The sequence below is a fragment of the Colletotrichum orchidophilum genome (assembly GCF_001831195.1).
Source record: "Colletotrichum orchidophilum strain IMI 309357 chromosome Unknown Scaffold_5.1, whole genome shotgun sequence".
NCBI classification, from domain to species: Eukaryota; Fungi; Ascomycota; class Sordariomycetes; order Glomerellales; family Glomerellaceae; genus Colletotrichum; species Colletotrichum orchidophilum.
The window spans coordinates 234-268177 of NW_019172961.1; the positions used below are offsets into that span (position 1 = coordinate 234).

Sequence of the window (267944 nt, forward strand, 5' to 3'; positions counted from 1 at the left end):
AAGTCTTGCTCAGTGTTGGCTCTGTGCCTACGGACCCGGAGAAACCCGGCATATGCTCGGCTCAGTCAGCCGCTTGATCCAAGCTTTCCGGGCTGGCAGACGGAGGAACCGGGTGGGAGAACGGCCGGCGCAAGGGTTCCCTGACAACGACTTTGAAGTCACACTTTGGCCCACTTCAGCAATATCTTGGATTCAAGAGAGCTGGAGCACGTCGATGTAGACTTTGTTGCTATTTTCGATTCGATGTCACCTTTGGATCTCGAGTACATTGGGGTATTCACTCGGCCGACTGACCGGCCAGACAAACCACTTCAGCCAGCAACTAGGCCTTAGGCCGCGACATGACGATGCTGGCGCCCCGAAAATCACACATGAACCATGTCCCTTGGGTCGCGCTCAAGGAGATCGAGGAATCGAGGCCAGCATCCCCCGGCTTAGTATACCGGGCATCCTCACTGTCTAGCCCGTTTTGACATGCGATGGCCCACTATCAATCGCAGATCAGGAGTTTCACCTGGGACGTCTCATACACTGAGCTTGTCAACTTTTTCAGCATGAAGTTCGCGAACCCATTGACATTCGTCCGAAGAAACAGTGAGCTGCTGACGGGGCATAGGACGGGGCAGGGTTGTGGGAAAAAAACAAAAAAAGGTTTCGGCTTTTTTGTCAGAAGAGCGGGTAATGTTTTCTCCCTGTTTTCCTCTCTCTTTCTTTCAAACGTCACCTGCATGACCACATGGCAATTTTCCGTGGGTAACTCGAGCCGCGACATCGTGGCGCCTGGTGTTTTGGCTTGCTTGATCTGCGCCATGCGATACGGTACTTGTTCCTTTTTGATTACAATCGTCACAGTTGGTAAAAGCTTAGCCGTCTTTGCAGAAAAAACTTTGGCACACCGCACCCGTCGCGGACGGCTTCTGAGCTTCGCGACTACCTACTTCTCTGCGCGAAGTGCGAGAGGGTGTCCGACTTGCCGCCCCCCCGCAATCAGAAAGTGGTCTCGGGAGTCACGAAATCTTTGAGCTTAAATGTGTTCAAAGAAAAATGTCTTGATGATACAGCGGCGGACACCATATTGGAAAGGAGGGGGGGGGGGGGCCGATAGTGGCTCGGTCTGGTGGTAAACCTCCCATCCACAAAGCAGCAGCCGAGAGCCGACGTCTGGACCCAGGGCCTGGCTTTTTTGCTCCCACCATGACCCGCGTAGACTGTTGGAAAAAAGCCGCGTAGGTCTTCGTACCCGATGCGGTGATGCAGGTAATCACTCTGCATAGGGGGTGACATGCAGGAACCTCCTCGACCAAGGCGTACCCGTCACGTCACTTGTCACCGCGCGACTCACGTCCACTCATTCGCTCCTCGCGTGCATGCACTGCGTTTCTGCCCGCGGAGAAAGAGGAGGTCCGGGCATGACAACATGTGGGAACCGCACCGCGCGTGCCACGTCCCGGGGCGATTGACCGCTTCTTTCTTCCCTGGATTTGCCTTCTGGCGGGTGGCTGGGGACTGGGAGATGACTAGGTAGGGGGGGGATATATCAGAATCCCCGGGTCTTATAACCAACGCAAGCCTGGGGCCGAGTGTTTCAACGAGCAGAAGCCGCTGCCAAACCAGCCTCTCTGGGTGGATGCAGAACCAAACGAAAGTCTGCACACTCACAGTAATCAATGGATTCGACGACTGGAGGCTGGAAGCCAGCGGGAGATCCAGATCATAGGATGCTCATTGTAAGGAATGGAGGGGAGGGGGGCGGGGAGGACAACAAGTCGTTGAGGCTACAATCTTGCTCGACCCAAATCGGCACATGCGGAGCCAGATGCCAACCATTAACAGGGCAGCTTTCTTTCCTTTCCCCCCTCTGCTCAATAGCCGGTCCTGGTTGACTCAACAGACATCAGGCTCTGCGTTACGGTCCCCATCAGTCCCCATCTGGGTATGTGGTGAACCCTGTGCCGGGACGAGAGAGAAAGAAAGAGAGAGAGAGAGGGAGAGTCTCACTGCAGGTAGGTAAGCAAGCAGGGCCTGTTGTCAACCCCTGCCGTCGTCTCTGAGCTCTTCGTACCGTTGGATCTCGCCTACCCTCACAGGCTCGCTCCCCTCTCCCCCCTCTCCTGCCCGCCGCTTCCCTCCCATCTCCCCACCCGCTCCTGTTCCCGCCAATACTCGCCAAGCCGATATGGACCCAAAACCAAAGCGAACGCGCCAGCCCAGCCCAACATAAGGTAGGGAAACATTGAATAACAGCAGAAAGCCTGACGTTAATGAACCAGCAAAAAAAAAAAAAAAAATAGTGAGAGAGAAACGGGACGTGAAACGAAGCAAGAGCCAACTTGTCAACGTCGCTTGAAAAGAAACCACAAACAGCCTTCACCTCTCCGACTTTTGGCAACCACGCTGTCCGCCCGTCCGCCCGCCCACGATTCCTTTTCCAACCCACCCCTCCTCCTCCTCCTCCCCTGGCCTGGTTCCCCAGACTTTTACTCAACTCGGTCGAGGGCGCGGGCGGCAGGCAATAAACGGCTGCCAAAAACGGGTTTATTATTAATCTAGATGCTACCACACGCCAACTGCATGCCAAATCGCCCCCCCAAAAAAGAAAAAAACCTCCGGCCGTTTCCAGGCCACACAAAACAGGGCCGCGCTAATGTGGGAAAGACCAGAGACAGGCCGGGGGGACGGGGGGCCTTGGAAGGCCTTGTTTGGGCCTCTCTCGAAAAGGGCCTCTTTACCCAAGTCGAGCGCACGCGGTGCCGCAACGGTAGGGCATATAATGCGCCGCGCATGTAACTGACCAGATGGGGACGGATGATAGGGGGGCAGGGGGGTGGCCATGTTGCTTTTTGTGCCCACGTCTTGCTTCTTTCCATCTCCCCCGACTCCCCGAAGCGGTCGGCGCATGGTTTCCTTGCAGTGTGTGATATCAAATGTGATCACATACTGTAGCTGTCCCGAGATCCACTTTGGGATACTTGATGGAAATCTCGAATAGACACGCCCAGACCGATTTGGTTACAATCCCACTACATCCTACCAAGAAGAAAAAGAAAAAAATAAAGGTTGATCTTGCCGTCTTTCGGCACGTTCATGTTCACATAATCGTTACGGAAACTCAGATATAACTCCCAACTTGTACCTCTTCTTGACCATTTCACTCATCACGGTGCAGACTGCGAGGATTTTTCAAAAGTGCTCAAAGCTCGAAGCAAAAAAAGGGGGGTTGAGAGAGCTATAAAAACTATAAAGTACATTTGCGTAATGTGAAAAGAAAAATAGAACAAAAACATACATGGGCTTATAATGAGTGGTTAGGAGAAAAAAAAAACAAAAAAAACAAAGGCCAAAAAGGGTACAAAACAAAACAGATATCGTCATGAATGCGAAAACCGCGCGCCTATCATCCGCCTTGTATGCAAAATGCGTCTCTCCAAGTGCGTTCTTTCCCCCCTTTTGTGTTTTCTCTTTCTATCCGCAAGACGCCCAGGCATGGGTGAACCTAACCAACCACCAAACACTTTCACCCATTGGATTCAATACGAGTGCGTCGTCGAGAATCGATGCTTGAATCGTGCCTCTCGGTATAATAACCCCAAAAATGCCGCAGGGAAACCGCCGAGTACACAATATTTCGAGGGGATTAGGATTGGTGACTAATGATGCTTGCAAAAGAAAAAGTCGATACAATCGTCGAAAGAAGAACAAAACCAAAGTCGTCCTAAGGAGCGGCGAGAAAGATAAAAAAAAAAAGCTGAGAGGCCGTATATTGCGTGGTTCGCTGTGTTGCCCCCCAAAATCTATAATTTGTGCGTTGTGTCATGAGTCGAGATAAAGAAGTAGGTCGAGAAAAGGATGAAGTAAAATAAGGTGACCTGTAGTATTCGGGGGTATCTCTAGAATTAGGCGGATGGGGAAATCCAGCAAAACAAAAGGACTATGCCGCTCGAGAGTCGCAGGTATGAGATAGAAGCTGAAGTGAACAAGGAGAAGAAGTGTGTGGCCTCAATGGTTCCAGTGAGAGCTGGCACAAATCTTTGGCCTTGCGTTCCTTCTACTTTTTGACCCAGGTTGTTACATGAATCGACATTGAGCAAATCATTGCAGTTCTTCCTCCCCTACCAGCTCGCTGAGTCGAAGTGGGAGGATGGCGTTCGTGGAGGTCGATCTGGATGCTCTGGATGGGTCGTGTCGTTCCAAGTCGCATGATGGAGATCATCGCTAAAGGCAAGCTCCTCTTCATCACTGAAGCTGCTGCGTGTAGATGGTGTCGCCAGCCGGGGGCTCAGAAGTTCCCGGTGGAGACATTGAATGCTATAAGGGAGCACCCGTTAACTCCTGCGCGCGTTCTCGGCAGGCAACGGGGGTGAATCCCGTTCCGACCTTGTTAGCCACGATGCGCCATTTCTCGTTCTCGTAGTCTTGGAGAGCAGTTCGAAGCTTTTGGTCCTGGAGGAGAAATCAAGTCAGAAAGCTGCGCGCCGTCTTGCCATGTTATTCCGGCTGGATGGACTGCTTGGCATTGGAGTCAGGGGACGGAAGAGCACATACCGTTTCGTCGGTCCATTGGGTGGTCTTAGCTTTGAGCTTCGTACAATAGCGCACTTGCAGTGTTCCTGACGATCTCCCAGGGAAGAAATCCGCGATTTGCTTCCATGTCAGGGATTTATTCTCTTTCAAATCAATCAGGAGCTGGTCGTCTTCGGGTGTGAACTTTAGCTTCGGCCCCCTTGGCCTCGGTGCCGGAGTCGGCATGCCTGCTTGTCCCACAACGCTCGGAGCACCGCCTCTGTCTCCGCCGTCACCATCACGCCGCATCATCTTAGAAGGGGGTCCTGTATCGGGTAGACGGTGATGATGGTGCGTGGGTGCCTGCACTTGCTGGGCCGCCTGCGCATAGGCGGTACCCAAAGGTGTTTGCTGCATGGTCTCGAGATCAGTCTGTTCTAGGTCGATTCCGGGAACGGACAGGTCAAGCTCGTCCGGTCTCGGTCTTTTCGGTGCTCCATGCGGCGTATGAGATTGTGTAGGCGTAGTCATGGAAGGGTACAAAGGAGCGACAACCGGACCCGGAGCGCCGTAGTGAGGCGGGCCCAAGTGCCGGGCGTGGCCCATATGGTGCCCCGGGTCCATTAAGACCTGATGGGAGTGGTGAGAGTGGTGAGGATGTTGCTGATGCTGCTGCTGCATGGCTGGGTGATGGGAGTGGTGACTTGATGGCGGCTCATGGAGAGTGGGCGTGTGGGCGGCGCCATGATGGAGCGAGCTCCGGTGATGATGGGAGGGCGTCGTGTCATAACCATGCTGCTGGTGGCCCTGGTCGCTCGGATGCGACGCCTGTGCAGAATAATCGACATTGTAGTCCCCTACTCGGTAGTTGCCCGCCAGCGTGCCTCCGACACATGGGTCCCGCCAGAGCGAACCGCTCTGGACGGTCGCCGGGCTCTGAAGTGAAAGAATTGGTTGAGCGAAGGCCCTCTCAGGCGGTGTCGGGAGAGGGGAGGGCTGCTGGTGCGACGTTGCGGGGTCGCGATGGTGGTGGTAGTAGTCTCTCGAACTTCGATCCTGTAACAGCGCTATGGTGTCGCCGTGATGAGACCCCGCGTCCAGACTCAGCGAACATTCGTGCCCGGGAGGTGTGGAGAGAATTTTCGCGGTATTGCCGGTGGCGGATGAGGAGGAGAATGGCGTCTTGTGACAATGGCCGAGCCCTTGCCACAGTCTGTGGTCGTGTTGATCAGGTTGCTTACAGCGGCAGTGCTGTTGAGGAGAAAGGAGGCGGAGGAGGAAGTTGAGGAGTAGGAGGATAATGATGATAATGATGGACGAGAAATAAGTCCAGAGTTGGTGTTGCGGTTTCGTAAAACTGGTCTGCCGGTGGTGGAGAGCTATCTGTCTGTCTGTCTGCACGGCCGGACGGATAGTTCTCTTTGACTGGCGTAAGGTGGGAAAAAAATTATTTAGACGAAATAAAAGTCGAGGTAACCATGCTACCCTTTTTCAACTGGTTGTTGTCACGCGCCGTTTAAGCTCACGGGATCTTCCCTTGACTTATTATAAATCCCGTTTGACCCTGGACAAGTAATATTGTAGTGAAGGGGTCAAAAGACAGGAAGCGCGGACGTGGGCAAGGGCTGCATTATATCGTCCGATGTGTCTTATCGAAAAGAGGACTAGAGGGCCGTGTGTGGACTCTTGCTCTGGGGGTAGAGGGAAGGGGACGAAGGAGAAAGGGAAAGTATGCATGGGAGGGGTGAGGCGAGAGAAAGAGGGTACATCGACTACCGCCGCTTTTATCACCGACTTGAAGCACATACGCGATCCGCCATGTGCGAGACGTATTCTGTTCCCAAGTAGGTTGCGGAGACTCAAGTTAACCTTGCCCAGTGACGACGGTAGCATAATTTGGGGATCTTATGCCATGGGTTTCGCTGCCGGATATAGAAGTAGAAGTCCCCCCGGCCGGCGGTGATGATGCAACGGGCGATGGGTGGGCGTGATAGTGGCCAGCCCAGAATGATGGGCAGACAGGGCCGCTGGGGGACAAGCAATGACCAGCTTTACAAATCTAAGAAACCCCCGGATGGATTCGATACCACCCTGGAAAGGGAGGCCAGGTAACCCAGAGAGAGGAAAAGAGAGAGAGGTCTGGAAAACGCATGGAAGGAATCCAAACACGTTCAGCCGAATGAGGGATACAAGCTGAAACGAGCCCTACCATGCGCTCGCTGGTTGGGAAGGGCATGACAACTGAACAACGATTCAGAAGAAGGTCGCCCATATTGCTCGGCCCCCTGCTTCACCGGGGATAGTGAAAGGGACCAGGGTGGCAGCTCTTGGCCCAAGGCAGTTGACTCTCGAGTGCGGATGTGTGTGTGTGTGTGTGTGTGTGCGTGCGTGGGCTCGAAAGCTCAGAGTCCCTGGGTCACCCTTCCCCTGGCCGCCGTCCTTGACGGGGGGCTTGCTTTGGGTGGAAAAACACCAGCGAACAGCGTAACTTGGACAGCTCTGCCCATTCTGGCCATTCTGGAGAATACAGTGGAGTCTGTTGGGGGGCAAACAGCAGGTTTTGGGAGAGAAAATGGCTGGATGAGCACCGGGAAGTCATGCCTTGGCCCTGATGGGGGTATATCTGATATAGGGAGGGTATACCAGAACCATGAAGAGAAATCGCCGCTCCGGTACGCGATAGGGCCAGAGAGGCGGTAAGGTTGCAACAGCCACTCGGCCTAGTGGGCAGATTGCCGAGGGGTGAGAACAAGGGACTACCGGGTGAGAAAGACGGAGGGCACCAGCTCAAGCCGCTCGTCGCTACGTCAGTAAGAGAAAAAAAAAACCCTTTTCTTTTTTAGCCCTGATCCTTTTGCAGTCACCAGTGGCAGTGAGAGCCTGCACCTACGCCCGAAGCCCCGGTCAAAAGCTTCGGAATCGATTCGGAAGAGAAATGCAGTGGTCCCAGGAGGCAAACAACCCTGGCTGATCCAATGTGAAGACGTCCGCAGCAGGGGGATTTGCGTCCCAAACGCCGGAGAAGGCTTGTCAGTCGGCCATCGCCTCGATGTCGATACGCTCAAATCTGGCAGGTCCCACAGGCAAATGCCAATGCCAGACGCAGAGACAGAAGTAACACGACTGTGAATGGACATGGCCGAGATGAGGATGACGGCGGTGCCATGGTTGAGGTTCAGGTTCGGCAATGCGGCGGCTGTTGGACCAGGCGGGCGGCGCGCGCGTCGACTAGATGGGATGGCCGAAGGGTTGACTTCCACCGGGCCAGACAAGACTGGTTAGCCTGTGGGGTAACAACTTTTTTTTTAATGAGGATATTCTTTTTTGGGGACTTGGGACGTGTGCGACTCAACGACCAGGTCGCACGATGGTGCCGTCGTCGAAACCATGGGATGATAGCAGTTCGCTAGAAGTGATAATTCGTCTGTTTGTATGGGCGGGCGGGCGCAAACGTGCACAGAGTCGCCAGGAGTTCGAGCTCCTCTAGTTTTCTCACGAACTTGAAGGCATCCCCAGATTACCAGACTGTGTGCGCGTCTTCAGCGCACACAGTCTCCCGCAGCCTCCCACACGACCGTACAATCCGCCTCTCAACCAACCGCGAGCCGGGAATGTGGTGGGTGTAAACAGGAGGACGGTACATAGCAAAAGAACCCCGGCTTTCGGCAATGAGGAGATTGTGCGACTCAATGCACATCCCAGGCCCTTGGTGCTCGATGGTAGGTCGGTCAAAAAAAGGACTTGAGGACTGGCTCGACAGGCTCGCTCTTCCCGCCGCTGGGCGAAGGCGAGGGTTGCAAGTGCCTTGGCTCGTCAGGGAGAGTAGGGCCGAACCAGTAGGAAGGGCGCTTGGACGAAGGAACCTGGGACGAAGACGTGGAGGGAGGGTGACGAAGGAGGGCACTCGGACGGCAAGGAGACGGATGGCTGAGTCGAAGTTTGGCGGTACGTTGGAGAATTGGCTCGAGTGGGCGAGATGCGGCTGGCGCTGGCGGCCAAGTTTACCTCGTCGAGACATGACGGATCATGGAAGGGGGGGGGATTTGAAGCTGGAGCAGGGGTCAGACGGGTATCGCATGAAGGAAACGCGTTTCACGCCTACCTGGCAATTAAAAGATCAATTATGCGATCCAGGGATCCCGGGCAGTCTTTCTAGAAGGAGTGGGACTCTTTTCTAGCGTGTGCTCACCTTATTCCTTCGTCTCCAGTTGGGGTCCATTTTGGAATTTGAAATCGACGACTAGGGGGGGATCTTTTGGGGCGGTTCCTGAAGAGGAGGGCAAGGGCCGCGAATCAGATGGCTGGGCTGTGGGTAGGTCAGTCGACTCTGTGGGTACGGGGATGTCGATCACACGCAAAAGGAGGGCTTGGGAGGTGACGGAGTCGGCGATGATGTGTGGTGATAAGGTGGAGATTGGAGAAAATGCAGGGTCTCTAGATGCGCAGTAACGGAGCGGATGACAGATGGGCAGATGAGACGAGGAGGAGGAGGAGGAGGAGGAGGAGGCAGGCCGCAGAGGAGGCAGCGACGGAGACGGAGACGGAGACAACCTAAGAAAGAGACAGGGTCAGGATTAACAAATGAGGTACGTAATTCCGACCTCAGAGAATGGGAGGCAGGCGGCGAGGAATTGCGTCCAAGATGATTGAAGGAGGAAGAGATTGCGAATCTTGGAAGCACCATGACGGAAAATGCGATAAATGCAGGTCCAAATTGAAGCTGCCGGCACGCCGCAGTCTTGATGTTTATTTTTTTTTTTTTTTACGAGAAAAGTGTGGTTGCGTTAGGTTGGTTGGGTCTCAGATTTGGGTCAAGTTCATGTCACTTCCAAGTCACTTTGCTGGGAAATCAGGTGGAAAGGTACATGGGTTACCGATATTCACTTTTCCCCAGGTGTGCCATCCTGATGCCGAGACTTTTGTCTCGGCTCTTTGTCTCTCCCAGGAAAGTGGAAGATGCGATCTAGATACCGGTCCCTTAGTCTCATGGTCATCTCCATCACCTCATGTCAGTCGATGTGAGACATTACAGTCGGCCCAAACTGTCCAAATGACGGGCTGGAACAGACACAGTCCGCATTGAGGACGAAGACTCGAGGTTCGACGTGTGTCGGCGAGGCAAGGCACACTGAGGTACGAATTACAAGGCCAGGCAAGGTACCTTGTCTGGTACTTCGCAGGCTGCCTGGTTAAGGTAGCCGCGATGGTTTGACAGATGGGGCCGGCGGGTGCGCGTCAATGAGGTGTCAGGTCGTTGTGAAAGATCGGAAGCAGCAACCCTCGGTTTGTGGCCCACTCTTTTTCTCCACTCCCGAACTGGGTTAAGGTACTGCAGTGTTCCGCTCTTGCCTCCACTTGTCATGGTTCTCATTCTGCCCAGGTATCCGTAGGTATCGACCTGTTCCTGCCCAGCCGCCTCGGGTAAGCAAGTTGGGAAGGTTCGACGACGGCTTCTTCAGCCCTCGTCGCTGATCCTCAGCCCGGCCCCTTCTCCCCCCCCGGTCTTGATGTAGAACGGGAGGAGGCACCTTAGGTAAGGTAAGGGGCGCCCTGACACCGGGTTCCTCACAAATTCCGACGTCCGGGACTGTAAGTGATGGCAGGAACGGCAAGGTAGCGCGGGATGCTCGCCCCTAACTTGCCGTACCCTGCCTGCCCTACGTGTGTGCATCGCATCTGGATTGGGATGAGATGGGCACAAGAGACGGAAGGAATGAACGAGCAGTTGGAAAAGAAAATTTATGGTAAAGGTGTAAGAACGAAATAGAACTGCCATGTTTGGTAGTTCCTTCCCGTTCAACACTGCCTTAGGCCAAGAATGGGTACGGATAGTTGGCCAAGAAAGCCAAGGCAACTTAATTTGAGGTCGGCTGCCTTAGGTTACTCTCATCTTATGTCGGACACGCAAAGATGGGATGGGATGGCATTCCCTATTTTCCATCGTCAATGCCCGCCATCGCCAAAGCACATGCAACAACCAACAATCCGAAGCCCAGATGAGCACCGTAATCTTCGTCATCGTTCTTGTCCCGCATCGAAATAGATTGCTATTGCCAATAGTCAACACCCTCCCCGAAGCCTGAGGAGTGACCCCCGGAACGTCCAAGCACGTCAACACTTACCTTACCCGGCATCCATCTCGGCGACGACACCGCTGCACTCGACTGATCCATTGCAGCATGCGAGCCCCTTACAGTATGCCAGGCTGACTTCTTGCATGCATCGCATGGCTTGCATCTCGGTAGCTCGGCTCAGAAAGGGAAGTAAGTGGTCGGTAGGGTTGCGATTGCGACTACTGGCGACACATCGTCCTCGCCCACGTTCATGGACTTGTCAGACGTACCGATCCGTCCTACGCCCTCCCCCCGTTCAGCTTGTCTTCCATCCTCTGGACCACGATCCCCCACGAACATGACGCCGCTTTGTGGCCTCGCTTTCGCATCGTCTTTTCATCACATACTTTTCCTACTCTCTTACATGTGTCTGGGATCACCCTCTTCGCCTGGTCTTGGACGCTCGAACCCGTCGCAAACCTTCTTCCACAATCATGAGGCCGGACCGTCGGTAAACACCGGATGACAGCCGGCGTTGTGCCTGTATACAAGTCGTTGTTGCAAGCCAGGGAGACCCGCGGTCGTTTCTTGGTCTTACCTGAGGGGCCTCTCCCCGGAGTCGAGCCGAAAAAGCCTGCAGCGCTTCAGAGACGGGGCATCATACGACCACCCTCGGTCGTCTGGCAGCGGTGCCCGTGCACCGCCTAGCTAGCCTCCAAGGGCCTGTGTCGCCTCAGCCCAAAGCTTGATGAACCTCCGACCGCTTGGCGGTTTGGGTATGCGGTCAGCGGCAGCCGTCTTTTTCAGTAACAATGTTACTAATTGCCTTTGTGTTACATGGCGTATCCCCCCTCTGCCTTGTCCGAGGCCAGGTAGCTACTACACCCCGCATACTGCACCCACCACATGTACATACTTCCGCAACATGACTTTGTGCTACATAAAAGAGCCGCGGCTTGTTCTTGACCAAAGTCTTGCAACGAATCTAGGGTTTCCAGCCCGTCCGCCGGGGCTGAAGCTAGCAATCGCTTCCGCCGACCGCGCTCCGCCCCACCTGTCTCGAGGCCTTACTGCCGCTTGGCTCTTGGGGATTTTTGGAGAAGCCCGTTGGGTGTTTGCAGGCACCCGGGTAGGGATCCCCGAGGTTGTCACAACTCACACTAAACTTGGTGGGTTTCTGTGCTAAACAGCAGGACAACCTTGAATGCGCTTCAGGGTTGCCAGTCTTCATCCTCTTTGCTGCGTTTGGTACCCAGTTTCTAGTTCAAGGGAACTGGTCAGTGCTTTCCTTTCGGGTATCCTTCACGAACCAGCCCTGTCCAAATTACAACAGCTGCCCGCCAGCTAAAGGTTAAAGCTGCAAACATGTCGCGGGTTTGCGCCGGCCTACCGTTTCCGAGCGAGCGTCTCCTGAGATCCGCGACAGTCCCTTCACAAGACGTTTGATTTACCTTACGCCACCACGCACATTTCGGCTCGATTGACCGGAAACACAAGATTGCGTCCCAGCCTCGCATCAGCTGAGAAGAGGAGAAGGATGTCGACACGATGGCGAGCTAGCCAAGGAAATTGCCGGCTTCGGCTGACCTCCTGGATAAATGCCGAGAAGGACTTTTTCACAGCAATCACGACGCAAAGTCCACTACCTACCAAAGTACAGTAGCAAAACCAGCGTCAGAACCATCTCCGGGCTGCTTCATCTCCACCTACCAAGCCCAATAGTTCGTCCCTACGCTCGCCCGATGCAGTGCAGCCTCAAGTGAGTCGACGGGGGATGACCCAGAAGTTATTTCGATGTCTTCATGCGCCGCCCTGTGGCTCATTCCACATCTGCTCGCGTGCGGCGTCGACCCTCTCAGATCGCCAATTTAGGCCCCCAAAACAGCCACATCTCCACGACCAAAAACGTCCGCTCCTTGCCGTACTTTGCTTTTCCCGAACCCTTGTTTGTCCAACGAGGATGCCAGAATGAGCCCCCATTCCCGACGGCCTGGGCCAAGAGACGCCCAGCACGAAATGAGTCGCCATTGTCAGCCGCACCTTAAGCCCATCCCGACTCCATCTCCAAGGATGCCGCAGGCCGATGACGTTTCGTTCCGTGCTCGTAATCTCAGGACCCAGACAAAAACGCCCGAGGGAGACGGAAACGCGTTCGCTTTCCATGGCAATATCTCGACCACGCTGTCGACATATTGGCCATGAACCCTTCTTTATCATCTCTGTACTAACCCGCCCCAGTCGCAATATTTACAGGGCAACTAGCCGCTCCCTACCGATCCAAGGGAGGGCGTTTCCATCGCATCGGTGCTGAACATCTGGTCGTCCGTCCGGGGGGGACAGACAGGGGGTGCCCTTTTTCCCTCTCTCTCTCTCTTTCTCTCTTCCCGTTCTTTATTTTCGTCCGGGCGCATTAACGCATGAAGTCTCCAATTTGCGCGGACCATCTACCCCGCTGAATCAGCAATTAGACTACCCACCATCTTCAACGGCCTTCCCGCCGCCTTACCATTTGCAGTCGACGTCGTCCGAAGAACAAGCATCAACGTCGCGCGAAAACTCCAACGGTTGGAGCCGTAAGCGGAATACGGCATGTCAAAGGCCACCACCACCACCAGGGACGCAGGCCGCAGGAAGTGGACGACATCGCCTCCACATCTCCCCAAAGTGACAGACTGTCGTCACCCTTGGTGACACTTTGCAACTCAACTCCCTTCTTGGACCCTAGCCCCGCGTTCACAAGCGTCCATGGGGTGCCTGTGTACCTGTTTTTTGAGATGATCCCTTTCGCTCTCGGCATCCTCCGCCTGTACCTGCATGCGTTCCGCATGCGCGCAACGGGGGGGAAATGGGGGAGCCGGAGAGGAAGGGCTGGCACGCAGGGCCCCCTGCCGGCCTTGCTGCATCCCCTAGATGAGTTTCCTGCATGGAAGCCTTGGAAGAAGACGATGGAAATTTCTATTCATGGTAACCAAAATACACTACTGCCACTGATACTATCCCCATCTCGGAGCCGCGCATGAACCGGTTGCCATGGAGGCGCAGCTTTTCAACGTATGTAGTATACGTATGTTTTGTTCTTATGTGCGACTGATAATCCTCACGTTTATCGGATATCGCTAAAGTATGTCGGGAGTGCATAGGCAACGGCAATGACTTCTTTACGCAATAGACGAGATTCCATATCCAGTTCACATGCGTCTTATTCGTGCTTTCTTCAGCATATTCGTAGTCACGAGTTGACAGCGAAGCAACTTACCTAGACGAAGAAAGATGGGGCAGGGGGCAGATATGGAAACATCGTTGGCAGCAAGTTTCTCATACGTTTTGTTCGTCGATTTGCGATTGATTCAATGACACCTCGCGCCTGCCAGCTCACTTAACACGTCAAAATTCAGAGTGACGCTTCAATGACAAGCCATGGATTGCATGACAACAGAAGTTCCTTTTTTTCTTTTTTAAAAATACTCGAACAAAAAAAGTACAGTTGGTCTCAACCCCGGCTGCAATTAAAAAAAAAAAAACCTTTTCAAACGCCGGTATACCTAATCACACAACCTTTCCCCCCCTTCCCTTTCAGCGTTACTCGCGTTTCCCTTCGACACGGTACACCCCGTTCTTCCCCTGCCAATGTGCGACCCTGTTGCCATTCTGCTCTCTTTCTCTCGCTCTATCTCAGAGCCCCATCAACGTAAAACAACCTGCCACAAATCGTTTCTTAAAAATAAAAAAAAAGCCACAATGCATTAAGTTTCCCATTGATCAGGCCTCCTCCATCTTGTGCTGTTTTGTTTTTTTGGTATGCGTGTGTGTGTGTGCGTGTAATGTCTGTTTTGGACAGGTCAAGGCTCTCCCAAGTCAGAAACTTCCCCAGCCTCAAAATGTCCGTTTGCCTCGAGACACACGCCCGCGGCGTGTAGGACGATTGCGACCGCCGGCCGGCCGCCTTAAGCAAAGTTATCCGTCCGGTCGACCCAGATGTCCTCCAGCTCAGCAAAGCTGTGGAAGTGCACGGGACGGTGCTGGTCGCTGTAGAACGGCAGGGGTGTATCGAGCTTGACGTGGACGGGCTTCTTCTCCATGCCGGCAAAGGCCGAGCCCATGAAGCTGTAGTTCCACATGCCGCTCTCCGGCACGAGGAAAAAGCCGCGGAAGCGCGGGCTGAGCAGGAGCTTGCGCTTCTCGCCCATGCTCGTCGTGAAACCTTGGGGCTGGTCGCTCTGCAAGTCCCTGTTGTCGGCGCCCCACTTGTATCCGGTGGGCGTGAGGCCCCAGGCCGAGAGGGAGACGGAACCGGGCGTGAAGGCCACGTTGACGGTGACGGTGTCGTGCTTGTCCCAGGCGCCGTGGGCGTCGAGGAGGCGCGCGTGTTCTGTGACGTCGGCGGCGGACATGTAGGGCAGTTCTGCGCCCGAGGCGGTGTGGATTACGCCGAGGGGCTCCATGCCCTCGAGGAACTCGTGCTGCGGGAGCTGCTGGGGCAGCTGAACGTTGCGCAGGCCGCCGATCTGAGGGATCATGACGATGCACTTGATCTCCTTGACTTGGTCGTTGTCTGGGGCGGAGGATCCATAGAGGTAGCCGGCGACCTGGACGCGGAGGTCGGCGATGGTGATGAAGCGTTTGAGGATGTTGTTTGGCATGACGTAGGTGATTTCCTCGAGATCGTTGTCGACGGACGAGACGTAAATGTTGTTGGCCTTTGTGCGCAGGTTGGACGTGGCGATGGCGCGGGTGCGCCACTCCGTCTTGGAGGCAAAGGTCTGCTGCTCGAATTGCGACGTCGTCGTGACGATGATTTCCTCGCCGTGGACGTTTTGCGTCTTTGTCGTCACGGCCGTGAGCTGCTGCTGCTCCTGCTGCTGCTTCTCGATCTCGGCCGCCTGCTGGCGTTGCATGGAGGGCGCGGAGATCTCCATACCCAGGATGATGTCGCGAACTTCGCTGCTCGTCAGACTGGAGACGTTGACGTTGTTCTTCTTTCCGTAGTCGTTGAGGATGAGGTCGCGCAGCTGCGTCTCGACCTTGATCCAGTCCTCGTCGGAGAGCGAGGGCCAGATGTGGTGGTCTTGGGTGATGACCGTCTTGTCCGGGCGCATGATGAGCTTCGTCTTGTCTGGGTTGACGTGGAGGGCACGCAGGATCAAGACAAGACGGGAGAAGGCGGTGTACGACGAGATGCTCTTGAGCCACTCGTCGTATAGGTTGAAGAGCACCATCTGCGGTTCGGTGGCACGGAGGATCATGTCTCCAAGCTTCTCGACCTTCATGGCGGCCTGGAAAGGCAGCTGCAGCTCTGAGGCTCTGATGGCAATGTTTGGGAAGTCGAGCAAGTGGACTTCCAAAGGATCCAGCAGACCCTTGCGGGTGACAATGAGCTGTTTCGGCTGCTCTTCCACGGGAAGGGAGCGGATCAGGGCCGCTACTTCTTCGGCAGTCTTCCATTTTGCCAATTGTCCGAGACGCTTCTGACCAGCCCAAACGCTCGTGTGAATAATCTTCAAGAACAGTTGACCGGTTCTAGGGTTGAAGATGAAAATGGCACCGTTGATGGGCTTGGTAGTCAAGTTGCCCTCAAAAGTCTTGTGGATCGTCACACGGTAGACGTTGGTGTCGTCAATGAAGAGCTGCGTTTGGTTACTGAAAAGTTCAGAGTAGTTCTGGGAGTTGAGGAACTCCTGGTTGCTCTCGGAGGCGTAAAGCTGCAGACCCTTGCGGATACGCTCTCTCAGGACGTAAAGAGCCGGGTTGGCCTTCATAATCTTGGCCATGGCCTGCTGGACGAGGACCTTCAGACCGGGGAAGTACATGCCGTACGCAGAGTACAGGTTATAAGCCAGGTCAATACCAATCATGAGGCCGGTTGCCGAAGGGTAGATACTGGCACTGTCCGTGGTGTAGTCGAGGTACTTTGCACGAGTGTATCTCTCAATGTCGTGAGAGTCGTAGTCGCCGTATCTCAGCTGGACATCGATCCAAAACTTGTTCGTCGTGGTAGGCTCGATCACATCCTTGGTGTCAAATAGGGGTGAAGGTCGAGTGACGTTCCACTTGTGGCTGGCGAAGAGCAGAATGTCGGCACAAGAACTGTTCATCTTGTAAGACTTTCTGGGATGAATTGTCTCCTTCTGCACCGTCTCAATGCCAAGGGACTCGAGTTCTTGGTCAAAGACCTGGCACAAATCCATGACAACAGACTCGTGGATCTTCTGCCACAAGTGAGCTCGGAAAATCTGGATGAGCGAGATCTTCAGGGTGGGAATTTTTCCGTGCAAGAAGATGCCCGTGAGATCAAGCTGAACCTGGAAACCGACGTAGACGTTGGCTCTGTTGATTGTAGGCGACCACCAGAGGGTGAAGCGTCTGTTGGGAATCTGGTTCAAACCGGATCGTTGAGCGTTCGTCAACTTTTTGAACTTCATGGATTCTGCAAAAAGTTAGTCAAAACATTCACATAAAAAGAGAAGGCCCAACTTTACCTTCGAAACCGCTCGCTCTTTCCCAGAACAAGCCTTCCCATGATGGGAAACCTGTTGCTTTGAACAAGGTGTGCTCCAGGATAGTTTCTACACCACCGAGAGCTTGGATGACATCGGTGCGGTAAGCGTTGAGGTTCCACAATTTTCCGTCGTGCCGCTGGCTAGTCCACCAGAAAGGGTTATTTTTCATGAGCTGATAGATCTTGAACTCTGCGCGAGCGCGGAAGCCCTTGTCAAAACTCAAGGTGCTCCTGTCCTTCTGGAAAAGGGTGTTGATACGCGGCAAGCCGCGATCCCAACTATCCTCCAGATCCTCGAGGGTCAGACGACGATTCTGTTGGTTGGCTTCCAATCTCTTCTGTGAATATTCCGTCCAGACTCGCTGAGAGTCGATGAACTCGGCCTCCCATGGGATGATGTATCGGAAGATGTTGGGGATGAGCGTTTCTTCGTCATGCGTCATTCCGGCGCGGTAATGTGTCACGCCAGTGTCAGTCTGCTTTGACCACCGCTTATCACTGGCAGGAATCAAGATATGCGAGCCGGAAATCATGCCCAGACCTCCCAGTTCCTTCGGAGTATAGAACACTGCCGGAGGGAAACGAGAAGGCATCTTGGAGTTCAATCCGATCTTAACTCTCGTTTGAATTTTCGTTTCGCACTTGACAATGGTGTCGAGCAAGCTCACGGTAGAAACTGCTGCCTCGCGGTAGTACGTGAATAGCGCGATCAAGGCAGTGTTCCACTTGTTGGCAATCTTGGTGAATGTGGTCGATCCCGAAGACATGAGAATTTGACGGATCCGGTTGTTGAACTTTTGAATGTCCTCCTCCGTGACCTGAAGGAACGCGTGCGCCGTCCTCTCTTTGCTTGTATTGTCAACCAAGGACCAAACACTGTCCTTGACTGAGAAATCGTCATTCTGATTTCTGCACTTGGGCAGGATGCGAACCTCGAAACCGCACATTGAAAACAACAAGTTCGGGTTGTCGCGACTGTAGACGCTAGCAAAGCTGTCATCCCATTCAATGGTGGTGACAGACCGCGGCAAACGGTTCTTCAGATCCCAGAAGACGGCTCGGCCCAGGTTGACGTCGTGCCTCATGAGACGCATACGCGAGTCACGAGGCCAACACTTTTTGCTCTTGTAACCAATAACATTCTCAAAGTTGGGATCAGGTTGCTCAGTGAGGAAACGTTGAATGAGATCTCGGGACTCATCGGCCGTGAAACGCAGGAAGACCCAAATCTTGTCAATATAACGAGTGTAGAGACGGATAGGGTGTCTTGTCTCGGTTTCTCTGTCACGGAACTGAAGAAAATCGTTGGGGCTCTGAGGAGGTCCCGCGATCTCACTCGCCCGCTGAGGGCCCAGGAGAAGAAGGTCGAGCACAAGACCGTAGTACTGGAAAACGAATGCGGAGAACTGCAGTCCACGAATCATGCCGTAGCTGTTCACGTGGTTCATGTCCTTGTATGTCAGCTGCACGTTATTCTTGGCAGTGATATAGTCCGCAAGGTTGTGATCCATGATCAACCGAAGCAGAGAGTTGAGCAAGGTAAGCTCAATCTTCTCGTAGACCTTGGACAGCTCCGTCTCGATCATGACGTTGCACTCTCCATTTTCGGTTTCCCAGACCTTGTCGAGGTTGTTGATTCCCTGCGCCCACTTGTAGGTCAGAAGTGGCGGCACTTCAGAGTCTGAGGGCTTGATCCACGCGGGGAAGAGGTGGCGTTGGTCGGCCTGGTACCACAGGTACTGGTCGAGGTAGGCATCACTGATCTTCTCGATGGGCTCAATGTCATATACAGGGTTGATGGTGCTATAGTTGTCGTTCATGTCGATTCCGACTTCCTTGAAGGCGCGCTGTGTGAGGAGGAAACGCTTGATACGCTCCAGCGTGGTGCCAGGACTATCATATGCCTGCTCGATCAAAGCCAGCTCCTCGCGCTGACTCTGGTTGAGACGACCCTTGACAGAGTAAGCCTCTCGCAAGCGCTCCAGTGCCAGAATGAGGATCTTGGTGTCGTGCTTGTAAGACACACTGGGGAAAGGAATGGGAGAGAACTTGCGAGACTCCAACCAGTGAACTGTGGTGGTGTAAATCGCGACAGCCTCCTCTGAAGAAACGTAGGGACCGTCCTTCATGTGGTTGTGCTGTCTCTCTTGCTCGGCCTTGAGCCACAGTCGGGTAAGACGACCAACGTTCTTCTTGGCTACAGTCTTGTCAACGGTTGCTCCACGGCGGATACGCTCTCGGTTGTAGTGAGCGACAGAAATCCACCAGTCAGCCTTTGCCTTCACGTAACGCAAGATGATGTTCTCAATGGGTGCCGGCAGACCAGGCACCTTCCAGGGAATGTTGCTCTTCCAGCATCTCCAAGCCTCAGACAAGTGCTGGAGGACGATGTTGACCTTATTCTGCTTGATACCCTCGGGCATCATGTCCATCAGGTCAGCCATAACAGACGCACGGAGTTCGAGATCAAAGTGAGACTCCACACGCTGCTTGGTGACTGTCTTGGCAACGCCCTTGCTGTGACGGCCCTCGAATTGACGGGACAGCAAGTTTCCAAGCCACCTCTCAAGAAGAGGGATGATACCTCGCATGAAGAAGAGCCAGACTCTCCAGGCGGGAGCCCAGAAACCGCAGCCGGGACCCTTGCCGACGGGCGCGGAGTTGAAGCGGTAGTAAATCAAGTGCTTCAAGTCCTTGCATGAACGAATTTGGTGCATAAGCTTGTACTTGTAGCGGTACATGCCGGTAAGCTGTCCAACGTGATTGAAGGCGTACAGAATACCATCAGCCAATTGGAAAGCGTCGATGTTGCCAAGACGGTACTGCACTTGGGCATCCACAATCAGCTTGGTCAACCGCAGAATCTCACGCATGAGATGGAATGCGTTTCCGAAACGGGACTTCTTTCGCTCCTTGGTGGTCAAGGTCTTGACAGGCTTCAAATTAAAGTTGTAATCGAGGTGAAGGTAGGTCAGGTTCTTGCGATGAATAAGGAGGTTGAGCATGTTGAAACCCTGTCTGCAGACTTGAAGACCAGCTTCAACCCAGTCGATCTCAGTCTGCTGGAAGAACTTTGTCTGCTTCAGGTTGCGCATCAGGTTCTGATTTTGCTGTGCCTTGGGCTTCTTCTTGTGGAGTTCATTCAAGACAAAGTTCTTGAGCAGCTTCTGGTAAGAGACGCGAACCTTGACCGGCGGCTTGTCTGATGGAGGGTGCTCCAAGTACCATTGCTTGATAAGAGGAACATCCTGAGCCCGCACCATGCGACCTGAACGACGATCGAATGGGAAGGGAGCCCACCACAACTCAATTGCCGATGCAGTGTCTTCGTTGGTCAGTTCCTCGTCCCCAAGGAAAGGCTCAAATTCAGCAGGGAGTTCAAACGCGTCATCTTCAGGCTCCTCGTTGTTGCCAGCTCCGAATATCTCATCCTCGTGGCTCACTGTGAGATTCTTTGGCGCCACCGCACGCGAAGAAATGGGATGAATTCTGCGATCGAAGTGGAAAGCAGGTAGGTCGGGGTTGTCTGATCTCTCGAAGACCACCTGAGGGTGGGAGTGCCATGCTAAGTGCACACTTCTAGGGAGAGAGTTGTACAGATAGGGGTAAGCCACCCGGAACTCTGTGCGAATGGCGTTTCTGAAGATGATTCGGTCGATGGCGTTGAACTCTCCAAAATCCTCGTCGTTGGGATCAATATCCTTGTAGAGAGGCTCGAATCGGGGTCCACCGGGCAGGGCGACATTGAGAGCCTTTCCTGTGAGGAAGCTTCGCAGATCGAAGAGGTGGAAGTAGTTCTTATCCACCACGTCAGAGATGAGAGGCCGACTCAATCTGAAAAGCGTAGCCATCTGCTGTAGGTTAAGATTCCACGACCTATAGCTGTCGCCATTGACGTGAGGAGTATCGAGGAGCGGCCTGTGGTCATAAAACCACTCGAACACGGCGGCATCCTCCTCTTCGTTCAGCTCCATTTGGATAGGCTCCAGGGGCTCAACGTCCTCGATATTCTCCGACCATGACAGGGGTGGTTCTTCATCATCGAAAGGGGGAAATCGCATGCGCTTGAAGAGACGTCTGTCGGCCTTCTCCTTCCTCATAAATGTCCACATCATTGCCCACTGCGCAAAGAAAACAGGTTCAATGACTCTGGGGATCTCATTAACCAACGTCAAACAGCCGTTGACATGGTACAGGACCTTGACTTTTCTATCAGACTCCCACGGCATGGGCATATTTTCGAGAAGCTTCATCACAGCATGGGGCATGAACTTCAATGCACCGAGGTAACTGCGCTTATCGCTTGTGTACTTCTTCTGCGACACATCGCCAATATCCTTGACGATCTTGCGCAGATGCTCAGGGGGCATGTCTGCCTTCTGCGTCTCAACAAAGCCACCCTTACGCTTCTCGCCGAATCGGTTGCGCTGACTCCGAAGCCATTCCTTCTTCTTTTGGGCGAACTTGGCGATCTGGGGATCGGTCGGGGGGCGATAACCCGGTGGCGGGGGAGCTGGTGCTGCTGGTGGTGGAGGGAGGGACGATGATGGAGGAGGAGGCGGCGGTGGAGGAGGACCCCATCCGGGGGGTGGTGGTGGGGGAAAGGACATCTCGACTCGATGGTTGACTCGTCTCGCGTGCGTGTGTGGAAGGAGGTCGTCAAAGTAGAACAGTCGCAGTCGCAGTCGCGACTTTCAAGACGCGAAAGTCGTAAAGGAAGACGCAGCGCAATTCAACTCGATGCTCGGTATCGGTCTGGAGCTGCGTTGGGATGGGAAAATTGGTCGGATGGTCTCGCGAAAATTCACGGCGATGAGACCAAAGCCGCAACGTTGTTGGTATGAGGCGATCGTTGATGAGTTCATCGACCTTGACCTCGCCGCGCCATCGAAATTTTTGGGTAATGCAGCTCTGTCCCAGCAAGAATAGGCCAGGTGATTATGCGCTAGCCTGTTTCGGGGGGATCATATCACGTGAGGACGTGAGCTCAAGTTTCTTACGGCGCCAGAGATAGTCCGGCGGGCGAGAGCTCACCCCAGGTCTGGGGTCCGCTTTTCTCGGGCGTGGCTGATGCTGCCCACTCCCGCGGCACGGCCACAATCTCAGAGGTGAGTCGACCATAGGCAGGCAGTCCTGGTGAATGGAAGGAAGTGCCTGAAACTTTTCCAGTGGGGCTTTTTTGTCTGCCACCCGTCAGATCCACATTGCCCAGCTTAACATTGGTAAAAATGCTGCGGCCAAACACCCCGCTGCCACCTGGAGCACGATTTGCCAGCTGTTGTTCGCTAAACCCTCCTCCCCCACCAAAAATTCCCGTCAAATTCTTGCACAACCTGAATTTGAGGAGCCCCTCTCGACAGGTTGACCGAAGGCCCCCCGTGACAAGTCCGACGACAACATAACTCCCGTCGATCCCGCGCTTCCCAGTCGCATCAGCCAAACCGTCGCCTGAACGAACCGAAAGCGATCGCCAATATGTCTCGATTTTTCCGTGGCGGAGACGACAGCTCCACCGACTCGTCTTCTGACGAGGAGGAGCTTTACTCCGAGGAGGAGGAGGAGGAGGAGCAGCAGGACCAGGAGGACTCTGATGAGGAGGAGGAGGAGGATGACTCCGACTCTGATTCCGACGACAGTGACGGTGGAAAGAAGGCTGGTGCCTCGCGTTTCCTTCGCGATGCTTCTTCAGAGAGCGAAGACAGTGAAGACGAGGAGCGGGTAAAGGTCAAGAGTGCCAAGGATAAGCGCATCGAGGAGCTCGAGGCGACCATCAAGCTTATCGAGAACGGCCAAAAGATTGGTGACTGGGCTTCCATTTCCACAGGTAAGATGCGCCGGAATACCTCGTGATGCCGGAGCGTGGGCGCTAATGTCTATGCGCAGAATTCGACAAGCTCAACCGCCAGGTCACAAAACTTCAAGATGGTGGCAAGACCCCCAAGGTTTACATTAAGATCGTTGCTGAGCTCGAGGACGACATGAACGAGGCCGTTGCCAAGCAAAAGGTTTCCATTAAGAAGATAAACGCCACTGCTTCCCGTGGATTGAACGCAGTCAAGCAGAAGATCAAGAAGATCGTCAAGGACTACCAATCCCAGGTCGATGCCTACAGGGCCAACAAGGATGGCTTCATGGAGTCCGAGGAGGAAGAGGAGAAGCCCGCGCCTAAAGCCAAGAAGACTGCCCGCTTCGTCGATACCACCGAGGAGGCTGCCGAGGGAGACGACGATGAGGGCTTCGCCACCGTTGGAAAGGGTGGCCGCACGCTGCAGTTCACCCCTGAGAGCATCTTCAAGCACCTGAGAAGCATCATGGAGACTCGCGGCAAGAAGAACACCGACAAGCAGGAGCAGATCAAGATTATGGAGAAGCTCAACGAGATCGCCAACACACCTTACCAGAAGATCCGCGTCCTTCTTACCCTGGTGTCTACCCGCTTCGACCTCGGTTCCGGCGGTGCCTCCTACATGCCCGTCGAGCACTGGAAGGCGGCTGAGAAGGAGCTCAACTCTCTCCTCGAGGTCCTTGAGCAGAACAAGGATTACGTTGTAGTCGAGAACGCCGAGGAGTGGGATGACGACGAGAAGCCCCCCGCGTTGGAGAAGGGCCAGAAGTACATCAAGGTTCCGGGAAGCATTGTTTCCTACGTCGAGCGCCTCGACGACGAGCTCACTCGATCCCTCCAAAATATCGACCCTCACACCTCCGAGTATATCGACCGTCTTACCGATGAGGGCGCTCTCTACAACACCGTCTTCCGCGGCATGCTCTACTACGAGTACCTCCGCAAGGATGCCGAGCTCGAGATCCCCCAGGAGAGCATCAACCGTGTTGTCACCCGTCGCCTCGAGCACGTTTACTTCAAGCCCGCACAGGTTGTTAAGATCCTCGAAGACAACTGCTGGAAGAATGTCCCCTCTACTGTCGAGTCCGTCATCACCCCCCGCGACCAGGCTCAGGACGCCAACAATCTCGTCAACGTCCTTTGCAACTACCTCTTCACCAACGCCGAGGGCATTCTCCGCGCTCGTGCCATGCTGTGCCAAGTGTACTTCCTTGCTCTGCACGACGAGTACTACAAGGCTCGTGACATGATGCTCATGTCTCACTTGCAAGAGAACATCCCCAACTTCGATGTCCTTTCTCAAATCCTCTACAACCGTACCCTCGTCCAGGTCGGTCTCTGTGCCTTCCGCCAGGGTCTTGTCTACGACGCCCAGAACACTCTGCAGGAGATCTGCGGCAGCGGTCGCCAGAAAGAGCTCCTCGCTCAGGGTGTCATGATCCAGAGATACAGTCAGGTTTCGCCTGAGCAGGAGAAGCTCGAGAAGCAGCGCCAGCTTCCTTTCCACATGCACATTAACCTCGAGCTTCTCGAGTGCGTGTACCTTACCTGCAGCATGCTCTTGGAGATTCCCCTCCTGGCGCAGACCGGCTCCTCCCCCGACGTCAAGAAGCGTGTAATCAGCAAGACCTACCGCCGCATGCTCGAGTACCACGAGCGCCAGATCTTCACCGGCCCTCCCGAGAACACAAGAGACCACGTCATGCAGGCTTCAAAGGCCTTGGCTGCGGGCGAGTGGAAGAAGTCCACCGCCTTTATCCACAGCATTAAGATCTGGGACCTCATGCCGAACGCCGAGGACATCAAGACCATGCTCTCCAAGCAGATCCAGGAGGAGGGTCTGCGGACGTACCTCTTCACCTACGCTCCCTTCTACGACACCCTGGCCGTGGAGACTCTGAGCAACATGTTCGAGCTGGACGCCAGCAAGGTCCTCGCAATCGTCAGCAAGATGATCAGCCACGAGGAGCTCGCTGCTTCCCTGGACCAGGTCACATCGACCGTCATCTTCCGCAAGGGCGTCGAGCTCAGCCGTCTGCAGAGTCTTGCCCTCACCCTCTCAGACAAGGCCAGCGCGCTCATCGAGACCAACGAGCGGACACTGGAGCAGCGCACCCAGGGCTCTGCCAACGCATTCGAGAGACAGGGCGGCCGCGGCGGCCGTGGAGGACGCGGCGGCGCGAGGGGCGGCAACAGAGGAGGCGCGAGGACGGGCGGCAACCCCCAACGGCAGGCCGGCGGTACTCAGTTCACTGGCGGCGCGTTGGGTGCCGCGGTCCGGGGTTGAGAGTGGAAGAATTGAAACGGGTTCTTGGGGTTTTCACGCTTGTATCTGCATTAGGGTTGGGTTGCTTAATCCAAAATACCGGCCGCGCGGGGTTCCAGAAAGAAAAGAGCCTTGGCTGGTTAGGTGTTTGTAGCTTCAGGGAATAGAAGCTGATAGAGTTACGTCACGTCCACGATGCCGAGTGTGTATGAATGTCACGATTTAGCCGTTATCACGATTGACTGGCTTCGGCTGAGCTCGTTTCCATGTCGTAGTAATCGTAAAGTAGAAAGACCATCTGTAACAATTTCCCTTCGGGCCTTTCAAGAGCAACAGTCAGCAACAAAATAATTTCGGTGTGTATCTTAGTGAACCGCAATCAACGTAGTCGCGTGTTCCCCTGATGAGTTTTCCTGTGGCTGCAACAACGAATTTTCAGGCAGAGTTTCGGATCTAGGAACTTTCTCGACTGACCCCTAACTTGACACCAGGCTCACTCCGCCTCAACAAACCAACATCAAAGCCTCAATCCCATGAGCCTTTTCTGGGCCGTCAAACTTGCTGTCAACAGAGAAACTTCCTTTGAGCTTCTACTCAAGGCTACTATAGTTGGCTTCCTGGTTCTCGCAGCAACAACGGGTCTTCGGATCCATCAATATGACCCGCCTTGCTAGCTCAATCGGTAGAGCGTGAGACTCTTAATCTCAAGGTTGCGGGTTCGACCCCCGCGTGAGGCTCAAATCCTCACCGCGATTGGCAAAGCCATTCCACGGGTTAATCTTCTGCACATTTCCATTTTTGATGATTCTTGCTGTCCAGCGTGCTATTAGCGGTGCTCGTTCCGGCTAGGTAGGAAGATGTGTAACGTAGAGAAGGCCCGCAGATTGGTAGAGACGCTCGATCAGCCGACCAATTCTATAAGGGCACGTGAAGGGTTCTGCCTTCTTTGGAGGGCTAAAAAATGCAGTGCAAGTTGAAGCGGTTCGAAATCCTTATTGGCTCTCCTGTTGGCATTGTAGAATCGACTTCGAGGATGTTTGCCACGGCAGTGTTACTTGCTACCAACGCGCGCTCCTTGGTTTTTCTCGGCGCTCGGCGCCTAGTTGTTCCCATTAATTCTCTTTGCTCGTTTGATGAATTCTTTACACTAATACACCGATCGAGGTTGCGAGATCAAATACAAATTCACACGACGCCAACCGTTCTGATATCCGTTGCTGTTCTAGTACAAGGTAGAGTTGTTTTGAGGCTAAGGCTAGCTAGTGATGACTCTTGATCATGACTTTCGGTCGCCTAGTAGAATACTTGGCTCAAAAACATCACTACATACTGTTGTGTCGAATCTGGGAAAAAACGGAAGGAATATTTGCACCCGTTCGATCGTCTCTTGTTGTCAAGCTCTCGTGTTGACTTCACGTCAGTCCGTTCATCTCTCTTACTTTCACCCAGATATCTTTAGCCTGCCGAAATTGCTCGGTGACACCATCATCCATGCTTATCCTTGCTTCAGTATGGCTCAAGGATGTACAAGAGGATGGGGCAGGCTACTCTACTATGTACATCATAATCCATAGGAGAAAGAGATTGTTGAGGAAGTTGAGTCATTCACGGAGAGGAAAACTCGGCGATTAGATGGATCGATAAGATAATGACACCATTGTGTAGAAATGTGGACAATGGGTGTCGTAATCTCCTCATCTCCTCCACTTAGCATCCCATTCATGGCGACACGGGGCTGAGCATCTCATCGGGCATACCTAACTAGGTCTTGGGTCATCGGACTTTGAACGCGATTGCGTGATATTGACAAGCTCCGTAGGAAAATGCGCTCATGAAGCATTGCGTGAGCAAGTCCAACGCGGGATATTGCACCACGAAGAGGGATATGGACGAGGCATGTGCGCCCTTGAAAATTTGATCTGATAACAGCCAAAAATCCGGGGCAACTTGAGCACGTTACTTGATTCCTTCTTCATTCCGAGCTACATAGTAGAGTTCCGAGCCCTTCTCCACCAAGGCCCGCCGCGTTTGCCGAATCAAAATCAACCGAGGTCAGTTGTACCCACTCCAAGCCTCTGCCGAACAACTTTCCCACCTATGTAGGTTTGCAGCACCAAGGCGATGGATGGCACATTGGCCCGCCGCCAGCAGCGGCGCCGTCTTGCTTGGTCGCAGAAACACGAGCCGAAGAGCTTACCTGCTCCCTTGGGCGATTACCTAGCTGTCTACCAACAAACCCTGTGACCATCCATCGGCGTGTGCCGTCGGTAAATCAGCGACCCGGCCGACGCTGCAACGAGCATCCACCTCGGCGCATGAGCAATTGGGACAACGGTTTTGGTTCTTCTTGCAGCTGCCAGCTAGGCTTTATTTTAGCGTTCCAAGCCCGTTTCTTTCTCTCTTTTCCTCTTCTTTCCGAACAAAGTAGTGAATATTGGGGATAATTCTTTTTTTTTTCCCCCAGGGGTTGTCAACACCAAAGCTCCTCACACTTTCTTGAGCATCCCCCTTCACAAGCTTGATGTGCCATCGACGTCGAACGAGGAGAGCCCACACACAGCTTTCCCCCTCCGATCTTCGGGATAAAGCTTTACCACCGACACCGAGCTCCAAAATACGACCCCAGAAGCTCTCTCCCACAAATCCTTGATCGTCGTGAGACTTTTTTTCCTTCTTCTCACCCGTTCCCATTTCTTTCTACTTGGACGGAAAGAAACCACCACAGACTGGCCATCGTAGAACAGCCCACCCCCCCAAAAAGGCCGACCGCTCGCCCAGCATGTCCACAGAAACGGCAGACCAGGCACCCGCCGTCTCCGACCTCCCCTCCGGCGACCCCATCCCCGCCGCGCCCGCACCGCCCACTGCCGCCGCATCGCGGTCGACCGCAGCAGCAGCAGCAGCCCCGAAAGGCAAGAAGCCGACGCTCGGCCAGCTCCTCGCCGCGACACCCTCCAACGTCGACGCCTTCGTCGCCCACCTGAACCGCTGCTTCGCTACCCCGTCGGGCATCGATGCAGTCCTCTGTTTCATCTGCTACACCTCGCGCTTCACCGCCTCCGTCATCGACGCCCTCAGCGCTTCCGCCCTCCGCCACTCGGCCCGCAAGCTCGTCGCCCTCGCCTTTTCCCTGCCGCCCGACACGACGATACTCCTCTCCAAGGCCCCGGCGCCTTCTGCTGCGGTCGCCAGCCGCGGCATCCGCGTCGCGGGACACCTCCGCGCGCTGGCGTCGCTGCTCAGCGAGGCGCGCACGATTACAAGGCTGTGGGCGCTGCTGCCGCTGTACCTCTGGCTCCGCCGGCTCATGACGACGCCGAGCATCACCGAGGAGGAGAAGAAGCAGAACACAAAGGACGCGTCCGAGGCGGCGCTGGACAGGGCTCTCTCGTGGCTGCAGGTCGTCGTGTGCCTCCTGCTGCAGTCTCTCGAGAGCTCGTCGTATCTGGCGTCCAAGGGGGTGCTGCCGATGACGCCCAAGCAGCAGGGGACGGCGGCGCGGTGGAGCGTGCGGTTCTGGTCCGTGTTTGTGGGGAGCGAGCTCGGGCGGCTGGCGGTGGAGAAGTTGCGGCGGCAGGGCAAGATCCGGCGCGGGGAGCAGGACGTGACGAGCAGCGAGTACCGGGCGTGGGCGGACGTGTGGGCGCGGACGCTGGCGAGGCAGGCTTCGTGGTTCCCGCTCACGTTACACTGGAGCATGGATAAGGGGTTCGTGCCGGAGATGGGGATCGGGTTGCTGGGGAGCATCCCTGGTATCGTGCAGATGCGGCAGTTGTGGAAGGAGACTGCTTGAAGAGGGGGGGGGAGGGTGTAGATTTGGAGGGAGGAGGGATAGGAGTCCTTGAACAAAACTGGAATCGACATAGAGGTCAACTTTGCATACAGGACGGATAGACGCACCGCCTTCGAGGAGATGGCTTTTCCTATGGAAAGCACATAAGTATATCAGAGACTGCTGCGCGGAGCGGGGGAACCTGCTCGCTGGTTATGGACACGAATTTCAATCTCTTTCATGTTTATGATATAATAGATTTCAATTTCACAAAAAAATAAAGAACCCAAAGCATGAACGCTATGCCCCTTCCCTCACGTCTCTTTTTCCCTAATGGTACACAGTCCCAAGACGCCCATTCCCAGCAGGGGGAACGAAAGACCAAAAAAAAAAATGAACACCATGGAAACCCATTCAGAATGGCAAATTCTTAATTTCCTCCATGGTATAATATTTTCTCATATTCTCCGCCCCCAGCGTCTCGACCTCCTGATCAAGGTGCGTCCAGAGCACCTCCCCCCAGCTGTCCATCTTCTCGCGCAGAACGGAGAGCTCGAGCTCGGTCTCGCGGGAGCGGCAGGCGCGGAGGTAGGCCTCGAAGTCGTCCATGCCTTTGTGGATCTGCTTGTGCTGTTGCAGCAGCTCGCCGGCGCTCCCGCCGCGGAACTCGGGCATGCGGCGGGCGAGTACGGGGAAGACATGGGCCTCCTCGACGCCGTGGTGACCTGCGAGGTGGCGGGCAAACTGGAGACCCGTATCGATGAACTGTTTGAGGGTCATGTTTGAGGGACGGCGGCCGGAGGTAGCTGCGTCGTGGAGGAGGGTCCATTGGTGGCGGAAGTGGTTGTGCTGAGTTGGTTGTTAGTTTTTATTTTTATTTTTTGATCAATGTGTGGAGGTTTAAAGGTGTTGAGAGATGCGCAAGATGGAAGGGGGTGAATACTCACAAAGTAATTCATCTTCTCTGCCATCCGGTTGAAGACCTTGAACTCGGCCGGGGTCAGAGGGGGCAATTGGGACTTGGCCGGCGTAGTAGGTGTTTGGGTTTGAGACGACATGGCGCTGAAGTTGCGGATATCCCGAAGCTGAAGGAACGAGGATCGAGTACTGGTAAAGGCGCAGAGCGTATTCTGAGCTGTGGTGCGATGGCAGGGCTCGGGGATGAGATGAGCTGTGCGGTGATAGATACTGTGCGACAAACCTCTACCAGAAAAGGCCAACGCTCTCATGATATTTAGAAAAGTAGAATTCAAAAAAGAAAAAAGGAAGTTTCTTTCCGTTTATTTCAGGCGCGGAGGGGGGAGGGAGGGGGTTTGCTTCGAGAGAGGTTTTATCCCGGCATCATGCGCGCGCGCGCGCGCCGTCGCCGCCGCCGCCCCTCCATCCGAGCGATATGCTAGGTAGGTTGGTGTGTAGATTGCCCGCGGCGGGTAGGCTAAACTGTTTTCAGATGGGTTCGCCCTCGGAAATCAAAAAAGCGTAGCGCAGGCCTGTAAGTACACCGCGCGGCTGGCGGAGCTTGGATTTGGGGTCTGCTGGATTGGCCCGGAAGTTCCGCGCTGGAGAGATAGGGAGACAACTTGTAGCGGGTTCTGGCTACCTTACATAATAGAAGCCCCAGCGCTTTCTTTACCCTCAGTCTCAAGAGCACATCAGATGCCAGCAACTTCATAATTTTGCAGAGGGGAATGCATTATGAACAACTGAGGTCCGAGACGAATATCTCACTCACCAGTCACCGCAACCACGTCTTGGGCTTGTGCACAATGTTGACCCATGAATTTGAAGAGATTTCATTTCGGCGTTCCTAGATTGGCCGGGCGGCCCTCCTTACCTTACTCAGCTCTTTGAAAGCCCGAAGCGGGCTGTGCGACAGTCACCTCGACCGCCCTTTGTGAATTCAGTGATCCACATCTCGCGCTCATTGGCCCATGCACCCGCGACCGCGCGCGGCTTTGGTAAGATTCGGCATCCGATCTTGTTCGCGCCGCTCCGCTCCGGGCTGGAGTCCATCCGGCGCATCTGCACAGCGGGTCTCCGGCCTCTGGGCCCGTCCACGAAGCATCTGCACGCATCACGTGCTCATGAGACGATGCGGCATGCGGGGGCACTTTAAACTGCACTTTTGACTGCACTTCTGACCCATAGGCGATGCCTGGAGAGGAGACGAGACACCTGTACCAAATTCGTGGCAGTCTGTCTACTATTGGCATTAAACCGTTTCTAATTGGTCGGCCACTCGGCTCCGGGACTCTGTCAATTCCGCAGTCCCACCCGACGGTTCACCATGACAGGCAGCAGCAGGCAACAGCACGCTCAGCTACCTTGTGGGAAAGGGAGGACTTACAACCAACGTGACCTCGTGGCAATCTCGCGTTTTGTACTGTAGCTCTTCCACCGCCAACCGCCATCATTCTCAGCCCAGCTGAACTTGCGGTCGAGACGCGTCGCAGCCTAATTTGACCCGCAAGGATCCCACCGTCTTCAACCCTCAACCCTGAACCCCTCTATGCACCCTTCTTGGCGATCCTCGCGGTGATCCTTCAAACACATTACAAAAGCTCGAGATTCTTCCGCACCTCAGGAAATCGATCCCCTTTGGTAAACCCATCATCACAGCATCTGTCTCGTTACCACCCAAGATTGGCTCGAACTCCTCATCAGCTTAGTCTCACTCAACCGCAAAAGTAGCGGGCAGTGGCTGTTATGTCTTCCACGCTGACGGTCCGCGAGCGGCTCACTCTTTGCAAGTGGGCCGACAGCCTGGGCGGCATCACTCCAACTCTCACGCGTGGTGCCCAATGGGTCAAAAGCGAGTTCGGAAAAGATGTTCCTGAAGCCGACATCCGGACAGTCTTAGACCGCGCGGACATGACGGATGACTTCCACGCCTACGTGAGACATCCCCATCCAACTTGATTATCTTTTTCTTCCTGTTACATGGTAGCAAATGACTAATCCCAGTGAAGAACGACGGCGAGATCGGCCCCCTGATCCGTCCAGGCTTCGGCAAAAACTTTTACGAAATGCCCGCTGATGATGCCGCGTTCCCCAGCGCCGTTCAGGAGTGGAAAGCCTCCACGCTGATATGGGCGGAGCTGGCCATCATGTGGTTTGTCGAGAAAATCACCAACAAACCCGATTGGCATGTCAAGGTCTTTAACGAGGAGATTATCGCCAAGTGGAAGCAGGAGGTCATGGCCGTGGACTGGGAAGCCGTTGGCCTCAAACATGCGTATTTCAACAACGATTTGTTCCAATTTGTAAGTAACGAGCCTCAAATTGGGCGCGCCCCTTTGAAAAATGTTCCTGACCGGCACTGCAGTCTCTCGCTGAGCTTCGCGAGAAAGCCAAGCTGTATGAAGCCACTGGCCTCATCCCCATTTTTGACGCCTCGTCCGTCGTCATCAAGTCTGATAACGCCATCACTCCAGAGGTAAAAGAGGAACTCAGGAAGGGCGTGGCAGTTCTCGAAAACGTCCCCGAAAAAGAAAAGGACTGGCACCCCGGCAGCGACGGCAAGGTCTTGGACATTGTCCACCCCTCACTCTGGCCTCTTGTCTTTGGCAAGTCTCGCATCGTCTCTGACAAGCGTATCTTGCTCAAGGATACTCTGGCGGCTTGCGGCACGGGAGAAATCATCCCTGTCCCCAAGAAGAGATATACCGACCACCACTCGTCTGAAGACTTGTGGTCTGTCAAGTTTCAGTGGCTTCCATGCGACATTGACATTGACGAAGGGAAGCCGAAGATCATGAGCTATATCAACAACTTGCACCCTCGGCATCATGCTGGCCTCTACACCACGATTGAAAAGGTGCTGGAGAAAGCTCTCCCGATGTGGGACCTGATCTACAGATGGCACGAAGACTATGAGACTCTCCGAATCCCTTGTGAAGAAGTCGAGACGCAATGTCTGGCAGAATGCACTAACAACTGCTGTCCTGAAAACCGTCCACTGGACCCAGACGAGGATGAACGTCCAGAAAATGTATTCGACGACGATTGGCAAGATAACAGTGAGGAGCCTGACCGGGAAGTTTGGCGAAGAGACGAGATCTGGTTCAATGCCACCCATCCCGCCAAACAACCACCCGTTCCCGAGTATAAGCCCATGGCGCTGCAGCCCAATGACGTCAACCTGGAGTCCGGTTTCTTCAACCATGCCGACCGCATTCAGGTCATTGTCAAGCTCGCCAACATCCACCTTACGCCCGAGAAGCCGACGTACGACGGTGGGTCCTGGCACATTGAGGGCCAGCTGAACGAGCACATTGCCGCCACCGCGCTCTACTACTACGACAACGAAAACATCACCGACAGCCACCTCGCGTTCCGCACAGTCGCCGACAAGGAGGATCTCATGGGGGAGCTCAGCTACCAGCAAGGGGACCACCACAGCATCGACCGGACCTTTGGGATCGACTCCCGCGGCGACACGAACCTGCGCCTCGGCAGCGTGCTCACCCGCGAGGACAGGCTTCTCGCGTTCCCCAACGTCTACCAGCACCGCGTGGCGCCGTTCGAGCTCGTCGACAAGACGAGGGCGGGCCACCGCAAGATCCTCGCGCTGTTCCTCGTGGACCCAAGGATCCCCATCATTGGCACGGCCAACGTACCGCCACAGCAAAAGGGGTGGTGGAAGGAGGGGGCGACGGAGGGGGCTCGGCTGGGTTCGCTGCCGCCCGAGATCACGGATATGGTGTTTGATAACACGGATTTCCCGATTGGGATCGAGGAGGCAAAGGAGCTACGGGCCGAGCTGATGAAGGAGAGGACGACGATTGCCGAGTATGGTATGGAGACGATTACGAATGGCGATTGGAACTTTTGCGAGCATTGATGGGACGGCCCGTGTCGTTCACGGTACGTATAAGCGAAACGAATGCTCAATTGTGCGGTGACGGGGAAACTTGGAAGCCATGTCGAGGCGTCGCTTCGCCGGCCCTGAAAGCGGGCATCGAGATGTCAATAGCTTTGCAAATCGTCATACCCCCAGCCACGGCGACTGGCCTTTCTCGTGGTCCGATTGGAGGGGGAAGACGGTCTTTTGCTTCCCGCAGTAGGACAGATGCACTTTTGTCTCATGCTGTCTGCCAATGCGTTGGCTGCTTGCGAGACATGGAAAGTTGACACCGGAGCACCAGATCTGATCGAGAACGTCTCCTAGAAGGACACAAATCGAATAAAGTAATATATATATATACAATGTGTTCACCGACATTTTGGCCGCTCTCGCTACTTGCTGGAGCACATACCGATGTCATCCCCCTTTAACAGTAGAACACCGTCAAGTGCAACCTACCAGAGGCCAGATTTCGACATGCTGTGCTCTCTACTTAATGGCTTTGGGTCGAACAAGAAGGCCAGGCTTCGCGGGGAGTTACAAACCCATCTCCGTCCCAAGCCTGTCTCAACCACCACAGAATGGCCAGCGAACAAAGTCCACGAAGCAAAAAATCGTTAACGAAAAGACGTTGGACAACCTCGACCCAAGCCTAGCCCACTTCCTGCACCATTGTCCAAAAATGGACCCCACGCTCGCCGAGCTAGCAGACAGAATGGTTCACCGACGACGTCCGCCCTCCGCCCCCCGCGAACCCGACCGAGCAGCCCGCCGTCGCAAAAGCTTTGGCCAGTTCCTGCAGGTCGTCAACGTATTCATGTGCGCGGGGCCGCAGTCCTTTTCGATCGGCCGGGCAACGAGGACGCCATGGGCTTCGTCGCGGCCCCGGATCAACGCGCTGCTAAACTGGCCCATGGGCAACAGAGGCCGGGAACGCCTTTTTTTTGCCGGGCCGAGGTGAATGCCGCGATGATGGGCGTGCTGGATCGCTGGGGGTCGATTTCTTGCCTCGCGGACGTCAAGGAGGGGGTGTTTGCGGGGTTTGGTTGTCGGCTTCTGGGCAGAGGTTGATGGCAGGGGGGAGGGCGAGAGCCAGGTCGGCGGGTATAGTTTCCGGGAGCTGTTTGTCTGTCCCGATCCCCTGGATGTGGAGTATCTCGGCTTCGAGTCCTGGGATGCCTTTCTTGTGCGGCGCTTTCGGGAGGGTATCCGGCCGGTGGCAACCCCGACGACGAGGACAGTGACGACGAAAAGCCGCCTAGCAACAGCGGCAGCACCCTGGGGACCGTAGTCGATGACGGGACGGTCTACCAGGCCTACCTGAGCGCCTTTAGCTACCACCGCTGGCACGCGCCCGTGAGCGGGAGGGTCGTCAAGGTCGAGATGGTGCCCGGCACGTATCTCAGCGTGAATCGGTATCAGGGCTTGGCCACGGCTCCTGCTGATGGACAATGGGAACGATGATGGTGGTGGGAAGGATGATCCGGAACCGCAGGCGCCGTGTCGGTTGCAGCTGTATTTCAGCGACGTGGCGACGAGGGCGGTGGTGTATATCCAGGTGAGGAATCCCGGGGATTGGGCTGACGGCTGTTGTGTTTGTCGGCATGACGAAGGTGTTGAGCTGCGAGGTGACCGTCGAGGCTGGGGAGGAGATTGTCAAGGGGCAGGAGGTTGGGATGTTTCACTTTGGGGGTAGTTCGCATCGTTTGGTGTTCCGGCCGGGCGTTGATTTGAGGTTGGTTGGGAACCGGCTTCCTTGGGCCATGGGTCATGAGGGGAACAACAAGGTCAACAGTGCTCTCGCCGTGGTTGAATAGCATGAGCCGTTCAGGCTCGGTAAGGGTCCCATATGCAGATGTCAAAGACAAGACATTGAGGTTTTGGCTGTGCCTGGGGTTCAATGTATCGTTTCCGAGTCCCGGATAGGAGACGTTCCTAAATCGTATTTTCAGGTAGATTTCAATGCCAACTTCAAATACCTTTCATGCCCATGTAGTTCCCCTCAATCTCTTGCTCAATATGGACTTACGGCTGTAGCACCGATCTCCAAAGCGGGGGCCACAAAATGTCTTCATTAAGCATCATAACGGTCGGTCTCATCAAGAACAGGTCGATATGTGAAATAATCAAAAGTCGCACGTCTCGCGGTGCCGTTGAGATCAGAAGCAGCCACACCAACAAAGGCACCCGTGAAGCTGCCATGCGCCTGATGCCCACCACACTCATCCGAGAGGATAGACGCATCGTAGACCGGACCGACGGCCCTCAACTCCTCGCCCTCGAGGGCATAGTAGAACTGAAGGCTTGGTCCGCGAATCTGCAACGCCAGTTTCACCTTGCCTGCGTTCGGCAGCGCAACCGACTCGGCCAACGGCGTCGTGAGGTCGCTGTCGGGCCAAGAGGCCTCGGAGCTCTGAATCAGCAGCTCGCGCTTGCCGTCCTCGTGGGCCGTGACGGTCAGATAGAAGAAGTTGTAGCGGCAGTAATACGCCGTCAGGCCCGCGAACTCGCGCTCGTCGGTGGGGGCAAAGTCTACAGTGGTCTCGGCGTCGTAGGAGAAGTGCGTCTGCCTGCGAGCGACGAGCGCCTGCTCGAACCAGGATCCGATGGACTCCCTCCCGATGAGTGTGAGCTTCCCGCTCTCGGTCGAGAAGATTCGCTCAGGTTCCGGCGTTCGAAGCCACTGGAAGTCCTTGGGCAGCCCGTTCTCAAAGGTGTATCTCTTCTCCGCCCAGTACGACGTGTCGTCTCTGGTCCCCGGAACATTGACGTACAGAGACGGTACGGGCCCGTTCTTGACGTAGAGCCAGTCGTCGTCGCCCCAGTATGCTTCTTGGATCGCTGTCTCGCGTCCGAGAACGCAACGCCGCTTCTCCGTCGTGGGACGGCCCGTCAGGTGGACCATATACGTCTTGCCATCGGGCGTGTCCACAATGTCGCCGTGCCCCGCGCGCTGAAGCGCCGCATCGGGCGCGTCCTTTGATGTGATGACGTACTTTTGCGGGTGGAGCTCGTAGGGCCCCCAGAGAGTGCGGGAGCGAGCGAGGGTGCAGGCGTGCTCGTACGCGGTGCCACCCTCGGCGGTCAGGAGGTAGTACCACCCGTTCCGCTTATACAGGTGCGGGCCCTCCACGAGGGCCAGTTCTGTCCCACGGAAAATGTTCTTCTTGGGGCCGACGAGCTTTCCGGCGTGCGGGTCAAACTCCTGGAGGACGATGCCGGTGAAGGCGTGGAAGCGGCGGCGGTGGTCCCACATCATGTTGACGAACCACTTGCGGCCGTCATCGTCGTGGAACAGGGACGGGTCGAAGCCGGACGAGTTGATGTAGAACGGGTCCGACCAGGGGCCCTCGATGGCCGGCGCGCTGACGATGTAGTTGTGGGTGTCCTTGAAGGAGCCGTCCTTGCGTTTGACGTCGGTGAAGACGAGCCAGAATGTGTCGCCGTCGTGGGAGAGGCAGGGGGCCCAGACGCCGCAGCTGTCCGGGTCGCCGCGCATGTCGAGCTGGCTCTTGCGGCTCAGGGGCCTCGTGACGAGCTCCCAGTTCGCCAGGTCTTTGGAGTGGTGGATTTGGACGCCGGGAAACCATTCAAAGGTTGACGTCGCAATGAAGTAATCATCTCCGACTCTCAATATCGAGGGGTCCGGGTTGAACCCGGGAAGGATTGGATTCCTGACGTGAGGCATTGTGGATTATGATTTCAAGAGTGCACAATCGGTTTTGCTGGCCAATGCAGAGTTGAGAAACCGGTTCAAACCCATCTCCAGAGCAGTAATGGCCGAGTTGATATTTATTAAAGACTGCACTGCTCTTCATAGCCATAGCCAGCTGAGCCAAGAGTGCGTTGAGCCATTGAAGTGATTGAACCCCACGCCTCCACAAGTCGCATTTAGCCGGAACTGAGTGATTCGTGAGAATGCAGACCGAAGACCTCCACTTGGTAAAATTGTGGACTGTGGATTCTACCCCGCAGGAATGGAGGGGGGAAAATTGGAGCAAGCATCTCGCTCTTGGGTCCGCCGAGTATTGGAGTCTACCTTACCCGCACAAAAAGCTGCGCGTCAGATGCGGCGCGTGTTGAGAGCATGGGCACCTTGGAGGCAGAGTTTTGAAACTTCATTGCCAGGTTTACAAACGAGGCTAGAAACGTCAAACAAGCAGACATGACAGAGATGAATGAGAAGGGCCGGTATGACATGGGGAAAGATGACAACAAGAATGGTCCAGAGATCTACCCCACTCGTTGTGCGGCTTTGTACAAGTTCAAGTGCCATCCATACTTCAGACGAGTCTGGGTTGTTTAAGAGGTTAACATTTCATCGGATCTTGCGGTGCTTGTAGACAACCCGAAGGCTGTCGCTTTTGGATCCCTCGAAGCCGCCGCATACAGCCTCCAAGCTATGCTAGCCTTCAACACAGTCATTAGGACTCAGATGATGACTACGGACACACACTTATACAGAAACACTTTTAGAAGAGATTGGCTTGTTGCATGGCGAAATCATCTTCATCCGCAAACTCTTCTATTTTAGGCATCTGATGGCTGAAAAAAGAGTCTACTCCTCTCTTTTCCCTCCAACCGTCAGGAAAGACAGTCCCGGCCTCTTGGAGGCCACTATTTTTGCACGAGACTTTCAAGCTACTGACGGCAAAGACAACGTATATGCTTTGTGGAATCTAGCCCGGGATAATAAGGAACTCACATTCAAGTAAGGCTACAACAAAATCTCTTAGCAGGGTTTTCTAGGTTTTGCGACAGCCTGGTCCAAACGGCACGGAAGCCTCGACATAATCGCCACGTCAAAGCCTTGACATGACGAAGATGGCTTCTACAGTCTCGTGCCATCATGGCGTTCAGACTGGGCGGCCCCTGCGCTCGCTAGCTGCCTCGTTCAGGTTTGGTGGCACCTGCTTCGTTCAGGGATGGATGAAAGGGGAAATGCTGACCAAAACCGGAAACATACAATCTACGGCAGGGAGTTGGTTCACAGAAGAGGCCAAGAGCAATAGATTACAAGTTGACATCAGTTGAGCATTGAACACCCAAGTATTGAATGAGTCTCTGAAGCTACATAATGATTAGTGATACGGTTGCTTGGGGCCCTTTCGCTTTGCGGTACCACAATATCACCCCTCCAAACATCGACGTCGGAAGCAAACACCGTGTTTGAGCCTTTGTAGGGAATAAACAACGGGCTTTATCAGGTTGGGGTCCGAGTCCTGAAACCTTCATAGCATGTGACAAATCTTTGGGTGAACGCAGACAGCCTGGAGCTAGAAGACATTTACCTTTGAAAGGTTGGGAAGAACTGCCAGAAAATAATGCTGAGTATCGCCCAAAGTGGTCATATCCACACCTGCCTGGCTTAAAGTTTTGAGCTAAAGATTGACGCGCTTTTCGAATCGTACAGCAATCCATCTACTTCTGAGACTAAGTCGGACCGAGTTGGTTCATTCAAGCGTATCTTCATAATCTGTAAAACTTGCTTCTCGACACATTCAAGTTGGTACGCACGATGACTGTAGTGTTTGTAGGCCAGAGTCCGAGGTCAAGGAACACATCCATCCCTGCCAATGGCGCCGCAGCTCGCATGGAAAACATACCAAAGTTCAAAGCAAGAGCTCTTGTTGGTAGCTGAGAAAGGGATGTGTGACTAATATCACCCCTTAATGACGTGAAAGATTGAGGGTGATGTACCACTTAATGCTACATGTCAGGATGTAAGCTTTCTGAAATGGATTGTAAAGAAATATAAATGCATAGAATCTCGAATTCCAAGCCCGTTGCAATCTCGTCACTCACCACGACCACTTCTTTACCCGTACAGATTCATTTAATCATTCATCCAAATATCAGAAATGCGTAGCACATACTTCTTTACTCTACTTGCCGCTATCCCAGCCGCCATGGTAAGACTACCACCGCACAAGTTTGTAAAGATCAACATCACCAATCTGATATGAAATTTTAGGCGACTTCAATCGAGCCAAGAGGACCAGGCACCACTGCCTTTATCCCTTCATGGGAGTTCGAGCCGTTGCCAGGCGGAAAAGTCCACATCAATGGCACAGTCGAGGAAGCCCTCGCCCAGCTGAAGCAGATGAATCCCAATTACGAACCTCCAAACCCCGCACCTAGAACCTCTACTCGTTCCGTGTTTGCTTCGCTCCGAAGACGACAGCAAACCATCATCACCAAGGACAACGTGATCTGCAACAACTCTCCGCCCACCAACCACTTCCCCGTGGTCGCAGAGGGAGTGAAACATCTACGGAGCGTAAAGGGCCAGCCCCAGGCTAGCGGCGGCCCGGCGAACTGTGGTCGCGTCAGCTGCAGCTACGGCACGGCCATCTGGTTTTGCAACGATGTGAGTTTTTATTTCCTTTGGCGCACGAGATGAGTGACAGGGAGAAAAGGGAAAGAAGAGCAGCAGTTGTGATGTGCTATCCATTGATTCATGTTGGCTGACAACGTGCGGGCGGACCCGCAACCGGGACTTATAGAATACACACGCCATCACTCTCAACAGTTTCAAGGATATTGCATCGATGACGGCTCATATTTCTAAGTTTTGCGCTCCGAACTGGACAACGCCATTCAGCGGCCAAGCATTCCACCCCACGGCCAACTGGAACGTAGTTATTCACAGGTCTGGCTGCTAGGTGGGTGCCTAACGAACGGCTCCAAATTAATATTGAAATTGCCAGTAGGCAACAATAGACATAGAAGGCGCCTTCACTTAAGAGAGTCTGTCAAAATAAGCCAGAGAATAAGATTTTGGGCATCTGTTTAATATACCTATGCATACTTTGGTGTACCGATTCTCTGGGACGAAACCAATTACATTTACCAACGTGTAGCTCTTACATCAGCAGCACATGAGACTTTCTCTCAGCCACCGATCTTAGTATACATCAGGACTCGTATGAAAGTTTCTATATCTTCAACTCATCATTCATTCCTGAAATATGCTAGTTTATAACTGCATGTGACTATTTTTACATTAACCCGTGCTTTGCTCTCACTTCCTCTAAAAGACCATACACAAGCGACCCTTTAGCTGCTTAGACAAGTAGTGCTCGGCCATCTCGTTAGCTTGTTCTACACTGAACGTCTTTTCAACGTGCGTCTTGCAACCATTCTTCGCATGCAACTCAGTCATCTCCCTGCTCCGTTCAGGAGTGCAGATCAAAGCACCGCGGACAGTCTGCTCCTTGAAGTTCAAAGCGAAAGGATCGACTTCGAACGGTCCATCTGCAGGAAGGCCAACGTCAACCAGAAAACCACCCTTGCGGAGGAACTGCTGTCCAAACCGAACGAGCGATCTTGCCTCGGTCGTGATGATCACGCGGTCAACGCCTGGGTTGGTATCGTAGAATGAAGTTTGGAGCTCCTCGACAACCTTCTTCTGAGCCTCGTCGGTGTTGATAAGATACGTGCAGTCGGGCTTCAGGTGTGAGGGGACATCATTCGCCAGGTCGAGACCTTCCTGTCGGTTGTCGATGACGACGACCTTGTACCCCAACGCCTTGGCATACTGGACACAGAGGTGTCCTAGGCCGCCGACACCGATAATGGCAAGCCACTGGTCCTTCTGGCCCTGCGCGGCGCAGAGGGCGCCGTAGACCGTCGCGCCGGCGCAGAAGAGAGGGGCGGCCTCGGCCCAGGGGATGGACTGAGGGATCTTGGCCACGACGCGGGCGTCGGCCTTCATGTACTGCGCGAATCCGCCGTCGAGGGTAAGGCCCAACATGCCAACGAGGTTATCGCAGACCTGCTTCCCATGATTGCAGGAGTTACACTTGCCGCAGAAGCCGTAGGTATTGATGGAGCCAACGCGGTCGCCGATCTCGAGGCCCTGTTTGCCTGCTTCGGAACCGAGTTTGATAATGGTGCCGACGGGTTCGTGGGAGCCGACGAGGCCCGGTTTGGCGCCGGCAGAGGCGTAGACGCCTTGTTGAACTTGGAGATCCGTGTGGCAGTAGCCGGCGGCGGCGATCTTGATGAGGACGTCGTTTGGGCCGAGGTCGGTGGGGGTTTTCACGTCCTTGACCTTGTAACCTTTGTTGAAGTCTTTGATGGTTGCGGCGCGCATTTGCTGAGGGATCTGGTCTGCCATATTGCGAAGACGTCGAGCAAATGTATTGTAATTGAAAGGCTGATTTGACTTGGGGCAGGTTTTAGTTCGTTGTAGTCCAATTTAGTCTGAAAGTGATGAAGTAGAATCTGATGGGTATTTTGCTGTTGTTCATAGAATCTCTTTGGTATCGATGTCTACTCTCAACTTATAAGCTGGAGAAACAGTCGATACGCGCCCAACTTTTGTCTGTGACACGTCATAGTTGACGCTGCTTAGAAATGATGTAGGACGCAATAGCAGCGTCACAGGATCCAAGGCTTGTTACGTCAAGACAGGTACTTGTAGTTTGCTGGATTTTGCCGCCTCAAAATGCGGTAAAAGTGGCCCAGTCAGAAATACAGTGGATTTCTGTGGTTCGGGAACATCTCAGTTTTCGGGACCTCGATTCAACATTTGAGGTTTCGGAAATAATGAAAGTATCGCCGATTCACTCTCAGTTCTTGAATAAAAAGTACGCAGTTGATGTGCTAATAGGGTTGAATATTAATATCGCCACAGTTCTATACATGATGAGTAGGGGTAAAGTAGTAACACAACTATCATTGGGGCCGGAGAAGGTGGCAAAGCTAGAAACTGGTGTCCCGATTCCACTTGGTAAATCACTGCAAAATGACTAATTGTGCCCCATATGAATGAAACCAACCTTGAAATCATTGTTACTAATCTGTCTGAGCACGGTGGATGGCGGATTCACATTCTCGGTGTCGTAAGGCGAGCTAGATTTGCGGGCTCAACTCCACTAAGTCTTGTCGTGCCGGGCGGGACCCCGACATGCCTCCGCCATCGGGCCCATGACGGAGACCGATCCGGCCGAGTGACTTGGCGTCCTAAGCATACCAAGATTGTCTCACTGTGGTATGAACACTGCAAGATATGGTTCATTGGAGGTACAGTTCATGACTGCTACGTTTGATTGGTTTTACCACTGCTACCAGACCATTACGACCAGGTGCGCCTCGTCTGAATATTGGCCTGGCACGCTTAGGCTGGGTGGTAAATCATCTTAGTGTCCGCAGTGACGGCATCTACGATCTGGAATTAGTCGCCTTCATCATAATGGACTCTCATCAATTCTATCACGCAGATTCTCTGCCTCCAGTCCGGCAGACTGTCATTATACGCGGCCGGTGGTGCGGGCGAACAGCTGGCGTGGACAATGGTGATTTAGTAAACCTAGGAAGAGCATTGTCGGCTGACTTGTGAAGTAAAGTAGCGTGTAAAATGATTGGGCGACTGAAATCACTAGTGACTGTGGCTGCAGTATTTGCTGCAGCGGTTCTACTATGAGTGTATGGTAATTGCAAGGTGTGTTTTTCCACCTTGCAAAGCTGGGATCAACCTGAGTTTGTATATCCAAACTTGCAATATTGCCAAATCATTGGCTAGAACTGCTGTTTTGCCTTCAACTAAGTAGAGAAAACTCCGAGTATCAATTAGCGTCAAACGTTAAATTTCGCATTCGCTTTCCCCCTTTTAGAGTAAGGTAGAATATAAACTAAGCCTCACCCGCTCAGTCCGATCGCACAGATCAACGAAGAAATCGCCGAGGTAAGTAACCCCGATACTGTGTGGTCTTCAGAATAAAAGATGCGTAGTGTGATAGAAATATGTAGGATGTATACGCGATATCATTATTGTATGCGGAGGTTTGGCCCACGTATAGGGGCAACAGTAGCAACCAGCACACCCATCCATATAGACCGTGAAGCCTAACCTGATGTCGATTCACAAAGTGACGTAACTATAAGTTCCCGATTTGTACCTCGGTTGCGCTTGAATAAGACAGGTCCGAGAGGTGATCATCCAGCACGTAACATCGCACAAGGTTTTCAAAAATAGAGAAAAAACCTAAAGGAAGTGGCCTGGTTTTCAGTTTGTTCATCGGAATTTGGCCCTGGTCTCAGGAACTCTGATCTAATCGTCTCAGAGCTAGTAGGTCTTTGTCAAATATTTGAGGACCACTTATTCCACTCGTCTGGTGTCAATATCAGATATCTGTCCTTTTTGACCTGGGCCCAGAATCAGGACCAATGAATCGTATCTAATAGCTTTGAAAACAACACCTAAGACGACAAATTGCGTGGTCTAGATGAGTAGTGATTGACCCTTAGTGCCTTCTCAAGGACTGGCGCCGTGAGTCATCCAACCCGTTCACTTGTTGGCCTCTTACGCCAGCAACCTCCATGCATTATTCAACTCATATACCTTGTCTTTCTGTAGGCCAGACGGATTTGACCTTGTTTCGTTGGCTTATTAGTCTTGATTTGAACAGTCTCAGCACCTCTCAATTAGCCTCTCGGCATCTCTACCAAAGACTAGACGTACTACTCAAGCACGCGACTTCTGCCGCGAACGCAGCATCTAGTGCCTGATTGGATCAACAGCAACCGGGCAAGTAGGCAAAGAGTCATGTGCACACGTCATCGCCAACCCAAAGCCGAGGCACCAAACCTAAAGAGCCTGCAAGTTATGTTCCAAACAGCGGTGGCCCTGCTACTACTCGCTTGGACAACCGCAGGGTCATGCTCAAGAGTACCTTGCCGAGGTTAGACGGCTCGACTGTCCTTAATCCAGATGTCAACCTCATTCGGTCGTAAGGCTTCTTGGCACTGCTCGGAGCGCAAAAGGGGAGCAACGCAATTATTCATAAGTATCTCGGCTTTGACCACGAATCATATGCCCTTTTCAGTCTGCACGACGAGTCCCAATGGCCGGCGCACAATTCCGCCGCAACAACCGCGAAGAGGCAACGAGCGTCCCAACTAATGGACCTTGAGGCTTGCGTGCCTTACTCAGTTCTAAACTTCGGTATTCCTAGAGACCAGCCTCTTTCTTTGGTCTCCTTGTCTGAAAAAAGTACTACTGCAGTAAAATAGCGGATAAGACATCTTTGCGAACAGCCTACTCAATAGTTTTGCTTGGCCGTACGAAATCTTTAATTTACGCGACATGACGAGGATTCAACGCCCAGACAATCCTACTAGTAGCTTATATCGGAATGGAATAATCGCGCAGAAACACCTTGAAATTGAGCTATACTTACTGCTCTCCCTTCGATGTCACAGTACTTGTCTTTTTCTGTCTGTTCGTACGCCAGGCATAGTATTCTCCCCCGGTCATGACGGGGTACTTCATGGGATTCTCCTCGCTCACGCACGTTGGCACAGGCTCCAAGACCTTTTCTCTGTCAAACCCAAAGAAGAACGGAGCCGAGTACCTCTCCTTACCGCTCTTGTTAATGACCCGGTGAATCGTCGACACAAAGAAGTCGTTTGTTTGTCGCATGAAGCAATCGGCAATGTTGACGACGAAAGACCCTGGCATAGGATCCGCCTTGACCCAGTTGCCGGACTTGCTAAGAACCTCGAGGCCACCGGAGCTATCCTGAGTGACAATGGTGAAACACTCCACGTCAGTATGCGCGCCGATACCGTTCTGCTCGTCTACCGAGTGCTTCTGCTCCGGGTAGTGAAGAATGCGCATCCCCGCCTCCGGTCGCTTGACGTATTTGTCAAAATAATCTTCTGGCAGGTGGAGAGCGAGTGCAAAGATGCGAGTTAGCCGGCGCGAGAGCCGGAGGAGCTCCGTGTGATACGCGTAGAGGTTGTCCCGGAAACCAGGCAAGTCAGTAGGCCAGATGCTGACGGACTTCTCCGTCTTGTCCACCGCCTCGGGATCTTTCTCCGCGTCGTAGGCCCAGTTGAAAGCTTCACTCAAGTCTTTTAGAGTGTCAGTCGACATGCCAATCTCGTCATCGCAAGAATGATGTGGTTTTACCTTGATGCTTCCATCCGTTGCGGTTGTAGCATTCCATTGGATGGAAACCGACATACTCATTGGGCACGAGGCCTGTAAACACCTCCATCTTCTTCTCCACCGGCAAGTCAAAAAAGCGCTTGGCTTCCGCCATGGTTATGTCTGCCAAATTTTGGTCAATACCCTTGATCTGTGTTAGCTTATTTCCGACTTCTAACCGCCAGGGCTCATGCGCTCACGTGGTTGATCAAGTAGAAGAAACCAATGTTCCTGGAGGCCTCTCTAATTTCTTGGGCTACTGCCATGCGATCCTCTAATTCGTCGCTCCATATTCCTGACGCATCAATGACTGGAATCTTCTCCAGGCTTGTCGAGGTGTTTGAGTTGAAGCTGAAGACTGTTCCGTTGTGTAGGGTCACGGTTCTCGCCTTGGGCTCAGATACAGTAGTAGTTTCAGACATGATTGATTTCGGACTACCTGAGTGCTTGGTAGGTCAGAGTCAAAGTAGACTTCTCGTAAAAAACTCTGATGTGTGTGGGTTGATTGGCAACTTTGAATGATACAGCCGAATTGCCGTCAATAGTCAATCATTTTCAGCTTTGAACCCAACCCTTTAGACGGTACTGCAATCTTGAATAATTTAGATATGAAGGGTCGGAAGATTGCCCCATCCGTTGAGGATGAAGTGAACAACGCAAGCGTGAGCTCGTCGCTGCTCGGCTAGCACTTCCCGGGGCGGCATCTTATCGCGGGGAACGAGACGGATAAACTGCAAAACTGCTCAACTTGATGAGATCTCCTCTTACTGGACAGCAGCGGACTCTGTCAGATCTCAAATACACCACAAGTTCAACCTACCGAGGAGGAATACCCCGCTGTTATCTATCTGCATGGGATTACCAAAACCGCAGTGTTGCCGGCTTCTTATCGAGACGCCTCCAACAATGACAAGTTTACAAGCGAAATGATGAGGCTTCTTCCCATGAAACTTCTTGTCTAGCGCTTTGCAATCGATGCATATTCATCTACAATGTCAGGTACCCACGAAGTTTCGACACTTATATAACAATAGCTCCCCCAACTCATCCTATGTGGAGGACTCGCTATTATTGAAGCTTTTCTTGAGGTTGATAGTCTCAAGTCAGCCCAATTCTCTTCACTGACAAGCTAACGACAACAGCGTCTAGTTCATTGTGAAGCCGCTGTCTACTTTGGCGTGTAGAGGTTAATCGCGACATCGACGCCAATGTAGGCATCTATGTCAACAAAGATATTCGCCGTTGCCTCCATCCCGCCGAGCTTACAAACCTTGGAAGTTCGTAGGGCTATGGATGTTTACCATGTCTTTCAATGTTGAGGATGGGCAACGGGATCTTCCTTGATCTCCCTGGGACACAACGTCTTGGTAAAAGCTTTAGCCTTCATAACACCATTCCTTTTGACTGCTAGGCAAAAAAAGAAAAGCTCATGAAATCAAAGCAATCGATGACTGCAATCATTATCGCTCATACCTTCGTTCGATTTGTATGCGTAGCGGGACGTCATCCTGGCGCAAAGTGGCACATTGGTTTTCCGCTTTGGATGAAGCAGAACTAGGGTATCTGGGGGTTCTCTTTTTCCTATTGTAGGGCTTTTCTTGTATTTGAACAAGATTTGAGGCTGTTGACTAAACTCGCGTCCAGCCCATTCAAATCTTTCTATCCTTTGTATGGAGAGCCACCAACACGTGGTATGGAAGCTAATGCCTGAGGGTCCTTTTGGCCTGCATCTGGCCTTCGTACCTCCACTTGGATTACGAGCTCGTGAACGGGACGATGAAAGTCTATGACCTCGTCTCCTTCATTCTCTATTTTTTTCTCTGCCTGCCATTGATTTCGTTTAGCCTAGAAAGCCATCGCAAGCCCTTTCCCTTTGCCTCGACCACAGTGGCGAGCGACAGTCTTTTTTGTGCTGCTGATCTGGTCCACAGCTTGTGCCAGTGGTGGAGGTGCCCCTCTCGCGGACGTGATAAAGTTCTCGGGAATCAAGCCTGCGCGAGGGGGAGACTTGGACTTGGGCTTTTTGTAGCCGCGGCCACGGCAAACTTTGGAGGCATTGCCACGCATATGTGGTCCCAGTCCGACGACACTCGCTATGCGCGGAAGCCAGGGGATCAGGTCCTCGACCAGCTCATCATGGTGTCGCTACGAACCATCATCGTTGCCTGTATCGGTATCATCTGCACGTCGTGTGCAGCTACGCTCTACCCCGACAAAAGGGAAGCTGCTGTGGCAGCCGTATGCCTTCCTCGACGCCGTTCACGAGAACGAGGCTAATTCCGGGGCTCGAGCTGAGGTCGCGTTTGCTAACATCGCCTTCACGCTATCGCAGATTAGCAGGGTGGTAGCTTCCAACTGCGTAGTCGCGGGCATCGATCTAGCTACGCTGCTAGCGCGATGGTTCACGATCCGGTGCGGTGGATACTTCGCCATCGTCTTATGCTTCGTCATGTCACCCGTGGTCTCTGCTCAACAGCGCTGGCAATTTTGTGACTGTGGTCGGCAGCCTCAACGTCTTCCTCGGTCCGCTCATGGGAATCAAGTTTGTGCCGACTACGTACTCACCCGCAAGCGGGCCATCAAGCTCACCGACGTGTACGGCAACTCACCCGCGAGCATCTACTGGTATACCAGAGGTTGGAACTGGCGGGTGGCCGTTTCTTGGTTACTTGGCGCCTGTATGTTCCCGGGTTAGTGCAGAATGCCATGGCGCCGAGCGATATTTGGGCCCTGATGGACGAGGCTTAATCAGTTGCCCTGGTTAATTGGCTGCCTCGTATCATGCTCGCTTTATCTCGCATTGGGCCGTATCTGGCGTGTGCCTGGCAGACAAACAGTGGATGAACTGGACTGCTTTGGCACCTTTGGACATGTGTTCGTGGTCATATCGCGGGAGGTGGCTAAGCTAGACGCAAGCCTCATGGCCGGGTCGATATCGGAGGCTGTGGGTGAAGATTCAGGCGCGGGGCAAAAGATCCAGATCGTCTGCCGCCAGTGTAGCTCGTATTTATTGCCTATTGCGTCGGTCGACGCAGACCAGAACCCATAATCCTTTTGTCCTCCAAGCCACCGTACCAAATTGGAAAGCTGGCATCCAAATGTCTCACTTCATGAGCTCTGGCACTCTGCGCCCCATTCACCCATGTCATCTCTACGTGACATGATCCATGGCAAACCCCCCGACATTCCATCTGATCGTCGTCCATGCTTCGCGTACCTGGAATTCAGCTTCGTCAGTGATAAGCCGTTTGCAACTTTGCATTGGAGGCTCGACAAACCTAAACCAGTCAGGACATCAGGCCAAAACAACCGAGTGAGGCTACAATAGGATCAATGCAAAAGTTATACACATACACGGGACAGTTGGAGCGGCACGTGAAAGGGTAGGGCCATGGATTCTGGACGATCGTCGCGTTTCTACGAATACAATGCCACATTTGCATTGGCTTATTCGGAACACGCGCCAGTGCCTCTTCTCCCATCCGGCAGCTACCTAACTCAAGCTTTGGGTCAGCTAATTCCACGTTTCATGGGGGGGCATCTTTGTCTAGATGCGGATAACGTATCTTCAGAATGGCGGGAGGAATTTCCCGTCAGTCAGACTTTCCGACATCATCAGTCGGCCCGTGGTCTCTGGGGTGTGGCGCCGATCCCAAAGCTTGACCCAGCTGCCGGTTGAAGGTCAATCTTCCTGTCCATCGTGCCATCCTCTTTAGCTCAAGCGGAATTTCCCCCGCATCTAGAACAAGAATGGTTCCGATCCTGGGGTGACCTCCTTTCATTAGCGTGCCGCTCCCACGGATTGCATGCCATCGAGGGCGGCCTACTCTGGGTTCCAAAACCTCCCCCCTTTTGTTCCTTGCTTGTTTGTTTCTTTTGCTCTTTTGCGATCTCTCCGATGCAGGAGTGGCAATAATCCAGGATAATACCCCAGATGTCGCGGCATGGTAGACGTTGATATCGACCCGAACCGACCTCGTCGTGTCCTCGCGGTCGCCATCTTTTGTCTCTGCCTGACCTGGATCGCAGTACCGTTGCGCATCTACTCGAGGCTTTTCCTGACCCGGGTCTTCACGCTCGATGACAAGCTCATATGCCTGGTTCAGGTCTCATTCACCGCGTACCTTCTCACGGAAATAGCGGCAGTCTTGTACGGATCTGGACGAGATGCTGTAGAGATTCTGCCAGAGGATAGGAGAATAGCTCTTCAGGTATGTGCAGGCGGGGTCCTTGTGCATTAGACAACAACCTCTGATTCGGCGTGATTTACGATGAACCAGAGGCTGATACTGTAGCTGCAGCTTTTCTTCGCCGGCGAAATCCTGTATCTGATAACCACTCTGTTCTTGAAAGTTTGCGTTGGTGTCCTGCTGCTCAGAATCGCCATTATACCGTTACACATCTGGACGCTTCGAATCCTTCTCTGCTCGACTCTCCTATTCGGGTCCCTGTACTTCTTTCTCATCATCCTCCAGTGCAGACCGATTCACGTATTCTGGGACGTGGGCCCTCGGACACCAGGCAGCTGCTTCGACACGGGTGTTGTGCTAGGAAGCACCTACACCCTCGCGATCTTGAACTGTCTTGCGGACTGGACTTTTGGTCTTTTACCATTGTTGATCGTCTGGTCCCTGCACATGCGCTTGAAGACAAAGCTACTGACCATTCTATTACTTGGCTTTGCATCCATGTACGTTGCTCTGACCCTTTCTGCTAACATCACCATTACAACAGGCTTACTGACAACTTCTGTTCTGTGTAGAGCAAGTATTGCTACCATTATTCGTGCAGTCACCATTCCGGGATTGCTAAGCCAAGAGAACTTTCTTCGTACGTCCTTCCTCCCTCTCCGGCCACCAATGGCGTTCTTTGGAGAGGCTTCGCAGTAGACCAATTGACACGCATATTAACTAACTGTTCAAAGGCGACACGGCATATCTATCCATCTGGAGCAACATCGAGCCCGGAATCGGCATAACAGCAGCTTGCGCACCAGCTTTATCGCCGCTTGTCAGACACATTCTCGGGAAGAGGCAGCGACAGGCATACGAAAGGGGCATCTGGCGAACACGAGAGCTTGCAACAATCACTAATAACACAATGACGCGGCCAGAACGAAGCGGGAGACCGCACGAGTTCCGGAGCGACGACTCATCCAAGGACGTGTTACGTCTGCGATTCGACGACTTCTCATACGAGTCCCGGATCTCCGGTCCACAGGCACCCACGCGGACGGCGCCGCCGCCACGGAGTCGGGCGTCGTGGGCGTACCCGCTACGACGCGGATCCGGGGCTGGCCCGGCCATCCGCACTGCCGACGCCACGCTCGCCACATCGACGGTCTCATCGGGCGGAGCAGCGGCCGAACCGCCCTCGTCGGGGATCATGAAGACGATGGAGTTCCAGCTGTCGTACGAGGCGAGGATGTGGACGAGACGGGGGCGGATGATTCCGCGGGACGAGAGCATGACGCTGCGGCCTTCGACGATTGCGGAGATGAGGAGGGTGACGAGCGGCGAGGTGCCGCTTCTTCATGGCGGTAGGTCACCGACTCTACAGGAATACGATGTCGAGGTTGGGTATACACGGTCGTCGTTTAGGCATTCATCACCGCCTGCGTCGCCGTGGGAGTGGGTGGGGGATTGTCAGTCGAGACCTGTTTCTATGAATGGGGCCAAATTTACGCCTGAAGGGACTCGTACGACTACAGCAGAGGAAAGGTAATCAAACAAAACATTCGGCGAGAGAGGTGGAAGTTTGGGCTGAAAGGTTGTATAATTCAACGTACATATAATAGGGTAAAACGGATGTTGTTCCTCACATACTTTCTAGTGAACGCGTAATCTTTGACATTGAAAACAACTGAATATTTTACTTTACCAGGGGAAGGGATGTGGAACCGGGGAGGTTTTTAATTGCACCATGGGTGTCGACAATTTCATCAATCAGCACCACCATGCTTAGATGAAAGGGCTTGCAAGAAGCAGTCCAGGGAGCAATGAGAGCAAGGGAGTAATAATGGATATCGAGGCACTTGCTGGGCTCTCTACGAGGGCATAGTCTTACAAAACATGGAGCAAATGTATCTCTCTTGCTGTTCCCCGAGCTCTTGTGCAAAGTGTATTCGCTTGAGCACCTGCAAGAGCGGCCGGAGTCGCTATCTGAAGCTGTCAGCGGTGGCTCTCTGGACGCGGGAGTATAGAATACCTTGATAGAAGTTGGGAGCATAGTGCGGCAATGGGGTAATTGAGGAGCTGGGATGATCGTTATGGTTGTTCATTTCGATTTCTATTGATGACAAAGGAGATGTAGTAGTCTATTACAGGTAGGTATCAACAATGGTAAGATGGATGTCGTCAACCTAGACACCGACCCAGATGCACCCATTCCTCGACTCCGTTACGATGCAACCCATGATGTTGACACTAGAAAAATGTTTCCTAAAAACGATAACAACAATCTCTCCAGTGGTATCTTTCTATTTCCTCTTCCCTAGCGGCGCGGTGGCCAAACAGCTTTAGAAGCAGAACACGGCATCAGACATCTTGGAGATGGCACCGGGCTTCTCAAAGCCCAGGTTCGTAAGCGACTTCTTCGCCGCGTTAACCATGCCGGGCGGACCGCAGAGCATGACGCGGGCCTCCGGCCCGGGGGCGGGGAACCGCTCGGCCATCATCTCCTGGGTGACGTAGCCGACGCCGTAGGTCCAGTTTTCTGGGGGCGAGTCGAGGAGGTAGTGCAGCTTAAAGTTCTTGGGGTACTTTCTCGCAAAGGCCTCGAGCTCGTCGCGCAGGAGGATGTCGGCCTCGGAGCGGTTGGCGTAGATGAGGCTGACCTCGGTGGTGTCGCGGTCGTCCTCGCAGATGGCGCGGATGAGCTGGTACATGGGCGTGATGCCGGTGCCGCCGGCGAGCATGCCAATCTTGGCGGCGAGGTTGGGCCGGTAGCGCATGGCGCCCTTGGGACCGCGGAACTGGACCTCGTCGCCGACCTCGAGGTGGGCGAGGTACTTGCCGGTGAGGAGGCCGTCTGGGTAGCAGCGGATGACGAGCTCGAGCTTGCCGAGGTCGGCGTTGTTGGAGGTGGGCGTGTAGGAGCGGCTGACGGACTTGCCGTCGATTTCGGCCTTGATGGCGACGTGCTGGCCGATGGGCAGGCCGAGGACCGTGGTCGGGGTGGGGAGCTCAAAGACGAAGCGGTAGACGTTGGGGGCGAGGAGGGTCTTTTCGACGAGCGGGAGCGGGTGGTAGGAGACGGGGTCGAGCCAGCCGCGCTGGTTGAGGGGGTTCGCCTTTGCGACCTTGGGGATCTTCTTGTGCGGGCGGTAGTGCATGGGCGTGAGCTCGTAGTGGAGGAGCTTGGAGGCTTCCTTTGCGGCGATGGAGCCGGCGACGGCGAAAAAGGCGGACGCGACGGCGAAGCCCTCCATGAAGCCGAAGCCGGTGCGCTTGGTGCGGGCGGCGCCGCCGAAGGAGAGCCATGCCGGGAGCTGGAGGTTGAGTCTCTGGATGGCGGCGATGGCGTCCTGGCCGGCCGGGGTGGAGGAGGCGTGGCGGGCGGCGACGGCACCGAGGCCGATGAAGAGGGCGGCGGCGGCGGCCTGGGATGCGACGCGGGCGGCTGAGCCGGAGCCGGAGGTCTGCTTCGCGGGGGTGGCCTTGGGCTGCAGGCGGACGGCCTTGGGAGCGGAGCGCTTGTCTACGCCCTTGAGCTTGCCGACCTTGAACTTGGCCATGATTTCGTAGGCATCTTCGGAGTGGCCCGCGTTGTCAAAGGCTTCCGAGGCATCGACGCCGGCGGCCTCGACGAGGACATCTGCGCCACCGGGGTGGTCGTGGAGGTATGTTGAGAGATCGTAGACTTTTTTGTTGCACCCGTTAGTTTACTGACATGACCTGTAGGTCAAATCTGCAGTAGGGGGTTTGGAAGGTAGATTTACCTTCACCGTGGATGACCATCCAGCAGTCGTTTTCTTCTCTGTGCGCGGCAACCTCCTTGGCCGTGAACTCAGGGCCTACTGTTGACTCTGTCGCCGCCATTGTGAATGTGTGTGTGTATTTGGTGGTGTGTGGGTATCTCTGAAAGATGGTCGAGACTCGAAAGGGGAAAGGGGAGCGGGGTGGGAAACAGTGTAACACTCTTAACGTCGTGTTGCGCTGATGATATAAAAGAGATTTTTACTATCTTATCTGAGGTAAGAAAAGGGAAGATCGTGTCGATTGTGATGTGTGGACAAGGTTACAACGAACAGGACCCCTTTGTCCTAAAGGGGGCCGGGCTTCGGAACGGGGGAAGTGCAGCGTTTCTATTTATCGAAAGATGGCGAGGCCATGGCGACATTGCAAAGGGAAAAAAGATGCCTAGGTACATCCACAATTTACAAGAGAATCCAGAATCGTCGTCAGAGCATACTTGGTACACCTCACTCTGCATTGGAGAGGAATTGAAAAAAAAAAAAAAAAAAAAAGAATAAGAAACAAGGGTAATGTCCGAAGGATGAAGATGCCGAGGTTCAAAGATAAAGTGTGGGCATCATCGGCGGCCAAACTTGAAAAAGCTAAGAGCATTGATTGAGCTTGGGAGTGAGCACAGATGGATCTGGAAAGATTCGGCCGGTGGTCGGCGGGTGGAGGGGCGCAACTGACAAAGCAGAGCGACGGGATTGGATGCCGGGGCCCGGCTCCACAACGGCGATGCGCCTCGGCGGTCCCGACGCGATGAGCGGGTGGATTTGCGTTAATGTTAATGCCTTGAATTTAGAGTATCCGCGAGTCGCTGTGTTTGTCGCAGACGGCAATTTGGCTTCAAAATAACGCGCTCTTACGTGTTGCGTGGGCAGAATTCATACAGAGTTGGCATGCGAAAACGACGAGGCAGACAAAAGGGCGGCAGACAAAAGAATGCGATTGTCAAAGCACGCCACCCCCAGAGTAACTAACACACCGGTAGAGGTGTACGGAGCAAAGCCAAAAGCATTAGGTAGGTATCCGTACTGCGTAGACTGCCGGGATGGGCCGCGGTTCAGGGTAGCAACATTGAGATTCGTGCCTGCACTGCTTCAGTAAATGCCGTCTCTGGTCTCAGGGGGACGACTGACGAGAATAACAGAGGCCCACAACCGGACGGTATCCGGAAGAAGACGGCCGGTGATTGGATGCATCATGCCATTTTGGACCCAAAGCTCGAAGCTCCGTGGTCCAATGAAAACGGGCGTTGATTACGTAGGTGGCACAAGCGAGCCGAGGCCACGGATTTCGGGGCCTGAGCGGCGACAAAACGGCGACAGAGCCTCGGTACGTACCCTGCGTCTGTTACGGTGCACCCCCACTCTGGCCCGCCCTCTGGCCCGCCCCCTGTGCACCCTGCAAAAAATTCTGCAGCTTCTTTTCGTGCCTCTCGTCTCTCGCACTCTGTATGCGATTTGGACGAATCCTATGCCCTGCTCTCAACACGAACTTCGGAAAAAGGAGCTTATCACATCACCTAAAACACCAAGTCCGGGCACACCCTGGCCCCTCACCTCGGCATCTGGACGCCTCTTGGCTCTAGCGCAGATCACCCTTGTTTAGCCCTATCGCCGCGCCTCAAACGTGCTCCAAATCTCCGATTTTTCTCTTCCATCCTCCTTCCACCAAACCTTCAGATTTCCGCTGTCATGATGCCAGAACCGCGGCTCTTCTCCGTCCGCCCCCACACCTTTTGACTCTGGACTCTGGACTCTGGACTCTGTTGCGCCGTCCCACGCCGGCCACGGAGCCGAGACTCGAATGGTGCCCGTCCCATTTGTTTTTCCCTTCGAGACTGTGATCTCGTGCCACGAGACGGCCCGCTGTTTCTTCGGACTTGAGCGCCCGCCCATGAAGTCATGGCAACAGTAACAGCTCCTACTGCCCCCCCTGGGTCAAGGGGACCATGAGATGAACCTCGGCAGGCCACTTTTTTCTCTGTCGTCACTCATGGGCCAGCTGTTTGGTCTGTGTGCCCACCGAAAGATTTGACATTGCCTAGGATCGGATTGGATAAGCTACGTATACTGCGATATGGCATGGATACGTACTGTTTTGATTGCCATCTTTTCTCTCTCTTATATATCGTGAACCGGTTGCTTCCCTCTCCACCTAGCATAGCCTTTGAGTTGGAAGATCCGTCTTATCAATTCTACTCCTTCATACGTCTTGTTGAATACAGGTGTTTCGAGAAATCTACATTCGTGCGCTTCGTCCTTTCGAATCACACATCGCATCACACACAATGTCTTCACAACGCTTCTACCTGTTGGGCGAAGACCCTTCAGTCACAACAGAGTTCGAGGTTCCCGCCTCAACAGATGAGGAGGGTCTTCAGCATCTCGCCGCCTCCCACTTTGCCGTCGTCGACCACAAGGGTAAGCACACTGCTCTACCTCATCAAACTGGACTGACACCAGACTAACACTGTTCAAGGCGTCGCCTTCGTCTCAGGAGATGAGGCTCTGACAACAGTCGCCGATGTGCTCGCCGCCGAAGGCCCCGTCGCCATCACCATCGACGGCCATGCCGTCCGCGAAGTCCCCGGGCCCTCGGGTCTGCCCTTCATCGGCAATTACTTTGAGGTCTATCCCGACCATCTCGGCAACCACCAGCGTCTCTTTGAAAAGTACGGCCCCCTATTCAAGACCAACAACATGGGTTCCGTCATCTACCACACCAACGACCCGGCCCTCGCCAATATCTTCTTCTCCGAGAGCGACTTCTTCACAAAGAATATCATCCCCGGCCACCCGCTCTACCCCATCAAGAACAAGGAATCCGGCGTTTTCCTCGGCGACACGGATACCCCCGAGTGGAAGGAGGTTCACAAGTTCCTCCCGCCCGCCTTCGGCCCCAAGGCCGTTCGCCACTATGCCCCGACCATGCAGGCCACCATTGAGGATTCCTTCAAGGTCTTTGACGAGCTCGACGAGAGGGAGGAGGCCTGGAACGTCTACCCCTACATGCTCAAGCTCGGCTCCCAGGCCGTCGGCAAGCTCGTTCTCGGCATGGACTTTAAGCACTTCACCGCCGTCGACGCCCCGCCCCACGAAATGGTCCTCCGCATCGCCCAGTCCCTCGAGCTCAACAAGAAGATCACCTCCATGGGCAGCTGGTACGCCTCCCTGCCCTTTGGCGATCCCCAGCGCCTCCGCGACGCCCGCGGCCGCATCATCGACATGATGAACGAGTCCATCAACAACGCCTCCAAGGGCACCGAAAACCTCGATCTGCAGGAGGCCGCCCTCCAGGCCGACAACATGGTCGACTACGTCCTCCGCGCCAGCGACAGCCGCGGCAACAAGCTCCCCAAGGACCGCATCATGGAGCCCCTCGTCGTCGCCACCGGCGCCGGCTTCACCACCACCTCGTCCCTCCTCTCCTGGCTCCTCTACGGCATCGTCGCCTACCCGGGCATGCAGGAGCGCCTCCTCCAGGAGCTCATCGACAACGGCTTCGACGAGAACACCCAAATCACCGCCGACCTCACCCAGAAGCTGACCTTCCTCGACAAGTACATCAAGGAGACCCAGCGCCGCCACAACCCCTCCTACCAGCCCGCCCGCACGTCAAAGGTGGACATGATCCTCCCCGGTGGTTACAAGCTGCCCAAGGATTCCATCTGCATCCCCGCCATCCACCACATCCACAATAACACCCTCGTCTGGGATAACCCGGCTCGCTTCGACCCGGACCGCTGGGACTCGGACAAGGTCAAGAACCGGCCCAACGCCTCGTACATCCCCTTCGCCACGGGCCCGCGCATGTGCATCGGCTTCAACTTTGCCCTGCAGGAGGTCAAGGTCTTCTTGCCCAAGCTCATCTACCGCTACAAGTTTAGCATGGCGCAGGAGGGTCCCGTCGAGTACGACCCCATGTTCCAGCTCATTCGGCCAAACAACCTGTACGTCCGCGCCGAGAAGCGGGTCAAGTGGCCCCCTAGGTCCGAGGCCTAACGTAGTGGTCGTCGCGAGTATGTAAAAAAAAGAAGTTGGAAATCGGTTGGGGATATAGAGTTCATTTGTACCATCATTGTCAGTAGTGTATACCCTGGAGCATTGCATGGCGTAGATATAGGGATTTTCGGGCAAATCTCATGACATAGACATAGATCTGGATTTGGATCTAGACTAATAACATGTTCTTTTTGAAACACTTTTGCACATTCGTTTTTGTATGCCAAAGTGCCCGTTGTGTGTACACACGTCTCCTAAGCTCTCAACAGTATGTCCTCTCTCTCTCACGCAAAATGCTGCGCCCCAAACTCACCATTCAAATCTACCTGCAACAACCTCTTGTCCTCAATCTCCCCCCTCCGCTCCCACAGCTCATCGACATCCCAGTTCGTCGTGACATACCGCCCATTCAGGAACCGCGCCCTCTCGGAGCACAGCCACACCACGGTACCGCCCACCAGCGCGGGGGTGTCGTGCGCAAAGGGGCGGAACCGGTCCACGGTCATGTCGGTGTGCACCATGCCCGGGTGTACCGAGACGGCGGTGACGTTGTCCGGGTTCTCGGCCGCGACGTGGGCCGCCAGCTGCTGCGTCGCGAGCTTGGCGAGGAAGTAGGCGCTCATTGAGGGCACGACCCAGTGGGATATCGTGGTGATGTTGATGATTGTGCCGTGAGCGGTCGGGGGCAGGGAGCGGAGGAAGTGGTGTGTTGGATAAAAGGTTCCGCTGATGTTGGTGGTCTGTTTTGTGTTGTGCCGGGGCTGTTATTGAATGCTGATCTTTCTTGAACCTCGAATGGGGAGGGGGAGAGGGGATTGGGGGGATCTACGCACCAGATCTTCCATCCAGAGTTTCGGATCGCTGACTTTGACAAGGTCCATTGCGTTTTGCACGGCTGCGTTGTTGACCAAGACGTCGGCGTGGCCGTAGGTCGCATTCACCTTTTCAAAGAGGGCCCTGATGCCGTCTTCGTCGGCCATGTTGACGGCGTAGACGAGCGTCTCGACACCGGGGTTGAGCTGCTTGACCTCGGCCGCGACAGCGTTGAGATTCTTCTCCGACCGGGCCACGAGGACGAGAGCTTTGGCTCCGGCTCTTGCGAATGCCGGTACGATTCCCTTTTGAAGCAGTGAGTTCGAAGTCTCTACCAGGAGCAAGAAGTACAAGGAGCAAGGAGAACAAGAAGAGAAAACAAACAACACAAAGCGTCGAGAATGGACAAGGACATACTCTGCCGCCGATGCCGCGGCTCGCGCCGGTGATGATGACGACCTTGCCAGCCAGCGAAAGCTCGGGCGATTCTGGGTTGATGGCTGGGTATTCGTCCCTATGAACATTCTTTGTGAACTGGAGGGCTTTGACGTAGAAGTCTGGTGGCAGAGAACCAGACGCCATTTTGAGCTGTTTTCTTTTTGAAGACGGAGTCGGCGAGAAAAGAGTTGAAATACTGTAGAACAACTAAAGTACTGAACGATTTCCAGAGTCACTCGAATTAGGATACAGAAAAGTAAAGTGTTCTTAATAACCAGAGACACTCAGAGATCATGGTGTTTTCCCTTGGCTAACGGATCGTCCAAGCTGATGTGGAGATAATTATAGCCGGTTCTCGCAGCTGCATATAAGCACTTGGAAGATGAGAAGTCCGGCGGACCTTAATTGGGGAAGTCTAATCATTTTCCCTAGTGGGTATTCCTACGTACTCTCTATGGTGCCAATCTGCGCTTACGACATGCATATGCGTCTATGCCCCCGGCCGGAATGTGCATAGCGCTGACCTCCAAAAGGTACTTGGAGAGTCAAAGACCAACCCTAGGTAAAATACCACGGCCACCGCCAACAACTCCTAAGCATCCTCTTGGAACCCGACCATCTTGCACGACTCCTTCCAAAGCCGCGCAGCCTTCTCCTCATCGTAAGCCCAGGGTGTATACCCGGTATTTGTTGGCGCCGGAGTATTTCCCAGCAGGACCGGGCCCGCCCTTCCCCTTCCCACTCTTTGCTCATGGCGGCAGGTTCTTGAGTGCGATTATGAGCCTGTTGAACATCTCCTCCCCCATGGCGGCCTTGACCGCCTCAATTTCGACCTTCTGAGACGACCCATGTTTATCAGGATAGCGCCCGGGTGGAGAGAGGTAGAATGCACAAGGCCAGCCCCGTAGCACCGCTCGACCTCGTTGAAGAAGCAAATATTTGCCGCCTTGGACTGGCCGTAGGCGGCGTACAGCTCAAACTTCCCCTACTCGCCAAAGTTGACGTCGTAGAAGCGGATGTTGCTGGCGCGGTGGGCCATGGACGAGACGGAGACGACGCGGGAGCAGGAGTCCGGGGTGGCTGCCGCGAGGAGGGTTGGCTTGAGGAGCTGGAAGAGGAAGAAGTGGGCCAGGTGGTTGGTGCCAATATGCCTTCTGTTTTGGTGCTGATCATGATGCCGGCGCTGCTGACGAGGATGTTCAGCTTACCGCTGCTCTTGGCGAGGTCGTTGAGGGACAATTCGACAACTTAAGAGCGTTCCGGAGGTTTCGGATTCCTTGGAAGCGGCGGTTATGTTGGCGATTGCTTTTTTTGCTCTTTTCGCGGCTCCGGACGTCCGAGAACACGGCGGCGCGCGTCTCATAGAGCACATGGAAGGTCTTGAGGCCAATGCCTTGGTTCGCGCCGGCCAAGAGGATCGTCTTGCCTGTGAGTTTACCACCGAGGTCTTTATCTTGGATTATTTGTAGAGCCGTAGGGCGAGCGTCGCCAGGTCCTCGAGGGTTCTCGAAAGCTTCAGCGTATCGGGACATTTCAAGTCTTTGACAAAAGCTTTCTCGGTCGTTGCTGAAAATATAAGAGTGAGGAGTGAGGACTTGCTGTTAACTTCAATACACATTGACGTTTTTGTCACAAGATTTTCGTTTATCTCGTTAATGATGTTAGAAGACTTGCCATTCTCAACATCTCCCCTTCTGGTCCGGCGTCTTTGCTGTCGCTCTGCGCATTTTGATACCGAACCCGACGAGACTGGCGACTTACACGCGAGAACCATCGACCGACCCCTAATGAACTCAATTCCGACTCCGCCAGCCCCAAGATAACGAAGTATTTGTGGAGCCATTATTGCAATGCTCGGGCGCCTATGCTTTCGTAGAGTTGGCACTAGCACTCGCGGCATAGGTCAACCTTGCGGGAAAGCCGTCGAACGCGAAGACTGATTTGGCGGAGTTTTTGGGCGGTTAGCGGCGGAATGGGACTCGGGATCTGGAGTAACCCAGGTTTTGTTATTAGCAGCTCGTCTCACGGGTTGCATAATCATAACGAGAAACCACAGATATCAAGAGCAAGTGACAGGATCCAGTGATCAAGGAACGCATTATACACTATTTGCTAACTCTATCTTTAGTCGGTAAAAGTTCTGGTGACCTTGTGCTGCATTTCGGTCTCCTTCGGATGCCCTATCCACCTGGAAATCCATGTATTATGGCCCTTTCATTGTCATTTTTTGAATCATTCCCGATACCACCCGTCTCTCATCTTCTTCCCCTCCCTTTGACGTGATGGTGGCCTTGTACCCGGTATGCCCACTCGGTAGACTTCAAAGAATACGAAGACCGAGTCCCTCTTCCCTGGCCAACGTCCCTGCCGTTACTCCAGGTTGGGTATTTCGGTTTCCATGAAGAAAGGCTGAGTAATGTGGAAAATAACGTTTTGAAAAATGCCGCCATGCCAATGAACACTCACAAAAGATGGCGACATAAGGCTTCACGGCGTACCAGATGAGTGTGCTGGCGAACTGCCGGTATATCTCTGGGCCATTTGCTAATTGGCGGACGTAGTAGAAGCGCACGCAGTCAGCTTGTGAGACTTGATCAGCTACTTAAGTTGCAAGGACTCGGCATTTTGCACACATTATCAATATTGCCAACTCACCGGCGACATAAAGTACTCCTAAAGCAAAGATGAAATGCTGCCGAAACTGCCCACTTCTGTCTCTATCATCTTATTTTGACAACCCCAAGAACGGGATGATGGGATCAATGGTTTCTATACCAGAGACAATCGCAGTCTCCAAAGCTCGACTAGTTTGTTGCACGAAACTTGTACAATAAGCAGGAGGTCTTTGCTTTATCTTCGCACTCCATTTCCGAAACTCACCAGCGCTTGCTTTGAACCATCTGTTTATTAGACATTGGTGGGTGCGGTGTCAACTGCTCATCAGCGTTCCCGGTGATCCGTAAACGATAGTTGGATTCCTGGAATTTCATTAGGTATCGTTCATCAACCGTTGTTGACCCAGCTGGAAGCGAGCTGTATGCTGTTCCGGATTTGACGGAGACTTTCCATGGTACATGAAAAACGCTGCGCCTACTGACAGCTATCTGATGCAGCCATTCGCCCGATAATCCTCAATCCCAACGCACATCCAAACTATATATATTCGTCATCACCGTAGCTTCGAACCCCTCCACAATCTTCGAAGAGGGCTTGAGTACGATGGCGAACCCGAGAACTACAAGTGCTTCCGGATAGTCACACGTTTCATTCGATGGCGTATCTCATGCATGTAAATAGTCAACAATGCCTGCAGTGGGCAGCGAAGAAAAGTATCAGATGAAGCGAGCTGTGTAAAGTTTCATGGCCACCAGAGCGCCTTTACAAATACGTGATGCACGGATCGACCAGCGAATCCCCAGCAGCTGCCAGCCTAGGCTATCAGTCTGTGCCGAGGCCCATACCAGTATCTACTGCAAACAAAGTTTCTCAAAACCAAAGCGCTATGGCGCCTGCTACCTCTTTCATCATCACCAACTACATACCCCACTGAGAAGAAAAGGTCAGCAGAATCTCACGATGCCTTCATCAACTTCATCAGGCGGACTCGGAAAGGGCAAAGTGACACTCAGCGGTGCGCAAGAGACCCTCCTCCTGACGCTCTTCGCCCGCGCCAAAGATGCCGAGTCCTCGCGGCCAATCCTGAACGACCAATACGCCCTCGACATCGTCTCTCAGATCAAAGACCAGGGGTATGACTTCAAACGCACTACGGCCGGCAGCCGCTCGACAAACATGTTTTCGAGCTCTGTCGCGATGCGCGCTCGCATGTTGGACATTTGCACCGAAAAATTCCTGAGGAAGAATCCCGGCCCAGCCACCGTCTTGCATCTGGCGTGCGGCATGGACTCGCGTAGTCTGCGGGTCAAGTGGCAGGGCGAGGGCCGCTTGTGGATTGATGCCGACAGGCAGGATGTGATTGAGCTTCGGCGGCAGGTCATGAGGGATCCGGATGGAGGCAAAGGGGAGTATCACCTGCTGGACCCGAATATCCACGAGGACGCGTGGCTCAGCAACTGCAAAGTCCCAACGGATCGACCGGTACTGATCCTCTTTGAGGGCCTGACGCCGTATCTCACCAGCGATGAGGTCTATGGTCTCCTGCGACGGATTGTGAACTACTTTCGGCAGCGCGGTGTTCACGGCGAGATTCGATTCGACGCTATCGGATCGTTCACGTATTACACTGCTAGCTTCTTCCTCAACTCCACTTTTAAGCTTATGGAAACGCAGTTCAATTTCTATCTGGACGACCCTAGGACGTTGGAGCAGAAGGTCCCCGGCCTCAGGTTTAAAGAGCGCATTTTTGGTACGCCGGATCTTTTGGTCATTGGATTCCTAGGCTGGGTGGTCGGGTTCCTTGGATGGATTGCCGACCTCCTTGGGGTTACACCTCGTATTGGAGGAGGCTACGGGTACGAGTTCTGAGCAATTAGTCGGATAACGATCACCGCATTCATCTTCAAGGCTAGGCGGATTTGAAGGATGAGCTATTGATTCACACGTGCCAACGATGTTTCACGTGTATTCGGATAGTGTAGGAAGCTAAGTTATCTGAAATGTATCACCGATTTATTTTTCCAAGCCTTAAAACTTGGTATGAATCACCAAAGGCGCTTCTATTTGCTTGCGCTATTCATTCAAGTAGCGAAGACGCGGTGCGTCATGTTGACGTCGCTTCGATACGGTTGGCCTTCTAATTTGAGTGACGGCTTAAGAGGCTGTCGCTGCCACACTACGCAAGTCAAAATGTAATGTCAGATAGACCGGTTCACATTCTTCTGACAACGCTGTTCCGTCGTCTACTAAAATCCCAGCAAAATTCAACGATATATGGCTGAGTAGAGCATCATCGTCAGACCTTCGACTAAGCAGCTTTGAGCTTGCTTGCTTATTTGGAAAGCCATCATCCCTTGCCCCCGATTGTTCACTTCCACCTTGGTATCATTTCAAAATCTCACATACCGCTTCTCGCTCAAAAGAACCTGCACAGCGCAAGCCGCAATCGTCCACACCCCGAGGATAAAATTACTCTTATGTATGCCTCCTCCGCTTGCTGGTCGATCCGAGTCGAAGTGCGCGAGCTGTGCTGCGAAGGATGCCGTCCATATTCCCATCCAACTGAACCAAAGCCACAGAGAACCGAATCTCAGGAGATATAGAGGCATACACATGACGATGGGACTAACCAAGACTACAAGGAATCGGTGGAAATGGCGCCCTCCAACTGTGTAAAATGAGTTGACGTTGATCTTCTGGTCGTCGACGACGTCCTGGTAACTGTACGCCGTGTTGAGGTAAATGATCCAGAAGAACACCATGAAACAGAGCGGCAGACAATAGCCGATACTGTCGCCAATCGATTCGTATCGACCGTGAATCGCGGATCGCCCTAGAACTGCGGGCCATGCGACCGTGAAGCCCAAGATATACTGTGGATAAATGCGAAGCTTCAGGGCCATAGGTCGCTTGCCATAAGGGTACAAAACCGAGGCCAGTACCACTGGAAACATGTGTTGAAACCTAACGATGCATGTTAGAAAATCTGACTGCAGCATTCATTCGATTTTGGGAAGTCTGGGTGGCCATACACATCCTTTCCGTTGAGCATACTGTGGACAATAGACAAAGATACAAGCAGCTGGAGCACCATCCACAGCATGGCATCCGTAGTGGTTACTGTGCCGGCGGCGAGAGGACGGTCTTTAGTTCGAGTGACCTTGGCATCAATGTCTCGGTCTACCCAGTCATTCCAGACCATGCCGGCGCCGCAAAACAGGTACGCCGCGGCGAAGCATAGTGCAGCCTGTCGGAAGACAAAGGCAGGCTGTATGTTGCTACTGGGATCGACAAGTTCGGAAGCTCCAGCCAACAAAACCGACCATACTATACCGATGTGAGCGTTACAGTTTTAATTCCTAGAAGACCAATGACTAACCTCCAGCAAAAGTAGTGAAGAGAGGGTTGTACTTGTTGAACCGTGACAGAGTTACCAAGTGCCAAAATAAGGTAACCTTCTCCGGCTTAGGCTTTCCTGTGTATATTTCTTTGCAATGTTTCGTGGACTGCTCCAGCCGATATAATGCGATAGCATGTGAGATACTCTGGTACAACATGTCGACTCGGAAATGATGACGGCGACAATTGTGGTTGGGCTTGTGGTTTGGCAAAAAGGCGTTTAAACGAGGAACACACGTTCGAAGAAGCGGACCGAACGCGCATGTGTTTTTAAACCTCCCGTTCTTTAATCCATCCCCTCCCCCCAGCCTTTTTCAGCTGTAAACGCGCAGCATCCGCCTTGATATTCACCCGAAAAAGGACCACAAGCTCCGCGTGTGCGCGCGTGTGCGTCGGTTTCAGATGTGACGTAGTTTGTGCTGTTGAGTTCGTTCTTGCAGGGAAGTTGCCGAATAGCTTTTGCCGAGGCAAGGAGGTTCACACGTCTCGGCGTGTATGGCATTGATCAGGACATCTTAGCACTGTCCGTGTGGTTGTAGGAGAACCCAGTCTGCATGACCTGCCCAACAACATATTCAGCCCAAAGCTTCCAAACGGGAAGCTCTCTACGAGATCAACGTAGTATCTTTGGCGGGAAAGACTTGTCCACTAGCCTCCATGCCAATTATCCAGCAAGCTTCCGAACAGAAATAATGCTGCTTTTCATGTTCTCAACGTTGACGATAAAACCATGATTGAATACATCTACACAGTACGGACTTGAGACGCTTCGGTTCGTCTGAATCCTAGAACAGCCCAAGTCTCCGCAAGACCGTGCGCCAGCTGGAAAGCTGCTCAACGAGCTTAGCCCATCTAACGTTTCCTTGTGGATATTCTGCTGCTCATCTGTGGCGCCTTCCACGACTGAACATGGTGAAGCTGGATAGTCGAGGGATATTCGTTGCATGAAAAGAACAAGTGGATGTGTACCATGCTCGTCCATCGAACCGGCACTGAGAAGGCCAAATCACTGTCATACACGTAGTCCGACGAGCTAACAGTATCCTGGTCCGTGCCATCCAGTTCGCGACACATATAAGCATGGCGCCTCATTCTCAGCCGATCGTCGATGGGCAGGTGTCCTGGTTCACCCTTGAAATCATCGCTAATTGAGTTGATAAAGTTGTACAAGTCACATCATGGTTGTGAAAGCTATGCTGACGTGTTTTATTGTGGACAGCTCTGATCGTTTCCACATATAGAGAATGCGAGCTCCAGGGTCCACTTTAAGCCCAAATTAGGGGTTGACAATTAGGAACATGCCTGTTCATGAGACTGTTAAACAGTGCCTCCGGCTGGCTTCGTCATCCACTAACGTGTAAGAGGTAGGATGTCAACTGTGAGGCTACTAGGATGGGGCTTTTCTCGAATTTCCTGGTGCGCACCTCAAATTCATGCCATGTGGATAGTGTTTGGCTACGCTCTTGGCACGAGGTCATGTTAGGCATGAGGCAGTTCACGTGACAGCCACCAGCATCTTTGATAGATTCCGAAGAAGTATGGTTCGGGTAGACTGTTACGGTGGCTCGTATCCACGGTGAGACCCAAGTTCCAAGTTGAGCATTCGCATACTATTTGATCTGCCTGCCATTGCCTAGTTCTCGCCACGACTCGAATGAAAATTCTGTAGAAACGGGGATTGCAGCGGCTATTCAGGATGAGCCGGAGCCGGAGCCTTGATCAGTTATAAAGGTTCCAAAACATGGAGACTCGAGGAGCAGGCCAAGCCAAGAAGCTCATCGAACCGCAAATACGATCATGAAATGGTAATAATGATGCAAGATGTGCGGATAAAAATGGTAGAGAGGTAGCTGATCAAGATAAAGCTACATTCTATGGGCTGTTACAAGACTCAGTTCTCCGGTATTTCCACAGAATTCGTAGTCTCATCCTGACTATGGCAGAATGCTATAGCCCGGATCAACGAAAATTGATGATGTGTCTCTTGCCATGGCGTGGATAATCGCGTTTACGCCAAGAAACAATTGCCTTTAAATTGACAATGAGGTGTCGATCGAGTTTAGTGCAAGGCTGCAATGCTGCATTCCAACTTCTGGTGAATTCGGAAATGATATTACTGGCAATTATATAAAGGCACGACGTAGCAAAACAAATGCTATTCAGTATATCTAGCCTGAAAAAACTTCATGGTGTACTTCTGATGTCCCGGAGGAACCTTCCAGTTAGATTTATACCTCTGAAAGCACTCTTTATTGGCACATGATTTGAACTGACTGCCATTCTGACAGCATAGCCCACGTCTAACAAGAACTCCAATTTGGCATACTGGCATCCCTCTGCTCAAACAAGTACAACTTCTTCTCAATGGGAAGATTAACACACCAGCGCAGTTTCTTCACAATGTGCATTAATCAAACAACCGTTTCCTTGCTCAGAGCGCAGCTAGTGGCTGTCGGGGATGTTGCTAACTAGCTTCTACTTCACTGCATAGCCCTCAAGGCGTCTTGAAATGCATGGAAGTGTCTTTGGTTATCAAACATTTGACGGCAATTCTATATTGAGAGAAAACATGTTCTAGCAGATGCGGGGTGTCCTACATGTATTCTAGTTCTTGTGCTGCGATTTAGATGCTCTTTGTCTCTTGCGCTTCATCTCTTCTCTGGGCCTGCGTCAGGTTCTTACTGAATACCTAAGACGGTCTACCATAAAGCTTCTGAGGTTAAGAGTCGCGTCGAGTTTGGCAATATTATACGGATTCAATCAGGGAGCTAGTAACATCAACATCATGTGGTCTCCTTGCGGGGAGTATGCCAATCATCCGCAAGTCATCATCCTTTCCACCCACAATGTCGTGTTCACGTCAGGACTCAGGAGAAGCTAAATCCGCCAGAATTCCTGGGCGGTGGAACGGAAATCATGTTATAATAGCCGAAATGGCGGTATTCCTCTGTAAGCTGATTGCCGACTGTCTTGACTGCAACTTGTTCGCGTGTTCCCGGCTCTTCCATCATTTCATCCTCGGCATCAACAAGATGCCTTCAAAGTTTTGTTCTACTAGTGGATACAAGGGCATGCTCGATTGAAACTTGTATGTTTTCAAGCACATTGTTCTATCTTCACCGTCATGTCTGCGCCAAGTCGTGAAGCGTTCTGCCCACAAGAAATCCGTCAGGTTTACATCCCAATCGGAACCCCCCCTCCGTGAAAGACGCTACCTACTAAACCAATCCGGCATCGCAAAGGTCAGCATCTCCTAGCCAGACTCCATCGTCAAATCCTTTCTTGGCGGCATCTTCATCTCCCTCGGCCTCCTTTTCAATCTCGTCATCGCAGGTGACGCACCCAGCCTTCGGACTTCGAACCCTTCCCTGGCCACGATGTTTTCGGCAAAGACACGTTGTTCAAAATTGTGGGTATTTGGCTGCCCATTTGGACATTGTAAGTGCAAGACAAGCTTCATTGTCTTCAAGGTATTGAAGAATCTATCAACAGGCTAATTATTGAATCTCTAGTGTCTCCTTGGGATATCAGAAACTCCACTGCGAGATTCCTTCTATTGCCTATCGACTTGTTCTTGTGGGAATATTCCTCTACCAATCCGTGATACCGGGCACACTGGGCATCATCGTTAGGGGAGGGGGGTAGAGTGATGGCGGGCTCAGTACTAGGGTCCCTGTAGGGAAGGGATGCCGACTTGGTTGGTAGGAAAAGCTGTCCGCAAAACGGAGAGCAGTAAACAGTTGCTTGGATCGTTGAATTCGGGCCCCGTCAGATAATTGAAGGAAGGGAGAGTGAGGAAACCATCGCCGCGGAGGGCACCAGCGGCGACGGAGTGAGACGCGAAAGAGGCGCAGACATGGTTTAGCAACAGCACATCAACGACATGACAGAGACCACCTAGGCGCCCATCGTTCTCAAGGCACGTTATTCGTCCGAAAACACCCAGAGCGTCTGCCAGTCTGCCTAACGCAGAGGTAATGCAGCTTTGTGGATTTAAAGTTTCTTCTTCTACTGTTAAAACTGCTGCCTATATTAAGTGGACTTCAAGGCATGATTCGCGTCGCCCGAGTGCAATGAAGGCCTGCACTACGGTTCCCCTTTCGGACAGTTGCGAGGGAACCAATCAATAGTGGTCAAGTGGATAGTGTCCTGTAAGTGCTCCCTGCCTTGACCCTCCGTCTCGCTTTCTTGCTTTTAGGCTACCAGGGGCCTTGGGTGATGGAGACCGAAATCTACCAATGCCTTGCTTGACTTCGTGAGAATCATATGACAATCCGATACAGAAAGTCTCCAAATTGGGCCCTTGTTGATACATCTGCCTGTCTACACACCTAATCACACATCTACCTGACCTTCCTATCCTACGCTGACCTCGCCGGCCTTGGCCCTCCCTTGAGCGAATTCGGCTTTGGCTTCTACTGCTGGGATCCAGTCTCCGAAGACTCCCCTTCTTTCTCCACCTTTTCCGTATTCTTTTTCTCAATAGTGGTCTGTTTCTCCCACATGGCATGATACCGGCCTCCGAGCGCCAACAACTCGGCGTGCGTACCACGCTCAACGACAATTCCCTTATGAAGCACCACAATCTGGTCAGATGTAGTGATGGTGGAAAGCCGATGGGCAATGGTGATCGTCGTGCGTCCCGCAGTGACACGCTCGAGAGCGTCTTGAATCTGCCTCTCAGTGTGCGAATCCAAAGATGCAGTGGCCTCGTCGAGCAGCAAGATGCGGGCATCCTTGAGAATCGCTCTCGCGATAGCAATCCTCTGCCGCTCACCTCCGGATAACTTGAGGCCACGTTCTCCAACCTTTGTATCGTACCCGTCTGGGAATGCGAGAATGCGATCGTGAATGTTGGCGGCCTTGCAAGCCTCGTACACGTCGGCCTGCGAAGCATTTCGGTCGGCGTAGAGTAAATTGTACATGATGGTCGCGTTGAAGAGCACCGTGTCCTGCGGCACAACACCAATATTCTTCCGCAGGCTGTCAAGCTTCAGATCTTTCAAGTCGTGACCGTCGACAGTGATTGACCCTTCATTGATGTCGTAGAAGCGGAAGAGAAGCTTCAGGCAGGTTGACTTGCCACTACCAGATTCTCCGACAATGGCGGTTTTGGTGCCCGGCGCAACAGTGAAGCTGACGCCGTCGATCGCGGGCTCGCCCTTCTTGCTCTGATAAGAGAATTTGACTTTATTGAAGGCAACCTCGCCCTTGACGGGAGGTAGCGTGACGGCATCTGGCTTCTCCACGATGCCAGATGTTTCTTTGAACTGTACAAGGTCAGTATTCTAGAGTCTGTGTCTTGTCAAAAGATGAAGTACCCACCAGCTCAAGCATTCGCTCTGCCTCAATGAGATTGTTTTGCAGCATGGTATAGTAAGTCCCGAAAAAGTTGAGGGGGCCTTGCAATTGCACAAAGTAGTTGATCAAACTGACGAAATCGCCGACACTCTGCTCGCCCTTGGAAATCTTGTAGGCAGAGACTGCAACAAGCAAAGCGGTGCCAAGGGAGAAGATTGAGCTCTGTGTGAGATTAAGGAAGTTGAGGGACCACTGCACCAGTCGTTCCGCCCTTTGGTATACGACCACATGCTCCTTGAACCTCTCAGTTTCGGGCACGACTGCGCAATTGTGCTGCACCGTCTCATAAGCCATGATGGCGTCAGTCTTGGTGGCTTCCATCTCGCGGTTCTTGGTTGCCATATCCCTTCTTTGCTTGCCACGATATTTGGCCACATAGATGGTCAGGAAGATATACGACCACATAATGAAGAAGACGATGATGGTGTAGAAGGCGTCATACTTGGCAAAGAAGACGACGCCAGCGACAAAGATGTCGAACACCATTGGGAAAACCTGGAAACAGAAATTCTCCAGAAACGTGTTCATGGCGGACCCTCGGCTAAGCGCACTGGTGACCTCTCCAATCTTCTTGTTTAAATGGAATTCCAGGGAAAGTCCCAGCACATGTTCAAACGCAGCACATGAGAGTCTGCGAAACAGTGACTGAGATACCGGGATCCAAAGAACTGATCTCGCGGCGCCCAGAATGCCCTGATTGCCTTGAAGAGCACGGTAGACGACGTAGAGGATGATTTGTTTGTAAGGAATAGTGCCATAGCCGAGCGAGTCGACGAGAGTTCCGAGCTGAATTGGCGCCAAGACATTGATAGTTCGCTGACCAACTAGAAGTATGATGCAAATGACCACAATTCCCTGGTAGATAGGAGAGTCTTTGGGCCTGGTACAAAGTCAGTTGGCAAAATTCTTTGAAGCAATTGGGATCAGGGCCACTATACCAGAGGTACGGGAACAGGACCCGGAAGCCAGCAAAGTAGTCAAGCCACCCCGTGCCAGAGACCTGAGTTCTGGCAGGAGGCTTGTGAGCAGTAGGCCCGCGGGGATGGGCGCCGCCGTAGTTGTGAGATGCTCCATTTCCATTCCCACTTCCATTTCCAAGAAGGGACTGTCTTTCCTCGGGGTCCGACTTGGGTTGCAGGGGCTTTAGCTTGTAGTCCCTCAGGATGAGGCAGACCATCATAGCCACCAACACAACGATTCTGACAGCCGCCACGATATCCAGGACATCGAGGAGGCCATTGTGAACGCGGAAAGAGTTCTTCTCGGAAGAAAAGACAGCTGCGATGAAGGCTTCAAAGAGCGCACCCACGATCCATGCATAAAAATGCGCCGATGTTGGCGTCCAAGGGCCTTCAGGGTCAGGAAGTAGACCGGCTAGGTAGTACAGCAAGACGGCGACGTATGATGCCTACCGTATGCAAATGTCAACACTCTCGAATCATCGGAGTCTCACATTCAGGTATACTGTAGAACCCACTCACCAAGTAAGCGCTGAACGGGAAGACGACCTTGCCAGCCCCATCGTATTGGCCAGCAATCGCGCCGTGAACGGCAATGATGATGGTAGCAAGCTGAAAATCTGTGTGAGCTTTGAGGGCGCCTCGTGTTCCGAAAAGATGTTTCCCAGACTCACGAATAAGAGAGACAGAATGGACTGAAAGCTCCGGATTATCCGGGCGTACAATCGCGAAGCTTTCTTCTGCTCATCGTCGGTCGCGGTCTGACGCGTGACGCCATGGCGATCTCGGTAGAATTGGTAGGACTGGGCCGCGAGTAGAGTGACAAAGAGGCCGCAGGGATAGAGATAGAAGGCAACCTCCAGTCCCAGCAGAGTCCCCGCCATGAGTTTAGCCGTATTAGTTAGTTTGAGGGTGTGTTGAACGAGGGCAAATTCATGATGGCAGTTGGGATGATGTCAGCTCCCGAGTCCCGACGGACCTCCCTGGCGCGAACCAGGTGCACGGACAGTAAGCGACGGGAGTTCCTCGGGCGTTGCAGGAGGCAATGGGGCACGTGCCATGGCGTCTTCGAGCACGAGCTGCCCGACCTTGCCTTAGTCAGCTTACTGCACAGTCAGCGCCGCCTAGGTAGGTAGCTTCCACAGCCACTGGCCTCAGCTGTGGTCGGCTCCAACAACCCCTTCGACCCCCCTCCCCCGGGGCGCATATTTCGTCAGACACCTTAGGTTCACAAAGGGTCCGCCTCCGGCCAATCTCTCGCCAGTTACTCTCGAGTCTATGAATCAGCGCCTGAATCATCTCCCATCCCATCTTTTTATCCTACCAATGTCGCCGTCCTTTGGGTTACGAGATGTGCCCCAAGCGAGCCGATTTTCCGTCAGGCTAATGCAGCAAGGCCTCCCTGACCTATCCAACTTGTTCGAGGTAGCCAGAGCCGATCTCTTTGACCCAAGGCCAAAACAGGGCGATCCCCACGCCGTCTCGTGTCCACAATATGAGATTACAGTCCGGGGCTGTGCCCGAGTTCCCCACGGTGGGTGATCGCCCTGATCGCCCTGACAGCAGTTGCCAGGAGCTCTAGAATCCTTGGCATCGCGTCTTTCAGGCAAGATGTCGGGACAGCCCGCACAAGGCGACAAACCAGGTACGTTTCGATGTCTTGGCATTGAGCTAGCCGCAAGGGAGCGCACCATCGCTTTCTTCCGACACAAATCCAAATCCCCATGTATTCTATTTCAAGCCCCTGACGATCTGCCAGAAGAGGACAAGAGGATGCTTAGTCGGTGATTTAGTCGCCCCTAACCCAGAAACCGCTCGCTTAAAGCCTAGGTGCCGGGTGCCGAAAACCGATTTCATCCTAGGTCAACCATGGCTACAGCGGCATGCCCGTGGTGCCGTGTTGCCTTGGAGAGAAACACCCCGCATGCTCATGCCTTTGTTCCATATTTGTAACGCGAACCAAACCAAGCGTTACAAGCCAAAGCGGGTTGGACGGCAACTTTACGAGCCCCTTCATTGGGCCGCTGACGTCTCCAGGGATACATGGTCCAGAGACTTCAGACGCGTACCTGGTCAGACGTCGTGGTGCCAGGAGCTAGGGCTGGAACGACACATGTCGGTGGCCTCTACAATGTAGACTTTGGCAAAGTGTCTGAAGACTGCCGGCGCCCGAGCCCCAGGCCCGAGAGGGTCCCTTTTGTAAAAGACGGGTCCCGCGGCCAGGACTAATACACATTCAGGCCGGGCGAACATGACATGGACGCCACGCCTCGACATTGAGCCATCGAAACGGTGAGCACAGCCGTTCGCCCTAAACAAAGGAGGCGCTCATTTCGTGCCCTCTCTGGGGCTGACGCAGCTTCGCTCATGTTCAAGCTCCAGAACTGCATTTCCTTTTCTTTTTATCAGTCTCTGTTTCGGATCTTCCTTTGCCCATTCGTGTTCACCGTTCATTGTTTCTCTCTTTGTCCCCCGAGGATGCATGTTTGCTAAATACCCTCGTCCTTGACGTTTGAATAGCGCTTTTCTCCCTTTTTTTCTCTCTCCTTCTTTCTCCTTGCTTGCCACCTCCTGTAGGAGTGAGTGGCTTCGTACATACCCAAACATCATGGCGGACCTCACAACGAGCCTGGCTGCCCGGTCACTGCCCAAGATCGAGACGATACAGAACGGACCAATATCGGGTCTCCAGTCATATGGATCGCTACTACTCGTCTCCAGCGTCATCGTCATTGTTCTGATTGCCAACATCCTCGAGCGATGGCTGCTGGAAAGAGTGTACGGCGAGGTATACGCAGTCTTGATGCGTCCCGAGAACGAAAAGCGACGGCGATCCTTCACCTACTACCACATTGGCGCCATCATCATGCTCACCCTCTTGTGCATCGGTGTTTACCCTGTGATGCACTTTCTCATCGGATCCGCCGACTTATCAACGGACGTGGTTCCAGGACCGGGGAGGCGTATCAGAGTCGGCGATCTGTTGTTCACGGTTTCGCAGACGTACAGCGCCTACTACGTCTTTGAGCTCTGCTACCGCACGCAATTTGCGAGTCCTCTCAGTATCGCGCATCACATTGGACTTTTGGCCATCACGCAGACCGCCCTCTCCCTCTTTGGAAACACCGAGAGACACCCCGAAGCAACGATCGAGTTCTACATGTGCATGGTATGGGGTATGTTGATAGCAAATTCCGACTCCTATGTGACTTGCAAACACGTGTAATTGACTCTTCGACACAGGCGCTTTCGACGTTGTAGTAGAACTGCCCATCTATCTTTCCATGATCATCTGGCGACTCAAGCGCGGCGACCATCGTTTGTTGTCCTACATTGCCTCCGCCTGCACCGTGTGGGTTCTCGTTGGCGCTATCTCAGAGACCGCGGTTACGATCTACCTCTTGCACAGGTCTTGGAACCGCTGGGGTCGTGTATGGAGAGTGGTCACTCCGGTCATCTTCTCGCTGTGGATAACAACTCAGCTCTACGGTGCCTCGAGGCTTTTTGCTATGGCTCGGTCGGAGAAATGGAAGGCCAGCAAGCGATCACCAGAACAAGGTGCTGTGGAGCCCATCGCCGAGCGACCAGGGACGATGGAGGATGGAGAAATCCCCGGCCAAGAAGAATCCAAGAGCAAAGCGGTGTAAAGGTTCAACAAAAGTTCATTATTAAAGGATGCCACCTACTCGACTCGTACCAGAAACCCCATCATCATCATCGAATAATTCGGATACTACTTTCTTTCAAGATACGCCATGGCCCCCGGCGTCAAGTTCGGCACGACGGTGCCTGCGAAACATACTCTACGGACATTATTCACCAACTACCAAGCCTGACAAACACTTGATACCAACCATGACAGGAGGAAGGCAAGTCGAAATTGCCCATGTCCGAAAGGTGCGCGTTGGCCTGGGGCCAGCGGTCCTTTTATTTACCTATCAATGCTCCTACTGGAAGTGACGGCTCCAAACACCGACATCAGCTCTCGGCTACTGAGACACTCCCACATGCGCGCCTAAGCCGTACGTGGTTTCCACTCCCAGGATCCACGGGATATCGAGACGACGCCGCCTTTACACCCGGAGATTATTCTTCAACTCTTATTACAGTGTATTTTAAAAAGGGAGTAAAATCGCAGTGGTTCTACCGAGTTGAAGGGATTACAATTCTGCAACAGTATTTGACATCTGGCCTTTCTGTTGGGCTTAGGACATGTACAAAACCCAAGCATGTTTTCTTGGACCACGCGTCTAGGTCCTCGCACTTTAATCAATAATAAAGGAACCATTTCAATAATTCTACCTTTCAGTTTACGAGCTTGCCTGTTATTTTGACATTGATTCGTAGGTCTCTGTAAAGGGGGCAGGCTCTGTCTTTCAGGCGAAGCTGCCTTTTCCAGCGGCTCACCTCAACATTGCTGTCTTGAGGCAGTGATACAGTCATAGGCCTGAACCTACCTTTTCCATCTACTGATCCAGGATCTGAATAATTGGTAATTAGTAACACTACTTTGTTACTAAAGAGTTACTCTTCCTGACAAAAAACTATCTAGATCTGCCAGGGCGGATGATGCTTCATTCTAGGTGTCATCTTATTGCATCGAGAGATCCAGTGATTCGAGCAAATCAGGCAGCCCAGAGCAATGCGCGCTTTTAGATTGGTGTCGTCCTGGGTCCAACGAACATCTTCCTTACTCGGAATGGCGAGAAGCTAGGCAGCAGCGGTGCATGGCCGAAGCATCCCCTGCCCGTGACCAACCCAACAAGCGCCGGTATGGGCCTCTGAGGACGACTACTACCAATCTGAAGTCCAGCCATCTTCGACTGAGGCAATCGTACCCGAAGCCATATGCGCCCTTGTGCTGTGCCACTCCAAAAGACTTGTCAGAGTCGAATATGAAACAATTGCTCTTACCTCAATTTGAATCCAACTAGGATTGTGCGTGAGAGGGATATAAAAGACGCACCCATAGATATTTGGTAACATAGTCCTGGGTTCAAAATCAATCGCCGAAATCATCTTTGGCACTCAACTGCCTGCCTTTCTACTGTCTTGCCAATTCCAGACCACTGAGAAAGAAAAAATCGAAGCAATCCGAACCCCCTCCGAGACTATGCCAACGCCACCAAATAACTCCCCGACAGCCTCAAAGGATTCCAGCTTTTCCTCTCAGAAAGGCTTCAGTTTGCCAGTGTCTGTCACCAAGCCAATCGTCTACGTTCCAAAAGGGAAAGAGGAGGCAATACTAAGCACCCCGATTTCCGGAGCCAAGGTCATTGCCCACAATGTACTCGAAGGCGGCGCCAACCATTGGTGCTTCTACCTAACAGTTGCGCCCGACGTTGGCCAGCACGGCGACATGGAGACCCTCATTCAGGTCGACTGCGCCCCGAGCGGTCTTGCCGGGGCTATGCTACGCAATGGCAGCCAGGCGACGATTGTCGTCAGCCATGTGGAGCGCGAGATGCCCAACGACGCCCAGCATGCCGCGACTATGGCTGTGTCAACAGGATGTAGAGTTGGCAGCTTTATCCGCGCTATTGAGGAGAATGGGAGGGACAAGTACGACTTTGATGAGAATGGGCGCGGGTGTCGGCAGTGGACAAGCGATCAAAATGATTTGTTTCTCCAACTCGGGCTCCTCAGCAGCGCGGAGCAGGCAGAACAGGCCAAATCGGATATCTTGCTCGAGTGGGAAGGGTTTGAACCAACAGGCCGTCGCTTTCCCCTGGACTGCGGCGTGTACTATGAGTAACTCCGTATATGCTATAAAATAGAGTATTGGAACTAGACTAGGACAAGGTTATGGAAGATGGGCTATGAAAAGGTTGTTGATGAGCGGGATGAATTTGGATAGGGCTGGATAAATGGTGGAAATAAAGTAATCAATTTATCTGAAACAGGTGGAATATGAACAGTCCGAAGACACCCGAAATTTCGCTGGACATACTTGATGTAGTTAAAGAGTTTGGGGTCTTGATTGAGGCAGTCCGGATAGCTTCTCGACTTACTTTAGTGAGAGACAGCTGGCTGAATGTAAAGTTGTTAAGGTGCAATTACTATTCACAGATTCTCCACCTTGTCCAAAGATTGATTTCATCACGGTAAATCCCTGTCCCCACTCTTCTTCGGCCCAACATTTCCTTGAACGGCGTTTTATACAAACCTCTCTGGGATGTGAGGTTGATAAGAGAATGTCACGATGTGCCGACCAGCAAAAGGCTCTGCACAAGGTAGATACCCATAGCGATTGCTGGTACACTCTCCAAATTTTTGGTATCGGCTTCGGTGATTGCCATTCTGCATCAAACTTTGCATCAGCCGCAGAAAACGCGAGCTGAAGAACCCTTGGTGGCCTGGCCTGCATGCGCCGCATCAGCCCCCCTTCAGCTGAAAGATTTTCCTTGACATTTGCCGAATATGGCGCAGAAAAGTGAGGCGAATGCTTTTCTTCGTTCCACGTCATTTGTCTCAGGCGCCAAATAATGCCCTGCCAAAAAAAAAAGTGGCAGACTAGGCAGCCTCCCAGCACATACATAGCCACAAGGCCCAGGAGACGGAGGCAGCCAATCTGATAAGCAACCATTACGATCTCTGCCTGCAACTAGTCTACAAGCGCGCAGCGAATTCAGCCAGATCAAGTCGAATTGTCCTTGACATGGGGTTTTCCTGTTGAGATAGATAAGCGGGTGTTTCCTTATTTGCTGCTGAAATCAAACCATGGGAAACTCGTCCTACCCACCCCGTTGCGTATTCCCATCTGGGCTCTGTCACAATCATGGCAGAAGACATGCAAGGCTTGAGGCTTGCAACATTGTTCCCCGGCTGGTTTCCACCCCTGGCCACCTACTACTAATGGCTGCCTCATTTTAAGGAATTGGGTCGCAAATCTTGCCACGGTCCCTAAAACCCGCATGCTTCCCAGATTTCAATGTCAATGTCGGATTCCAACTCGATTGTCCGCGTCTATCTAAGACCGTCATATGACGGAGTTTCACGTTTTGATCAACGGCCATCAACGCCGCATAATATACCTGCCGTTACTAGAAAGCATTTAACAAGATGGAAACCGATTATTTGGTCAAGGGAGGTTATTGCGAACTGATTAAGGAGGAGGATGTGCCTGATCCTGACATTACTGGCTGGGGGGTAAGACTTCGCAAGGATACTTCTGCTGGCTCATCAGCTGATGCTAATCTCTACAAGATCCTTTCCTCTTTTTGCTTCTCGATTGTGATGAACATGGTGGCCATAATCATAGCATATGCGACAAATGCACTACCTCAGTATCGGTACAACTCAATAGACGACATTGCCCACCGCAAAGGCTCGCCTCCGTGGTCCTACTCGACCTGCCTACCGTGCTACCGACGTACAATACCGGCAGGTCATCAAAGCCAAACTACCGCAGACTCTGATGCCAAGAGAGCGCAACGGATCCGCGCTTTCGAGTCGTTCATGTTATCAATGAGCGACCAGCAATTGGTCACTGGTATGGCCCTCATGCTGGCTACCTCCTTAATATTTGCCGGCGTACATGGCCTCGATGAGAGCTTCTCGGTTTACTCGTTTCAGATTGCGACGAGACTCGGTTACTTCTCCTGTATTACCCACCTCTGCTCGCTCTCCGTGCTATGGGAGTACTTTGACGAACACAAACGGCTGCGGACGTTCCGAACCATCCTGATGGTTGTCTTCCTCGCCATGATGATTGGTTGTATGATCATCTCGGACTCTGTGACCTTTCGCTTCAACCGTCATATTTCAGTCAAATGCGCCAGGAAGCATTTCAAGCTGGTTGACCGAGAACGGCCCAACTATGTCTTCTTTTCTGACGGAGTCATCATCATCTTCAATCTATCAGTACTGACGTATATCCTTGTGTCTGGCTACGTTCAAAGGATCCTACAGTTGTTTTGCCCTTCGGCCCGTGATAAACAAGACTTTTGGCAGCGTCGCTCTTTGCGATTCCTGTTTGGGCCTGCCGCCGAAGAAGCGTTCAAAGACCTGGCTTTGACCAGGAACAGAACGCTTGCCGGCTATATCAATGTCAACAGACGCCCGTCGTTTTCCGTCAAACACTACCTAACGATGTTGTCAATCTGGGTAAAGTTCCTAGAGTCTAGTTTCCTCTGGGAGGTTGTGTGGTTGTTTTTCTACTTCACTTTCGGTACTGCCAATCTGCTCAAGTTCTTCAACGATGCAAGTCTGAAGCTCGGCGCGATCCAGCCGAATTTTGGACAGCTTGTGCCCCTATTTCTTCTGGCGCTCCCTTTGATTACAGCTGCTGAGGCATATTCATGTAAGTTGTCTCAATTTGCGGATGGAGTGGTCAAAATTAAGAACCTCTGGACAACCAAACTTGCTTGCTGATTCCCCTGATTTGCAGCTGCGACGAAAGGATATATGTCTATCCCATCTGATGCTGTGCCTGAGACCTCACCCTCGCCTACATTGGGGAGTGTCGATCCGGATGACATTCCCCTACAGCCGAATCCTCATGTGCCTGGAGCTCAATCCCCGCAAGGTACTATCCATGCTGTAAGCGGTCTCATCGCCAATTTTCTCAATGAAGTTTCAATGTCGACAAGTTTGACTGACCATCTACTGAATTAGCCATCATCGACCGTGCCGGAGACAATGGCAATTACGGAACCCATTCAACTCGCACAAGCACTCGAGATCTCACCTTGCTGGCTGCTGTTTTTAACGTTGATTCCATATGCGGCGGGGCTTGTACTTTGGGCTCTCATCTTTGCAGACGCCATACCCCATGGCTTCTACCTGTCCATCGCAGCATGGGTGATTGCCTTTGTAGTCGAGGTGGTAAGATTCCAAACTTGGTTTACTGTTGCGAAATCTGCCATTCAAAGAGGAATAGCAAGTCTGTATCGGGCGACGACAGGACTCTTCCCTCGGCTATGGTGAAACATTCCTCTTTATTGCCTTCCGCGTGGTTCCCATGCCGAAAGAAGCCAGGCCCAAAAATCAAAATGAGAAGATGTAGTAAAGTTTAAGACTAACTCTTCAACGCCCAGTAGTGATGAAAGGGTGGAGTATTCCATGTTGATAGGAGAAATAAATGATATTGACGAGGGTATTTCCTAGGCTGTGTCCGCTAGTAATGCTATCAAAATGTGTACAAGAATTCTATGCTACAGTAATGTTCTTAATCCATGGCGCCAAGTCTTGCGCCACGATCGCTCTATTCAACGAAGCTGTGAAAATCAGAGTCGAATTTCGCAGGGAATTTCCTTCTTCCCTTGGCTTCCGCGTTGACAAAACAAGCCATGTTGTTTCTCGGGCAGTGGAAAGAACCCATCCCGTTGGCGTCAATCGTAACAGCGGCCGGCTCCAGTCCGAGGACATCGGTCCAAATTTCTCCAGCGTGATCAGCACCAACCGACATGGAAATCCGAGTGTCTGTGTGTTCGAACTGGGTCCAGTTCATGATGACGGCCATACCAGCGGGTCTCTCTTCCGTTCCGCGTCTGACCCATCCGATGCAGTCGGGCCGCTCAAAGTAATCTTGTTGGTCCCCGTATGCGTAAAGCTTCCTGGCCAATAGGATATTGGGAAGGCCTTGGATGGGTGCTTCGGGATGAGTAAGCTCGATTCCGTATAGATCTCCGAAGAAGACACATGGGTGACCGTCACGTCTGAGGAGAATCATGGAGTAGGCAAAAGGCATGAAACTCCTGCAGATTGGTGTGTCCATTTGTTGACCCTTTTGGGTATCGTGATTCCGAATGAATGTCTACAGAATGTTAGTCAGGAGAAGTACTCTGCAGATATGAAACAAACCTACCACAGCGTTATTGGGCCGTTGCTCTACCAAGGTGTCCTTGAACACCTGCCTCAAGTCGGTATCTTGGTGCCATGACAATCTCTCAATGTGATACATGAGAGGCACATCATAGAGGCTGAAGAACGCCGGCATATGTTCCAACCAATTGTTCAAAACACGCACGTCGCCGTGCCAGAACTCTCCCACAAACATGAGGTCGTTTCGGATCGTCGGTTTCCTGAGGTACTCGGCCCATTTGCTGATAAAGTTCCACGAGATGTGCTGCACGGCGTCCACGCGGAAGCCCTTGAGCCCCAGCTCGTCCACGATCCAGCGGCCCCATTGATGCTGCTCTTTGACGACCTCCGGGTTGGTGTAGTCAAGGTTCTCGAGCATCAGGTAGTCGGCGTTGCCTTGGAGGTCGCCGACGTCTTGGTGCCAGTTCTTGCCTTCTTCTACGAATCTGTAGATTGCTCGCTTCTGGTTCTTCTGGTTCCAGTCTGTGCCGTTGAAATGCGACTTGTTATATCTGAACTTGCTGTACTTGCCCCCTCTAGCCTTGTAGTCGAATTTGGTCCATGATTCAATTTCATAGGGTTCTGTGGTGTCTCTCCGTCTATCTGAAGCGTGTATATCACGCATGAGCACACGGGAGCTCTCTATAGTGAGGTGACATGGTCATTGAAACTTACCGCGCGGGTCCACTTCGACAACTTTCACCATCTCCGTGCCGTCGGCATAGGCGCGATGGTTGTGAATCGCGTCCCAGATGAGCCCGATGCCGTGGTTCTCCGCGTCCGCCGCAAGGGACACAAGGTCTCCCTTGGTTCCCCATTTCGTGGGGACCGACCCCTTTTGGTCAAACTCTCCCAAATCCCAGGCGTCGTAAATGTCGTAGCCGTTGCTCTCGGGGTCCTTGGCCTTGCTTCCGGGAGGCAGCCACAGGCTGTCCACCCCGACGGACTTGAGCGCCGGCAACGCGCGCCTGAGCCGTCGCCAGTGTTTGTGGTCGGCGGGCAGATTCCACTCAAACGCCTGCAGCTGCACCGGATTCTGCGGTCTCTCGGGGTGAGGAAGCTGGTGATGGGACTTGCTCCGCGGTAAAGCTTCTGAAGCTCGAACTTCGGCGCGAGTGGAAAGCTGGTGATGGGACTTGCTCCGAGGCAGGGCTTCTTTGTCGCGAACTTCCAAAGCTCGAACTCGAACTTCAATTGGCTGATTGTTGCTCGGGCGCGAAGCCGTAGTTGGGTTTCTCATCTTGTAGTACAATGGAAAGAAGCTAGGGGCGTAAGGATGAGAAATGGATCATGTGTCGTCACGTATATGTCTTGGTGGTCGGACATGCTTCTTTATCTATGCGCATGCGCAATCCCAAAGAGGCGTGAAGTAAAGGTCGCGACTGCGTATCCGTATACGTCGCGAGCTACCTTGTACGGTGGCTTGCGCTTCAAGGTTCTCAGAAAAAGATCAATTTCAGTGTCTGAACCGTCTCAACTCAGTACTCTAACCCGAGGTCGAGAGCTCGACCAATGATGACCAACGGAGGCTGCAAAGGGTCCAGAAAGGCATGGACATTGCCATCTCACGTGTCTCATACATCACCCGTTCCAGAATTGTAATGCGTCAATGATGGTTGGCGAGTCGTCTGGGCTATACTCTTCGGGTTCGCTTTCACAAGTCGCTTCCATTCTCCAATGCGAGGTTTAATACGAGCGGGGTCTACGAACACTGCAAACATCCCTTCCCCTCAAACTTGCCCCCCCATAACCCAGCCAAGGAATGAGTCGGGTCAATAGGGTGAACATTGCCGACGTCGAAGGAGACCAGCACGGCCACCGCCATGGCGTTTGGCGCATTGGCGCGCCAAGTAGCGGCCGCACTTGCTATTCCCTTGGTAGGAAGCCGGGACGGGTTGAAAGGTGTGTCGGCACTGATCGGTGTTGCAGACGGCACCTAGATGATGATCGAATTATCGATAGCAAGATTGGACTGCGCATATTTGAACAACGTAGAGACCCTTGGATTCCCCCAACGCGAAAACGACCAGATATTTGCATTGTCGTAACTTGAGCACAGCTGGCAGGCCTACATGCATGGCAGAGTATCAAGTTTAATGAGCAGAATAGCCTTCTTATTTTTAGATAATGCAAAAAGAGAGAGAATAACCCGAAGAAGGGTCGGCAGAGATCCGTGCCGCTCTGATCGGTGTGGTGTGGGCTGTGGCTGCCAACTGCAGAGCTGCCAGTGTTTGGTGTGCCCACAACACACTTTCGATAGTCCACGTGTCGTTCGCGTAAAGTTCTGGGGTTATCCTTTTACTTTGCAGCAATAAGTCGCAAGGGTTGTTCGCATTTGGCCCGGATTGCATCATCAAGGCGATGATTTGCTGATCTATCCACACATATCAAGTAAACGGGCATTTTTAGGTTATCAGACGCATCTCACAGGAATACGGCATAGCTCTTTCAGACAACCCAGATAACTAATATGGAAAAATAGTTGTGACGCTACATCGCATGTTGTTGACTTCGGACCAAATCTAACCGTTGTGTGTTTGATGGAGCCTATCTAGATCATCTCTTCAACAACCCCTGCGGGAACGCTTAGTGCGCTCTCATCTCGTCAGGTTCACGGATTATGCGAGAACCTGCTCGGGTCTCCAGCAGAGGAACCTCAATGTTCCAGCCTGCAGACGCCAGTCTCCTCGCGTAGACCTCGTATTTTTCGTTTGCAATGTGCAAACTCTCCTCCACGTGATCCAACATTGCATGTTGATCAAGTCCAGCTCGCACCAAGTCAATTTCTTCCTGCTCGCTCAGTCTTCTGGCCAGTAATAAGCCATGGAACCAAGCTTTCAGCTGTGACCTTGGCGACACGCCTTCTTTCAAGACAACAATGACCTTGATTCTGGAGGCCGCATCGTTTGAGGCGGCTGACACCAGACACCAGAGGATATACTCCTCGCCTTGAAAGACGTCCATAAGTGTATACAAGTCAATACTAGATAGTTGAAAAGATGTCTCGTAATTTTCATAGGCCAAGGCTTGGAGCAAAGTCTTGAGGGGTACTCCGTACTTGCAGTGGCCAAATACGGGCCCTGAGTTCCAGCGGAACACTTCACCCCCACGCCTCTCAAAGATGAGTTCTCTCCGGGAAACTTTTAGAGGCGTGAGGACCTCGTTTTTCGAGAATAATGCCGATAAAGCAATGTTGGCGCGTTGACGATTCAGCTGACGTGAGTGTACCGCTCGAACACCCTTCCAGTTAAGGAATAGGTGAATGCCAAGGAGGACAAAGAGCACAATCCATGATGCTGTCTCATTGGTGAGGAACCACAACAAACATGTGCCCGTCTACGCATCTATTAGCATAGTTGAAGGGATATCAGATAGGGGTATCTCTTGTTTGACTTACGAGCATTCCTATCAGAGAAATGGCCGTCTCTTGGCTGGCATCTTTCTACAATCTGTCAGGAACGCTACAGAAGTCGGCATTGCAAGGAGTCTCGACACTTACAGCATTCAGCTCGCCAAGATTGTTCCACTTGGCAAAGTGACCACTGAGACTGCTTTTTGATGCGTTTCCAACGACTCCTGACGCGGCGTACAAAACGCTGGAGAGACAGAGAACCACGAACCTGGCCTCTTGTGGGAAATAGGGAGATGCACAGTCGAGAACCATCGCGAGGTCGGTCAAAAGGTCGCATGCCATGCGGTATGCCTTGCATTCTGCCTCGATGGAGGTTGCAAACAGATGAGCGAATGTAATGGTAGCAAGTCTTCCCATGGACTCTCGCGTGACTTGGATGAGCATAGCCCCGGTTGGAGATGCTAATGAGTCGCCAACACCCAGACCTGTTGGACTGATTAGCACAGGATATCATAACGTGCCCAGGAGTTACACTATGACGTTTGGTCCAGCCCGAGATCCAAATGTGGCAAGTTTAGCCGGGATTTAATAAAGCAGTGCTTACCTTCCCAAACAGCCCGCGAAGAAATCATGCCGGCAATTGTGCCAGCAAATGCTTGAAGAGAGTCCTGCTTGAGTATGAGCTTACTGGACACATGCCTGTTCTGTGTTGGAGTTTACTCACATAAATCTGATATTCAGCATAGTCGTCTGTTACGCTATGCGGGTACCCATCGGGCAAGAAGATTTCGAGAAGCTCTTGCCAAGGCTTCTTTCTCTTGGGCGGGAGCTATACGAATAAGTGTTAAATCACATGTAAACCTTTTCCCCATCAACATATCGATGGAAGTTAGGGAGAGGGGGCGGGGGGTCCAGGGGTCCCCCATGTAACTTGGCGGAGCTTACCTGGAGATCGACCCTAGATGATCCGGCGATCGGAGCCGACTCTATGTACTTGGTTTTGAGGGCTCCGGCCTTGTCATATTCGGCAAGAACCATGACACCTGATCTCTTCCTCAGCATCGTCGGCGTCTCTAGGACGGTTTGCGTCGAGCGCGTTGACATGGTCTAGCGCGGGCGGGCGGTCGTAGTTGAGAGGAAGTATCGATTCCAACTTTGGGATTTGGAAGTATAGATGAGTCGGGTCCTTCTTTTTTTTTTTCAAGTGAAAGAAAGATGAGATTGGAAAAGAGGTTCAGGGCCACCGTTTGACGTGCAGAAAGTGAGCGAGCATGCAAAAAGCAAAAGCAAAAAGGACTATTTTCCGGCGGAAAAGGAGACGGATACGGGGTAGGAATACGCAAAATACTGAAAATATCATACGCGTGAGGACCGTTTTGGTTCGTGCTCATCAGCGGCGGCGACAAAACCATCATCAATGACTCTACGAAACTTCCCGGGCTATGCTGCCGCCCCGCCTTTGTCTGGCCCCTCCTGGGGGTCCAAACATGTTAGATAATCTGTCATTGTTTCCCCCATTTTGGTGACAACTTGATGTCAAGACGGGTGTCATGGAAGCGGAGCGCGGGTGTGTGTTTACTGTGTCCGTGTGTGATATGCAAGGGCCGCTGGGGAGACAGAAAAGCTTCCAGTCTCAACCACAAAGTGCGTCAGAACAATGCAAACCGCCCCGTCCACGGGCCGTTTCAAAAGATGGGATTTCTCGTCAGATTGCGGGCTTGCTCCACAAAAGACCGCAAAAGGCCACAACATCAGCATATCTATTGCTGATCTGCTCGGGCTTGATACGAATGACACGAAATGTCAGCGACGAACGACCGACGACTACGGCCAACCGTCGCGAAAGATGGGACGAAGTGGTTCTAGAGACGTTCCGGCTAAGGTTAATTCCGGCGGGGAGGGCGACGTAAGCATATGGATGCAGAATGCGATTCAGCTGGTTCTGCCCAAGCCTTTGTCTTGGACTCTTGGACTCGTTTTGGAGGGCTGACTTTGAGATGAAGCGAGTCCCAGGTCTGAAAACGCTTCCGTCAAGCCACCCAAGAGTGTTGCGCACCTTGAGAAGCAGAAATTCTCAAATATTTTATCTCGTGTCACCTTGTGATCGAGTAAGTTGTGCTTCTCGTTCGAACCGAGTTGTCAAGCTGCCAAAAAGTCAAAAACTCTTGAGGATAGTTTGCACTCTCTTCGTGGGTTTGATAGCCGGGTGACAGAAGTCTGTTCTCATCGAATAAGATATTTGCCCCCACTGACTCGCGTTATGAGGCGCAGTGACCATTGTGTCCAAGTCGCTGAATTGGACGGTCTGAATTGTGCGTGGAAAATTGTGGAAAACTTTAGTATTCGTATTCCACATAGTTGCTAATTTGCCAAGTTAGGAAACGATTCCCGGAAGAAAGACAAGTATGGAAAGGAATCCACTCCAATCTGAAATGCACTCAGAAACTCTTTTCGATGGGTTTTCTTTCCTCCAACAACGTTCCTCCGTCCAGCTTCCCTGCGAGGCGAGTTGACTTTCTCTAGACATCAGGATCCAGAATCAGTCGGCGAGGTACTCAATCGGGCAAAGCAAGAAGGCGGCTGTTGAACTTCGATGTCCGTCGGCCCAGTCTTTTTTCCCACCTGAAATTGACGTTCGCTGCATGAAACCCAGATGTTTAGTCTCTTCGTGGTGAACAACTCGACTCATCAAAAAGGGACTCTCGAATCTTTTTCTCCTGCATATGACCCCACGAGATGACTATACGCGTGCCTCATATATGCATTCAAACTGAGCTAAACTCCGTTTTCAGCTAGTATGGTTCCTAAGCCAGCTCAAATCTCCATGGGTCTTTTCAGAGCAGGCTGCAGAAGAGCAGAGGAGAAGATGTCGGGAAATGGTGCAACCTGCGGTCATACCTACACGTCCACATGAGAGGTCAGAAGTAAGTGGTCCATGAGGTTGAACCACTCCGGCAACTAAGAACTCCATTATGGAGTGCCCGACGCTTCATCGGATTTCCAGTTCCGTTTGCCTCTCTGCTCTTTGAATTTGAAACCCAGAGCCATTGGAGTAGGACCAAGTAGAACCCTTCCGAGCTATAATTGTGTAATCTCGAAGCATGGGTCAGGCGAAGGATCGTTGAATAGATATAACCACGCTTTCATGCTCCGGAATTCAGCGTGTTTTCACCTACTTCTCATATGCAGCTATGCGGTCTAAGTCATGACACCAGAGGAGAGGAAGGAGTATCGCTATCTATGTCACACGCGTAGAATGATCGCTGCCGAAAAGGGCTCAACGCAGCAGATACCTGTAAGATTCAGACTACCATGTGTCAATAACAGAAATCAAGCCTGCGCGGGGCTCAAGTCCGGATGAATCAATGTCAAGATATCAATTTTGGTAATTACAAATAGCCCAATCAACACCTCCCAGATGCAAAACAAAACTCCCAGCTTGCCAAAGTACATGATACTATTATACGAGACAACCGTGAAGACACTTTGGTATGACAACGGAAAACAAAACAAACCCCCGCCAGAATTAAAAAGCAAAGCACACCGCCAACAAGAAGGAAGTGACTCCCACCAAAAAAAACGGCTTCATGAATCCCAAATCGGTCCAAACGCAGGAATCCCCCGCGCCTCCATCCGATACACAAACTTATTCACCGTAGGCCCATTCGAGATAATCGCAACACACTCGGCCCCGCTCTCCTTGTACACATTATACGCCAACTGCACCAAATCAGGCCGCCCCCTCTCGTCCGTATCCCAAATGAGCGCATCCGGGTCCGCCTTGCGAATCAGGTCCATGACGCCCTGCCCGTACGTCTTGAGCGGGTTCTTTGTCGACCACACCACCCGCGCGGGCACCCGACGCTCCATGAGCACAGGCAAGCAAGGCCCGATGCCGGAACCCGTCGCGACGAGCACCATCTTCTTGAAGAGCGGGGCGACGGCCAAGACGCCCGAGGCCGGGGTGCCGCGGGTCCAGAGCGAGGTGGGCGGGTTCTCAATGATGCGCTTGGTCCAGTCGCCGGCCTTGGAGACGACAATGGAGAAGCCCTTGCCGCTGGGCTCCGGGATGGCCGCAAAGGCGTGCCATTCGACCATGGGCCGGTCGGTGATGCGGACGCCGCGCGAGGTGCAGGGACCGGGGGTGCAAAAGTCAAAGTGCAGACGGACGGCGTGCTTGGAGAGCGGCTCGGGGACGACCTTGACGCGGCGGAGGCGCATCCACGGCAGCGCGACGCTCAGGGACGTGAGGGCCACGAGGTAGAGCGCGGGGGTCTTGGCCAGGGCCGGGCCGAGGGGTTCGGCGGACATGGAGGCCGCGGTGGCGATGACGTGAGCCCAGACGAGAGCAAGGGCGGACCAGCCCGCGAAGCGGTGCGTCCACTCGAACTGGTCGTGCATTTTGGCGCGGATGGTGGGGTAGGCCATGACGAGGATCATGACGAGAAGGAGGAGGACGAGATAGGTGAGGACGAGGGTGAGGAGGTTGACAGAGTAGCGGGACTGGGCCGCGATGAAGTTGCCGGTGGCGGCGCCCGTGAAGATGACCCACCACACGGTGGCGGAGACAGCACAGCCGGAGTGGACGCCGCCATTGTGGTAGACACGCGCAAAGTGCCTGCGAATCGCGAGCGGGACAGAGGTGGGCACGCGCGAGCAGAGCCAGAAAATGAAGTTGACAACGTAGTCCTGGCGCAGGAGGACGGCGCCGAGGAGGTTGGCGGCGACGGCGGTGGCCAGGTGGTTCAGGGGCAGGGAGAAGTTGCTGAGGCGGCTCTCCCATAGCATCCACACGAAGACGGCAAGGTTGGAGAGGAAGATGATGCCAAAGAGCTTGCGGTAGGCATTGAGCCCGCGGTGGCGGATCCACCTCCAGCCGTGGAAGCCCTTCTTGGAAGGCAGCTCGTATTCGTGCTCCTCCTTCTCGGTCTCCTCCTCGACGAAAGCGGCCGTCTTCTCCAAGTCGATGTTTCGTTGCTGGGAATCCACGACGGTGAACGTGCGAGAGTCCACGAGGGTAAAGCCGCCTTCGCTGGTTGGGCTGACGGCCGTTCTGATGGACGAGGCGCTGGACGACTCCGGGGGCGTCGACATGCCCGTCGGGATGGACGCCAGAGGTAGCGGCGGAGGGGTCTCAGCTGTGCCGGCCGCGATGTCGCGGAGGGCCCGCTTGTCGACCTTGCCGTTCGGGGTTAGCTCGATAACGGGGAGGTACTTCCAGACGGTCGGGACGGCATAGAACGGTTGGCCCTCGCCGACGACACTCTTCAGCTGAACTTGGTCAATCGGCGCAGGGGCAGAGTAGAAGCCCCACAGACGATCATCGATTTTCAGCGCGCATCCCTTGACAACGCCGGGGCATTTTTCAATAGCGCGAGAGACGCCGTCGAGCTCGACCCGGAAGCCCGAAATCTTGACCTGGTCGTCTTTACGGCCGAGGGGCTCCAAGCTACCGTCTTCGAGCCAGCGGGCCAAGTCGCCGGTGTTGAACATCATACGACTGTAAACGGTTTCGTTTTGTTAGCGAACAAGTGCCCTTCTCAAGTCTCGGCCGGAAGAACGGAGATAAAAAAAACTTGAGGCGCAAACTAACCCATCCTTTGCGAACTTGTCAACCTTATATCGTTGTGCCGTGAGCTCCGGTAAGTTGAGATACCCCCTAGAAACGCCTGGACCGCCGGCCCACATGACGCCCGGTTCGCCAATCTTGACAGGGTTCTCGTCTTCGTCGAGAATGTAGACGTTAGTGTTGGGGTTAGGCTTGCCAATCGACAAAGTCTTTCCCGGCTTGTGAAGGTGCGCGGTGTTGAGGATACTGATTTCGGTAGGACCGCACACGTTCCAGAACTTTACGTAGGGCGCCCACTGCTCGGCGAGTGCCAATGGACAAGGCTCGCCGCCCACGGCAATGGTCCTGATGTTGGGGAAGTCCTCTCGCCTGGGCATGTGCTTGAGGACGACGGAGGGTGTCGCGATGACAGTATCGACACGCTGCAAGCAATCCGTCCAGAGATCATTGCCGCTGCCTCTAATGTGAAGTGTTCCGCCGTTCATCATCGTGCCGAGAATCTCCCACGCGCCTAAATATCCATTGCCGCGTCAGCGTGGTCGGACACTAAACATCAGAGTTTGAGACATTGACTTACACATATCAAAACCGACATTCAACTGTTGCGCCACGTTCTTTCCCACACGGATACCCAGCTTGGAAGGCTCCGCTAGAAGCGTGTTGGTCACGCCCTCATGTCTCACATCCACTCCCTTGGGTCGTCCGGTAGTGCCCGAGGTGTAAATCACATAGGCTCCATCCTCAGGCTTGACAATGACACCGGGATGCCCATTGTTGCCGTGCTTCCACAGCCAACTGCTCGCGTCAAGGTCGACCACTCTCACAAGGTCCCGCCTTTCAGAGGGCACGCTGCGCAGAACCTTCTCCCTAAACTTGGGAAGGCACAGCACAACCGGCGCGTTGGAGTCGGCAATATCGTAGCCGAGTGTTTCTTCGGGGATGATGCCGCCATCGAGAGGGACGTACTGACCACCCGCCTTGAGAACGGCAAAGATGAAGACGACCATTTCGATGCAGCGGGAGTAGACGAGAACTACACGGTCTCCTTTCCTGAGGCCATATCTTCCCCTGAGCTCGTTGGCGAGCACGTTGGCCCTGCGGTTGAGCTCCCGGTACGTGATAGTCGTGCCATCGTAGTGTCGGACAGCCGTGACGTCCGGATGTGCCGCTGCGATGGACTCAAAGGCGTGGTGGACGACTTGGTAGGGGATCACATCGTTCGGTCCTCTGCTGAATTGGTTGAAGAGCACTCTGTCCGCCAGGGACAGGCTTTCCAGCGAGTGGAATGAACGCGAGGAAACCATGATGAGAAGCTCCTGAAAGTTGATGCCCTGCAGTGATTGTGCCTACCAGTGAAACGCCTCGTGGTGCATCTCGAGAGGTGGGCACCTCGAACCAGATATATCTCCTCCCGGGTCCATCGCGTCTGTGTGTTCGTGCGCCTATATCCTCGAGAAACGGAGAAACGCCAGACTCTGTCCGACCTTGTGGGGGACTGCATTTTTCGGCTTGGTCACTTCGCCAAAGCCTGCCTAGATTGCCTCAACCTCCGTGTTCAAACAAGGTTCCATATTCTAGAGCCCCCGTCAAGCCATGGTCCAAGGATGAATTCAGGGCTGGCCTTTTTTCTTCTTTCAGCTCCTTCCTATGCAGACAAATGTTTTAGATAGTGTGGAGAACGGACGACTTCTGGTAAACTAGCGTAGCCAAAGACAGGGTCACTTACAAGGAACCTTGTAAGAATGTGGTGATCCGGGTCCCTCGATGAACGAATGCAGTATGATGCTATACGGAGAAGCGGATCCTCGACCACGGATGAAAGTGCAAGAGTAGAGGGAGAGTCTTCCATCGTGAACAGGCGTGACAGGCCAACTTGCCGAGGGAGCGTCTGGAGCAGCCGAAAATCCGCCTCCTCTCCCCCTGGAGGTGGGCAGAAGTTTTATCGTAACGACAACTCCATGCCGCGGTAACGAAACCGCTGGCCGCCCGGCGGGGCCACGCCGGACCAGACGTCCAAATCCGGGTAAAACGGAGGATAATCCGGACCAGATCCGCCCAATGCGGCAGCTGTTACCCTCCGTCTTGTCGCTGGAGCACCTTGCTAGGCGTTGCCTTGGGCCGTAACAAGGGGTACGGCAGTGGAGGACTGACGTCTTGGAGGTGGACATGTGCCATCCATAACATGCCGCAATCGTGGAGGAGGAGGAGGAGGAGGAGGAGGGAAGGCTAGACGCTTGTGCGGGTTGTGCCTTGATTCTGTCATGGATGGTGCCCTGTCTGCACATCGTCCCGGGGGGAACCCTGGCTTCCGCGGCTCATCATGCTTGTCGACTGTTCGGCCGCCCACCCCTCTTCCTTGGCGACCCTCCTGCCAGTTCTGTTCTGCTCCCCCAGCTGAGATGTGACGCTGCTCCAGGCCAACGTCCCCTGGCCGAATTCGGTCATAACAGGGTGGCATTCTCTAATAAAGTGCGGCGATGTGTTGCTGGCGAAGAAGAAAAGGGTTCTGGGAGAAAGAAGCAAGATCCGGGAGAAGAAAAAATTCCGACTTCTCTGTCTCTCTGCCATGTGTTGAGCACGCCTGTTCAACAAACCATCAACGTCTCTACCACTGCCCCCCTCGCTCGCCTTCCCTCCAATTTCCACGTTTTTCTAATCAGTCGTTGCACTCCGGTGATCCGCTAGCCCTAAACTTCTTTTTCCCCCCCTTGTTGTCCATTCCTGCGGTTACTCTTCCGACTCCCGAGAATCATGGAGAACCTCACCACTCTCCAGTTGACGGTAGACTCCGAAAAGGGCGTTGCCCTCGTCCGATTCGACCGCCCAGCCAAGAGAAATGCCTTCTCTCAGGTCATGATCGGCGAACTTGTTTCGACTTTGGCTCATCTCGATGCCTTGGACACTGTCCGCGTCGTTGTTGTCACCGGTGGCCCAGATGGACCTTTCTGTGGTATGTTTTGCACGTCTCCTCATACCAGTCGCGACAGATTTCAGAGTTTGGCTTTTGAAAACCATGTCGGGAGGGGGGGGGACGCAACAAGCATACCCCCGTCGTCGGATCTCTGTCCTCAACTCGCTCTTCTCGGCTTCACTTGCTTTTCCTTCACCCTTCCACGTGCATCTACACTCTCCTCATTGGCGCCGCACTCGGCAGTTAGTGATTTCCCGCCCAGCAACTGTCATCTCAACTCCAGCTGATTCCCCACGGACGTGATACACGGGGGGCGATCCGCTGTCGTTCTTGTTTCCAAGTCCCTGAAACGTCATGAAAATTGCACATGGGTCCCACTGACGGGACCCCTTCTCATCTAATCTAATGGAGGCGCGACGTTGGCTAATCCGTTGTGTGGTGCAGCCGGCATGGATCTCAACGAGCTGGTGCAGATCTCCACGGCCGCGGCCCACCAGCGCGCCTTTCTCAAGGACCTAACAGACGCCTTTGCCAACTTCTCCAAGCCCACCATTGCGGCTGTGGTTGGTTTTGCAGTAAGTTGCACTGTCCGGGTTGGATGCCGTCCCCCCGATCCCCGATGCCCTATGCTTGGTTTCTTTTTCTGCTGCCTCGCATACCCCACAGAAATGAGGCTAACGTGAGAGCCTCAAGTTGGGCGGTGGTTGCGAGATCGCTCTAGCAGTAAGTCAAGACTTGCCCCCGCATGTTTCTGCGAGGTAGAACCTAAACGGCTCACTCACGATCTAGTGCGATATGATCTACGCCGCAGAAGATGCTTCGTTCGGACTCCCAGAGATCAAGATCGGAACTATCCCAGGCGCCGGCGGCACTCAGCGTCTAGCCCGTGCTTTGGGCAAGCACAAGGTGAGTGGCCAGTGTCAGTCGGTTGACTCGTGTTGGCCGAGGTCAACAGCCGACATGGTCGCTCTCACTCTAAACCCGACAAACTGACCAGCCGTAGGCCATGGAGTTCGTTCTCACCGGCGATTCAGCCAGCGGGGCCGAGTTTGAGCGTCTCGGCGTTGTCAACAAGGTGTTCTCTCGTCAAGAGGTCGTGCCAGCTGCCATGAAGCTCGCGGAGCGCATCGCCATCATGTCAGGCCCCGTAACCAAAACCGCAAAACAAGCGGTTCTCACAGGTGGGTAGCCCCGGCTCCAAGACCACTAAAGGATGGCTCCGAATCCAGCCAAGCAAGCTCGAGGGGGCGGGCTCCTGGGCGGACCCCGTATTCTGACCCGCTAACCCTGCTACAGTCGAAAATAGCCATCTCGATGCCGGGATGACCATGGAGAAATCCCTTTACTACTCGACTTTCAGCCTCGGCGATTTCAATGAAGGAATGACCGCTTTCCTGCAAAAACGACGTCCCGACTTCAAGCACACGTAGGTTTCGGGTGGCCCGTCCGTAGGTTTCGGGAGAGAACCGCAGCAGATGTCACGCGTCGGGTGCCGCGCTGCCAGGTCAGCGTTTGCAATATACTCGGTATGCGCCGATGACTCGAGTCGACTACTCTGTAGCATTCGTATTTGAGACCGTGGGTTCCGCGCTGCCGGGGCCTCTTGTTGTTGATTACCGATTGCCGGGGACTGAAACGACGCTGGGCAGCAAGTTCTAGATATGGAAGCTGATGAATCGAACTTTCTATGAAATGCGACGTTGCCTTCACCTTCGGAAGCACAAGGAGAGCGATTACCACTCTCTGAGTCCATCATGCATTATTTTGCAACGATATCGTGATAGTGCACCTCCTCGATTTGGATAGTGTGTCAATGCACCCCCATCAACTTGGAAACGGAGGACGGACGTGTGAGCAATGAGCAAGGAGGAACTTTTGCGCCGAACGTTGCTGTGATCTGCGTGGCTTGCAGTGTGCAGCGCATTAAACGGTTAGACTGCCATTTGGAGCCCAACCCACCACCCAAATCTTCAATGCTCAAGCGCACGCCAACATGCATTTGCTCGTTTTCATACGGATAAGGTAGTCATGGATTACGACTTGCTATTTTTGCCTAGGTCCTGTTTCTCCCTGCATGTGTTATTGCCTCTAGAAATACATTAGAAAAAAAACGTCTTGCAGTTTCGAGTCCATACCGTGCCTGGTCTTGTTTTATTTCCAGTCTTGGCTGCCTCAGTCGTGCTCCCTCCCTCCCCCTGGGTGACTGCGACTGCGCCATTTTACCAGCGCGCAGCACTCGGTGCAACATTAAAGCGTAGTACCTGTCGTTCCGACATCAAAGATGGAATTGCGCCACCCGTCTCGCTGATATTCGTGCACTCTGTCGCCTGCCAGCGCAGCCTCTTCGTTCCACATTTTGACGAGACTGCCAGGGGCGTATACGCCCTTGAAAACTCCCCGTCCAGGCTGCGCGACGCCCACACGGGTGTACAAATCTGGGTCCTGGGGGGGTACCAGTCTCGCCGCCACGGCCTTGAGAAATGTCCACAAATCCTGCGGGTCGGCAATACGAGTGGCCCTCAATCGTTCCCGTGCAAAAAGCAGTTCTCTGTTGGCGAAATGAAGCAGCTCGCCAATGCTGGCAGCAATTTGAGCTTCCAATGCGGCCTTCACCGTTGGCCGAATCAGAGGCTTGAGTAGCCAAGCGAGCCAGGAGAATTTGCTCTTTCGGAGACTGTAATTGAGGTGGTGGATGCGGACGCGGACATTGTGCAGCGTCAATATGTTTTCAAGCCGCTCCTTTCCAACCTCCACATCGATAGCAACATCGATCCCACGCTCATCCAGGTAAAAGCCCGCAATGCCAGCGTCGGCAAGCCTCAATATCCCCGAGTGGAGGCGTAGCCAATATCCAAGGTCTTCGGCGGCAATTGACAATCCCGATATGGTAATTCTCATGAGAGTCTTCACCGAGGACGTGGTACGGAAGCGGGCCTTGCGGATCTCGACATCATTCTGAGTGGAAATATTGATCTTGAACGGCAAGAAGGAGCTGTTGTTGACGGTGCGTCCCGGTTCCAAAATAAGGTTCTCCAATAGAAGATCGATGGCCGGCACCGATACCTCTACCCGAGGGATCGGAATGTACTGAATAGCCTGCACTATCATGGGTATGAAAATGTTGATGGAATCCGAGACCAGTTCCCCGTTGGTGTATTGATGTGCAGGCGACAAGATTTGCAGAATTCGTCTTGTGGTATTCATAGCTTTCTTGATGTCCGTATCTTGGAGCACAGAGTTCAATGCGAGGTAGACCTTCTCTAACAAAGCATCAAGATCATCACGTATGGAGGACTCGGATGTCAACTGCCTCGACTTGGCCCTCAGCTCCTTGAAGCGGTCCTCGGCGTGATCGAAGAAATCGGGATCCGTCAGAATGTCTTGGAGCAGGTTACCGATTTGCCTGACGAGGTTGTCGAACTCGGGGTCGCTGCGACCATGCTCCATGACCGCTTTGAACTGGCCTTCGACATCATTCCAGTGCTCGCGATTGCCCAAGGATGTCAAAAACAACCAAAAGTTGTGAAGCGCGCGGTCGGCCTCTGGATTCGTGTCGATGTCTTCTTGAGCGACCTGGATGGTTTCGGAGACTGCATGGGAATAGGCCAGCAAATAGCGCCGGATGAGTAGTGAGAGCGTCGATACCGAGTCAGAGTAATCTTTTCTCTCACGCAAATTGACAATCGTGCTCTTCAGCCTGTGGACCAACGTCTCTTGCTCGTCGCCAGTGACATGCTCTGCCAGGCTCTGGCCCGCTTCGTCAGCAACACGGGCGACGCCGTCAGTGACAATTTTTGCAACGTCAACGACCTCATTCTCAAAATCGTTTTCCGTCGGGGGAGGCTTCGAATCACCGTTGGGATGCTTGACAGCTTCCTCCTCCTCCTTTGAGGGTTCGATATCCTTGGCCGCCTGCTTCGAGACGTCCGATAGGGTAAACGCAGTGTCGCGGAAGACCTCTCGACCAATGGTGCTAAGATCCGAAAGTAGTAGGCGGAAATCCGAGTTGGTTAATATTAAGGAGCCCACCGTTTGTAAGCTTTTGTAAGCTTGGTAACTGTCAGTTTAAACCCTGAACAAATTTTCTTTCCTAGGTTGGAGCGAACGTGGGTTCCTCGTGTTATTTAGACAGAGATGACCCACCTGCCACAGTGTCGGCTTTCGCCTTTGCCTTGGATGCTCGTGCACCAATGTCGTACGCATCCACCGACAGACGAGCCTTGGTAAGATACCAGATGAAATCCTGGATTTGGTCTTTACCGTTCTTGTGCAATAGTAATTCAATGAGTTGCTTGATCAAAAGTTTGACGTTGAGAACCAGAGCTCGTCCGGAGTCGCTGAGGTCCGGGGTATCGGGGTTGAGGACGTCGGCAGACAAGAGACTGCGCAGGTTGACGATGAGTTGCTCGTTGGATGGCATGTAACCTTTTCCAATGGCGCGGAGCATCTGATATGTATGCAGCTTCTCGTGAAGGCGTTGCTGTAAGGCTGTGTCGTCGTTGTAGCGCGGTAGTAGAGGTTCGCGCTCGCGCTCCTCACGCGAAGGGCGGCCGAATCCAAAGAAGGACATCATGTTGCAGTGTGAAAGCGGCTGATGCCTGCGCTGGCTATTGATGCACTTGGCAGTGTGTGAATTGCCAAATTTTCCAAAGCTGTTGGATTTTTCGCCTGTTTGTCGCCTGTTTGTTGCCAGTTTGTTCAGGTGGGATTGATGCTGTGTTGTTGAAAATCGTCACCATCAAGGTCGATCGACAGACAAAGCTATTCGGGAAGGAATGAACGAGCACAGCACAAGTGACTGGGCAATGACGTCAGTGCAGAGCCAAAGTCACTAGGTATCGTGGTGCAGCTGTCAGCCAATGGGATGTAGCAAGATCACGAGGCGGAGCTTCGCGTCCGTACATGGCCCGTGCTACCCCAGTCCGAACGGGAGCTTGGGCCTTGGGCCCCCGAGCTGCGAGAAGCTGCGAAAAGCTGAACAGGAAACATCGAAATTCCAAATCATCCACGTTTCCATCCTCCCGTCAGTGGGCAATTTACCAATTTCTTTTGGGATTTCTCTGTGTTTAGAAATGAGGAGTTCTTGTTATCCTGTATCTGCCAGCAAGGGAAGTCGTGCTCAAGTGCTGGACCATGATGGTACTGCTCCGTGTATTCGTCATCCCCTCACGCAGGGGCCCAGACGGCTGAAATATCAACAGCACCCACACCTCGTCTCTGTTAGCACTGTCGGGATTCATCGAACATTAGCCTCGATCTCGCTGAATCTGATGCGTTGGGAAGGTTATCCGCGAGTCTGTCTTTCTTACTTCGCCTATTCATGCTAGCCCCTGGCGCAGCATCGGTGTTGGCGAATAATCGGATCCGACGAGGTGGATATCTGGGGTCACAACTCGTTAATCTGGAGACCAACAAACAAACCACCGACTAGTTACGTTAGGGCTGCAGGCAACCATTTGAGTGTCACTGAACTGCATACATCGGCCGAAAGCTTTCAGCCCTGCCCCATTCTTTGACAGCTCTGGTCTTCATGCCTCAATCGACATGGATGGCATGGCCTGGTCAGACGGCTCCTGCGATGCGACCACACAGCCATTCCACACTTTTTAGTCTCGGGTGACTCTGTTTGGACCAGCACCCCGGGCTATCATGAGGAGGATGACGTACACCACTGAGTGATGGATCCACGGATACGCGGTTATCATGGCGCTTGTCTTGCGGGGTGCCCTGTGGACATTCCAGCTTTGTGTGCGGATGTGCCCTTCAAAAGGTTCCACTGGGGCTGCCAAGACAATGGAAGACGGGGAACATCACCTGGTCAACAGTATCAGTATATAAATATACGTTGTAGATTAAAACGTGCCCTCATACGCCCTTTCAAGGTAATTCATCCAATAATCCAGCGTTTCTAAAATCTTCATCTTTAAGAAGAGAGATTTTCGAGGTAGTTCATCCTACCAGGCTCATAATTTTCTGAGCGGCTCCAGCAGAAGCTTTTGAGAGGCATCTTCGCATGCCAATGATATACCGCTCATTCGTTGCAAGCCGCCCGACCGGATGTCGACTTTATCTTGTCTGCCAGGATATCAACTTAATCAAGCCCCTGTGTCTACCTGAGGGAAGCTTTGTCCCGATTCAGACGTAACGCGCCCTCTGACTTCGAGGACTTGAGACTCGTCATGAGGCTACTAATACGCTGCTCGGGCGGATATATCGCCATTATGCTTCCTTGTTAAAGTTATTGACAACATCGGTTTTCAAGAGTAGGCTTTAAACTCTCGAGCCTCAGTCTTTTTTGGCCAGTTTTGTGCGCTGAAGAAATGCCAAGTGCCAAGCGTCTTGAAAGCCATAGAACCCTCCTTCACTCGTCGACTTTCTTTCCGCACTCTTGCTATCGTATGGGAACGCTGCAGCCAAGACAATTGTTTCTTGCATGGCGATCCCACTAGGCAGCCGTGGGGTGACCAACAGGTCAGTTGCCTTAACCAATTCGCTTACTCAGTAGTACAGCAGGCTACAACTCACCCCTCCCCCTCGACCTGCAGGTGGGTTGCCTGGTTGCCTTGTTGATGCGCCAAAGTCAACTTCTGCAGTTCTATTTAACTGCGTCTTAGCCCCTGCCATCTCATCATGCGTCCGTTTTGCAAAAAATCCCTTCCTTCATCTGAGGAAATCACAAGGTAATCCGAACAAATCCAAGCAATTCCCGGGTACAGATAATTCGGACTGAAATACGCTCGTTTTCAAGCAGCCCATGGCTTCGCAAAGTGGAGATGAAGCCGTCGTTATTGACCGCGACGATGTCAGTAACTACAATCCCGAACACATCTTGCCCGAGCCTCCCGAGGTGATTCAAAAGCTCAGGGCCTGGCTGAAGCCCACCTCGTACGACCTCGAAAGCAGCGAGTACCACAAGCACCTGAGTTCGCACGCTCCGGGCACCGGCGAATGGCTGACGAACAGTCAATCCTACAAAGATTGGCTGCTGGGCGAAGATACCGGGCTGCTATGGATTAAGGGTATCCCAGGATCCGGGAAATCGGTGTTGGCTTCAAGCATCGTCAAGGAACTCTCTGCCAATAACCCCGGGTGCCCAATACTTTACTTCTTCTTTCGACAGATCATTGATGCAAATCATGAACCGGTTGCACTTCTCAGAGACTGGCTGGACCAGGTACTGGTGTACAGCCCGCCACTGCAGAAGAAGTTGAAAGGATACGTCGTAAAGGAGGGTTACCGCGACAAAACCCGATCCCTTGCCACCATGTCAATGCAAGACCTCTGGGAAGATCTTCGACTGGCGTTCTCTGGACTTCCCGGCAAAGTCTATTGTGTCGCCGACGCTCTCGACGAGATGGACCGTGGCAATGATGCTTTTCTTCAAGCACTAGCTGAGCTTGGCAGCTGGAGCCCAGGCAAGATAAAAGTGCTTATCACAAGCCGCCCAGTCCCTGCCGTTGAGGGTCCTCTGCGCCATGCAAAGGGCACCCAGATCCGCCTTCAAGAGACCGTTGTTGATGCCGATATTTCGACTTTTGTACGGCGGGGTTTGAAGACTTCAAACATCCCCCACAATGATCAACAGCTGATCCAAGAGGCAATTCCTGGACGGGCAAATGGTCTTTTCCTCTACGCCAAGTTGGCCATGGACGCCTTCCTCGAACGAGGAGCCAATATCAAGGCCGTGCTCAGGTCTTTGCCAGCTGATATGAACCAAATGTACACCGACTTGCTTCACGAGCATTCCCGCAGATCCGGAGTCCCCGACGCCATACAACGGCTGATTCTGCAGTGGGTAACCCACGCGACCCGTCCTCTCAGACTCCTTGAGATCGCTGAGATGATCAACGTCACCTACAACGACATCGAACGAGACCTAAAGGCCACCAAGGACCTCGTCAGGGCTGCGTGCGGCCCTCTATTGGAGATCTTACCCGATGAGACCGTCTGTGTCATACACCATTCCTTCACAGAGTACCTCAAGGGCACGACTAGATCGCCTGATGATGATGGCGGCTACCCGGTGCTTCATTTCGGAGAGACGCAGGCCAGCCTCGGTTCGGCGTGCCTGACTTACCTGCTGTCCGGTGTCTTTGACGAAACCAAGGAAGCACAAGACACCAAAGACATCAAAGTGAAGCTCAAATACCCTTTCTTAGCTTACGCGTTGCGCAATTGGCATGTTCACATCGCTAGATCGACAACCGCGGGTCATGATCAGACTGACGTCAACATGATGCTGGATAAGCTGATGCGAGATCCAGGCTCCACGGATACCTGGATTAAACTTCAGTGGTTCACCGTAGGCAATGCCGACTCTGGGATCACACCGCTCCACGTCGCAGCAAAGACGGGGCTTCTTGTATACACAAGACACCTGCTTTCGTCTCCAGGTGTCAACGTCGATGCGGTCGACGTCCACGGGAAGACTCCTCTGTGGTCGGCTGCCTCGAGCGGGATGGCCGACGTTGTCCAGGTCTTGATAGACGCTGGTGCGAATCCCGATCAAGAAGAGACTAACAGGGGTTGCAAGCCGTTGCATGAAGCCGCCTCGAAGAACTACCCAGAGGTTATCAAGGTCCTTTTGGGTGCGGGAGTTGACCCACTCACGAAGAAGACCAAGGAGAACCCGGGAAATTGGTGCGGTAACGCACCGCGTTCCACCGGGCACACGCCTCTGATGGTAAGTGACAATGCCCTTAGCGTCCGTGTACATGTACATAATCTTCTTATCTCGCTGACTCTGCATGCAGTATGCTTGCCAAAACGGTCACCTGGAAGCCCTGGAGGCATTTTTGCCTTTCCTCAGGGATGAAGAAGCTCTTCATCGAGCCCTGGCCTGGTCTGCTGCGGCCGGCCGAGACGACCTGGTCCGGCGGCTCCTCAAACAACCCGGAGTCAGCATCAACCGTAAGGTCCACGGTGGGACACCTCTGTTCATGGCAAGCCGGAGCAGACATATCAAAACAATCAAACTCCTCTTGAAAGAGGGAGCTGATCCTACAACAAGATGCGAGTTTTATGAAGAATTTGCTGGTTTTGGAGCCATGAGACCATTCCGTATTGGAGATGATGAACAAGAGGGCCAATCCCGAGTCGTTGGCCTTACGGCTCTGTACGCCGCGCTCGAAAACTACTATGGAAGAACGGCTCCAAAAGCTGAGCCAGACGAGCTCAAGAGCCTGCTAGAGCTATTTATCGAAAAAGGGGCCGACATTCATGATCGGTCTCCTTCCGGCAATTCTCTGCTACATGTAACGACCGGTGATCCCGTGTGGCTGAGAATCCTGCTTGACGCAGGCGTCGATGCCAATGTCGCCAATAGCAATGGCTGCACTGCTCTTCATGAGAAGGTTTCGGTCGACTGTCTGTCTCTGCTCGTGGAAGTTGGTAAGGCAGATATCAACAAGAGGGCAGCTTCCACTGGAAAAACGCCCCTCCTTCTGTCGCTCGTTGGCTATTACACAGACACGACTCTCAAGCTCATCGAGTACGGCGCCGACTGCACCATCGTCGATAACGACGGCAATGGTCCCTTGCACATCTCCTTGAAATCATCCAACTCCAATCCCGAAATCATTGAAGCGCTATTACGAGCCGGCGCAGACATCAACTTGAGGAACAAATCTGGGGAGACACCACTGGACGTCATGTTCTCGCACAATTCAGGAATTTTTGATCTGATGAACGTCATGATTCGAGCAGGCGTCGACATCAACGCAAGGGACAAGGATGGCGCCACATTTCTCTTGCGGACGATCTCTGGGCGTGCCTCCGGATCAGAAAAGGATTACCAAGGTGCTATCACGAAGTTCCTGGAGCGCGGCGCTCTGTTAGAAGCTCGAGATTTCGAGGGCAGGACCCTACTTCACGAGGTAATCAAGTCGGAACAAGGGGGGCGGGCCTCTTTCGGTCCAGCAGAGCCTGGACCTTCCCGCTTCGAATTCCTCGTGAGTCTGGGTCTCGACATAGATGGCACAGATTACCAGGGAAATACTTTACTGCACGAATTATGCTGGCGAATCAACACCGACTACAACACCAACGACACCATCTCCATGCTCAAGATGCTCTTAAACTTGGGCCTTGATGTTAATCGGCCCAACAACCGTGGCCGAACACCGCTTCATCGGCTTTGCACCAAGACTGACAGTGGTCGTGGCGTTGACAAGGAGGAGTCCTCGATTGACCTGGTTATTTCCCACATGAAAGACATCAATGTTCGCGACAAGGAAGGGATCGCCCCGTTACATCTGGCTGTTACTGCGTCAGAGTATCTCACCAAGAAGCTTCTTGACGCCGGCGCTGACCCTACGATCGAGACATACGAGGGTTTGACGCCGCTTCACCTCGCCGCCAGATCTCGACAGGGCAACATTGTGGGTATGCTTCTTGACGCTCTTTGCTTACTGGACTCAGATAAGCCACCTGGCAGCTCAACAAAGCAAGGAGACTGGTTAAAACGGTCGAGTGCCCGCCCAATCACGGGAGTCAACGCCGCAGCCAATGAAACAATTGACGGATGTGACTGCACACCACTCTACTATGCTTGTCTCTCAGGACGACCAGAGGTCGTGTCTATGCTGTTGGAGGCTGGAGCGGATGTCAAGGGAGTAAAACTACGATCCGTAGTCACCGGGTTCGAGGGAGAACTCGAACTCTGGCGTAGGAAAGTCCCCCACGACACGGAGAACGGAGCTTGTGGCGGTCTTACAAAGGGAGATCTCACACGTCCATATGTAGGCTGCGTACGCGACGGAAGACATAAACTCGATCCCCTCGACGACACGGCAAGACTCGAGGAAATCATTCAGATGGTCTTGGACCATGGCGCTGATCTGGCTGAGCGAGGTTTCTGGCCCATGGACGACCGAGGATATGGGTCCATGACTGACACAACATCCGACTGTCGAGACTATGCGCTAAAATGCCTATCGGATGCAAGCAAAAAACAACCATTGACAAGCTCAAAAGTTTCATCACGGCGGAGGCAGAGAATGCCCACCTTTGACGAGAAGCTCATCCCCCATCGGCGTGAAGCCATATCCAAAGCACTCAGGGAGCCTGGAGTCATCGAATCAGGCAAAGCAAATGAGAATTTGTTCATCACGCGGCTCAGACGCCGTGAGTACGATGTGATGGAAGAGTTGTTCAAATTGGGAGTTGATTTCCTGGCCCCTCACATGAACCACGGGCTCACCAACTTGGGCACCCTTGTCAAAGGAGGTTTTACGTCTCTGGTCAACCTGATTGGTTTGCTCGAAGCTCAGAAACAAGTCGAAAAAGGCATTTGGCCCGCTCCAGATGAAGCAACCCAGCTTGGGTTCGGCCGCAATAAGACATGGATTCACGACGTGCCAGACTACATCAGTAACGAATATCGCAAACCATTTCTGTTACAGGCAGTCCACCAGGAGTTGCCCATGCTCGATATGGTCTGTCTTCTCGTGGAGAAGTTCGGCGTTGACATGAATGAGCTGCATGGAGAATACAAGCAGACTGACGATGGATACGAACTTGACTCGCCGACAGATAGCGCTCTTCACTCGCTGGCCAAAGGCCACCACTGGTGGCACGTCGCCCAAGCTCTTCCGTACCTCATCAGCAAAGGCGCAGATCTCGAGGTCAAGAACTTCAAAGGGCAGACACCACTTCACATGGCTTTGAGCACGGAAAATGACATCGGGTTATTCCACAAGGACGCTGCTCGTCATCTTATCCTGGGCGGAGCAGACGTCAATGCCGTGGACGAGACGGGACGAAGTTGTCTTTCTTATGCACGCGGCGAGGTCGACATGGCTCGTTTCCTAGTCGAACACGGAGCGACGGTTCAAGCCGATGCAATTTTTAGTGCTATCAACGAGAAGCAACCCGACGTTCTCGATGCTCTTTTGTCGGCGGGTGGTGATGCCAACATCCGTCTTAAGAAGAACTACAAAAAACCCTGGAAGATACAGCATGGGCGTTTTTTTCATACGTGGACCAAGAGAGATCTACCAGACGCCGAGTGGTACCCCTTGCATCATGTCGCAGCCAAATCAGGACAGAACATTTATGACCAGGTGGAGAGGACAAAGTTGCACAAAGCAGCTCTCAAGTTGATCCACGTCCTCTTGTCGCATGGAGCCGATCCCTTTGCTACTTTCGTGAGATGCAAGGGGGAAGATTGCTACCACAAAAAGATTTATGCCAGGCGAAACGCAGAAGACCGGTCTATTGGAATGCGCTTTGGCAACCTGCCTGATGGATACGCCTCTACGGTCGACCCGGACTACGCTTTCGAACCGCATCTACACGAAGAGTCTGTTGTCTTGCACCAACTCCTCGCTGACGGACAGATCGTGCATCCCTTTTTGAAGTTACCGAATATCAACGCAAATCATCGAGACGGCAATGGTCAAACTCTTCTCCTCGCTGCTTGCCGCTCCACGCGAGGCCCCGACGTGCCGCTTACTCTGCTCCCAGGAGATCCATGGGATTCCAAAACATCGACAGAGACATCTCTTTTCCACCATCTCGTCTCCCTCGGCGCAGATGTGGAAGTACAAGACAACGAGGGGCAGAACGTGCTACACCACATGCTTAGGTACCCTACGTCGCCTTTCTCCCAGCGAATACCAGTCATCACCGGGTCACTCACATACGTGCTGGAAAATCACCCGTCGATTGTCAATCAGAAAGATCAAGATGGGAAGACGCCGTTGTACTTGGCCATCGAACGAGCCTTCTACGAGAAGACGACAACCGCAGCCAACGCACTGCTCAAAGCCGGAGCAGACCCTCTCATCGCAGACAAAGAAGGCAACACCGTCTTGCACGTCCTATCGCGCATGCTCTGGGTCTCCCCCTTGCGGCCCCTTTTCACTACGCTCCTCCAGCGCGGGTGCGAAGTCAACGCTCGCAACTCGAAAGGCGAGACGCCGCTGTTCTGGTACTACGCGGGATTCAGGGGCAATTGGTACGCGCCCAAAGGTGGCCCGGAGATATACGACGAGGAGGGCGCAATAGCGGCGTTTGAGGCGGCTGGCGCGGATTTCGGGGCACGGGACGATGCTGGCCAAAGCTTGCTACACGTTGCGGCGGAGGGTCACGTCGCCCGCTTCAAGACTCTGACGGCGAAGGGGCTGGATCCTATGCTAGAGGACCATGGGAGGAAGACGCCGGTGGATGTCGCCGCTGCGTGTGGGAACAAGGGGGTGCTGAGGCTCTTCAAGCGGGTTGATGCTGCCGACGACGACGACGACGACGACGACGATGAATCGGTTGATCGAACGCCGTATTCTGAGCTTGATTAGTTGTTCCATCAGAGATGTGCTTGTTTCACTGTCCAGCACCATTTTCCCCCCAGAATCTCCGCGTCTTCCGCGGTACAAAGAATGCAAGAGCCGGTTGCATGGTTCAATGCGAGGCATAGAAGACAACCATGCCCCAGTCTGGCTGCTGAGGCTAGATTTTTTGGCAAATATCCCCTCTTTTTTCCCATACCAAGGCCGAGTATAGCGCCGTTGGGCGTCAGTATTTCTTCTACAATTCAGAAGGTCCTGCGTGGGAATGCTGTGTTGGACACAAAGGGCGGCTGCAGCTGCCTCGCAGGGAACTTGGCGGGACGCGGAGTTGGACTCTTTGGGCATGCGTAAAGGCCTTGGCAGCAGCTCAGCATTGCAAGCTCATCTTCTCACCGACTCGCACCTTGGTCAAAGAGTTGAAATCCTGTTGTCCAGTCTAGCGATAGCTCGCCGCGGAAAGAGTACCCGTGCTGAGGGTTCGATGAGTATGTGGGAGGAGACGTCCGGGGGTAGTGTCGGACGCAATTGCCGCGCTGGCTGATTTCTTTCGAACCAAGATTTTTGGTCCCGAGCGTGTAGATGGCGACTGGCACGGTGGTACCACCGCGTCCGATGCCGAAGCTAGGAGCCGCCGCCGGATTCTTACCCACCCCGGCTGCTGAGGAGGATTTGTGACCAATGAGCGTTTGTATTTGGTATGCTGTTATGGAGCAGACAAGGGGTGGTTTGTATGTAGATGGGCTCTTGGAAAGCGGAGATCCCTGCTGTTAGCGAGCTTTGTCTAGAATGCCCCATGAGAGGGAGTCAAGTGACTGTTATTTTGTTGAGAGATGGATATTTGTGTGTATATGAGGGCCCTATGAAATTTGCAACGTTGTGTATACAACTCTTGGCCAGCAAGCTATGCTCTAGCTACAGCAGACTGACCTAGTTTGATCTCAAGTTGTGTTCTCCGGGCTGACGAGGCGGGTCCCCCTCGATATGGGAACCTTCCGGTGCCGGCCACCCTAGGCGCGACTTTGATTTCTCCCGCAAGCAGTTTTCGATCAGCATTCTCTCTCGAACTTCATATTAATGTTTCGATCATTGTCAATTGGCACTAAGCTTCATCCTACACCTGACTTCGAGTTTCCACTCTTCTGTAGACCCATACGAATCTGGATCTATGCCCATCAGCCACCATCTAACTCTTGTCTGTCACCTCCACATGGGATGCCTCCGCCTCCTTTAGCGCGGATGAGGCATTGCCCGCGCCCACTTCGGCAGTCTCACCATCGAACAGATAAGCCATGTTCTCCAAAGTGCGGCCTCTGGTCTCGGGGTAGTAGAACCAGACGCTGATGAGCATGATGACGAGAACGGCCAGGAAGACAAAATAGTACTTCCATTCGACAGTCTCGAGGGCAATGGGGTTGACGAATGTGTTGAAAAAGATGCAGCCGATGCTTGTCATTAGTGCAACCGTGAGACCCTTGGCGCGTAGGCGATATGGCCAAATCTCGACGGGGTAAGACACCATCAGTGGGGTCAGGGCAATGTCGTAGCCGAGGTAGAATCTGCAGAAGATCTGTCAGTTGGTCTTGGTCTGGGCCGAAGCATCGATGAGGACTGGAGCTTACATGAAGAGGAACGGAATCACTGCTGTGCCAGTTGGTGCATTGCCAGTATTGGCAAAGCTGCCGGAGAGACCAGTAACAATAGAGAAGGAGATCAACATGATGGTGCCCTGTCTTTATGTCAATGGAGTTCTTTGGGGAAAACTACACGCTATCACGACTTACCGAAGCCAAGAACAAGCCTCGCCGGCCGGCCCTGTCAACCATGATCGCAGCGGTAGAGGCGCATATGAGATTCCAGATTTGTATGCAAGCTGAGATGAGAGTTTGGTCATCGACAGAGGTGATACCGACAGATGACTAGTATGCCACACGTTAGATTTGGTTCTATTCTGCTAAAGGTGCATGTGTTTTGGTGGGTTCACTCACAAGTACCATGGCCAGGTAGTAGCTGACAACACCAACACCACACTAGGACGAGTTAGCAGACCATCTCGCGTACGAGTCAGATGGTACTTACCCATTGCGCGAAGACTCCCAAGCTGACAGAAATAAAGAGACGGTGTCGGTTGCCAGGGGTGCTCCAGAGATCCGACCACTTTGTTTCCGAGTGGGCTTCCTTTTCGGCTTGGATAGTCTCTTCAATCTCCATCATCTCAAAAATGACGAGAGGTGAGTGCGAGTCGCCGCCGGCATGATTGCGAGCAATAATTTTCCTTGCCTCGTCGGTTCGGTCCACCGACACCAGCCAGCGTGGAGACTCTCCAATGAGTAGCAGGCCGGGAATTGAGAGAACGGGCAGGGTGATTTGCAACAGCGAGGGCAGTCGCCATGCCCAGTGGTCGAGGTTTCTTGTGCCGTATGTTGCCCAGGCCGCCACCACGGCACCAAAATACCAACCACAGTTGTATAAAGCGGAAACCAACCCGCGGTGCGTCGGGTATGCGTTCTCAGTGATCAGCAGAGGCGCCGAAAGGAAGAACCCAGAGGCAAAGCCGATGATGAAGCGGGCGCAGACAAATGCGGCGTCGTTGGGTGCAGCGGTCTGCAGGATCGATCCAGCACCTAGACAAACCCAGGACACGTAGATACCCATCTTGCGGCCGTACTTGTTGCAAACCCACGCGGCAATGGGGTACACGAGAACATTGCCGAGGGAGTAGGCAGCGTTGACGAATCCAAGCCAGGCGCCAGTCGGCTGCTTCATGAACGCATGCCACTGGGGCAAGGCCTGAAGTCCGTTCATCATGGAGCCGTCGTATCCGTTTGCGGAGGCACACATGATGAGGGAGGCAATGCAGAGGTTGAGGCGTAAAATGTGAGTTTGCTTATACCAGGGGCCAATGTCTGGCAGGACAGCCGCCAGTTCAGCACCGACGGCTTTGGCGTTTGCTTCGCTTGTTTGGCCCATTCTTGGATGGATACCAGGGAGGACAAAGTTGGATGAAGGCAGGATGGTTATGTCCAAGCAGAAGATCTACTAGGTGGACGGGCAACCTGTTGCTATATATCATATCCGGAGCCATAGTGCTCTGGTGCGTTTCTCCTTGGCGTCGAAAGTAACAGATGTGGTCAGCTCGATCTTCGGTGGCCGGGGAATGGCAGCATCCGCGTGAACTTCGGGAGGAATTGAATGGCTCGACGCTGGGCCTGTCCGGTGTCTGATGCCGGGGAGAGAACCCCGCATAACTCCCTGCTACTTCAAGCGCGGCAGTGGGCCAATGACGTTGGTGACCAGGCCAGACACGAGTTCATGGATCGTCAATGGGTTGCGAGAACCCGCTTCTTGTACCACGCTGCCCATGGAGCCCCCAGGTTTTCCGTTTGATCTGTGTGGATTCGTGGAGGATATAATGCGGGTTGGAACACCTGGTCTCTCCACCAGGGCGACGAGGGGAGGCGGCGGCTCGCCCTTCCCATTACTCTTTCCAAGCAAATGACTCATGTCGCGGTCTCGGTGAGACTATGCGGCTTTGTCCAGGGGAGCGGACTGGCGGACCGTTTCTCCCTCGCATTAGATTTGAATATGTAGGCTGGTCGATGTCCTTGTAAATATGAGGTAAGTCCGCAAGTTTCAGTTGTTCAAGCCCAAATTGTGGGTTCACAATGATTGATTCTACGCCCTAGACGTTGAGAGTCGTTTACAGTTTCCACGCTTAAGCGAGCATTTTATTACAGGAGATATCAATGTTGAAGAAACGGTCTGCTTTAGTAAAGTCCGACTGATTGAGAAGTTTGGACCCCGGGGTAACGTTAAGTTACGGTTCTCGGAGGATGAGGTTGGTGTGTTCCCTACCCAACTTCCATTGTGGAGCAAGACAGTTGGCGTATCCTCTTGCTGCACACACACCGGACCAAATCCCGATGTAACTAAAGCCACCAAAACTATACCAAGGAGCTTATTTGACAGAAGCAACAGCTGTCGGCTGCTGCTTAGGGCTTAGATTATCACGTTGAAATATGGAAAACGAGCATGAGAATTTATCGCTTTTTAAACATTCTTGTCTAAGTCAAACTTTACGATACTCACTTTTGAATAACACGGCATGGCTCAGACAACCAAGAGAATACCACTCAAAATGTTACATGTGTATAGCTGAACGCAGAGAGGATCTGAAAGCCTTCAGCTATCAGACGCAGCAGCTGGCAGCTAGCTACAGTATCAGCTCGGCCTCATTGAGGTCTACTCCTGTTACTAAGGAAGTCAAAAGTATAATATAGAACATTTGCCATTGTAACCGTCTTGACGAGCACAAGATGAGTGTCACGCCAGCGACAATAAATAAATAAGAAGGACCATACACAGTGCGGATAGATTCTATATGTATGAAAAGAAAAAACATACATGTAAATAGTGGAAACAAAGGTTTTCAAGAATTCGAAATTGCTAGGTTCGGGGGTTCATAGACTGACTTCAAATCGATCGGCAATCCATATCAAGCAGTGCTTTGAATCAGAAACCGCATTATCTCCTGATTTCATCACAGTAACTGCAGTCCAAGCCTTTTGACTCTGCCGGAGAATCTCGAACCTAGAGTTTGAGACCTCAATTTTGTCAGTTCAATTCTGTGAGGCCAATTTGTCGTCTCATTTACATTCCCTGATACCGTGTCAATCTTCCAATCACGAGTGTGATTGAATTCATATAAATCGGGCTCAATTTCCGCCACCGATTTAGGTAGTGCTGTTGTAGACTTTCTACTACACTTGAGGGGGCTGTAAAACCTACGAGGAACTATAATACTGAGCGGTTACGTCTCTTGAACATCCTTCATTCGAGAGAAACGGGAGGAGCCATTCTCGAGAACTTGCCTGAAAGGGAGGCCGAGATGGATTTATAGCATGTAAGAAATACCTTGAGGTCAGCTATCGTCTGACTCAAGAAAGAGTCACTAGTTTTCAAATTAAGGTATGTCTTGCGGAGTCTTTTGGTCATAGTTCTGTCCTCCCATTATGCCTTTCATTTTGGCAAAAGCTGGAACTCCAAAAACCACCTGAGACAGCCAGGTGATACGTAATTGTCATGAAAAGGCATTGAGGGCTTGGTATGCCAGAGGAACGGAGCATGGTGCATTCCTTGACGCTACCTTCGGTTACGTCACAATACACGACAATTGCCCTTAACCAACAGCTTCATTAACACGTTTTATAACGTAATTTGCGCTCATAGACTTAGTTGCATGTACAGATCTTGACAATTGATTTAGTACATATGAGTGCCTGTGGCCACACTTCATATGCCGATGGCATCTGTGAGTCAGCTTCAAAAGACTTGCTGTCTCTGATGCCAGTCCCGAATTCTGGGGAGGGCAATAAGCAAAAACAGCAGATGATACAGCTAGAATCTGGTGACTTAAGGGGAAGCTTCCTGGCTTCGAGACCCTGGAATCACGCAGGATTCGACAGAGTGTTCTCATCTCTCACAGGCTGTACTGATTATACCCTCATGTCACCTCGCTTCCGCGCATCAAATATGTGCGTCGGCACACAAAGCGTCCTCAGCAACCCAGCAACTCAAAGAATCAAATTCCAATTAGTGTCTACCTACAAAAAATGGGCATCCCACCTTGTCTTGGTGGCCAAATCCTGCCGGCTGGATATGCCCCCTATTACCGCCTCATGGATCAACACATAATATTAGCCAGCAGAGTCACAGAAACTTCCCCGGGGTGACGGAGATTTATGGGCCGAAATTAATGACAGTGGGAATTTCCCGATGGTTCTGCTGTCAAATTATCGGCCTCATTTCATAGTCCTACGTGGGTGAGCGTGCTGCCAACTTAGCTCGAAGTTTGAGCTTTTTGCCCCATGAGCTTAATCAAAATATTGCCCGCTGCCCGCTGTCGTGAGTGTCTTCCAGATGCCATTCCACAGTGTAATTGGAGCATCTCAAAGTTTGAACTATTCATTTTACCCACAACAAAGTAGTTAAATGGCGAGCTTAGTCATCAATGGACGAATCAGAGCACCGGTATTCTCAAGCCTGATGACAGCAAACAGGGGGCAAATTCTGAAACCTTGCTTTCCCGGGAGGCTATCAGCTGTCGTCCGGGTCCCGGAACTGGAGGGAATAGTGCTTGGTCTGTGTGCGTGACCTGATAGACTGGGAATTGCCCTGTCCGACGCTATGGCGCTCCATGCCTGCCAATCCCATCAGGTCTGAATCGAAAAGTCTGACTCCAACTGACCAGCTAACTCGATGTAGTCCACGCCTCGTCTGATAGTTGCGTCCGGAATCCCGACGGGTTCCGGTTTCTTACCACATTTAGCCCCATTGCCACGTGCTCTAATTCACTGGGCTCCGTCCCGGCAGATCTGCACTACTGCATGAATTTTGCCCAGTCTGATGGTTGGTACTTCTGAGACACCCCCGCACTCCACGTGTAAGTTGACTCACATGGTTGATGTCAAAAGAAGACATCCTTAGGGCGTCACCCGAGGGCCAGGGGAAACGAGAAGATGGGCTAAATGGGCAGCATTGTCTGGCGGAGATGAGGGAACTCTTTCCCAAAGTCGCACTGCACGATCCTCAGGGTATATTATATCAAAGGTCGTTTGGTCCCGTCGACGTCGCTTGCGCGACATTGCGCAATCTAATTTTCACTATTCACCTGCAAGTCCAGGAAACGTTCAGAATGTATTTTATACCCCTTGTTGCAGCCATCGCCATTTACGCGTTCCTAGTTCGGGCGCTACGATATCGACGCCGCGATGGTTTCCAGCGGAGATTCCCGCAGTACCAAACACGGGAAGAGATGGCTTCATTGCCATTATCAGAAGCCGCTTCAGTGCTGCGTGAACTGTCCGAGAGGGAATTTCCCGTAACCTTCTATACTTCTGTTTCCTTCGCACTATTCAAGGTCGGTAGTGGAAAAGATGATTCAGAAATGCAGCTTCGAGCTAACACAACCACAGACATATGGGATCCCAACGATCTCCAAACTTTTGGTAGCCACGAGCCAGCTTTCGGGAGATCGCACGGCCTCAAAGCGTAGAACAGATACGGGAGTCCTGATGTTTGAAATCATCTACAACGCACCAGACTCCAGACGCAACATCGACGCCATCTCTCGTGTTAACTTCCTTCACAGCCGCTGGAGGCAAGCCGGAAAAATCTCCAATGACGACATGCTCTACACCCTCAGTCTCTTTCTCCTCGAGCCCCTGCGCTGGATAGCATTATACGAATGGAGGGACCTGACCATGTTCGAGAAGAACGCTTTGGCTATTTTCTGGAAAGATGTGGGCAACGAAATGGGCATCTCCTACGAGTGCTTGGTTCCCCACATGAACCAAAAGGACGATGCTTTGGCATGGCTTGAAGCGCTCAAAAAATGGTGTTTGAAGTACCAGGAGCACAACATGGTCTACGCCATCTCAAACGAAAAGCTGGCACACGCGAACGTGACTCTCCTCCTCATGGATTTCCCCGAGTTTATGCGCAATTTCACATTCAGACAGTTGCGTTGCTTGATGGAGCCCCAATTGCGACAGGCCATGGGGTAAGTAGCCGTGGTGGCTGCACTTTCAGAAGTGGAGTGAATAGCTGACCAATTCTGGTACCAGGTACGAAACCCCAAGCAAGCTGGACTTCTTCATCTTCGACAATCTCGTAGCCTTCAGACGCGGCTTCCTCAAGTTTTTCTGCCTTCCGCGACCAAAATGGTGGACAAATCCTGTCCTCAAAGATGTCGACGAAAAGACCGGCCGAATGTATTTGACGAATTACCTCGCGCACCCATACTATATCAAGCCGAGCTTCTACTGGCGATGGGGTCCCTCTGCTCTATACACTAGGCTGATTGGCGGGCATTTGCCGGGCGATGAAGGTTCAAAATACCACCCAGATGGATATACTATTCCAGAGGTCGGTCCCGACGCGCAGCGGTGCAAAGGCAAGGACTATATGGACCGTACGAGAGAGAGGATCAGTCAATCCAGGGGCTGCCCCATGGCATTTCAGGCATGATACTAGGAGAAGATTGCGGTTCAATGCAGCAAATGGTATATGGGGGGTTTCTTTCGAGTCAACTTACTGCCGTCAAGCCTCACACCTTCTAATGTAGCTAAAGTCATTGAGGAAAACCTGAACGACTATCATTGGTTAAATCTGAAATTTTGCAATACCTTCCCTCTATATATTGAATGAGCGTGGAGTAACTGGACTTTGAAACCGCACGACTTCGTTTCTTAGAATCGCGAATGCTTACACGAACAACTAAAGTGCTGAACCATCGATAACTCACACATCAACGTGCGATTAGACACACCAAAAACTCCCCGGCCAAATTAAGAATTCTTACGTCTATATGCCTTGACATCCACCAGGAAGTCGCAACAGGTGCGTCTGCCAAGAGGACCTAGACTCACCTATTCTTGGGGTCAAAAGCCTAAACACCGGCCATGGGACGAGTAGCTTCACAAACTCATAGCCGCCAAAGCTTGCCCCATCTATGATCTTGATTGGCTACGGTCGAGGTCCGGTCGATCTAGTCAGCATCCTCTCAGACCCCGACATTTCATGTCGCAGAGGCCTCGCGTGTGAGCTCGCTGTACATCAACGCATCGAAAGACTCTGACGACCTACATTGTTACGGGAGCTATACCCACCAACCGGTCCCGTATTACTTAAGTATAGCTAAGCTAAAAGTACTTGGCTTGTAGTTATGTCACTGGTACTTTTGGGTGAATAGTCTTTCGATTGTGCAAATAGCCAGGTTGGCAAGGTGTGCTGGTTGCCACTGTTGCCTCTAAACGCGTGCCAGCCCTTCACATATATTAACAGGTACAACGACGGCAGGTCTGAGACTTTCAAGCCACAAGGTGACAAGACCCTGAATTCGGTTAGTGATTGGGCGTACCTTAGGCAGGACATAGTTTGGTCGGCGACGACAAGAATCACTTGCTTAAATGGTTTCCAGGCCACTTCTCAACTACCAAAACAGTGGGCAATGATCCATATTCCTGTAGGACAATGCGTCCTGCATCGAACAATAGCGGCGGACATAGCTCAGTTGGGAGAGCGTCAGACTGAAGCGGGCTTCATGACCGGAAAACTTCAATCAATCAATCTGAAGGTCGTGTGTTCAATCCACACTGGCCGCATGTTCTATTTTTGTCGTGCCTCATTTTTTGGAAGCCCAGGCAGTAGAAATGTTGCGCCTACTTACTTATTTTGCACATTTGACCGTGGGATTCCTGTGTCAGTTGGGTGAGTTGAGCAATTTGGTCACTAGGTACATGTAACTAACCTAAGTAGTTTAAAAAGAACCGCTACAAGTGGCGCAATGTTTTACAAGCTACACAAGGTAGGAACAAGTTAAACTGGATAGTAAGTAGTTCGGTACCCTCTCAACGAACGATGTATTCGAACATGTGTTCAATTTTTGATTTTGACAATTCCTCAGATGTAGATAGAGCTGGGTCCTTCACATATGACTAGGAACGATGGACGACAAAGCTGCTGATTATTCGTCATCTCTTTTCCAACATCCTTTCAGAACGTTCAGCGTGTACTTATGGACCTTCTTATTGTTGAGACTCTTCTCTTCAAACATGATCTAGATAGCGCCTGGTGTCACTGGCGTTGCTTGCTTGGCTTTCCCTTGACTCAGTGACGCCTAAGCCGGCATATTGAAATTGAGAGAATGAGTGTTGAAATTCCAATGTCACACACTCAGGGGAGTTACCATTGTGAAACAAACAATCATAACCACAATTCTGAATAAATCACCGATGGAAAGCCGGGTATTTTATGTGCTGGCTCTGACATCGCGTGGCGGGACACCTTACAATAAAAGCACTGAGAGGCTTTGCTCAAGTGCGTGGGTGGCTAAGAGTCGCCTGCGAGCTGATAAAACGACATCTCGGCTGTTGCTGTAGAATATGTTACAACTGCATGGGTCCCTCGTGAACTCTAAACCCAATGGGCAAAGATTCAGGGGTCAAAACCTGGCCAAGTAAATGCCACAGCAACGGTCCAGTAACATTGATGGTCAGGACAGAGTCAGGGTCCATCGTCTCCTATTGACTTGGGTAGCTAAAAAAGCCCGGATTTCTGGCACATCCGCCAGCCTGGATATCGGATACCAAAGTGCCGGGACAACACTCTGCATGCATTATTAGCATCCTCTTAGCGTTTGATAAGAACGTCAGACCTCCAGAGTTCACATGATCTTCTACGTACTCTATTCGATCGGCAGCCGGATATGGTCCCCAACCGCAAGATATCATGGTGTTTTGTGATGATGAGTATCGGAATTGAGTCGGGATGTAAAGACGGTGCCCGACTTGCGATCACACTGTATGCATTTTCATGGATTATCTCGGCGAAGCTACCCTTATCTTGGCCAGGGTACGGACCAAACGAGTGCTACACTTACCTGTTCAAGGGCTAGCATCATGATAAAGACATGGGGGGAGAGTTGGTAAGTCAAGATAAGGTAGTACTCGGCAATAGGACATTTAATAGGACCAGCGACGCCAACCCTCTCTGGATTTGGAGTTGGCCCAGTTGCTTTGCATCAAATCACCAATACTAGAACGCCCAAAATGACTGTACACAAAGTCGATGACGGCAGCGCCATGCCTTCCGGGGTGACTGACGATAAAATTAGGCCGCCTTCCGTACACAACGAGGTATCTTCCCTCAAGGGACAAGCCTTGACGACGCACGAGGTCTTCAAGGATACGGAAGATGGCGTCCAGTTCCGTACGGTCAGCTGGCAGAGCGCCACGATCATGTTCCTCAAGATTCAATTCGCCATGAGCATCCTGAGCGTCCCTGGAGCCTTTTCTACCCTTGGTGCCGTTGGTGGTGCCCTTTCTCTCGTCGGATGGCACGTTCTCAACACTTGTTCGTCTCGTCAGACTCAACGTCAGCGACTGCGATGCTGACCGTTACATCCAGATACCGCAGTCATCCTGGGCGAATTCCGCAATCGCCATCCCGAATGTCACAGTATGTCCATATTCATCTTCATTACCGCAAGAGTCGTCTTCATGTACTAATGGCTGTAGCTCTGGCCGACATGTGTGGTCGCCTCTGGGGTCGCGTCGGCAAAGAACTCGTCGGACTGCAGATTCTCATCGCCCAAGTCCTCATCTCGGCAGCAGGCATTGTTTCGATTTCGACCGCGTTCAACGCACTATCCAACCACGGAGCGTGCACCGTCATCTTCACTTTGGTGTCTGCGATCCTCATCACCCTGTTTTCCGCAGTACGTACATTCAGCCGTCTAGGCTGGCTCACCTGGGTGGGATTCACCACCTTCTTCATCGCCGTCTTCATTTTCGTCGTCGCGGTCACACAACAAGACCGTCCTGCCATTGCTCCTCCAGGCGACTTTGACCTCGGCTGGACGGCTATCGCCCACCCGACTTTTGTTGCCGGCATCACCGCCAGCGCCAACATCTTCATCAGCAACAGCGGTTCTTCCATGTACTTGCCCATTATCTCGGAGATGCGTCGCCCGGATCAGTACAGGAAAGCTGCTTTGGTCACGGGTGTCCTCGTCTTGGCAATGTATCTCTCCTTCTCGCTGGTCATCTATCGGTGGTGCGGCGTCTGGCTCGCGACTCCTGCTTTTGGAAGTGCTGGCCCGCTGTTCAAAAAGATCTCGTACGGTGTTGCGCTTCCCGGCCTCATCATCGGTGTCGGCATCTACCAGCACGTGGCAGCCAAGTACCTGTTTGTGCGTATCTTGAGAGATTCGCAACATCTTCAGGCCAACACCGTCATTCACTGGACAACCTGGGTTGGCAGCAACATGACACTCGGAATTCTCGCCTTCATTGTGGCAGAGGCGGTCCCCATTCTCAACTATCTCCTGGGACTCGCTGGTGCTCTCTGCTTCGCTCCCTTCAGTCTCATATTTCCGGCTTTATTGTGGATGCAGGACTTTTCGTCGTACCGAAAGGGAGGTGCAGCAAAGAAAGCAATGTATGTGTTTCACGTTTTCGTTGTGCTTGTGGGCCTATTCATGGTGGTGGCCGGGACGTAAGTATATTATATTCCTTTCCTGGAGAACCCAAACTCATCAGTTCACAGATATAGTGTCGCCGTGTCCATCAAGGACGCGTATGCGTCGGGCTTGATTTCGAAGGTTTTCAACTGCGCGGACAACTCTGGCACAATCTCCTGATGAGATTACCGCTCAAACCAGGTACTTGGAAAAAGGATCTCAACTGTCTCACAAAAAGTTGTGTCCAGAGTAAGTTTGCCGACGGCTGTCATTACCAGACTGAGTTAGTGTCAATATAAAATTGTTTGCTTTTTTCTGGCAGAATTCCATAACCATGGATCGGACAAGATGTGCCTACTTCCGCGAGTCCGCAAAGTGAAGCACACCCTTGACAAAAGAAACCCTTGCTTGCCCCTTGCCAGGCAAAAGGAAACTGGGGAAGGCGGTGTGGCGTAACCCTTGTATCATCAACCCAATCGCCCTGAAATCCGACGAACAAATGCCATTAATCTTTGTTTCTGTCACATCCCTGGGATCGGGAGTCACATTCGGCGGTCGGAGCTCAATATGACGATTGTTTGTTCGTTCAACTCCCCATGTTCACACATATTCGGCGGTCGGGCCACCATGTGGGAGGCTACCATAAGAACAACGAGATCCCACGTGTTCGAATGTTGTGAATGGCTTCTCTCAAACACACCGCCTGAACCAAATCACGCACTGCAACAATGGGTTCCTTATTTATTCAGTCACATTTCTCTAGCCTAGTTGAGGCTCCCTATGACGAAGCTTTTGTTGTTATGCAATCAGTTGCTGCAGATAGAACCTCTGACAAGGTCAATCTTGGTCTTGGCGTCTACAGAGACGACGATGCACAGCCGTGGACGTTGCCGTCTGTCAAAAAGGTGTCGTACTAGCCTAGCCGACTAACTTTCAGTACTCGACCTAACGCTGATAACAATTTGCTGTAGGCACAAGCCCGCATTCAAGATAACCACGATTACCTACCTGTCGCGGGGCTTCCCACATTCATCGAAGCCGCGAGGAAACTCCTCCTTGGCGATGTTCTCGAGGCAGTCAACAGTCGCTTGACCACCGTACAGACCATTGCAGGATCCGGAGCCATTCACATGGGAGCATTATTCCTGGACAAGGCAGTCAGGCCAGAGAATGTTTGGATCTCGGATCCATCGTGGGCAAGCCATGAGCAAATCTGGGAGAATGCCTCCCCAAGGACTCAACGAAGGTTTTACCCATACTTTGATCACAAGACAAAGTCGTTTGACCTCGAAGGCATGACGAGGACACTCAGGCGGGACGCGCGACAGGGCGACATCATCATTCTGCAGGCCTGTGCCCACAACCCAACGGGATGTGACCCAACGCAGGAGGAATGGAAAGTCATTGCCAATATTTGCGAAGAGCTCGGGATCATTCCCTTTTTGGATATTGCCTAGTCAGTACCGTGACCTTTTGACACGTCTGCAACGCCGCTGACCGATCCCTTCCAGCCAAGGCTTTGCATCCGGCGACGACCATCACGATGCCTGGGCCGTCCGTCACTTTGTCGGCAGAGGAACCATGGAGGTCTTGGTCGCTCAGTCCTTCTCCAAGAGCTTTGGTCTGTACGGTCATCGTGTCGGCGCCCTCCACATCTTGGCACACGATTCCGCCGCGGTTCCCGCCATCCGCTCGAACCTGCTTCAATTCATCGGCTCCGAGTACTTGACGCCTTCCGCCTGGGGTGCACGGATTGTTTCGACCATCCTCCATGATCCCGAACTCACAAAGGAGTGGCGCCAGGACTTGAGAAAGATGAACGCTCGCGTCAAGAGCATGCGGGCGTTCCTGTTCGTCGAGCTCACAAAGCGAGGCACACCTGGCTCTTGGAGACACATTATTGATCAGGTACTTGCAATATCAGGTTTAATCCTTTACGGTTGCTTACACTAACATTGTATGCAGATCGGCATGTTCTCCTACACTGGTCTTACTGCCTCTCAAGTCAAAACCATGAGGGAGCAGCATCATATCTATCTCTTGTCAACAGGGAGGGCGTCTATATCAGGATGTGAGTACAAGATTGGTCGCTGTCGTGGCTGTTATACTGATCTTCTCTGCAGTGAATAGCAAAAACGTCTTCAGGGTTGCGGAAGCAATTGACCACGTCGTACGAGCGGAGGCAGGCGTTTGAATTTCTAGGGATATCTTTGGTATTTGGTAAGTATTACTTGGGCGTTGGTACATGGTCATGTTTGGGTGGGATATTTGTAGCATCGCATTGTTTTCATCAGCAACATGCTGAGAGTAGAAATCGAGCATCCGGTATGCACAGTTCTTTTATTTACCAAACACAGCCTCCTTTGTCGATATTATTAAAGTCCCGAGCCGATTGCGAGACATATTGCCTAAGCTCTGCGGCGTTTTAGATACCGTATGACTGCCATGGCTCTGTCGTGGGTGGAAGTAGGCTTGCTCTGGTATACCTACCCATAGTACTGATCGGAAAAGCCCAGTTGCACTTACACTCTCATCAGATCAACGACATTCAAAGCCCGTGTCAGCCAGAGGGAATCAATGCAGGCAGAATCAGTCCTGGTCATGATGATCACAGCCAAAATGAAAGTAACAAAAGAATACCACTCAAGACATACATGTATGCTCAGAGTTTCCAAACAACGGGCTCTACGGCAGGCACGTTGGGAAAAGATGTCTTTTTTATCCTCGGATGCTGTATGAATCTAGGCTATCCTGACAGTCGGGATCGATCCCCCCCGTATTCCTTTGCCAAAGGACCGCTACCTGGAGTCGATCATTGGCTAGGGTCATCGCAGCCCCCGAGCTCGAAATTGATGTTGCTGAGGGCACAGCCAGAGTCGACAGAGTCACGGCAGGCTTGGCTCTTGCAGTTTTGTTGCTTGAACTGTTCGCGGACGCTGTTTTGCTGTTTCGAGGCCTGATTTGATGCCAAATTCAACCCCATGCTCCTTGATACCCGTTCCTGGTGAGGTGCTACTTACGGGGACTGCGGCCACGAGCTGGCTCATGGCGAACAGAGCGACGCAGATGGAGGAGATGCTGAGCTGCATTGTGGAAAATAAGGTTTAGTTGTGAAGTGGAAAAAAGGTTGAGTTGTGAAGTGGAAAAAAGGTTGGCCGGCAACAGATAGAATAAAAAGCTGTAAATAATATGTCAAATTGATAGCGAATTGAAGTAATGATCGACTGAAGATTTGCGAAGATTCACGAGTTTAATATAAAGTTCCTTCTTGGGCACGCACCAATCCCACCAGAGTGTCAAGCTTGCCGTCAAGCTTACGTCTTGCCAATTGAATCCACCTGTGTGATCGACGTTGGTGGCTCGAAACGTCAAGTGCGTCTGGGCTTCTTATCAAGCTCGGTATGACAATGGATGCCTTGTCGACCTCCTGAGCTCATGCCGGCGTGGAACGACATATCGACTGCATCTTTGTTAGATCAATAGTCGAAGAAAAAAGTCGAGTCTTGGCCAAGAAATTAATCTTTCGGCTTGTGCTAGTCGTACAATTTATACATGTACATGTTCATAGTGCGGAGTTGACCAACGCATGCGTAGTGCAATAAATGTCGGGAAGACTTGCTTCCAGCCCAACAGGAAGGCAACAAAGAGAATGAAGAAAATACACCAGATTGCATATCATCTGAGGCTACCGTGACTCTTTGCGAGACGAGCTACTTTATCTGGCATCAGAATGAAACTTGGAAGAAGACCATACCCACGTGGAATCCCCATCTCGCTGTCTCACCACCTTTGGAAACTTGAGATGACAGCGGCCGGGCCCTAACGTTGGCACCTGAGCATGGGCGGGGACCAACCCAAGTGTGCTCGGTATGGCCGAATGGCTGTGGCAGTTTCAGAGGTGCGACTCTCTGAACCAGGGTGCCTATAGCGTGTGTTCGCTGGCTTACTGTTCCAGTGGGGATGGGTACACCAGATCCAAGACAGTTATCACCTGGGCGGGGAATGGAAAGCTGGGCGGTCTCAGGTAGTTTTAATAGGCGCTCGCCCAACTTGAGCATGGTGTGGGGAGCACCATGTTCGCCCCCAGGATCCGCAAAGGCATGGAGCTCGCGGTGGAATTGCGTTGATTGAATGTACACTACAATAGAGGTACAGTGCTAGGTAAGGGTACCCACCAGTGGTCAGCGTGCGAAAAGAAGAACAGTCCATGTCTGCATATAACGCTCCTCTAGCAGAGACTTGCTGTCACACAAGCTATGCGCGTCGACGACCTGGACCTGGCTTATACGGAGGCCGCGAGACTAGGTGAACAGATGCTGGGGGTTCGGCCGGAGAGGATGGGTATCATCGTAAATGACGGATACTGTCGACAGTAGCGGCCAATGAGGCCATTAAGATTATCAACGACAAAGATCCATGAGCATTATTTAAAGACAGCTAATCTTTTATCTATGACTTGTGTTGGCGAAGTAATTAGAGGCGCCACACACTTGGAACACTGTGATTAAACTTATTCAGCAACTTCTACTTACATGTACTTATGATGGATTACCGCATCGCATGCCAAACCACTTCCCTGAATTTCCAAGACGCGACACAGATGAGACGTAGGGATCATTTCCATCATTATTCCCGCCTCGAGCTTTCAACCCTGTAATCAAATATATCACGATCGCCTTAATCGTTTGGGGAGTCTTTCCAGCGTAGATTCCCGTCCGTGACGAAGAGCCTTCTCAGAACCGATCAACCGTGCTAGGGGTTCGCTGACATGGGCGGGGCAGCCTTGTGATATGGCCAAACCTAGCTCACTCAGGTCCTCTTCTCTGCCACGACAGTGCAGTATAAGTTTCTCCAAGACAGACATGGTAAATGTGGCTCTCGGCGGGTCGGCTGCTAATCGTGCCAAGAGGCCCTTGAGTTCGTTGCAAAACGACGCCAGGATGGACTCGTCTGGTTGTCTTCTCGCCAGGTTCCCAAAGGCGGCATCGACGCGTGAACCGTCCTCGGTGGCCGCCGGTTCGGGCACACCCAGACTTGCGCCTGCTCGCAAAAATGAGTCTAGAGTTTTGAGATAGTCTTCGAAACATTCCTCGCAGAGGAACTTGGATAGAGCGATATCCAAAAAGTGCGAGAAGACGGTGCGCGCCCCCGAGCGGTCCAGCAGAGGTTTGTTGGGGTCCGCGCCGTGCGCCAGCAGGCGGCTAAAGGTGGCATTCTTGAGGGCGTCGTTCCATCGCAGGGCAGGGAACATGCACGGTCCCGACAGCGTGTTGAAGACGGACATGGTGCTGCGCGCGAACAGGACCCATGGCGAAGGTGCATCGAGTGCGCCCGCGATACTCCATTCGCGCGGCAGCAAGTTTGGGTCCTCACCACGGCGGAGAAGGATATCGAGGACGTTGGATGCGGGTGCCGGACTCTCGCCACTGTCGCGGGACATGGGCACAAGCGCTGCGAATAGGGGTGACTCGTCGAACACGTCGAAGAAGTCCGGCACCTGGCGCATCTTGTTTGCCAGATACGGTGCCAAGTCGTGCCGGAGGAGTTCTTCGCGGAACAGCACTCTCGCATCGCAGCCGCGAGAGTTGACGCCCCTCACAGTCACTTGGCCGAGGCTGACCATGGTCACGATGGCTGCCTCATACTCGTCTAGCAGCTCCTCGACCTGCTGACTCTGGTTCGAGCCAGGTTGTTCTGTCTGTTTCAGCGCTTCAGACGCGTAAAGTAGGGCTTGGTTCAGATGCGCAATGAATGGGCCGCTATTCATCCCTCGCCCTTGCCTGATGATGTCTGCGACGAGCGATTTGTCCTGACGCGTGGCTCGAAGAAATCCAAGATATGCAGCAGCAATGGAGATGAAGCCATTGTAGTCAGCCGGGAGCTTGTTCCGGAGATAGTCGCCAATATCTTTTGTCGAAACGAAGTCCTTTACGGTCCTATGAAGGAATTCGACTCGGTCGTTGACAAGCTTGAGCAGTCCCTTTGTCTTTTCGTTGATGCTGTGGATGGTTTTCTCTCTGCGCAGGGCAACGCCTTCCGTGAGTTTTGGCGTTTCCATCTTTCGAGAAGGCGAATTGCGATCCTCTAATTCTCTTTCCAGTTGCCAGTAAAGATCAATGTGAAGCGGCTCCAAGGCATGCACCGCGCCCTGCAAGATGCCTGCCATTTTGCGATGGTCGGTAGGATTCACGCTGTCCAACATATGCTGAAATAAATGATCCAAATCTGACGGTAGTTGGCTAAAGTGTCTGCTCAGGTCTTCGAGTCTCTCACCATTCGAAAGACCTTCTCGCAAAGACCGCGTAACGAAGAAGGCCCAGAGAAACACCCCGTCAGCCTGAGTCACGATTCGGTTGACGAGCTCAGCCTTCTCGAGGGTAGCATGTTCGGATGTCTCGAGAATCCAACGAGGATCAGCCTTTAATTGATCATTTACAAACTTTCGAATGTCGTTCCGTGTTAGCTCGTGAATATCAAGGCTTTCCTGGTCCTTGTTCCCGAAACTCCTTTCAAACACGGGCCATCGACGGCTGGACAAACACATCTTGATGTGGGGAGACTTAGCCATATCGAGGAGAACCTGACAGAGCTCGGCGTGGTTGCTGTCGTACTCGTCTAGTCCGTCGATGAAGAAACACATCTTTAGCGGGACGTGATCGGCCGTTGCCAGGGATCGCAACGCGGCAGCAAGCTCGAACACGGACCAAGGTTCGGCAGCGGTCTGCCATCTTCCAGCCTTGGCGGCTGCCCATCGAGTAGGGCAGGCCAGGGACACAGCGTACGGATGTCCATGGAGCAAGTCATAGAGCAGAGACTGGAGAAGCCCCTGCCACGATTTCTGGATTGGCGTACCCGCGATCCAGAAACAGTGCGCTGCAATAGCCAGCGTGTTGGACGGGCCTGCCCAGCGCGCCAGCAACTCCTTCGTCCGAGCATGTTTGGTGATGAATTTCATGAAGGTGGACTTGCCAGAGCCGGGCTTGCCTGAAATCCAAAAGGTTCCGCTCCCAGAGAGGAACCATTCTGACAACCGAGAGTCAAAGGCCCATTGGAACGTATCCTGGTGGGCTTGCGAAATGGAATCTAGGCGAGCCGGTCGACTGCTGTAATTCAGACTCGACACAATCGTATCGGCGAGCAAGGCGTCCTCTGACTCGGTCAACCTAGCGAGCAGGACTTTGAGTTGTTTGACGTCGGCCTCCGAGTAGCTTGCATTTGGATCCGTCAGTTGCTTCTGTGCTTGCAATCTCAAGTGTTCCAAGTCACTTGACATAACATCGATTCGGGATTCATGCTCTGGTCGAGCATATCGCCCTTCACTCTCTAATACTTTCAATGATTGACTGAGTTGGGATAAACGAGAGCTAGAACACACAATATTAGAGAGTCGAGAATGTCTGATAGCGATGGTTTCACACTGCGTACTTTAGAATCAAGACGACTTGACGCGTCACAGTAGTGTTGAGCCGAGCAGATTCGTCCTTGTAGTGCGTGTCCGCCAGCCGAGATCCCAATACGTCCCGGGTATTTCTCTGGCCTCTTGGCTTCTCGGGTGATCGTCGTATGATGGACTCTACATTCCGCAAAAGCGCAATGGAAGCATCCCGCAAGAAAAGCAGATCTTGCAGCGAAAGCGGATTCCCTGCTGGCTCAAGATCACTACCGGGCAGAATCTGCCTCTCTGACAGAGCGATGGTCAACTTTTCGAGAGTGTCCAGGTTGGTTTCTTCATTATTGCCATTCGGATGTGCGATAGCCTGAGCAGCTGAGACAATCTCTGTAATGAAACTTGTTGCGCTTAGGATGTGTCCCGCGGTATCGAGGGCCGCAAGGGCGTCCATCGGAGCGACCAGTATGACTACAGTTTCACGTTCGGACGTGTGGTGGAAATGATGTGTAAGATTCTAGGACAACTACTCACCTTGTGTGCGGGGTGGGCCGAGGGAGGGTAGAAAAGACACATTTTTACGGACACTGATAAGGAATACCGGGCTCGCCCAAGCAGCGACCGAGCAGCACGCGGAGTCATGAGGATGCGCCGGTACGTTTCTTGGCTCCTGTCATGCAGGACAGGCTGGGCGCAGCACGCCCACTCATAAGGCTGACGGTTCATTTGTCTTTGCCATCACAATTGGTCGTCGATACCACGCAAATGGCCAAATGGGTAAGGTAGTTGGCGCTTGTGGGGCTGGATTATTCGTGGGCTCATTGCCCTGATCTGATACATGTCAGCATACGTCCGTATGGGAACTAGCTATGCGCCTGACATAGCAGCGGGGAATAGGACCATGATAGAGACAGAGTGATAAGTGGATGGATTCCACGTACAAAATAGATTGAGAGGCTTCAAGTTCAAACAACAAGGCACCTGTTATGTGCTGTTTACTATACGTGATGTTGCATTCCTCTCAACTTCAAAGTGGTATTTGATTCTCTACTCCGGCATTCCTCGCTAAGCCACAACCAAGATCATAGTGCCGAAAAGTGAGACAAGAATTGAACGGTGAGATGAGAAGCGCTCAGTACTTGTTTAAAAGTCCGCCCAACTCAATGCGGAGTTTCAAGGGTGTTCATCAACGTTTATCCAGGGTCTTTGATAATTTCGTAAGGCCACCCAATGGTGGGACGCGAGATATGCTTGGCGGGTAAGCATGACTACCTCAATGGGATGCACACTGCCAGTGAGAAGTAACTTGGTTTATAATATCTCGTCTGACAGGAGGAGAATCGTCCGCAACCTGTACGTCTAGGGTCCACCTCGCATACGAATGAACAGAGCTTCTGGCCATTTAGCTTCGAGATATCAACCAAAAAAGATCAGCTTTTATTCCTCGGCCGAATCGTGAGCTCAAAGGTTTTAAATGTTTGTATGCACCGTCTTCATCTCGTCCAACGCCTCGTCGCTTCATCAACGCCTCAGAAGGAGGACATCACGACACAAACAACGTCCAGGATTCCAATATTATTGAGAATAAGTGAGAACCTGGGTTTCTGTACAACCTCGGGCTCAAGAGGTAGCCAGTATGTCTCTCGCCGGGCTGCGCAACATGCGCTCTCAGTGGTTTCCACCACAACCGACTTTCACAGAGCAGCATGTCCCATCGCAAAAAGGTCGAGTATTCATCGTCACGGGCGGCAATGCCGGCATTGGTTTCGAGCTCGTCAATATCTTGTTTGCAACTGGCGCCAAGATTTACATGGCATCGCGCTCCAAAGTGAGTCTCAATGGGCAAACCCAATACTTTGGAGAGTTGTCAACCACCCCCCTCTCTCGGGCTGTTTTTACCCCCAAAGGCTTTTTCTATCTTGGTCTTGTCTAGTCTCAGTCATCTGAGTTTTGTAAGTTTTGAAAACCTTTCTTTCCAAGACTGACCCAAACGGCCTGTTGCAGGAACGCGCCGACAAGGCAATAGAGACCATCACAACCGCTACCCCAGCACCCAAAAACCCCGGCACCATCGTCTTTCTCCCTTTTGATCTAAATGATCTCGAGAGCGTGAAATCAGCCGCCGCCTCATTCGCGCAGCAAGAGCCCAAGCTCCACGTCCTCTGGAACAACGCCGGCATGGGCGCTCTGAGGGGAGAAGAAGGCGCCAAGACAAATCAAGGGTTCGAGCCCATGATCGGCCTGCACTGCATCGCCGCCCAGCTATTCACGCATCTTCTCCTGCCCCAACTCCGTGCGGCAGCGGCAGAAGCCCCCGGTGGTTCGGCCCGGGTCGTGTGGACTTCGAGTTACATGGCGGAGTCGACGACTCCAGAGAACGGCATCGACTTTACCCTGCTCGACGATGGCACGCCAGACCGTTCGCGCAACTACGCCGTGTCGAAGCTCGGTAATTGGCTGCTAGGCCGCGAGATGGCTGACCGCTATGGTGCCGATAACATTATCAGCGTCATACAGAACCCTGGGAACTTGAAGGCTGGCTCGTACAAAGGCGTTCCGCCTTTTGCCATGTTCTTTATCAATCGCGTCCTGCACGAGACCAAGTTTGGTGGCTATACTGGGTTATATGCCGGCCTGTCCCCGGAGATTTCGCTTGACAACAATGGCGCGTATGTCATCCCTTGGGGACGAATTCGCATCGACGCAGATTGCCCAAGAAAGGACCTCATCAGGGCCATGAAGCCTGAGGCGGACGGGGGGCTTGGCCATCTCACCAAGTTCTGGGACTGGTGCGAAGAGCAATGGAAGCCATTTGTCTAATGTTCAAGTTGAGCAACGAGTCTTGCGGGGACGGGAGGTTGCTGCGCCAGCGCTCGTCATTGTTGAATTGAGGGGATGACTTGCGGTAGAAGCGACCTTATCAGATGCATGTTGTTCAGCAAGATATTAGCATCTAGGACAAAAGCGTTGAGTCACTTTATCATTGATACAATTAGAGATCCATCCAAGACTCTCAGTGCCAACGAAGATCTTCTAGACGCCTTCTTTCATCATTGCAGCACATTGCAGCAAAAAGCTGCACGATAACGGGGCGGAATCGGGTCAGGACCCGAATGTGTGGACAGGCCGGAGTTATGTACAGGCCAATCAAGGAGCGCGAGGGCATGCACAGGAGGATCCGCATCTACACCACCGAAAGGAACGCAAGGTACTCGCAAGGTCTCAAAACTCTTGGCATTATATAAAGTATCAGGGTATCTATCTCGGCCGCAGCCAATTCATTATACATAACATACATTTGAGGCTTTAGGCGGCAAGCTCCTTGTTCTTCTCCTCAACTTCGAACTCGCGGGTCGGCTGTTGCGCCTTGCTGCCCCAGCGACCCATGAAGAAGTTGCCCAAAGATTGGGTGGTGTTCCTCATGTTCATCGCGACAATTTCACGGGTGGGCTTCTCAAAGAGGAGGTCAATGTCCTCGAGAGTCTTGTCCTTGGTCTCGGGCATGAAGATGACCTGTGTGATGTGTTAGTCTGCGTTTGATGGATGATTCGAAAGATTGGATGTATTTTTACCTGGTAGAACCATCCCAAGATGGCGATGCCTCCGTAGAAACCGAGAGTGAGACCAGTGCGGGTCATGGCGTCCTGCATGGCGGAAAAGTTGTAGGTGACGACGAAGGAGGACAGGAACAGCAGACCAGAGGATGTGGTCATGCCGTAGGATCGAAGGTAGGTGGGGTAGACTTCAGAAGGAACAACCCAGGTGAGACAGGCGTAGCAACCAAAGAAGCCCATGTAGAGGACCAGACCAATGAGGTAGCAAGCCACGGCACCGGTCGTGTTGGTCGTGGTGGGGATCTGATAGCTGGCGCCAATGATGACCAGGCCGACGAAGAAGCCGGGAAGCATGGCGTTGGCCCAGAACCGACGACCAAACTTCTCCATGTAGAAGCAGGCGGGGATGGTACCGATGAGCAGGGATCCGCCACCAACAAGAGACATGTAGGTAGCCTTTTCGTCGTTGAAGCCAATCTGCTGCATGAGGATGGACATGTAGTACATGATGGCGTTGACACCGGTAAGCTGGCCGAGGAGAATCATGATGTTGGCGTAGACCAGAGCACGGCGGGCGCGGGGGACGGTGATGAAGTCCATCCAGGGGTAGCGCTTGTTCTTGGCGCCCTCGGCGATCTGCTGCTTCTCGTCCACGACGGAGACCTTCATGACGAAGAACTCCTCCCTGGCCTCCGGGGTAGTGGTACCGCGAATGCGCTTCCACACCTTGTAGGCTTCGAGCGTGCGGCCCTTGTGCATGAGGTAACGGGGAGACTCTGGCAGGAAGAGCATGCCGGCGAACATGATGGTGGAGAAGAGGAGGGAGGATCCGAGAATCCAGCGCCAGTTGCCCTTGACGTGGATGAAGATGGCGGCGATGGCGTAGCCGAGAACCTCGCCGAGGGCGATGTTGAGCTGGTATAGGGAGACGACGTTGCCACGGATGCGGCGCTCGGCGGTCTCTGCGACGTAGACGGGGACAGTACCACCCTCGAGACCGACACCCATGCCAAGGATGACACGAGCGGAAACAATCATGCCTTTGGGAAATTGGTCAGCCAGGTTCGGAATAGACATGTACTCGAGGGATGGGCATGTCGATGGACTCACCAAAGTTCTGGGCGCCGGCGCAAAGCGCAGCACCAATAGTGTACAGGATGCAGGAAATGACGATGGACATCTTTCGGCCGAGGTATTCGTTCGAGGGACTGAGGATGATGGCGCCACCGACGGCACCGAGAGGCATGGCAGAGTTGACGAGGGAGTTTTGGCGGGTTGTCAGGCCGAGGTCGCCCGGGAGGAAAAGGTTGGCGCCCGAGATGAGAGACTGGTCGAGACCGGACAGAAGACCACCCATGGAGGCAAAGGCGACAATGAGCCAGGTGAAGTATTTGGTGTTGGTAAACTCGAGTTGGAAAAAGCCCTTATTCAGACCACCAGCGGCCTCCAACTCCCGGTCCATGCTGTCGATGAAGGCGTCCACCTCCCATCCACCGGCCGCGGCGATGGCGGCGGCGTCCTTCTCGTTGACACCGGGAAGAGCATTGGCGAGGTTCTCGACGTGAGCCTCGTTCTGGCTGTCTGGGTTGTGTTTGCCCGAAATCTTCGGGGCGAGTGTGACTCCGTGCATGTTTGTTGTGCGTTTTCCCGCGCGGTCGCGAGCCAAGACCTCGTTTAGACAAAAAATTGGCCCAAAGGGGTAATGGCAGATAGATCTGGTTTAAGGCTGATGCTAAGAAATGCGGCTCTGATGGTCCGGAGGGAGGGGGGAATATAAAAACACCTGCCAAGCATAGACGACTAACACCAGGACACTGGGACGAGCCGGGCTTTTAAATCACCCTCCATACTCCAGACTCCTCACGACGACACACGACGACACGCTAGCAGATGAATAATAAAAGCGGCCAATATTGCACGCCAGCCAACCCGGAGACGGCATTGATGGATATGTGGATTCCTCGTCCGACTCTCAACGTGCCTTTTGTCTAACCTCGACACCAACATCGTCATCCGAAATTTTTGTCTGGTGTTCGTGTGGAGACCTGGAGAGAAAGGGCCGAAGTAAGAGCGGCCACTGTCCGCAATTCCAGGCCTCTTCTCCAGTGGAGAGACCCCAGGAACACGCTCTTGGAGAACATTAAGCAGGCTGGGGCGGGGGGGGATTTCGGGGATGGGAGGATGGGAGGGTGGAGGGCAGCTGCTGCGGGCGCTGAGCTCTATTGCCCTTGGGGCTCCAGACTTTCTCACATGCACAGCGTGACCATGGGGCGACGCGGAGACTGGGTTGCAGTGTGTTTGGCCCCCCCTTTGCCCCCCCGGTCCCCCTGGCCCCCCTCCTCCGGGCCCTCCCCAGGCCCCGGAGATCAGGCCGCGACAACGTTCTTCTTCTTCCCATCTGACTCGCGACTCCACATCCGCGCAGGATAGTGTTTGTGCGAGACCCGCCCAGAAGGGGGGGGTGGTTTGACCGAAAATTCTCCCGGCACCGCGTCCTGAATCCACTCGGTGACAGTCCGAACTTTTGAAAGCCCGCACCCGGTCGTTCTCGTGACGACGACGGAAACGTATGTATGGAGTCTCCGCGTGGAGAAAGCAGTTGTTAAAATTTCTCCCTCTGGGGATTGGATTGGGGAAGGTTTTTTTGCTGGGACTTGAGCGCAATGTGGGCTGACGTCAAGGTCCAGCCAGGGGGCCGGGAAAATCTAGAAGCGGCACATGACGGGAACAGCTACTCGTGTGCTCGTGTTGTTGCGAGCGAGCGTGAGCGAGGTCCGGTCGCACTCGGCCATGATATCCGTGGAATAACGACAGTTGGTATCCTTTTTTTCATTGTTTTTTTTTTTCAGATCCTTTCTGAAATTACCCCTGGCCAAGATCCTGGTCTTGCTGTATCTATTACTTTACAGAGAACGTGGTCTGACACATCACCACGTGCTGGCACCATTTCTCCTTCGGGACCACCAGATCCCCCCATCGTCGTGCCTGACCGCTTGGTGGCTCGTTCCTAGCTCCCGCCAGCTACAGGTCCCGGTCCGGATGCGAAAGCCGCATTCTTGGCTGATGACAAGAAATATCTCGCCGGCTTGGCGCTCCGTGAGGCGCCAGGGGGGGGGGGGGGGGGGGGGGGGTCCGCCCCCACGGCGGCCGGGGGCGGGNGGCGGGGGGGGACGCGCGGGTGTCGGGGGGGGCAAAACAAGATGGCGCGGGGGGGCGGGGCGGGGGGGGGCGGGGGGGGGGGGGGGGGGAGGTTGGGAAGTCGACCTGGTGGCAGCGCCGCAGACAGGCTGGAGGCCGCACCGATCGAGCGATGCCAAGTCGGCGAGCAACACGAGCTAGTCACGCTAGTGTAGATGCACTGACAAGAAAGCAAAGACTTCCGACTGGTGCTAGCCCACGATGAGGCCTTCTAGCTCGTAGACCGGCACAGCAAGACCCATACGAACTGGACCACTCACCCTGTTACAGAGCGTCGCGAGAATTCGTTCGTCCCTTTTTGGCGTCGCGACAGGGCTCTCCTAGGCTTCATGTGGGGGGGCACGAGAAAAATTGGCAAGATTGCAAATATCAAGGAAACGATGCCTGAAAAACCCTGATTTGTAGCGCTCGAGACATGGGTAACAATTGGTGCGACAATGACACGTTCTAGAAGCCCGTCGACGGATCATTAAAGTTGTCGAATCAAGCTTTTATCCCATTGACCCAAACCACCACTGCTTCCTCGTTGCCCATCAAATCATAAATTTGTTTGTTTGGATAGACTTCCTCTTGAAAGTTGGGTTTCCCCATGGGCTTCAAAAAAAAAGTTCTGCCCGAATTCGCCCGGCATTCATGCAACCCACAAAAAATCCCATCTTTTCCCCTCACAGACCTTTTGAACCCCCGCGAAATGGAACGGAGCAAGCATGGCTGGGTCACATCAGCAACATGTGGATCATTCCAATCACGTCTCATTGGGCCTCTGACCCCTGCAGGCGGTGTCCGCAAGTCCGAATAGATGACTTTGACCTTCAGCCGTTCCATCGTTACACCTCAAGTCTGCATATGCGTTACCGGCGACCTGGTCACTCCTTCTTGACAAGATAAGGAAATGCCATCCTATCGTTTCCCCGCCGGACTGCAATATTTCTAAGCACACTGATCGATTATCAATAATCGTGTTTGTTGATCTGTCGCCGTTGTGGCTTCACGAGTCAGACTACAGTGCTAGCTCTGCCGATCCTGGCGCACCAAGACGAACTTGCCACCGTTGGGCGTCTGCAGAAAATGGACTAAATATTCGGCACTACGAATAGGCCTCGAGGTAAAGCCGGCGCTACGTGTGAACTATTTGTGAGCCAGGCGACACTACAGGTAGATGCTCTCCATAGAAACGAGACCTACTGTACCCAGTGCAAAGAGGACTACCATTTCTTTCTCACCTTGAGGGGTAAAATTCCGGGGATGTTCAAAAGTTGCCGTGGAAGCTGTTACTGCCATCATACGTTCCATCTGAGCCTCTTGAACATGATATGCGCTTCACCTGCGATTCGAATGGCTATTTAGAATAACTGCTTCTCGTGTGGGGGGGATTTGTTACCGAAAGCCGAAAGATCCAGCATGAACAACGAAATTCCCGCAAACATCTGTGGCGAGTCCGAGGGATTCATTCCTTAGACATCGCGGAATGCAATGCTGCGGATTTCAGAGACACTGTCATTCCCGCATATAGACGAATCGGTATGCGTCTGCTTCGTTCCACCCGTATTTCGATTTCTGAGCACATTTGAACCTACCACTTTTAGCTCGGCTGATGGAGGAAATACTTCTTCCGTTTGCAACTTCCGACCCTTGATACGGTTGTTAGCTATTAGCTAAAATGTCTCAAGGGTCTCAATCCTAAAAGTTGCCGAGGCGTGCTGGGCTGGCGCTAGGTTTGAGTGTCGTTCATCTTCCGGAGCTCTCGTTGGCCCACACTGCATGTGTATAGATATATAACTACGGGTAGTCTCCTTAGCGGAAAGAGAGCAACGTCAACTTTGCATGCTGTACAGTTGAATCAATACACCTTCTTCTTAAAATAGTAACAGACCCTCTGGGGTACCTTCTTGATCCAGCTGCTGGGTCTCATAGCCTACCTAGCCTAGGCTAAGCCATAGAGAGACTCTTTTGCATTCAATTATAGACAATATATCAAGGTAAGAGTGAGATACTCCCCGAGTCAAAATGCAATCAATCTGCTGTCAAATGGTAGCGTATAAATAGTCGTCTATAACACATCATGTGTCATGCATATCTCGATAGCGCTCATTACACCAAGCCCCTAAAAGTACCGATGCCGTCCTGTCTGATCGATTGGTAAAGAATCGTCCGCTTCATCCAACACCAAAGTCATCTTGAGCTCATCATCCGCCTTCAACCTAACAATCTTCTCCCAGACTTTGGAAGATGTCGCCCCTACACTGGCATGCTTCATACTCTCGTCACAAGACGGCGGCGTCTGCAGCAAGAGGATGACAAGATCCTGCAAATCTGCCCAAGGGACCACACTCAGCATATGAAAACGCTTACCCCTGAATACCGCCCCAAAATACTCGAGTACCCATCCTACCGCAATCGAGGTGCCGTATGCCGCAACGGCTCCCAGGTAAATGTACATCAAGATTTGCGCAAACATCAGAGTGCCGCGCTGCTGCCCCGTGCCGTACCCGAATCTCTCCGCGTGCAGATCAATGTGGAGCGTGGTATCAAAGCTTTTCCTTACAGTCTCGAAAGAGTCCTTGGCGACCGTCGTCACGCCTCTATACTCAAAGCGGTGATGTGTTGCGTTGAACGGCGTGAACTTGTAACTCCCGCTCTTGACGCCGTGTTGCTGATTGAAGTTGAGAAACGCCAGTTCCGTGTCGTCCTTCTTGGTGATGACGCCCGTCGTGGCGCCAAAATATAGACGCGCGAGACCCTCGGTCAGGAACACGCCAAACACCTTGGCGAGGAGAGCCTCGGCAGCCGTATCGTTTGATACGCTTGACACGGGTGCGAAGAGGAATCGCGTGGTGCCATTAAGGCTGTCCTTGGCGGAGAAGGTCGACACGATGCGGGACAGCGCCGTCGTGTTTGCCGAGTTGTCGGCGAAGGCCCAGGAAGGGTTCAGATGATGGAGCCACTCGTTCGAGAGCGGGATGCTGTGGACGTTTGGATTTTGCATAGTACTTGTCTGAACGTTACGGTACAAGGCGCGCATGGAATCGTGATCGAGACTAGACTGGAGGACGTCGCTTACCTTTGGGTCAAGGGATAGAGTCGAAGGGGCCCAGCTGGCGGATAGAGTGCAGAGGTAGATGAGATGCTCCTCCACCTTCTTGTCTCTCACTATTGTGGAGTTTGGGAGCTGTCCGGTCAAGAAGACAACTGAGATGTTGTATTTCGGGTTCCAAGTCATGAAGTTTGTGATCAGCGAGTCATCATCAAACGCCGGGTCAGTCATTATGGGACGAGCGTACGCTTTCCCGTGCTTTTTGACACGATCGCAGTCGACATTGCCGTAGCAGTTGATGAAGTCGACAGGGTAGTAAGCCTTGTCCTTTGATTCCCAAAGCGTTTTCTTGTTGTATACATCGCATTTGGACTGTACAAACGGCTGATGAAGGGAAATCGAAACATTGCCGTGAGACGACGATCTGGTAATGAGGCGGTAACGAGACTCTTCCGAGATGGCACCAATTTTGACATTGTCGATGTATTTCTGGAACAGGCCGATGCTTGCCATGAGATGATGCGCTGGGGTTGTGCTCAGCGTAGCTGAATTAATGGAGGGCTCGTCCTGAGTCGATAGTAGATGCCGGCGGATATCGGATGATGTTGATTGGAAGGTAAGGTTATTAGTGAGGTCTGTCGACCCGAAGCTGGAAATCCAGCTGGATATCTGCGAGAAGCCCGCCGCTGGGCAACCTTCCTGGTAAACGCCTTCGAAATTCTCGCATTGGTAAGCCGCCATATGTACCGGGGGCGGTTTCTTGGAAGAGGCGTATTTTGCCGTGACATAAGACGCAAGCTGTAGCTCATCGTTGTCAAAACCGGAACCGGTAAAGTTGTACCATCCCAAGGTAGGGACAAGCAAAACTGCCGATGCTGGGCCAACGACTGTCGACATAACCGTCGTGAATACGAGAAAAGAGGCAAGAAAAAGGTCCCAGCCTTGCAGTAGATGAAGACCATGACGCCTGAATGCCGATGTGCCGAGATAGTACAAATCACCAGCTCGGTAGCCGCCGGTGAGAAACCCCAGACGTACGCCACTCGTCATGAGACGGCGGCGGAACATGGACAGCATGATGGCCGAGAGTGAGGCAACAATCAATATCTCATGCAGTTTCGCTGCGAGTTGCAAAACGTTGGCAATGGTATCAGGGTCCATTTGACGCCCATTTGGACTTGGACCACGATCTGAGTACCAGTAGATGTCCAACGTGCCCACGGCAAGGACGGCCCCTGTTGTCGCCAGAGCGGGTAGATGAACGAGCCATCCGTAAGATAAACGAGACCAGCTTGTTCGCGAAATGGTTTTTGCGTGTCTCCATTCGTCACAGATAGGTTCCTTCTGCGCCGGCTGTGATGAGTCTGATTGAGTCGAGAGACGGCTGGTTGAAGTGTCATTTCCAGTCTGCGCAGTGCAAGGTTGTGTATCGGCAAGCGGTATGAACGCTGAGAGATCTTCCACACGAACGGCTGGAATATATGAAGTGGGGATATTGGACGACACCAGTAGAGTTTCGCGCTCATCTGAGCTGGTTCTACTGTATTGTAAAGGGAGTTCTAAATGCGGCGAGCTCATCACGGCGTGTTTCGAACAGAACGTCAAGGAAGACACAAGTAGAAATGAAGCATCCAAGGTAGTCAGAATGCCGGTCAAGATATGGAGGAAACAAGAAACGGGACATTTGGCAAAGCTCGAAAGTGTCTAGCAACTACTTATATATGGAAAAAGGATAGCATAATAGGGGTCTCACAAGCAGCTTGCCAAGAAATTCAATCAACGAATCCTACTTCGAGATGGGACACCAGGCTGATTTTGAGACATCTAAGCCAGTCTTGTGCGACGATGCCTCTTCGACCTGCGTGCCTGCCAACCAATGCGAGATTTGACGTTGAAGGCGCACGGCAGCCTAGTGTAGTTAGACATTTGCCACGTACTCTGTGGTCCAGGGTGTGAAATGTTGTCTAGACTGATCTGCTGCTATCCGTCAAGTAATCAGCTGTTACGACTTCTGCAAAAAGCAGGATAAATCTTTTCGTTGTTGCCTGACAGGTACTACTTGAAATCGGTGACGCCTTGCAATCTGCTTACACGGCCGTTTTTTGACCTCTCAATTGAGTCGACAAGAAGTAAGCAAGTTGCATGGCACGCAACAGCAAGGGAACCCAAACACATGTGATTTACTCAGGTATTACAATACGGCCATTTCGCTCCAACTCTCACACGACTAGTTGATTCCAGAATTGGAAATCAGACCCAGTCTCACAGAAAATCCAAGATGGGGATTGAGGGCTTTCAAATTGGTATAAAGGCGGAACAAGACGACGCAACAAAGGGCAATAGTTAGTAATTAAAGAACAATCACCAGTTGCGCAGTTAATTGAAATGTCGAAATTTCGGAGACGAAAGTAGCAAGTGTGGATTTCCAATGCAGGATTCGTCATTTCGAGCCCGGAATCATTGCTAGGATTGATTCAATGGCACTTCACAAGCTCAACAGCTGATTAGGCGATGCCATCTACAGGCCTGCTATCTATAGCAACTTCTTTCAATGATAATCACGGCCTCCTTTTCTTTCTCTTCTTTGGGCATCCATAGTCTCAACTCACATTGCTGCATGTGGCCTGACAGATTGAGTATCCTTGAACCGGTTGCTGGGGTCATAGTCACCTGTCAGCCATTCCAGTCTCCCGAGGTTACTCCCTGATTATAGCTCAGCAGCTTCGGTTCCCCTTACCCGAGGTCAGAATCATTTGTGAATGTTCCCCAGTGGCTGCTCGTCAGCCGGCTCTGAATGCTCTGCCTGGAACCCTGAAGAAGCGCAAATGCGTCTGACGGGATTGAGGCTCTGAGAAACGCTGTCCTTTAGCTAAAAAGAAGCATCTTGTCTCTGAGAGTAAGCTGTGCTGCGTCGACCAGTCTAGAAAGAGCCGAGAAGGCTCCCTCGTGAAAGTCCTTGTGCATGTACCAACACACCACTGTCAGCTGAGGCGTGTTCGGCTTTCTCTCTTCTCGAATTGGCTACGATGGATCATCCTTCCACTACTCCATTTATCGTGCAGGTCGGCTACCGCTGCATGTCAGCTCGGCTATGCATGTCTCACCATCTAACATCACTCAAAGGTGTGCTCAATCGCACCAGTTTCTTGGCTGCGGGACCACATTCCATGTCTAGAAACAACTTGTCCGCTTCTTACGAGTATCATGCCCCATCGCGTCGTGTAACAATTGGCATGTAAACGAATTTGTATCTAACGCGACCAATTCCTTGAGACAATGTTCCCAGTCACTGGCTAGTCGGATAAACGGATGAGAACCGTTCGCTACGTTTGTGCGATTGAAACACTGCTATCGCATACGCAAAGAGTGGAAAGCCTCATGCACATACTGATGTGAGTTCAAACTTGTGCCACAAACAAGTAGTCAGCCTCATTTGCGCAGCCATGGGGGAAAGTAGGCGATGAAACATTTTATCTCAAAAGTAGCGAATGCGATGGCACGCCCGCCAAATCCAAACTATCTGCATCGGGAGCTTCCCACCTCTGTGTATCATCCTCTGTTCCCAAGGTACTTGCCGAAACTCCAATTGAACTCTCTCGCGGTCCGCGGCGTGTCTCTCATGGCCTAGGCACCTCCACTCGTGCCGTTTACTACGCAGCGAAACAAAACACTACATTTACAAGGTCGTTCTTCCATGAACACTTTTAGAAACAAACTTTGATGTCCGGAGCACATACCACTCGCGGATAAGCTAAATCTTTATGCAGGTCAATCTTAAATAGGAATTTCCTAGTAAACTTTCTGTCGCTCGCGGTCGGTCGGAAAAGCTCAGGCGTATTCGCTCCGTGCAACTTTAGCCCTATCCGATGTAGATGGCCAATGTAGACTTTTTTGTCATCCACGTAGCATCAACTCACCCGAGTGAAGTTTGAGTTAACGAGACCAGATCGATTTAAGTTGAAAGTTTCGATCTACAAGTACGGGGCGCAAGGGTGGCCTAACTCTACCTGTCAACGGTGATGAAGACGGACAAGTAACGCACCACTTTCTCGGGTCATAAATGGCCGAGAAAAGATGAGCAAGTCGGTAATAATTAGACACAAACTGAAAACAATACTCTGCTTCAATTTCGCCGGGGAGCCGACGGACACCTGAACGGACTTTCGCTACCTCCGTCTTTCAACGAGCGGAACTAGCGGGTGCTGTATTTCATCTGAAATCACAAAGAGGGCTACTGCAACTGGTAATTCTAGGGATGATTCTTTTGATTACAGGTACGTACTGTATGAATCGTGCGGGTGGGAGTGTCAGACTCTGTGTCTGAGCTTCAAACCTCGTAGACCGGATGACTTCCGCTGTCCTCCCGTGGCCCCAGCGTTCCCTTGTGCGCTGACCTGACTGGCCGAAGCAAACATCCCGAAGCAACCGTAGAACACGCATCACGCGTCAGTGTCGTTTCACTGTATATACGATGAGTTACGGCTGACCAATATTGCTGGCCGGTCGAGTTGGGGGATTCCGACGAGCGTCGATAGATTCAGCAAAGTCCGGGTGGGGGTATAAAGAAAAGTTGATGGAGAGTTGGTCTACACCAAGATTGCAGCCGTTCTTGCTAGTAAAGAGCTTTTTTTTTAATTTGATACGAAGATGGATTTACTAAAAACAAATCCCCTTTACCTTGGTGGTGCGCTTGTATGCGTTGCACTGGCTGCGGTATGGTATTGTGATTCGTGTCCGTGTTCTAGACTAACAAGGGTTCGTCTAGTACGTCTATGCCGGCCTCACAAACCCACTGTCGAACATTCCAGGGCCATGGTATACCAGGTTTACGACACTACCATCGACGTTCAAGGTCATCACCGCACACCATCCAGATTGGATCCATGATCTCCACGCCAAGTACGGGCCGGTGGTGCGATACAGTCCACACGAGGTCGACATTTCTGATCCAACAACATGCCAACGGATTCACAGTGTCAAGACCAATTTCTTCAAGTCGCCATTCTACTCTTTGCTCATTACAGACTCCTCTAGCGTCTTCAACGAGATCCGTCCCGAGATCCACCGCAAGTACAAGCGCCTGTTGTCGAACCCCATGTCGGAGACTGGCTTGAAGACGTTCCTCCCTCGCATTGACAGCAAGGTTCGCTTGGCCATTCAGCGTATTAGTGACGAGAACAAGGCCCGAGGCGCGGCGGACATTGCAAAGTGGTTCATGTTTCTTTCCTTTGACGTGATTGGCGACCTGGCCTTTGGCGAGTCCTTTGGCAACCTGGAAAGCGGCAAGGTATGTTGCTACTTGACTACAGAATCTGATTAGGCCGCTGGGAAACTCCACGTGCTAACAGTCATGGCACCGAACAGAAGAATCGATCTGTCAACGATTTCATCAGTCTTGGTTTTGTCGGCGGCCTACGGTCCATGTTCCCAACCATCGCCAAAATCTCACTCTACCTCCCGATCCCCGTCTTCAAAGAGGCTACCGCCATCCAATACCGCACCTTTGACTACGCCCAGGGCGCTCTGGATCGCCACGCCAAGCGCGTCGAAGAGACCGGATCAGACCCGAACCCGACCGTCTTCTCCAAGCTGTACAATGCCGGCGAGGAGGAGACCTGGAACCCCATCGAGATCCGCGACAACGCCCAGGTGTTCATCGTCGGCGGCAGCGACACCACCGCCAACTCAATGATCTATCTGGTCTGGGCGGTGTGCAAGATCCCAGAGATCAAGGCCAAGCTCATGAAGGAGCTCGACGCCCTGCCGGACAATTATTCTTACGAACAGCTCAAGGAGCTGACGTATGTAAATTGGATTGTCAACGAGACCCTGCGGCTCTATACGGCGCTGCCGTGCGGGCTTCCGAGGCTGGTGCCGCCGGGCGGCGCGGAACTCGCGGGGCAGTTTATTCCCGAGGGATTCACTGTCACGACTCAGGCGTACAGCCTTCACCGGGATGAACATGCGTTCCCGGACCCGTATCGATTCTACCCCGAGAGATGGGAACACACTACACAAGAAATGAAAGACTGCACCATGCCGTTTGGCGGAGGTGCCAGAAGTAAGTCCCCCGAATTTCATAATATTGACCGTCGAAAAAGCCAGTGCTAACGCATGGGAACAGCATGCTTGGGGAGACACCTGGCACGCATAGAGCTCCGTCTGATTACAGCCAGGTTCTTCAAAGCCTTTCCAAAAGCAGTCGTATCTGAAATGGAAGGGATGTGCGACAAGGATATGGAGCCGGCGTTGCATTTCCTCATGGTTCCCAGTGGTCATCGATGTTTGATAAAGCTCAACGGTTGAGCATGTACATGGCATAGTTGTTGTAGATGAAAGAATGCCAAGAATCCCTCGGGTTTGCTTAGTTGTACAATAAACATCGTTCTCGCGAAACGGAGTGGAACTGAATCAGGTCCGCAGGGCGTAATAGCGGGGCTGGAGCTGAACAGGTGCTGGCTTCGGGACCCCTCGCGGGAGTACAAAAGACCCGGCAGGCTGCATATCTCAGCAGGCTTACGTGAGATGATGACAGATGATATGGAGGCTCTAGAGTCGATGGATCCATAGGAGGCTTAGCCGACTTACTTATCGTGCTCCTTTCGGAAACAAGTGTGTGTTGGCTCAGCGGGTTATCTGATGTGGCTTTTGTGCCTTCTGGTGAGGGAGTAAACGTTACCACGTCGTGCCGCGATATAGATCTGGGGGTAGGTACATGTACGGATCATGAGAGACGGACATGCCGCATCCAGGTACGCTTCCTACTGGAGTGATAACTCAGTGTGCTCTTTTGAGGTTCTCTGTTGAAAAAGAAAAAAGCCGCCATGGATTTCTTCGAGGGCGTAGTTGGCTTGTTTGCCTTATGTTGTGGATACATCAATGTAACAAGGGGACAGCTGAGCTGCAGTACCCCTCGGGCGATACGGATCGGGGCTCGATAGCGCCGTGCTGCCCCGCCATCGGCTGCAAGAACCCCCACTACCCCGCCGTGGCCCCTGGCAGCGGAATGGTTCGAGTAAGCCCTATGACTTCATGCTGAGCCGCCCGCCGTACGGAACAGCGTTCATTTGTACGAGCTCTCACCTCACACACACACCCGACCTTCTCACCGCCGTACTCCTACCACCTCCCTACCCCGAGCCGCAATTGATTCCTCTCAGCTTATCCATCTCATTGAAATATTCAAATCACCAAAAGAAATGTCCGACACTCCCAGCGCAAAGCGTCAAAAGTCCTCCAAGGACGTGTCCTACCAGCTCATCTACTGGCCAGGCATCCCCGGCCGCGGCGAGCACGTCCGTCTCCTCCTAGAGGAAGCCGGCGCCGAGTACACCGACACCGCGCAGACCGAGGACGGCGTCAAGACCGTCCTCGCCCAGATCGACAACAAGAACCTGGGCGACGAGCACAACCCGCCTCCTTTGGCCCCTCCAATCCTGAAGCACGGAGACCTCGTCATCAGCCAGACGCCCAATATCCTGCTCTACTTGGGGCCACGCCTCGGTCTAGCTCCCAAGATCTCAGAGGATGACGACGGCATCTACACCGTCAACGGCCTCGCGCTGACGGCTCTGGATGGGCTTAGCAACGAGGCTCACGACACGCACCACCCCATCGCGACGGGGCTGTACTATGAGGATCAGAAGGAGGAGAGTAAGCTTAAGGCAAAGGATTACATTGCCAACCGGCTGCCCAAGTTCTTTGGCTATTTTGAGCGGGTGCTCAAGAGCAAGGCCAGCGGCGAGGGCCCTTGGCTTTATGGAGATTCTCTCACATACGCTGACTTGGTTCTTTTCCAGGTAAGATTTTCGTTGTCAGTGGGGCTATCATTTTTATCGATCGCTAACCTGAGCAGTGCGTCGACGGTCTTAAATTTGCATTTCCCAATGCCCTGAAACGAATCGAAGGAACGGGCGACTACAAAGGTCTTTTCGAGCTTTACGATGCTGTCAAGGAGCGGCCCAAGATCAAGGCGTATCTTGCCAGCGACCGTAGACAAAAGTACTCTCAGGGAATCTACCGCCACTACCCTGAACTGGATGAAGAGTGATGAGAGGATTCGACTCAGCCGCAAAAGGTTGATTTGCCTGTGCCAAGGATAAATCAGCAAACTAAAAGTTCTTTATTTCCAGAAGGCCAATGACTGCATCAGATAGAATAGCAGTGCCAACACCATAGCATTAGATCTATCATAATTTAGGGCTTTGTTTTTGGGTTGCCCCATTACCATAATTCCATTCGCTCCTGCCCATTGTGCCGCCTGTTGTGGTCTGCTAATTATTGCTCTGGGGATCCGCCTGACGATTTCTTCCAATGCTCATCTCCAACGACCTCAAGACCCAGCAAAACCTCTCCAGCACCTTCACCTTTTTCTGGGTGCCAAGTCACCCTCTCAACTCTCAAATTATCTTCCATCCCCCAAAACTTCTTGAAGAATTGATTTCCATCCATCACCAATATACCCACGCGGTGAGCTTTATGTGAAAGAGCGACCCAGAAAGATCTGGGCACTAAGTTCTTTCTTAGCACAGATATCACCATGAGTGTTCAGCAGAGAAGACTGCCACCTGAAGACAACAATGCCAAAGAGGTAAACATCACAGGCTGTCTACAATCGGTCGGCCCCATCTTCAATTCAAAGCGGAAACTAATCTCATCGGTATCAACAGTCTGTAGATTCATTGTTGAACGAGCTCGGCGACGATATTCGAGAACTCGCAAAAAGGTTCGGTCGGGATGGAAATCCGCTCCTTGACCTGGTAGAGCCCCTTCCGGTCGAGCTCAAGAAGCCCATTATTGAAATGGTGGTCATGCTCCTTCACCTACAAAAGGTGCGCGATGAGGTAATTCAAATTGTCCCCATACGTGTCGCTGCAGCGTCAGCCGGGGCCAAGAACAAGAAGCAGCAAAAGAAGACAAAGAAGAAGGATGAAAAGAGTACAAACACCAAGGAGAACTATGATCAGTCTTTGATCCCCCTGGGTGCAAAGAACAAGCTCAAGACAAAGGAAAAGACCAGCAAGACTGTTGAGACTGCAGAGAACATAGCTCCAGCCGAAATCGAACAAACGGCGATCACCAAGAGTGCAAAGAAGAAGAAAAACAAGAATAAGACTGCAAAGAATACCAACAAGACTGGCAATTCTGCAGAGAATTCTGAGAACACCCAGATAGCACGGCCTGAGACCTCTACGGTTGCGACAAAGAAGCGGAACAAGAAGCAGATCAAGGATAACTCTGCAGTCGCAAAGGGCAAAACAAAAGCAGTTGTTCGCCAGAAACCTGGCGCTGAGTTATTCTCAGCCCATGACATCGAGTACATGTGGAAGGTCCAGGGTTATGCTGAGCACGGGGTGGAAAACTGCCAGGAAGCATGGGATAAGGCGGCGGACACGGAGCTGGAGGAATGACCCACCAAATGAGACCAGTGGAGATATAAAGAGGCCTAAGAAATGCTCATTCTCACTGACAAGGGAAATGGGTTGTGAATTGAGAGAATGGCAGCGTCCGGGAGGTTGGTCTTAGAGACGATGCCTTCATAGGTACGCTTAGACGTCGCGGGTAGTGCTGGGAGGCTGTTGATTCAGATAGCTTTCGTCAATCGTCACCTAACCCATGATATCAATGTAGCTCCTCATCCATTGACATGAAATGTACACTACACGTGCAGATAAATCTCTCTCCCCTCAAGTAAGCAATGGACTGTAGGGAAGGCCAGCACTTCAGCAGCTACTGTAGCTGATATTAGCAGGCTTCAAAGTGGATTAGGATCTCCCTCACCTTAAATCAACGGGTAAATAAGTAAATCTGCAGCCATGAGGGCCAAGTGAGTGGGCCTGTATAAACAACACAGTACTGAGGCAGCTGCGTACATTCCTCGCCTGGATCAATCACCTTGGTTCCACCTTCTACACTCATCTCACACTCACCAGCTCAAACACACAATTTTCTCGTCCTCACACCACACAGCGGAGGGCGACTCTTTATCTTCCCTTCAATCCTCCAAATCACAAACAATCAGCAAAAATCATCGCCAGGCCAGTACTAAGCAATGTCAGAGTCTGCTTCCGACCCTGGAGGCCCTGAGCTGCCCTCCAGCAGCAACCGCAGTGCTGAAAGACGCAGACGCAAATGGCGACAGGTACGCCCTTCCTCACATTCATCTTTTTACTGCCTCAATTATATGCCATGGGTGGATTGTTTGGCATCCTTGATGAAAAGATTTCCAACTCACACACTTCTCACAGTTGCAAGAAGAGCGCTGCGTCGATGACTCTGAAGATGCCGATGACGACTCTGAGGATGGTTCCTTGGAGCAGTGGAAGAACACCCTCTTCGCCAGCCCAGAGCAGCTGAGAAACCTGCCCCCTCTGAACCAATCGAACTACGTGGTCAACAAGGTCTCTGCTTCTCACCTCACCGACGTTGACCCCGATTCTCACATGGTCAAAGCTACTGCTCCTGATGGCGTTGAGGACAACCCCGCCGTGTTCAACAATCAACGTCTCGTTGCCGAAATGAATCGCCTGAAACTTGGCAGGCCTAATGAGGTTTCGAAGGAAGCGAAAGACCGTATCATTCGGTACATCAATGAATCTGTCATGCCACAGGTTTTACTTCGCAACAAGGCTTCCGAGCACCTTGACTCTTCGGGAGAAGGCTCTTCCAAAAGGGCTAAGGATCCATTGGAAACTCAGCCGAGAGGGTTCAGCGACTATCCTTTTCCGTCGGCAGCGAGCCTAACGCGCCGTCGAACGCCACAGGAGGCCGAGGAGGAACGGGAGCTTCTGAAGCTGATGCTAGACTACCCTATTTTGCCCTGCTCGAACATGTCAGACGACGTTGTCTCCGATCCTCATTTCATCAAGGCTATTGCTCCAGAGGGCTTGGAGGGCCATCCCGAAGTGCTCAGCTTGGCACTCGCCCTCACCGAGTACCAGTGGCAGCGTAAGAGATTGGCCAGAGATCGACAAATTTCTGCCCGTCTGAAGGGGCAGTCCTCCTCGGACAATGATCCTTCTCAGTCCTCAGACGTCCTGGACGAGACTCTTCTGACCCCAAGCTTTCTTCAAACTTTCAAGGACTGGTTCGAGATTTCGATGAAAGACAACAATGAGAAGATGGAAGTGGACGAGCAGCAACTCAAGTGCCAGGGCCAACAGCAGGTCCAGGAGCAGCAGAAGGAGCAGAAGAAGCGCGAGGAGCAGCAGAAGCGCGAGGAGCAGCAGAAGCACGAGGAGCAGAAAAAGCATGAGGAGCAACAGAAGCACCTGCAACGCCGACGCCGCGTCCTCAAGAGCATGATGAGATGCCTTGTCACGAGCTTCTTCATCTTCATGATCAGATTTTTCTTTGACGGCGATCTATCAACGGCTCTTGCAAAAGGTCTTGCCTTCCTCATCAACCTTTTCATCGCGATCCTGTTGGTGCTGGACTGGGTGGACCACATCAAGGCAAGGATCTGATTGAATCCTCAAGAGGTATTCAAGAAGGGAAGAAGGAATTTCAAGGAGGGTATATTAGATTTGGAGAGCCAATTGGCTTCATGTGGACTTCCCATGGATGGTTAGCCAATCGAGGCCTCAAAGTGAGGCTACATGTCGAGATTACCAGAGCTAGAGGCAGCTTGGGGTGAATGTTACACAAAAGAGTCGTTCTCGTACCACGCTCGTCTCATTCCAACCCAGTGCAGGAAGAAAATAGTCCGAGACGCACGACTTGTGGTCTCTATTTCAGGACAGCTCACGTGGCATTTTGGACGTTGAGAAGCATGGTCCTCATCTATGCTGCAACACTAAATGTTTGACCTTGTCGGACCACGTAGCCACTAGAGATAGCAGTGAAGACGAGCGATGAGCAAAGTAGTAGCCAGACGAGTAAATACAGCGCCGGTCCCAGGATTGAAAGCTAGAAAAAGATGCCAAGAGTGAGCTTGTTGGCGGTTGTGGAAGTTCATCACATGGCCAGAACCGCGTATGTGGCCGTAGCAAGTTCAGTTCATCGACGACACCCATGACTCGCGCCATCGGTGTCGGGATTGTGTAGCACCGCCACTCAGTAGATTTTGTTTTTTCTCAGGGGCGTGCTCCAGCTTTTGGCCCAGCCGGGGCCCGATGAATAAGGGGGGGTTCTCCACAAGCTTCCCCAACATCGTTACCCTGCACACCGGGCGGAGAAGCAATTGCCCCAAGGTGAATTGGAGAAGCTCAGAAGTCAGAACTCGAGAGCCACTGCCAATGTCTCTCAAAAAATTGGTCACATGAGTGAATTTAAGATTAGACGTCCAGCCACGGCTCTGCTGCGTTGGTAACAATACGAGACCACTGCAGGGCCAACAGCTCGGATATACGAAGGGTTTGGGGATTGATCATGTGTGCTAAATATAGGCAAGGCTTTCGGAGAGGACGGATTTCGTTCTGTTCAGCGTCCACGTTCGTTTCTCGAAGCTGTAACTCGGTCTAGATTAAACAAATTTTTGAGACCGAAATGTGTCGACTCTAAACCACCACCCGCGCCTATTGATTGGTTTTCAGAGACTATTCAAGCCACAGAGGTCTCGTTTCTCCAAGTTGCCAAAATGTTGAGGTCAGTGATAGTGGCAAGGTGTGCTTCGGTAGCTCCACCTCTGATCCCAGTTTATCAGGCCGGACCAGTCCAAAAACGTCACCGGGCCCAGTTTATCAAAAATCGGGCTGTCAGTCTCATTAAAAACTTGCGGTCAGGACTCAGGAGACAGCGGTGTGTTCTTGATCACTTCAACCTTCAACCTCGAGCTCCTCTCCGTTAATTCACTCTCGACATTTGATCAGTTACATCCTGTACCAATTGTTCACTTAATCCTAAGATGCCTCACAGCACGGAAAGCCTTAAGCTCACCAGCAACAATCTGTCCTCAATCTCCTCGCAGCAGGGCAAGCAGACCGTAAAGATCCCCACCTACGACCGCAGCGTCGTCAAGGAGGGCATCGTCCACGTCGGCGTCGGCGGCTTCCACAGAGCTCATCTCGCCGTCTACATTGATAGGCTCCTCCAAAAGCACGATGAGACCGACTGGGCCATCTGCGGTGTCGGCCTCCGGCCCAACGACGCCGCCATGCGCGACGTCCTGAACGCCCAGGACCACCTCTACACCCTCATTGAGCGCTCCGCAAAGGGCAGCAACGCCAGCGTCATTGGCAGTATCAGCTCATTCCTCTTTGCGCCCGACGACCGCGAGGCCGTCATTGCCAAGATGGCCCACCCGGACACCCACATCGTGTCCATGACCATCACCGAGAGCGGCTACTACTACAACGAGAACTCCCACCAGCTGCAGTCGGAGCACCCGGACATCCAGCACGACCTCGCCAATGAGGGCAACCCCATCAGCATCTTTGGCTTCCTCTACACCGCGCTCGCCAGGCGCTACGCCAACGGCCAGAAGCCCTTCACCGTCCTCTCCTGCGACAACATGCAGAAGAACGGCTCCATCACCCGCTCCATGCTCGAGTCCTTCGCCCGCCTCAAGAACCCAGAGATCGCCGCGTGGATCGCCGAGAAGGGCGCCTTCCCCAACGCCATGGTCGACCGCATCACCCCCAGCACCTCGCAAAACGACATCAAGTCGCTCGCAGAGACCTTTGGCGTCGAGGACGGCTGGCCCGTCGTCACCGAGCCCTTCATGCAGTGGGTCGTCGAGGACAAGTTCAGCGACGGCCGCCCGCCCTTTGAAAAGGTCGGCGTCCAGATCGTCGAGGGCGTCCACGAGGTCGAGCAGTTTGAGAAGCACAAGCTCCGCCTCCTCAACGCCTCCCACTCCGCCATGGCGTACCCCGGTCAGCTCGCCGGCTTCAAGTACGTCCACGAGGTCATGGAGCACCCCATATACCGCAAGTTCGTCTGGCAGATGATGCAGGAGGAGGTCAAACCCCTGCTGCCCGAGATCCCCGGCGTCGACATTGACGAGTACTGCAACACCCTCATGGAGCGCTTCTCCAACCCCACCATCATGGACCAGATCCCCCGCGTCGCCCTCGGCGCCTCGGGCAAGATCCCCCAGTTCATCATGCCCTCCATCGCCGAGCAGATCTGGACCACCGGCCCCTTCCGCCGCCTGTGCTTCGTCGCTGCCGCCTGGTTCCGCTACATCAACGGCGTCGATGACGAGGGCAACGCCTTCCAGGTCGACGACCCGATGCGCGAGGAGCTCCAGGCCCTGGCCAAGGCCGGCGGTAACGACCCCCGCCAGCTGCTGAGCGTCAAGATCCTGTTTGGTGACGACTTGCGCGGCGACCAGCGCTTCATTGACGAGGTCACCAAGGCCATGGAGCTCATCGCCAAGGATGGCGTGATGGCGACGATTCCCAAGTACGTTGAGTAAAGCGAAGAATGGGATTGTAAAACTGTCTGTCAACGTGTGCTGGCACAAGCAGCCTTTTATGTTATAATGAGTAAAGTAGGGATAAAAATGGATATTTTGAAGCGGTCATGAGAATTTATAGATATAGATGTAGATATTTATAGAGATATTTGTGTTTTGGTTTGGTACAAACCTAGGACATTGCGTGCACTTGACGCCGGGATCATCTTGACCGTGACAAGGAGAAATGTGACGACCCTCTCAGAATTTGAGAGGGAGAGACCATGAGGCGTAAGCAAACGATCAGCCGAGGGATTTGAGCAGGGTGAGCCGGGTCGAACAAAAGCTCTTTAGAGTTGACGGCTGACTTTCTGATGGCTTGGAAACCTTTTCTCAGGAGTCTGTTATTGGGTGCGCCTGATCGATCAATCCCCTTGCTCGCTCGGCCATCTCAATGATCTTAATTGTTCTCATTAGCCATCATCCGGCAGTGGACAAAGCTAGTCAAGGGAAAAGAATCGCTTAGAAGGGAACCGTCATCCCCTTGACTCAATGCCTAGACTAATGAGGGGGCGGAAAAGACAAAGCCAAAGTTTTTGTCAGACCGTCATGGGCCCGTGATATGGATATGTATGCTACACTCCCTTGTTCCTTGATGTATGCAATGGCCTCAATCCGGCTCAATGGGTCTCTCATCGCGGATTAGGAAGCGCTCCCTTGAAGCGTCAAGGTCTCAAGGAAGTTCGCCAATAGCTACAAGTATGCTGCTGCAGTCAGAATTAAGAACCTTTCCTGTCTCTGTTCATCGACACATTGATACTCCAAGGAACCAGCCAGCTTACGCTTAGAAACTCTTTTCACGTCGTCTATCAGCTTCAGCATCCATAGTCCTCTGGCTGTCGCTAAAGCACCAGGCAACAAGACTTTGCGTTCGACTATTGTAGGTGAGTTTTTAGATTCTTCCTATATGGAATATGATCCTAATGAATCCTTCAATCCACTGCCGTCAAATACCTAAGTTGGAGTTTCAGATCACCGCGGTCAATCTCAAATTCTCATCATGACTAGCAACTCCGGCCATGAACTCACCACGGACGAGGTACGTTGCTTTATGCACCCAATTCCCCTCAGGTCGGCTTAACTAACAATTCGAAAGATGCTGGAACTTGCTCTAGATGGTGTCAGCATACTTGGCTTGGACTTGGTGAAGGATGATACAGCCGAGGCAGCCGAAACAAAGTCCGCAATCCTCACCACGAACCAGCACAAGGACAGACTTTTCCACAAGCTGCGCTGCGTCGCTGCTACGGGTCAGCTGGTTATTTTTGAAGCCATAGTCGATGTCTACTTGCTTGCGCATAAGCTGGACGAAGATCAGGAAAGCGAGGTTTCGGGTTTGCACCGCGCCGTTGCGCAGTTGCAAAGGGAGGTGGCCGAGCTGCAGACAAAGGTATCTTCGTTGGAGCGATTCAACCGGAACAACGCGTAGGCTGAACGGAAGAAGTCACCTATCTCTCAAGGTTGATAAGGAATTTATAGAGTGCTTTCTCATACTTGACGTAAGGTACCGGAAACTGTTAGCGCGACCCGTAAATTGTGTGATTTGAGGGCGACGTTAAATATTACCCATGTGGAGGACTGATTCCACTGGAAAACGCGATACCACAAACTGTCCAGCCTGAGAAGGGTTCAATGTTGGCTTGATTCTGGTACGAGGCGTCGGATGCTAGATATCATCAAAATGAAGATGATTAGAATATTCTTTTCCTCTACGACCTCAAGTCTTGGCATCGCAGCTGTAATTCGACATTCCAAGTCTGGCGTGACGCATACAAGTACTTGGGCGTCCGCCGTCGAGATCGTGACGAAGTTCAATTTTCAAATGGAGCTGTACACTTTTATGAAGGGGTTTCCTGATCGCCTTCCTCGTCGAATGGTAAAATTGAAGAGAGTTCCTGGCACGAAGTCGAACAGAGACATGCGATATGGCAGAATGCAGACGGGTGTCGGGTGTGGGTGTGGACCGCAGTCCCGGACCCGGCAGCTCCACACCGCCGTCGACCCACGTGAGCATCGGTCGTTCCTTCCCGACGGAATTTCAACTTCACTTGCTCCTGCCTATTTAGATAGCTTGAAGTACCTTACGTACCTAACTCATCTGAATTTGTTTTAATTCTAGTGCCTCGCTTATTTACTGATCGCGTCATCTGATTTGGTGTGTATTGTGTAACTATTTCTTCGACTTGGATCCTCCCCTGATGTCCGCTATCCGCCCCACCTCACCGGCCGCAATCACTCCTCATCTGAAGTGATGGTGAATATACAAATTTAGGCTGCACAGCTTTCTGCTTCTTCATCTGCCCAATCTACTCCCATTCCCTCAATCAGCCAGCGGATTAAAATAATCCGCCAGGTACGTACCCTACCGCCCTTTTGATCACAATCAGCCATCAACCGCCCTCACTTTCCACGAGTATTTAACATCCCCTTCTCACACGCAACTTTCTTCCCTTCTTCAAGCCTCTCTCTCATCTAACAACACCGTGCACACACTTCCTCCGCGAATACTTTTTCATTGCTAAGATGGACAATCTCAACATCCGCACCAAAGACGATACCAATGCCTCGGGCAATATTCAGCTGGTAAGTCCATTGCTACATTCACACTCGACTGCCCTTCTTGCTTTGAGTCTGCCTATCTTCGTTGCAAAGCGTGGAAAAATTTACAGACCTGCGCTACACCAAGACGCGAAGGGGTGTCTGGAAGCAGATCTCTCGCTGCTCTCAGACATTGCCCCAACGCGTCAGGGTGAGGTTTAACTGTTCAGTCCTTGCTTGAGTCACTTCTTCGGTGATGATGAAGGCAGGTTGCGCTTTGTGATGATGTTTTCATATTACTTCCATTTCCCCAGAGCTACCTCTCAGCGCAAGATCTTCTCATGGTGTTGACTGCTCGATGTGGGCTCATGGTTTGGATTGGCCGGCAACCAATCCAAAGGGTGCTAGTGGTCATTAATCTTTCCCAGCACAGACGGACTCTGTCCCGAGTAAGTCTGGTGCAAGACTCTCCGAAAGGGGACCACACCGCTCTGGGGCTGCGGACAAGCAGCACGTTTTGGGGCATATCGGGTGCGGACTTACTCAGCTGGGTTTCCCTCGCTGACTTGAATGTAGACAGAGATCGGCCCTAAAGCCTTGACACGTGAAATCATCACAATGCAAAACGCGACCCGAGACGTCATCCAGGCTCTCCAGCACTCGGGCGCCGAAGAGAGCTATATCCAGGCTTTCAATGAGCAACAGAACTCCATCATCGACATTGCTCGGAAGGCGGAAAAGGCGGCTCAGGAGGTCGACCAGATGACTCTTGCCTCTAAGAACATGCTGAAATACGCCAACCTGGTGGGCCCTGAGCTTTCAATCGCTAGCGATAAATACGACTTCCTTTCGCAGGACTATCGCGATAACATGAAGAGGATGGTAGGTATTGAGCGCAAGCAGGACGAGGTTCTCCATCTCAAGAATAAGGTGGTGACTTTGGAGGCTCGTATGGTGGAGGCAGACAACAAGAATGCGAACTTGGAGCGTCACTTTGCGGAGGCGTGCCAGGTGATCGAGTTGTTGAAGAAAGATGTGGAGGACATGAAAGCCAAGAAGTCTGCCTTAGAAGTCTAGAAGATATGGATCGCACTCTGCGTCCCCATGATTTTGAACAGCCATGATCACACTACTAGAAGCATTTCTCGCTTAGCATAGCATTTTCACGGAGACCCGAGACGCCGTTTCGTGACATCACGAGTGGTAAATGAAATCAGCTTGGTCAAATGCACTCATCAAACCATTCAAAGGGCTTGTGGCTGTGTGCTAAGTGACGGATGATGCTGCGACCTCGTATGAATTGATCTAAGTGAACTGCCGCCTCATACGGCAACTGAGTGATCGAGTGCAGTGACAGCACGAAAATAACAGCTTGTCGAAGCAGAATAGAGAAAGAGAGCATCTTGAGTGAAATTGTTTTAATTTTATTTTATTTTATTCTCACATTATTTACTGCCCACACTGCCCAGAACGCCCACAGCAAGTAGTAGACAGCACGACACATTTCCTTCTTTCCTCTTCCTCTTCCGCTAGTCAATCTACGCAGTTCTCTGTTAGCATTTTATTTTCGTCGTAATCGAATTGAACCCGCGCCTGTCTCAAGTCACTGCTGCAGTTCGCTATTACCGAGGCCCCCCATGGCAGCCAAGAAGAACCGTCCAGGCAAGCACCAACGCAAGTATCACAAGGCGAAGAAACATCGCGAAGCCAGCGCACGCTGGCATGCCGCCGAGAACAATGCCTTTCCAGACACGCCATCAGATACCAACGCCAGGCCGATGAAGTCGAAAGACGGACACGAGTCTCACCGAGGGGACACGACTGGAAGTGCGCAGGGAATTGAAGAGGCAGCGCCACAGTCACGCGACTATCGCCCTGACGCAGAGCCGCAGAGCCGGCCTGGCAAACATAAGGTGGTGAGTACTGCTAATTATCAAGCAAGCCTTGGTCAAATAAACGACTCTGATGGGCATCCACGTGGTTCTTGACGCGACAAGCCGCTGACATCAGGCACAGAACTAGAGGAACCGCCTTCATCATTTTACCATCCATCATGCCGAGCAGATGATGAGACGTCAGCTCATCAACGAGAGAACTATCCGAGCCGTTTGGAACAGAGTTGATGACTTTCATCCCACGTTGGAGCAGAATTGCTATAACATTGAGGAAGCTATCAGCCGTAGAATCGGAGTTATCGAGAAGAGCTTTAATCTTGCAATGCAGCAAGGCGGAGAGATACAGCGAGACATCAAGAAGAATGTGGAGACGACACCAACCATGCGGCAGGATGTCGATAGCTTGAGAGAGGCGGCGGAGAGCCACGAAGCCGAGATCGCCAAACTCAAGAGCAAGTTCGCCGTTCTCGACCGCGAACCAGAAGACACGCATGGACATACACGGAATCTTTCCACCCTATCAGGACAGCTGGGTGGTGATACCAAGAGCATAAGCGACGAAATCAAGGCCTTGCAATGCAGCAACAAAGAGATGCAAGCTGAGATGGTTGTTATGAGAGAAATGATTGCCAAGCTCCAGGCGAGAGACTAAGGACTGAGCCACAGCCATGGAGACATTATTGGCGGGGGCTATATGGAAGAAGGGCAAGGAATGTCGAAGGGCAAGGAATCTCAAGGTGAAGCAGGAGAGTCTGGCTCAGGTAGGCGCGAGGGAGAACCGAAGGGGGAGACTGTGCAGAAGACCTGGTCGCCGTCCCGTCTTCGGACTGGTAGAAAGACCACTTCCTACTTTTGATATGGGTATCTGGTAATATCTCCGTATCGATGGCCAATACAATAGATCACAAGAATCAAATTGTTCACATGTCTCATATTTCAACCCTCGGTTACTAGCAGTCAACATTACAGCGGCAAATCACTGTGTTCCGGATTCCAAGTACGTGGGTAACCATGGCCCGAGGTAGATCCTAGAATTCATCAATCAACTGAAGAACGTCAACGAAGCGTCTCGCCATAAATCTCTTTCAGCTTAGACTTTGAGATGAGGTAATTAGAGAAGCGGGTAAAGGTTCCAAAGGACCCAATGGAGGCAGAGCTGAATGTCCATTCAGCATGAAAGAGGAGGTGGCCTCTGACACTGAGAAGCGGTCTCGTTAAATTTCTCGGATAATGGAATGGCTAGAATATGGCACATTTAAAAAACGTATCGTGTCCCATAGCAAAGCCAAGGGAGAAGGCCGTTGGTGCAGAATCTTGCCGTATGGGCAACAAAAACACCATGTTCAAAGAGTATTTGGTACGTCATGTAGGTACAGAAATGTGATCCACAAAGCGGCCATCTGCCTGTGACTTCTCATTCCTGCAGGGCTCTTCTCACTATACACCAACTTTGTCGCAATTTACACATCAGAATTACAAACGGTCCTCATGCTCTTGAAGCCCCTGTCCAAGATGCCGTGCACCCAATGGTCAATGAGAGAAACGGCTCAAGCACGACAGAAATTTCCACTTCAGAGGCTTGATGCCAATTGCAGCTCAAGCTTATCCATGTTTCTTTGCGCCTCGGCCAGCTGCTCCTCGAATCCTGTAGCGACCTCTTCAATCTCCAAAGGGCCATTCAGTGACAAGTCGAAGAAGATCTGCCTCTTGTCAGTGTCCATGTCATGGGTGTCTTGGAGGTGCTCGAACCAGTTCCGAGATGTGGATGTCTTGTTCAGCAGCCTCAAGGTTGTTTTTGTTCATGGCATCTCTCATGCGTCCAGTGAGTCCTTTGACCTGAATTTCCACTTGCTTCAATGTGTCCTTGATGTGGCCAGTATCATATTCGTTCATCCGATCGTCAAGGGCTGTCCGGAGGGCATCGAGCTTCTTGGAAATCGTCGAGGTTTGGCACTGAAGAGAATGGGTCGTTTTCATGCGCTGCCAGAGCTCGTCCATTTCCTTTTTTATCCCAGTCAGCTATTACCGACAGACTTCAAACTGCAGTCCAAGGAATTTCGGAGGGTTAAAAATACCGCCTCTCCCCCAATGATGACTGTCATCTTCCTGCCCTTTTCATCGGTAGCAACCTGCTTTTTGGGCCTGTTCTGATTCTCCAGCATCTCGGCCGTCTCTTCGCGGACCTTTTTGGCCTTCATTCGGTCTCTCTGCTTCTTGCCGGGCGGGTTCTTCTTTTTCACCATCGTGCAAGATTTCTGTTCGGTCAATGTAGAGTCGATTGTGTTTGGGTGGTTGAGCTGCTACCTGCACGGGGAAATTGCGGGACGCGGATGGCACAGGTGAGTATTTTGGAAAATCGCGGGTGGAGGCAGGTTCTGTACAAACGGCCACACCACGGGGTGTGCCCTGCCTGCCAGGCATCAAACACGACGTTTGAGACTTTTGAGGGTAAGAACGGGCTAACAAAGAAGATTATTCAATGAAAATCTAGAGATTCCAGACGTGGCTCCATGGAACAATAATCATATTATGTCGACAAAGGATTATTGAGGTAATATCGTCTGAAAACACGCGCGTCTAGAAAGCCTAATCATCTAGTGTGTCTCGAGCCAAGCACACAACGAGGTCAGATTACAGTAAGGCATCCTATGTACGAGCTGAGGTATGGACTGCCTGAATGGTTTGGATGAACCGTTGATGACCTATGTGGGACCACCTTGGGTAGGGTGAAGAACGTGCTCCGCACCCTCCACTTCGGATGCCCAGTTGGAGTCGACCCACGGACCGGCCCGCTAGAATTTGTCTTCCGGGCCCATTTGTCCGCGGCACTCCACCTCATCTCTGCCAACCACGTCTGTCCAGTGACATCGCCAAAGCTCTCGCTACCCACCCTTACTCTGGGGGACTGAGCGCGCTCCCAAAGGTTGCTTTTAGCACAAATGGTCTGCACTTCTACCACTTTGGTCTTGTTTGCCTCTTACAGCCAGCCTCTTCCTTGTGTCCGTGGACAAGGTCAATGTAAGAATGAGGTACTTCCTGCTGTGGGTTCAATATGAGGGAGCAAACAAGAGTGATCCACATTCCATGAAACTATCACGGAGCGTGTCACAGCTACCAGAAGTGTACTCTTCGAAGAAACGAAAGCGTAGCGCTTTGCGGATTCATAGGACCGGAAACTTGTCTGTAAGACCACGGCGACAGAGCTTCATCATCCAAGATTAGCCAGCAGCTAGGGGGAAAAGGACCTTCGCGATGCGTCACTTCACCTTGTCTTACGATAACCGTCTTTTCCGGCCATGGAAAGACCTGAGGGGCGGACATTAGATCGTACTCAGCATCAAAACATTATTTTCCGTCTGTGACCATTGGGAGACAAGGTACTTGGTAGGGTCCCATTGAATAATGTAATCACAAAGGTATTTTCCTACACAGCATCCCCTGTACTCGACCTCCTGGACAGTGTTCCGCGTTTCGAAGTCCTAGTAGCATACCGAATTGCCTTATATTCAAGCACTTCCAAGCAATTCTGACCATGTGTACTCACGTTTTGGTTCCGATTCAGAGCCCGGGTCTACCTTAGAGCACCCCCTCAAGGTGAATCACGTGCATTGCTATCCTGAAAGCGGTTTCATTGGCAGGCACGACGCAGAATCACATCCATACCTTCCTTCTACCGCGTATTCATCATATTCATCACAAATTCTCCTCATCTACAGCTTTATCCGCCCCTTCTCTCAACAAATACAATCCCATGGTGGGGTGGCTCAATGGCGAGCGTCAGGAATCAATGAATACCCTCATATATTGTTGGATTTACTGAGGCCTGAAGGGTGCGGGTTCGAGTCCTGTCCCCACCAATCTTTTGCCATTTATTTCGAGTATGATGTTGGGACGTGCACCTTTGTTGTTTTTCCACCTTCACACGTCCTCTTGCGACCGGGCCGAACCCTCCTCGAACCCCTAAGGGAGATGTCAATGTCTGATGTGTATTTAGAGGAGCCCACTTCGACAGCGTCTATGGGATCATCTCATGGCACTAATCCGAGTCATTTGTGCTTCAGGCTTCAGGAAAGAACGGTCTCAAGTCAAAAATGACCTCCCATCTGGGGATTCTCCGGCGTAATTGAAGTTGAATCTAGACGCACTTTGGATTGATTTTGAGGTGATCCGTACCAAAATAAGCAAATAGTCTTCGGAACGAGGCTCCTGTGCACTAATATCATTACGGCCAGAAACAAGGATCTTGCGACATGTGATCTTCATGTCGGGGACGCCAGGAAGTCAACGTTGAGCATAGGTCAGAAATGGTAGGCTGAATGTCATCTTCTTCTCCATATCCTCCAGTCTGTCTCTATACTAAAGCCAATGGAAAATCAGGTAGCACAGACCATCCGGCTCCTAAACCCCAGAGACACATGATGGCGGTATGAGAAGCACACCCAGACTCTGCTATCTAGTTCGCCAATCCTCATAGATAGACCAAGGTTTAGCTGCGACCAGGCTCCGGGATACCGCTCAGGCTCGGTGATCTAGCTAGGCGAGCAATCGCCAACTGTAGAAGACGCGAGAACCTCATCGTCTACACCGCCACCAGCAGACGTACCACCCACGACATGCGCATTCTTCTTTGCAGCCTTCTTAGACTTCTTGACGAAGTCGTTCGCTCTCGGTATCTCTCTTCTCATCTGGTCTTGATGTCGAACTTGCTCCTTGACGGAATCCTCAGCATAATCCCTCATATCCTGGGCAACTTCGTTTCCCATCTCTCGCTTCAAATCCTTGGAGACGTCCATTCGAAATTTGGGTTGAAGGCTCTTGACCTGAGCCGCGACAGCCTTGTGAACCTCCACCTGAATCATTATCTGCATCTGCTTTGAGAATTCCAGGGTCTTGTCCTCAAGAGCCTTCTGGATGTCATCGGACAGCTCGCCCTTGATCTCCTCCTTGATTTCGGCCTCGAGAACGCATTTGAGGGATGCAATAGCATCGCCCTTTGCCTCATTCATGATCTCGCTCTTGATCTCATGCTTCAGTTCGTACTTGAGATCGTGCTTAAGCTCAAGGTAGAGGTCGCGCTTGAGCTGATGGGCGAGATTCTCCTGAAGCTCGTCCTTGAAGTCGCTGTCGATTCTTTTCTGGCGTTCGTTCTCGAGTTCATTCATCAGGGACTCCTTGAATGCAGATAAATTGTCGTCAAAGAGCACCCGCCCAATCACAAGCTCCTTCTTCTTCATGTTGCCAGATCCAAAGGATGAGCCGGGGATACTACTGGTCTCCACATTAAAGGAAGAACCAGATGACTTCGTGCTCTCCAAGCCACCAAAGGAGCTCTCAGACTTTACACGGATATGCTTCAAGGTGGTTCTGGTGGCACTAACGATCGAATTGTCCCTCTCCGTATCCCAGGCGTTGTGGGTGGGCGAGTGGACGGGATACAAATATGATTTCTTGTTCTCCAAGCGATCACGCAAGTCCTTGGACTCTCCGAATATGCGTTGAGAGGTGATATTGGTGGCAATCGAATCGGTCTCAATGTACTCTCTATAGCAGGCAATAGGATTGCAGCTACTGTACGGAGGTGGCACAAGCCCAATCTTGGGTTTGCTCGCCTCAGCCCTGATGCGCTCGTGCTTCTCCTTCTCCAGGGCTTCAATGGCAGTAGCGAGTGCCTTGGTGGCAGCATTAAGACGCGCAGTCAGGATTTGTTTCTCCTTCTGGATGACCTGCGAAATCAAAGTCAGCATTAAAATGGGTGGTGCTGATAGCTCTCACGGTTCCTTCCATGCTCGATTGAAGTGGGTAGGGTGAGCACTCACCTCGACGATGTTGATCACCTGAGTAGGAACCTGCATCTTGGCTTATTGTGACACCTGAACTTGATGATTAGCGGAATCATTTGATATCGGAATGCGGCGGCCTTACTGTAGGTTGGTGTTGGCTCGCAAATCTGTCGTGGGATTAGACAGTTGTGAGGAATGATTGGTGAGTGTGAAGATCTCAAGATAATTCCGAATTTTCTACCAAGTGAGAGAGAGACTGATGTGTGAGTACGTGTGTCTGTGTGCGGCAGGTGAAAGCCTTCTTACCTGAGAGGGGAAGAGCAATGGAGTAATGAGGCAAGAGCCTGGCCAAAAATGTGAGGAAGGTGCCGATTGACAGACTCAGGCAGCGACGTAGATACACGGAAGGGCCCAAGGAAGCTGCCTACCTTACCTAAGGTACTTTAGCAGACCAAGCGCCCGAACTATTGGGACAGAGTACCTAGCAAACCATCGATTGGCAAACCTGAAATTAGGAAGAGAAAAGATAGCGTTACTTCAATCTTGCAAGACTAAGCTACTTCATCAACTTGCTTCCATAGAGTCGCAAAGCACCAATATGAAATGCCATGCTGTCCTCCACGTGATCGCAGTATCCTCCTCACGAATTGCCTTGATAGTGCTACAAGAGACAAACCACCCTATTCCTATTCCCCCTCTCGTGGGTCGTCGGGCAACTCCCATATCCTCACCACCTTCAACGTTGAGCTAAACTTTCAAGTCCTAAAACATTTTTTCAAACTGTCATAAGTCTCACAAAGGTCTGGATTTGAACGCCAATCGTCGCATCTTTTGCCGGCTCGGCTCTTCATTACCCCCTTGGTATCTTGTCTGGCCTCATTCCGGGTCTTCCCTTCAAACGCGTTCTTGATTTCACCTCTCCAGCTCATGACCCAGCTCATGTCGGCGAATTTCAGTCACTTTGCAGACAAGATCCTCCAGCTCCTGTGTGAGCTCTGATATTGCGCGGTCGTCGATGCGGCTCCCAATCTCTCCTCTCAAACTGTTGACAGCATCTGTGACGAGGTCATCCATTAGCTCACCTGCGGCACCTACCTTGTGCTTGTCCCCAAAATTCCACGTTAATATCTGAGCTAGACCTCGCTTTCCGTCACAGTTCAATTTCCATCTCCGTCCTCATCCCTGCCTCCTTGAGTCTTCTCTGCCGCCAAATCGTGCCCTAGGCCCAGTGCGTCTGATGGAGACATCCATTCGTGCCGGCAATGGACGCAGTCTTTGTGTGTTGTAGTTTGGTTTCTTGCCATAAATCTCGTCCTTTGTCTCTCTCTTGAGTTCTGCATAGCATTTGGGTGTCAACGCGGTTGTTTAAAACTTCAGCTTGGAGATTGCAGTCTTTAAACTTTCTTAGCACAATTGCTAGCTTCAACGTCCTCCACGGTTATGGGACCGTTTATCTTGAAGTGGGGTCTGTTTGCTATAAGCTTTTTTTTAAAGCCTACCGTAACTTAATAAGACAGAAGTCTGGACCACACTGTTAAAGGGCTTCTGGAAAAAGCCTCTTCATAACAGCGAGAAATTTGACGGACAGGGGTGTCGGTGGGGAGTCACGCCTATCGACGGCAGTGGTTAAGTCAGTAGCTGAGAACGAAAACAGCACTAAAGAGCGAGTCGGCAAGTCAGCCCTGCAGGTGCCCATAGAACGCAGACTGTTGGACCCGCCTGCTCACGTGCAGTCCAGACCATCAAAAAAGAGGGAACTGAGTCAGAAGGAAGGAGTGAGGGGCTTACAAACCGCGGTCGGGACGTATCCGACTTGCTGGTTGCCAAGAACATGGTGCATGATCGATGAAGGTGGAGAGGTCAGATGAGCCTGGCCTTGGTTTGCCCCCTAGATGAATCAGAGATAGTTTATCAGAAACCAACGGGGGGAATCATTTTTGACACCTGAATCAGACCTATTTTCATGAGAACAGTTCAGCGGCTTTTCCGAAAAGTGCTATCTTCCACCCGCCTCGTCACGTCCTTCCATAATTGATGCTACCGTGAAAAAAGAGACGCTGGAACTTTATACTGCGCAATCACCGATGGTAGCCATCGGGGTGTTCTCGAACGCCTCTAGGGATTCCAGTCAGGTCGCACCTGCAGACTGGTTTCCCGAAACGCCAGTGTTCATCCCGTTGTCGTGTTCGTACTCCTCAATCCACACAATGACTCGCGCGAGAATGTCCTCAACGCTCCTGTTGTACTGCTGGTAACCCCTTTCGATCTCGTTGAGTGCCGCAACCATTCTAGTTTCCTTCTCCTCCTTAAGGCGATCTTGGGCAAAGTGAAGCTCGGCCAGGGCAGTTTTGCGCATTCTGGTAAGACTTTCCTTGCTTTCCAGTACCAGTTCGTACTCCTCGGCAGTCTTGGGGTGTTCTTGGACGTCGCGGGTCTCCATAGCTTGGAGGGCATTCGACATGATATTGATCATTGCCATCGCCTCTTCGACTCTGCCTAGGCTGTTGTTTTGGGATTCATTGCTGTGCCCAGTGGTATTGATGTCGCCGTTCCTCTTGTTTTGTTCGTCGCTGTTACTGGACGTAGATTCACAACTGTGCGAGTTGCCATTTCCCTAATGATGCGTCAGCGTGTCTGGGTCAACGTTTTGGTTGTGAGCCTGCCCTGGGTCGATAGCCAAGCCCTTGAGAAGAGACGTACGCTGACCGAGTCAGCCATCCTCAAATACCTGATCTTCGCATGATGTGAATGTTTAAACCTGTTTTGAATCGTGAAGCGCGGGTTGGGGAGATGTTTGTCTGTCTGATTGATCGGGGTCGGGCTTCTGGAAGATAAATGCAGCTTTGAAGATGGTGGAGATGGAGAGAGATAAGCGATTCATGCAGAAGACAAGTAGACCAACGAACAGGTACCAATCGCGGAAGCGCTTAGCAAGGGAAGTGCTCTCTGACGCGACCTATGTTCTCCGCTTTGGAACCGAGCTACCTTACCCATTTCTCTTTGCTCTTGCCAAATTTTCGTCGGCTACCAGGCAAGTTGAATGTGCCAAGGGAAAGAGCATAATAGAGGTTACAAATGCGGCAAGACTGAAGGCCTGCTCAAGGCTGGGCATAGATGAATGAAATTGAAGGCACTCAAGAACATGACTCAGCGGCCACGGAGTTGGCTGTATTGCGCCAGAACTACGGCTTACAAGCTTCGTCCTAGACTAGTGTCACATGTTGCATCGTGCCGTGGTTCTTCTGGTATTTGATCGCATTTATTCTCGCGGGTTCTTCGCGAGCCACGGTTGCTGGGACTCAATGTTCACATCATCCTTCTCAGTTTTGACCGTCGCTCAACTCTTCCGGCCGACCGTGCCAAAACCCAGGTCATGATGTGCTAGAGGCTCAGCACATGCTCAACATCTCCTTGGCCTGCTTCATGTTCTCGGTGATGGCAATTTGTACCCGATCGAACGCGGCCTGGAGGATCTCCCTCATGTAACCTTCCTTGATAATGCGGCGCTCGGCTGCAAGAACTAATCTGCGCTGCCTTTTGCAGCTCCGAAGAGCTCGCTCAAACTCGACGCGCTTAAGGCGACGAGCATCTCTGGTCACTCTGTAGCTATTTTCCTTGAGATTGACTATGCACTTTTCAAACATGCAATGAGTTTCGACGAGGGACTGAAAGCAAGACGATTAGCTAAACGAAGATGGGAGAAGGGGGTCTTCGGGAATGGAAGTCGCTTACCTCAAGGGAGTCATGCAGTTCCTTGAGAACTCTGGGAAGCTGGGAGCTCCATGACTCGAAGGCATCTTCGGCGAACTCGTACTCGACGAGCGCTTTCTTGACGAGCACTTTCTCGGCCTTCTCGATGATGGCTTGCTCCCCAATTGACTTGCCGTCTCTGACCGGCTCCTAACAGATAATTCATTCGTTCGTGGACTTTTGAGGTACATGATGGGATTTGAACTTACGTTGCCGAACGCCATGGCTGTGATTTGATGTGATGGTGCCAATGGTTTTGATTGAAATTTGGCGTGGATGAGGAGAGAATTCTCCACTGGAAGAGAAGTTGGCAGAGAAAAGATTTTCTCCAGCTATGCCACCCTACGCGACTATTATATTGAGCTCGTGAGCTTTGTACAGTCTGACTGCCTCCGGCCGATGGCACGCGATGAGAGATATCGTCTGGAGGGATTCAGGGGGCGGGGGCACCCGAAGCTCTTCCATAAGAGGACGCAGGCTCCCCAATCTTTTCAAACCGATGCAAGGCTATTGAGTAGTCTGAACTGTCATGTGAACCGCCAAGTTAGGGATAATCTTTTCTGGCTTCCATAAAGGAAACTGACAGATATTTTGGCTTTCCTTCCATTGCTGTGGATAGCTTTGTTTTTGGTCCATCGACCCTTTGTTGAGATCATATCACAGGTGTTTAATCGTATGGCCAATAGGATGACAATTTCAAAATGGCGATATATTACTGCTGCGTGAGGAATGGAAGAAGAAGGGACTTTAGGTTGAGACCATAGACCTGAATTGAACCTCCATCCCACATAGGCCACTGAATTGGGCCCATTGAGTCCGTTAACTGCCTGAAGCTGTACTTCGTATTGGACTCCCATCCTGATTCCGTTCTTCCACAGTGTGAGGAAGATAATGAATGGCAGCAGTCGGATGGTGAGTAGAGCAGTATATAGTGAGTAGTTGACTTTCTAGGGTCGCAACCACGTAGCAGCTGGGCTAGTACATCCTAAAGCTTTTAGCTTTGAAATATATACTTCCAAACGTCAGGATATTGGTAATCACTAGCGCCTCGATACATATTATGGTAAGGTCATCTGCGTTATCTGCGTTCGAAATCAACACCACTGTCACTGCTGCCGATGAAGTACCTGGTACCCAAGATGGTGTCAGGGACGACTTCACTCTCAACCCATCGCACCATCGCCATCAGCGCATTTTCCTCCGGCGCCAAACTGGCAATGCCAGCAAACCCATGGCCAATGAACATTACACTATTACCACTGCCGCAGGGCGACACGAAAAGCAGTGCAATTCGCCAGGGATCTTCGATTACATGGCCATAGTTTGCAACACGTATTCATGATACCGAGGACATTTTCCGCTCAAAGGGCACCATTAGCCAGCTCGTGCCAGTAAAGGAGCTAATCGCCAGCGGGCTCTAACAACCCGATAGATCACCATCTCTGTTATCAAGATGGCCAAAGTCAAGACCGAAAGCCACAGTGTAGTTTTCGGGTGGTATAGTCATGGCATCCCGGTTGGAGTCGTTGAAAATGGCATGTCAATACCAGTCTGGCACGGGCGAGAACATTCCAGAAAAGCTGTTGTCCGTCCACGGCTCTGGTAAACTCGGACCCGAGCTGCATCGGGATACACCAGGCTGCCAGACGCATTCATAACGGGCGAGGAAATGCTCTTCAGTATCCCGACTTGCGCAAAAGTAAGGCACCCGCTGCCATGACCTTGAGTGCATAACTTCAAGTTATAATTGACCATCAGCGTCATCGTCACAGAAATTAGGCGACTCCAGGATACAATCCATAACTTCATCAAGGTGATCGCACTTGATCAAAATGCCCAGGTGAATAGTAGGCCACATGTCCAAAAAAAAAAAAAAACATCACAGACTTCAGTGTCCGTACATGTACCTTGCGCAAGCTGAAGCAGGGATGGAAGGGCCAGGATATCAGCGTGAACTGAAAACGAGCTTGGCCGCATATATTGGACACACCTTTCGAGAGTGATTTGTGCTCTCCTGCAGCTAATGACGGCCACGACTTTCGGCGAACATCAACTTGGATCAGGAATGGCTTCCCGCCACTGATATAACCTTGCAACTTCCTGGTCATATTGTCTGGCATGCGTACTCTGCATGTTCTCATGCGTGACTTATCGCAAACCATGGTCTAAATGGCTAAGCTAAATATATCTCTACGTAGTCACATTTGCACGCACACTTAATGGGCATGCGATGTCACTGATCAGGCCACTCGCCAGAATAGGGGTAATCTATGGGTAACGCGTGTTCAGCGGCAAACCCACGCTGGCATGCATAATGAAAAGTCAAGATATCATTGGACACTCTCTTTTCTTTTCGCTGTCGTCTGCAGGCAACACTGATCCAACAGCCATTAAGCAAAAGTTAGGTGGCTATCCACCCCGCCCTTCCTACCTTGGCATCAGAAGATTTCTATATAATCAGTGAGAGCAGTCTGCTCCAACTTGGCCAAGAATCGTTCTTGCATATCGCTCTTCCCACACACATCCACTTCTCCGAGCCCAACCGACATTCCTATGCAGTCATAATGGCCGGAAAGAAATCCATCAAGCCAAAGGCAGCGACAAGGACCTCCTTCAAGTATCCATTTTTCCATAAAGACGTATCAAAAGCTGTGTCGAATGATCTTCCCTCGACGTGGTTCAACAAAAATGGCAGCAAGAAAAGCTCCAACAACGAGTACTCAACCAACGTGATGGGCAAATTCAAATGCGATAACCCGAGCTGTTCCAACACCACATGGACAAGCAAAAAGGTAGCGATCGTGATCAGGGGATATCCAAGAAATGGTTATGACGCTGTTGTGTTCAACCAGCGTTGCATGTCCTGCAAGCAACTCGGCAGCTTTACTCTCGATAAGCAATCTTACGTTGAACGAATCGCATACCGGCTTAAGAGATGGGCAGGTGTGAAGACGGAGCAGCCGTTCTACGCTGAAAAAGATGGTCCCCCACATCAGGTCGATCTCTGCGAGGGTTGCAAACGAGGTTTCTGTCAGAAGCGAAATGATTTTGGGTTCTAACGTTAATATGTGCGGGTTGAGAATTGGAACCTTTGTGAGGTTACATACGTGCCACGTGGCGTTTTAGCAGGGTCTTTGCTTGAACACAGATGCAGGAGGCCGGAAAGTTGGCCATAGCTTCGTCTTAAGCCGCCTAGCAAACATAATATCAGAGTTGATCATAAAGCTTGTCGATAATCAAGCCCCAACCTTATAGCTGTTACGACAGCTACAGTGGACACGGTCATTACCTCATAGCCACAAAACCTTTTGTAGTGTCAAACCTATATGCTGCCGAGCGCCGACGAGAAACTGTATCTGGACGATATGAAACAGACCATGATGGCTATGCATAGGACGAGGGACAGCATCCGATCATGGACTGGCGGGACCGGCACCTGGCCGCCGTGAGCACGGTTTTGTGGGGATATGACTCTTGTGTCTCAAGGAATGTACTTCATGCCGGGATTCTTAAATCTCCATATCTCCTTAATCTACAGGCTTTTCTTTTCTGGGAGGCAGCGGCTCTCGCGTGTCCTCAGACTTCTCGCTAAACCATTCGTCCTCCAGGAGTTGATCGGCGGTGGGGCGGTCACGGTGATCCAGCTTCATGATCTTAAGGATGAAATCCCGGTCGGCAGGCGGTATCTCGCGACGCGTGACTCGAGGAAAGGGTTTCGTTGGGGGACCCATGCTGTGAATGAAGTCGATAATGCGCTCGGCATTGTCGTCGGCGATCTCCTGGAAGGAATCGGGGAAAGGACCAAAATAGCGGTACATCCGGGCTAGTACCATCAATTCATAGTGTTCATCTTCGGGTTCGCAACCCTCATTGGCAGGATTGAAGAGATGAAACCCTCCCCCGTACAATAGGGTGAGAATCTTCATTTGGCGTCCACCTTAGTATGCGCTCTTGAATCGAAAAGCCCAGGCGATATACGTACGGCGTTTCCAAAGGACCAAATGTCCGTCGAGGTCCCCCATGGGAGACCGAGCTGTGCTTCGGGGCTGCGGGTGAAACTCGCGCCGATCAAGTGGCCCGGCTCCGTGGCAAATTTGGAGTTCTTGGAGACTACGCCCCCACAATCCCCTAGCTGGATGGAGGTGAATCGTTCATGGTCACCTTGCTGACCGAGATTCACAAACACAAATATGTTGTCCAATTTGATGTCTATTAGAGGATCAGTTGCAGGCTGCTTGGATCAAGGTGTTACTAGGTAACCAGTCACGAACCAGTATGGACCATGCCGTCCCGGTGTAAGATGCGGAGGGCTTCCAGCACGCTTTTAGCCACCTTTTTGATATCAGGTCGCCATAGCCTTTGTCGATTTGACTCTGCACGGAGGTCGCTGTCAAGATATCTCAAGACGATGGATGGTGGGTCGGCTGGGTCCACAATCTCATCCTCAAGTGGGCGAAACAAGGGACTCATAGCCTGGTATTTGCGCAAGATAGAGGCCTCATTTTCCAGACGCCAGTGGCCACGAATGCCCTTCACGATACATTTTCCTCCGCTCTCATTCCTTCGATGTTCATTAATTACTGCACTGTGATCGTGAAGGGTGAAGGAATGCCCACGTTCCGAGATAAATAGCTCCTTGATCCGCTGCCCGATGAAGTTCCTTAACAATAGAATACGTCGATACACGGCCACGGAGACTTTGGCCGAGATTAAGTAATGAAACCGTTACTGTATCGCGATCGTGATCTGAGGCTTGGCCGCTCTCAGACAGTTGATTTGGATAGACAGGAAGTACTTTGGAAAGGATTGATTGATTGGTTGGTTGATTGATTGTATGCCTGGGTATCAGGCAGACAACCGAAGCGTTCAAACGTTAGTCCGAGCCGGCTCGCTTCGCCAAGGCAAAAAATCGACCAGCTATCCCCAAATTTCCCGCCTTGCTCTTCCATCTTTGTCTATATTTGGCTGGTACCCTCGTGTAGACTGTGGTTCTTACTGACTTGATCTCTATACAAGGCTCCGTCGAGGTTTTATACCTCTTATAGCGGTAATACGTACCTATGACTACCTATAGAAAGATGAGGAAAAGAAGTCGGAAATTACAACATGATCCGAAACGGATCACATGTAATATATAGCTTAAGAAACAAACCTCTCTCATCCGAAAAGCGCAAGGTTGCGGATTAATAGGACCGCAGGTTGCCCATAAAGTGGCCTGTCCTGCCTTTCAAGCGCACTTTTATGTCCCAGGCATGTTAGCGGTTTCTGTGTCTTTGCGCTAGCCGCCGATACGACATCTGTGGAGTCCTGTGAATGTGGCCATGCAAGTCTGTCAACCAGAAGACAGCCCAATCTGGCTCAGATTCCCGGTTCGTGTACAGCTTAGTGGAGATGTTGATTTATCCATAGGCGCCAGCCTGAATAAGATAAACCATGCTTCCCAATGTTTGTGGAATTCGTCGCCGAAATATAAATCAAGTCACCTCAAGATGGAGAACAGGCAGGTCATGGGATAGGAAAGCACTCCTAGCCTTCGGCTATCTCTTTGAACCCATCATTACTCCAATGAATCCCAAAGACTCTGCTCGTTCAAACAATAGTCGCAATAGCATCTCTCTCCCCTGCCTATCAATCCTGCTTTAGGAGTTACACTGCCCTTACCTAAGCTCTTTCTGTTGGTCACATCGCATTCTATAGCCGTTGGGGGCTAGCAATGAGTTTCACTGTGGAGGAAATCATAATCGAAGATTTGAGCAAGTTAATCTAAAAATCAAGTCATTCAGCGCGAACGTACATTCATTTCAAGTCTGAGCCGAAACCTGATTCTCAGAGGATACTTGGCAGACTGATCTTTCCATCTGCGAGTTCAAGGCACACTGGCAATCAGCTCTCCTGCAATTATATCTAGCTATTTTAACCTAACTTGCAATGAATCAGTTGCTAGGGGTAATCCCCTGGCGGGATTGGAAGAATAACAATCTATTGGCATTCTGAGAAGTGCTTCCTTTGCTTGCTCTTTGGGATCAAACTCTTTCGCTCCCAGTCTTTATCGTACAGAACTCTTTCCTATCAAGTTTTCACTACTTGAATTTGAGCCACAGTATAGCCAAGTCTGAAACGGCCTCCCGAATCCTGTTTCTTATTTCCGAATACTGCTGGCGTACTCACTCTCCGTCTTCAACCAAGTCTCAAAGTCCTTGAGCCCAGGATAGTCCTTTCTCAGCGCCGCAATGTCAACGTCATATCCCACATCATAAAACCACTTGAACATGTACCCAAAGTCCTTGACCAAGGTCATGATAAGCCAGGCAAAAATCCTGTATGTGCTAGGGAGCTCCTTTCCCGTATTCTTCCTGAACACCGCGGCAAATTGATCGAGCGTCAAGTCGTCGCCGGCGAGCGAGATGCCGCGGCCCTTGTACTTGTCCGGGTGCAGGAACGCCTCGGCGCCGACATAGCCAATGTCGCTGACAGCGATGAGCTGGAGCGGCTTGTCCTTGATCGCCATCGCCCACGACGTCACAAACACTTTACCAACGAAGTTGTCCATGAGGTTATCCATAAAGGCCACCGGTCGGAGGACGACCCACTCCATGTCGGTCCCCTTGGACTTGTTGAAGAGGTGCTGCTCAATGTCGTGCTTGTGGGCGAAATGGGGCACGTTGGTCGCGTTCTCCGCGCCGTGTCTCTCGACGGAGGCGTAGACGAAGAACTCGACGCCGGCCTTGAGGGATGCGTCGACGAGAGCTTTTCCTTGGCCTAGCTCGCCGCCCCCGCCTTGGCCGAAGCCCATGGGAACCTGCCGTGACACAAAGTCAGTCAAATTTTGTTACCAACAAACCTGTAGTCCAAGGAAGAGGAGACCACGTACCTGAACACTGAAGACTCCCCAGATGGGAGACGTAGCAACTTCGTGCGCAGTCTTGAAAAGCGCCGTCGGATCAGCCATGTCTCCCTGAACGAGGCGAATCTTGGGCGACTTTTTCAAGAGACGTTGGGCGGATCCGGATTTTGCGTCTCTGGTGACGGCGAGTATCTCAAAGTCGGCATTCTGTTCCACGAGGCGGTTGATAACGGCACCGCCCTGCTTTCCTGTCGCACCGCAAATCAGAACTGCTCGCGTCATTGTCGATTTTATCTCTGAATAGAACCGCTACGATGAAGTATTGATACCGAAGCAATCGTCACAGAAACTAATTATTGAACTTGAAGTTATATCCTCATGTTAAATACGTCCAATCTCCACGGTGCTGCGGAGATTCACCGTCATCCTGACGGGTGCGTCGGCAAAGTCCGCGACTCTGGTGGCGATCGAGCCACCTGGGAAACATGACCAATCCCGTGGCGCAGGCTGCTCCGATAAGCCCAAAGGTGACGCGCTGTGGGCCTCGGCCTCCAGTGGACGCCGAGCCGGATGGCCGACGTGGGCCTCGAACCCGGGAAGAAGGTCCTATCACAGACCTAGTTTTCGCCCGCGCCGGCGCCCGATCGGGCGGAGTATGATCCCTATTGCGGCTTTTCCCAAACCCCTTGGAACACGGACCGGCATGACCAAACTTTGGCTCCCCGGGTCCAAGGTTCCCTTTCTTCCAACCGCTATAAACACCGAGGACTCGTCTGCATGAACGACTAGAGCTCTTCATTCGCTCCTCGGGCTAAACTCAGGTCGTACTTGAGTTTCCTTCAGTTCGAGTCCCACTAACCTTTGCGCCCTCTTGGCCAACAACAGCCCAAGTAGCCGGCTATGAACAAAATTTCATTTGAAGTCTCGACAAAAAACCAAACTCTCGAGACTATGCGCAAAAAAGCCTCCGGCTTAAATGGAATCCCCTACCCGCTACTCAACTCCTCTCCTCCAGCAGCCAAAAAAAAAATGGGATCTGTAACACCCATCAGCTATCGTTGCAGTGTAAACTGCAAATCAAAGAAGGAAAAAAATAACCAGTAAAAGGCTGTGCGTGGTAATCGTGGGCGGCGGCATAGCAGGCCTTGCCACCACCGCCGTTCTCCGCCGCCATTCTCCGCCAAAAGCACAACGCGACCGTCCACGACCGCGCCAACCCTCAATTCCCCTGAGCGCGGTGCCGGCATCGGCCTGGGGCCCAACGGCACAGGGATGCTGGGAAAAGGCCTTTCATTTTAGCGCGGGAAACGTCAAGGCCACCGCGTGCGCCGGTTCGAGGACACACGACAAGCAAGGGAACCTGTTGCAGGAGATGACGGGCGTGACGGAGCCGTTTGGGAGCGAGTAGCTTCTAATGCACCACGGTGACCTGCGGGACGAGCTGTCACGGCTCGCAGCGGGGAACGCGGCGAAGCTGAGTATTTCGGGACCACCGCCTACGGCTGTTGAGGGGTATCAGGTTGTTGGTGTTGATGTGGAGGAAGGGAAGGTGAGGTTGAAGGATGGGCAGGAGTTTATTGCCGATGTGGTTGTTGGTAAGATAGCCCACACATGCGCAAATGGGCAGCTGGTGTTGTAGCAAAACTACAGGATTGATGGGTTTCTCAGGCGCAGATGGCACCCATTTACTTGTCCGAAAGGCCATGGTCCGCGGGCTTTCTCACATGGTTTTGCACGGCGCCTCACCTTATCGATTTACGTTTCCGCTTAAGAAGATGAGGGACATCTTTGGAGGATACCCGGCGGTGATAGACCCGTCCAGCGATGCGTTCCTGAACATGACGACCGCCGACGAGCCGTCACCCAAAAACTCCATCCCAAAAAGACATTTGCTCACAGCCAATGGACACGTCGGTCCGGGCCGAGCTGGACCAGATGAGGCTGAACTGGACGTTCAACGGGATCCACGCGGCTTTAAGTAACCGCCAGTATGTGCAAGTGACCTCCGCAAGGAGGCAATGTGTTGATAGACAAAGAGAAAGAGACAGAGAAAGAGAGAGGAATACGCCTGGGAATGGGTTGGGTGAGTTTGGCGTGTAACTCGGCGCTGCTACCTATTCGCAGATGATAGGGATGGGAAGGAGAGTAGCATTGCAGCAAACGATTAGCTCCGCGACCGCTCAGGGTCTTGTTGCAGCGGTGCAGATCTTGTCAGGGGATAATCTTTTTTTGATAACCCCACCCGCCAGGTACATCATCTCCATTGATGAATCATCGAACTAGCCTAATGCATCATCGGGTGGTTCCAGCGTTGGAACGCAAAGGGGCCTCTGTGCCTGGGTCAGAGAACCACGAGCTTTGAGACCGTCTGATGTGATGCTCGCAGTGAGATGAACGCACCTACCTCTCCAAAGGGGGGCCCTAGACATGTGCGTCGTCTACATCATCGCTCGTCATAACCGAGCACTTTGGGAACGCCATGCCGCGCCCCATCAATATAACAGCCGCAACATCCTCCCAACCAAACGATTGCCAGAGAGGCAATAATATAATCTGATCACGCTTGATCTTATCGCCAATCATCGTCTGGATCATTCAAGTCAAAATTAACCACACACACACGCGCAATCAAAAAACACATCACTACCCACCATGTCTTCATCAAGAGCTCTCCGCCTCCAATCGGCCCTCCGAACACCCACCCTCCGCTCCCCCGCACAACTCGCCCCTCGCCGGGGTTACGCTGTAAAAGAGCCGCCAGCACCAAACCCCATCACCCCGTCCGGCACAGCACCATCGGCCTCCAACCCAAAAGTCGGAACCAAGCCAGATGAAGTCAGCAGCAAGTCAGTATTGCCCCTCTCTCTGCCTCTTAACCCAACAGCCGCACGCGCAGACCTTGTCTTCGCAGATCTGCCTCTCTCCTCCCGCTTCATCACTAACTCCATTGTCTCCCCAGAACCGCACTCTACCTCATCATCGGCGCCGCCGTAGGCCTAGGTGGCACCTTTGCCTTCCTCACCGGTGCACCAGCCCACGCAGCCGGCGTAGCCGACGTCGTCACCCGCAGCAGCAACGGGCCGTCCTTCACCCCCGGCCTCGGCCCCAAACCCACGAGCGAGCGACAGTGAGTGCAGATGACGGGGCTGGGCGGGTCGAAGAGCAGGGCAGACTGATCCGAAACGCGAGCAAATAAAACGCTTCAAAGCGTGATTGGGGTTGAAACCCGATTGGTACTTGTAATTGTGCGCTGAAAGGTGCTTCGAGAGGAAGTTGTTTGAAGCTGAAAATGCTTTGACACAGCGGGGAATCTTGAGGTTGCTCGTACCCTTTTCGTTATAAGTAGCAAGGATACCCTTCAATCCATCAAAATCATATTCGCACTTAGCCCTTCCGCGTCTTCCACGTGTTCACCGTACTCATGGGGCTTTACACACAACTTCTGCAAGGTCCTTGCTGCCCAATTACTAGGGTGATACACAGTTAACGCCAGCCCATGAAACCCCCTGGAAGTTGTACTCCAGTCTATGGATGCAAATTGGAGAAAGAAATGGCCTGCCTTAACGTCCTCCTGGGTGTCATCCCCGTCAATATTCGTACTAGACCCGTGCTGTGTTTGTGATACAGGCGGAATGTGATGATTCCTCCTCATAAATTATGCCTCAAATCCACCATGTGTATCGGTTATTCGGAGTCCAATAGCTTAACTCACTTGGCGTATATAGGCTCAAATTTTCAATTGAACTCGACACACTCACTATGCCCCCTCCTGATCTCACATCGTGATAGTCTTTACCAACGAGTGAGAGAAATTATTCTCCCAAGTGTGAGCGAAAGTAATCACAAGGAGAGTTGGCCATGGTCGAAACCGATTGAATTCTGCTAAAGAAGGATTATTACTAAGGGACCGCATCATTAAGCTATAGAAACCGCCCGTTGACCCAAACTGAACTCTCCATCCGGGTATAAACCTTTTCGTTTGCCGTCAACTCATCATTGAATCCGCGTCTGTCACAAAGGAAAATAAGTCAAGTCTTCCGACCCTCTAATACCCGCTGACGTGGGCAGGGGTAGAGAGAGTGTTGACGGTGCCATTAAGACCGCCATTGGGGTGGGCATCATAACCAGTGGAAGGATAGCCAGAAGCAGGGTTGGTGCTCAAATCGCCACCATTGACCTGAGCGGGGGCGTGAGGAGCGTATTGACCCTGCTGATTGGGGAGACCATGCTTCTTGCGCTCAATGCGAGGAGCATCCGGGATGTCGGTAGATTTGCTAGCCTTGCCGATGGCGAAGACTGGGCTCTCCCAACGCTCACCCTTGCGAGCCAACTCCTTGTACTCGGTAGCCTTGGAGCTAATACCTCCAGGAAGGTGGATGTTGGGGAAAATGGAGTCTTCCTTGGTGATGGCGTAGTTGACCTTCTTGTCGGCGGTGACAGCCTCTGCCTTCTGCTTCGCCTGCAGGGTACGCTTCTGGATGGCGGTGGCATAACGGTTGTAGATGTTGGGAGTATTCTCAGGGTTAGAGCGAGCCTCATCGAGGGCACGATCAGCCTCCTGCTTGATCTGATAGAGAACGCTGTCCAACTGGGTGGCCTGGTCCTTGATGGCCTTCTCAACAGCCTTCTGGAGAGCAGGGCGAAGGACCTTGAGCATGATAGGCTTGAAAAGGCCAAACAGGAGTTTGTGCTTGGACTGCTTGAGCTTGATGCTCATGTGCTTGATGTCAACATCAACCTTGTCAACCTTGAAGAAGTTGTGCCTGTCACTCTTATCGGCGGAAGAAAGCTTCATCTTGAAAGAGAAGCCATCGCCAGCAAGGAGAATGTCGGCAACACCAGTGTCAGTGATGGAAGGGAAGCCCTGCTTGCGCTTGACGTGGTAGCTGACGTCGCGGAGATCAAGCTGGACACCAGCAACCTTTAGCTCGAAGGATTGCTTGTGCTTGTTGGCAATCTTCTTTCGTCCCCAGAGGAAGTAGTTCTCGCTGTTAATCTCGAGAACGTTGGGCATGAAGTTGTCAGACTCCAGGACAAGGTTCTCAATGACTGCATCGAACTGAGGGTCGCTGTACTCGATACGGGGGACGGGAATGTAGGCTACATTCTCGAAGATGGCGGGAATGATGACCTCTGAAAGATCCTTGAGCAAGTGAGGCTTGAAAGTGGGCTTGCCATTCTCGTCATTGCCGAGATCGGTGAACAGCTTCTGGACGGCCTGACCGAAGCGCTTGTTCTGGGGGTCCTGGTCAAACTGGTCAATCAAGAACTTGACCTCGTCAAAGACACGGTCGGTATGAGCGCGGTATTTCTCGCGAAGCAAGTAGCGACCATGGTCGTACAGGTTATTCCACTCCTGGTTCGAGTCCTCGTCCAGAATGTAGCCCTGCTCAAGAAGGCAGCGGCGGACGTATCGGTCCATAGCCTTGAACCAGTCCTTGAGCTCGCGATCATTGTCAGCGTCACGATAGATCTGGTTGATCGACTCGAAGAGATCCTCGGTAGAAGTGCCGTTGGCAAAGCGCTCGATAAGCGTCTTGAGGTCAGCCTCGGCCTGAGCCAGACTGGCACGGGTATCCTTGACGGTGCCAGATCCGCCCTGGGCAAGGGTGCGGGAATGGCCAGCGTACTCCTCAGCGAGATTGAGAAGAGTCTCAATGGCCTGGGAATAATCGGGGTGTTGCTGGCACTCAAGCACCATCTTCTTCAAGCGCCAGATGGTCTGGTCCTTCCGCTCTTGAGGCATCTTCTTGTTGAAGTACTCCTTGGAACGGCGGAGGTACTCTTCCTTGCGCTGACGTGCCTGCTCCTTGGTCTCACCATCGACGTTCTCGTTGTACTTCTTCTGAATGACGTCGCGGGCAGCGCTGATGCCACCCTGAGCGTCGATGCCGGAGCTGGTACCTTGCGCCTGGTCGCGAGCGGCAGTCGCAGCCAAGTCTTGAGGGTCCTGCGATCCGTTGGGGTGAGCAGCCTGCGTGCCTGCGTTGAGGACTTCCCGGGCATCATCGGCGGGGGAGCCCTTGTAGACACCTTGAGCCTGCTTCTTGAAGTTCTCCTTGGAAAAGTCGGGGGCGTCATGCCAAGTGTTGTCCTCAGCAGGGCGATCAATGTCCTGGAGGGCTTCACCAGAGGGACGGACACGCTGAGCGGCGTTGGTAGCGGCATCGCCAGCCATGTCGCGGAGAAGGACTGTAGCATCCTTGACTATGAAGGTGTTAGTCTGTAGACGGATAGACGGAGACTGCAGGTTGACTTACGAAGCTTGCGGAACTGTCCATTGGTGATGAGCAGAGTTCCGAGGGTACGCAAACCCTCTAGCGCCTTGTCACCATGCTGTTGAGCAACCTCCTTATTGACAGGAGCACCGGGAACGTCGACAGCCTTGGGGTCGAATTGCTCAGTCTGCCAGATAAAATCTTGGAGCAGATTGCCCTGGTTCTTGGACAACAAGAGGTTCTTGGCTTGAATGACAACCTCGCGCGCGTCGGCGACCAGTGCGCGACCCTCTTGGGAGAGCTTCTCGGGAGGGTTTGACAAGGCCTTGGAGGCCAGGAAGCTGTTCAGAGCGACATCGATTTGGTCATTCTGTTGCGAGGACCACGTCAGTATCATGCAATGATGTAGATTTGCGGGTCAGGGATCAGCCTAGCAGGGGCCGCGTGGGCCCTGCCGCCATGCCGGCATCGACGTACCGAAGGAACCTTGCCAGCCTGAAAAGCGGAGATGATGCCGTAGAGCTGAAGCTTGCGGTTGACGTCGGCCTCCTTCTGCTTGAGGTCTGTCGGTTTGTTGACGTTTGCTGACATGATGGGGTATCGGAGCTATCGCGCAATGAAACTGCTTGTTGAATTCTGCTTGTTGTTGTTTTTTTGGTGTGGTGAGGTGAGGTAGGGTGATTATCGGTAGTGGCGTACAGGACAAAAAAGGGAATTCGTGGTATTGGGTATTTGGGGGGGGGGGGGGTATCACGGGAGAATGGGGTATAATGAGAATCCCCAAGATGGGGTTCTGTGCAAAGGGGGGGGGGGGGGAAGGGGGGGGGGGGGGGGGAAAGGGGAAAAAAGGGGGCGGGTGGTTGGGGTATCGGGGGGGGGGGGGTATCACAGGAGAATTGGGTATAATGAGAATCGCCAAGATGGTGTTCCTGTCAAAAGGGTGGAGCAGGAAAAATATCGTATCGATGAGGGAGAGAAAGAAGAAGTGTGCAAGAAGGGGGCGATGACGGCGAGCAGGTGTTTATACCTTACTTCTGGCGTCGTGTTCCAGGGAACAGAAAGAGGAGAGGAAGAAAAAAAAAAAAAAAAAAAAAAAAAAAGAAGCGGGCCAGAAAAAAAAGGGACAGGGGGGGGGGGGGGGGGGGGGGTTTGTAACTTATTTTTGGGGGGGGGGTGAAGGAAAAAAAAAAAGAAAAAAAAAAAAAAAAAAAAAAAAAAAAAAAAAAAAAACTGGCGTCAGAATGAAACTGGACCAACAGTTATTTGGAAGGGAGGCGGCAAAGCAACGCGTGTGGCAGGCGTTCGTCCACCTAACTAAATTACCGTGACTTGGCCAGCAGGAGGCGGGCCCGGTACTTCGAATTTAGAGAGGCAACCCGCAAGCCGCAAGTCCAGTGAGAGCTTGGTCCTTCCAGCCCGGTTCGCAATGGTTCCTTCCTACCCTTGGATTAGCTGAGTGGCTAGGTATTGCACCGGGTGCCCTGTGTGCGTTCCGTGGCCTTGCCAGCAAAAATTGGTGATCTTCTGGCAAGCATGGGTAAGGTGGTCTGGTCTGGTCTGGTCTGGTCGTGGAACTTGGCGATAGTGACGTGAAGGAAGGGGGCAGGAATTTGATGCACTACGTCATCGGCCACTTTGGCAGGCAGGCAGGTGCGTGTTGCCATCCTGCGTGGAGGGAGGCAGGTACCATCCCACACCTGCAAGAACTTCAGATCATGCCTAAGGACAATGTACCTTTTCTGCGCCTAGGTACCTAGGTAAGGAAGGTAAGGTAAACCACCAACAAAAACTTGATGGGTGAGGTACTGGAAGGGCAAGGGCAATCGCAGTTGACCTGCCCCTGCCCTGCTTGCTGCTTGCTTCAGAAATCCAGCCCCTGCTTCGCTTCAGCTAGGCCAACCATTGGAGTGCAGAACTAAGGTGACTGAGTTCCAGCTGGCAAAGCACTGGCATTTTTAGCACGTCTCCTATTCGCATTGCCTACACTAGTGCCCTGGGGAGATTCGCACCCACTCTCTTAGCGGTCCCACCTCCTACGCTTTGGGTGCCTACCTACCTAAGGTACCTACCTCCACGGTAGTCTGGGGGCATAGGGCACCTTGACACCTTCGCATCGTCCAACGCAGAGCGAACGTCGTTGATAAGTTCACCCTGTTCGAGTCTGGGGTAGAGCAAGACACCACCCACATCGACGCATTAGGTCTGGAGCTAGTGGACATGGCCGACAAGACGTCTGCGGGCTAGCCTGCGTGTGATGCAGAGATCGAAAACAAGGTCTAGACTCCTGCCAACTTCCGCACCACCGCCGCTGTTCGCGACCATCGGGCTCCTTCATTGTTGCAAAATGGTCCGATATACGTAGGTACGGATAGGGAGGTATTTGTACGAAGTACGGATACTCTGCACATGTACAAGCGTCCGGGCGGCTGCTTCTCAGACAACCGTTTCCCAGCCTCCCCTTGTGATGGGATCTCTGTCGCACGACGGATATCAGATCATCTAGGAGAGTTTCTTGCTAGGCGCTGTCTGAAATTGCCAACGGTGGATAGCTTGACTATTCGGACGCTATCCAAGTCAATGCCTCGTATCACCAAGTCTCCCTAAGTCTCCCTTTTGTGGCAGAGGGTTTTCACCACGCTCCCATTCTCATCATACTTAAGTTCCGATTCTCGGGCTAGCAGCCTCTACCCTTTTCTCACACATCATTCAAGCCAGACAGGTGTGGAACGAAACGTCCGTCGTGCTCTTGAATCGCCAATTGGGTTGTGACATCTTTGGACGACTCGATGATGTGCGCCAGGATGTGACGGGATGCGGTAGGATGCGTCGCGTGCACCGGTGTGGATGGGCAGTGGCCCTGTCCAATATCCTGTTGATTTGTTGTGTCTCAAACACTCTGACCACTTTGGGACTGGATCGAGATGGCACGATTCTCAGGGAACCTAAGACTGCAGCGGTACAAAGGCACATGGGATTACCGCTGTTTCAGCGCCCATCGACACTTTTCAAAAGTTTGCCTCTCCAGAGTGAATGGCGCGGTTGGCCATGTCGTCATGTCAACGAAAGCGCGGGCAGGACGCGACAGGCATCATCGCGCTAAAGGTCTCTCTTTCCACGCTTTTTTCGACCTGCAGCGGAAGGTGCAAGGATACAAGGGTGCGTTACCAAGTTATCTTAGGTAAGGTGGATATCCGGACTGACCCCTTTCAGCTCGGTTCTAGCCTCTCCCGACCTCATAGGTACTCCTCCTTCCTCCTTTCCCCGTCCCTGCCATCCATTGACCAACCAACAGAAAGGCGACAGGCAGGAGCATTAGCCGGGGAGAAACATGTCTCTGCCTCCCGCTCCCCCGCTGGCCCGCTGGCCATTTTCCGCAGAAGATTCCTCAACGCCTCACCATTTCTGGGCATTATCACATTATCACCTATGCATTCTCACCCTTCCCGCAAAATGTAACCGTCCTCCCAACCAGACCTGGATGTATCCCCGAGGTAGAGCTGCATCATCAGCATGCTCTCTTCAATCACACTCAACCCCGGCCACGCTCGATGATTTCTCCTTCACAGCCACAGAACCCCCAGGGCTTTGCATTCTGGTATTCCTTAATAGCTCCTCAGCTAGCCAGATACGCCACACTCGATTCATCAAACAATCCGCGCCAAGCCCGGGATCATCACGGCATTCGGGATAAACTGGTGCAAGGATCTGGCAAGCGCCGCGTCTCCAAGACCCCATGGCATTCTGCATTCTGCACTGCCAATCATTGGCACGTTGGCGGCGGCATCGCAACCCGTTCGAGCCCAGCTCAGACGACATCGCCCAACCATCACATCCCCTTCTGTCAATTTATTGCTGTCAACTGCTCCCAATTCGTCACGCAGTGGATGCCGCTACGGACACCGACACGTAATTGTCTAGTCCAAACGTGTTCAAGCCCTGTCGAGTCTGTGAGCTCTCAGGTGCTTGTCCAGCAGTCCATCTCGTTTTTATCAAGATCTGGTTTCTTGTCATCTTTTTGGCATCCCATGGATGCGCCCTCCTTGTTCTCTTGTGGCCCAGGACACTACATCCGGCGTGGCGTCTCCCTCTTTCTTTCTCTATTTTCTCCTTCTCTGGAATCGCGATCGACCAACAAACAGTAAAGCACACACCACCAGTTTCTCAAAATAAAAACCAGCGTGCCATCCATGACGTCAAGGTCCGGTCATTAGTGCGATGCACCTCACGGATATCTCAGCTCCCTGTGACGCCATTCCTCTGGGTTTCGGCACGCCACTGCATCACCAAAGCAAGAACTCATTTCCTCCGACCTGCAATCTCCCTTCTGAGCGCCGAAGCCTCTAGAGTCTACCCAACGCCCGGTTTGCTTTTCCTTGCGCTCTTCCAAGACCCATCAGCAGTCGAACATTCATCCACAGCCCACTGCATCTATTCGTGCTTTGCCATCTCGAACAACCCATAATCCCAATCCACCATCCTGCCCATCCCTGTCAAGTGCCGCAAACCTCCATTTCGACTCACGCGGCTGATGCCCCCACGAACGCGCAAGGGTACCTTGCCAAGCCTTATGCCTACTCGACGTGATGGATGGTAGGTTCCCGGAGCACAACCTCCTGACAGCCGTCACCCGAGATCTGCTTCGATCTCGTCCATTTGACTGCACAGGGGTGGCGCAGAATTTTTCGGAGGCTTCCACTAGGTACCCTTGCGCTGCATCGCTCCAGGCATGAGTTTCCAGACGTGAGTCTGGCAAAACCGTGGCTGTGAAGTTGTCTATGATTTTCTTTCGTTTCGCCCAAGCTCTCTGGGCTCAGGAGGCTTCACCTAGTGATTCGTAACAGGGTAGAGCTCGTAATATTTCTTCCCGTACACGTGGCCAAAGAGCTCAAAATGGACATCCGCAATCCAATCCTTACCTCGCTTCTCCATCATGCCTTCACACGCCATCTTCAATGCTTGCATCGAGGCATCTACTCCTCCTTGGAAACCCATCACAGGCTCCAATGACTCAGAAACGTTCCTCTTCGCCCATCCACGCACCGACGAAATTTCCACATACCTTTTGCTCACGGGCAATGCGTCTCGTACCTTTACTTGCATAGGTTCAATGGCCTCTGCCACCCCATATCCTTGCATCACCTGGTCCAACGCCACAGGAAGGTTTCGCAGCGGCGCTGGTATTACCACCGCATTCTCCCATCCCAGGACGGTTGCCAATTTCCGTTTCCCGTCGAAGAGGATGGTACCTGGGTGGGGGTCAGGATGGACCAACGTCACGGTCCAGCCATTCACGCTGCCATGACTAGCTTCTACTGTCCAGTGATTAGCTACACTGAAGCTAAGACGCCCTGTCATGTCCAGGGAAACCTCCCGCAATTTCCTGATGCGTTGATTCACATCAGGAGAGCTTTTGAGTTCGGGCTCCCAGGCCGCCGTGTAGGCGTTGATGTAATCGTCAATCGACCTGAACGGGCCGTTGTCCTGCACCTGCCAATATCTATCAGCGCTGTAGAAGTGAGGGTGAACTATAGGGCCAGTGAAGAATTCTTTCTTTGACCAGTCGATACGCAGACTGCCAATGTACTTATACGTGACGGCCGGCTCGGCGCTCTGCAGCCTAGAGAGAAAGATTTGTACTTCTCTTCCGATGGCTCTCGCATCCTCCTCATTCAGGGGCGGCATGGCCTCGGGCGATATGTCTATAAACCCATCCAAGCCGGTATCCGGCTTGACCAGGTGTAAGTCGTATGCCGTGAGGATGTGACTCTCCTCGATCGCGCTGAGCAGCGGGAAGCCGGTACGCAGCTCCATAATCATCCACTCCAACCCCAGCGGGTTCCGACCAATCGAGTCAAAGACGAGGATCTGAGGAACTAAGGCCGGGGACACCTGCTTGGCGAAAACCATGGTCGCGACCTCGGACTCGAGCTTTTCGCGGGGGCAGACGGGCAGGCTGATTCGAAGGATGACCTGTTGCGGTAGTCGCCGTGCCTTGGAATCCGGCTCGAACTCGACGAGGAAGAAGGCGTTTGTCGCGCCACAGCTCAAGCGCGAGACGGCGTGGATCACGGGGAATGCGTAGACGCCGTGGACGGCGTACCATTCCAGCATGGCGAGGGCCTGGTTGGCCGAGGGGATGCTGGCGCCTTTCCAGTGGGCGTCCCATTCGCCGTCGGGGCGGGGTGTCCATCGTATATACTTTTCGCGGACGCGCCGGAGGGAGCCGGCGTTTGTTGTGCCTCTTCCGCCTGGGGTAGGCTGCGTGGGGTCCGGGTCCGGGATGCGGTGGGGGAGGTGGGGGATTGGTTTTGTGCCGCCGCGGCGGGAGAGGCTGCGGACCCGGGGGGCTATCAGCGTGGAGGATTCGCTTTTGGGGGGCTTGTAGATTGGCGAGGAGGGGGGTTTGTCGGTGAGGCTGGTGAGGCTGGTGAGGCTGTTGGTAATGCGGTGGGAGAGGCGGCGGAGGAGGGGAGGTGGAGTTGTTGAGAATACGCTTTTTGGGTTTGGGGGTGTTGGTGATGAGGGGGGGCTGTCTTTTAGGCTGGTGGTTACGCGGCGGGTAAGCTTTTTAAATTGGTCCATTGTAAGGTGAGGAATCAAGGCCTCGTGTGAGATGTCAAGGCTGTTTAAAGGGCTATGTGTGTCGTATGGTCGATATTGGGTGGGAATGATGCTCTAGAGAGAGATGCCAGTGTCTCGAGATGATGAGTTATGGTTTATATTGTATCTTTGAAGCTTTAACGTTTACGTATTTACCTATTTGTCTTCTTATACATGGCTTTGGTGTCATGTCGGAAAGCAGGGAAATGATTGAGATATTTGTTCTCCCTCTCAAGCTCAGTGTTCTTATTTCTGCGGTAATTTACATATGACTCAGAATCGAGAGAAATGTGTTGAAAGAAGCACGCGGGAACAATTTGTAGGCGATCAAAGCCGTTGAGCCAGAGACAAGGGGATTGTATAGATTTTCTTTACGGGGACAAAGACTTGCACATTTCCAATAGGGACTTGGACTATATTACTTGCAAAGAAGCAATTCAGAGAGTACATGACACGCAATGTCCAGTGCAGGGCGACCATCAAGCTCACGCAGAGATTTGCGTGTGCCCCTCTATCTGAAGCATACATACCAAGTTATCTCGGCTTTTGATGCGGAGTCGACGCTTTTCAGCGGCCCAGGCAGCCTTTGTCGGCGCTCGGCGACGTGACGTCGTTTTGCGCATCGTGGGCTCAAAGCTCGGAACCCAGGACGGTGCCATCACGACCCTCTTGATGCCGAGCCGTAGGTCGCGTCCCCGATCTCTCTCGGCTACCGCCTGCGTCTTCCGCCCCGAAGCCCTGAGATGGACCTCTAGTCGCTTCGAAAACGCCACTGCCCGAATCTGGCACTCGAGGCTGCCCTTTCGCAGTATCTCTACGGCTGTGTCTAGACACCCGAATACCATGGCCTGGCTGGCCTCTACAGCGTCTGACTCTCTTGCATTGCTTGCCGCCTCGAGGTGGTGAGCCGTCAGCAATTCAGTCGTAAAGTCAAAGGCGCGGGTGATGACGGTCGGGCGGAGACGGCCGGTGGTTGCCTTGCCCAGGCTGATATCGCGGGTCATGCTCCAGAGGTCGTCGGCTCGTCGGAATACGTCTGGGGAGTAGTTCTTCCTCATGGACACGGCGTACAGGAGATCTAACCGCAGAGAAATATCTCTCTGGGAAAGAGCCGGAGAAACCGGGGATTCTCTGGATAGGAGCCCCTCGTAAGCAGACTCGAGAACGTGCCTCTGTGGCGTAAATCTGCCCGACCAGTGTCGAATGCAATGGGTGGTCATGTTGAGGACAATAGCGTGGTCGCCGCCTAGTATGCTTGCGAGCACATGAATGGCCTTCCAGTAGGCCAAGCCGAGTGTGACCTTGAGGTCGAGCGGCTCTGACTCTATGACACCTATCAACGATGACACAAAGGTGGTGACGGCATGATGTCCTCCCACCGAGGGCGATCTGACGAGCTGGGCCCCGAGGTTGTGAAGGAAAAGCCGCAGGCACAGATAGTCTCGTCGCCCTCCAATCCGGACTTGGAAGAGGGCAATGCAGACCTTCCAAAAGGACACCAGAAAGTCTGGCGTGCAGGTCTGCACGATCCGTTTGGTCGATGCCAACACATTGCCAAAGACCGATCGGACCTCGCCAAACTGTGATGAATCGGCGAGGGTCGCCATGCCGCGGCATTTCTCGATGAGGGATTCCCAGTCTTGCGAGGATTTACCGCGTGCCGCTTCGTCCCCGCCGTCGGCCATGAAAGAGATGGGTCGCACGGGATAAACTCTCCAGCTTTTCTTGCCCGAGGCAAGGAGGCCTTTGACGAGCTGATCCAGCGCGTGGAACATCTTTTCTTGATGGAGATACGTTGCGGGGGATAGGTCCCGTATTCGGTCGACTTCCGCTTGTCGTCTTGCCTGATTCAGAGAGGCAAAGGGATATTGTCCAATAGAAGAAGTCGAATTGGATTTGACAAATGTCAAGGCTGATGCTGGACGTCGGCGCGTGGAGATGTTTTGTTGAGACAGCTGACGGGCATTGTTTTTTGAAAATTCTGACCACTTCTTAAGTCTTCTCTCGATGGTCGATTTCCTAAGTCTAGTCAGAAACTCTTCGTCCAAGGGTATCAGCTTCACGTGATAGATATACCCAATCTCAATGTTGTGTATCACCGCCAGCTCAAACACCACCTCGTCCAGAGTATGGTTCTCCTGGATGTAAAGACGGTTGAGATGGTCTTTTCGCAGTTCGTCCCATTTCCCGTCAGAATATGTCGACTTCTTTGCACTGCGTATCGCCTTTCGGGTTGTTGGCAGCTGAATTGCAGACTGTGTTGTGCTGGGTCCCGCGGAGGACTGGTCATCGCACATCACTGCCATCTCGTTGGAGCTCATCTGTCTGGAATAAGGTGTGGCCCTGAAAAGTGACGGAGCTCCTGAAGACGACACGGTGGTATCCCATATCAGAGATTGATTTGGGGTGGCGGAGAGCCAACCGCTGTCTCGTGGCTCGACATTGACATCGAAGTCGTTCGTCTGGATCATGAATGACACATCACCCACTTGACGCTCTTGAGGAATCATCTCTGATGGTTCCCCAGAATAATACCAGGTATTCTGATGTTGAGGAGTAATATCGCTGCTTCCTGGATCCCAGCCGTTGGCGTTGAGATGGGAGAGTCCCGAATGATCGATGGTGTTTTGAAAATCCATGTTGGGGGGACACATCTGGTTGATAGACTGTTCGAAGATGACAGGGAAATCGCCCATATTGCAGTCTCCAGGCTGCAGGAGCGATTCGTGGAAGCCCGGATCGTCCTGTGAGGGAACCGTGAGAGCAAGGTCCAGAGGAAACATGTTCCGGGGATGATATTGATTTAGCTGATTCTCAAATGACTGGTCATTGTACTCCGTAGCCGCATCGTGGAACTCCTGAGGCTCGTCGCACAGAGGGAACGTTTGAACAGAATTATTTGGTGTCCAATCCATGGTTATCGAGTGAGCATTCAGAAGAAGAGAATGTAGACCTCATCTCAAGCCTAAAACAAATGGCATTCAAATACGGAAAAAAATCTCAACAAAGTCCAGGCTTCAAGAAGTATTGCAATCGAAGTGGAGATGATGCGAAAATCCCTTTGCATGTAATGGCGCCCAACAGTCAGGCAACATGTGGAAACAGCCTCATTTTTGGCAACGTGTGGAGGTGGTCGGTCAAGATGCTCGCGGGGTCTGACTGATGATTGATTCAGTCCTAAACCCTCATATGCAAGTCGGTAGCCTGCGCAGTCGCACCATGTACCCGGCAGGAATGGGTGGTAATCATTAGATCGATCCTAAGCCCTCTTGAAATAGTTGCATCTCATCCCCGCCTCTGTGAGACCAACGTGGTCATTGCTGATGCCTCTAAGCTGTACTTGCGTGTTTCTTCTCATTCTCTGTCGAGGGTCTAGAATCTTGAAGCACGGGATTGCCATCCGACTCGAAGTTGCAAAGAGTACCGCCACGACCGCGGCGGTGCCCAAGGTTGTCGGAAAATCGTCTATAAAAGAGGGCCTAGCCGAGCCGTCTCCTTACCCTCTTTCTCGACAGTAGAATCTTCATTCCCAATCCTTCAGCATCATAAAAGCCGCCATTCCGCAGCATTCTCCTTGCTCAAAGCCATGGCCAGAGCATCAGCATCGTGGGAGAAGTCGGCGCCCCCGAGATCATTCTCAATGCCTTCACCTGCAAGAGCCCAACGAAGGCCAACTGTTCCTCAGCGCCAAGGAACTCGAGGATCGACAAAGAAGCCTGCGTCAACCTCGTTCTCAGGAAAAGATATCCACGAGACAGAAGCCAGTGAAGTCTGGAAACAATGCGCATTTGAGGCTCAGATGGAAAACACCTTGGTAATCGCAGTTGTCCATCCTAAGCAGGAGGGACATCTTAAAATCATGAGACTGATGGAGTCCAAAGCCAGAACTTGTAAGATGCATTCATGTCCCCAGCCCTGCTCCAATATTGAAAAATGGTTCATATCACTAAATGGAATGTTACGGTAATGATCAGCTCGACGCATCTTCATTTGCAACGCGGGAGCACTCCAGAAAGTCATTGAGCAAGAGATCAACAAGAAACGTGGATTGGAGTGTAAACACCTCCGCATCGTCGTCAGCTCCGTCATCCAATCGATTTGCTACCAGATTTCATCGGTTGTAAAGAGTGTCTTCATCAAAATCTCTGGCATATTTCAACGAAACACTCCCTACAAACTTCGCATCGACGAGAAATCGACGTATTGCTCCGAGAACAGCGATAGCTGGGGTTACCGTAACCGCATTGCCCACGCCACTCACGAGCTTGTGCACTTCTTCGGCTGCTACTTCCCGTATAGAGAGAAACCTGCTAATTATGACGCACAAGCCTGGGTTCGGGACCAAAAGTGTATAACTCCGCCTACACTTGAGGTCAAGGAGGAAATCGTCAATACCCTGAGAGAAGTTACACACATCCAAAACCCCCAGAGTTCATCTGCACCAGAGTCGCCCCCAACCCCTAACACTGGCCCCCCTGCTGGAGAAGGCGGACTTAAGAAGTTGAAGGCATTGTTTGCCGCTGTCGTGGGATTGGTAGCTGGGTACGGTGCAGCAGGTGGTGTCGTTTGGTTCAATTCCAGCGGGGTCTTCATCACTGGACCACTGGGTCTCAAGCTTGCAGTTGGCTATGTCAGTATCGGCGCCGCAGGGGCAGCTTGCGCGGCCGGTGTGGGCGTTGGGACAGCGGCAGCGGCAGCAGCGGCAACCTATCTGGTGCCTTGGGAACGACTTTGGGGATGGATCACGAGCATGCTCTCAAGTATCTGGGGAACTGTAAAGGATACTTTCGTCTGGCTGTGGGAGAAGATCAAGTCTGCGGCAAGTTATGTGGGCTCATGGTTCTGAGGTCGGGGTCTCTTACCGTATTTCCTAGTCGCAACGTCAGTAGTCTCTTTGTCTCTACACAGTTCAACTAAATCGCTCTTCGTCTCTTTTGAATCATGGCAAAGATCCGGCCAAGACAGTTTTGCCATATCTGCCAAACTCAATGCACAGGTCACCGCTATCCTTGGACAAATTTTGATGTCTGCTGCTCTCGGTAGTGTGAGATTGGCTGTGCAGATGGCGGGTAAGATACCCGGCATCCGGCCAGTTGTATTTGCACAGCCCTCCGGCTGACTAACCCCACTTCCCCGGACCTCTCGCCCGCTCTTCCCCAAAGTCCCGACGTCTCCGATCTCAGCCTCGAGCACAGACACCATCTTCCCCCCCCTTCTTTCACCCTTTCACTGAATCATTCTCAACTTCAACATCGTTCTCGTCTCTCACGCCTCTCAGCTACATAATTCAAAGAGAACAAAAATTCGCAAGACAACCTAATGTCGTCCACAACCCTCACACAAACCCTGCAACCCCTGCTCACCCGCGTCCTCGCCCGCCGTCCCCTCCTCACGACCGTTCTAACCTCCTTCACCACATCCCTCCTCGCCTGGGCCGCCTACCGCGACTATCGCGCCTACATCGCCCTCGGCCCCGGCGGCGTCCCCCACAACCTCGCCGGCTGGCTCCTCGTCACCCTCGGCCTGCGCCCCTTTGCGCTCTCCAAGGCCTCAGCCACATGGACGGGAGATTACCCCGACGAAGGCTCCCATGATGAGATCAAGAACCTACCCGAGAGGAAAGGAGGAAGGGCCGAATTGGGCGGGATCGTGCCGCATCGCCAGCTGAGTCAGCATGCGCCCGAGGCGATGAGAGAGGTAATCCAGCTTCAACATGGAACCCCCCCTTTATCGAGTGTGTAAGAGCTGACACAGGGTACAGTATATCAAAAACCTCTTCTCAAACGCAGCCTCCCAAAACCCAACCCTGCTAACCACAAAACTCTCCCTCTACGAACGCAGCAACCCAGCCCTCTTCGTCTCCTCCCAAATCCTCGCCTCCGCCCCGGCCACCTCCACGACAACCATCGCCCGCGGCGAGGTAGGCCACCACCACGGCGACCTCTCCATTCACCTCTACCTCTCCCCTGCCGACGCCAAAGTCGCAATCACCAAGGGCTGGGCCGAGCGCCATCGCCTCTCGCTGCCCAAGGGGTCCCTCCTCGCCAACAGGATGCACCTCGCCGACTCGTATCTCATGATCTACGGGCCCAGAGACGAAGGGGAGATGGAGGTGCTCGCGGAGATGTTACGGTGCGGGGTGCGCTTCATGACAGGGAGGGAGGATGTTGGGAGTATCGAGTGGCGGCATAGGATTGAGGCGTGATGTATGTTTACCTGCACTTGCAATATAGGGCTCATTCGGAAAGTCTTTTCATTCATCAAGGTAGTTTTTACACATTTGTATTAGAATATCTAGTTGTCTCAAGCCGTCGCTATGAAGCCAACACTCTGTAGATGGGGTACTCATCACCCTGCTCAACTGGCACGATATTGAAACTGGCATACGAATCAATATTCTCCGGCTCGAGCGCCACAAACGCAAGAGCGGCGTTCTTCTGCTTCGTGCTGACGAGGAAGCTACCAGCAGGCAAGTCCACCTCCTTTGCAAGCGACTGGGTCGTCACCGCAGCGCGGACGACACCTTCGTAGTACTCTGTCTCCAACGCGGCGGATGTGATGCTGTACGCCTCCACAGTACCCACATACGGCTCCCTCAGGGTCTTGACCTCCAGACCAGACACACGCAGGCGCTCCGCCAGGTCGGCCCAGGCGACGGGGATGAGATAGGCTTCAGGGCGGGCGCGGGTGATGTTGGCCGTTACCGGGGTGGTTGAGCGGAAGTTGATGGGCACGTCGGTCACGGAGCCGTTGTTGATGTTGACCATTTGAAACGTGCGCTGGACGAGCGGCGACGAGTCTGTGACAACGATCTCAGAAGTGGATGACGAAAAGTCGGCAATGGAAGACTCGATGGTCGTGTACACCTTCTCGGCATTGTCCGCGGCGGTCTGCAGGATGCTCGAGGCCATCGTCAGGCCGGCGACGGTGCGGCGCTGGAACTCCTGGTCCGCGAGGTAGATGCCCCGCATCTCGATGAGGAAGGTAACGCACTGCGTGAGGCCCATGGCGTTGCGGCCAATCTTGGCGTCTGAGCCGGCCTCGGCGAAGGTTGGCTTGAACGCCGGGTTGGTGCTGGTGGACCCGGTCACGTAGGGTTCCCAGCGCAGGCCCCTGGCCTCCATGGCCGAGCCAATGTTCTTGGCAAAGACCTCCTCGGACAGCGCGCGGATGTCTGGGTGGATGTTGAGGTTCTTGGCGGCGGAGAAGAGGCCGTCGGGGGCGTGGTAGTAGCTTCCGTAGCGGGCGGTGGCGCTGTACTCGTGCATGTCGATGGCGACGTGGGGGCTGAACTCGCCAAAGAGGGATTTGATGTCGCGGGTTTGCTTCCGGGCGAGCTTCACGTGGTCGCGGTTGGGATCATAGTTGCTGGCCAAGGTGCGCTGGAAGTAGGCGACGCCGTCGGGGTTGTATCGAGGCAAGATGATGATGTCGAGCTTCTCGAGAAGCGACGCGGCCCATGTCTGGTTTGCATCCAGGGCTCCCAGTAGGGCCAGGAGCGACTGATCGCCGGCTGGCTCATTGCCGTGAACGGCACCTTGAACCCAGACGCGGACCTTGCCAGTCGAGTTTGAAACCCTGCGAGACAACTTTGTAGAAGACAGATGTAGGTAAGGAAAAGGCCGGCCTTCCTCCGAAGTGAAGTTGGCTTTGTTGTAGGTCAGCCAGTCGTTTTTCTCGGCCAAGTCTTGAACAAAAGAGTCTTTGAAATAGTGAGCAATTATGATCCAAAGCGACTCTTTGAAGCTCACCAAGTATATCGTCACCCGTCGGACCCTTTGTGCCCTTAGAGAAGCCTTCGGGAATCGTGTCCGGGGTCAGAAATGCGGGCGACAGCAAGTCGACGCCCTCAACGTCCTTGAAGTTGACGGCGACAATGTCCGTGTCCTTGCGTACTGTTACGTGGTTGTACCCATACTGAGCCGCCTGAGCTAAAGAGAGTAAAGACAGGCCCAGCAGGCTCAGGCGAGATGTAGCGACCATCGTGTAGGACAACGTGAGGCTTGTGTGAGACCAAAGCAGCGCGCTGGAATCTCACAGGGTGATTTCAGAGAAGGGCGGCTTCGAACCCCTTTTCAACCCTCTCATCTTCCAAAGGTCGCAACGGGTAGCGTAGCACCGCGCCGCAGAAAATAGCTCGTCAACGCGTGGCGGAAGACCGTTCCTGACATGACCATTGGCTTGGCTGATCTCATTCCGGAGCCTTCAATTGGTAATTCCAACAAGGCCGGAGAAACTGCCGGTACCGACCGGCAGTGGAAGCCATCAAGGCTCTCGTCGAGGTCTCATTCGATATGGTGTCAACATTGGCAACGAAACTGGATGAGGCAGCTCAGTAGGAATTATGAGGGGAAAGAGGGGAAGTCCCCGTGGGTGCAGATAACGGTGGCCATGCCGCCAAGACTTTTGGCCCCGTAGCGAGATATGCCATCTGCCATTGACGTATAGAATCTCTCCGACAAATGGTGATGGGTCCACGGTTTCATACTGGATTGCCGATGTTCGGGTTGGAGGCTCCCTAATCACACTTGCCAAGAGGACGGCTGTGCAAACTGGGGATCATTAGATATGCAGTTGTCCGGCTCCGCGGGCAATGGCCGAACTCCGGAACGGCCTCATGCAAACATGAACCGTCGGACACATCATAAAAGAAACCCGCCACGGCGATGATCAGTACATACGAGCAGAAGCCGGCACATATTGTAACCCTTTCCCGACAGGAAGGATGGAGCCCGGCATTGTTTCTAATGTGCCTGACACAAGACACTAACAAATTATCTAGACGTCCACGATCGATTACAATGCAGCCTTGCCTCGTGACTCAAACGGTAATATAAGCACCAAAAGTCCGGCTGCGATGAAGAGCGCACCGCTGGTGTAAACAGGAGCCGACGTCTTCAGGTTAGCGAACATGGCGACAATTGGCTGTCACATTTCTATCAGCAAATATCTTCCGGTCGTCACACCAACATCACTTACAGCCATTATCCCGAAAATGCGGTTGCAGGTTGCCGTGAGCGCGTTGCCGGTGCCGCGCTGTGGAGTGGGGAAGAGCTCTGGGGTGAAGCCGTAAAGCACCGCGTACATGATGTTGCTGCAAAAGTTGAACGCGCAGTTCCAGCCCAGCAGCGCATTGCTATTCATAGCCGTGGTAGAACAGTAGAGGAATACACCGGTGAGGACAGTGCTGATGGCGAGGGTGCCTTTGCGCCCCAGCGCTGGCAACTCAACCAACCAGCCACCGAGTAGCGCTCCGGGCACGCCCAGCACTGCGATGATCAGACTGTTGCGATAGGTCAGGTAGGTACTGCCATCGCCTAGTTCTGCTCCTCGCGTGGCCTGGATATACGGGATGAAGGCGTTGTAGAGAGGGTACCCGAGGCCGATCAGCGCCCAGATGGCCATGATTGTGCCAGTGCTCAGAGCTAGACGGCGAGTCGAGAAGAGCACGCGTATGCGGCTTGTATCAAGCTTCTCCAGATTTCGTTTGACCGCTGTGGCAGCGTCAGTGCGCGCAACGTATCCTTCCGGCTCGCATGCCTTGAGATCCTCGACCGACAAGGACGTGAGCTTCCCGTTTCGTCTCGCGACTTCGTGAACGATTCGGACTGCATCTTCGTCGCGGCCTTTGCCCATGAGATACTTGGGCGACTCGTAGATGGTAAAGAGGACGAATCGAACCAGGAACATAAGCAGAGTCAGGCCGCCGATGGTGATTAAGAAGTATCGCCAACCCATGTTGTTGGCTTTGGTACAAGTCGCGCCTTCTTGGCAGGTAAGATTACCGAGGAGGGGCCATGCGATGAGTGTTGCAATGACCTGGGCGATGGCCCAGTCGATAGAAAGGACAGTCAACAGGTACTGATGGGTTCCAGGAAGAAACTCGATGAAGATGGCCGAATCGACAGGGAGATTGCCTCCGACACCAAACGACCAGAATGCAGCGAAGATGCCGATACCTGCGAAATTGGGCGCGCCGGCAGCAATCATACCCCAGAAGGCAGTAAGACCGAGGGTCAGATTGAATGCCAGTTTTCTACCAAACAGGTCGCAGCCGAAGCCCCAAAACATGGCGCCAGCCAGGAGGCCGATATTTTGAGACAGCGTAAGTAAGGGCGGGCGTGACGGGCCGAATTCGTTGGTGATTGGAGTGAAGATGAGAGACGTTACAATCGGCCAGAGGTTGTCACTTGCCCAACCGAATCCGACGACGATGAAGAGCTGCCATTGGTACCATCCCATGCCGATATCCTGGATCTGAAGACTGAAGTCAGCGACGGTATCATTTAGTCTTCAACCTGGTCCCAGAGAGCGACATACAGCGCGATTCAGGACACGGGCCTTGGCCTCGTAGACGGGATCCAGGGCACCCTTGGGAATGATTGCAGCATCATCGATGCCGTGGACGTCAATGCTCCCATCGTGAGCCGCCGTAGCGCGCGAGTCGACCTTTTGCGCTGCGTCGAGCTTCCTCGCGGGATCTGTATCTGTGTCGGTGCCCATCTCGGCTCGACTGTCTGTGTAAGGTATCCGAGAAAAGAGGGAATTGCAACGCGACGCGACGCGAAATTGACGACCTGACTAGAGCAACCTTGGCGTCTTACAAGAGAGCAAGGAACCACCACAAAGATTTCAGGGCTCAGGATCGAAGAGGCTCACGGGAGATCAGCGCCCTATGTACAGCACGCGGTCGCCACACTTTGCAGGTTTGGATGTAGCCGCCGGATATATTCAGACGGCCCTGGTCCCCACGTCGTACCCAGCCAGAATGGCGCAATCCGTGCGGTGAAAGGTTCTTGCGGCCATGATTGGTTTCGCTGACCATGCGGCTGCGAGAGGCGAAGCTCGGATGGGTGGTGGGAGGGCCACATCGGGCACCCCGTCAACGGTCATTCCGTAATTAGATACAACCCAGATTATCCATAGATCTTTTGAGTCAAGCAATAATCCAATCATTTTACAGATTCAAACTACCACTTGACCCACAACTGCTAGGACTGCCTTCTGCGGCGGCTGGGAGACATGCCGATTTGCATTCTGCTGGCTGCGGGGTGGAGGGAAATGGGTAGAGTCATCCTGGTGGGTTAAAAGTGTGGGGGATCTGCTCGTAGCCCGGGCAAGAAGCGCATTGTCTCATCCGGTTCGAGGTGGTTGTTGGTTGCATCCCTGGGCCGAACTTGAGGAGGGGTATGCCTCGTGCGTCATCGACATTGCTCAAATGGAGGAGAGCTGCGCATGCTGCATGTGCTCGTCGAGGAGTTGCCGTCCAGGGCTGGTAAATGCAGGAAGAGAAGCAGCTTGGAAAGTCGAGACGTCGTGTATGGAGCTCTGTACCGTCAGGCAGGCAACTCGGAGATCTAATTCCTGTCTTAACGGTGGAGATCAGTGGGCGCCTAAGAAGACAACAGATTTAAAGTTTGGCTTTCAAGAGAGAATCAAATGTTTCGGGAGAACTCGATGGGTGCCCGAAACACGAGGCCAATCTGCAACTTCAGTTTCCTCGGGCCCACAGCGGCCGTTAGCGGGGAAGGCCATCTCTGACGGCGGCCGGAGACGCTAAAACCGGCAAAGCCCACCTCGGGAGCGGTCACTGCTCGAAACATCTGCGGCTGATAAGATAAGGTACCTGGAGCAAGGTGCCGGTCAGCAGACTTACCAGTGGGCATCAGCTGGCCGGACCCAGGTTCTTCCCCGCGCTCTCCTCCCCTATTCTAGCAGCTGGACCCGGGAATAGAAACATTGCATGGGACGATCGTGAAGCATCGTCCTGCTTGTGCCAAGGCATTGACCAGTACCCCGTCAGATACAATCGACATCAAGGCACCTGCCTAACGAAGGGTTTGTCATGTCGACAATCATTGCGTGCCTGTTGACGGTGTTCACCATCTTCACCACTATCTCGTCGGCCCGCAAGAACCTTATTGTTGATACCGACCTATTCAGCGACTGCGAGTAAAGCTTCTCTCCTCCTGGACCCTTTCCCATTGATTTCGAATCTGGACTAACAGGCTTCTAGCGATGCCGCAGCTCTTCTTCTTGCCGCCACATCTCCGGAAGTCAATCTTCTGGGAGTCAACATCAACTCACAATCCTCATATTCAGTCCTGGCGGCATCAGCCATCCTCAACCAATACGGCCACGCTCAAGTCCCCGTCGGTGGCCGCCGCCCGCTGAACGATGTGCCATTCTTCGACAACAGGGCCAAGCGAGCCGGCGAGTTTGCGAGCAAACTGGCAAATTACTGGTCCAAAAGCATCTCCGACGCCGAGGAGGCCTGGGACCCCGTTGATCTGTACCGCAAGCTTCTCTCCGAGGCCGAAGATGACTCCGTCACCATAGCCTCCATAGGATTCCTGCACAACCTCTCCGGCCTCCTAAACTCCAGCGCGGATTCCCGCTCCCCCTTGTCTGGCCCAGAGTTGGTGAATGCCAAGGTGAAGGAGCTCGTCGTTATGGGCGGGGACTACCCAAACGGATTCGAGTTCAACTTTTGGGGCGACGACCCTTACGAGACGGCGCACGTGATCCACCACTGGAAAACCCCCATTGTGTACGCCGGCTTCAAGCTTGGGGGCCCGGCTCTCTCTGGCGGCCCTCTCATGGCCGACGGACCCAAGACTGACCCTGTACGGGCGGCGTATATACTGTACACGTACTACCAGCCGCGGTGGTCTTTCGACCCGGCTGCAATGCTCTATGCTGTGGGTGGCCTCGGCGAGTACTTCAAGTTCGGTAACGAGTACGGATACAACACCATCACTCTATTAGGAGAAGACAAGTGCAATGGCTGCAATATTTGGAAATTTGACAAGAACGTTACCAATCAGCACTGGCTTGATCTCAAAATCACTCATAAAGAGCTCGGGGAGGAGCTGGATAGACGATATTTGCAAGGCGCAAGGTCCTCCGAGAGAGCCTCTGATCCGTTGGGGATATTACCTAAGTTTGGTGATTGCAAGGTCGAAAAAGCTCCGGATCCATCAGAGAGACTGGAGTTGTGAGGCGCCAGTCCCTGGACGGATGCTTAGCTGATACGTGCCGGCATATTTGAGCCTCACTTCGGGCCAGTTCGCCTACATTCCTGCGTCATGAAACATCACCGGCCGAGTCGAAGATGGCTGTTTGTAGTTCTCAGGACGATCTACTAGACCACGCAATGGCACATAACTTTGGATACGCGGCAGAGAAACCGACAAGGAACCCCTTGAATTTACTGAACCTGGCAGTGATAAGGCTGGTTTTCCACTTCTCTTGCCAGGTTTAATATTGCAGCACAGCAGTAGTATAACTTCCTGTATTAGTTGCAGGCCTCTCGCTCCCGATAAAAAGAGGTCCACCAAGGAGATCAGAGACACAAAGGCTCGGAAATCTGAAGGTTTAACCCAGCACCTACCTCCCCTTAGCGATCAAGTCTTAACGGTTTTCTTGTTGTAAGAAAGGCACTCAGCTTGACACATCTCGCGACGTGGCGGTGACTATGAGGATGGGAGATGCTTGCAAGTCGTCTGAGATGTTTGTTCAAGGTTTTTGGATAGAATCAATACTCCGATCTTCTGAGGAATAAGAAACAATCTTTGAGATGATAAAACAAAAGAGGAAGAACTCAAGGAATCAGACAGCTAAATTACGGCAAGATGAGAAGGCCAAAGACATCGTGAGGAAAGTAGAGACGCCAACAGCCAAGGCTTCCACTGTCATCTGGCCAGTGTTAAACCCCCAGTTATGGGAGAAACATTAAAATGCCGAATGTTGACCAGAAACACGTTTCGAAACTGACTATGATTCCTAGTAGCTATAAAACAAGACGGCAGTGCCCTTCTCGGCCGATGTTGCTTTTATAGCATTTCTTTGCGTACTCTGGTCAACCAAACCATCAAAAATGCAAGCATTATCTCTTCAAACCCTGCAGTCCAACACCCAAATGACTGAGAAATTTTTGCCTGAGCCGTTGATTTTGCCATGGCTCTCGCGCGCATGACACCAACAAGGATCCTTATAAAGTAGCAAGACGTTTGGCTACTGTCAACCCATTTGATCTCCACTCGAATTATGGTGTGTCCTCGGCCAAGGCTCTGTACCAGTGAAATATCGCGCAAAGGTTCTCCCAAAGTCCCCTTGGCTGTCTGGAACTTTCAGGTTAGTCTTCTCGGCATGACACATGTAAATCAAGAGCAGATTCCGACAAAGCGTGGCCCTGACTGGGAACCTAGGTGCCGGCTGCATTTCTCGTTGGTCTTGTGAGGTGGTCTCAGGATGGACTCATCTTGCTTTTTGCCTTTGCTCATCTTGAAACAATCTGAAATGCCAAAATAATGTTTCTGGTAAGTACTTCGTTGTTACCATATGGTTTGCGAGAAATGTCGAAGCCTTCCTGGCTTGACGGCAATAGTAGTTGAGTTCTACATTCCTTTCAATACCATATATCTCTACTACCGCAAACATTAGTCATTCCGCTGTCCTAAAATCCGCGTGAAAGACTACAAACTTACGCGACAGAAAAGAAATCAAAGTCCGCGCCGTCATCCCGCCAACCAGGTTTGATTACAAGCTTATCCAGACGAAAGAATCCGAGCATTCACGGCCTGCCAAGCGCCTGGCAAGGCCGCGATAGAGGGCCTGGGCACCGAATCAGGGCATAGGGCCGAGTATCCGCAAATAGACGGCACCAGAACTGGCGAGGGTCATCCCACCGTCTAGGCGCCAATCGACTACTCGGCACCGAGCCAAGGCTCCTATGGAGATGTTTGGTTGTGGATAACAATGCAGTTGCCAGCTGGACTTCCATGAAGAGGAATCTAGGCGGGGAGGTATTGGGAGTACCAAGGCGTGCTTTTGGTCAGACTTGAGAGTGCGAAAAGGGCTAGAGCGCGACTACTGATATGCTGGAGCGGAGCTGTGGCGAGCACATGATGACGGATATCCCGCCGGCCGGTGTCGGATAATGTTGGTCTTGCCCCGATGCTGATACTACCCAAGTCTATGAAAACTCCAAGAAGGATCGATGTGAGTAAGCTCTGGCCAGGCAAGTCCGAAGCTGTACGATGTTTCGTTTCGCATAAATGCCAGAGAGCGACCACCAACATCCAAGCAACTGAAAATTGCGGCCCTATGAAGGCAATCACTTTGAAAGTTCAAATACCAATAATCATCATGCTATCCCGTTGGCTCACATGCAAAGAGAAGTACAACCAACCGGGCAGATCCACCGCGCGCCATTAAGTCAAAGTAACCGCTCAACTCCTACACCCTGTCCATCAGAAAACTAGGGGATCCCGGAAAGCCAGAACTGAACGCGAACCAGCCCGTGCTCCTTTCGGAGTCTTTGACTAAGAGACTAGCTATGCAAAAAAGAAATCTGCCCAAATTCCGATCTCGCTGAGGGCTGTAATGGAAAAAGCACGGCCTTATGCTGCCGGGCTATCGCCGACATTGCGGCGATGGAGCTTTCGGAGGCCGAGGTCAGCTCTAGAACCCAACTCTGATTAGTTTATTTGTCAATCGGTTGCTTGAACAGGATGATCGCCAAGACCAACGACCCTGGACATGCTGCCACCTCGAGCGGATGACCATTGCCTTTTTCCAACACCATCAGTCATACTTAAAACAGAAAATGTCCCTCATCAAAAGCCGGGGCAAATACGAGGGTATGGAGAACAAAAAACCGAATTACGCAGCGAAAAGGGACGGTGGGCCTCAGTGCCCGTTGCCGTTGGTCGTCCTGGAAGTGGAGGTCGGCTACGGCGCCGAGAGGACACTAGTGATGCAGCAACGATGCATCCGGCCAATTAAGAGACTGGCGCCCATCTTATCAGATGATCAGATATGAAGCCATGTCCGTTCTTAGTGGAGCCTCTTCCTCCCTCCCTGCCCCTGTCCCTGGCGAACTTTTGAGTCTTTCAAAGTTCCAACGAGGCCCAGAGAGCAATACAGTCCAAACAACGTTGCGGATCCTTCGGCCTGGAGCGATCCCATCAGATAACTCTTTCGGGTGGGGAACCACACGACGGTGGGGGCGTTGCAGTCAGGTACACCAAAGCCCCAGGGACCGGGGCACACCGTCGTGATCGAATGCTACAGGTGTTGGCACCGGTGTCGTCGGCTCAGCGCGTACTTGGCGGATGAGCCCGCCCGTCGGTGGACGCTACCCTACGTTCTGATGGTTTTTTTTCTCGGCATGGAAAGCGTTTGGATGGGGCTCGGCGTCCATGTTGCAGAAAAGCCACAAAGAGCGAGAGACAAGAACCCGCAGAGGGCATATATTGAGGGTCGTATGTCCCGCTCCTCTTGCTCTGACTCTTTTCTTCTTCTCTCAAGTCACTTCCCTCATCGCAAGTCTCTTATATCTTGTGATCCTTCAAGCCTCGAATCTTGCTCCCTGAGACCAGATCTCCCCCTTCTCAGACATTTGTCAAGTTCAGATTCGTCCAACAGATTTCATCCCTCAAGATGGTCTCTGCCAAGTCAGTCACGTTGTTCGGCAGTATGCTGCTGGGCAACGTCATGGGCGCCGACAACATGGGCCCTGCCGCCTTCCTCTGGTAAAGATCCCTGACTGGTCTCGCATGCTTATTGTGAATCGGCTGCTTACCGGAATTTATCAGGCCTCCAGACCGTGAGTGGTCCGCCGACGCCGACAACACGGCCCCTTGTGGATCCACCAACGGCCCCGGTGTCCGCACCGAGTTCCCTCTCGGTAAGTTGAGCATCAACCGAGACTTGGATTCCTCTAACACCGAGCCATACAGTGAACGGCAAGCTCGCCCTCGTCACCCAGGACGTCACCCGCTCCGTCCACCTGAGTGTCTCTTACGAGAACGGTAAGTCAAGCGTCACAAATGACCTTCTCCTCCAATAAACGCATGACTGACATTCATCGACAGACCCCAAGTCCGTCTCCGACTTTGAGACCTTCCTCGGCCCCAGCGAGGTCGGCAGCCTCGACCTCGGCCACACCTGCGTGACGGTCCCCAGCGCGCCCGAGGGGACCGCCGCCGGCTCCAACGCCACCTACCGCATGCTCTACGTCTCCAACTTTGAGTCGGACGAGTCCAAGCGCGAGACCTACTACGCCTGCGCCGACGTCACCTTCGTCGAGGTCTTTGCTGCCTCCATCCCCTGCTTCAATGCCACCGTCAGTGACCCGGACGTCGACGTTGACACCACCGTCAACGTCACCACCACCGACTCGGGCGGCAACACACCCCACACGGCCGCCGACTTCACCGCAGCCGACTCCAAGAGCTCCGGTCTCTCCAAGGGCGCCATCGCCGGCGCCGCCGTTGGCTCCGTTGCTGGTGTCGCCCTGCTTGCTCTCGCTGGGTTCTTCTTCTGGCGTAAGAAGGCTGCCAAGAAGGACGCCGTTACTGAGCCTATGCAGCAGCGCTGGGATGCTGAAAAGGCCGTCAGTGAGACGTCTTCCGTCAACAGCCGTCCCTAAAACTAGGATTTCCCGAATCCATTCTCAACGCATGACGTTGCTGTTGGCTGTGTCGACGATGCGTTTGGCATGATCTTGGAATGAGAAATGATTTGATTGACTTACATCATGAAGTAGCAAAATAATAGGTGATGCCCTAGAAAATCCTGATGTTAGACGCACATGTGTCCCTGAAATCGATGTGAACGGTGTCTGTAAAATTGAAAGGTTTCTTCTTGCTTTACTGAATTACCCTCTCTGATGCAATTATGCGGGTCTTTCATGTGCTGGTGCTGGTGGAGAGTCCCACACATCCGCTTTAGTGTATTGAAGTCCAGGCAGCATTTCCAAGGCAACCAATCCACCGTTGAACTAAACGGCCTCTGGTAAGCCGCAGCAGAAGGGTATAAGTCCTCAAGGCACCCAACGCGACCTTCACCATTTCCATGTTTGCATATCCTCCCGTGTCCGCTCGGTCGAGCACATCCATTATCCGCGGATGAAATAGGCACCTCGGAGTCTAGGACTCTTCCACCAAACATACCCCAACACCGCACACAGGTCTCAACCCTCCAGCAATTGGCGCAGTGATTTGACCACCATGAGCCAACGCAAGCGGCAAAAGTCGCCAGACGCAACGGCGATTCAAGAGGAGGAGAGGCAATATGCCATTGGAGGAACGACGTTAGAAGAATTGAATGAGAAGTGAGTAATCGTACCACCCTCTCATAGTCGCAGAGCTCACACCCCCGCAGGTACCCGAATCGCCCACGCAATCATTCGCAGACAATGCGCTTCTCAGAGCTTTTTAAAAGTCTTTTCAACCCTTTGAATGAGAACAAGAAACAGCCAGCCGGTCGCGGTCCCCCCCGTACCAAGAAGGGCCCCCACGGACCACACAAGCTGTCACCACAGGAACAGAGAAGGCACATCATCGAGCGCTTCATTTCGCGATGGAGAAATGAGGTGGGAAACGACATCTACCCGGCTTTGCGGCTCATTCTCCCCGACAAAGACCGAGATCGCGGTGTCTATGGCCTGAAGGAGAACGCTATAGGCAAGCTTCTCGTCAAGCTCATGAAGATTGACAAGAATTCGGAAGACGGCCACAACCTCCTCCACTGGAAGTTGCCGGGTCAAACCACTTTCTCGAGATTAGCTGGCGACTTTGCGGGTCGATGTTTCGAGGTCCTCTCCAAGCGACCGATGAGGACGGAGGTTGGCGACATGACGATTGCGGAGGTCAATGAGTTGCTGGACAAACTCGCTGCGTCGTCAGGAGAGCTAGAGAGCTTGGAGGTCTTTGAGATTTTCTACGAGCGCATGAACGCGGAGGAACTTATGTGGTTGATCCGCATCGTGCTCAAGCAGATGAAGGTGGGCGCGACCGAGCGAACCTTTCTCGACTTGTGGCACCCAGACGGCGAGGCTCTGTTCAGCGTATCGTCGAGTCTACGACGTGTCTGCTGGGAGCTGTTTGACCCCAAAATTCGTCTGGAGCAGGATGATACCGGGGTCACTCTTATGGAATGTTTTCAGCCCCAGCTGGCACAATTCCAGATGCCGTCCTCCTTCCAAAAGATGGTCGATTATCTACGAACTACAGAGGAAGACCCCGAGTTCTGGATTGAGGAGAAATTGGATGGCGAGCGCATGCAGATGCACATGGCCGAAGACGCGAGCGTCCCAGGAGGTTGGCGTTTTTGCTTCTGGTCCCGTAAGGCTAAAGATTACACCTACCTCTACGGCAACGGATTGAAAGACGAAAAAGGAGCTTTGACTCGCCACTTGGCAGATGCCTTCTCCGAGGGTGTCCGAAATGTCATCCTGGACGGTGAGATGATTACTTGGGACCCGGAAGTCGACAAGATCATGCCTTTCGGAACCCTCAAAACAGCCGCTTTGGCCGAGCAGAATAATCCTTACAGCAACTCAGGGCCCCGACCGCTCTATCGTGTCTTCGACATCCTATTGCTCAATGACCAGCCTCTGACGCAGTACACCCTACGAGATCGTCGACGTGCTCTCGGGAAGGCTGTGAAAGGCGTTCACAGAAGGCTAGAGATCCACGAATACGAGTCTGCTACAACGCCGGATGCCATCGAGCCACTCCTCCGCAAGGTCGTCGCCGAGGCGTCGGAGGGCTTGGTCCTCAAGAACCCGAGGTCGATGTACAGACTCAACAGTCGCAACGACGACTGGCTCAAGGTGAAGCCGGAGTACATGTCCGAGTTCGGAGAGTCCCTAGATTGTGTCGTTATCGGCGGCTACTACGGCTCCGGGCGGAGAGGTGGCGCCATCTCCAGCTTTATGTGCGGTCTGCGCGTCAGCGAGAACCACATAAAAGCTGGCGCAAACCCCGAGAAGTGCTTCAGCTTCTTCAAAGTCGGAGGCGGCTTCTCCGCGGGAGACTATGCGGAGATTCGGCATCGAACGGACGGCAAGTGGAATACGTGGGACTCGAAGAAGCCTCCGGTGGAATACATTGAGCTTGCGGGCGGCGACCGACAGTTTGAGAAGCCGGATGTCTGGATTCGACCCAGCGAGTCCGTCGTCGTGGAGGCCAAGGCCGCAAGCATCGGCAACTCGGAGCAGTTCGCACTGGGCTTCACCCTGCGATTCCCCCGTTTCCGCAAGCTGAGACCCGAAAAGAACTGGGACGAGGGCCTCAGCGTGCAAGAGTTTCTGGACCTCCGGAGGCGAGTGGAGGCGGAGGCCAAGGAGAAAACCATGAGTGTCGAAAACCGCAAGCGGAAGTCGGTGAAGCGCATCAAACGCGAAGTCGTGATCGCCGGAACGGAAAACATGCCGGCGCAGTTCCAATCAGACAAGTCCAAGACATTTAAGGGCCTCGAGTTCTGCGTCCTGTCAGAGTCACTCAAGCCGTTCAAGAAGACCAAGGCACAACTCGAGACCCTGATTAAGGAGAACGGCGGCCAGGTTTCGCAGCGGGCTAGCCCACAATCCGGAATGATTCTTGTGGCAGACAAGAACGTCGTCAAGGTTGCGAGTCTGGTCAAGGAAGGGCAAAAGGGCGGTGGTGTCAACATCATCAGGCCACTGTGGATACAAGATTGTCTCGAACAGGCTGACGACTCTCTGCTGCTCCCCTACGAGGAGCGACACTTGTTACACGCGACGGAAGCTCTCAAGACTGTTGCTTTGCAAAACACGGATATGTACGGGGATAGCTACGCGCGCGATATCAACTTGGGCGAGCTGCGCAACATTCTCAAGACGATGCCCAAGAGAGAACCTGATACCGAGCCTTTTGACAAGGCTCAATTTCTGAATCAGCTCGAGGAGCGTGGTCGCGGGGTGGGCCCGATCAAAGGATCAATGTTCCATCGCTGCGTGGTGCACCTGTTGAGCGTTGCACTAGAAGAAGAGGAGGACGATATCAATTTGCTGAAGCTCAGGAATTACCTCACCTTTGGCGGTGCCCGCTTGACAAGCGATGCAGACGACGCGCAGGCTACACACATAGTCGTTGTAGGGGATAGTGACTTGCTGAATGAAGCTGCTGCTGCATTGCGAGAGGAAATCAGCCATAGACGGAAGATTCCTCACATAGTAACTGCGGACTGGGTCGAGGAATGCTGGCGAGAGAACACGCTGCTGGATGAGGAGAGGTACACGACAGTGTGAGGGAGCAACGGGTTGGATCCGGTCTCGGTAGTTGAAATGCTTATTATACCCAGGATAAATGACACTAGTTTCGACTCCAGCATCCAAACCTTTTTCTATGAGTACCAAGACCCGTCTATGAGGTGATTGAGAAACCAAGGGCTTAAACAGCACGCTGAACCCACCGCCGCGTGTCGCCTCCTCGATCCAAGGCCCTTATTTGCCAATAGTGAGGAACAACCTATCACCAACATCACCGACACCAGGCTTCAACATTCCATTCGCCGTCAACTCGGCGTCCACGCCGGCGATGAAGATATCCGTCGCATCGGCCCATTCCCCGGCGGCGCGCTTCACGCCCTCGACGGCGCCGATGACGGAGAGGACGATGATGCGCTTCACGCCCCATTCGCGCAGGGTCTGGATCGCGGCGGCGCAGGTGCCGCCCGTGGCGATGACCGGGTCGAGGACGATGGCGAGCTCGCTGGCGCCCGAGTTGGAGCCGTCGGGGGTTATGTGGTTGGGGAGGTTGTTGTAGTATTCTACGGGCTCGAGGGTCGAGGGTTCGCGGTAGAGGCCGAGGTGGTGGACTGCTACCGGGGTAGGGAGGATTGTTTGGACGGCTATGGTGGAGCGTGTTAGTTTGGAAAACATCTTTGCAGAAAACCGATGCTGATTGCTACCTTCTACCATGCCGAGACCTGATCGTAGAATGGGGACGAGGCAGAGGCTGGAGGGGGAGATTTCGGTCGATGTGAACTCGAATCCTAGCGGGGTAGAATCCTGGCCGGCAGGTCAGTCCAATGTCCCATTGGCATAGGTACATTTGTTTGGAAAGGAACTTACCTTGGAGCCATCTGTCGCTTTCGTGGAGATAGCGAGGGCCTCGTATGCCACCATCAACGCGATATCATTCACCAGTGCCTTGACTTCCTTCGCCGGTGTCGACTGGGACCGCAATTGAGACAGCTTCGCCCGGAGACAGGGGTGCTGGGAGACGTGCACATTGGCAGGGAGCTCGGGTGTTGAGGGAGACATGGTTATACGTAGACTGTGATTGAAATTAAAAACGAATACGCTGAAGCATTGAACGGTGACCAGACAAGAATCAAGAAGGGAGGAACGGCAAACTTTAAGGAGAAACGGAAGGGAGTTCGATATCTATGAGAGGTTGGTGGGGAGGCAGGACAAGCCAGTCGGTACATTACCTTGCCTACCTTAGGAGTGAGAGGAGGGGTCTCAATGTCTGTTTCCTTGTCCTCCTGATCAGCGCCGGTACCTTGAGTGGGGCGTCTTGCATGCGGAGGAGCTTTGATAAGATAAGCACGTAAGGTCCGACGCCCAACGCCCGCCTGTTTTGGAGCAATTGAGGAGGCACCAGGTCAACTCCGGCGTCCGGCAAGGCGTCGGAGGTCGCCGCTGTGCATGCCCAGCTGGGGCTTTCGTTTTGGTGCAGATAGCTAGCAATGCATGGGTGAAGAGCGAGATTGAGGGTTGGGAATGAAAACTCATTAGTAACGTATTCGTCTTGACTTGTTGCATCAACCTACCGTCCTGCCTGAAGTTGTTTAGCTCAGTACTAATATGCCCCTCCCCTCGTCGCACTGACAATCGATGTGGAATGTCACTCCTCTTCGGTGTACTCCGCCTTTCCTCGGTGAGAGACCCCACCAAGGAGCTCGGTTGCTCGGTGAGAGATTACAGGTGAGAAAATCCGGGAGTACCGAGTTATCCGCCTCTGCCGCCGACCTGACAACCTGACAAGGTTGTCCGGGAATGACGTTCCCACCACAACAGACGATTTTGGAATCAATTACTAGTGACGGGACTACTGTCGACCTTTATTTTATTGACGACATTGCCGACTACCCGGGATTCCCACAAACCTGGGATGATTTCCTTGTCAAAGACAGCACGATTTAAACACCTACCAATCACGACTACAATCTTCGGTCATGAATCGAAGCGCGCCGACAGCGAAATACAAAGAGGCAACTTGCGATGCATGGCGGAAATGAAATGAGGCACGCCAGCGGCGCTACCGAGGATGATCAGGATATTGCACTGACGAGCAACGCCGGAAGCCAGGGTCACGCATGGCAAGATGATGCACAGCGTGAGCAATCGGGCGGACACGACGCGCCGGAAGAACATGGCAAACCAGACAAGATGGCCGTGGATCCCGTTGCGCATAGCCCCAGCAAGAGTCGGGCGAGAGAAGGCAAGAGCTTGGAGGAGAGACAATCGGTCGAATACGACGCGCCGGAAGACTATAACAATCTCGACGAGCTGATTGCGGACCCCGTTGCTCACAAATCCCCTAGGAGGAGTCGCGAGGGGAGGGGCGAGAGTCTGGAGGAGATGCGATCGCCTCGAGGAGAGGACTACCGACCAACCTCTGATCTGGAGATGCAAGACACAACCCCCGACGAGCAAGACGAGCCCGATACAGCCACGTCCAAAACGTCTGCGCGCGTCTCCAGACTGGCGACGGAGGTGTACACGCTTTCCTACCTCGTATTCTTTGCTATATTCGGAACGATTGCCCGTCTTGGACTCCAGGCTCTGACACTGTATCCCGACGCGCCAGTCTCTTTTGGCGTGCTCTGGGCTAATGTCGGTGGCAGTCTGATCATGGGCTTCCTGATAGAAGACCGCAAGTTGTTCAAGCAGGAATGGGGCACGGCCAAGTACCATAATGAGATTATCAAAGCGCGGCGGGAAGGGCGAAAAGACAGCAACGTGTCTGACAACCTCGCGGCCGCGAAGAAGGCGCATCTCGCGACCAAGAAGACGATCCCGCTCTACATTGGCCTCTCCACGGGCTTTTGCGGTTCCTTCACGTCCTTCTCGTCTTGGATACGCGACATCTTCCTCGCCATGGTCAACGACCTCCCCCGCGCCGGCGGGGCCACCCCCGAAGCGCGGACCGGCGGCCAGTCCTTCATGGCCATGATGGCCATCCTCCTTTGCACCGTCGCCCTCAGCCTGTCGGCCCTCATCGTCGGCGCCCACCTCGCCATCGCCCTCGAGGGCGTCACCCCATCCATCCCCTACCTGCTCGGTCGAAAAGTCATGGACCGCTGCGCCGTCCTCTTTGGCTGGGGCTCCTGGCTCGGCGCGGTGCTCCTCGCCATCTGGCCGCCGCACGACGCCTGGCGCGGCCGCGTCCTCTTCTCCATCGTCTTCGCGCCGCTGGGCTGCCTCGCGCGCTTCTACGCCAGTCTGTTGCTCAACGCCAAGGTCCCGGCGTTCCCGATGGGTACCTTTACGGTCAACATTGCCGGGGTCGCCGTGCTGGGCATGTGCTGGGACCTGGCGCACGCGGAGCTGGGCGGCGTTGTCGGGTGCCAGGTGCTGCAGGGCGTCGAGGATGGGTTCTGCGGGTGCTTGACGACCGTCTCGACGTGGGTTGCTGAGTTGACGGCGCTGCGGCGTACGCATGCGTACGTTTACGGCTCGGTCAGTGTCGTGGTGGGGTTTGCGGTGATGGTCATCGTCATGGGTTCCCAGAAGTGGACAGACGGATTTGCACCGTTAATGTGTACTCATTGAGCTTTCATGACGAGCCGAGACTCTATGTGACTGATCTTTCCGAGTCACAGATTGTCATATGTAGAGAAAAAACCCACAATACGCCTTAATTATCTGGTCAAGTGCTGTTTCGCAGTGAATGTGCAATTTGTGTCCCAGCAGCGCAAACGTCACGCAGCTTGATTTATCGGACGACACTCTCGTCACCGCAAGGGATATACTCCCTGTCCACTCAGGTGATGGTAGTTTGTCATCTCCATCAGCTCATCCATTAGCCCAAGGGTCTGGTGGGCAAGTAATTCTCTGAGACGTTTCTTGTCGATAATCCCCACATAAGATCTGTATTAGAGGCAGGTACCCAACAATCCGACTGGGATGTGGAATAAACAACTTGCCCCCACGGTCACAAAGTTCTGATAGGAAGGAAGTTCGGAGGGACGGTATGCGCAACGTTCTGAAGTGTCCTATGACCTAGCGGTGAATCGTTGGCATAGGGGGTCCCGCAAGGGCTGCGAGTTCCAGAACGATGGTGCCCGAAAGAATTGGTGGTTCCACAGCTCATATTTGCGGATTTTTTGAAATTTTCAAGAGTATATAGCTTTAAAATTCAAATGAATACGATATCCATGTGATCAAGCTGGTGACCATACAAGTGAGGCGGGATCGCGATATTCTTGAAACTTGATTAGATTAAGACAATCGTCCACAATATGCACGGGACAAACCTGAAGCTCAATGAGCAATCCGGTCGCCTCAGGAAGAAAGCTTTGCAACCATCATCGGTTTCACCTGCGTTGACCAGGGGAGTGGGAGAGTAAGGAGCTGGAGGAACCGCTCATATGCTGCCCCACCGATCTTGAAAGCATGAGCCCTATTGGCTATAAATAGTGCAGAAAGACCATGAAGCCAAGACATCTGTTAACAAATTGAAAATCAGGAAGCCTCGTACATTTCTATTTTCTCTTCGTAGGGCACCTCACATCACTGTACCGTTCCTCTTACAATATGGACGGCGGCCACGAGTGCAGGATGTTGGAATTATGGACCCCATGGCACGGCCCCACATGCGCCGTTCCGTCTGGCAGTGGGGACCGATACACTGGATACGCCGCCGCCGGACTGTGCGAGTAAGCCCAAGCCACCAGCCCAACACGCTCTCAAAGTTGATTGACCCCTTCGCCGGTGGGTCTTTCATTTCTATGATATTTTAGTGAACTACGTTGGATGACAAGGCAGGTAGGCTGCCAACATCTTGGCGTTGTGAGAGGTTAGGCTTGTGGTGTGTGTTGGTGTAACGACTGCGAGATAAGCTTTTGCCATGTCTTGGAGAATTTCTGGTGCACCAAAGAGGTTCTCTCTTTAGAGAGTTCCCAGGGGTATGAGTGGCCAATGCTCGACAGAGCTTGCTGACCACATAGATACGTGCCCTTAGGTGTAAGCTAAGGTAAGGTAGGTAGGTAGGTAGACTGTCAACTTTCCTCGTGTAATATTCCCTGTATCTCTCCATCTCCCAATCTCGTGTTTTTTTCTCATCTAAGAGAGAGCTACGAAGAAACTGATGAGGAAGGATCAGGAGAGACCATGTGTTCAAACGGTTGGCTGTCATCTTCCCAACATTACCTGCGCCAATTACACACCCAACGCCAAGCCCTAGGGAAAGCATAAGAATGCACAGTCTCGCCCTCTTGCACCGGGTGCACGACCACTGCCAAGACGTGGGAGTATCAATCCATCAGATAACGGACAACTGCGAAGCTTTTGACAGCTACACCGTTGAGCACTGGCGATCATTCATCTGCAGCGTTGCGGCGTCGAGCACAGCCTCCCACCCAAGTTGGGCGATGTTCTCTGCTCCACCCAATCACACTGGGTCCTCTCCACGTCGGGATCCAGACTGATTTTGAGCCCACGCCATATCCATGATCGAACGCTATGGGCCATTATGCATTAAGCCTAGCTTCTAACAGCCCATCGGGGCTTTGCCTTGGCTTGGGCTGTCAAGGAAAATCGAGAAACGAGGGGCGGCCAGAAGTCGCGACATGCCACGAGCTTGATGTGTTCTTCTATCAAGTAACGCACATCGGAAAGCGTGAGTGGTGGAGGACGTCGATGATTCTTGACGTGTTTGAGATGTGTGATCTTGGAATGGACAGGAATGTCGGTGTGTTACCCGATTTCCAATTACAATTGACAGTCGCAGCCATCAACGATGCCGGGATCTGTCCGGGGTAGCGGCGGAACCTTGAGAGTACAGACCCGGCTTACACGGATTTTTCTCGAAGCATAAGGAACTCGAAGTGTGGAAAGCGTTTTACCCCACATGCAACTAAAACGGAGTGCCAAGGTTTCACCGGTGGCAGTCTCACTCCATCAACCAGAGAAAGCTAGTCCCCAGCCCTTCCTAAGCAAATTGATCTTGAGGTCGCCGGTCCAGAGTTTTCGCTGATGATGGGCAACAAGGTTGTTCATCTGTGTGGCTCACGTGGATGCTGCGTATTCTTGCAATACGAAGTCCTGTTTTGCTCGCGCGAGTGCTTCGTGTCGTCGCATAACTTACATATATCAGCCGGACGGACTGTAAATATGGCCCATAGCCTTGAGAGGAAATGCCGCACGAATCACCAAGCTCCTTCTCTACCCATGTCGTGTTGGAAGGAACAGCCTAGCGAATAAGAGCAGATTCTTCTTCCAGTCTTCGGATTAGTTTTGTCCGGTCTGTCGATCCAGCTTGTCCGCTTAGGACCATCTCACGAAAAGCATTCCGAATTCGGACAGAGACAATACAAAGCTTCCATGTGCCAACATTACGCCATGGTCATCTTCAAAGACTTTGTCGAGAGGCTCAAGTCTTTCAGCCCCGATGAAAGAAGGGTTGTATTCTTCTATATCTGCGGCATCATGCTCTACAAATTCGGCTTAGAGGCATTCGACGGGTCGATCACCGCGCTTGCTACCAACCGTTACGACTTCGAAAGTGACACCAGAGGCACGTCATCCTGCATTCCCGGTCTCCTCCAGGGATCTAATTGAGCTACACAGGGTGTCGGTTCCATCCTCATCGCCCCCCTTATCAAACACTACCCTGTGAAGAATGTCCTCTCAGCAGCCATATTCATCCTCTATGCTGCGACAGGAGGCACTTCCGTTCCAGAAGCCTACCGCAAGGAGCATCCCAAAGACGAGTGGTCTGAATACGGAGACTACAACAACGACGCCATCATACCCATCTACACAGTCACCGGTATCACCTATGGCATGGTCTAACTTACCCGCCGCGTGATCCCGAGAGACATCGTCGGAGGGAACATCCAGAAGCTTCGCCAGATGGACAGCCTGGTACACATCTTTTACGAGGTTGCCGGTACGTCAGGCGGTTTCGTCACAGCACTTGTCCTGGTTCCCAGTTTCGGTAACAACTGCTCGTTCATCATAACCCCAATCTGCTTCTCTCTCGTGGCGACCCTGTGGTTCTGTGTTGTCGACAGAAGCCACGACCGCAACGCCCTCGCCTAGGCTGAAGCCCACAAGAGCAACTACTTGATCAACATCGGCAAAGGCTTCCTCCTCTCCTTCGAGTCCATCTGGGTTGGGGCGAGGATTTTGTTCACGTCGACGAGATTCGTCTGGCTCGTCCCCGCATACGGTGTTACCCTCTACGGCCACCAATATCTAGAGAATGGCATCGCGCCCCAAGTCTCCCGACGGTACCTGGGAAACTCGGCATGGTTGCAGACCATGGTCGGTGGCTCCAACTTTGGTGAGCTACTGGGCGGTCTGTTCGTCTTCCTGTTCACGAACGTGATCAAAATACCGCTCCTGTGGCTCCAACTCGATGCCCTGATGCTGCTCGTCGTTTGGTACATACCCTACTGATACCTGCCCTCGGGACAAGTTGGCCAGGCCTGGATTGTTGCTGCCACGTTCCTACCAATCTGTTTCGGGTGGGCTGCGGGAGATGTGTCGCGCCATGCTGCCTATATCCAGGCCTCCCTCGCCAGACTCGAGGATGAGGAACATAGAGTGTCGCCTCTGGGTGCTGTCATGGCATTCTTGTACTCGTTCTATGTCGCCACGTACGCGATTGCCGGTACCGTCCTCGGGAGGTACCTTGATGGCGTCTATAATCGGAAGGGATCGGTGCGAGAGGCGCTGGTGAACACTACCGGAGTGCACTTGACCATCATCATGATCACGGCCTTTGCGTCGACGTTTATTCCAGAGGGCTCTTGCTCTTTCAATCGCGATCCAGCAGCCTTCTCAAATATGTCCGAGAAAAACGTCCTCCAAAGAACGAATTTTCGCAAAGGCATAGTTTAATGAGTGGCCGTTACGTTGCAGAGGTTGCATCAATTGTTTGAAACTTTTGTGTTTTGAGTCAGGAACATTGCTTTAGTCTTTTGCATCAAATGACATGCGTGCAGCCTTAGTGTGATCCAAGAACAGCTACTAAGGCAACTAACTCTCGCTTGCAATCCATGGATACATCTATCTTTTGATAGAGTTTTAATTTCCCCCGGCTTTGTGGGCTCATTCCTGCTCTCAATCTTGATACCAAGACTAATGTCAACAAGCTGTCCCACGTTACCGTACACAGGTGAGGAAACAAGTAGCTTCCTTCTAGCGAGTTAGACTAATGATTAATGTACCAAATTCTCGGGAATGCTTCAATCAGGACATGAGTTCCAGCGCATGCTATACATCCTGGGGATTGGTATTTTACATTTTGGCAGTAGAGTAATTATTGATTCACACTGACTTTTGAAAGGCATTTGTCGAGAGTCTGTCTCCTTGACCACACGCTGATACCAGCTACCTCATGGCATTGCTACTGCCCCATGTTGTGCCTCTCGGCTAGAGGCCTCACATGAGAAGGGAAGCTTCTTTTGATGAACCAACAAGCCAATGTCTGTCTCTCCTTGGCTGGCATATCATAGCCAATCGTATTCTCAGCCTAAACGAGGTTTTCTCGCGACCGGCAATCCGCAAAACACAGGATCCACGTTTTGGCGAATCAATGCGGAGCCCTCCAGCTTTCGGTCTTCGTCATCAAAAGCTCAGCAAGAGGTCAAAGCTAAGAAGAAGGTTTTCCTACTCGCGAAACCCGGGATTAAACCTCGTGGTTGCGGCTGATTCGGTTTCGTGCCCGAAGTGCGAGCAGATACAGGGGGTTTAATCATTCGTGGAATCGTGGGTCGGCCACGCAACTTCTGACATGTCACTCTGGCAGGCTCGCGTGGCAAAGACCCTGTGGAGAAGTTTGAGGTCAAGCAAGCAGACGAAAAGGGTGATAAACGCTTGGGCACGGCACTGACTGCTGTGCCTGTCAATAGCTCACTTGAAGAACAGTGTTTCGGTTCAGCTCTCGTAACTGGGTTCTTGCGGATAACGGCAGGGTATCATCCTAGAGAAAAAGAAAAGATGGCACTCGTCAAAGCGCAGGCAGACAAAAGATGAACGTGGCTGTGTCTTCACCGCGTGTTTTGATTGTTTTTCCGGGTTCGGATGAGGGGCGAGCAGGATGGAGCGGCAGCGGTAATGGCGATTACAAGAGATCGACTGGGGTTGGTACTGAATATCATTTGTTGACTGTTCCTCTAGGTCGGGTCCCAATCCCTTGGGGTGCCTGAATGATCTGCGCTCATGGTACCGTTTCGCAGGCATCTCCATGCCCCAATCTCAACCCCATGTCAGCCCGGCCTTTCGTCATACTCCGTTTTCTGGCAGATTAGCCGAGCAGTTGGCCTTCTGTTGAGGCATCCGGTGACCATTCGCTGTTTTCACAGAGACATGCTTCTGTCCGGGCCCTTCCGGGAAATTGCTTGATGCTGGCTTCGACAGGGGTTCTGCTCACTTCAGAATTTCAGCTTGCCAACATTGAGTTAGCGTCTATTGTGGCCTCGAGGGTGACAAGCCTAGTGGAAGAGCTGGGGACGAAGGCAAGGAAAGCACCCCCAGATCCTTGCTGGGCCATCTTCTCTGGGTCTCAGAACCTGGCTTGTTCCCTAGCGGAGGATCATCTCGAATCGGCCCACAAGCCCGAGCTCGTAGCTTTGGCATAATGCCACAAAGTTATCATATCTTCAGCACCCAACAAACCCCAAGCATTCCCCCAAAGTGAGAAGTGATATCCCACCCTCATTCACTCGCTGGCCCAGACCGCAACGAAATCTGTAAGTTTTAGTGCTGATTGGTGAAGACGGCAGATATCCTAGATGATCCTGAAGATCCGCCCTTCTTCGCAAGCTTTCCTGGATGAGGGAATTGAAAGCCGCATCTTGCGTGGCATTCAGCGTCGCCCCCGATCCCGATTCCGAGTTGTATCCGGGGCACTGACTGTCGTCAGTCGCCGGAAATCTTGGGGCACGGTCTCTTTATCCCGGGGGAACCGCCACAAGTTCCGTGGAATCCTACTTGCCGCCAACGTGGGGCTACCATGAGTGTGACACTGCTTATCCGGTTTGAAGATTGATAACGAATACAAGATTCGAGACCGGTCGATACTAAGTAGTTATTCATCATGGAAATAACAAGTCACAGGGGTGGGATAAGCCCCTAGCGGAGCAGGATAGTCGGATGCGAAGGCCGGGCCACCCGTAGGATTGGCGATCCGTCAATCATCCAAATTCGCTTGACAGCGCCATCAGCAAGTCTGAACTTCATACCAAGGGCGGCAGTTGGCAGAACGGCGCATCCAAAGAGGCAGCCTTTAGCGGCAAAGTACGTTTTGGGGCGGATCGAAAAAGCAAGCCTGACTCCTGGTATGCAGAAGCTCCATTCACTAGTCCATGGTGCTGAACCGAAAACTCGAACGATTCTGTTGAGACAGAACACACTGTGACACTTCATCCTCTCACACTAAGCCCTAATGTGAAACTGTGAGAGGAAATGCTCGCTAACCAAGGCCGTAGATCACGTCGGCTAGACTAGGATTTATGGAGTCCGTATTGGTCACGAGGGGTGCAATCACCAGGAACCAAAGGCCAAGATCCTCGAAGCACATCCAAGCCGCTGCTCCCGCTCCCAGCTTGGGCCAAACCCTAATGATTTTCCGTAGGGTACGCTTCTACCCCATGCTTCCAGACATCCCTTATCCCCTGCAGTGGCCCACGACGCCCATGCCTCATCAAACGGCACTGAAAACCTGTGATACTTTGTTTCCTATCCGTCATGGCGACATTTTACTGACAGGGCAAGGGGAAGCTTCGTCGCCACTCGCGAGAATGAAATCCCCGCAGTTGTCGGGATTCATTCCGACCCATCATCGCAATGACGAGAACTGAAATGATCTTCAATGCTTTGCGTTCAGAAGACCTCATTGTCCAGGGGTTTCCTCAGAGCTTGGACCCTATCTCAAGGATCCAATGGCGATGCTACACTGCGGCACGACTATTTCGGTCTAGACACACAGAGGCATCCAACAACCTAACCGACGTTTTTCCACCTACATAATGAAAGCCTCACGCTAGAGGTTCCGATGATGCCTCTTCTCTGAAATATTAGTGTCAATGGATACGATTCAGCTACTAGGCCGAATCTCCTTCAAAACTCTACGTGCCTGATCTTTTGTCTTTCAAGGGGCTGTCAACGCGCTTCCAACTCAATCTGGACGAACACAACTCTCTACTTCGCCAAATCGCAACTTCTTCAACAAGCAACGCTTTGATTCTACTTTCGTCATATCGAAATAGTCTGCCAGAGGTCTCTAGACTATGAGCTTCACCGACAACTGCGCTTGTAACATCCCCACAGGTCGTTATTAGACGAAGCGTCGGAGCCGAATCTAGGAAATACCGATCTCAAGAGAACCTTCTCCTGGTTTGACTGTACAACCAACTTCCGCCATCAATTCACCGGAATAGGCTCTAGGAAAAAATGGAAATCACCGAACTTGTTAACAACAAGGAGCGCTATCGTCGCTTCTACTGTAGTTGGAAGAGTTGCGAGAAAGTAAATGCCCAATGCTTCCCGGAACTCCTAGTGCCATCAGAAGATTTGGCATTTTCAGAAGTGCTTCACTCACATATGCTTTCCTACAGGGGTTCAATCGCAAGTCAGATCTCATCAGACACTTTCGAATTCATACCAATGAACGACCGTATCCATGCCCGGCACCGGGTTGCCAGAGGAGTTTCATCCAAAGAAGTGCATTGACTGTACACCTCCGTACACATACTGGAGAGAAGCCATACGAATGCCAGTATCCTGGATGCTACAAACGATTTGCCGATGTGAGTTTTTCAGGTACTCGAATAACAAAATAAGGGAATCAGTTGGAAATCTGACTCAAACATTCTCAAGTCTTCTAGTTTTTCGCGTCATCGACGGGTGCATCTAGGCAAACGCCCGTATACCTGTGCCATTGAAACCTGCCGTAAAAGGTCAGAGCGAGTTTACATCACGAATAAGTGAGCTTCGAGCTGATAGGAAACTAGTTTTTGTCGCAAAGTAGCCTTGATCCAACATCACAAGATCTATCACGACTCCGGAGAAGAGGATTCCGATGCTTCTTCGGAGGAGTTTGCGCAGATTTCGAAAGACAACAGCCCCATGACGAGTCCGATTTCGATGCCAGATAATGTCCACAATGATACAACCAGATTCACGCAAACGATTGAAGAAAGGCGATCTTCCCTTGACCTAGACCATCAAACGACAGACCAGCTCAGTAAAACGAACGAGCTCTTTCACGAACGTCAAACCCACGAGCACTTCAACTTCCCCGTCATCCATACAGATTATGAATACGAAGAGCCACAGGGCTTCTATCACGATTCTGTCTACTCAAGCTGCAATGAAGATACGGTGTATCAACGACCGAGCTCCTCTTGGAACCTCTATCCCTATCCGTCTCCGCAGTACTCAATCTGTGGGTGTAACCCAGCAACGAATATCCCTTGGAGTTCGGTGGATATTACTGGCAACGCGGAAATTGCTAGTGGGAATGAATATCTACTTGCGCAGGAACATGCGCCCTCCATGGCTGGGTTTCCCCCAGCTGGGGTGCCACGTGATGCCCAGCTTACCCAGGATGCGGAGTGGCCAAGAGTCCAGGTATGGTACAACGATGGTGTGCATTTGTCTCCCGATTTTGGTCAAGACAGAATAGCAGACTCTTACAGGTTCGATTGAAAAGTACGCATAATAATACGCTAGTCATTCAAAAGTGTTTTTATCGGTTGTATAATAGCTTGAGCTGCGTTTGCTTTTCATCCAGTTGATTTTATGAGCGAGCTGCTCCTACCTCAGAGTACAACATGCAACATCGTAATATTTTCGATGGAGTAGAGAGAGCATAACATGGGAATACACTATTTTGCCGACGAACTCATCTATTTCTTCGAGCCTCGATGTGATACAACCAGTTTACTTTATCCGAAGGGGAGAGAATCTTGCTTTGTTGGAAGTACACGAAACATGGGCTGAGTTAGAGGCTTCACAATGGAAAGCAGCGCAGAAAGGAATTCACATCATCGAAGAAGGAATGTACCAACTTCCGGAACTCTGAACCCTTGGTACCTCATTTGATTTTCCGCTGTCTTGTGGAGTAGTCTAGTGAGTTATATTTAGCTTGTGGGAGCTGTGCGTCATTAGTCAACGCTTAGGCATTGGACGGAACATTACCCCAGGGTAGCAAACAAGACTGATGGCATGGTTTCACGTCTTTCTGATTCCACTACATGGTAATATAGCTTGCAAACCTGAAGATTATCTTGAAAGGCCTTGTTAGCTTGCATCTTGACTTGGGTTTACGACTGAAAGATCAAGAATCCTACAAATTTCGTTGAAAGCAACTGTCTCACACAGTCCTCGAGCTCCAGATTGTAGTTGATGATGAAGATCAACGGATCAACCTCAAACAATCGCTCCATATCAGCGAGACCCGCTAACCCGTCAAGAAGGCAGTTGGCGTAATCTCGGCCAAAACTCTCCGGCACTCGATTGACGCGTACTTCGAGTCCGTATAGAGCACTCGTTTAACTCTTGGCGATGAGCGCAACGAATTGAGGGAAATAGATCATTCGAAATTTAAATGCGATGTATCATGAACCTCTACAGATAGAAACTTGCCTACATGTATAAAAAATGGGACCGAGTTTGTGGCTTGCTGCAGCTAAATACGCGTATTTCGCACTTAGTCCACATAACCGAAACGCTTTATACGCGTAATTGTTACCGTTGCCGAGTCCCTGAATTGTCAAACGTCAAATCGGCACTTCGAGGCAGACAGTAAAATTCACTTTGTTCTAATTGCAACAGCGATGGGTCTCATCTTTCACCAAAGGCTGTAAGTGATGGGAGCAGTGGATATCCAGGAGGAAACCTATGCCAACTTTTGCGACCTCAAAATATGTCTGCCGATCAAAAAATGGCTCAATTGAGGGGATTTATTGCCTCATATTCTCGCAGAACTTTCCCCTCGATGTCTTCTTTAAATCCAGGAATGTCTTTGCTAAAGACTCAAGAGTGAAGTTGACACCTTGGAAGAACCAGCGGCCAAGGTATCTCGATATAAGCACTCGAACGAAATGCCGCCAACACCCTCATTTGACCTACCAAGTCATCTCACGAATGCTCCCTTTATACCTCAATCCTCCCTACGCGTCTCAAAAGCGTCCCCAATCCTCATAATCTTGAGCCTCTCCCAGTCCAGAAACTGCGCAATGTCCTTGCGCAACCTCTGCTCGACCTCTCCAGAGTTCGTCACGGTAAAGAACGCCTGCGCCGCCTCCTCGTCCTTGAACCTAATCTCTACCACAGCATCTGGCTCCTCTCCGGTACTGCTGCCGATGAGCACGGTCGGCTCGTCCTTGGTCGATCGCTCAATGTATCGCCTCGAGTGCAGGGAGGGGAAACGGGAGCCGGTCAACTCTCGGGTGAGGGGTATGTGTATGAATTCGTAGTGGTCTTTGAATTCGGCGTGCGTGATGTCCTTTTTGCGGTAGAGGAACAGTACCAGGCGATAGTCCATGTCTGCTTGGTGGTTGAGCAATAGATGGGGGCGGGTGGAATGCTCTTCAGACTTGATAGAGTGATGTGCGAGGTCGCGGTCAAATATAGTTTTGTCGACTTCAACAATTGGTAGGTGGGGTGAGAGACGTCTTTATTACGGCCTTTGAAGTTTAAACCGACGTCGATGTCACACAGTACACTTGAAGAGTCTAGCTTGCTCTCGGTCCGAAATCTGTCAGGTCCGAGAACCCACTAGAGCCTATTGATACACTCTCAGAGCAAATTGTGGCGAACCGAGAATGCAAGAAATTGGATACAATGGCGATGCTTCTCATTAGATGTTGTCTTCAGCGACTTGCTCTTTTTTGATACTTCTTCGAGTCGAAGGACGTATGCACGGTGGGCACAGTACTGCAATGAATCGCTCAAACAACAAGCTTTTCAGGCACTCCGTGATCCGAGTCAGTGCCCGGGGCACCTCTTTGACGGAATATTTTCCGGAGCCAAAAATGTTTGCAGTACGTACTTGGAAGTGTTTTGATGTAAGTACAGTTGAAAATGAATTATGTGATCTTCGAGGCCGCCAGCTCTACGTGACGACGCTCAATGCAAAACTCCGAATGTTGTATACAACACCCCCAGTAACCCTCAAAAACCCAATCTATGTCAACGCCATTATTAAATACAAGTTGTAGAAAGTGTTTTTTTTTTTAGTTGCGGTTGTTGACAGGAGGGACCTCGACAGAAGCGGGATCGCCCTTCTGAAGATCCTCGGCAACCTTCTTGGCAGCGCCCTTGTTGCCGACGCTGTTGAGCCACTTGTCGAGCTTGAACTGGTCAACGGCGCGGAAACCGTTCACGGCAGGGGGCAGGACCTTGGTGCACTCGGTGAGCTGGTTGATATTGTTGACGCCCAGAAGGGAGAGGCGGATATATTCACGAGCATAGTCCTGTTGTACATGCAATTTTAGCACTTTGTCCAGTGTCCGTCTGCAGGCGCAAACCGCCAGTGTTCCGGGATCAGCTTACCTCGTTCCAGTGGTTCTGTCCGCCGGGGCCCGCAAATTCCTTGAACTCCTTGGCCGTCTCGGGGTGTTGCGAGATGGAGATGTCGCTAGGGAACTTGAAGACGCGGGGCGGCGAGTTGGGGTTGAGCGTCTCCTTGTAGTACAGGACGTCCCAGACGCCCGGCGTGCTGTCCTGAGGGTCGCCGGCGCGGGTAGTGTTGACGAACCTCTGCTGGCTGGTGGTGTGCGCGCCGAGCAGGGCGACGAGGCCGTGCGGGCCGATGGTCTTGTCGCGGAAGAGCTGGATGAGCTGGTCGGCCGGCTGAAAGGGGCTCGGGAGGAGGCCGGGGGCGGCGCCGTTGGCGCTGTCCTTGCGGCCGACGTAGGATTTGATGCGGGGGCCTAGGGGGCAGACGACTGTTGCGACGGTGGCACCCATCTTTTTTTGTTCGAGTGGTTAGTCAAGACACATTATAATTGGAAAGTGGATTTGAGTATTCGCCGGCATCACACAACGTACCTGGATGAAGTCACCCATACCAATGTCCCAGCCCAAGGACTTGTACTTTCCGTACAGCTCCTGCAGCTTGGCAGCAATCTCTTGCAGACCGCGGTTCTCGAAGCGGTCAATCTCGCCGGGGGCAAGCAGAATACTGCCGTCGGCGCCGCCGCCCTGGGATGCTGTGGCCTTGGACCACGCACCGGCGTCATGGAAACCGAGGCGGACGGCGCCGCGAGCCAGACTCGTGCAACGGCCCGACGTGCCGGCCATGAACTGGTACATGTCGTCGGCGACGTAGCGCCAGACGCAGCACGTATCCTTTTTGCAGTAGTCCGAGGCCAGGTCGGGGACTCTGCTGTAGCGGTCATTGGATTCGGGATTCCCCTTTCCCTGGAGCATCTTCTTGATGTCCTTGCCGACAGGTGTGAGATCCCTGTCATTGAGGGTGAGGAGGTCGCCGAGGAGCTCGGTGGAGTCGCCGGCGTCGCTCTTACGGGTCATGATTTCGGCCATTTGCTCGCCCATGCCGGGGTAGCCCATGGTTCCTGGGAGGGAGACCAGGGCCAGCGAGGTGGCGAGGACGGATGTGAGATGCATGGTGATGAAAATCTCTGTGTAGGTATTGAAGAAAGCGAGTGTGCTGAAGTAGAAGAAGAGAAAGGTAAAGCCGGAAGAGTGAATGACAATGATACTGCTTGTTGTTGGAAAAAAGGGAAAGGGAGAGAGACTGATGATGACCCGATGAGGAGGAGATAATGTTGGAGCAAGAAGCTGGCCATCATGGCCTTATATCATCTTCATTCTGAGAAAAAGGTCGTCCATCACAACAAACACCTTGGAAACTGAGTCGTCCAGCTTTCTTTCATGAGGCTCTCGGACGTTAACCCTCTCGAAAGGGGCTCGCATTCTTAGCGTGCATGGCTCCTCCGGGACAAGCCCTCTGGTGCCTGAGTCTAAATAAACACCGACAACTCTAGTCAGATCTCACGACACTAGTAGCTTGACTTTTCGGGTCCTGGGTATTCCTGAAGATGCTGTTGTGCCAGCTTGGCTCCGTGGCGTATGCCTCAGCCCTTCAGAAGGAGGATCGACGGAAAGAGAAGCATGCCACCACCCTGGACTTGGAGCCAGCAGACGAGGAACACGAAACATATCGTCTAGCCTTCATCAGGTCTAGCCTTGGTCCGGTGGCCCATCACCACCGCACCGTCCGCCCGGCATCAGCAGATCTTTCTCAAAGGCTGTTCGCCGAAGGCGGTCGGTCTGACGGTCAGGAGTGGGAAACCAGAGGTCTGGATAAGGCATCCATGCGCCGGAGCTGCAACGCACGCTAAGCCGGCTCTAACAATAGACTTACATACATAGGGCAAGCCATGAACGGGAGGAAATGTGGTGTAAATGCATGTACCTTTTGCGCCCCACCCCGACGTGTAGTCCGTGGTCCCCGCTTCCACCGGCCGTGTCACGGTGAGCACACTCGCCGGTGACAGGGGTCGAACCCTCGTATTGCATACCACTAGTCTCTAGGCATAATAGGAAACGCCACGCCAAGAACGACGGCGTGGGATTGGGTGATGAGCGTTTAAGCTTCTTGTTTTAGTATCCGGCACCACACGAGAGAGAATGAGTGTTAAAAGGGCGGCAAGCTAGTTTGGAAGCGCCAGATGGAAGAGAGGCTTGAGATGGAAAGAAGGTTGTTTGTGAAGCCGTCAGACTATGTAGAAATGGGCTAGATACGACAGTCGGATAGATCTGAGAGGCCGTTGCCTAGGCTGCGATGGGCGGTGCGTCGCGACTCGCGTGGCGCCGTCCGCCGGCCAAGATCAACAGTCTGTCTGTCTGTCTGTTCAACTGTTGGACTTTGTTCCCAGGCCGTTCGGTGTTGTCGTCTCACATATTCGTTCCTTCTCCCTGCCGCCTGAAGCTATCGAACGCCGCAGTGCGCTGGTAGGCGGTTTGTGGTTCTTCTTTCCATTACCTTTACCTTTCTCCTGATTGGGACGAGGGCCCTGAAGAGGCGCATCCGATGTTGATCAGTGGGCCGCTCGGATGAAATTGTCAGTTCTGCACATATACGAGCGCCTGCACGTCGCCCATCGTTATGTGCTCAATTACCCCTCTCTCCTGCTCTGCTTTCGTCTACTGGCGAGTAATGAGGGAGATTGAGCACTGCGCAGAAGAGGGCACCTGAACGTCTGTGATTCTACCTTGGTCGCCGGTGTTGTTGGCTGTTTTGACTCGCCGCATCCATCCATGATTCAGCTCTGAAGGCTTCTAGAGCACCGTGCTCATGTCTTTTCCAACCTCTGCTGCGGAGAAAGGATCAAGCACGATATCGGACGAGGCTTGCGACGCAGGTGCCGCTGCTGGGCTGCTGGGCGGGCCTCTGGGCGTGCGATGCGGGCTTAGGCTTAGCTCGTTCGACTGGCGTTCGTTCCTGTGCCGACCCGGTCTCGAGTTTGTTTTCACTTGGATCCAATTAGGCGAGAGAGAGAGCTCTGTTCATCTCAAAGGATCATACAACGCAGGATTCTCAAACGGAGGAGTAGTAAAATTCGACATTCATGCGAAGCAGCGAAGCAGAGGATTCTGAGTTGTTCGGATGGATGAAGTCTGCCCCCGTTCGTCAGAAGATGGGAGAGACGGGGAAAAAGTAAGAATGTTTGGCTCCGCAACCTTGGTCAGCCGGAAGAAGGAAGACCAAACACGCGGAAACATGTGTCCCAATCTGGCATGACCTATTTTCAGCTGTGGCGCTGGCGCTCGCATGGCATCCAGCCGCACCGTTGCCGCTGACCTTGGCCGCTAATTACATGTATCTTAGGTACTAAAGCCACTCATCTTGAGTCGCCCGGCTGTCCTAAGGTAGCTGTTCTTCACTTTTTTGCACATGCTTTCTTTCCGATTGCCAGCCGATAGAGTAAGATAAGCTTACCTCTTGAATCCATGACAGCAGCCCGCAGTAAGCTGCATCTGCTGTGAGATCACTTGGGAACCCGGCTATTGGGATGCATTGGCTTGGCTGCAGGCATTCGACGTAAGGTCCGTACGTATACCTGATATGTCGTGTTGCCGGACCACGAAGACCATCCAACCCCCTTTTCTCATTGCCAAGCCCGCCGTCTCTCTACCTCATTCGCGACGTCAAGTTCAACAGCCAAAAAGTCTTCATGACAGACACTTGACACTTGGGGCCCAGAGCCATATTCAATTACGAACGGCAAGATCTCAGGTCGGAAAAGAGTTGGTTGGCATTAGACTTCTAGTCTTTGAGACCTTCTGCGCTTGCACTCACCAGCAGCTGGTAATGAAGCAATACACCCTCGACCCTGGCGTCGATCATGGGCACTCGCACGCCTCCATCACCGAACCCATGACGCTAGGCTGATTTTGGCGATACAGGTCAGTTACAGGTGACGCTCAGCGCCGGGTCAGACCGGGTCAGAAGCCAGCCAAGTAAGCTGAGCCATTTTGGTATGCATCTTCTAGGTGAGAAAATACTCGTATTATCCCATTCATACTGTTATTGACACATAGGGAGAGCTTCTCGGTCTAGCCCGAGTACAAACAAGGGGGGGGGGGGGAGTTGACAAGCTAGCCATCCCCCATGCCAAAATTTTCATTACCACCCAAAACTTTTCCTTTTTTGATTCGATGCACACCCGGAAAATATCTTCTTACTCCTCATCGTCCTCCTCAGCGGCAGCCCCCTTCTTAGCCTTCGCCGCGGCAACCCACTCCTGGGCCTTGGCCATCACCTTGTCCCGGCCCTTGGGGCTGATCTTCTGCTCCCAGTCGGCCCACCTCTTGAACCACTTCATGGCCTTCTTGGGCTTGAGGCCCTTGGCCTTGGTGCCCCTCTCAAACACGTCCCGGATGGCCGTGGCGTCCGGCTCGGCGGCCGCGATTTCGAGGTCCGCCAGCTGGTTCCACAGGTCGAATCGCTTCGGCCACGTCGCGAGGATCGTCTCAAACGTCGTGCGGCCGCGCTCCGCGTCGCCGTTGGGCGACTTGAACTCGAGGGCGCCGAATGTGGCCATCAGCTGCGCCGTGTGACGCTCCTCCAGTGCTTGGGTCGCGCGGGGCAGGAGGGCGCGCGCGCGGTCGGGCTCGTTCATCGTCACGTGGAGGAAGTGGGCGTAGTTCTCCCAGACCTTTGGTGACTTTGACTTGAACTTGGCGACCAGCGACTGGAACACATCATCCGCTTGCTGTTTGATCGCGTTAGTAACAGTCAATCGACTACCGTGAAATATTTGGAGATTGCTTACCTTGAGCTTTCCGGATTGGATGTAAATGCTGGCCAGACGCTCGTGAACCTCCTGTTCGTCGTTGTACTGGCAAGCACGCTTAAAGACCTCCTCGGTGGAAGCCTTGGTGCCGTACGCCACCTCCAAGTTGAGGTAAGCAATCCAGACGTTGAGCTTCTCGGTCTGCTCGCGGATGTTGATCGTCTTGATGGCACGCTCCGCAGTCTCGCGAGCCTTGGACAGCTCGCTGACCTTCATCTGCAAAGCCATGTACTCGATCCACAACTGAGATGAGTCGGGCTGACCCAGCAGGAGACGCTCGTAATCGATGGCGGTTTGCGGTCCGTGGGCATCAAGGTCCGCTGTGCGGTCAATCTGGATCTCGCCACCCTTCTTCTTCTCCTTCTTTTCGGTCGTCTTTGACTTCTTTGCTTTGGCCGTTGACTCGTTTTCTGAATCATCGAATGCGTCCCCGGTCCAGTCGTACTTGCCTGAGCCAAGCCCCTTGCTGGCAGTCGCCTCGTCCATATCAACGTCGCTGTCCTCATCCTCCTCATCTTCATCCTCTCCATCCTCCTCCTCCGACTCATCCAAGTTGTCGGTTCCGCTGATGGTGAGTTGAGCGCCGCCGTCTCCCATTTCAACGTCAGAGTCCTCGTCGCTGTCGAGTTCCGCACCTCCATCGACGTCCTCCATGTCGCTATCTTCATCGAAATAGCTAGGCTTGAGACCGAAGGTGATGCGCCTCCTGTCGTCGTCCACTGAGAGAATCTTGGCCTTGACCACATCGCCCTCGTTGTAGAGCTTGCGGGCATCCTCAACGGGCTTCTCGGCCATCTCACTGCGATGACACAAGCCACTGACATTGAGGGAGTTGTCGACCACGATGAACGCACCAAACTCTTCGACCTTGCGGACCTTTCCGGTGACGATCTGGCCCTCCTTGACGTCCTTGTAGGTCACAGGGGGCGTATAATCGTTCTCGACCACGGAAACCTTGAGACTGAGCTCAACCTGGCTGATGGCCGCGTCGACATTGATCACTCGGCCCTTGACTAACTGATCAACTTGGAAGTTGCCTTTCCAGTCCTTGATGTAACGATCGGACAAGTTGCCAATCTTTACCAATGCAGAGACGGTGCCACCAAGTTGTACAAAGACACCCTTATCTGTAACGTTCTTTACAAAACCTCGGATAATGTCACCAGAGGCAATCTGGGACAGCTTTGTGATTTCGCGATCCGCGACGGGTGATGTGGAACTGAGGATGCGGGAGGGTCGGGTCGAGAGTCTGAGTCTCTTGTTGCTCTTGTCCACCTCCACCACCGAGACGCGGATGATCTCGCCCTTGTTATACTTGAGTGTATTGGCTTCGTCGTAGTCATCGCAGAGATCGACCAGGTGGACCGGTCCAGAGACGGAGTCACTGAGCTTGACCATGACTGAGCGATCGTTGACCTTGGTCACTCTTCCAGGCAGGACCACATTCTTCTTCAATGAGTCCCATGTGACCTCGGTAGAACCGCTGGATGATCGAGCTGACAGGTCAAGGTGTCCCTTCTCGGCGTCGACCGAGACCACACGGACCTTAAGAGCCGAACCGATGGGGAAGTGCTTCTCGAGATTGCCAGCGTGAGAGAGATCGTCGGAGACGTCCATGATGCCAATTCTACCGCGGACAGTGGGTGAAATATTGACCCACAAGCAGTTTTTGCCGTGGTTGTTGACGAAAGCGATGTGAGATGAGCCAACTTCGATCTTGTCGTAGGAAAGAAGTTCGACCTCTTCAGTCTCGAGATCGCTCTTCTTGGCGGAGAACTCGATGACAGAGTGTGTTGAGCGGTGGGAGAATGGCAGGAAGCGGTAATTTTTAGAGTCGTGGATGCCAATGGCGCGTACGCGAATAATCTCGTTCGCCTTGACCTTTTGTAGAGGGTTTTTGCGGTTGGTGACGTCCTCCCACTTGTCGAAAAACTGCGAAACATCGATGCGACCCTGAATGTTATCGGCAACCTTGACATTCAGTTGTGTGTTCTTGACGGAAATCACCTGGGCGTTAAGGGTAGTGCCGAGTGCAACGTCGTTGATTGTCTTAATGCTGTCGTCAACAGAGTTGACGGCGGCCTCTGATGCAGTTGACGCGGGTTCGTCGGCCGAGGCGGGAGCAACAATGATGCGGTTCTGCTCAGGGTTGGAAGAAACAATCTTGACCTCAATGCTCTGGTGCTTGCGCATGCCAAATGCCTCCTTTTCTTGCACGTCTTTTGGCAACTTGCTCTTGGGCAGGATCGCGGTCACATTGCCACCAAACTGAACGTAAACAGCATGAGGACCAATCTCCCGGATGTAAGCCGGTGCGACAGTGCCGGCTGTCGCATCCTCAACGCTGGTCAAAAGCTTGCCGTTCTTGCTGGCTTCAATAAAGCTAGGCTTCTGGGTAAGGATGATAGCACGTCTGAGCTCGTTCTTGTCCAAGACCATCAGCTCCGAGAGAGTGTTGCCGACATTGATACGCTTCAGGGCGGCCAGAGTCTTGCTGGCAGACTTGTCTGAGAGGTGGCCAGTGCGAATGATGGCCTTGAGACCACTCTCCTCGAGATCAACGTAGACCTCATCTTCCGTCTTTTGGCTGACCTTGGCAGAGACGATGTCGCCAACTTTCAGTGCCTTAAGCGCAGCCTGCTTATCCAGACCGAAGGCCGAAGGATCCTTGCAAGAAACGATCATCCTGCGGTCCTCGGGCGTCACGCTAAGGACATGGACACTGACGACCTGGCCAGCACGGAAATGCTCTCTAGGATCCTTGATGTAGGCTTCACTCATCTGGGACACTGGCAGGAATCCTCTGACACCGCCAAAGAACTCGAGTTGTGCACCGACAGAGGAAATCTCTGTGATTGTTCCAGGGGTTTGAAGACCAACCTCAACCTCCTCGTAGTTCTTGATAATCGGCGCATCTGAGTTGACCAAAGTCTTCTTCAAGGTCAAGCGGAGCTGACGCTTCCGCGGTCGCACCGAGAGCACTCTCGCCTTGACGGTGACCCCCTCCCTGAACTTTTTCTCAGGGTGCTGGAGTTTGACGTCGGCAAAATGTGATTCATGCACATAGCCACTAATGCCTTCGGCCAACTTGACGATCAGGCCACTGACACCGTTCTCGCCAACGATGACCTTCTCGATCTTGCCAGAAACCACCTCTCCAACGGGGACATCCTCAAGGCGAATAAAGGGTTGGTCGAGAATTTGTTGCTCAAATGACAATAGGAACATTGCGTCCAGGGGGCTGTAGCCGACGACTCTGCCGCGATGTGTTGAACCGACCTTGTGAGGGCCGCTGGCTTCGTACAGCGCGTCAACCTTGCCGTCCTTCACGCGGGAAATGTGAACAAAGCCGGAGATTCCAGGAACACCGGTGTCAACGTAGAGACCAATCTCAGGCTCAACGTGACGTACGGTGCACTTTTCCACAAATGAAGCAATGGGGAGCAGGTCAAGAGGGGCCTTGGCTCTGCTACCTTTGCCGGATGACTTGGGCTGCATTGAGACGATGTGCGGCAGCAGAGAAATGCCGAGCTTAGGCTCTCGCGCAGCCGGGAAATTGCAGATGATTCTTGCCTTGACACGGTTGCCCACTTTGTACTTGGCCTCCAGATCGACACCGTCAGGGCCAACACCCGAGTGAATCAAATCGGCGGTAACCGGCAAGTGCCCGAGAAGCTTGCCCTGCAGGCCTCTGCTGGTCACCTCCGTGAGCAGAACATCGGCCAGGGATCCGGGCAAAAAAGAGTTGATTGTCGGAGCAGTCGAAGCCACAAGTGAGGTGTTGCCCAGCTTCAAGGGGTCGGTCGACAGCTGGACAATGATGCCGGTAACGCTCTTCACGACACAGAGGCAGACCGCGCCTGGTCGCAGGCTGGCCTCATCCATGTCGGGACCGACTTCCTTCTTGGCAAGAAAACCCTTCAAATCGCCATCGACGCCCAAGTCCATTTCATAACCGTGATCCTGAACGCTGGTGACCGACGCCATGAGGGTTGTGTATGTTACAACCTCGTCGCTGGAAATGCCAGTATTGGCTTCGGTAGGCCGAAGGGATAGCTCGATGCGTCGCTTGGGCTTTCCGGACCCGGACTCGTCTGCGGTCGACAGAACATGTGCGCGAACGTATTGGCCGACCTTGAACATGGACTTGAGGTCAACTCCGTCGTCATCTTCGTCCTCCTCCTCGTCTTCGCTCTCGTCGGCGGCGTCCTTCTCGAGTTTGGAGTTGATTGTGTCCGAGATCGAGGCGATCGAGACATGTCCTGTCAGGTTGTTCGGCAAAGCGATCGTTAGCTGGACCGGGTCGATTTGGCTAATCTGGCCAAGCACCAAGGACCCCTTCACCAGTCGCTTTTCCTTTTTGTTAGCTATGTTTATTCCATTGGAGGAAGAAATGCCTTACCTTGAAGTTGAGACCCTCAATCTTGACTGCGTCCTCATCTCTGGCAGGCTTCATATCCTTGGTATCCTTTGCTTTCCTCCTCTTCTCCTTCTTTGCCTTTCCCTTGACGTTCGTGTCGAACAATTCGGCCTCCTCCTTCGCGGCGTCTGCCTTTGCCTCCAGGGTAATCTGCTTCTGCTCGAGGGGTGTAAGAATAGTGCCGCCGCCACGGGGAAACAGAGGCTCGTCGTCCTTGAGCAGCGCTGAGACGGCGGGAGCCCTTGGCGCGGGAGCATCGTCGGTCGTCTTCTTGTCCTTGCTGGGAGCATCGCGCTTCGAGGGCCGAGACACCTTGGAGGCCTTAGCCGCTTTTGATGGAGGAGTACCCCCAGGGGCATCCTTTCGCTTGAGAGAGCTCATGGTTGTGTTTGTGCCCAAAAGTCGGTTGCAATTGCTTGCAACAGTCCTGGACTCGATACTGAGAGCGGAAAGGAAGAAAAAAAAAAAAGGCCCAGGGACCTTTCTTGCGACTACTCCACCCAAAACATTTTTTTCGCCTTTGGGCGCGGGATGCAGGCCGATAAGCGATAACGATAAGGCATCGCTTATCAAGGACTCCACTTTGTCTGGTACGGTACATAAGGTACAGAGGGGCGGATGTAGGTGGGCACTGGGTGGTGGTCATCAATGGAAGCCGAGGTGGCGGCCACTACGCAGGCGGGCCTACCTATCTAATCAGCAGGGTGTCATTTGGAGGGGCTGGCCGCCTGCACCCGACGCCAGACCACCCAAGCACAAGGTAGCGCCAGCGCCTGGACACAGATCCCAGGTCGCCCGCAAAACGTGGGCGCCACCATCCCAGGCAACTCATTCAACAACAACGGCCAGCTGTTGTCAATTTCCTACCAGCCTCCAACACCGAATCTTTAAACCGAACATGCGGCAGATTGACTTCCAACCTGCTGGCCCGACTTCTCCCCACGACTGAGCCTTTCTTCCGTCATGTCTCCTCGAAAGCGCCAGCGTACCACTCCATCTGCGTCGAATTCATCGAGTCCACCGCCTGCGGCAATTGCCCCTGCGATCCCAACGTCGGCTACGTCACAGGTCACGGCCGTCCCAGAACCCGCGAACCGACCGACGCGGGAAATGCCTTTGATGAGAGACAGGAGCGGCAGCGAGACGAAAAACACCCCGGAGAATTCACAGAAACAGGTAATCTTGGGGTTTGGTTAGACTGCAAGGTGTTGAGGCGCATAGGCTGAACTCATGATGCAGGTCCGCAAGGCGCGAAGTTGGTACGGCTCTTGGCCACGCGTCCCCAAGACTTCCGCATCGACCCAGCTGGCTCGAGAAACCATTTTCGGAGGTACTTCAAAACCTTCCAGCATTCCCGATTTTCGAAGATTCGACACAAAGAAGAGCATAGACTCGCCGAGTTTCGACGGCCCCGCAGATTCATCAGCATCTTTACCACAGATACCCGAGGACAGCACTGCAACGTCAGAGGTGGACGTTACGATCAAGAAAGACGGCGGTGTCGCCAAAGTACAAGCTCCATTCACAGAGACCACCAAAGGAATAGAAGGGGCAGCGGCGAAGGTAGACGATACGGGCAAGACGACGGAAGAGCGGCAAGCGCAAGACGTTGAACAGCCGGCCACAGCATCAGGCTGGTTTGGGTGGCTAGCACGGGCCCCAGTGACGGAAACACAATCATTCACGCCGGTCGAGGAGACACCGAAGGAAGCAGATCCCGCGCCAGAGCCAGAGCCAGAGCCACAAAACACACCAGCAGCCGAACCACTGGCCCCCGAGGCTGCTGTAGAAAACACAGGCCCGAATCCGCCCTCATCGACGAATTCTTGGTTCGGGTTTTGGTACTCGAGTGCTCCCGCGACAGAGATCTCTCCATCCTCTGATACTCCGAAGCCAGCCGAAAACACCCAGATCCCCGAGGCCCCCGAGGAGCCAGTGAAGGAACCCGAAGACGTGATCATGGAGGACGCACCGCCGCCGAAGCCAGAACCGCCCAAGCAACCATCGGCCGGTTCGACTTGGGCGTTCTGGTCTAGAGACACTCGTCCAAAGGCTGAGGGGACGAAGAGCCAGACATCGCAGCCAGAATCGGGCGAGCTTGCGGTCATCGGCCAGGGATCCGAAGCGCGCCCAGAGCGCACTGGAATGAACGTTGAACAATCACAATCAGACCAAGCAGCGAAAGACGGAAAGAATGCCAAGGCCTCGACAGATACAAAGTCATCCAAAGGCGCCAAGGCGGGTACCGCGTCAGCACCATCAACTTTTGGAAGGAAGAGTAAGAGAAACCGACCTCACTCGATGGACCTAGACATACCATCTCGACCGGGGACACCGAATCGGCCAGAGTCAGTGGCCTCGTCAAAAGCCTCCTTGGCGGAAACAACGCCGAAAGAATTACCCCTGAAACCGGGTACACCAAAAGCTAGCCCAAGCCAAGAGACACTTTCGAAGGCGACACCCCCAAATCTGCTCTTGCCTTCCTTTGGAAGTACCTATCGGATGAAAGAAAACCCATCCATCATCAAACAAATCACTTCATTGTTGCTTCGCACTCAGCAGCCCCCGGCGAACCACGTTTATAGAGTAAAGGAGACGCCAAAGATCAAGAAGGCCATCGCGATTGGCGTACACGGACTTTTCCCAGCGATGTATCTGAGACCCATGATTGGCCAACCGACTGGGACATCATTACGCTTTGCCAACCTCGGCGCCGAAGCCATTAGGAGGTGGACCGACGCTCACGGATGTCCCGACTGCGAAATTGAAAAGGTCGCTTTGGAGGGCGACGGGAAGATTGCGGACAGAGTAGACAACCTGTGGAAGCTTCTTCTTAACTGGATTGAGCATATCCGCAACGCAGATCTCATTCTGGTAGCCAGCCATTCTCAGGGTGTGCCTGTGGGAGTCATGTTGCTGGCGAAACTGATTGATCTGGGTATCATAACTAATGCCAAAATCGGCGTTTGCGCAATGGGTAGGTCCTCAACATCACACTTCCGATTCCTCAGCTTGTGAACTGCAACTGACGTCCGCAGCCGGAGTCTCGCTGGGTCCGTTCCCAGACTACAAGTCAAGCATGGGAATCCTCATGGGTGCAGCTAATGAGTTATGGGAATTTTCAAACCCAGACAGCGAGATTTCCAAGAGATATGAGCACTCGCTGAAAGAGGTTCTCAAATACGGCGCGAGAATCACGTATATCGGCAGCATTGACGATCAGCTCGTGCCGATGGAATCGGCCATTTACTCGCCAGCTTCTCACCCTTACATCTACCGCGCCGTGTTCATCGACGGCCGCATCCACGCGCCAGACTTGTGAGTGATTTGCTGCCCTCCCATTGAACGAATGACTAACACATGTTCAGCATCGCCCATCTTGTCGGCTTCGCCCTCAAACTCCGCAACTTAGGCGTCTCCGACCACGGCCTGATAAGAGAACTCTCCACGCCGCTGGCGGGCAGCCTCTACTCGGGCGAGGGCCACTCGCGCCTCTACTACGACGACCAGGTCTACGACCTCGCCCTCACCCACGCCCTTGAGACGTCCGACGTCCGCCCCAACGTCCCCGCCACCGTCGCCCACCGCCGCGACTCGGCGGGCGGGGCTGGGGTCGGTAGTGCTTCCGTCGCGAACCCGAACCCATACCACCTGCCCTGGATCATGCGCGGCCTGCTAGAGGAGGACTTTGTTCGCACGGAGCTGTCGTCCGAGACGGAGGAGCTGCTGCGACAGTTTGATGACTGGAAGCCTGTTACCAAGGCGCTCAAGGATGTCAAGTACCGGCTTGAGGCGATTCGATCAAAGTTGTGAGGTGGCATCATTGGTATGGAAGGTACTAGTCCAACAGACCACTGATGTTGACAACGCTCTGCCGAGGATTGGGGATAGAATCTCGGTTCAACGGCATTCCCAAGTCGTCTTGATCCTTTTCGTCCTAGGATTCTTTCCTTTTTATTTTCTGTTTCCGTGGGAGTTGAGCGTTTTCTAAGAATGAGCAGATTGATGGGTTTACCGGCGTTCCTGTCTGCTTTGGGGGAAGACGAATACCTAGACTACACTACAACTATTACACGATGCTTGGCGTCCTTACATTACGACGACCACGACAGATTTACAATGTACCAAACTCAATAAACTATCTTAACACTTATTCTGTATGCTGATGACATGACAAAATCTTCATACACACCACCAAGACCGGCCAGCACCATAGCGCCAGCTCCGTCAAATGGCAACATGTAAATCATTTGAGACCAGACGACGTAAAGCATCTATAAGGTAGAACAAATTCGATTTTTCTCTTTTTTCTCAAAGGGGGATATTTCTACACTGCTGCTGTGAGAACACAAACATGCTGCCCCGTCTTCTTCTTTCGGGAGAAGCTCTTCTTTTCTTCGATAATTGCCAGCCAGCCGTTAGGTACTTTTACACGCAACAACAACAACAACTTATAACCTCACCAAGTCTCTCTCTCTCTCCCTCTCTCTTCTATATGATACACCATGGCCGCCAAGTCGCCATCATCTCTACTACCATCCGTTACAATCTATCGAGACAAAAAAGCCCTACGTCGACGACGATAACGACACCGACTACTCTTTTTTTCAAACCTGGCCCATAAACCTCCAAGTTTTGAGCCCTGGTATAAGGAAAAGCCAACCCTCTCACCGCTTCCCCAACTGCCAATCGTAAATCGTATTCTGAATCGCCTCCCACTCAATACCATGCGTGCTCACCCCATGCGCCTGCGCCTCCTGCAACACAACCGTCGGCGCCCCGCTGCCCTTGCCGGGGTTCTCCACCAGCCCGCCGACAACAATACGCGCCACGCGCCGGAGGTCCTCGACCGTCAGCGCCTCGATGCGGCGACACATGTCCGTGACGGGGATCTTGCGCCCGTGAACCTGCACCTGCCGTCCCAGGTCCTCGAGCTCCACCATCCGGCTCTCGAGATTCATGAGCAGACTGGAGCGCAGCTGGTTCTTGGCGCGGTTGACCTCGGCCGTTTTCAGGGCGGAGAAGCCCGTGTCGAGCGTGAGGGCGCGGAGTTCGCGGCACATGACGTCCAGCATACTCGCCGTTCGGCCGGGGATGCAGCTGGCCGAGATGCCAAAGAGGCCAGAGTCGGTGTAGGAGTGGTTGAAGGCGACGCAGGACTCGACCCAGCCGTGCTGGTTGAGGACGTTTGTGTAGAGGCGGGAGTACATGCCCTTGCCCGGCCCGCCGGCGGAGAAGGAGCCGCCGCCGCCGAGAAGGGTTTGCAAGGTTGCGAGAGCGTAAATGTCGTCCGAGGAGATGGGGAGGCCCTCGAAGGCGAGGTGGATGTGGGTGAAGGTCGGGAGGTTCGGGTTCAGGGAGGGGGGCTGCGGGGGGAGGGAGAGGAAGCCGCCAGTGTAGTGGGCCGGGGAGTCGATGGTGTAGAGCTGCGATGCGCTGCCTGCGCCCTGGACGGAGGCGTTGGTTGGCGCAGAGGTGGAGAGGTTCTTGAAGAAGGGGACTTTGGAGAGGAGTTTTGAGGGTTGTTGGACGGGGGAGGAGGAGGAGGACGAGGCCGAGACGGATGAGGATGCGTCGGTTGACTCCGAGGTCGCGGAGCCGATGGAGGTCTCTGAACCTGTTCTTGAGAGCGTAGGTTCTTGGTAGGAGGCCTTCATGTCGCCAAAGTAGTGCTCCGCCAGCTTGACCGCCTCCGTGTGCTCGACACCGGCAAACGCGACGACGATGCGCTCCGGCCGGTAAAACAAATCCCTGTACCGCTTGATCGTCTCCCTCGAGATGCTACCGAGGCGCTCCTCGGGGCACAGCAGCGGGTTGCCGAGGGTATTATCCTTGAACGCGGCCGTGTGCACGAGCTCGGGCAGGATGAGCTCCGGCTTGCTCCAAATCTCCTTAATCTCGTACTCGGCGGTGCCGAGCTGCTCGAGCACCTCGTCCTCGGTGAGCTTCGGGTCGCGAATCGTCTCGGCGAGCAAGCCAATCGTCGTCGGCACCGCGCCGTTGAACGTCGCCGCCTGGTACATCATGCTCTCCCGCGAGCTCGCGCACTGGATGTTGCCGCCGAGGGCCTCGACCTGCTCGAGCATGTCGTCCGCGCTGCGGCTACCCGTCGACTTGAAAGCCAGCCTATCCATGATGTGGCTGACACCGCGCAGGCCGGCGTCCTCGTACCGGGAGCCGGCGTCGACGTAGACGCCGAGGCCGGAGAATGAGCCCGGTAGCGCTTCGGATGCGACGCGCAGACCGTTGGGGAGGGTCGTGATGGCGTCGAGCTCTGTCGGCTCTTTCGGGATGGCTTCGATGATCGTCGCGAGGCCCCGGCGGGAGGAAGGCGTAGAGGTAGAGGGGTGAAATCTGGTGATGAGACGGGGGGATGCAGCGGCGACTGCGCGCCGCGGCAGGCGCGTCGCTAATGATCGAAACATCGTTGTGATATCTGTGGTGTGTACAATGGGATTGCCAACCAGGTTGTGCGTGGTCAAGCGTGGTCCCCGGCGGTCGTTGGTTGATGGTGCGCAATGACGAAGCTTGGGAAAAGTTCGATGTTCACGGGAGTTGACGCAGCCAATTCTAGTTGCCCCTTATCGGCCTTATCGCACCGGCCGCATCAGTGCTGTGGGGTCTAGCTCTTGGCCAATCAGACTACAGACGTTGCATCCGGCACGGAGACGTCATTTTGGAGCCGCGCCGCTCGTATTCCGCGAGTTGCATCTCCTGGCTCGGAGATCTCATAAGCAACACCCCCGCAAAATACAGCCCGGTCCCCTTGAGGAAGAACTGTACAAATCTGGTAGCTAAGGGGCCGAACAAGCCTCCCCAAATGAACAACAAGAAGACCGAAATTCGGGTTAATATGAAACGTTGTAATAACAATTAAGGCGGTTGACTGTTCGCCAGTTCTGTATAATGATAACCCCATGAAATCATCTCCCTGCATGTGAATCTTCCTGATTCATGTAGAAGCCGCTGTCGTAACTGAAATAGACAATGCCAGCCCTTCCAGTGAGCCCGCTTCCTTTAAGCCAGTCGAGAAGCAATGTAGCTCTGTTCCGCTGTGGCTTGCATTTGCGCTCCACAATGCATTCAAACGCCATGCAATTCCACGCCTCGCTCATGCAACTCTACCCAGTCATCCATATTGTAACACCCGCCTGTCCTCATTCTCTCTCGCCGCCTGAGCAATAGGTGTATGCGTGTTCGTGAGGATAAGCCACTCTATGCTGGCGACGCAACCCTTGGCCTCCGCTTCAGGCCCGTTGTTGGATGTCTCCATGCCATGCCTCTGCGTAATCGTCTGGACCGGTTCTACCGGTCGACTTCCATCTCAGCGGCAGCATCGAGACTTCTCATTCCGTTGGACGCCTCGGCGGCGCGGCGTCCAGCACTACCATCAAAGACCCATGGCCCGGCATCGTTACGCGGGGTGATGGGACCTTCGTTGGCACTGACTAAGTGGTTCCCAATAGGCGAAGGAGTCCGGGTATCTCGACCGCTACGGGATAATGCTGCTTGGGCTATGCCAACGGCTGGGATTGGAACAGGTGGGATGGAGGTGTTTGGCGCAACAGTCGTCGGTGCCAATTCAGGAGCTTCGGCAACGGTCCTTGCGCGGTCCAACTCCACCGTGAAGTCCATGGCATCATCATCGGTGCCGATTTCAGGGAGTTGAGGCCTTGAGCTGACCACGGTCGCGGCGGCCGTTAAAGGTGCGCTCGGAACTGCCGCCGTCTCCTTGACTTCCTGCTTTTGTTGTTTTTGTTCAGGCTCTTCATCTTCATCCATCTGCTCCCAGTCTTCTTCGGGGTCCTCAATATCCGCTTCGAGGTCGGCGGCCATGCGGCAGTTCGGACACACGAAGATGGGGTATTGGGGAGAGTTCAGTAGAGAGCGGATGCACTTGAAATGCCAGGTATGCGAGCAAGGCGCCACGAACAAGCACTGGCACGGCTAGAAGACAATTAGTTTTCTTGTTGGCAGGGAATGTGGGGGCCCGTTCAAAAGGCGGCTACATACCGCGATAGAGTTGAGACAAATTGAGCAGTCTTGCGTCGAAGAATTGGCCGAGTTAGCAGCTGTCATGTTCCGCAACCGCTTGTGCGTCGCCATGCTGCATGGTGTTAGCGCCACTATGAGATGTAGTCGAAGACGACGGTACTTACTTGAAAGTGTTCAACTTGTTTTGCCAACCCCTGTTCAACTCCAGCCTCATCTTGACGCAGCGAAAGATCATCTCCTCGCCTCCTTTGAAGTCGATACCAAGCTGCACAATGTCGCCATCATTCACCGGGAAAGGCTTCGATTCGGTTCCCGGGGGACTGAGTCGAATGTGGTTGAGGAAAGTGCCAGACGAACTCTTGACGTCCTTGATGTACCATTTACCCTCGTCGTACCAAAATTCGCAATGGCGGCGACTGACAACTTTACTCTTGAAACCAACAGGCGCCGCGGAGGGAGTGTTATTAGGGATGTTGGGCTGGTTATCACGCTCCGAATATCGGCCGACCCTGATGATGTCGCCGCCCGAGGGCAGCGTTCTCGAAACTGGGGGGAAGGTCAGGCTGGGACGTGTCGCGCGGGGGTCAAAGTAGGCAGAAAAACGGATCGAAGGCAGATTTTCGGGAGCGGGGGAGGCTGCGGCTGGGGCGTCGCCTGTTGTAGAGGCGCGTGCTCTCGTCATGTTCGCGGCTTCAGCGTCGGTCGTCGATTGCGGCTGCTGATCAGATTGCTGCCGTATGTGGCTGCTACCGCTGGCAATGGCGTCGTCGTCGAGAATGGAGGGAAGTACATCCACTGGCGGGCGCTCGGCTGCAGGAGAAGAGGGCGTGGTGGAAGCCCTGTTCGCTGAGGATGTTGACGACGACGGGGACTCTTGCAGTGAAGCGACGAGCGACAAGGGGTTCAGGCTGGCGTCGGTGTCGGAGCGACGTGGGGTTGAAGTAGGCGAATAGCTAAGAGAGCGCTGCAGGCTTGGGGTTGGGCGACTTGAGCCTTGACGGCTGCTGTGGTTTTGATTTTGAGTTTGAGTTTGAGTCTGAGAGTGCGGACTGTTGCCGGTGTTGTGGTGAAAGTATGAGTGGGCGGCGTGGGAGAGTGGGTTTGATGTTGGAGAGTTGGAGCCCTGGCCGCTGTGTTCTCGAGACAGAATGTGGTTTTGAGTGTAGCTGCGAAGATAACTGAGGCCTCGCAGGCGACTGGATCGTGTTGAGGATGAAGCGGGATTGGTGACAGACGTCGGCACGGGGCCCACGGTCGGTGGCGATGCGACTGGTTGTGTAAACATTTGCGCCTCGAGAAGGGGGGAGAAGAAGAACGAGTTGGGTTGGCTGTTTTGGCGGTGGGTGCAGTAAGCAGTAGTGGCCGCCGTAGGGTTGGAATCCGTCTGGTAATCAGGCGGCAATGGTGCCGGCTCTCGACTCGTGGGTTTCGGCTGGCGGTCTGGCTGACTAGCTGGCTGAATCACTGGGCGTCGGCGGACTTGTCTGAGTGACCTCTTTCTTGTTTTTTCCTGGTCCCTCAGAAGATGGTAGTGTGGACTGCCCTGGGGGTGTTTCTTGGGGTGCGGGTAGAGAGTTGGGGTATCAAAAGAGCTGCGGGAAGAATGTCCAGTGACAAAGGGGGCTGAGGTGAGAGTGAGAGTGAGAGTGAGAGTGGGAGTGAGTGTGAGAGAAGGGAGAGGGAGTGCAGGAAGAACGGCTGCGTTTGCTTGGAATGTCGCGGGTCGTCTCTAGAAAGCAAGGTGCGGTGTTCTCTTGTGCCTGTAGTCTGACTATCTGTCTGCCGTGGTGTGGAACAGCAAGGCAAGGCGAGGTTGTACAGAGGGACCAAGGGATCGAGGGACCAAAGGGACAAAGGAGGAATCGTCGAGACGAGAGGGAGAAGAACGTAGGTCCGAGTGAGAGAGATGATTGGTATTATGGACCGAGAAAAGCAGATTGCGACCGGGATTAGAAAAGGGCCTGGGGAAGGTTGTTTCTTTAATCTGGACGTCAGGACGACCGCGGGTAGGCCTACAAATAAATGTTGGACCTGGGAGGAAGTTGCAAGTGAAAGATGCTGAATGTCTGTGGTGCCAGCTGGATTGGGGAAAGGGCCAGTATTTCGGCTTTGGGGCCAAGGAGGACGGGCGTCGAGTTCTTCTTGTTGCTCGTCGTAGTCGTCAGTGTCAGTCCCGGTAGGGTCAAGTGGCTAAGGAAGAGCCCGGACAGCCAGACGGACTAGGCGTGAAGCAGTGCGCCGCGGCCGTGGACGGTGAGGTTGGACGAGGACCAGAGGTACTTGCGGTTGTTCTGGGTTCAAGTTCCTCGGCAGGGGCACAATGGACGGCGGGAGACACACGAAGGAGTACTTTGAGGTGTACGGATACTGAATGCGAAAAGTGCTCCGTACAGAGTACCGCAGGTGGGACGCAGCTAAAGAGGAATATTGGTCTGGATGCTGGCGGACATGAAAGCAAGGGCCCTCAGGGACAGGGCAGGCCGAAGCTGGGCAATGGAAGTGGTAGTGTGATGGCAAGGTACTTGGACGTAAAGTGAACAAGTCGGGGTCCAGCCCAGTCGGTCAGGTTTTCGCTGGCGCGCGTGCCACTGTTTTTTTTTTTTTCCTTTCCCTTTTTGCGGGCTTGATGCAATGAGGGTGAGGGGGGCGTTTATGGAGATCATGACGACGTCTGGCACAAGAGACACACGACAAGGGCGAGGGCCGTATTGGTGTGGCAGTTGCCGTATGGTAAGGTAGGGGTTGAGGGTGTGTTCTCGTCTTTCCATGCCGGGAATGGTAGGCGACGTTATGTTAGGTTGCCTTTGGTTTAGTTGGGGCCGGACACAAGACTGGCTGGACTGGGTGGGGTGAGGGGACGTGGAGACGAACCAGGGCCAGGGGTGGAACAGGATGCGCCTGGATATGCTTGCTGCAAGCGTGTGGGCTGGCCGGGATACCCAGTGGATGCGGACGGGTAGCGTACGCTATTGTTCGTGCCTCCGAATTCAGACAGAGACGTTGGATGTTGGTGTGGCACACAGTCGCTCTTGGGAGGAAATGCCGTGACCGATAACGTCAGTGATGTTTAATGCTGATACAGCGACGAGGATGCGTTGCCGCCGGTCAATGACCCAGTGTTTCTTCCCTCCGTCGGGTGATGGCTGGTGAATAATTAGGGACATGACTACTCAAGAAGCACGCTGCTACCGGAGGTATGGGTGTCGAAAGACCCGTCTCGAATTCTGCATGCGCCTTGGGGCAGTCTCTGCAAAGATGCGCGGCTGCCATGCACAGAGTGGTACATAGAAGAAGCAACGAGAACAGCGGAGCACAGACACATGGCAGGGTCATTTGGGTCGGGGTCTCAGTGTCAAGCCAGCTCCGGCAAGCTGGATCAAAGATCAAGGCTGGATCAGACTCTCGTCCTCAGAGACGGACGAGATGGATAGAGAAGGTTGAGGTGGGCATGAAATGCAAAAGACGCTCAAATACGGAACATTAGGTGAGGTGACCGGGAGGTATACTATACTACCTGGAAAGGTCTGGAAAGAAAGGGACAATAGACAAGGGAAGGCGGACAGATAAACGAAGCTTCGGAGATACACCAGCCCATCGGTCAAGGACGGCGGAAAGATCTGAGATTCTGAGGTACCTCATGCAGCAACGCACTCGCACCTTCTTCGTCCCAACTTGCATTTTGGCTTTCTTCCTACATAGTAAGGTAGCTTGACCTTGGACCCTCGGTACCGCTCCCAGTCCAAGTGCAGCAAGGCTGGTAAGGTACTCTGTCTCGCCCGTCTTTCCGCGGAAGCACGGGGCGGCAACACGAGACCAGAGCCACTGGACCCAAAGGGGAGGAGGGCATGAAAATATCTGCATCTGTAAGATGGCCTATGCTTCAGATCCTGGGATCTGAGGAAGGCACGATCATCTCAACGGGCAAGTGCGAGCAGAGTGCACGGGTTGGTGCCAGCCAGGATAGGTACCATTTGTAATGCGTCTCCCTAGGTAGGTACCTATTGTCTGCTACTAAACGCCGTACGGAGGTACTTCGTAGTATGTTTCCCTCTCGAGGTCAGCACTAAGGCACCCCAGATAGGTTGATTGCCTGCTCAAGGCTTCAACCAGGGCATCTCACGATCTATGCGACACCTCAACTATCTCGATGTAATGCAAAATCACTCAATGCCATGTCTGAATGGAGGAAACTGGAAAGGAGGTTAAAAAAAAAGGGGGCCGGCAACGTCCGAGCAATTACTAAGACCGCGTTACGACACCTTCCCGCAATGCTCCATGAACATGATCCATTATTCCATTGTGAATACGACGGCGACTCCCGCCCGCCGAGAGTCGTTTCCCCATCAGATGCAGAAATCAGCAGAGAAAAGACGCGCGATGTTATTTCCGGCCCTCCCGTCGCCTCCCATGAGTCCCATCATCTCTCCACCAAAAAGGCGGGAAAAAACCGCTGTCCCCTTGAATACCAAGGTCATCAACCTGGTGAACAAGACCTAAACAGGGCCAACATCAGCCTCATGGACATGAAAACTGGACATGGCAGGGTCAGCTCACTTCTTCACTTCCCTCACGGCCTCACCTACGGAAACCGCCCTCCCCCCTATCTGTAACGGCCGTCGACCTGATAATCCACTTTGCCCACTTCTCTGGCCCCCGCCTGCGACACCACTGCACCACTGCACCGCTGTCACGGACGGGAATGATTTGACATGCAGCCGACCAGCATGTCGCCGGCCGATTCACTGGGTCTCTCATACTTACAGTCTGCGACTACCTTATGCACCTGCGTCCTCCGAGTCTCGATTGACCTCTTGCCGGTAAGGGCGCGGCGCGAGTGGCCTGAGGCCCTTTTCTCCTCCCCCGTCGTCCTCAAGCCAAGCGCCAGAGGGCTTACGCCGCACGCGAGAGACAATGGAATGGCGAACGAAGTCCTCGAGGGGGGCTGTTCGCGCTAGCGCAATCACCAGATTAGCGTCCCTCAAGCTACCGGTAGCTCCCTGGACAAACCCTTCGACCCTCCGCTGAGGGTTGCGTCTAATAAAGACCATCGACTTTCCCAAGGTAACCTTAGCTACCTACCTAACCAAAAAGGGCACTTTGCCCAAAGTACCTCCTTCAGGCTTCGGCTGCTATCAATGGAATCTAACCTCAGGCCTGCCGAGGCGTGTGACCGAGATCCCCCGCCACCTCCGTCCGTCTGTCTCTTCCTCTCATCCCGTCCTTCACCAGGCCGCCATCGTGATTGGACCTACGAAAGCTTCCCCCGCCGGAAGTCCATTAGAAGGCTGGGAATCCCGCCTCGACGCTGCGGCGCCCTCATGCACAAGGATCCTAGCAGAGGAAAGGAAATCCACCTCCTGCTTTCACGACACCACGGCTCCCTGCCTGTCTTGATCGAAAGTCGTTTTCATCACAGACTCTCGTCACCATGGAAAGCTGGCGTGGCTGGATGACGATGTGGGAATCAAACCCGCCAATCTCAGGATTGCGGTCCCTCTGCTCCCTCCGCCACTGACTCGTCCGGAGCGTCATCCGCTGTCCCGAGCCTCATCCGACTCACCACCGTGCTGGCTACTCTGCGCAAACAAAAGCAAACTCTGGGACATGGACATTCCGTTCCGCCTTGCCTCTAAACACCAGATGCCAGCCGTCTTGGCCGAACAAAGAACCACAATTCTGAAATTTTCTAGAAGGCCGAGAGTTCTTCAGAAACACGGATCCAAACCCGATGCTTTCTGCTCAACCCAACCAGCCAGACTCCGCTGGCCGCCTCGCCTGGCCTCGCCACCCCGAGCCGGCGTCCTCCTTGTCACGAGCAGGCATTGCCAAGACCTTTCACCAACTGCACACGCCTCAACTCATGCGCCCTCCGGTTCTTCTCCGGGGCCGAGCCCGCTCTGGACCCTACATTTCCGTCCATCTTTGCCCAATGCTCCTTCTTTGTGAGTGAGGCCCGGACTGCTGCTTTCAGCGCTGATGCTGTTCGTCGTTCCCCCGTCGCCTTTATTTCAACTTGACCCAACGCATGCTCAACGCATGCCCAGAGATGGAGATCCAGATGCGCCTCTCCCAGCATCTTGGTTACAGTTGACGGCCCTTGGCCTCGCCCATGTAGACGCCACACGCAGTTGACTGGTTGCAATCAGGACTAGCTACGTACCTGGGGCATGCTCGACCACTAACACCGCGCGGATGGTCTACCTATTGATTTCGGCCAAAGTTGACTCGCCTATGTTTCTGCTCGCCCATTACCAGCAATTAGGGCGTCACAGAACGAAACCTTGTATGCGCTGTCAGCCACCCACAGGCACCCGCGGAAACCATGTTTGCGAAAAGATGAACCTGCTTCAGCCGATTTCGCACTCATGCTTTCGCGCTCCCGAGCAAACATGTTCAATAAGAACCATTTGCGCATAACGAGGTATATCGGATCGTCGCCGCCCCCCATTCTCTACCAATCCTCCGAGACGGCAGCCCCCCAGAACCTACCCGATTCATGGATAACTCCCGTCAGTGCCGCCCCAGCTTCAACCCAGGACTCTGTTCTCTGCGTTACTCCTCTGAGTCCTATCTGAAACTGTAGCCCCCGTTGTTCGTCGCCTTTTTCTACCCAAGCAATCTCTCTGTCCAAAGGGGCATTTGGTCCCGGACAAACTTCCTACTGCTTGCCCTTCCCCCAACTGTCATTCAGGAGCAAACAGCATCAAACCTGATTCGCAGCGCCACTTTAGCTAACAACTCCCCGACCTGGAACCCTCCAGGCTGGAGCCCGTGTCGGCGCGGCTGCATGCCCGTCTCCCGTGACTTGTCCACGTGTAGATCGATCTCTCACGCGACCTCTGCATGCTCTCGACTCTTTCCACTCCCTCTACAGGTTGCACAAGGCAAATGGAGTCGGATTCACTCAGAGTCTCAAGATAATCAGCAATGTACATTGTAAGACGTCTGCCAAGCCAAACCGCATCCGGAAGGAATCGTCAAAGAAAAGGTGCAAACCCACCACTACAGCTGGACCATCCGAGGACTGGGGACATGTCCAGCTCTTGGCATGGCCTGAGTGTGCCGTCTGGCATAATCGGTCGTCAAGAGTTCGACAAAGCTAGAATCCACGTTGCACGCACGCACGCCCGTCTTGGCCCGGGGGGAAATCCTAGTTCACGACCAGCCGGTGGCCGAGTGGGCAAGCTTACCCCGGATCGACGACGGCCCCCATTTCTCATTGCACATCGCCTCAAACGTAAATCCCCGAGTTCTTCTCATCCCGCCAGGAGCCGCGCGCAGCATCACCTTGATTCCATTCACATTCCGTACGGAGTAAGGGAGATAAAAACACCGACGACGACATCTGTCGACCCGAACGTCTGGCCCCTCTCTTATCCGTCTGATGCTATCTTCTTCGTCTTCCTCCGATTAGAGCACCGTTTCTCCGTCTACTTTGCCTATTTCGCCGTTGTGCAATAGTCGCCAGCCTCACTTCTTGAAGACCGCGGCTCCGAGCTTTTCAATCTCTCGCCCTTCCTGCGTTCCCCGTCCCGCCGCCTCGAGCAGTCTACCCCACGCCTCGGCGTCTTTGAGCTTCACCGCCTCCTCAGCCGCCTTAACCCGCATCCCGCACTTTTCGTACATGGTGATTGTCGTTCCCGGTTCCAGACCCGTGCATTTGGGCACGAAGACCGCCGCCAGCCGCGGGTTGCCCGCCTGCAGCGTGAGGTTATAAAATGGCTGGTGCGCGCTCGGGGGTTAGCCATCTTTCTCCGCGTCTCGTTTAAAGTAAAATAATCCCCGACGGATCACGGAGAATAATAACATGCCGGACACGCCGACTTTTTTTTTTGTTCTTGTTTTGTGACAGGGTGTAGCAGAGTGTGTCGTGTTGGAAAAAAAAAAAAAAAAGCTTACCTCCCACCCAATCGGGCTTTTCCTCGTCTTTGCCAGCTCTTCAATATCGTTCCAGTCCCGCTTCGCAACAAGAGCGCGTAGTCTTAAGTGAAAAAGAGGGGTAGGGGTTAGCAACTGTATATGATTCCTCCCCATCTGGGCAAGGGGAGAAAGGGGGGGGGGGGGGGGGGCGGGGGAAAAAGGAGGGAGGGGGGAAAAAAAACTCCAATAACCCACCACGCACCTTTTTGGGTACCCTTGACCTCGCGTGGGGTTTTTTTCTGGGGGTGTTGGGGGGGTGGGGGGGGGAGAGGGGGGGGGTGGGGGGGGGGCCAGGGCAGAAAGGAAGGAGAGGAGGAAATAAACTCACCTAAGCCACCACGCAACCTTTTCGGGTACCTTGAACTCGCTCTGGATCTTTGTCGCGCGCTTGTGGTACCCCAGCCGAATAAGCTTAAACATGGTCTCGTTGACGCTGAGCCCCGTAAAGGTGTCAGTGAGGTCCCGGTCAAACGCCTCCTGCATCTTGAGCAGCGTCTGGGCCTCCTTCAGGGCGTGCACCTCGAACGTCGCCTCGCGGGAGTCGGAGAGCAGCTTCGCGGCGAGGGCGAGCTTGTCCGACGCCGTGCGGGCGTCCGCCTGGGCGAGCGACTCGCGGACAAAGACGCCCGCGCCGTCGACGCGGCGGTCGTCTTGGTAGTAGAGGTCCTTTAGGAGGGCGTTGTCGCCTTCGCGAAAGGCCGAGGACTCGACGAGCGCCGTGGCCGCGGGGCGGGCGTTGATGACGCGGAAGAAGGCGGCCAGCGGGAGCTTCTTCTTGAGCTGGAGGAGGACGGTGTACATGAGGTCCGTGTCGCCGCTCTCAATGGCCTTGTCGAGCGCGAGCTCGTCTTCTTCCATGCTGAGGAGGAGGGGCACCTGGCGGCCGCCGCGGGGTTCGTGGTTGAGGAGCTCAGTGGCTAGGCGGCCTCGCCCTTCGTCGTAGGCTGCGCGGGCGATTTCTTCAAAGGAGATGCCCGGTTTGCCCGAGAGGCGCTCGACGACGAGGCGGCATATCGTGTCGTCGTCTTCGGTTCCCGAGCGGACCTTGGCCGAGGCCCAGTGGACGTAGATGCGATCTGTGGGCAGGCGGAGGTAGCCCGCAATCTTGAGCGCCAAGAGGTACTCGTGCCGGTTGATGAGCCTCTTGATCAGCCCCTCGGGTGTGAGGCGCTGGTACTGCTCAAAGGAGAGCGGCAGGCCGACCTCGAAGAAGCGGACGGCGTTGAGGACGCGGAGTATCTCGCACATGTCGACAAACTCGTCGCTGTTGTAAATGTCGAGGACGGATTTCCCAAACGAGGCGGCCTTGAGGAGCTGCTTCTGCCAGTGGACGCTGAACTCGCGGCCCGCGGCGTTGACGCAGGTGTCGACGGCCTCCGTGAGGTTGGCGCGGATGAGCTGGATGTAGTCGTCTGCTTTGGGAGACTGGAGCTCCAGCTGGCCGACGGCGTCGAGGAGGATGGAGGCCGCGGAGGACTCGGCGCGGGTGCCGAAGACTTCCTCCGTGGCGTGGGGCACGCGTTCTAGAAAATCGCAGACGTCGTTTGTGATGAGTCTTGCGCCATCGTGTTCTGGTGCTGTGGTCAGATGACTTTGAAAAGTCTCAAGTGTGCTTGTTCAAAGTATGAGGAAACGCACCTGAAATGACGTGAACTCGTCCGTCGTAGAAGAACTCGGCCGTCGCGCTGTCGGGCCCGATAATGTGTACCTCGTCCTCCCACGCAATTAACGCGTCGGAACCGCACCATTCCACATACCTTGGCGGGATCCTCGACTGCGAGTCGTGCTCGACCAGGCGCTCCTGGAAATCGCTCGATATAACATGCGCTTTGCCCGTCTTGGTATACAACACAATAAGCCTACCATCCGGCGAGACACTGATGTGGCTAAAGGGCCCAATATCAAGGAACCGGTCCTCGCACTCCGCCGCGTCGGCAACGTACACAGTCTCCCCGATACTCAGCAGCACCTCCACAGACCTCGAAAGCGTATGGTCAGGCGCGACGACGGCCCAGGTGTGGATCTCGCCCTGGTCCTCTGGCGGCGCGGCCAACACCCTCGGCCGGGGCTCCGCGTACGAAGTGACCGAAACGAGCGCGTTGTCGCCCAGCAGGGCGACCATACCCGTCTCGTAGAAACGGCACCCGACGACGCCGACCTCGTCCGCGCCGTTGCCAAGCGAAAATTGCGTAAAGTCGCCCTGGAGATCATACACTCTCACCGTGCCGTCCGCCGTCACGACCAGAAGCTTCTCTTCGCCCCCTTGCACGCTCGCCCATCCTAAGCCCTTGATCGTGCCGGAGCCTTGGTCCCAGGGTATCCTCCGCAGGAGCTTGCCGGCGTACGAGTAGATGTCGATGCCGGGCTTGTTTGAGGCTCCGCCGCCGGGTTGCTTGACGGCGCGGACAGCCTGGATTTTGGTGTCGTCGCGCAAGAGGGCGAGGGCGCCGCCGTAGGGGGCGCCGGCGACAATGTAGTTGTCGAGGTCGAGGTCTTGGTCAAACACTTCGGTGTAGAGCTGGACCTTGCGGTACCACTTTTCGCCAACGTTCTCCCATCCTGCCGCGGGATGAGACGCTTCCATCATGTCATCTTCTCATTCGCCCGGGGTTTCCCTTTTTATCCTCCTTTGGGGGGTTATGCCTGGTTTTGCAAATTTCTTTCTTCAAACGCTTAGGACTTTGAAATGAGGTGGCGGCTATGATGGTCCGGTTTGGGTTGCACTGAGTACGCGGTGTGATATGAGCGAGAAAGAGAGGTGAGGTTGAGCTATGAGCTACCACCAAGCTCACAGTGAGCTAGAGGTACCAAAGCACCCAGGTAGATGGAGCTCGCGCCACGAATCACAGCGGACCAGCCTCAACCACCCTGGGACCGGCTAATCATCGGCTTGGGGGAGCTGCGTCATTTCCCCAGCCAGGCGCCGCCCCACCAAAACTGCAGTGCGCCGACAAGACAAATTGGTCCGCCCTTCAGGCAGAGGCAGGTGACGGACACCATGCGCTGCGACAGCCTGCCGCGCGAAGAAGAAGCCCGGTTGCTCGTGTCTGGAATGCAAAACGCATGCGCCAGTCCGCCAACATCGCTCTATCAATAAAAGCATACAAGGCTGTTCCCGTCCATTTATAGATCATTTCTTTCCGTACCGATTGATGGGGATTATAGACCCTCAGACAAATGTGACCCGACATAGCATCCCCAGCTCCCCCCACCAAACTCGCCCATCATGGCCGACTGGCGATCCGAATATCTGGCCTCCATCCGGGAGCAAGAGAAGAATAACCCCGTAAATCTCGAGATTGTACAGCTCTGTAAGCCCAGTAACCTCCCATCCTCGCCATGACCACCTCCTCTTCAGACCCAAGACAGTAAACTAAACAATAACCCACCCCTCCCCTCCACCAGGCTCCCAGCTCTCCGACCACGTCGCAGCCCTAGAAGCCGAAAATCAAGTCCTCAAATCCAAGACAGCGCCAGAAAAGAAGAGTAAAAACACCTCCTCTGAGAAGTCAAGCAGCATACCCCCCTCTTCCTCCACAACCGAGACGACGAGCTCCGACCCGAGCATCGCCCAGCTCCAGCTCCAACTCGCCGAGGCCCTCCGGTCAAACGGCACCCTCAAAGACCGGGCCAAGTTAGCCGAGGATGAGGCCCAGACGCTACGGACCAAGAACAAGGAAGACGCGAGAAAAGTCCGCAGCCTGACGGCAGAAAATACCGCCCTGACGACGAAATTACGAGATCGGGAACACGAGCTGCGCGAGAAGCGCAAGCTGGTCGAGGTAAATAGCAAGCAAGGCACGGCAGATTGGCTCGGGTCATGGAAAAAGCTGACTCGCATCCGCAGAACGTACAAGACGAGATGATCACGATGAACCTTCAAATGTCCATGGCAGAGCAAGAGCGGGACAAGGTCAAGAAGGAGAACAAGGAGCTCGTCGACCGCTGGATGAAGAGGATGGCCCAGGAAGCCGACGCCATGAATCTCGCAAACGAGCGCTGATGATACGGTCTATTTCGTGTGCAACCTCCCACGCTCCGCGACCTCTCTCGCTGCTGTCTGCCCAGCTGACATGCTCTATGGGGAGTGTAAAAATTCTACAGGTAATGAACTCAACGCTATTTCCTCTCCTATGCCAGTATCCCTTTTCTCGATCTTCTTTTTTTATTTCTTTTCTTCTTTCATTGGTTCGTCCTCCATGCTCAATGTAAAAGACACATTGCAGCCATGCGCTCTGGCTACCACATCAGCACAAGTCCCGTGGGATATCATGCAGCGTAACGACAGATGCTGATGGAACAAAAAGCCGTTTTACTTCCTCGTCGATATGCAATAGTTGCCGCCAGCGTTGGTCCAGCTGACGTAATTGCCATCCGGACCGCCTTCAGGATATGTCAGATGTTCGACCTCCAAGATGTTGCTCGCAATGTCGTTAGCGTTGCGCGTCCCTTGGTCGTTGACGAATGACTTGAGCGACACAATCTTGCAGCCTTGCTTCAAGTCGAGGAACATGTTGACCAGCTCGGCGTTGAGCTGCGGGGTGAAGGCTTGGTTGTTTACGAGGACGACGTCGGCGCGCTTCATGGCTTCGTGGATGCGAGTACATTTAGTGAAGTCGCCTCGTTCGAGGTTGACTCGACCGGGCAGCAGACCCCACATCTTGCAGCGGGCACCAAACTCCTTCTCCTGCGCTTCGGCAAAGTCACACGGGTTCTCCATCATTTCGCAGCCCCAACTCTCGCAGCCAATCTCGAGCGCGGCCTGGAAAACCACGTTGCCCACGCCAGAGCCGAGATCGACAAAGACTTGGTCTGACGTCATCCGAGTCTTCTCCTGTAAGATGTCGGAAATAAGCCTATAAGCTAGCTCGCCATAGACATTGTCGGTGCCGTTTTTATACTGTTTCAACTTTTCCACGTCTGGTGAAACTGTACGGTCGTACACCTGGGTAAGGATGAACTCGACCAAACCCCGGGGCAGTCCGTGTATCTTGTCCAGATTCTTGCGTATTGTGCCGTCCGCCGCAAGAGTACGAATCCTCCTGTTCGCATCGTTGAGTGCCGACACAAAGCCGTGGAAATCGTTCGTGTTTGACGCCTTTCTGAGCCGTCGTATGAAGCCGTTCTGTTGCTCTGTGAAGTCCTCGGCCTGCTCTTCGGTGAGATATACATTGGCTACAAAACCGACCACCGTCTTAATGTCCTCAATCGCGTTGATAATGCCCTTGTCATTGATGAGCTCGTACCTAGGGATGGGTTAGCAAAACCGTACGATAGTATAACGTGATATTTGAACTTACTCCTCCGCCCCGTAGTTGCTCGGGTATTGCAGTCGCACCCTAACATTGTCATCCGCTGTCGCGCCCAGCGAGCGCGTCGCCTTGGGGCACTTCTTGAGGTTGGAAATATCGGCCGCGTGAATCAGTCGGCTGAGGGGTCGAGCGTTGTCCTTGAATGCGCTCGACCGGGTCAGGACGCGCTGCGTGTCTACAAACTGCCCATCTTGAGTGCGCTGCCGCTTGCTGGGCTCGTGTTTCAAGAATTCCTCATAGTTGTCGTCGCCGTCCGAGTCGTTGTCAAACTTGGGCTGTGACGGCCCCGCGCTGCCGACCTTGCGCTTGCGCTCGCTGCGCTTCTCGTCCGAGGAGGAGGGGTAGGGCGAGGCGCTCTGCTTTCGGGACAGTAACGACTTGACGTTGGGCTTCGGCGATGCGCGCGGTGAGGCCTTTGCGGAGGATGTGGAGGATGTCGCATGGGCGAGCTTTGGGCGCGGCTTTGGGGTGGCGACCTGGACTTTCTCGACGCGGATTGCTGCGGGTTTAGTGTTGAACTTGTTCTTCCCGCCGAGGATGGGCATGGTGGGCGGTGGGCGACCGTGAAAGGTCGGTTGGATTGGGTTGGGAGGTGAGGTGGGAGAGGTGGGCGTTGCGCGCGTGACTCGTCGCTGTCGACGTCGTCTTTAGCGTAGGCTGTCGCGGGTTGAGCGGGGCAGGTGTCGTGTGTGAATGAATGGGATTATTGAATGAAGTCAATATGGTATCGTACAGCGAACGGTGAAGAATGAGTGTGTCGTCAGCAAGACTTGTCGCTTCGTGGCATGGGTGTCTCGGTTGCACGACGAAAGACGTGGTCGGAGGGGGTGGAGGATCGGGACGGAGGGAGAGGAGCGAAGTTTGGAGTGAGACGAGACGGACACGAGGCGAATTTTCGGGAGAGGACCTGGAAATGGGGCCGGGACGTGACTAGGAAAAAATGGAGTGGACCCCGAAAGTGAAATTCCCCGGCCCAAGGGGTGGGATGACCGGGCAGGGAACACATTAGCACCCGGGAAGCCACCAACGATTGTGATTACTGAGGCAATGGAAGACCAGTCCACTGGGAAGTGCCCTGACGGAAGTGTGCAGGCAACCCGCAACCCAATGTCAGGCGAGGCAGGTGCAGGCGAACCAGATTGCCGTGGGTGCGTCCCAACCAGTGTTCCCAGCCCCGTTCTGAACTCTTTCCTCAGGTTGTCTCTCGCACTCTGCATACCTTAGTAGAGACTTGCCTAGGCTCAGTGCACCCAGCTCGCCTCCATGCAGCCTCGAAGCATCCTGTCGCGGAGGGAAGGAGAGGTGCAGCTAAACTTCCCAGGTGCTCCAGTTCGCCCTGCACCTTCCCCCGTGCCGGTTCTGCTAGACTCCATTTTAGGGACCCACTGCGGATGCCGCGTCAGCCGACCTTGACCTGCAGGCGCTGGGGAGTCTGATTGGTTGCCTGTCGGGGGAACACTACCCGGGCCGCTGCCCCCAAAGCTTGCCAGAGGTCCCAGCGTGGCTGTCATCCAGTGCCACATTTCTTGTTGTCATGTTCCGCTTTGGGGAAGCCGTTGGGTGCATCGCCAAAGTCTCATAATTAAGCTTGTCTCAAAGTGACATCCAAGAGGGAAGTAGTACGTGTGCCCGTACGTGTAGCGTCATCGACGTCATCTCTGTCGAGAGTCACGGAAGTCACATGCATTTTTCGGCGCCTATCAGTGATGCTTGGATATGTGGTATTGCAACTACAATTTTGTCCGTTTGCTAATATGAACAAATACCATACAAGACCGGGCCATAGAGTAAGCCTCGGAATACACAAAGAATGTTGAGAAACATGCTGTGCAAATCCTGTTCTCAAGTCCAAAGAAGAGAACAGCTAGCCAGTAAAGAAGAACAATGACACTGCTATGCCCAAAACAGACCCAAACGCCTTTCCACTTCATGTAGTCTTATCATCGTCTTCCCCAGAGAATGGTAATGTAGCTCAACCCAGAGATGTATGCAAGAGGGTTCCTGGAACTTTGTGATGTGAAAGGAATGAAGACAAAAGAAAAAAGACAATAGCAGAGACGGAATGCCAACTCCAAAATGTGAGTGAAAACTAATGCAACACTTCAATAGCCGTCGACACTGAATTACTCAACTTCCATCAACTTCCAATGCCAAACGACATACCGCGGATGGAAGTGAGGAAACTCGACAGCCTCTCCACACGTCTGCTCCGTCTCAAACTTTACCTCGCGATGCTCCTCACACCTGAAAGCGGCATCAAACATACCCACATCCGACGGGTCCTGAGGGTGATTCGGAAGAGAGGTATCGTCGGCATGCATCAGCTCCACGACAACGCTGGTTCGGGCCATCAACTTATCAAACACATCCTCGGCGTGCGAAAAGGCAAAGTGCGTCGTCGGCTTCCCCCACAGAACCCTGAACCAGAGAGAATGGCGTCCGTGGTGCCCGACCGCGTGCTGGACAATGTCGTAGAGCTCTCCCATCCGCACACCGTTGAACGGCGTATGAATACCGGGACTAGACGGCGAGGGCTGGATCAGAGAACTCGCGACTTGCTGCTCTTCCAGCGCGAGACTGCAGACGTCGAAGCGCATGTATCCCAGAGACGGCGGCGGGGGTTGCGAGATGAGCATGCGGCGCCAACTTGCGCCGCGGCGCGTGAACCGCCGCCGGGTCTCGTCTTGAGATCGCGCTGCTTCTTCGTCGAGCTCGGGTGGTTTGACTTGGCTCCAACCGCCCCAATACTCTTGTACCGTCTGGATCGGGTTCGGGGTCTTGGACCAGGGTAGCTCGTAAAACGAGTTCGCCCGACGCTGGCAGGAGTACGTTGGCCCAAAGTCGAAGAAGCATTTATCAAACTTCTCTGCTAGGAGAGGGTTGATGAGGCTGGCACCCCTTGTGTGGGTTGGCATGACACTCTGACTCGGTATGCTCGGGAAAACGCCGTCCTCGAGACCGTGGATCACTGCCCGCGAGACATCCATAGAGACTGGCTTGAAGAACAGAGCCTGCTGGACGGCCGGCGATCCGTCTATGAAGGCCTTCCACGTCTTGCTCACCCGCGACGCTGAGACCAGGAGCGTTCTCATATCGACTTGCACTAATATGTATTCCAGGAGCTCCGGGATGGCGAGGACCGTCTCCACGGCGCGCAGGGGCTGGCTTCCTGACATGGTGCTTCCTTTTCTTCCTTCTCACAGACTCGGGGTGAATCGGCGAGGAAACCAAGACGCTGAACCCGTATGATGTAGGTGAGGAGAACGCGCTTGGCTTCTGCCGGGTCGCGCGGGGTTGACACGCTCTCGAGCCTCCCCTCGTCGCCGCGGGTAAGAAGAACCGTGTAAATCAATTGGGGATGATGACTAAGCTTTTTGGACTAAAGATGGTGATGCATGTGACCTCTTTGTTCGAGTAGGTTGACGACTAGCGTGGCTAGGCGTACCACTTAGATGGGAACCATTCATTGTTCTTGAAGAAGTCGGGAGTTCCGGATCTTGCGTTACTATGATTGTTAGCGAGGGGTACAAGCGGTACAAGCGGAACCCCAAAATTCCACTCCAAAATCCAAATTGGACGAATAGTTCGCATGTCAAACTTTGAAAGTGTCCGAGACTCGTTGAATAGGTACCGAAACTCTGGATAATTCATGAAGATGTGACAAGGTTGAGTCTGTAGCATAATCTAAAAACACGATGAAGAGTGGCTTCCGACATGCTGCGGTAGTCGGACCACACTCAGGAGTTTATCTTCTGAAGAATGACGTTGTATATGGGTATAGAGGCACAGCCAACATTAATGCAACGGTCGAAAGAGCGGGCGAAGGGATGAAGATGAAACTTCTTAGTTTGAGGGATCTAAATGGTGGCTTTGAAAGATGGTAGTAGATGTTTACTTCCCCGTAAGAAGAGACACTTTTGCAGCAAAAGTCATCTCCTTCCGAGGACTGCGTTGGCTGTCACCTATTATGAATAGTCTTTTCTGTTGGAAACTATACGGAATAATACGGTCGTTCCATCTGAAATCCGTCAGAGTCCATCTTAAGCCAAGCATCATCAATTCCTCCTGGCTTGACTGCTGCTCCATCCTTTATGTAATCGATGCGTTACTAATGGCCTTGAGTGTACTGCAGCTCTTCCTCAGGTTCTCAATGCTTAAAACCATTGATCTCAAGTTGAATGAGGTGCTATGCTCTGGTTCTCCCAGGATTTCGCGTCCGTACTGCTTCTTTCCTTCTCTGAAGACTTTTTCAATTAAACCTGATCGCCATTCGTAATGACGTTCTGGTGGACTCTCAAAGCATCTTCAAGAAAACAGGCCAAGCCACACAACCCTTGAATAATCCCCTTTGGACCAGTAGCCTCTTCCTTCCGAGGTCCATATTTTCGACCTCTCTTCCCAGCTGTGCTCCATGTCGAATTGGTCCATGTCGGTCCATTGAAGTCGCGCCGTTGACATCCTGGAAGGTGAGTCCAACGAGATTGTCGAGCAGAGATTGTACTGCTCCAAGCGTTCCTGGTCCCAAAACACGTACGCTGTTTCTCTGAAGCCTTCACACTCGGGATTCATGACAGTACGAGGAGCAATGCAGTCCAGACTTTTTCGTGGTCCTTCATCAGCGTCAATGTCCTCCATATTGGTTCCCTTCAGCGACGTGTTCAGCTTGGTATCATGATGAGACTCGCCGTTCTCAATGTGATATATTGAGAGTTCCTGAAGCAGACTGGGTGGGATGATGTCGATTCCAGGTTGTAGAAGACGGCATTTCGCGGCATATGGCGCTGTTTCGATCTTGCGGAGGTATTGGATGCCTTGACAAAGCTACATGCGACGTCAGAAAGATGTAAGAGGGAGCGTAAAAAAAAGAGTCTCCAAAATTGCTAGCTAAGGAACTTACCCATTTCTGCAACATGATGTCGCCTCTGTCGCAGGGACCGTAGTCGGCTTTATAGACACCCATGACGATGTCGTGAGCCAACACCTCCTTTGCAGCTGTGATCAACCGCTGGCCCAGATACTCTACCGCGGCTCCCAGCTGCTCGATTTCCCATGGTGCAAGGTAAGCAAGCATGCGGCGGCTTGCGTGCATCTGGTCATCTAGATCGAAGGCAATTTCTTTACCTCCCACTTCGATTTCTCGGGTGCTTTGCTTCATATGGACGCTCCTTTTGTTCTCTTCGCCGAATCCGAAATCAGTCAAGAGTCCATAATAGAGTTCTATTCGATAAAAGCATCGGCAAAAGCGGAGCCACTCCTTGGGAGAGAGGAGCAGATGGTTCGATGACGACTTCGTGGACGGGATGTCTCTCAAGGTGGTGGTGGTCCAGGCCTTTGCAGCAAAATCGGACGCAAAATCGACAATGAGGTCGTAGGTTCTTCCCATTACCATCAGTTGCGGGAGCGAGAACTTTTGGAAATGGCTTGTCAATGCATCCACATCTTCGTGCGCGAAGCCGAAAACTTTGTGAGTAGATTCTGACATGACAACCCTTCGTGCGTCCGTCAACGCGATCGCATGCGGTAACAGTTGCTTGGGTATCTGGTTCCGAATAATTCTCTTGGCGAGACTGGGACGCTGGGTATAGGCGTCGTGAAACAATCGACAGGAGAGTAGTGAAGCTTTGAGATAGCGCACATTGTCAAGCTGGCTCAGGATCTCCGTGATAACTTCACACGGCAAGTGGGTGATTTTCATGCCAGGCATAGTGTGAGCCCGAGAAATCTCGCATGTGGTTTGGCTGTTGTGAAAGGACGGTTGATGAAGGCGGCAAAGTTCAGGCGTCTAAGAGAGTGGAGCTAAATGGGCAAATGTTATTTCTTGGCGGAAGGAATAAATGAGGAAGTGTTTGGCTTTCAGCTTGGGAAGGAGTAATGGGCCAAGGGCAAGAATTACCAAGAGGCGTATGGGTGAACACATGCAAGTAGTGGATGTTGATTAGGCAGGAACCTAGCATTATGAAGGTGAGGTTAAGACATACAGACGCATGGAGGGAAAGATGCATCGGGTGGTGTTTTGTTATGTAATCAAGGCCATTGGTACGTAGCTTCTCGACACCGAAGAAGGCATTCGCAGAGCCCTCGCTGGGAATATTGGTCGGGTCTTGGCCAGATGACGGAGCCATAATAAGAGGCAGATATGTAAAGAAGCCCTCCCGTCGCCTCCAGATGGTATACCCATGCCGAAAAGGGCAGAAAGCCGACAATAATACCACCAAAAGTCGAGAGAAAACAACTTACTAAGCTTTAATCTATTTTGTTCCTAGATACCTTAGGGTGGGTAAGGTGAGGTAGGTTGGAAACTTTGTCCCAGCAAACTGGATCACCTGGGTCCCGGGTATAGGGCGGCTGAAGATAAGCTCTTTCAGCTTGATGTCTGGGGTCTAGGAGGAGTTCTGGTTTAGAAATTCGGCATACCAGTAGTAGGATGGAGAAGTCAATACTTTTCAGCAAGGGCCGAGTTCCAGAAGACACGCGCGCGCTACTGAATCCCATTTGCGTCACCTATTCTAGCATTTGCTTCGTATGGGTAAGTAAAGTCGTCAGCCGACTGAGGTGCTTTTCCGACTTCACTCAGCTCCACCTTCAGCAGCTCTCGGAGATTGTGGTCAAGTGAGAGAAGCAAAGGAAGAGAACGTGTCATTTGGGTCAGGGCATCCAACGCTGGGGCCGAGACCCGCATCCGGCCCGGCTCCGGTCTCCGCGGGTATGCGGACCGACCCAGGGAGTGGACCCCCACGGTTTATCGGGTGTCCTGCAGGTTACGTGATCCACATCTCAATCATGCTACTTCCCATTCATCCCGAGGCCCCATTCTTTTTCTCGCTTCCTGGGTGTCGTGAACTTCCCCCTGAGCTTAAAATGCAGACCGGACGAACGACTAAATCTAAGCATTTCAAAAGCGTGGCTTTTTGACGCTTCCAACCACGACTCGAATCCTTCCACAAGACCTGCATCGGTTTTAAGCTTTTCGAACGGCTACCAACCCCCTGGGTCGTCGACAGACTTTTGCGTAGCACGAGGAAAATCTCAGTCGCGTCTAGATTACGCGCCTTTCTTGCACCACTAGCAAAATCGACGTAGCTTCTACCAGTGTCGGCGACAAGCTGCAGAACTAAGCATTGGTACAATGAGCCACAAGCATCAAACCCTCCGCTTTGCGAGCGACGCAACCGCGGGCGATGGTATATGGGGCTACCCAACGAGCAAGGCAAAGTAAGCGAGGCTCCAGGAAGCGAGCCTTCGAGATCACATGCTGACGCAGCACCTCACCAGCTTCTGCGAAGAAGACTACATTTTCACGCGTTACATTGCAGAGTTCATCAACTGCTTGTCTAATGCTTCCTACAGTGAGTGCCAGTCCTATCAGACGCATCCATGCGCTCGCCAAGCTCACCCTTCAACAGTCTACCTCGCTCTGAAGTACCCCAGGGCCAACACCAAGGTCGCGGTCCCCTGGTACCGGACCCTCGACACTCAATCCATCGGCCTCCTCGCCGTCGGCATCTTCTCCGGAGTCTTTCACGGCACCATGCACCAGGAGACGCAGCTCCTCGACGACCTCTCCATGCTGGTCCTCGCCGGCTCGCTCGTCCAACCCCTGTACGCATTTCGCCAGTCGCGTGCCGTGGGGGCCGCAATCAGCACCATCCTCTGGCTCGGCATCGTCACCATGGCCGTCATCTACGTCCGCTCGGGCGACATTGCCATTCACGTCATGACCTTTACCGCGCTGCTGACCTTTGTCTGGCCGCGGACGCTGTTCATCGTTTACTGGACCGGACGCTACTCGAAGGAGCAGCAAAAATGGCTAATGAAGCAATTTTGGAAGGCCGTTGTCATTCTTATTGTGGGATTTACGTTGTGGCATATCGACTTGGAGTACTGCGCGGAGCTGAGAGCTGCGAGGAAGAGTCTCGGACTGCCTGCCGCGTGGCTGTTGGAGTTCCATGGATGGTGGCATATCTTCACCGCTCTGGGCGCGAGCTGGTACATGAGGTTGATTCGGGAGGTGACCTCGGATGAACAGACCACCATCGGAAAGAAGGCACAGTAAAGCGATGCGCCCCAAGTCCCCTGCTCAAATTGTTTAGACAGAAGCATCAATCAATCATTGTGCGAAAGGGCCCGGACCATACTGATGTCCGAAAGCCTTCTCAAAGAAGCCTGGGAAGCCGGTAAAATGAACATAGACATCTTCATATAGAAGCCCTTTATTCGCTGGGGTTGGACTCTTCTCAAGTCAAATCAAATCAAATTCTTCCGCCAAAACATGACCGCTACAGGATGTAAATTGCCTAGCTCTTGCATTCCTCACTGAAAACGCATTGAAAGCCGTCCTCTGCGCAACAGAAGTTGGGAGGCTTGCACACTCCCTTGTTTCCTTGGGCGTCATCGCAGGCCACTTGTGAAAAGCACCACGTCAGCAGCCGCGATGCTTAACTGCATTCAGCAGACCGGGAGTCAACTTACTTGTAAGAGAGAGAAGTCCCGCCAGAACGAGAATCGCGAATTGTTTGAAATGCATCATGGCTGGTGGAGAGACTGTTTTATAGAATTGGAAAACTGTATTTGAAGAATCGTTGTGAGATTTGAGTGGCGAAATTTTTAAGAAGAGCGAGTCTTAGACTTTATACTACTCACAATAACCATGAGCAAAAGGGTTCAAGCCGAGATTTCCGAAATCATGGGCTTGTCGGTATTGCCAGGGCGATTCGACGTAGACCTAGTCCGTCGCAACACGAATTGCCTGGATGGCAGTTCGTCCAGGTGGTGGAGCTCAGTTTCAAGACGGAAGCGAGCGGTGTCTAGCGCGTAACAATAGTACTCCCGGTTTAGCTCAGTAATCAGTGGCAAATCCATATCGATCGTCCATATAGGGACTGGGTTCTGCACTCTCTAAGCCTGATGTACCAAGCGGCTGGGTGCATTCAGCTGGCGAATATGGGTGCCGAAGATGTCATGCGGTATCAAAAGGTCCAGGGTTCCTGACTCGTTTGTCCAAACTGTGAGACGGTGATGGTCATCTCCAGGCCACCACAACACCATCGCTTTACGATTGTCGTGCTATCAGGCTTTACGACATATTTTTTGGTTGGCATTTGTTCTCCCGCTTCTTTATGACCGTTATCTGAACACTACGTTACCTGAACCACATGGAGACCATCGTGGCGACACCACAATCTGACAATAGGGTTTGGCTTTGCGTCCGATTGATGCAACTTTTCTGCTGATGAAGATAAAACTATTAAAGACACAGCTATTGAGTTTCAATTCTTGTTACATTATAGGATCAATGTAGAACTATAGAAGATCTCAAACGACTGCAAGAAACCGTCGGCAGTAAACTCTATTCTATTCTCAGATGCAATCGAGCCCATGGGAAACCAGCAAACGCCAGGATGAACCATATACGGACGGCCAATGTGGGATATGATCTCAGAGGAACCGGCGCTACTGATGTATTGGTATGGTGCATAGAAGGAAGTATGCATAGTTCAGCTGAGAATAATCATTATTGTCGTTATACAATGTAAATGTAGCGTGCCAAAAGCATGGCACTCAAGATGGTTACCCTGCATTTTGTTCTTCTTTCTAGAGCACATCTCACCCAAATGCGGTGACGTATCTATTGCTATCGATAAGCAGGCTGAATGTCCTCTTTCGAGGACAAACAACGCGACTTACTTTTATCATCACAGGGTGGCTTTGCATCATATTTAGGCTCGCAGCGTTTGTCTGTATTGTGGCTGAAAGCGTTTTATCTACCAATCTACGGGAAGTCTCTGTCTTCTAACTCCTGTATTCCTCGTGAGATGCCTGTCTATTCGATCCGAAAACTCCAAGACTCAAAGAAAGGGATCCCGTAGCCCTGGGTTACTAGAAGTGTTGTGCCATGACAGTTTGATATTGCCTGAGCAATCCCGCCACTCGTCACGGCCAGTCTGACTTCGTTCAAGTATCACGGGTGCCCCAGGCCTCGGTGCTCAAGGTCAGCCAAGCATAGACATCGAGGATGGGGTGGGCATTGTCGAGCAGGAAGCAGGCCCAGATGTGGCGAGAGGCCCAAGGGAAGCGGCGAGCGAAGGCGTTGTAGGTCCAGAACCAGCCCCAGATGTAGTAGCCAGCAACGAAGTAACTGTGGGAGAAAGAATTAGTGATATTTTGGTACATTTCAGCCAAAAAAAAAAAAAATAGGACTTACGCGATGGGCGACTGGTTGAAGAGGCACTTCATGAAGGCGATGATGTGGACCCAGGCGATGACGGGGCGAAGAAGACGCTCGACCATTTTGCGAGCCATGTAAGGGTGCTTCCTATTTCATCGTCAGTCTCTTGAGCTTGGCCACAAAGAGGACCAAGAAAGGGAATTTTGAATAAAAAGAACTTACTTCTTGAACGTGGCAATGCCAGGCTGGTAGATCACGGTGGTGAGGAACGACTGAATGGCGTTGCGCTGCCAGCGGATCATCTGATACAGCAGGTCAGAGTCTTGCATGACGAGAGTAGTGATCTCAGCCTCGGGGGCATTCTGGACGGCAATATCCCAGCCCTTAGTAAGGAGCCAGCGGGTGAGGAAGACATCATCGCCAGTGTTCATGACCTGGCCGCACCACTTGTCGTTGGTGATGGCCTCCATGAAGCGAGGGTCCATGACAATGTCGGTGCGGACCATCATGGTGCGACCAACCATGCACCAGCATCCGCCATCAGCAGCGGAGCGGACGGCCTGGATATTGTTCTGGTTGTCCAGGGAGCGGAGGGAGGCAACCTCCCAGGGAGTGATGACGGCTGGGTTGCGGCGTTCGGCGCTGATGTTGGCACTGTGCAAGTCAGGAAAGTGTCAATATAGAAAATGGAAGAAGGACCCGTTTGTGTGAAGGAAAAGAGCGAAAGGAAAAAAAGGATTGTTCACGTACCTCTGCTTGCCAGTGACGCCACCAATCTTGGGGATCTCAAAACCAGCCAAGAGGTAGGGAAGGACCAGAGTGCCCCAGAAGGCATCATCATCAACAAGAGCAACGACCTTGCCCTTGGCCTGCTTGATGCCGACGACCATCTGGTAACGCTTGCTGGCGTACTCAGCTATCTCGACACTGATACGATCATCGCCGTCATTTTTGACGGGCTTGACGAGGTCAAGAACGCGCTGTAAGTCGCGCTCAATAGTGACGATGATGATCTCCTTGGGCTTGTTCGCAAGCCAGAGACGAAGGCAATCGGTGAAGGTGTCGGGGGTGTTGATGGTGGCGACAATGATGCTGACATCGGTGCTCTTGTAGGTGGGCTCCTCAGGAAGAGGGATAGGCTTGGCCTTCTTCATGAGGTACTTAGTGAGAGCCTCATCGTAGGCAAACCAGGCCCTATGAAATAATTCATTAGGTTATTGATCACTTATTTATGTGCACCAGAAAAAAAGGACTTACCAGAGGGCACCAAGAACGTAGTCAGACATTCTGGATATCTTGACTGCTGGTGGATGAAGTGTTGGGATTGACTGCTGGGGTTTGTGTGGTAGGACGGGGTTTGTGAAGGGGAGGATTGCTTTGTCGAGAGGGAAGGGGTGATTGTTTGTAGGAGGAAGAGAATTTGACTAGAGGACTGGGAGAAACGGTTCAAATTGGGAAAAAGAACGCCTTTGAGGGGAAGGTGTCTGTGAATATTCAACAGGTTGACTACCTAGGTGAATAGAATGGGTGCGCAGTGAATGAGATCTGGAGGTGAGGTTCAGATTCTTGTCCCTGTTGGGGAAGGAGCCGATTTTCACTTTCGGAAGGAACGATGAAGACCAGCCAAGAAAGAAGCTGGACCAAGGCTCCCAAACTTTTGATTGGCAACTCTGGTAAGATGACCTCTGAGGGCGTGCAGTCGTCTGAATTTGTTTGACCTGCGTCGGTTGGCTGATCACTGGACGATCCTAGTAGTAAATCAGTGAGAAAAATACTGCTCAAATATCTGCCACTCTGTCAAGAAGATTGAGTGGTAAGATCTGGAGTTTGGGACTGGCTTGATATTAGCTACAGCATTACGTTGTATAGTATTTTTATATAATCACGCCAACCTGTTATGTTTTTGAAGCGAGTCCTCACTAATACAAACGTAAAGCGAACAAAAAAACTGTTTCCTTTGGTAGTCTGTCACAGTCACAGCCTACTTCAAGTCCTAGAAAGAAATTCCCCCAGCACATAGGGCTGTTCAGGAATGCCCAAGGACTGCGTATGAACCTTGTTAACGATGAAAGAAACAATCTTTCATTCATTCAATACGTTCTTATTGTCTTTTATCTGCCTCTGTGGTAAAATCTGCTCCAGCACCCTGTAAACATTAGAGTAAAGTGCTTTCGGAGACTGTGCCCTCAATTATCTCTCCTCCAAGCATCCCACACCCGAAAAGCCCCAGCCACGAGCGCCGCCTGCTCTTCCCTGGCTATTTCCCTCTGACGGTGACGAACCCTCCTCCACTTCCATATAACAGCGACTGCAACGGGGATGAGGAAGACTCCAAACGCCTTCAGGTTGTTCTCGTTCATCTCGTGATGGCGCCCAGGAAACTCCGCCTCCTGCAGTCCAAAGACCCCGCTGGCCCATTTGCAAACGCTCTTCTCTCTGAGATTCTGCGGGATCGCGAAAATCTCGAATTCCTCCGCAGGGTACACCGGGAGCAGGATCTGCATGAGCTGAATGAGAACTATGAGTTCGGCGAAGGCGATCATGGCGACCTCATCGGGAATGAGGATAACGGCGTCCGAGATCTTAGCCCCGAGGCCGTACAGTGTGATTGTGAGGTCGAGGGCTAGTAGACCCATGACTAAGCATTCCCAGGTCTTCATAGTATGATTGAGAGCTTGGGTGAGATTTGCCATGGCGATTTCCTGTTGTTCCGAGGTGCAGATACCATTCCACGCATCTCGAAGCGCGTCTTGGAAGAAATTTCCTCCCATCTTGACTGTTGCGACAGTTGTCACTCCCTGGTGGCAGATCTCTTTGCTCCCGGGAATTCAATTTGGATGATGACAGCTATGCCGACAAGTAAGCTGAATGTCTTCGTATGTTTGAGATTTGGACACAAACTCAATGGCAGGTTGGTGACTAAAAATGGCCATTATGTGAAATAAGGAAGAAAATCAAATTCACCTTGGTGAGATTGCTACTAACCTGTTTTGAGTGTGCCTCAAGGGCAGGAGGACGAATGCATATATTTCCAAAGACAAAACGCGCAACCCTTCACTTAAACCAATTAGCACGTCTTGAAATCCCGCGTACTCGATTGCAACATTATGCCGAGTGGAACGCCTTGTCGATTATTCACGTGACTAGCTGAAGGCGAATACACGCCTTTGACGTATATAGACAGGTACTGGCCATGGAGTGTGGCAAGGTTATCACCTGGGTATCATATCAAAAATAGACAGAAGGAATCTGACGCGTGTTAGGAGAGACTCAATTCGCATTGAAGGAAGGACTGCTGTCCTGCTCGAAATACACCCAGACGTTTGTTTCTCTTCATGCTCTACGGAGATTACGGTTTGGTAGATATCTGCTACGCCGATTTTCTTCGCGACCTTTTGGAAAATTATGTCTTGCACAATATCTTCTCGCATCTTGAACAGGTGAATTTTCGTTTGTCTTTCGTCTGATCCCATAGCCATGCTTCAGACACAGATGATGGGCTTCAGCATGACTTGGCCTCAATCATTCTCTGCCTGTTCCAACTGGGCCTTCTTAGTGCTAAAGTCTTCCACCATGGTGATCTGAGCGCCCAAGCCAGTCGAAATATACTTGTCGAAGCTACGAGTCCTGACACGAGCCTGGAACATCTCATCGAGTTCTTCCAGCGAACGGTTCTTCGTTTCTGGGACGAAGAAAAAGACCCATAAGACTGCGAGCACCGAGAAGCCACCGTAGATGAAGGTGACGGCGCCGCCAAGCTGTGCTTGAACGTAGGGATTGACAAAGTTGATCGGCACAGAGGTCACAAAGCTGCCCATAGATGCGAGAAACAGCGTCTTCTCTCGGAGTTGGCCGGTTCCGATTTCTCCAGCGACGACCCAGCAGCCAGGGCCCCAAGTGAAACCGTAAATCTTGAAAAGAATTGGTTAACATCAGCCTCCTGAGGCTTCGAGGAATAGTGAGGGACATACCATATACCACAATATGAGAAGCGCCGCCGAGCTATTGGCAACGGCACTGGAGTAATTCCCCGCAGACCCAGTTGCTGTCGCTGCGCCAGTGCCGATCATTGTACCAGCCAGGCCCACGGCGCCCAGAGACAAGGAACGTCGACGACCAATCTTATCGAACGTGAGGAACGTGATGATGTGGACGGCGAAGCTGCACCCGGTCACCATGAGATTTGTTCGAAGGGGGTCTGGGAAGCCGAGTTGCTGCATGAAAGTGACGATAAAGTTTTGGATAAAAGAGACGCCTTGGGCCTGCTGGAGGATCTGGACACCCATCGCGATGATGGTTCGACGGAGGTTGGTTCCCTTGAAGCAGTCTTTGAGGGAGGTCGCCTTGTGTAATTCGCGCTGTTCCTCTACTTGGGCTTTGAGAAGCTGTACTTCCTGCGGAATGGTTTCTGGGCGATTTGAGAGCCTTGTGAGAACCTTTTCTGCCTCGTCGTATCTCCCACGGTAAATGAGATAGCGTGGAGACTCTGGGAGAAATGGGTACATGGTTGCGTATCCGACGGGGACGAACAACTGGCAAACAATTACAATTCTATTCCAGATGTAAGCAATACTTCAGGTCTATAGGTTTGTGGAGCACCTTACAAATACTGCCATTGATCAGTCCTGGTTCTGGAAAGGTATACCGCAACGGCAGACAAGAAGACTCCCAGCGAGAGGAAGAAGCTGTAGAGTGCAAGAAAGGCGCCTGTGTATCACATCAGCTTGAAGTAAAGCAAGCAATGTCCTCCTAACATTACCTCTGATCCGTGGCGGAGCGCATTCTGAGAGATACATGGGGGTCACGTTGGAAGATAGCCCCATGCCCGCGTATACCAAGATTCTCCCCACAACCAGTTGCCAGAACGAGGTGACCGCAGAAGACTCAAGCACAACACCAGTTCCCACCAGAGCCGAGATGACGAAAAACGACTTCTTCCGCCCAAGCCTGGAAGTGACGAGAGGAGCCATGATGCAGCCGATAATAATACCAGCGGAGCCTGTACCTGTACCGACCGATGTCTTTTCTGCTGGGATTGCGTATCGCCCGAGCTCATCGTCGTAGACGCCATAGTTTTGTTGAAACTGGGATAGACCCAGCGCGCCTCCCCACCAGCCGTTGTCGAAGCCGAAACCCATGGCGCCGAGGTTGGCGACGCAGCCGATTAAGACCAGGCGCCAGTTGAGATCCTGGTATAGGGGATCATCTTTGATTCTTGCAAACATCTCACCTAATAGATGTGGAGATTTGAAATCTTCTACACGAGCGCTACTAACAGTAAGAACTTCTCAACGGCTTTTCATGACTTATAAATACCCGGTCTAACCTCGTCTTGTAGACGCGGGGAGCCTTGGGGGAGAAATTCCCCTCTCCCCCCTTCGTTTCCCCAGAGTCTTCCCGCGTGGGACGATGTAGCGATACCTGGGGGAAATCATGACAAAGGCCACAAAGCTACAAGAAATGAAAGGGGCAAGAATAAGCACTTTTCTGCCGCGACCGGACGTACATCTGGCAGGGAAGTTGGAACTCGGCTGACGTTCTGCTCGTCTGTGCGGGGCAGAAACTCCTTGCGGAGATCTCTCCGCAACGACGTTTCGAGTAAGCTTAATACGACGATCTTGAAAGATGACTGGTGGCCAACTTTGCTGCATCGCTTTTCAAAAGGGGCAAAGGGTGGCTCGCACTTCCTTCTTTGCAAACGATCTTCAAAGAGAACCAATGATATTGTCGGCGGAACAAACACAACACGCATATAAGCGACCAATATGGTATTCGGCGGAAAGCAAATGGAATAGGTGGTGGAAGTGTCGTTTCCAGCCCTCGGCCTCTCGTATCACGGCGTCAGTCACTTGTAAGAGAGTTCTTTGGCTATTGATGCAGCTGCACAGCACCAGGATTTTTGTTACTAAGATGTACATGGGCAATGGCCGTCTACAACCAGAATTCGAGAACAAATTACTGCCAAAAAAAAAGAAAGAAAACACGCTACGTCCACACATCACCGTTCACCACTGCTACTGTTCACTTCTGGCAGAGAGTGCGAGGGGCGTTGCCAGAAAGGTTCCACGTGATGTTCACGCCGCAGGGGTCCTCAAGAACGGTGGTGTCGTCGACCTCGGCGGTGATGCTGATGTCCTTGGTGTTGGGGAACTCGGTGCGGGCAGAGATGCGGACCTGGCCGCCGCCCTTGACTTTGCCGCCCTTGATGGTGACGTCGTAGCAGTTCTCAATTAGGATGGCGTTATTGACGTTGTCGGCGAGGTCGATGGAGTCAATCACAGCACCGCCCGACTCCGAGACGCAGAACACGCCGCGGCCGCCGCGGCGGGAGAAGACGTTTTTGACGAAGATGTTTGGGGTGTAGCTGCCGTCGGGGAGCTGGCCGTTGTTGTTGGCGAAACGGAGGGTTGCGTAGCCGGTGGTGGCACCAACATCAGTGCCGGAGACGAAGCCGACTTGTGCATTTGTGGTCTTTTGGAGCAGCAGTCCACACTGGCCGCAGTTTTTGGCGATGACCTGGTCGATGGTCAGGCCGTCAATGTTCCAGGTCTCGATGGCGTGGCTGCCGGCGCCGGTGACGGTGACGGTGCCCATCTTGACATTGGTATTGGCGGCCTGGTCGCGGTCAAATCGGATGCCGATGCTTTCGGTGCCGCTGAGATCCATGTTGATAGTGCCGAGGGTGAGGTCCTTTGTGCCGAAGCAGCGCAGAGCAAAGTACGGGTTTCCGGTCATGGTGAGGTAGGGGATCGTGACGCCCGAGGCGTCTGTCACCTCGATGGCGCCGCGAGGCGCTCGGAGGGCGGCGTTGATGGTTCCGCAGCCTTCAAAGGTCTTGCCGCTCTGAATGGCGATGGTTCCGGCGCCGATGGAGCCGGAGGCAATGATAGAGACGCGCTGGCCGCTGCTGATGGAGTCGACGGCGGCTTGGATGGCGGCGAGGTAGTCGGAGCCGTTGTAGACCTGGCTGGATCCCTTGGTCGCTACGAAGGCGCTTCCGGAGCCGGTGACCTTTGCGTCGGGTGTGCCTAAGCCGCATTCTGCGGCGGCCGAGGAGGCGAGTGTGAGCACCGCCGTGAGGATGGAGGACTTGACCATGATAATATGTAGGCTACACGAATGATGATAGAGAATGATGACAAAGTAGAATCTGTGATTATCCAAGCCCTTTTGTCTTGCAACGACTCGACGCGGCGAGTTGTTCTGTTCATATCTATATGACCCCTAGCGACTCAACCAGGTGGAGACGGCGATGCGCCAGATGCGCGCCACTCCGGTAGATGGTCCCAAGAGGCAAGCATGTTCGTTGGAAGACGAAATTGAGCCCGCCCCCAGTAAAGCATCCTCCGCATTCATCTACCGCGAGCTTGGAGGCGGCTCGGCATGGGTCTGGAGTGGCT

General features: G+C 52.9%; 89 protein-coding genes across 89 annotated transcripts; 43 read left to right on the forward strand and 46 right to left on the reverse strand.

Moving 5' to 3' along the window:
* Positions 1-4305: 4305 nt before the first annotated feature.
* CORC01_00905 (MYB DNA-binding domain-containing protein) lies at positions 4306-6320 on the reverse strand (the record flags this gene model as incomplete). Its single annotated transcript, XM_022612561.1, has 3 exons — positions 4306-4440; positions 4543-5862; positions 6309-6320. The coding sequence occupies 3 exons, from the start codon at positions 6318-6320 to the stop codon at positions 4306-4308; spliced, it is 1467 nt and encodes a 488-aa protein (XP_022480722.1).
* A 1791-nt stretch (positions 6321-8111) lies between these two features.
* CORC01_00906 (uncharacterized protein) lies at positions 8112-8678 on the forward strand (the record flags this gene model as incomplete). The annotated part of the gene is made up of 2 exons (XM_022612562.1): positions 8112-8116; positions 8225-8678. 2 exons carry the CDS (start codon positions 8112-8114, stop codon positions 8676-8678), a joined length of 459 nt encoding a protein of 152 aa, XP_022480723.1.
* Positions 8679-14497: 5819 nt separating this feature from the next.
* Positions 14498-21659, reverse strand: CORC01_00907 (PROCN domain-containing protein; the record flags this gene model as incomplete). Its single annotated transcript, XM_022612563.1, has 2 exons — positions 14498-16977; positions 17030-21659. 2 exons carry the CDS (start codon positions 21657-21659, stop codon positions 14498-14500), a joined length of 7110 nt encoding a protein of 2369 aa, XP_022480724.1.
* An 865-nt stretch (positions 21660-22524) lies between these two features.
* CORC01_00908 (eukaryotic translation initiation factor 3 subunit 8) lies at positions 22525-25181 on the forward strand (the record flags this gene model as incomplete). Its single annotated transcript, XM_022612564.1, has 2 exons — positions 22525-22873; positions 22933-25181. 2 exons carry the CDS (start codon positions 22525-22527, stop codon positions 25179-25181), a joined length of 2598 nt encoding a protein of 865 aa, XP_022480725.1.
* A 2758-nt stretch (positions 25182-27939) lies between these two features.
* CORC01_00909 (peroxin 11C) lies at positions 27940-28953 on the forward strand (the record flags this gene model as incomplete). Its single annotated transcript, XM_022612565.1, has 1 exon — positions 27940-28953. One exon carries the CDS (start codon positions 27940-27942, stop codon positions 28951-28953), a length of 1014 nt encoding a protein of 337 aa, XP_022480726.1.
* A 393-nt stretch (positions 28954-29346) lies between these two features.
* CORC01_00910 (uncharacterized protein) lies at positions 29347-30710 on the reverse strand (the record flags this gene model as incomplete). Its single annotated transcript, XM_022612566.1, has 3 exons — positions 29347-29781; positions 29880-30103; positions 30665-30710. 3 exons carry the CDS (start codon positions 30708-30710, stop codon positions 29347-29349), a joined length of 705 nt encoding a protein of 234 aa, XP_022480727.1.
* A 928-nt stretch (positions 30711-31638) lies between these two features.
* Positions 31639-33775, forward strand: CORC01_00911 (uncharacterized protein; the record flags this gene model as incomplete). Its single annotated transcript, XM_022612567.1, has 3 exons — positions 31639-31827; positions 31902-32195; positions 32258-33775. The coding sequence occupies 3 exons, from the start codon at positions 31639-31641 to the stop codon at positions 33773-33775; spliced, it is 2001 nt and encodes a 666-aa protein (XP_022480728.1).
* A 1447-nt stretch (positions 33776-35222) lies between these two features.
* CORC01_00912 (uncharacterized protein) lies at positions 35223-35474 on the forward strand (the record flags this gene model as incomplete). Its single annotated transcript, XM_022612568.1, has 1 exon — positions 35223-35474. One exon carries the CDS (start codon positions 35223-35225, stop codon positions 35472-35474), a length of 252 nt encoding a protein of 83 aa, XP_022480729.1.
* Positions 35475-35852: 378 nt separating this feature from the next.
* Positions 35853-37466, reverse strand: CORC01_00913 (glycosyl hydrolase family 43; the record flags this gene model as incomplete). The annotated part of the gene is made up of 1 exon (XM_022612569.1): positions 35853-37466. One exon carries the CDS (start codon positions 37464-37466, stop codon positions 35853-35855), a length of 1614 nt encoding a protein of 537 aa, XP_022480730.1.
* A 2173-nt stretch (positions 37467-39639) lies between these two features.
* CORC01_00914 (uncharacterized protein) lies at positions 39640-40443 on the forward strand (the record flags this gene model as incomplete). The annotated part of the gene is made up of 3 exons (XM_022612570.1): positions 39640-39690; positions 39753-40148; positions 40285-40443. The coding sequence occupies 3 exons, from the start codon at positions 39640-39642 to the stop codon at positions 40441-40443; spliced, it is 606 nt and encodes a 201-aa protein (XP_022480731.1).
* A 368-nt stretch (positions 40444-40811) lies between these two features.
* CORC01_00915 (alcohol dehydrogenase GroES-like domain-containing protein) lies at positions 40812-41900 on the reverse strand (the record flags this gene model as incomplete). Its single annotated transcript, XM_022612571.1, has 1 exon — positions 40812-41900. The coding sequence occupies one exon, from the start codon at positions 41898-41900 to the stop codon at positions 40812-40814; it is 1089 nt and encodes a 362-aa protein (XP_022480732.1).
* Positions 41901-44960: 3060 nt separating this feature from the next.
* On the reverse strand, positions 44961-46138 carry CORC01_00916 (2OG-Fe(II)oxygenase superfamily protein; the record flags this gene model as incomplete). The annotated part of the gene is made up of 3 exons (XM_022612572.1): positions 44961-45640; positions 45699-45861; positions 45917-46138. The coding sequence occupies 3 exons, from the start codon at positions 46136-46138 to the stop codon at positions 44961-44963; spliced, it is 1065 nt and encodes a 354-aa protein (XP_022480733.1).
* Positions 46139-47783: 1645 nt separating this feature from the next.
* CORC01_00917 (NCS1 nucleoside transporter) lies at positions 47784-48411 on the forward strand (the record flags this gene model as incomplete). Its single annotated transcript, XM_022612573.1, has 2 exons — positions 47784-47883; positions 47936-48411. 2 exons carry the CDS (start codon positions 47784-47786, stop codon positions 48409-48411), a joined length of 576 nt encoding a protein of 191 aa, XP_022480734.1.
* Positions 48412-49660: 1249 nt separating this feature from the next.
* Positions 49661-51440, forward strand: CORC01_00918 (uncharacterized protein; the record flags this gene model as incomplete). Its single annotated transcript, XM_022612574.1, has 4 exons — positions 49661-49927; positions 50018-50406; positions 50479-50546; positions 50641-51440. 4 exons carry the CDS (start codon positions 49661-49663, stop codon positions 51438-51440), a joined length of 1524 nt encoding a protein of 507 aa, XP_022480735.1.
* A 793-nt stretch (positions 51441-52233) lies between these two features.
* CORC01_00919 (oxidoreductase NAD-binding domain-containing protein) lies at positions 52234-53755 on the reverse strand (the record flags this gene model as incomplete). Its single annotated transcript, XM_022612575.1, has 2 exons — positions 52234-53576; positions 53656-53755. 2 exons carry the CDS (start codon positions 53753-53755, stop codon positions 52234-52236), a joined length of 1443 nt encoding a protein of 480 aa, XP_022480736.1.
* Positions 53756-55967: 2212 nt separating this feature from the next.
* On the forward strand, positions 55968-57681 carry CORC01_00920 (cytochrome P450; the record flags this gene model as incomplete). Its single annotated transcript, XM_022612576.1, has 2 exons — positions 55968-56100; positions 56159-57681. The coding sequence occupies 2 exons, from the start codon at positions 55968-55970 to the stop codon at positions 57679-57681; spliced, it is 1656 nt and encodes a 551-aa protein (XP_022480737.1).
* A 284-nt stretch (positions 57682-57965) lies between these two features.
* CORC01_00921 (uncharacterized protein) lies at positions 57966-59076 on the reverse strand (the record flags this gene model as incomplete). The annotated part of the gene is made up of 3 exons (XM_022612577.1): positions 57966-58421; positions 58515-58799; positions 58912-59076. The coding sequence occupies 3 exons, from the start codon at positions 59074-59076 to the stop codon at positions 57966-57968; spliced, it is 906 nt and encodes a 301-aa protein (XP_022480738.1).
* Positions 59077-59917: 841 nt separating this feature from the next.
* CORC01_00922 (oxyreductase) lies at positions 59918-60464 on the reverse strand (the record flags this gene model as incomplete). The annotated part of the gene is made up of 2 exons (XM_022612578.1): positions 59918-60086; positions 60181-60464. 2 exons carry the CDS (start codon positions 60462-60464, stop codon positions 59918-59920), a joined length of 453 nt encoding a protein of 150 aa, XP_022480739.1.
* Positions 60465-62508: 2044 nt separating this feature from the next.
* Positions 62509-63417, forward strand: CORC01_00923 (O-methyltransferase; the record flags this gene model as incomplete). The annotated part of the gene is made up of 1 exon (XM_022612579.1): positions 62509-63417. The coding sequence occupies one exon, from the start codon at positions 62509-62511 to the stop codon at positions 63415-63417; it is 909 nt and encodes a 302-aa protein (XP_022480740.1).
* A 521-nt stretch (positions 63418-63938) lies between these two features.
* CORC01_00924 (UbiA prenyltransferase) lies at positions 63939-65105 on the reverse strand (the record flags this gene model as incomplete). Its single annotated transcript, XM_022612580.1, has 3 exons — positions 63939-64512; positions 64581-64875; positions 64928-65105. 3 exons carry the CDS (start codon positions 65103-65105, stop codon positions 63939-63941), a joined length of 1047 nt encoding a protein of 348 aa, XP_022480741.1.
* A 4257-nt stretch (positions 65106-69362) lies between these two features.
* On the reverse strand, positions 69363-72151 carry CORC01_00925 (ABC transporter; the record flags this gene model as incomplete). The annotated part of the gene is made up of 5 exons (XM_022612581.1): positions 69363-70217; positions 70273-71188; positions 71247-71716; positions 71790-71879; positions 71942-72151. The coding sequence occupies 5 exons, from the start codon at positions 72149-72151 to the stop codon at positions 69363-69365; spliced, it is 2541 nt and encodes an 846-aa protein (XP_022480742.1).
* Positions 72152-73875: 1724 nt separating this feature from the next.
* Positions 73876-74914, forward strand: CORC01_00926 (uncharacterized protein; the record flags this gene model as incomplete). Its single annotated transcript, XM_022612582.1, has 2 exons — positions 73876-74443; positions 74511-74914. 2 exons carry the CDS (start codon positions 73876-73878, stop codon positions 74912-74914), a joined length of 972 nt encoding a protein of 323 aa, XP_022480743.1.
* A 1466-nt stretch (positions 74915-76380) lies between these two features.
* Positions 76381-77022, forward strand: CORC01_00927 (uncharacterized protein; the record flags this gene model as incomplete). The annotated part of the gene is made up of 1 exon (XM_022612583.1): positions 76381-77022. The coding sequence occupies one exon, from the start codon at positions 76381-76383 to the stop codon at positions 77020-77022; it is 642 nt and encodes a 213-aa protein (XP_022480744.1).
* A 1307-nt stretch (positions 77023-78329) lies between these two features.
* Positions 78330-80274, forward strand: CORC01_00928 (uncharacterized protein; the record flags this gene model as incomplete). The annotated part of the gene is made up of 5 exons (XM_022612584.1): positions 78330-78416; positions 78474-79569; positions 79657-79808; positions 79884-80093; positions 80173-80274. The coding sequence occupies 5 exons, from the start codon at positions 78330-78332 to the stop codon at positions 80272-80274; spliced, it is 1647 nt and encodes a 548-aa protein (XP_022480745.1).
* A 198-nt stretch (positions 80275-80472) lies between these two features.
* Positions 80473-82311, reverse strand: CORC01_00929 (alpha amylase; the record flags this gene model as incomplete). The annotated part of the gene is made up of 3 exons (XM_022612585.1): positions 80473-81024; positions 81076-81674; positions 81747-82311. 3 exons carry the CDS (start codon positions 82309-82311, stop codon positions 80473-80475), a joined length of 1716 nt encoding a protein of 571 aa, XP_022480746.1.
* Positions 82312-83657: 1346 nt separating this feature from the next.
* On the reverse strand, positions 83658-85527 carry CORC01_00930 (uncharacterized protein; the record flags this gene model as incomplete). The annotated part of the gene is made up of 6 exons (XM_022612586.1): positions 83658-84407; positions 84469-84513; positions 84571-84908; positions 85028-85091; positions 85148-85252; positions 85369-85527. The coding sequence occupies 6 exons, from the start codon at positions 85525-85527 to the stop codon at positions 83658-83660; spliced, it is 1461 nt and encodes a 486-aa protein (XP_022480747.1).
* Positions 85528-88008: 2481 nt separating this feature from the next.
* On the reverse strand, positions 88009-91296 carry CORC01_00931 (amino acid adenylation domain-containing protein; the record flags this gene model as incomplete). The annotated part of the gene is made up of 3 exons (XM_022612587.1): positions 88009-89923; positions 90017-90503; positions 90570-91296. The coding sequence occupies 3 exons, from the start codon at positions 91294-91296 to the stop codon at positions 88009-88011; spliced, it is 3129 nt and encodes a 1042-aa protein (XP_022480748.1).
* Positions 91297-92743: 1447 nt separating this feature from the next.
* Positions 92744-94333, forward strand: CORC01_00932 (enoyl-CoA hydratase/isomerase; the record flags this gene model as incomplete). The annotated part of the gene is made up of 6 exons (XM_022612588.1): positions 92744-92942; positions 93348-93478; positions 93597-93626; positions 93693-93809; positions 93907-94084; positions 94200-94333. 6 exons carry the CDS (start codon positions 92744-92746, stop codon positions 94331-94333), a joined length of 789 nt encoding a protein of 262 aa, XP_022480749.1.
* An 817-nt stretch (positions 94334-95150) lies between these two features.
* On the reverse strand, positions 95151-97473 carry CORC01_00933 (uncharacterized protein; the record flags this gene model as incomplete). The annotated part of the gene is made up of 2 exons (XM_022612589.1): positions 95151-96952; positions 97047-97473. 2 exons carry the CDS (start codon positions 97471-97473, stop codon positions 95151-95153), a joined length of 2229 nt encoding a protein of 742 aa, XP_022480750.1.
* A 2184-nt stretch (positions 97474-99657) lies between these two features.
* On the forward strand, positions 99658-106198 carry CORC01_00934 (uncharacterized protein; the record flags this gene model as incomplete). Its single annotated transcript, XM_022612590.1, has 2 exons — positions 99658-101586; positions 101657-106198. 2 exons carry the CDS (start codon positions 99658-99660, stop codon positions 106196-106198), a joined length of 6471 nt encoding a protein of 2156 aa, XP_022480751.1.
* Positions 106199-107372: 1174 nt separating this feature from the next.
* Positions 107373-109156, reverse strand: CORC01_00935 (uncharacterized protein; the record flags this gene model as incomplete). The annotated part of the gene is made up of 5 exons (XM_022612591.1): positions 107373-107745; positions 107809-107915; positions 107971-108105; positions 108175-108216; positions 108266-109156. 5 exons carry the CDS (start codon positions 109154-109156, stop codon positions 107373-107375), a joined length of 1548 nt encoding a protein of 515 aa, XP_022480752.1.
* Positions 109157-112880: 3724 nt separating this feature from the next.
* Positions 112881-114214, forward strand: CORC01_00936 (uncharacterized protein; the record flags this gene model as incomplete). The annotated part of the gene is made up of 3 exons (XM_022612592.1): positions 112881-113105; positions 113161-113747; positions 113812-114214. The coding sequence occupies 3 exons, from the start codon at positions 112881-112883 to the stop codon at positions 114212-114214; spliced, it is 1215 nt and encodes a 404-aa protein (XP_022480753.1).
* Positions 114215-116268: 2054 nt separating this feature from the next.
* Positions 116269-116478, reverse strand: CORC01_00937 (uncharacterized protein; the record flags this gene model as incomplete). The annotated part of the gene is made up of 1 exon (XM_022612593.1): positions 116269-116478. One exon carries the CDS (start codon positions 116476-116478, stop codon positions 116269-116271), a length of 210 nt encoding a protein of 69 aa, XP_022480754.1.
* A 318-nt stretch (positions 116479-116796) lies between these two features.
* Positions 116797-118388, forward strand: CORC01_00938 (uncharacterized protein; the record flags this gene model as incomplete). The annotated part of the gene is made up of 4 exons (XM_022612594.1): positions 116797-117100; positions 117155-117205; positions 117265-118243; positions 118295-118388. 4 exons carry the CDS (start codon positions 116797-116799, stop codon positions 118386-118388), a joined length of 1428 nt encoding a protein of 475 aa, XP_022480755.1.
* A 548-nt stretch (positions 118389-118936) lies between these two features.
* Positions 118937-120402, forward strand: CORC01_00939 (aspartate aminotransferase; the record flags this gene model as incomplete). The annotated part of the gene is made up of 5 exons (XM_022612595.1): positions 118937-119113; positions 119180-119664; positions 119720-120116; positions 120174-120279; positions 120332-120402. The coding sequence occupies 5 exons, from the start codon at positions 118937-118939 to the stop codon at positions 120400-120402; spliced, it is 1236 nt and encodes a 411-aa protein (XP_022480756.1).
* Positions 120403-121020: 618 nt separating this feature from the next.
* CORC01_00940 (uncharacterized protein) lies at positions 121021-121297 on the reverse strand (the record flags this gene model as incomplete). Its single annotated transcript, XM_022612596.1, has 2 exons — positions 121021-121164; positions 121229-121297. The coding sequence occupies 2 exons, from the start codon at positions 121295-121297 to the stop codon at positions 121021-121023; spliced, it is 213 nt and encodes a 70-aa protein (XP_022480757.1).
* Positions 121298-122874: 1577 nt separating this feature from the next.
* Positions 122875-126049, reverse strand: CORC01_00941 (uncharacterized protein; the record flags this gene model as incomplete). The annotated part of the gene is made up of 2 exons (XM_022612597.1): positions 122875-125416; positions 125634-126049. The coding sequence occupies 2 exons, from the start codon at positions 126047-126049 to the stop codon at positions 122875-122877; spliced, it is 2958 nt and encodes a 985-aa protein (XP_022480758.1).
* Positions 126050-127231: 1182 nt separating this feature from the next.
* CORC01_00942 (uncharacterized protein) lies at positions 127232-128415 on the forward strand (the record flags this gene model as incomplete). The annotated part of the gene is made up of 2 exons (XM_022612598.1): positions 127232-127423; positions 127600-128415. The coding sequence occupies 2 exons, from the start codon at positions 127232-127234 to the stop codon at positions 128413-128415; spliced, it is 1008 nt and encodes a 335-aa protein (XP_022480759.1).
* Positions 128416-128901: 486 nt separating this feature from the next.
* On the reverse strand, positions 128902-130779 carry CORC01_00943 (uncharacterized protein; the record flags this gene model as incomplete). Its single annotated transcript, XM_022612599.1, has 3 exons — positions 128902-129108; positions 129168-130189; positions 130260-130779. The coding sequence occupies 3 exons, from the start codon at positions 130777-130779 to the stop codon at positions 128902-128904; spliced, it is 1749 nt and encodes a 582-aa protein (XP_022480760.1).
* Positions 130780-134451: 3672 nt separating this feature from the next.
* CORC01_00944 (uncharacterized protein) lies at positions 134452-136542 on the reverse strand (the record flags this gene model as incomplete). Its single annotated transcript, XM_022612600.1, has 1 exon — positions 134452-136542. The coding sequence occupies one exon, from the start codon at positions 136540-136542 to the stop codon at positions 134452-134454; it is 2091 nt and encodes a 696-aa protein (XP_022480761.1).
* Positions 136543-140028: 3486 nt separating this feature from the next.
* Positions 140029-141687, forward strand: CORC01_00945 (cytochrome P450; the record flags this gene model as incomplete). The annotated part of the gene is made up of 4 exons (XM_022612601.1): positions 140029-140073; positions 140147-140668; positions 140746-141442; positions 141506-141687. 4 exons carry the CDS (start codon positions 140029-140031, stop codon positions 141685-141687), a joined length of 1446 nt encoding a protein of 481 aa, XP_022480762.1.
* An 893-nt stretch (positions 141688-142580) lies between these two features.
* On the forward strand, positions 142581-143431 carry CORC01_00946 (glutathione S-transferase; the record flags this gene model as incomplete). The annotated part of the gene is made up of 2 exons (XM_022612602.1): positions 142581-143180; positions 143237-143431. The coding sequence occupies 2 exons, from the start codon at positions 142581-142583 to the stop codon at positions 143429-143431; spliced, it is 795 nt and encodes a 264-aa protein (XP_022480763.1).
* Positions 143432-143920: 489 nt separating this feature from the next.
* On the forward strand, positions 143921-144791 carry CORC01_00947 (uncharacterized protein; the record flags this gene model as incomplete). The annotated part of the gene is made up of 2 exons (XM_022612603.1): positions 143921-143971; positions 144051-144791. The coding sequence occupies 2 exons, from the start codon at positions 143921-143923 to the stop codon at positions 144789-144791; spliced, it is 792 nt and encodes a 263-aa protein (XP_022480764.1).
* A 641-nt stretch (positions 144792-145432) lies between these two features.
* Positions 145433-146846, forward strand: CORC01_00948 (uncharacterized protein; the record flags this gene model as incomplete). The annotated part of the gene is made up of 2 exons (XM_022612604.1): positions 145433-145522; positions 145629-146846. The coding sequence occupies 2 exons, from the start codon at positions 145433-145435 to the stop codon at positions 146844-146846; spliced, it is 1308 nt and encodes a 435-aa protein (XP_022480765.1).
* A 1379-nt stretch (positions 146847-148225) lies between these two features.
* Positions 148226-149740, forward strand: CORC01_00949 (mannitol dehydrogenase domain-containing protein; the record flags this gene model as incomplete). The annotated part of the gene is made up of 1 exon (XM_022612605.1): positions 148226-149740. One exon carries the CDS (start codon positions 148226-148228, stop codon positions 149738-149740), a length of 1515 nt encoding a protein of 504 aa, XP_022480766.1.
* Positions 149741-150779: 1039 nt separating this feature from the next.
* On the forward strand, positions 150780-151208 carry CORC01_00950 (uncharacterized protein; the record flags this gene model as incomplete). Its single annotated transcript, XM_022612606.1, has 2 exons — positions 150780-150818; positions 150876-151208. The coding sequence occupies 2 exons, from the start codon at positions 150780-150782 to the stop codon at positions 151206-151208; spliced, it is 372 nt and encodes a 123-aa protein (XP_022480767.1).
* A 1094-nt stretch (positions 151209-152302) lies between these two features.
* CORC01_00951 (uncharacterized protein) lies at positions 152303-153394 on the forward strand (the record flags this gene model as incomplete). The annotated part of the gene is made up of 2 exons (XM_022612607.1): positions 152303-152362; positions 152894-153394. 2 exons carry the CDS (start codon positions 152303-152305, stop codon positions 153392-153394), a joined length of 561 nt encoding a protein of 186 aa, XP_022480768.1.
* Positions 153395-153954: 560 nt separating this feature from the next.
* On the forward strand, positions 153955-154864 carry CORC01_00952 (uncharacterized protein; the record flags this gene model as incomplete). The annotated part of the gene is made up of 2 exons (XM_022612608.1): positions 153955-154233; positions 154340-154864. The coding sequence occupies 2 exons, from the start codon at positions 153955-153957 to the stop codon at positions 154862-154864; spliced, it is 804 nt and encodes a 267-aa protein (XP_022480769.1).
* Positions 154865-155783: 919 nt separating this feature from the next.
* On the reverse strand, positions 155784-156455 carry CORC01_00953 (uncharacterized protein; the record flags this gene model as incomplete). The annotated part of the gene is made up of 3 exons (XM_022612609.1): positions 155784-155912; positions 155962-156213; positions 156288-156455. 3 exons carry the CDS (start codon positions 156453-156455, stop codon positions 155784-155786), a joined length of 549 nt encoding a protein of 182 aa, XP_022480770.1.
* Positions 156456-158741: 2286 nt separating this feature from the next.
* On the reverse strand, positions 158742-160064 carry CORC01_00954 (uncharacterized protein; the record flags this gene model as incomplete). The annotated part of the gene is made up of 2 exons (XM_022612610.1): positions 158742-159935; positions 160029-160064. The coding sequence occupies 2 exons, from the start codon at positions 160062-160064 to the stop codon at positions 158742-158744; spliced, it is 1230 nt and encodes a 409-aa protein (XP_022480771.1).
* A 2056-nt stretch (positions 160065-162120) lies between these two features.
* Positions 162121-162710, reverse strand: CORC01_00955 (uncharacterized protein; the record flags this gene model as incomplete). Its single annotated transcript, XM_022612611.1, has 2 exons — positions 162121-162606; positions 162693-162710. 2 exons carry the CDS (start codon positions 162708-162710, stop codon positions 162121-162123), a joined length of 504 nt encoding a protein of 167 aa, XP_022480772.1.
* Positions 162711-163381: 671 nt separating this feature from the next.
* CORC01_00956 (uncharacterized protein) lies at positions 163382-163966 on the reverse strand (the record flags this gene model as incomplete). The annotated part of the gene is made up of 3 exons (XM_022612612.1): positions 163382-163657; positions 163725-163892; positions 163952-163966. 3 exons carry the CDS (start codon positions 163964-163966, stop codon positions 163382-163384), a joined length of 459 nt encoding a protein of 152 aa, XP_022480773.1.
* Positions 163967-166306: 2340 nt separating this feature from the next.
* CORC01_00957 (uncharacterized protein) lies at positions 166307-166801 on the forward strand (the record flags this gene model as incomplete). Its single annotated transcript, XM_022612613.1, has 1 exon — positions 166307-166801. One exon carries the CDS (start codon positions 166307-166309, stop codon positions 166799-166801), a length of 495 nt encoding a protein of 164 aa, XP_022480774.1.
* Positions 166802-167269: 468 nt separating this feature from the next.
* On the reverse strand, positions 167270-170868 carry CORC01_00958 (serine/threonine protein kinase; the record flags this gene model as incomplete). Its single annotated transcript, XM_022612614.1, has 5 exons — positions 167270-167662; positions 167725-167951; positions 168014-168303; positions 169907-170541; positions 170614-170868. 5 exons carry the CDS (start codon positions 170866-170868, stop codon positions 167270-167272), a joined length of 1800 nt encoding a protein of 599 aa, XP_022480775.1.
* Positions 170869-172000: 1132 nt separating this feature from the next.
* CORC01_00959 (uncharacterized protein) lies at positions 172001-172568 on the forward strand (the record flags this gene model as incomplete). The annotated part of the gene is made up of 2 exons (XM_022612615.1): positions 172001-172181; positions 172237-172568. 2 exons carry the CDS (start codon positions 172001-172003, stop codon positions 172566-172568), a joined length of 513 nt encoding a protein of 170 aa, XP_022480776.1.
* Positions 172569-173238: 670 nt separating this feature from the next.
* On the forward strand, positions 173239-173717 carry CORC01_00960 (uncharacterized protein; the record flags this gene model as incomplete). Its single annotated transcript, XM_022612616.1, has 2 exons — positions 173239-173432; positions 173546-173717. The coding sequence occupies 2 exons, from the start codon at positions 173239-173241 to the stop codon at positions 173715-173717; spliced, it is 366 nt and encodes a 121-aa protein (XP_022480777.1).
* A 914-nt stretch (positions 173718-174631) lies between these two features.
* Positions 174632-177395, reverse strand: CORC01_00961 (uncharacterized protein; the record flags this gene model as incomplete). Its single annotated transcript, XM_022612617.1, has 3 exons — positions 174632-176793; positions 176847-177174; positions 177282-177395. The coding sequence occupies 3 exons, from the start codon at positions 177393-177395 to the stop codon at positions 174632-174634; spliced, it is 2604 nt and encodes an 867-aa protein (XP_022480778.1).
* A 4233-nt stretch (positions 177396-181628) lies between these two features.
* Positions 181629-183386, reverse strand: CORC01_00962 (uncharacterized protein; the record flags this gene model as incomplete). Its single annotated transcript, XM_022612618.1, has 1 exon — positions 181629-183386. One exon carries the CDS (start codon positions 183384-183386, stop codon positions 181629-181631), a length of 1758 nt encoding a protein of 585 aa, XP_022480779.1.
* A 503-nt stretch (positions 183387-183889) lies between these two features.
* Positions 183890-186319, reverse strand: CORC01_00963 (uncharacterized protein; the record flags this gene model as incomplete). The annotated part of the gene is made up of 1 exon (XM_022612619.1): positions 183890-186319. One exon carries the CDS (start codon positions 186317-186319, stop codon positions 183890-183892), a length of 2430 nt encoding a protein of 809 aa, XP_022480780.1.
* A 671-nt stretch (positions 186320-186990) lies between these two features.
* On the forward strand, positions 186991-188250 carry CORC01_00964 (uncharacterized protein; the record flags this gene model as incomplete). The annotated part of the gene is made up of 2 exons (XM_022612620.1): positions 186991-187294; positions 187379-188250. The coding sequence occupies 2 exons, from the start codon at positions 186991-186993 to the stop codon at positions 188248-188250; spliced, it is 1176 nt and encodes a 391-aa protein (XP_022480781.1).
* Positions 188251-188723: 473 nt separating this feature from the next.
* On the forward strand, positions 188724-189609 carry CORC01_00965 (uncharacterized protein; the record flags this gene model as incomplete). Its single annotated transcript, XM_022612621.1, has 2 exons — positions 188724-189101; positions 189166-189609. 2 exons carry the CDS (start codon positions 188724-188726, stop codon positions 189607-189609), a joined length of 822 nt encoding a protein of 273 aa, XP_022480782.1.
* Positions 189610-189718: 109 nt separating this feature from the next.
* CORC01_00966 (carboxypeptidase) lies at positions 189719-191387 on the reverse strand (the record flags this gene model as incomplete). Its single annotated transcript, XM_022612622.1, has 2 exons — positions 189719-191106; positions 191156-191387. The coding sequence occupies 2 exons, from the start codon at positions 191385-191387 to the stop codon at positions 189719-189721; spliced, it is 1620 nt and encodes a 539-aa protein (XP_022480783.1).
* An 813-nt stretch (positions 191388-192200) lies between these two features.
* Positions 192201-193907, reverse strand: CORC01_00967 (major facilitator superfamily transporter; the record flags this gene model as incomplete). The annotated part of the gene is made up of 3 exons (XM_022612623.1): positions 192201-192329; positions 192384-193661; positions 193725-193907. 3 exons carry the CDS (start codon positions 193905-193907, stop codon positions 192201-192203), a joined length of 1590 nt encoding a protein of 529 aa, XP_022480784.1.
* A 1342-nt stretch (positions 193908-195249) lies between these two features.
* Positions 195250-196405, forward strand: CORC01_00968 (inosine/uridine-preferring nucleoside hydrolase; the record flags this gene model as incomplete). Its single annotated transcript, XM_022612624.1, has 2 exons — positions 195250-195356; positions 195421-196405. The coding sequence occupies 2 exons, from the start codon at positions 195250-195252 to the stop codon at positions 196403-196405; spliced, it is 1092 nt and encodes a 363-aa protein (XP_022480785.1).
* Positions 196406-199850: 3445 nt separating this feature from the next.
* CORC01_00969 (WSC2 protein) lies at positions 199851-200841 on the forward strand (the record flags this gene model as incomplete). Its single annotated transcript, XM_022612625.1, has 4 exons — positions 199851-199942; positions 200006-200097; positions 200150-200221; positions 200285-200841. The coding sequence occupies 4 exons, from the start codon at positions 199851-199853 to the stop codon at positions 200839-200841; spliced, it is 813 nt and encodes a 270-aa protein (XP_022480786.1).
* Positions 200842-201421: 580 nt separating this feature from the next.
* Positions 201422-204468, forward strand: CORC01_00970 (DNA ligase I; the record flags this gene model as incomplete). Its single annotated transcript, XM_022612626.1, has 2 exons — positions 201422-201525; positions 201576-204468. The coding sequence occupies 2 exons, from the start codon at positions 201422-201424 to the stop codon at positions 204466-204468; spliced, it is 2997 nt and encodes a 998-aa protein (XP_022480787.1).
* Positions 204469-204663: 195 nt separating this feature from the next.
* On the reverse strand, positions 204664-205485 carry CORC01_00971 (uracil phosphoribosyltransferase; the record flags this gene model as incomplete). The annotated part of the gene is made up of 3 exons (XM_022612627.1): positions 204664-205070; positions 205131-205230; positions 205294-205485. The coding sequence occupies 3 exons, from the start codon at positions 205483-205485 to the stop codon at positions 204664-204666; spliced, it is 699 nt and encodes a 232-aa protein (XP_022480788.1).
* Positions 205486-206448: 963 nt separating this feature from the next.
* Positions 206449-208002, forward strand: CORC01_00972 (uncharacterized protein; the record flags this gene model as incomplete). Its single annotated transcript, XM_022612628.1, has 1 exon — positions 206449-208002. The coding sequence occupies one exon, from the start codon at positions 206449-206451 to the stop codon at positions 208000-208002; it is 1554 nt and encodes a 517-aa protein (XP_022480789.1).
* A 2790-nt stretch (positions 208003-210792) lies between these two features.
* Positions 210793-212298, forward strand: CORC01_00973 (uncharacterized protein; the record flags this gene model as incomplete). The annotated part of the gene is made up of 5 exons (XM_022612629.1): positions 210793-210955; positions 211085-211239; positions 211294-211458; positions 211510-211738; positions 211874-212298. 5 exons carry the CDS (start codon positions 210793-210795, stop codon positions 212296-212298), a joined length of 1137 nt encoding a protein of 378 aa, XP_022480790.1.
* A 3555-nt stretch (positions 212299-215853) lies between these two features.
* On the forward strand, positions 215854-217110 carry CORC01_00974 (uncharacterized protein; the record flags this gene model as incomplete). The annotated part of the gene is made up of 4 exons (XM_022612630.1): positions 215854-215928; positions 216018-216209; positions 216268-216359; positions 216414-217110. 4 exons carry the CDS (start codon positions 215854-215856, stop codon positions 217108-217110), a joined length of 1056 nt encoding a protein of 351 aa, XP_022480791.1.
* Positions 217111-218566: 1456 nt separating this feature from the next.
* CORC01_00975 (HypE protein) lies at positions 218567-218950 on the reverse strand (the record flags this gene model as incomplete). The annotated part of the gene is made up of 1 exon (XM_022612631.1): positions 218567-218950. The coding sequence occupies one exon, from the start codon at positions 218948-218950 to the stop codon at positions 218567-218569; it is 384 nt and encodes a 127-aa protein (XP_022480792.1).
* A 691-nt stretch (positions 218951-219641) lies between these two features.
* CORC01_00976 (peroxidase) lies at positions 219642-221037 on the reverse strand (the record flags this gene model as incomplete). The annotated part of the gene is made up of 3 exons (XM_022612632.1): positions 219642-219881; positions 219961-220377; positions 220459-221037. 3 exons carry the CDS (start codon positions 221035-221037, stop codon positions 219642-219644), a joined length of 1236 nt encoding a protein of 411 aa, XP_022480793.1.
* A 434-nt stretch (positions 221038-221471) lies between these two features.
* On the forward strand, positions 221472-221774 carry CORC01_00977 (uncharacterized protein; the record flags this gene model as incomplete). Its single annotated transcript, XM_022612633.1, has 1 exon — positions 221472-221774. The coding sequence occupies one exon, from the start codon at positions 221472-221474 to the stop codon at positions 221772-221774; it is 303 nt and encodes a 100-aa protein (XP_022480794.1).
* Positions 221775-224117: 2343 nt separating this feature from the next.
* On the reverse strand, positions 224118-229533 carry CORC01_00978 (S1 RNA binding domain-containing protein; the record flags this gene model as incomplete). Its single annotated transcript, XM_022612634.1, has 3 exons — positions 224118-224651; positions 224712-229082; positions 229135-229533. The coding sequence occupies 3 exons, from the start codon at positions 229531-229533 to the stop codon at positions 224118-224120; spliced, it is 5304 nt and encodes a 1767-aa protein (XP_022480795.1).
* Positions 229534-230115: 582 nt separating this feature from the next.
* On the forward strand, positions 230116-232965 carry CORC01_00979 (uncharacterized protein; the record flags this gene model as incomplete). The annotated part of the gene is made up of 4 exons (XM_022612635.1): positions 230116-230328; positions 230392-232129; positions 232191-232470; positions 232521-232965. 4 exons carry the CDS (start codon positions 230116-230118, stop codon positions 232963-232965), a joined length of 2676 nt encoding a protein of 891 aa, XP_022480796.1.
* Positions 232966-233819: 854 nt separating this feature from the next.
* CORC01_00980 (insulinase) lies at positions 233820-235577 on the reverse strand (the record flags this gene model as incomplete). The annotated part of the gene is made up of 1 exon (XM_022612636.1): positions 233820-235577. One exon carries the CDS (start codon positions 235575-235577, stop codon positions 233820-233822), a length of 1758 nt encoding a protein of 585 aa, XP_022480797.1.
* An 880-nt stretch (positions 235578-236457) lies between these two features.
* CORC01_00981 (FHA domain-containing protein) lies at positions 236458-238432 on the reverse strand (the record flags this gene model as incomplete). The annotated part of the gene is made up of 3 exons (XM_022612637.1): positions 236458-237099; positions 237166-237259; positions 237312-238432. 3 exons carry the CDS (start codon positions 238430-238432, stop codon positions 236458-236460), a joined length of 1857 nt encoding a protein of 618 aa, XP_022480798.1.
* A 4166-nt stretch (positions 238433-242598) lies between these two features.
* Positions 242599-243093, forward strand: CORC01_00982 (uncharacterized protein; the record flags this gene model as incomplete). Its single annotated transcript, XM_022612638.1, has 1 exon — positions 242599-243093. A coding segment is annotated over one exon (495 nt), but the record flags the coding sequence as incomplete, so codon positions are not given.
* Positions 243094-244617: 1524 nt separating this feature from the next.
* On the reverse strand, positions 244618-247654 carry CORC01_00983 (uncharacterized protein; the record flags this gene model as incomplete). The annotated part of the gene is made up of 4 exons (XM_022612639.1): positions 244618-244869; positions 245047-245128; positions 245396-246638; positions 246706-247654. The coding sequence occupies 4 exons, from the start codon at positions 247652-247654 to the stop codon at positions 244618-244620; spliced, it is 2526 nt and encodes an 841-aa protein (XP_022480800.1).
* Positions 247655-248293: 639 nt separating this feature from the next.
* Positions 248294-249070, forward strand: CORC01_00984 (autophagy protein 16; the record flags this gene model as incomplete). Its single annotated transcript, XM_022612640.1, has 3 exons — positions 248294-248378; positions 248473-248849; positions 248915-249070. 3 exons carry the CDS (start codon positions 248294-248296, stop codon positions 249068-249070), a joined length of 618 nt encoding a protein of 205 aa, XP_022480801.1.
* Positions 249071-249379: 309 nt separating this feature from the next.
* Positions 249380-250924, reverse strand: CORC01_00985 (histone methylation protein DOT1; the record flags this gene model as incomplete). The annotated part of the gene is made up of 2 exons (XM_022612641.1): positions 249380-250313; positions 250368-250924. The coding sequence occupies 2 exons, from the start codon at positions 250922-250924 to the stop codon at positions 249380-249382; spliced, it is 1491 nt and encodes a 496-aa protein (XP_022480802.1).
* Positions 250925-252502: 1578 nt separating this feature from the next.
* CORC01_00986 (F-box domain-containing protein) lies at positions 252503-253555 on the reverse strand (the record flags this gene model as incomplete). The annotated part of the gene is made up of 1 exon (XM_022612642.1): positions 252503-253555. The coding sequence occupies one exon, from the start codon at positions 253553-253555 to the stop codon at positions 252503-252505; it is 1053 nt and encodes a 350-aa protein (XP_022480803.1).
* Positions 253556-254684: 1129 nt separating this feature from the next.
* Positions 254685-256083, reverse strand: CORC01_00987 (uncharacterized protein; the record flags this gene model as incomplete). The annotated part of the gene is made up of 2 exons (XM_022612643.1): positions 254685-255200; positions 255277-256083. The coding sequence occupies 2 exons, from the start codon at positions 256081-256083 to the stop codon at positions 254685-254687; spliced, it is 1323 nt and encodes a 440-aa protein (XP_022480804.1).
* A 1422-nt stretch (positions 256084-257505) lies between these two features.
* Positions 257506-258432, forward strand: CORC01_00988 (alkaline phytoceramidase; the record flags this gene model as incomplete). Its single annotated transcript, XM_022612644.1, has 3 exons — positions 257506-257591; positions 257652-257725; positions 257783-258432. The coding sequence occupies 3 exons, from the start codon at positions 257506-257508 to the stop codon at positions 258430-258432; spliced, it is 810 nt and encodes a 269-aa protein (XP_022480805.1).
* A 186-nt stretch (positions 258433-258618) lies between these two features.
* Positions 258619-258771, reverse strand: CORC01_00989 (uncharacterized protein; the record flags this gene model as incomplete). The annotated part of the gene is made up of 1 exon (XM_022612645.1): positions 258619-258771. The coding sequence occupies one exon, from the start codon at positions 258769-258771 to the stop codon at positions 258619-258621; it is 153 nt and encodes a 50-aa protein (XP_022480806.1).
* Positions 258772-260330: 1559 nt separating this feature from the next.
* Positions 260331-261830, reverse strand: CORC01_00990 (glycosyltransferase family 2; the record flags this gene model as incomplete). The annotated part of the gene is made up of 5 exons (XM_022612646.1): positions 260331-260514; positions 260581-260691; positions 260767-261198; positions 261295-261738; positions 261802-261830. 5 exons carry the CDS (start codon positions 261828-261830, stop codon positions 260331-260333), a joined length of 1200 nt encoding a protein of 399 aa, XP_022480807.1.
* A 900-nt stretch (positions 261831-262730) lies between these two features.
* Positions 262731-263315, reverse strand: CORC01_00991 (uncharacterized protein; the record flags this gene model as incomplete). The annotated part of the gene is made up of 1 exon (XM_022612647.1): positions 262731-263315. The coding sequence occupies one exon, from the start codon at positions 263313-263315 to the stop codon at positions 262731-262733; it is 585 nt and encodes a 194-aa protein (XP_022480808.1).
* Positions 263316-264062: 747 nt separating this feature from the next.
* On the reverse strand, positions 264063-265769 carry CORC01_00992 (uncharacterized protein; the record flags this gene model as incomplete). Its single annotated transcript, XM_022612648.1, has 4 exons — positions 264063-264455; positions 264516-265095; positions 265149-265251; positions 265304-265769. 4 exons carry the CDS (start codon positions 265767-265769, stop codon positions 264063-264065), a joined length of 1542 nt encoding a protein of 513 aa, XP_022480809.1.
* A 796-nt stretch (positions 265770-266565) lies between these two features.
* CORC01_00993 (parallel beta-helix repeat protein) lies at positions 266566-267642 on the reverse strand (the record flags this gene model as incomplete). Its single annotated transcript, XM_022612649.1, has 1 exon — positions 266566-267642. One exon carries the CDS (start codon positions 267640-267642, stop codon positions 266566-266568), a length of 1077 nt encoding a protein of 358 aa, XP_022480810.1.
* Between the last annotated feature and the right edge of the window lie 302 nt (positions 267643-267944).